Source organism: Schistocerca cancellata, chromosome 12 (assembly GCF_023864275.1).
Source record: "Schistocerca cancellata isolate TAMUIC-IGC-003103 chromosome 12, iqSchCanc2.1, whole genome shotgun sequence".
NCBI classification, from domain to species: domain Eukaryota; kingdom Metazoa; phylum Arthropoda; class Insecta; order Orthoptera; family Acrididae; genus Schistocerca; species Schistocerca cancellata.
In genome coordinates, this window is record NC_064637.1 from 166,221,272 (window position 1) to 166,509,629 (window position 288,358).

At 41.3% G+C, this 288,358-nt stretch overlaps 3 protein-coding genes across 9 annotated transcripts; 2 read left to right on the plus strand and 1 right to left on the minus strand.

Annotated features, from left to right (window-relative positions):
* The first annotated feature begins 12,912 nt into the window (after window positions 1-12,912).
* Window positions 12,913-77,452, plus strand: LOC126109876 (tetraspanin-31). Of its 2 annotated transcripts, XM_049914948.1 has the most exons (7): window positions 12,913-13,143; window positions 13,377-13,544; window positions 41,982-42,080; window positions 52,562-52,657; window positions 53,299-53,412; window positions 62,617-62,722; window positions 75,555-77,452. In XM_049914948.1, exons 1-6 carry the CDS (start codon window positions 13,084-13,086, stop codon window positions 62,689-62,691), a joined length of 612 nt encoding a protein of 203 aa, XP_049770905.1. In that variant the 5' UTR covers window positions 12,913-13,083; the 3' UTR covers window positions 62,692-62,722; window positions 75,555-77,452. The 2 variants fall into 2 exon arrangements, with proteins under 2 accessions (XP_049770905.1, XP_049770904.1); XM_049914947.1 differs by lacking the exon at window positions 62,617-62,722 and having other exon boundaries at window positions 12,915-13,143.
* On the minus strand, window positions 76,763-168,786 carry LOC126109874 (SAC3 domain-containing protein 1). Of its 5 annotated transcripts, none has more exons than XM_049914944.1 (9): window positions 168,696-168,786; window positions 167,374-167,595; window positions 155,859-156,020; window positions 142,444-142,668; window positions 125,907-126,044; window positions 119,792-119,984; window positions 100,954-101,235; window positions 78,290-78,541; window positions 76,763-77,894 (listed from the first exon to the last, which is right to left on the minus strand). In XM_049914944.1, the coding sequence occupies exons 2-7, from the start codon at window positions 167,550-167,552 to the stop codon at window positions 101,152-101,154; spliced, it is 981 nt and encodes a 326-aa protein (XP_049770901.1). In that variant the 5' UTR covers window positions 167,553-167,595; window positions 168,696-168,786; the 3' UTR covers window positions 76,763-77,894; window positions 78,290-78,541; window positions 100,954-101,151. The 5 variants fall into 5 exon arrangements, with proteins under 5 accessions (XP_049770901.1, XP_049770900.1, XP_049770899.1 ...); XM_049914943.1 differs by lacking the exon at window positions 168,696-168,786 and adding an exon at window positions 168,594-168,664; XM_049914942.1 differs by lacking the exon at window positions 168,696-168,786 and adding an exon at window positions 167,885-168,264.
* Window positions 168,787-183,419: 14,633 nt separating this feature from the next.
* On the plus strand, window positions 183,420-255,523 carry LOC126109877 (uncharacterized). Of its 2 annotated transcripts, XM_049914949.1 has the most exons (4): window positions 183,420-183,527; window positions 185,078-185,218; window positions 185,354-185,509; window positions 255,384-255,424. In XM_049914949.1, coding segments are annotated over exons 1-4 (357 nt in total). In that variant the 5' UTR covers window positions 183,420-183,469; the 3' UTR covers window positions 255,386-255,424. The 2 variants fall into 2 exon arrangements, 1 of the variants encoding a protein (XP_049770906.1); XR_007523739.1 differs by lacking the exons at window positions 183,420-183,527; window positions 185,354-185,509 and having other exon boundaries at window positions 184,261-185,218; window positions 255,384-255,523.
* Window positions 255,524-288,358: the final 32,835 nt, after the last annotated feature.

Here is a 288,358-nt window from a genome sequence, read left to right on the forward strand (position 1 = left end):
TTTAAATTCTCTTATATATAGATATACATATATATATGTATATATATATATATATATATATATATATATATATATATAACCGGTTGTCGTATGACTATTAAAAGATTATAATTAATGTTAGTCTGGTTGGGAATTTGGTAAGCTAGACTGCATACCTGGTGAAACAGTTGGGCAGTAATGCAAGGTTAACTTCCCCAGACAGCTGACAGCTTTTAAACCGCTTTTATTGTCTATCAGTACCTCTTACACCACAAATTAAACCAACAACGTTACACATGGCGACCCTGTTCTGTGATTCCGCTAGACTCTGGAATCTCTGAAACGTTAGATTGCGAGAGTTGTATAATCTTAATTTTTTTCCCTGCAGCGCTCAAACAACTTCTGCGTTGTTTCTGAGCAGACTTTCAAAAGATTCACGGCGTTGTTGAGTGGCGTTGTGTTGTTTGTCTTGTTTTGTTTTCTATATTTGTGTGTTTTATATGTATGTGTTCTTTTTTCTCGCTTGTAAATTGCACTGACTTCGATCAAAGATATAAATTTGTTTTGCGTGTGAAAAAGTGTGTACTAGGTTGGGTACCTTTCATGTGACTGTCGTAATTTTTGGGGGATATATTTATTTTGATTAGTGTGTCGCATACCGGGTATAAATTGAACTAATGCAGACACGTAACCAAGCTAAAAGTAAGCGGTCCGACAACTTAAGCAACATGGACCAAGGGGATAATCTGATTTCGAATATTAACGCGTCGGACGGTTCCGAAAATGCAATGGGAAATACTTCAGACGAAATGCAAAACAGGACGAACGGGCTCACAGCAGAGCCAGAAATTAATTTGCCTCCTGCTAACCAAATTGATTTGGCAGAACTCATGAAAGCCTTATTGCATCAAAATAAAGAAAACACAGAGAAATCTGAAAAATCGTTCCGTGAACAAAAAGAATCATCCGAAAAATCGATCCGAGAGCTAGGCGAACAAATGACGCAGAAATCTGAAAAATCGATCCGCGAGCAGGCGAACAAATAGACGAAATACTAATCCAGCAGACAAATAAAGTCACCAAGTCGATGCAGAGAGTGTCCGATGATATCTCACAAAGAATAAACAATCTGGCAAGCGAAATAAAAAGTGATATTATGAAAGAATTAGGCCGTGCATTTGAACAAATCGATGATCGTCTGCAAGCCTTAGAACAGGGCAAGCGGACCAGTGCATCGTCATGGCGCAGAAGAAGAGAATAACGTCGAGAGTAGCACGTACCAACTGAAGAAACGGGCCACAACTCAAGTAAACATTTTAGTTATAAGGATATTTACAGTATAGGTCATAAGAAAAAAAGTGAAATATGCATCGTCGTAGTATATTCCCGGGTCAATTGTCACTCTAAATTACACACGATTTGAAGTAAACAGTATTAAAACATGAAGAAACAACATGACACTTTGTCAATGATTAGTCAGTATACATTATTTCAATGAACCAAAGTTCCTTAGCAACTAGTTCATGACTGTACGAGTAACAATTGCTCATAAATCCTTGAACCAGTAGATGAGTATTTCACTTCTCGCCTCCGAAACAAAGGAAGCGGCGCCAAGCGTAGTTAGGCCATCAGTGCATGATGTTTCAGTCTTATTTCCAATGTTCTTTTCTCTCCGTCCTCTAACTACGAAAGAATTGAGCTCCCATAAGTGATAAAAGCCTATCAATGAAATGAAGCAGAAATGTATCATATGCTTGTATTGTGTTATAAAAAAGTGATACGTAACTAATTTGCATACTGATGTGATCAAAGATGAGTTGAAGCAAACAAACAAACTGTAGTTAATGAAAAATTTTATGATATTGTGTAACTTATGGATGGAATGTCAGCCATAGGTAAAAGCTATCATCTTATGTATATTGTAACTCAAGACTTGTATGAATTTTCAGTGAAAACCTAACTCTATATGAAGAAATGAACTCCAAGGACAAGCAGTTTATACAATGTTAGAGGCTACATGTGTCTTTTAACAAGTGCATTTTCAAGTGTGGGACATGAACGTGTGTGTAAAACGAAATGAGTATCACGGCTCACAATGCTTGATACATGGAACTAAAGTTGTTCGAGCAGCATCGAAGATGTTGATGGTCGGGGTTCTCACTGCTGAAAATGCGAGTACGATGGGTAGTAACGACGCCTGGGCCGTAAAAATAGAGATGTTCTGCCACAGCGTCGTATTTTGAACAATAAGCAAACACTCACTGCACCCTGAATGAAGGCAAATGTCACAGCAATTCTTCGATACATGGCAATCAGATGAAAGTGTAACTAACACTCAATGTGACATCAACCCCAAGAAAACGAGTGCACACACGTGCAGTGGTAGCTTATAACATGTTGACCGTCGGCGACTAGCTCTTGCCGCCCAATCAGCCCTTGCGCGAGTGGGAAACACGGCAGTAAGAATGAAACAAACTGGACATCATTGTTAACATGCAAAATGTAAATATGATCGAATATCATATTATATATGTATGTAATATTTTAATTTCTTGTAGACTTTTTAAGGATAAGCTGACATATACATTCTATAAAATAAAATAAGAGAAGCCGACAATAAAGTTCATCAACCCCTATCGGCAAATGTAAACAAACAACAACACTGTATGTCTCTATAACATGTCAACATACAGAGTGGGGGCAATTGTACAGGAACCTAATGATAGTATTTTAAGAACAAACAAGGATAAAATACCGAGTCTGAAAAAGACATTAATCAGGAAAGTGTAAACCAAGGAATTAATTTTTTCACATTCATCTTTTGATGTACTGGTTTTAGTTTTTAGTAGTAAATCAGTCGAGCTTTTTTCTCTCGTAAGAGAGAAGGATATACATTTCTAGAGCAAAAGTACTGCATTCTAAGTGTATTTAAATATGCGTGAATCAATACAAAGCATTTTTATTTATGGAAGTAGGTGAATTTTTTTGTAATTACGACAAGCGCCAGTGCCCATGGAGTCATTTAGCTGCCTGCATCTTCACCAACATTGTAAGGAAGCCCAATACACAAGCAGACATTTTTGAACAAATTCAATTCATATTTAGTTACTAATATTCAATCTATTAATTATTAATTAATTCATTTTTTTAAATATATTACATGAGCCACAGGTGCCATCATCACTTTTTGTGGGTAAATGCTCTTTGTATCTAGCTGACAAAGCTCTTCATGTCTGACCTATGTAATAACTAGGGCAATCACTACAGGCAATTTTGTAAACACCTGACCTTGACAATTTATCGTTAGTGTTAGTCACAGAGTGGATTAGGTTCATTTTAAGACTATTATTAGTGGAATAGGCGACTTTAAAGTCCCAATTCTCTAAGATGCAATATACTTTGTAAGAGAATTTGCCTACAAATGGGATAGAAATAAAATTAATGGAGTGATCTTTATAAGTGGTACTCAGTGTAAGGTCGTAATGTTTCTGTGTGTTTTCTTGTCATAGATCTGTTTTATGATATTTGAGTGGCAAGCATTATTTTGGGCAATATGTACAAGTGTCTTTAATTCATTCTGTAAATTGTCAGAAGAAAGCGGAATAGATAGTGCTCGGTGTGTACTTAAGTGGAAAAAGGCCATTTTGTCAGGTTGGGGTGTGTGGAATAGGAATCGTTAGCGCCAGGATTTCACCCGGAACAAGTCCCGCCCAGACCCACGTGGTTTACCGCGTTCGGCTGCACTCGCTCGGAGTGAATGTTAAATTAATATCTTGCCAGGTCTTAAATTTCGCCAGATAGTTAAAAGACACATTACAAAAAACGTGCACAGTTGGCCTCAGCAGTGCCAGGTACTTCCACAGCAAACAATTTAGCACTGAATTCTTTAAATACGAGAACTCAGTATTTAGATGAATAGCCTATGAAGAAACATACTTCTGTGTGAGAAAAAGCACCCAAAGCTAAAACAGGATTAACCTACCCTCAAATAATAATTTGCTCAGAGAAATATAAACCACGGTATACTTGACACTCTGAGTTTCAGAACTCAGACAGTATACGCGAAACAGGCGTCAGTGTTCACTATAATTCCAGAGGGCATCAATATTACTTTGTTCTTGCTAGATCGATCAACGCTGTTTTCGCGTGTTATTCACTGAATAGTTTTGCTGAAAAGTTTTAGGGGTGGAAGAAGAGCTAGCACAACATGAAGGACGTTTTACAGCCGTGAGACACTGCAGCATTTATTTCCTCCATAACTGTTCTGTGACAAACATACACATCATCATTATTATTTTTTTTAAATGGTTTGAATGAAATTTACAAAATTAATGAATCTTTTGGTTAAAAATAGACAGGACAAAGAATAACGACAGATTATTTCCCTGAGATGTTTGCAACAGCATATAGTACATTAATCACGCAGAAACAGCCACAATTCTTTGTAACCTCGTTTATAATGCGCAGGTATGGCATTGGAAGAATTTACAAGTTAAAATTCACCCATTACCCATGCAAATACCAACGAAATATGTCATATAAGGAAATATCGTACTGCCTTCATTAGGCATTTCTACTTTATGGCATTCTTACATTCTTTAATCTTCGTGTGTTACTATGAGGGCCTACATAAACAAAACGACTTTCACTTATTTCTATATAACGTTGATTTTAGACAACAGAGTTAGTCAACTGCATCCGTGGCTTTACTATCTACATAACAGATTCAAGACCATTGTTTTCGCATTGTATGTTTGCTCTGCCGTTACCCTCAAATAAACGGATTATAAATAAGTGAATTAGTTAATGAAAATTTGTCCTTATTGCCCTTAAATAACATCACGTTATTTTTTTTTGTTTTCTATTGCTGGCGATGCTATCAATTCTCTATAAATATTTTTATTTCTTTAATAATGCAAATTCATGTTATATTACCATCCAGAACAACTTAAATTTCTTATCATTACTGAATTTCATCACAGTGTAACTTGTGTTGGACTGTGACGACAACAACTTTGTTGTAGCTTCCAGTTTGCGGAACTGGGAACTGGCGGCTGTTTAGGGGAGGGCCTTACACTGTGGAGAGACGTGGAGGGCGGGGGGGGGGGGTGAATGGGCGGGACTTGTTCCGGGTGAAATCCTAGCGCTAAGGGCACGTGTGTGGAATCAGCAGGAATAATATTATTGGAGAAAGTGTCGAAACGGGAAATGTTAAAACTTATTTTCTTGACAGCTACTGCCAAAGATAGGTCATTGTAATTCAAAGTTCTATTAACTGCTTCAGTTTCTTGGGTGAAACTTATTTTCTCGTGCAGGTTGTTAAACATGTTAAAAATATGATCTATATGAACGTGGGTTCCTACAGTTAGAAAAAGTAAATCATCTACATATCTTACATAAAAAAATTATTCTGTTGGCTAAATCAGCGTAATTTTGAAAAAAAATGTGTTCCATAGAATTTACAAAAAATTCTGACAAAATACCTGCCAACGAGCTGCCTATGGCTAGACCAAAAATTTGTGACTACAGTCTCTCTTTAAATGAGAAATAGTTGTACTTCAGAATGTTGTGTGAAAGGCTCGTTAGTTTGTCTATCTCGATAATGGATAATTTTTTGTGAAAATGAAAACTGGCGTCTAATATATCCAACGTTTGGTCTGCTGGGATGTTTGTGTATAAACTTGTGATATGGAAAGACAAATATTTCTTAGTATATAAATCAGCAATTCTACTATTTAAAATCTGACATACCAGTTTCTTTTTCAAATTTGGTGACTTATTACAGAGCTTACTGATAGAACCACTTACAAAGTTGGGAATAACATTTAATTGCTTGCACTGATTAATATAAGAGATTGCCATACGTGCTTCAAGAATTTTGTACGAAATCTCCTTATATAGTTATGAGCTATTTTAGTCACCTGGGCAGGAACAAATTTAAATATTTTTAGCATGGTGCAGCAGTCAGCAACTGTAAAATGTAATTGTATTAAATTTAAGCCTCCAATTCCATAAGCAAAGAAACTTCACCTGAGTTTTAGCTATAATAATGTAGCCATCTTGAGAAATGTCACGATATTAAATTAAATTTAAAACATACCAGATACTGGCCTTGTCAAACTTAAAATGTTAGTACTATAGTACACAGTCATAAGACTACGTCACTTCTACAAATGTTTTGCTGCTAGGTCACACAAATGGGTCAGACAGGTGGGCCGTGACCATTGAGTCGTAACTAGGCACCATAGGCAGCAACGCAACGAGCTCAGGTGGTGGTCGCGCGCATGAACGTTCGGAGTAATACTGACTTAAAACCAGAAAATGTTAATTAAGATTGTTATAGAAGATAGTTTATTACAATAGTTTGGACTATTAATGGCATTAAAATGATAACTTACTGAAGAAATTAGATCAGGACTCCGTAACACTAAAAACTAATTGGTGAATTTCGCAAAAAATTGCTTGCAAATATGAACCCTAAACCGTCTGTTTTGAGGAGTCAATTTAAGGTTCACAGGATTCATTACCACCAGCCCTCCTGTTGTGGATAGTATCATAAGTGCATATCATAAATTAGCCAGGTTCTGACATCAAAATTACACAATTCAAAACTCAGTGGACTTAGCTAATAAATTGAAAATTTTAACCTGTTCTGATTTGTCTAAACTTGTGTCTTTCGATATCACAAGTTTATACACAAACGTCCCAGTAGACCAAACCTTGGATATATTAGAAGCCAATTTTCATTTTCACAAAAGTTATCCAATATAGAAATAGATGAACTAATGACCCTATTTCTCGTTTAATGACAGACTGTATTCACAAGCATTTGGTCTAGACATGGACAGCCTGTTGGCAAGTATATTGTCAGAAATTTTTGTAATTTTTTTTCAAAATTAATCGATTTAGCCAACAGAATAATTTTTTATGCAAGGTATGTAGATGATTTACTTTTTGTAATTGAAGGCACCCACGTTCATATACATCAGATTTTTACCATGTTTAACAACCTCCATGAGACAATAAGCTTCACCCAAGAAACTGAAACAGTTAATAGAACTGTGAATTACCTTGACCTAACTTTGGCAATAGCTGACAACAAAATAAGTTTTAACATTTTAGTGTAAAGACACTATCTCCGATAATGTTATTCCTGCTGATTCCATATACCCGCAACCACACAAAGGGGCCTTTTTCCACTCACTGACAAGTACATGTGGTCATACTCGAATCTACATCTACATCTACATCTACATCTACATGATCACTCTGCAATTCACATTTAAGTGCTTGGCAGAGGGTTCATCGAACCACAATCATACTATCTCCCTACCATTCCACTCCAGAACAGCGCACGGAAAAACGAACACCTAAACCTTTCTGTTCGAGCTCTGATTTCTCTTATTTTATTTTGATGATCATTCCTACCTATGTAGGTTGGGCTCAACAAAATATTTTCGCATTCAGAAGAGAAAGTTAGTGACTGAAATTTCGTAAATAGATCTTTGCTTTAATGACTTCCATCCCAACTCGCATATCATATCTGCTACACTCTCCTCCCTAATACGTGATAATACAAAACGAGCTGCCCTTTTTTGCACCCTTTCGATGTCCTCCGTCAATCCCACCTGGTAAGGATCCCACACCGTGCAGCAATATTCTAACAGAGGCCGAACGAGTGTAGTGTAAGCTGTCTCTTTAGTGGACTTGTTGCATCTTCTAAGTGTCCTGCCAATGAAACGCAACCTTTGGCTCGCCTTCCTCACAATATTATCTATGTGGTCTTTCCATCTGAAGTTGCGTATCAAGCGATTTGAGTTGCTTCGCAACCCCTAAGGTATCTACATCTAAGAAACTAATGCTAGCAGCTGTTCGTGTTTCAAGTTCTGGAATATTCCATTCGTCTTCCCTGGTGAAGAAATTTCGGAAAACCGCGTTCAATAACTCCGCTTTAGTGGCACAGTCGTCGGTAACAGTACCATCGGCACTGTGCAGTGAAGGTATTGACTGCGTCTTGCCGCTTGTGTACTTTACATACGACGAGAATTTCTTCGGATTTTCTACCAAATTTCCAGACAATGTTTCGTTGTGGAATCTATTAAAGGCATCTCGCATTGAAGTCCGTGCCAAATTTCACGCGTCTGTAAATTTTAGCCAATCTTCGGGATTTCGCGTTCTTCTGAACTTCGCATGCTTTTTCCGTTGCCTCTGCAACAGAGTTCGGACCTGTTTTGTGTACCACGGGGGATCAGTTCCATCTCTTACCAATTTATGAGGTATGAATCTCTCAATTGCCGTTGCTACTATATCTTTGAATTTGAGCCACATCTCATCTACATTTGCACAGTCAGTTCGGAAGGAATGGAGATTGTCTCTTAGGAGGGCTTCTAGTGACATTCTATCCGTTTTTTTAAATAAAATTATTTTGCGTTTGTTTCTGGTGGATTTGGAAGAAACGGTATTGAGCCTAGCTACAACAACCTTGTGATCACTAACCCCTGTATCAGTCATGATGCTCTCTATTAGCTCTGGGTTTTTTGTGGCTAAAAGGTCAAGTGTGTTTTCGCAACCATTTACTATTCACGTGGGTTCGTCGACCAACTGCTTGATATAATTATCAGAGAAAGCATTTATCACAATATCGAACGATGTTTTCTGCCTACCACTGGTTTTGAATAAGTACTTTTGCCAACATATCGAGGGTAGGTTGAAGTCCCCACCAACTACAACCGTATCAGTGGGGTCAAGAGTAAATAAATTTAATTTTGGTTGGAATAAGTCTTAAATGAAGAAAAAATTATCTAGTTGTTAATTCTATTAAATACCTAGAAAGGTGGATTTTAACCTACTACACATAGATCCCACAGTGTTTTGGTAGCGGAGAGTAAGTTACAGAATACTTTGTATTCATTGTAAATTTTCATAAATGTGTGGTGATAAAATGAACATTGGGCTCTGGAATTATGAACAACATCCCTAATGTCACAGAATGTATTTTCTGGTGGCATCAATGGATCAGACATAGCAAAACAAATGCATAATACAAACCCAAAAGGTCTTGACAGAATATTTACTTGTGTAGTAAAGCACTTTGCTTGTTATTTTCCTGACTGATTTGCAAAACTGTAATATTAGTAATTATCGCCTCACAAACATTGATATACGATCAATAATAAACGACTGGTGGCCTAAACTTACCGAAGAATTCTAAAGTAAAAGAAATGAACCATTGCATAGCACCGACAGGATCTATTATTCTTTATCTTTGCCGTTCTTGCGTGGTGCCTGTAAATCTCTATGTACATGTATCAATTAATGATATAAAAAAGAATTCTGTTGTTTCAAGACAAATGAGGCATTGGGCACATCACCTTTTACTGTTTGTATTCCATGAAAGGCGGTTGCGGACTTGCTGTGTTCTGCATGGGTATTTTATGTTTTATGTGAAAATATTCAATAAATATGCTAATTGTTATTTTTCCAATCAGAAAACTTGCAGTTTCTGGTAATTGATTACGAACAGACAGCATCAAGGGGATATTTTGATTATTATGTATAAAGTATTTAACCACAATGGTCATCCATTGTAATTTAATATGAAAAGGTACATAGCATTAAAAAACGTGTGTTTAAGATAAGTGTGCTTTTTTTAGTAAATTAACCTTGAATGTTCATTATTTTGTGTTAGTTCATCACCAGAAATTACGATCACGCTGATGGGCCAAACACAGCACGAGACAGAAGGAACATTATCGTTTTCCTGTTATTTCTGAATCAGCCTTTTTTTGAAATTGTGTAGTGTTGCATTTCTTTTGAAGTCTATAAATCTTCTGGCCCCTAGTGTTGTTCCAGGTATGACTACATAGCGACTACAAAAATGCACAGAAATGATAATGTTTCTTCTGAACGATCTCAAATAAAGCTATCTGCTGCTCTTTTTCAAAATAATCCAAACAGGTTTTTAATGCCCAACGTATGTTATTATGATAGTGTAATCAATCCCTTATTCTGTTGCCAAGTGGCCCACCAATATATTCACTTTTTTGACATTTTTCAAAAAAATATAAAATAACAATTCTTTTTCTTTTCTCCCCCCAAGAGCAACGCTACAAAGCTCAACCATTAAAAATGGAAATATTCCTAAATACCAGAAAAAGAGAATGGTTGTGCCCATTTATAAGGGTGGTAATAAGATAAATCCTGCAAATCCTATGATAATCAATAGTGTATCTATTTTATCTAAAATTGTGGGACCTGTCTTGTAAGATAGAATATTATATTTTATAGAGAAGAATAACACACTTAGTGAGGCACAGCAAGGTTTCAGAGAATTTAAGTCTATCAGCGCATTCTAAGCTAACTTTGTAGCTGATGTTCTTGGGGCTTTAGATGAACAAAGGAAGTCATCATTTGATTGAATATGTCACAACAGACAACTCATAAACTAAACTATCACAGTATCAGAAGCAAGGCTGTTGACTTAATAAAATCACCTGTTGATAACAAAAAACAGTGTGTGGAAGTAAAATATAAAACAAGGAATTTTATTTTAAGTTTAAACTAATTTTCAGGTAGTAAAGTTTGGTGTTCCTCAGGCTCAGTTAAAGGATTCTTTCTTTTCATCCTTTCAAGTTCATTCTGTAGGTGACATTTCACTTGTAGTAGAAAGTGATTCAGTAGCTGAATTGGAATCAAGTGCATCCGCAAATCTGAGGGAGCCTTATAAATATTTCAGCGACAGAACTTATGTGTAAGTACAAATAAAAACACTTACATATAATTACAAACAAGTAAAACTACAAAGACCACTAATATCTGCCTCTCAAAACAGTATGGAAAACTAAATTTTGGGTGTTATAGGTGATAAAACCTTGACATGGGAGGGCCATGTGATCAAAGAACGCTAAAAAAATAAGCATTAGCATATTCTTAATTGGAATGATAACTGGGAAGTAACAACAGATACACTATTAACAATGTACTATGACAGAGTCAACCCACTCTTGTTCTACTACTATATTATAGATTGTGGAACTGCGGCAGATATGCATAAACATAAGTCACTGAAGCTTCGGAAGAAGGCTGTTACATGCATTGCAGATTTGACCCTAACACAGCCCTGCAAAATTAAATCCAGAGAATTTAATAGCACAGCCATCCCTTTCCGGTGTATACTGCAACAATTAAGCGCTTTGAAGAAAATAGTACTACTCAGTTAAATGAGGACATGCATGACAACAATATGAGAAATAGGGACGATTATTTTCTACAAAGGAAATGGCTTGAGGTAACTGGAAAAGCTTCCATAACTGTCGCATGCATTTTATACAACAAATCACCAATCAGAATAAAATATATCTGGAAAGACATCTGTATTCAAAAATAAATTATGAAGTTATTTAATCTTTCATCTCTATGTAACCTAAAAGACTATCCACTAGCTAAACAGGAGAAAGGCTCTCCTAAAAGCTATAAAATTGTGAGGGAACTAAAAGGTCAAAGGTAGATGAAGTGTATCTATAGAAACACGTTTAAACTTTTCCAATTTTTGGTAATTTTGCATATTATTTGTTTTGTATCGTAACACTTTTATAATGTTCGATGCAGTCTATCCAGTTGTAGCTGGTAATCGATACAGTTTTGATAATTATTTGTAGGCTAATACAAGCAAGAATTAATTGTGTAGACATAAACGAGGAATCATAAATATATAATGCATGTACTTTTTCGTTATAGAAGAATGATCCTGCTGCTATTTGCTCTGTTTTTCTTTGTTCCATGCGCTTTTTGGCATCCATCGTGCTTCAAAGTGGAGGTTAGAGACCGTATATTAGTGAAGCTGGTGAATGCAGTCAGTGCCTGTTTTAAAAGTGAAGTGGAGAAATACATAATTTTGAAAACGTGAAAATGAGCATGTGAATTCGTGTGGACATCAATGTGTGATTAATCATGTTCCTCTCTTGTTCACATGATTTTAAGGAAATCTTGGATTGATGTAACGAAGTTTCAAGAACCTGGATTAAATCATGACTCTAGAAATATACTACAGGTTCCTACATATCGCTACCACAGGGATCGTGAAGGAAAGATTAGATTGACTACTGAATAATTACAGGCATTTTGAACAATCATAAACAACCAACTTCCCTGTGCTCCATTCTTGAACAGAATGGGACAAGCTCCAATAACTGGTACAGTGGGTTACTCCCTTTGCCATGTACTTCACAATTTTTGCAGGCGGCCCAAAAGCAAGCAACAATGTCACCCTAGCCGCCATCGTTCATTGCACATCTGATAAAAAAATTTATGGTAAATTGAATATGTTGATCTGAAACTACCGGCACACAATGGTTTTTTGTCATTGGTCCATCCTTTTTCTTTTTTATTCTCAGCAGTTGGAGTAATGTTAAGTATATTATGAGTGGCCAATAGATACTCTTCTTCTTCCAATATTGCGCAAGTAAGTTAAAAATTTGGGCACACCTGACATAGATGCCGATGTAGATTCAATTAAATTTTGAGTGGATTAAGATATGTCAGTGTTATGCTACATGCGTTAATATGATATAAATTACGTAGGCCTAATGTCCTGACTGCATCTGTTCAAAGGAAAGGAATTTGTCTATAGATGAATTAATGAATAAATAAATTTTAAATTTGGTGATCTGGGATAAAAGTGACGCGTTGTGCATCGTAACAATTTGTCATCAGAAGCATCTAGATGCAACAGTGACGTTGTCTTTTAACCACTGGCCATGATTCCGACAAGAAGTACATTCTAATCAAGTAGGTTAGAAAATAATAACCTTCTCGATGTTCTAATCTCCTTGTGTTCAAAGTAATAATCTGTAAAGACATCATGTAGCACTCTTGGTAGCACTGCACTCAAAGACCTTGTAAATACTGCACTGTTGCCTTCCTTAATATCAACTTTGGTTTTGCTTGACAGTTGTAAGTTGAATAGCGCAGATGAAGTTCGTCTGACATTATTGTACCTCGTGACCACTGGATTCTTTTTTTTTTATTTAAAAAAAAGACCGAATGTTTGTTATCGTGTGGAGACCGATTCAGTAAAACTACAAGCAGTTGTTGAATGATCTGAATATGTGTGGTGGTTTTACGTGTTCGAAAAACGCACTTACTGCGTTAAACATTTTGTATATCGTAAGTAGCCAAAATACAATTGCCATAGGTCAATATACCGGCAACATATTTTATAAATCATCTGTTTATAAAGCTAGCGTCGGGTTTAAATTTATGTTATTAATGCATAATTGCATAACTGTATTCTACGTTAATTATATAACCAGGTGCTGTTCTGATTACTCAGTCTTGTTTACTACATGAACAAGGTGTTGAAGACTTGGTAATTAACACACTTCATCCACAATTTACAGGTTGTCGCCTTCATTCTAATTGGAGTTGCTGTCTATGGACGCGCTACGCCACTTGGTGAAAACCTGCCGATTATTGGCGGCATCCTTGCCTGTGGCGTCTTTCTTATTCTCATTTCCATTCTTGGACTAATTGGTGCTATCAAGCATCATCAAGTGCTGTTGTTTTTTGTATCCTTGCACAACATTTTATCAAATTGTTACGGTCTGATCAACTTTCCAAAAGTTGTAACTACCAATGATGAGCCTAGAAAATTTATTGTTTTGTACCCTATGTACGTGATTCAGTTATGGTACGTCGAATGACTGGTTCCGTGGACACCGTAAAGATTTTGAAAATATGCAACTTTAAATGCAAATTAATGGGTGCATTATAATATAAGTGGTGTTCAAAGAGAAACGAGCTGGAGGCATAATTACAGAAAGCAGTACCTGTATGTTAGAATTATTGACCCTGGCTGTTGAGACACTTGTTCCACTGTGACACAAGGTAGTGAAAGGCTGTCCCTAAAATTCCTGGGGCTGCAGTGTTAACCACTTCTGCATGTACAGTTGGACGTCATTGTCCAAGGGGAATTGTTTGCACCCAGAGTGTTTATAAGGAGACCAAAAGATGGTCCCCTTCTGATTAACTTCCCGCAGCACGGGACAATAGTAAATGCCCAGCATTACTCGCAAACCTTGACCACCCTTTGCCGAGTGACCAAATCAAAACGACCAGGCAATCTCACTGTGGGGTCATTCTGTTCCACGACAATGCAGAGTCTTATATGACCATACAGTCGCAACACTCCTGCAGAAATTTCAGTGGCCACCCTCCATACAGTCTGGACCTCTCTCTGTATGATTACACCATTTTTGGTACCCGTAAAAAGGCTCTGAGGGGCAAACAATTCACCTCGGATGACGACATCCAGCTCTATGTGTGGAACTGGTTAACATTGCAGCCCTGGGAATTTTATGAGACAGCCATTCATCGCCTTGTGTTACAGTGGGACAAGCGTCTCAACAGCCAGAGTCAATAATTCTAACATACAGGTAATGATTTCTGTAATTATGCCTCCACTCGTTTCTTTTTGAACACCTTGTACATACACACCTATTTTTAATAATTTTTGTTGTGCCACTGAGTAAAGTTGCTTATGTGGTTCTAGCTATTATGTGTGACTTAAGATGTGATGAGCACAGTTACAGCCATGTCATGATTCACTACTCATTCGAAAAGTTGACATATCACCAACATATTGAAATGTCAGCTGTAGTGGAAAAACTTGTCATATTTGTCTATATTTGAGGACACAGACTTGGCAGTGAGGATATCTGTTTGTGGATCTTAACTTGGAATCTGCAGGAAAGGAGGGAGTGTGACAAATTAGCTATACAGCTCAATTGCAGAATGTGGTAGCACATGAAATTTATTTACTCTCTCTCCTCCCCCCCCCCCTTACTCCCTCTCTCCTCTCCCCCCCTCCCCCCTCTCACCCTCTCTGTCTCTCTCTCCTCTCCCCCTCCCTCCCTCTCTCTCTAAGCTATCACATTCTTGCCTCACCAAACTTGGTGTGCATGATGTATTGGAGGGGGGGGGGGGGGGGGGAACCACAGAGTGACTAGCAGTACATAATGTCTTGGGTTACTTGTAGCGATACCATGGACAACTTACATGATTAGACTTGAATGTATGTACATGTTGAGAAAATTGCATTATATAATAATCACTATCTGAATGTGCGTTATCAAAGATAATGTGAAGTGGCACTTTGGGTAGACACTGGACTTGAATGTGGCAAGATAATTGTTCAAACTCCTTTCCAGTTATCAAGATTTAGGTTTTCCGCTATTTGCCCAAATTCATAAATGATGTAGATGATTTCCTTCCTCATTCTTCACCTGTCCACAAAAAGTCTGTTCTTTCTCCCCCTTCATACCAGTGTTGGTGCTATGCACTGTCTTGTTTCTAAATGTGTGGGGACGTTTTGTCATAGTTAAGTCTGTCGACATGTCTTTGATTGAAGTTGGGGCCTTTTATAACATTTATTTATGCTGTGTTGTCCTCACTAGCTTCTGAAAATGTTGAAGAAACCCTGGTGGGTATGCGCTGGTTTTTACTGAGCAGACTTTTAGAGAACAGTTACAGCATGTTGCTCGGTCTTTACTGAACACATTTCTAGATGTAATGCTTTAAACATAAAATGACTGTGTTTTTTTTCCCAGGTGTTATGTCCTTGGATAGATCAATAAATAGGACTTGTTGGGATGTTTATATTGGTATTGGCCCCCCCCCCCCCCCGCCCCCCCAAAGGATACTCCAGAAATAAAGTTACGTCAGATGCACTGGTTGTTCTATAGACCCAAAGTGAGGAGATTGTTAAGGATGTGGTGTGTGTCACAAAAGAGCTATGACCCTCTTGACCATTTGAGGGATGCTGAAAATGTATTGAATAGAAAGAGTGGCGAAAGGATGGGATCTAGTTAATAATAAATATACAACCACTGATTCTGGTGAGAAACATATCAGTGGGGTCGAGGTTAGCCATTTATAAATATTTTATAATGTTTTTAAACTGTATGTTACTACTGGCAGCTAAGCTTTTTATTTTTGCTGACAAGTTAATGCAAATGTGTGTCCATGATGCATGACAGGATGGTATTGTGTCAAAAAGGTAGTTTTCAGAAAAATGGATTTTACTGGAAAAGTCAGGAAATCTTATTGACCAATGCTAGTCAAATGTTCTGTTGGTAGAAAGGAATTTTCTTAGTCATTTTGTTAAAAATCACATTTAGGTACCCTATGTGAAGATTTCCTATGCCCAGTTGCTGTGATTTTTGCTAAGTCATCTACAGCCATACTCTGCAAACCACTGTGAAATGCACGGTAGAGGGTACGTCCCACTGTACCAGCTATTAGGTTTCTTCCCATTACATTTGTGTGTAGAGCACAGAAACAACTGTTTGAATGCCTCTGTGCATGCTGTCTGGCTCGGCGTTGGCGTAGAACACCTAGAACAACCCAGTGTGCGCGTCTGGGATAATGCTCCCGCTGGCCACTGTCAAAATGCTAAGTCCACGCACAGTATATAAGCGAGCGCGCTCTCGCGCTACGCTCATTCTGTGTCTTGCTGCTGCACAGGCAACTGCATTGAACGCCGCCAACGTGCCTTACAGGAGATATCGACGTCGGCATTACACAACAGTTTTCAAAAATATAGAAAACATTGAGCTTACAACTACATCAGGAGACAAGAAGAATCGCATTCCAGTGAAGAGTTGCAGCGCACGCCCTCGTCGATGGACCTTGTGTTTTTCTCGGATGTTCACTTAATTTTAGCTTGGATAAGTAACGACACTTCAGACTGAGATTCATTGGAAGAATCCTAAGGAAATGCAATCCGAAAACAAAGGAAGTAGGTTACAGTACGCTTGTTCGCCCACTGCTTGAATACTGCTCAACAGTGTGGGATCTGTACCAGACAGGGTCGATAGAAGAGATAGAGAAGATCCGACAGAGAACAGCGCGCTTTGTTACAGGATCATTTAGTAATCGTGAAAGCGTTACGGAGATGATAGATAAACTCCAGTGGAAGACTCTGCACAAGAGACGCTCAGTAGCTCGGTACGGGCTTTTGTTAAAGTTTCGAGAACATACCTTCACCGAAGAGTCAAGCAGTACATTGCTCCCTCCTATGTATATCTCGTGAAGAGACCGTGCGGATAAAATCAGAGAGATTAGAGCCCACACAGAAGCATACCGACAATCCTTTCCATGAACAATACGAGACTGGAATAGAAGGGAGAACCGATAGAGGTACTCAGGGTGTCCTCCGCCACACACCGTCAGGTGGCTTGTGGAGTATGGATGTAGATGTAGATGAGTGATATGTAGGGGATCATAGTATATTCCTAGAGTCATAATTTAAAGCTGGTTCTTGACATTTTGTTAGTAGAATTTCTTGAGGTAGTTTACATCTATCTTCAAGACAGTAGCAGTTCAGTTACTTCAGCATCTGTGTGACACTCTCTCATGAGTCAGACAAACTTGCGATCATTTGTACTGCTCTTTTCTGTACATGTTCATATCTCTCATTAGTCCTATTTAGTAGGGGCCCTACACACTTGAGCAATATTCCAGAATCAGTCACGTGAGTGATTTGTAAGCAATCTTCTTTGTAGACTGATTGCAATACCCTAATATTTTACCAATAAACTGAAGTCTACCACCTGCTTTCCCCACAACTGACACTATGTGATCATTCCATTTCATATCCTTACATAGTTTTACACGCAGGTGTTTGTATGAGTTGGCCGATTCCAACAGTGGCTCATTGATATTGTTGACTACTATGTATATTCAATTTGTGAAGTGAACAGTTTTACATTTCTGAACATTTGAAGCAAGTTTCCCATCTTTGCACCACTTTGAAAGCTTGTTGATATCTAACTGGATATTTATGCAGCTTCTTTCAGACAGTCCTTCATTATAGGTAATTGCATCTTCTGCAAAAAGCCTGGAGTTACTATTAATATTGTCGACAAGGTCATTATATGCAATGTGAACAACAGGAGTTCGAATGATACCCCATATGATTGAACTTTTGACAATAAGCACAGGTGTGGTGCCAAATCAAATGATTTTCGAAAACCAAGATATACTGCATTATCTGACTGCCTTGATTCAAAGCTTTCAGTATGTCATGTGGGAAGAGTACAGTTCGGTTTCACGTGATCGTTGTTCTCAGAATCCGTGCTGGTTGGCGTAGAGGAGGTCGTTCTGTTCAAGATACCAGCACAGAATGTGTTCTAAGATTTGATAACAATTCGATGTCAAGGATATTGGACAGTAGTGTTGTAGATCACTTCTTCTACCTTTTTTGTAGCTGGATGTGTATCCTTTTTTTCCGAGAACTGGACATGGCTTTTTGTTCGAGGATCTAGGATAGGTTATAGTTAGAAGAGGGGCTAACTCAGCCACAGATTTGGTATAAAATCGGATAGGGATTCCATCCGGCACTGGAACTTTGTTCGATTTTAATGCTTCCAACTGTACTCAACATCACTGGCATTGATATTGATTTCTCTCATTTTTTCATTGGCACGAGTGTTAAATTGGGGCAATTTTCTGGGTTTTATTTTTTAAAGGCACAGTTGAAAATAGTTGAGCATTTCAACTTCAGCTTTTGCTCTGCTACCCCTCAGAGTCAGTTTCTGTCTCATTTGCTTGGGACTGGACACTAACTTTGGTGCCACTAACAATCTTTACATAACCAGAATTTCTTATGGATTTGTGAAAGATCATTTGACAATATTCTGATGCTGTAGCCATTGAAGGCTTTATGTATTTCTCCATTGATAGCCAAATGTGTTTAATTCAGCATATCTCTATCTATAGTCTTGCACTTTTACATCTATTATGCAGTAATCTCTGTTTATTTAGAAGTTTCCGTATAGTGGCTGTATAACATGGGGGCCCCTACCATTGTGAACTGTTCTGCCGGGTAGATACCTATCCAGTGCGTGGTCACTTACTCTTTTAAACTGGAACCATAGTTCCTCTACATCCTCCTGCTCTGTGCTAAAAAGTTTCAAATTCGTGCTTGAGATATGACTACTGATTTTTTTTTTGTCTAGTTTGCTGACCATGTACATCCTTCTGCTTGTTTTCATAATAATCATTGTTATTATCACTGATAGTAGTTTCTATCTGGACATCTTTAGAGAGGTCAGGTCTATTTGTTGCCATTAGATCCAGAATATTTCCATCATGAGTGGGGCAGCAAACTGTCTGTTCTAGGTAGTTTTCAGAGAAGGCATTTAGTAATGTTTCACAGAATGTCTTATAGTGCCCACCACTAACAAAACTTTACTTTTTCCAGTTAATTGTTGGTTGATTAAAGTCTCCACCAGTGATTATAGTATGATTGGGGAACTTATGTATAAGTGAACTGAGGTTTTCTCGTAAGTTTCCAGATACATCAGGAGATGAGTCAGTGGGTGTTAGAAGGATCCACTTATCATTTGACGTCTACCTCTCATACTGAGTCTTGCCCAAAAAATCTCTCACGCAGTTTCAGCTTCGGTCTCGGTGAATTTTAGTTTCTCGTCCCCTGCGACAAATACACCACCGCCAATCCCATTGGCTTATATCCTTTCAATATACACTTAAATTTTCCCCAAAAATCTCACAGCTATCAATTTCAGGTTTCAACCAGCGTCCTGTACGTGGTATTATGTGGACTTCACTGCTTTTCAGGAGCGCTTTGAATTTGCCACTTTGTTGTGAATGCTTCGGCAGTTGAGTGATAGGATTTTAATACTCATCTGTGGGAGGCGTTTCTTTTGATCTTATGCTGATACGTCATGGTTTCCTACATCTGTTGTTATCTGGATTGGATGGAGTCACTTAATCTAAAGAATCCTTGTGGGCACCTCACTCAGTCACCTACCTGGTTAGCAGCTCTGGCGTGTGGTCCATATCTGACCTATTTAGATGAACCCTTCTATTCTTAACACTGTGGCACAACTCCAAGAAGTTGCAGCCTAGCCTGTCATAGAATTTTGGAAGTCTCCGGTTCAGTCCTTCCACTGGACTTGGAACTGACGGGTCTCGATCAGTTCTGGGGACAGTGCTGCAAATTTTGAGCTTTGTTGAAACTCCAAGGGTGAGGCTTGTCTTCCCACTCTTCTATGCTGGTCACTGGAATGACCCGAGAATGACATCAGGGCCCAAATGACGGGCGTCATTTGTTCCAACAGCCGCCAAAATTTGCAGTTGGTTGCGACCTGTTTCCTCAGTGGCTGTTGGAATAGTCTCTTCAACATGTTGAATGAGGCCCCCAGGCATACACACTGAGTGCACCTCGTGTCCTTCCCTGTCCCTTGCTGTCATTTCCCTAAGGGGTACATCAGTCACCGTACATTTAAACTGCCAACGATTAATAGGCCCCTACCCTTGGGCGTTTCATCAAAACAGCTGAAGCGAGTCACACTGGTGACTCCTCAGCACTTGGTGACCTTGGGAATGTATTTTATTCTCATTGGGTTCTCAGACTTCAGGTCAGTTTCCCATTGCACGATTAAAAGCGCAAATGAGTGTAATATGACTCAAAAACTTTGCACATAGTCGTGAATTTGTCACTAACACACAGTTTTTAAGGTGAGCTTTTCTAATTTTACATACATATATAAAAGATGTATTCATATTTGAACACTAAAAGTTTTGTAGATCAACACTGATAATTCAGCCTACATTTTATTTTCACTCATTTCAGTGGAAGCAGTGCTTCACCAGCTTCTAGCAGTCTCACTCCAGAATTTCATTTCTGCACATTTAGAGGTACTACACCAATGTAACACATAGTGAGAAAGTAATAAGCAGATTGGAGACTTCAAAATATTTGGATGTCCATGTTACCCGGAATTTGAACAGGAACAAACACATTATCGAACTCCTAAAAAAAATCAGTTCAACCATAATTACATTTCAAATCATTACAAAATTTTGGGGCGAGACAAAGTGCTAAGTGTTTGTGTATTTACATGTAAAATCTCATGAGAAGTTATGTTGGGGGGGGGGGGGTTTGAACTCATCAGATAAGTAAGGTTTCATTGCTCAGAGGCATGCTGTAATAATAATGTGTGTTCACCCATGGTCTACTAGTAAAAATCTGTTTGAGGAGTTAACATTTTGACTTCTGCTCCCCAGTACGTGTATTCTTTCATGAAGTTTCTTGTAAATAGCTCAACTCTTCAAAGGCATAGTATTGTGCATAATTACAGTGGTAGAAGGAAAAATTTACTTTCTTTACTCCACACTGAGATTAACTTTAGCCCAAAAGGGGTCGACAAAAAGTTGTAACACCTATGTGGTGATGTAAAATATCTGGCTGACAACAAAGCTAAATTTGAAAAAAGTAGAAAAAGTTTGTGACAGCTCCTTCCACTTCCTAGAATAATTTCTATTTGTGTAACAGGTAGATGATGGTGGGTAGCAATTACTAATTTGCATCTGTTAAAAAAACTTGGAAATGGTTGGGATGTAGCCATATTTCCATATCAATGTAAAGGGTCTCATTCCATATCATTGTGGTTAATCATGCAAATGATCCAGAGAAGATGAAACTGATTGTGTGTTCCTGTGAGGATTTCTCACGCATTTGATGTTTTCAAACAATGACACAGCATAGCACAGAATCGTGCTAGATAATGATAATGGAGGTATTTAAACAGTCAAAGGCTTTGACAGGTCGCAGAAAGTTGCAGTAGCCTCTAATTTCTTATCTAACAAATTAAGTACATTCTCACTGTAAGCGTAAATAGCCTTCTCTGTATCGGAACCCTTAAGGAACACAAACTGTGTCTTGGACAATGTATCATTTGCAGTCATGTGTTTAAAGAGATATTTGACACAACCTTTTCAGAAATTTTTCAAGAAGTCACCAAAAGTAAAATTGGCCAATAGTTTGACATTATCTCTCTGTAAACTGTCAACAAATTTCACTTTGGTTGGCTTCTTCGAAAATATTTGAAAAGGTTGTATTCAGACATCATCTTAGCATCTGACTGTAAACAATATATGGTCTCCAAGTCACAGTTTGGGTCTCTTAACCGTTTCAATGTGAAGAAGGCTATTTACACATACAGCAAGAATGTACATAGTTCATTAGATAACAAGTTAGAGGCTACTGCAATTTTCTCTGACCTGCCAAAAGCCTTTGACTGTGGGAATCACAGCATCCTCATAAGTAAATTAGAATATTATGATGTCACTAGCAGTCCTGCAAAATGGTTCACCGCCCCCCCCTCCCTCTCCCCCTCCCCCCCCCTCCCCATCAGGGAGCTCACAACTCCTTTGTGAGTACATGCTTGGCTATCACTACCATGGGTCCCCAGGCCAGCATTACTTCCTTGCCATGCTGCATGCCTTTGCTTCCACTACCCCTTTCCCTCTCTCTCTCTCTCTCTCTCTCTCTCTCTCTCTCTCTCTCTCTCTCTCATGGTTTCCATTGTGCAGCCCTGCTTGGCGGGAGGGGGGAGGAAAGAGTAAAACCCGTCTCATGTGGTCTCTTCAACTTGTTCATCTTTTGTCTATCTGTGTTGCCGGTCTTTCCTAGGCAATTTCTAAGTGGGGACCTCAGCTAAGCGACAGAGGTTGGTGTCTCCTCGTTGGACTCTTGCTTTCGGGGGCTTCCGGCTGCTCCCTAGTGGAGCATCTTGCCCGCCTTTCTTTCTCTGTCTTCCTTTAATCTTTTTGTCCCTTATCTCACCTTCATTGACGTGGTAGATCTTGGTGTTTTCTGGGTTTTGTGCAGTAGGTTGTCTCTGATCAGAAGTCGTGTAGACCTGTCTGTCTGAGTAAAAGGGACTGGTGACCTGTTAGTTCGGTCCCCAACCAGTCTTACCTAACTAACGTAAAATAAAGGGTATCATTACGTAATATCTATGGAGTAAGCAGTCAGTCTTTATTTGATTTGGAGTTAATTACATGTGGTGTTCCTCATGGTTACACCTTGGGACTATTGTTTCTTGTGTACATTATTGACCTCTCATCTGTTTCATTGCCAGATGCTAAATTTGTTTTGTGATGCAAACATTACAATAAATGACAAGTCAAGTACAGATTTAGAAATGGCTGCTAATCAAACTGTCATTGCGTTAATAAATGGTTTAAAGGTAATTAACTCTCATTAAACTGTGGAAAGACCCACTACATGCAGTTCACAACCTTTAAGAGCTTTTCTTCCAGCGTGAGTATAATATATTAAGACATGCAGATAGAAGAGGTCGACAGTGTTACATTTCAGGGATTACAACTTGATAATTCATTCAGTTAGGGAAGGGCATACCACAGAACTGCTGAAGTGCCTAAATAAGTCTGTATTTGTAATGCAAATTATATCATATGTAGGGGGGGGGGGGGGGGGAAACCATGCATACCTTCCCTCCTTACTTTGTACATCTACATGGATACTCCGCAAATCACATTTAAGTGCCTGGCAGAGGGTTCATCGAACTAAGTTTACGACTCTCTATTATACCAATCTCGTACAGCGCGCGGAAAGAATGAACACCTATATCTTTCCTTACGAGCTCTGATTTCCCTTATTTTGTTGTGGTGATCGTTCGTCCCTATGTAGGTCGGTGTCAACAAAATATTTTCGCATTCGGAGGAGATAGTCGGTGATTGGAATTTCCTGAGAAGATTTCGTCGCATCGAAAAACGTCTTTCTTTTAATGATGTGCAGCCCAAATCCTGTATGATTTCTGCGACACTCTCTCCCATATTTCACGATAATACAAAACGTGCTGCCTTTCTTTGAAATTTTTCGATGTACTCCGTCAGTCCTACCTGGTAAGGATCCCACACCGCGCAGCAGTATTCTAAAAGAGGACTGACAAGTGTAGTGTATGCAGTCTCCTTAGTAGGTCTGTTACATTTTCTAAGTGCCGATAAAACAGAGCCTTTGGTTAGCCTTCCCCACAACATTTTCTATGTGTTCGTTCCAATTTAAGTTGTAATTGTAATACCTAGGTATTGAATTGAATGTACGGCTTTTAGATTAGACTGATTTATTGTGTAACTGAAGTTTAATGGGTTCCTTTTAGCACTCCTGTGAATGACCTCACACTTTGTTATTTAGGGTCAACTGCCACTTCTCGCACCATTCAGATATTTTTTCTAAATCGTTTTACAGTTTGTTTTTATCTTCTGATGACTTTATTAGTCGATAAACGACAACGTCATCTGCGAACAACCGAAGACAGCTGCTTAGATTGTCTCCCAAATCATTTATATAGATAAGGAACAGCAAAGGGCCTATAACAATACCTTGGGGAACGCCTGTAATCACTTCTGTTTTACTCGATGACTTTCTGACAGTTACTACGAACTGTGACCTCTCTGACAGGAAATTGCAAATCCAGTCACATAACTCAGACGATATTCCATAAGCATGCAATTTTACTACGAGCCGCTTGTGTGATACAGTGTCAAAAGCCTTCCAGAAATTCAGGAACACTGAATGGATCTGAAATCCCTTGTCAACAGCACTCAGCACTTCATGTGAATAAAGAGCTAGTTGTGTTTCACATGAACGATGTTTTCTAAACCCATGTTGACTGTGTGTCAATAGACGTTTCCTTCGAGATAATTCATAATGTTCGAACACAATATATGTGCTAAAATCCTGCTGCATATCGACGTTAACGATATGGACCTGTAATTTAGTGGATTACTCCTACTACCTTTCTTGAATATTGGTGTGACCTGTGCAACTTTCCAGTCTTCGGGTACAGTTATTTCGTCGAGTGAATGGTTGTATATGATTGTCAAGTATGGAGCTAATGCTTCAGCATACTCCGAAAGGAACCTAATTGGTATACAGTCTGGACCAGAAGACTTGCTTTTATTAAGTGATTTGAGTTGTTTCACTACTCTGAGGATATTTACTTCTACGTGACTCATGTTGGCAGCTGTTCTCGATTCGAATTCTGGAATATTTACTTCCTGTTCTTTTGTTAAGGCATTTCAGAAGGCTGTGTTTAGTAAATCTTCTTTGGCAGCACTGTCTTCGATAGTATCTTCGTTGTTATCGTGCGGAGAAGGCATTGATTGTTTCTTGCCACTAATATACTTCATACTGCCATAGACCTCTCTATTTGTTCGCCTGTGCTTGCGGACATTGTTCAGTGGGTCGTAGACGACGACCTTCATGGTAGCGACCATTATCCTATCTGGATCCATCTGCCAGTTGAAATGGGTCGTGTCGCACAGCTGCCGAAATGGTTGTTCCGGAAGGGAAACTGGACGCTCTACCGGCAGTTGGCTGTTTTTGAACGGTGTGAAGGCGTCCAGGATTGGGTGGATCACATTACGGCGGTGATGCACCATGCCGCTGATGTATCCATACCAAAGTCACAGGGAACACCTGTGAGGCAGCCTGTCCCTTGGTGGAATGACGACTGTCGTACCGCCATCAGAGGCAGACGGGCGGCTTTGAGAAGATTCCGTCGGTGCCCCACTGCTGCGCATCTGACAACTTTCCGAATAGCACGGGCGCGGGCGAGACAAATCGTTAGGGAGAGTAAACGGAGGTCTTGGCGTGAGTTCCTGAACTCCATCAATAGGTCCACATCTTCAAGCAAAGTATGGGAAGCCATTAGGAGGCAAAGTATGGGAAGCCATTAGGAGGGTCTCAAGGCGATACTCTCGACCGCCAATAGCAGCTATACGTGAGTGGGGGTGTCTCCTAACATCTCCAAGCGACATTGCCCGGGCGTTGGCAGAATCTTTTCAAATTATTACGGCCGATTCTAGCCAGGACCCAGAATTTCTGCGCTATCGGGGTACACAGGAGAGGGCTGGTTTTGATTTCCGTTCAAAGAACGCTGAGGAATACAACCAGCCTTTCTCTTTGTGGGAGTTGGACTCTGCACTGTCCGTATCTCGGGATACCGCACCTGGTCCAGACCTGATATCGTATAGCATGCTGCAGTGATTGGATCTCCGGTCAAAGGAAGTCCTCCTTCAACTTTTTAATGAAATTTGGAAGACAGGCGACTTTCCTAGTTCGTGGAAAGAATCGATTTTAATTCCCCTTTTAAAACCAGGGAGGGATTGGACCGAACCCAGTAGCTACCGTAGCATTAGTCTCACGAGCTGCGTCGGAAAGACATTTGAGCGTATGGTCAATAGGCGCCTGGTGTGAGTTCTCGAATCCAGATCCTTACTTACCCGCTGCCAGTGTGGGTTCAGGAGGTATCATTCCACCCTAGATAACCTGATCCTACTCGAAACAGCGATACAAGATGCTTTCCTACGTAAGCAACACCTTATTGGGGTTTTCTTCGACCTGGAGAAGGCGTACGATACTACCTGGAGGCATACCATTTTGCGGCAGCTTTATGAGTGGGGTTCCCGTGGGCGTTTACCCACACTCATCAGATCCTTTCTGTCGGACAGGTATTTTAAGTATAAGGTTGGGAATGTCCTGTCTGACCGTTTTAAGCAGGAGAACGGTGTCCCTCAAGGGAGTGTCCTCAATGTGACAGCTTTCGCAATTGCCATCAATAGTATTGCGTCCACAGTACGACGGCCCGTGCAGTGCTCCTTGTTTGTGGACGATTTCTCCATTTTCTGTGCGTCTTCCTCCCTCACAGTTGCTACACGCCAATTACAGCTGACACTCGTGCGATTGGAGAAATGGTCTAAGACCACAGGCTTTAAATTCTCTTTGGAGAAGACCGTTTGTGTAGATTTTAACCGTTCCCGTTCTCTTTTTAATCTCCCTGTTTTAAAACTAGGAGACACTGTTCTCCCCTTTATGGAAAAAGTGAAATATCTCGGGCTTATTTTTGATGAGAAGCTCACGTGGTTGCCACACTTAAAGGATCTAAAAGTCCGCTGTTTCAAGCTTTAAACGTCCTTAAATGCGTCAGTCATAGATCCTGGGGCGCTGACAGTGCACGTCTGCTCCAACTTTATAAGGCCTTTGTGCAACCTCGACTGGAATACGGATGTCAAGCTTATGGCTCTGCAAGACCCTCCTACCTCAAAATGTTGGATGTGATTCACCCTGAGGGTATTAGGCTTTCAACGGGGGCTTATCGCACAAGTCCAGTTGCTAGTCTGTGTGTCGAGGCGGGAGAGCCTCCGCTGTCCATTCGGCATCTTCTCCTTGTGGTACGGCACGTGTACAGGGCCGAGTCCACTCCTCTTTCATTGGCGTCCGACACTTTTTCCCAGCCGGCACTGGCACGTCTCTTCCGCCACTGTCCGGCGGCAACAAAGCCGTTTGGCATCCGTGCAAAGGAGAGTCTCGAGTCAGTACACCTGGAGGGCATTAAGGTACTCCACCAGGGATGGAGTAGGGGATCTCCCTGGCGACTACAAAGGCCAAGATTACTTCTTGATCTGGCTGCTTACAGGAAGTATTGTACCCTGGACCACCTTTTTAAAATTAAACTTACTGAGATTTTAGAACGCCATTCCGATTTTATTACTGTTTACATGGATGGGTTTAAACAGGGGGATTTTATGGGCTGCTCTGCTGTGTTTCCCGATACTGTCCATCGGATAGGGCTCCCAGAGCAGTTCTCAGTTTACTATGCAGAACTGTTTGCCATTCTGCGAGCATTAGAGCATATGCGCAGACATCGTGGCACGTAATTCATCATCTGCTCCGATTCCCAAAGTGCTCTACACGCTCTTGAACAGATGTACCCAGCAGATCGGATGGTGCAAGAGGTGCAGGATGCACTCCTGCTCTTGCAACAGCAGGGTAATGATGTCATTTTCTGCTGGGTTCCAGGGCACATAGGGATTCCTGGAAATGAACTTGCAGATGCAGCTGCCATGGAGGCTTCCTCCATCCCACCTCCTGCTCGCTGTTCCGCCCCCTTGCAGGCCATTACGTCTTTCGTGACTCGGAAGGTCATGCGTTGGTGGGAGGCTCAGTGGCTGGACGTGAGGGATAATAAGTTGCGAGCGGTGAAGGATTCTGTCCGACTGTGGCTCACTTCCTTCCGACAACAACGCGCTGAGGAAGTAGCCCTTACACGGCTTAGAATAGGACATTGTCCTTTGACACATGGTTTTCTGTTACGTCGTGAGGAGCCACCAACATGTCAGACATGTGGGACACAGCTGTCGATACGACATATTTTAACTGAGTGTGTTTTATATGCGGGTTTGAGGGAAGATTTCAGTTTCCCATCAGACCTACCCTCTCTTTTAACTAATAATGAGGCGAGTGTCGCTAGAGTTTTACATTTTTGTGTGATGTCTGGCCTTCTTCCCAAAATATTGGGATTGAAGTCTTAATGTGCTGTCCCGTGGTTTGGTCACCCATTATTTGTAAGTGGTCACTCAGCCACCATTAATTATTGTTACCTGTTTGTACTGCTATTTTATTTTTAGTTTTATCTCCCTGTTTTGATGTGCTGTGTCCCATCTTGCAATTTGAACAATACCAATTCTCTCACAATTCGGCTCTGAATTGAACTTTTGGGAACGGGCACTGATAACCTCGTTGTTGTGCGCCCTAAAACACTAATAATCAATCAATCAATCAGAATGTCTTTGGATTTTCTGCCAGGTTTCAAGACTAAGTTTCATTGTGGAAACTGTTATAGGCATCTCGCATTGAACTCTGTGCTAAGTTTCGAGCTTCTGTAAAAGATCGCCAATCTTGGGGATTTTGCATCTGTTTAAATTTGGCACGTTTGTTTCGTTGTTTCTGCAACAGTGTTCTAACACATTTTGGGTACCAAGGAGGATCAGCTCCGTCGTTTGTTAGTTTATTTGGTATAAACCTCTCAATTGCTGCCAATACTATTTTTTTGAATCTAAACCACATCTGGTCTCCACTTATATTATTAATTTGGAATGAGTGGAGACTGTCTCTCAGGAAGGCGCCAAGTTAATTTTTATCTGCTTTTTTGAATAGGTATATTTTTCGAGGATTTGGGGATTACGATAGTCAATTTCACTACGACAATCCCTATATCGGTTTTGATGCTTGTTATTAACTTGGGATTATTTGTTGCTAAGAGGTCAAGTGTGTTTTCACAACCGTTTACTATTCGCATGGGCTCATGAACTAACTGCTCGAAATAATTTTCAGCGAATGCATTTAGCAAAATTTCGGATGGTATTTTATGTGTACCTCCAGAATTAAACATGTACTTTCACCAACATATCGAGGGTAAATTAAAGTCACCACCAACTGTTATCGTATGAGTCGGGTATGTGTTTGAAATCAAACTCAAGTTTTCTTTGACCCTTTCAGCAACTGTATCATCTGAACTGGGAGGTCGGTAAAAGGATCCAGTTATTATTTTATTGCAGTTGCCAACAATGACCTCTGCCCATACTAACTCACAGGAAATATCTACTTCAATTTTGCAATTTAAACTACTTCTAACAGCAACAAACACGCCACCACCAACTGTGTCTAGCCTATCTTTTCGGAACACCGTTAGGTTCTTCCCAAAAATTTCAGCTGATTTTATATCAGGCTTTAGTCAGCTTTCAGAGCCTATAACGATTTGAGCATCAGTGCTTTCTATTAGCGCTTGAAGCTCTGGTACTTTCTCACCACACCTATGACAATTTACAACTGTTATACCAATGGTTCATGTATCTATGTTCTTCCTGTGTTCCGCCTGCACCCTTTGTGACTGAAGCCCATCTCGTGTTTTCCCGAGACCCTCTAACCTAAAAAAAACCGCCCAGTCCACGCCACACAGCCCCTGCTACCTGTGTAGCCACCTCCTAGGTATAGTGGACACCTGACTTATTCAGCGGAACCCGAAATCCGACCACCCTTTGGTACAAGTCGAGGAATCTGCAGCCTACTCAGTCGCAGAACCGTCTGGGCCTCTGATTCGGACCCTCCACTCGGCTCTGTACCAGAGGTCCGCAATTGGTCCTGTCGAATATGCTGCAAATGGTCAGCCCTGCTTTCATCTTGCAGGCAAGACTGGCAGCCTTTACCACTTCTGTTAGCCGCTCGAAACCAGAGAGAATCTCTTCTGTTCCAAAGTGACACACATTATTGGTACCGACGTGGGCCACCACCTGCAGCTGGCTTCACCCTGTGCTCTTCATGGCACCCGGGAGGACCTTTTCCACATCTGGAATGACTCCATCCAGTATACACACAGAGTGCACATCGGTTTTCTTACCATCCTTGTCAGCCAAGTCCCTAAGGGGCCCCATAACACACCTAACGTTGGAACTCCCAACTACCAATAGTCTCACCCCTCTGCGATTGCCCGGATCTTGCAGGCTGAATGGTTTCCTCTGAAACAGGACAGGCGACAGCATCCTGCTCAGCGACAGTGTCAGCCACAGACGGCACCTGGAACCTGTTTGTCAGACAAACCGGGAGGCCTTACGTGCGGCCGCATGGGAAGTCTTTCGCCGCCTGCTTCGCCCCGGGGTGACCTCCCATTCGACCAACTCCGCTCGCATCCGCACACGACAATAGCAGTTCCTGTCCGTACCGAAGACCGTAAAAAATTAAACTGTGCAGATAAATGGACTATCGGCACGTGCTGCGCAACTCTAATGTAGACCCTGACGAAAACGCACGAACTGTGTCTAGTAATACGCCGATATTCGAGAACATAACTACCGAAGCACTTGGGTGAAACTAAATAGTTTGCCCCTGATAAGGAACTTGTAATATATCACAAAATTGATTTACTTTCTGACGCAAACGAAAATGCGAGAACTGTGGCTATTAGATTTTAAATTTACTCACAGAAACTCAAGAAACTAAACTATCAAAGCACACAGATTATATAATAAAATTCGCTCCTGGTTAGGAACTCGTAAATGTCACAAAAGCGGTTTACTTACCTGTTGCTGCTTCTGCCGCAGTCGCCTACTACTGCCCGAATTTCAGTCTATTATGTCATATGGGGCCGTATTCTGGGGTAACTCATTTGTGGTGTAAATTCAAGTACGTCATGTAGCGATCTGTTCAAGAAACTGAATATTATACCACTGCTTGTCAGTATATTTGTTCTTTAATGAAATTGTTGCAAATAATGTTTCCCTATTTCCAGCCAATAGCTCAATACATAGTATCAATACTAGGAATAAGAACAATCTACATGAAGACCTAAAATCACTTACCTTGGTCCAAAAAAGGGTCCAGTATTCAGGAACACACAATTTTCAGTAAATTGCCAGTAACCACTAAACTTGGTTTCAGGTATAGCTCAGTTTAAAGATTGTTTGAAGGACTTTTTGGTAGGCAAATACTTCTACTCTGTAGGTGAATATCTTAACAGGGACTGTTAGATGAGCTTAAGTAAAAATGTCTTGTCAGATTTCAGTTATGACAGCACTTAGTTGAAATCGTCAAGGTTTGGTATTTTGTGCATGATAAATTTATTAAAAGTACATAACTATGTTTCATTCTGACCGTATATTAATTCTGTAAATACTAGCAGTTCCAATTTCCTGTAATGTATTTAAGTGTCGTGACAATCACCTGATAAACGATCAAGGAAGTGAGTATTTTATTCAGACGGTCAATGTTTTTTATTGTATACTTTCTCACATGTTCCACACACATGAGAATTGTCTAATTTTTGGGTCTGTGGAATGAAAACTAAATTCAGTCTAATCTCTAAGGATGACAAGAGGTTGTGACAAACGAGATTGTTGTTAAAATTGTATATCTTATTTAACCTTGGAATAATGTGTAGTGTGTGATGTGGCAGCTCAAATAACTTCAGTTGCTGCTGTGAAAACTAGTAAATATTTGCCCTTGCATACAACGAAAATTGGTGCAGGTAAATTTGGAATTTCAGTGTGAAAATCTGTGAGAAATCTTTTGATGACACAGACGCCACCCTGAATGCACATTTTTGTGGTCAAAAGTGGATAGAGATTGTTCTTACTTTAGCTATTGTTCCCATGATCTGAGCTCAACACCTTGTAAGAGAAGTGACCAAATTAATGGCTTTGTTCAATCTTCTACAGGGTTCTGCAGGGTGTTCTTGAATTCACTCCTCAAATATAGTAATATATATTAAGTGCTTTTGGACACAGAAAATCGTGTCATGTCTTCTTTTAGTTGTTAACCTAAAACATGATCATATTAACAGAATCTTGCGTTGGTTCTAAGTAGAACAACATTATAATAAATGAAAAGCACCAGTTTGCTTTTGTTCTACAATATTACTTTTATTGTTAACCAGTTTTAGCTTACAAGGCCATCTTCAGACATTGACTGAGTCTTATCACCAAAGAAGTTAAATGTTAGCAAACAACATTGGAAGAGAAGTAACACATCTACACTGAAGTAGAAACATACAGTAAGTAACATCTTTGCAATGAAAAAGTAAAACCTGAACAGTACATAAATAACAATGTAGTAGACAGGAAAACCTTAAGCACAAAATAGGAATAGCATGCCTACACAAGTCTCTATTAGTAACAAAACTAATAAAATAAAATAAAATTAGTACTAGACAAGGCTGTATCAGGAGGTATGGAACATGGAGAGTGATACACAACCAATTAAAATAAGAGACAGTTATCAGTGTAAATACAGAATACATAAAGAATTTAAGCAATATCAATAAGATAAACCGAAATAAATAAATGCACAAAAATGGAGTTGTTTGAGGGAACCTACTGTTTGAGAATGTGGTGGTACTGCAATTTAACATTAACATTATAATCAAAGCAGTGGCTGTGTAACAGTTTTCGTTAAATAAATGAGCAAAGTAAAATATGAACAGTATTTGATGAGACAACTACAAGGGGTGTTAAACATGGACAGTAATACAAGTACCAGTTAAAAGAAAGCCTTAACTGTTGAAACTACACTCTATGTGGAATACAAAGACAACTTCAACAGAACAAAACAACTTAATGAATACAGGAAAATGGGAATATGTAGGAAGAGAGAGTGTGGGAAGTAATGAACAACAAAGATGATTGTATGAAGTTTAGGAGAGTTGAAGTGTTGAGCTGTGTCTGGTCATTTAGGATGAGATCTGCACGGTCAGCAAGATGTTTGTAAATGTCCAGGGCTTCCAGCAGGTTGAGTTTATGGCCTTTGTTTGCTGAGTGAAGTCCGTGGGACACTGGCTGGTAGTTGTGACCCTCACTCAGTACATGCTCAGCAAATGCAGAGTCTGAATTCTGCAACCTCCAGCTGCGTTCATGTTCAGCCAGCCTAGTTGATCAAGTCCACATACACAGGACATCATCTACATATCTAAACCAGTATTCGATGTTTGCACTCAAAGGTTCTGTTTTTAGAAAATTTTGTTCAAAATGGTCCACAAATATTTCAGCCAACAGTGGACTAAGAGGGGAACCCATAGCTAAGCCATCTAATTGTTTATAAAGAGTCCCTTAGAACTGGAAATAGTTATGTGCGCAGCATGTCTGTGTTGCCAATCTTAAGTCATTCAATTCTACAGGATTGACATTAGACTTGTGCATCAGCTCTGTCAGAAAATCAAGGCATTCTACTACTGGTATGTTAGATAACAAATTGCTGACATCAAAGGATACTAATTTATCACTGTGTGAGACAGATATACTTTTAACTTGTTTACCAGGTCCATAGAGTTTGAAATACCATGCTTTGGTTTGAATTTAGTCTTGCTCTTAATTAGGACATCCAGTTTACTGGCTAGTTTGTAAGATGGAGCAGTGAATGATGATACAACTGGACGAATAGGAACATCTTGTTTACGCAGTTTAGGAAGCCCATACATTCTAGGAGGCACTGGGTTCATATTAGTTAACAGTTTTGCTTCAAAATTCAGCGAATATGCTTTTGCATGAATTGATTGCATATTTAACATCCTCTTTGAACAATTTTAATAGGGTCTTTAGAAAGGACTTGGAAGCCTGTGGTATTCAGGAAATCATTAACTTTATCCACATGATCACATTTGTTCAAAAGCACAATACTGTTGCCTTTATCAGATTTTGTGGCAATGATACCTCGGTGTTGTAATTTCTGTTTTAAGGGCTTGAGGGTGTGAAAGTCAATAGACCGTGGGCTGTTACACACGAGTTTGGTTTCGTTCTTTAGTGCATTGGCAACTATATATTTTGCAGTGGTGTCTTTCATTAGGGCATATTCAATATCAACTTACATAACATTCAGTTGTTTTTCTGATGGAGGGTGGGGAGGAGCATATTTAAAACCTTTCTCAAGCACTTTTTGTTCGTTTTGAGACAGAACGAAGTTCGATAAGTTAATTACATGTTGCGAAAAATTTTGTTTACAGTTTGAGGTTAGAGGTACACTCACCTTCCTAATCACAGATAATTTCTTGTTCTGCCACAAAAATACGTCGTGAATAAGATCACTTACACTTTGACGAACTTCTTGATCAAAAACGTCGAACTTACAGGGGTATAACTTAGATGTGATTGCCATATGTACCACTTTTAGATGTGTACACACGTTGTCAGGAACACGATACCATTTCTTCCTTTATCCATGTGTATCTTGCAACGTCAACGGCTTTGTTTGCAGCGGGGGATGTTCCTCTTGACTTTATGGAGACATATTTTGGCGTAATTTTGTGTTGCAAACACTGTTTGTTAAACCAAATGTGTTGTGCTGACTTTGCTTTTTGTCTCAGTAATCTACTATAAAATATAGCCAAAGCACTGAAATCCTGCGAGTATAGGCTTTCCTACTATGTCAGGAACACGACAGCCCAGTGTGTTTTTAATAGCAAAGACAAGATCCAGTTATTAGCCAACAGTGGGGTATACAAAATCACCTGTCCTGTCTGTGACAAATTTTACATTGGTCAGTCAGGCAGAGACATATCAACTAGGATGGCTGAACATGAACGCAGCTGGAGGTTGCAGAATTCAGACTCTGCATTTGCTGAGCATGTACTGAGTGAGGGTCACAACTACCAGACAGTGTCCCACAGACTTCACTTAGCAAACAAAGGCCATAAACTCAACCTGCTGGAAGCCCCGGACATTTACAAACATCTTGCTGACCGTGCAGATCTCATCCTAAATGACCAGACACAGCTCAACACTTCAACTCTCCTAAACTTCATATAATCATCTTTGTTGTTCATTACTTCCCACACTCTCTCTTCCTACATATTCCCATTTTCCTGTATTCATTAAGTTGTTTTGTTTTGTTGAAGTTGTCTTTGTATTCCACATAGAGTGTAGTTTCAACAGTTAAGGCTTTCTTTTAACTGGTACTTGTGTTACTGTCCATGTTTAACACCCCTTGTAGTTGTCTCATCAAATACTGTTCATATTTTACTTTGCTCATTTATTTAACGAAAACTGTTACACAGCCACTGCTTTGATTATAATGTTAATGTTAAATCGCAGTACCACCACATTCTCAAACAGTAGGTTCCCTCAAACAACTCCATTTTTGTGCATTTATTTATTTCGGTTTATCTTATTGATATTGCTTAAATTCTTTATGTATTCTGTATTTACACTGATAACTGTCTCTTATTTTAATTGGTTGTGTATCACTCTCCATGTTCCATACCTCCTGATACAGCCTTGTCTAGTACTAATTTTATTTTATTTTATTAGTTTTGTTTATTAATAGAGACTGTTATGTAGGCATGCTATTCCTATTTTGTGCTTAAAGTTTCCTGTCTACTCCATTGTTATTTATGTACTGTTCAGTTTTTACTTTTTCATTGCAAAGATGTTACTTACTGTATGTTTCTACTTCAGTGTAGATGTGTTACTTCTCTTCCAATGTTGTTTGCTAACATTTAACTTCTTTGGTGATAAGACTCAGTCAGTGTCTGAAGATGGCCTTGTAAGCTAAAAACCGGTTAACGATAAAAGTAATATTGTAGAACAAAAGCAAACTGGTGCTTTTCATTTATTAAAACATGATCCCATATGGCATTACATAATGAAAGTAAGTACGTCAAATCTTTTTGGTTTCACATCACCTCTCTGCGACAGCATTCACATTGCAAAGGGATTTGTTTAATCAATTCTACAGTTTTGTCATTTCTTCGTCTTCACGGACTTTACTATCATCCCAAAATTTTTCCAATCTTAACCTCTTCTATCTGCAAATCCTCATGTCTTATATTTCTGCTGGGTACAGATTTTTTCAGGCTCTCAACTGCATCGAGTGAGTATTTTCAAAAGTTAATGACAGTAAAATTGGACTAAATTTCAGGTTTTATGTGTGTCATAATATTTGTATCTCGTCGAAGGATTGTCCCGTAGTTATTAGCCTCCCACACTGTTGTCTGTGTACAAATGAACATCATGTGTTAGATGAGAAAATAACAAAATTCTGCCAGCCACTGCTGATTTACTGTTAAATGGACAGTAAGCTCCAAATTCCACTGTCTCGATGGCGTTATCAATTGCCGTTTATGGATCTTCGGCAGTGAAAGTGTCAAACAGGTTACTACAAACCAGATGGTGTATTGAATGGAGGTCAGTTTGAGGGCAGTAACTATCTTGCTTATTAAAGCTACTCAGAATCATTAATTACAAAATGTGGGAGGACCCAGTTAAACAGTACTGAACATTTTGAACTACAGAACTGTGCAGTTGTGCAGTGACCACCTACTAAGCTTTCTTCAGATTGTTCCAAATGTGATCAGGGTCACAAAACTGAGCTTTACTGAAGTCTGGTGGTAGTGTTTCCCACAGTCGGAAGTGTTCTTCCTGCAAAGTTTACCATCACGTGTCTCCGGAAACAATTGGCCGACTCACACTGTCCGTACTGCCGATCGCCTCTTTTTAGCAGTAACTTTCTCAAGAGTGTCGCACCGTCCTCATCCCGGGCTAAACGAGCCCCGTATTCGTGCCGAAAATGTTTTTCTCGGAAAGCATTCCACCGTGATGGCGAGTCGTATTTTCTCCCATTCCTACAAATTGTACATCTTCAAACAGCTGGCCGAGCTGTGGGCCGGGCGTGCCTCCACCCCATTGACCTCGGGAAGCTTCCACCTGCCATCTCGGGGCTCCCAGTGGCTGCAGGCGCCTCGTCCTGCTCACTGTGTGGGGTCAGCTGGGCTTCTCGTGTGGCTAGTCTGTATCACTGAAACCCTATCCTGGAATCCGGTACCATTTGCAGCGTAATGGCATCAAAAGTTCAATTTCAAATATTTTGTGTAATTATTGATCAAATTTTAAACTGTTGTATTCCACTCGATAAGAGATTTAATACTAGGTTAACTAGTGTTACAGTTAGAAACTGTGTGTTTGTTTTGAGGCCGTGTAACTGACAGCACGCAAATACAGAGACGTCATTTGTCCAGTATTTGAGAATGAGAGCACTTAGCAACTTCCGACCGACTTTGCGTGGAATTTCAAACAGAACAGAACTTCTTATTGCATTCTCCACAAATTTGCGAAAGGAAAAAGAAATATCACCACATTTTCGCTGTTCGTGCAGTCAAACTTCGTCAGGTATGACATTTTAATTTACTACTACTTTACCATTATCTCTATTTGCAACGCAGTCTGCAGACAGTTACCACTGAATGTACCTACAAAGTTATAGGACTGTATGACGCACAGTTCAGGGTGTATGATATCAGTTGATTTATATTCATCCAGTGCTTCATAATGAGAGCACTTAGAGACACTTTGTGCCTGTAAAACTTTAGTGTTGTTGCCCTGCTGACACATCCTGCATTGCTAGAACGTATGTGCTGTTCTTGTCAGTAGCCCACCTAATTTTTGTTAACAGTCAACAACCGACTTTTTTTACATTTCTTGTTTGGTCTTTGTATGTTTCTTTTAATTATGGATTTTGTGTGAATGTGGTAGAGTTGGTCAGAAGAAATCAGTCTTTAACACGACCTTAATTTATAATTATATAGTTTAGAAAATTTTCGAGACATTAATTTTGAAATACTTCTGCTGGAGCAGTTGTCACCTCAAACTTAAGAGTAAACTTGAAAATAGAATAAGTGACAGTTCACTTTGCCATGTACCACTTGTATGTTGGCAGCACATCAGCTTGTGTAACAGTAGTTAGTTACAGGTAAATAAAGAGAAGTGGTGAGGAAAACGGCAATTTATTTTTAACACAAAAGTCGGAATCTTTATCTCGCATATCTGCAATGAAGATTGTGATGACTTGTAATATGTTGTGTGAAATGACGTCTAGTTCCGGTCGGAATGTGATACTCGATTTGGGGAGCCGGCGAATGTGCCACGAGAAGCGGCATAACTGTACAGTGAATTGGAAATTAACGAATGCCAAAGTGGTTCTTTGCCCACTGTGCTATTTAGACAGTAACTGCTTGAGTAAAAAAACAATCAGTGTGTGTACATTTCTGCAGCAGATTTACTGATGATAGAAACAGACACAAAATCAAATGTGGACTGGAAATGGAGAGAACTATGCTATTGTCTAATATGAAATTAAGTATCGGGACGTTTTTCCCATTTTTTTTGCAGTGTTGTCTTATATTAAACTGAAATGTAGTTGACAATTGGTACAGGCGAGAAGAGAATAAAAGGTTTCCAAGTGTGACGCTACAGAAAAATGCTGAATATTTCACAGGTAGATTAGGTAACTAATGACTAGGCTCTGTAACAAAGTGGAGAAATAAGCAAAATTCTGTCACAATATGAATAAAAGATGGGCTCAGTTGCTGGGCTGCAACCTGAGGCATCACAGATTCACAAGTTTGGTAGTGGAAGGGCGTGTGAGGGACAAAATTGTAGAGGGGAACCGGGGCTTGACTACAGTTGAGCAGCTTCGAATGGGTGGAGGTCGCAGTAGTTATTAAGTTGGTACTCAGTTTTTTGAATTTAGTGTTTCTTCAAGCACACTCTCCAGCTTTTTCCCGTTTGTTTAAGAAGGATTTTAAGATCTTCTTTGTTGAAATTGACAAGGAAGCCGTGCTGCAGTGCTCGAGAAGATTCATCCTGTCACTACGTTTTGTTCGTTACTGCTTATGCGTGTGCTTCACTGCTGTCGTGAGGGTGGATACTGTATGGGGGTAACATCAAAATGTCAAGTGATTTCAGCATTTCTCCCTCCCCTCCCCCTACCTGCACTCCATTTTTTTACTTTCGACATATTTAATTATTTGATAGTGTGCCACGTTTCATTACAATTAAGTAATATTAACCCATGCCACAACTGACCTGAATGTTATTTAAATAAGGCTTATATACTGAAATAAGTGTCTGTTTTCTATTGCAATAAACAACTATATACATATGTTTTGAAAATATTAAATTTAAATGGTAGAAATTTAAGTACTACTGTATAGCAGAGTAAACAGAATGTGTGAATGCTCGTTTTTTTACATTCAGGGTACTATGTCTGGTGATTTTCATCAGCTATTAAGTCTCCTGAAATCTTACATTAACTTAACTCCTCTTTCCGCCATACCGTGTGTCTCCTTAAATTTTCCGTAGCCTCTTTGCCACTAAGGCAGAAAGTGTTTGAATCCCAAGAAAAAGGAACCTTATTTATGAAATCTAAATCTATGCGTAACTTCCCCATGTCCAAACTTTTGACTGAAATGAACTCATTCCACTGTAGATTGAAAATTTCATTGTGGAAACAACCCCCAGACAATATCCTTTCTTCTGAGAGTGCTAGTCTTCTGTAAAAAAATTTTGAAATTTGGAATATAGACGATGAGGTACTGGCAAAAGTAAAGATGTGAGGACAGGACGCGAGTCGTGCTCCAGTAGCTCGCTCGGTAGATGACACGAAAGGCAAAGGTACCGAGTTTGAGCCTCAGTCCGACAGTTTTAATCTGCCAGGAAATCTTCATGTCGGAGCACACTCTGCTGCAGAATGAATTTAATTGTGAGGTCTCACTCGAGCACAAAAATAAGCGGTAACAGAGAACACGTAGTAACACAGCACATCATCTCGACTGCTGTATGGGTCCCTTGTCTTCAGCTACGACAAAATAGATTTTAAAATTCTTTTTAAAACAAATGGGAAAAAACAACTAGGTGATTGTATATGAAGAAACATGAAATTTGAAGGGAAAAAAAGTACTAGGAGTTACACATACATGGAGAGAGTTTTGTAGGATAGAGTAGCATGGACAGCTGCACCAAACCAGTCTTTGGACTGAAAATAACAGCAGCATATTGATATCTCCACTGTACAGGCTCCATCATTGCACTCTATAACTCCTTCCTGAAAGGCCACAAATGTCTTTGTGAATTTCAGTCACTTTGTCCTGTTTTGCATCTGGAAATTTTATCAGTGTCCTTTATCCACACAATGAGAGTTTGCTTTGTGACTTTTTCACATACATACTGAAAGCAAAGACAGTACAAGGGACTGCGTCAGCTTGTACACTGGAAAGACTGGAAGCTGATAGGTGCAGCCAGCTGTATTTTCTACACATTGGATTCGTATGTTTGGTGTGTGCCCACTAATAGTATTTTTAAATATTAATTGTCCAGTTGGAAGCATGGCTATTGAGCATGTAATGTAGAACATATATAATATGTACGCTAATTTGAGTGCACACAATTGTGTGTGTGTGTGTGTGTGTGTGTGTGTGTGTGTGTGTGTGTGTGTGTGTGTGTACACATTTTGTGTGTTTGGTTAAATACGAAGGCTGGAAACTAAATACAATAAGACAAAACTATTTGTGGAGTAAACAGCACATTTTAGTGGAACATACAGATCAACTTCATACCAGCATGCAGAGCTGTTGAAAACATGACAGATTGCGTGATTGGACTAATCCTCACTAAATTAAGTGTTAGTACTTTCTTCTGCTGACTACTTCATTTTCACCCAAAATTTTGGCAAAGTTATATAATTCTAGTTTTTAAATGAAATGTGGTGCATTACTTGTATTCAGGGTGATTGTTATTAATGTACAAAAACTGCCGAAGCGACATAGATGATGCTGAGACAAGTAATTTAATATAAGACACATGGGGTTCAAATGTTGGAAAATACCCTGAAAATGTATGAGGAATGTTGAACGTGGCACACCACTAGGTGACTTGCAATGATTGGTCTCAGGCATAAAGGGATGATCGAGCAATGCAATACCTTCATTCGAGCAAACAGTGCAGTTTTCGAACACCTTTTATGAATGAGACCTGTTGTAAATGTAGAAGTTGCAAAATTATTGTCCTTGCTGTAACCAAGGTAAAGCTATCTATTTTTTGTTTTTTTTTTCCATTGTGATTCTCCTCTTTTATTTACAGACATTGTTTAGAAAGAAAATGTAGTTTATTGATTGGTAATGATGCAGCTTGTAAGCTTAGACTCATTTGCTTTTGATGCAATATGGTAGGTTTTTGTTGTACTGTACTTTGCAAAAAACCAGCGGAGACCACAGGACTGCTAAATAAAATAACAAATTTTACATCTGTGTAAACACACAAATGCTTAACACGATGAAAAGCATACTAATCACGCAGCTGTAATTGGCCCCTCTACGATTGGTGGAAGTGGGCTCACTTCGTGCTGCTCCAGAATGTTTACGGTCACTGCCAACATTAGGTACAGAGCAGGATTATGCATCGTAACAGTAAGTAGTCCGTGTGGATGTAGTGTCGATCGTGTGTGGTGGTGTGCATAGTGATCGTTAATATCATTTACAAAAGAGAGCGAAGAGGCTGTACCTGGTCCTCGTAGTGAGTCACCTCAACTTTCGTGTCACTTCTTTGGCATATTAACCTATTAATTCTTTTTACGAGTTGTAAGGTGGCTGCTCCGGGAAAGGAGGCGGGGCTCATCTCGGCAGCCGGTGAGTTACTGGCCGATCGCAAACTTCCGCTCCCGGCATCTCCTGCTCAGGGTCCGAGTAAAAGTGCGCCTGCCAGAAGCGAGTCTCGAACCCTGAGCCCCACACACTAGTCGTGCACCCGGGCCGAGAGCCACTCCCACGGGAATACACGACTCGGGTCAGGATGATCGGGTGTGACGGACCGATACAATCTGCTGGCGTCACGTTTTTGTCAACTTTTGAGGTACTTCCTGACAATTGTGACTCTGTTTGTCTCTTATTAAATTACACACCTCGGTGCCACGTGTCATTTACGAAGTTTTTAGACGTTAATAAAATTGCCCTGTAAATGGGTGGAAATATACAATGTGTGCCTTTAGTGTTTGTATGTTCCTTGACTGGTACCTGCAGTACATGCTGATTCTGTTCCTGCTGTTCCTCGTGCAGTTCAGCGTGGCCTGTGCGTGCCTGGCCGTCAACCAGGAGCAGCAGCAGCACCTCGCAAAGCAGGTGCGTATCGTGTAATAGTGGTGGCAGGGAGTTTACCGAGAGCTTTGTGCTGCGTGTTCTAATATTTGAGTCCTTCACTTTCTTGCTCGTGCCTCTTGGGGGTGCGGATTGTTCAGTCCTTTTGTGCCTTTATTGGGCATTAGTTCTGTCTCGTCTGGACTACGGTTGTCAAGTTCACGGATCAGCTGCCCTTCTGTGCTGCTCCTCTTGTACCCAGTCCACCATTGTGGAATCCGTTTAGTAACTGGTAACTTTTACACGAGCCCTGTTGATAGTCTTCTGGTTGATGTGGAATACCTTCCCTTTTGATTTGGCATTCCCAACTCCTTGTTTCCTGTGCCATCACTATCCCCTCTTCCCTTGCTCACCCCTCTTATTCTATTCTTTTCACAGCACGGTGTGCACGGGTCCTCGAGATATTAAGACCTTCCTTCTTTTTGGGGCTGCTTTACCTTCCCCTCCTTCCTTGCGGATTTGGTTTGTTTGCTTTCCCTCGAGTTTTTTGACTTTTCTTTTTTGGTTCCCCTCAGGGAGTTGACCTCCATCTCTAAATGTAATAACCACACTCTCCCTAGCATCTTTGGCATGTGTTCCTCTCCTCCTCCCCCCTTTTCCACCTCCCCCATCGCCCTTTTTGCCTCCTTGCTAAGTCACCAGCTCGGTAGCCAGTTCAGGTGCTGGGGCTGTTGTATACCCATCTGGCTGAGCCCCCTGACACCACAGGGGTACTTGCACTATGAATGCCTTGTGAAAGCCTAGGAGTGTTTGTTTACCTTTTCAGGGTGTCGGAACTCCCGGCAACGACTGTCGTGACAGGTGACCGTTGCAGTGGCTACTTGTTGCCCACAAGACGAGCCCCGGAGTGGGTTGTACCGGGCCGACATTTTGTTCACAAAACGTATTGAATTTTCTGGCCATTCGTAGAAATAGTTCTGTCTCAGTTCCTGTTTCTGCCTTCCCAGCTTATCTTCCCTCAGCTAACCCCTTGGAGGAGCGTCAAGTCCATTGGTGTGGGGCGAAACCCTTTCCGAGTTCCCGGTCCGTACCAGTGCTGACGAGGAGACTTTTGTTGCCATCAAATGCCCTTTTTTTAACACGTTGTGGGCAAGTTCAGTGAAGCTGAGTTCTTAAGCAAGATGAGATCTGGCTCCCTCCTTATAAAGACGAATTCTGCCAGCCAGTCGGCCTCTCTCCGTGCCTGCGACCGTTTAGGAGACGGTCCAGTGAATATCACTCCTCACAAATATGTCAGTATGACACGGGGTGTAATTTTCAATAGGGACCTTCTCCCCAAGTCCGAAGATGAACTTGGGGCTAATCTGGAACCGTGTGGAGTTCATTTCGTCCGACGTGCCGAGATAGGTCCTGAGGACAGTCGGGTAGACACCTCCACTTTCGTCCTGGTCTTCGAGGGGGATACCTTGCCTGAGAAGGTCGAGGCTATGGTACGCAGATACAATGTGAAACCATTCATTGCATCTCCCACGCGTTGCTTCCGTTGCCTCAAATTCGGACATGTGTCCTCGTGATGCGGTCCCACTCCTATCTGTGGTTGACTGTCGCTGCCCTCTTCTTGTGGGGAGCTGTTGCACCCTACTGTCTGTGTAAACTGTTGTCTAAATTTTCCACACTCGCCGTAGTGTGTCCAGCATATATAAAGGAAAAAGGAAACCGGGAAATAAAAATGGTTAACCGTCTCATCTATTTAGAGGCCTGGAAGAAGTTTTGACAGACTTCACCCTGTGAATCTCTCATCTATCTTTGCCTCAGTTACATCTTTCCATTTTCTCCCCTTCTCCTTACCCCCCCTTCCTGTCTCCGTTCTCTTTCCTCCCCCGGCGGCTACTGTCCTTTCTCCTCAAGGAACCGCTGCTCCTCCTCCTCCTCAGCCAGTGAAGAAATTCTCTTCTCTGGCTGCTGCTACATTGGGGGCTCCCTCTCAGAGCATACCTCACTGGCGTTCTCTAGATAGGAAGCCTGCAACCTTGGGTCAGACAAGGGACCCAGTCTCTGAAGGCTCGAAAGCCGCTCGCCCTCTGTCTGATCTGGACATCACTGCCACCTATTCCCCTACTGATAATCACCTCCTCCCTCCGGAGGGAGGAGAACAGCAGTACAAGTTTGAGGCTTCTCCGGCATCCCGGAGGGGATCGCCCCCTCCTCCTCCTCCTCTCCCGAATCGGTCCAATTTATATAGATGTCGCCTCCTCCTCGTCAGTGATGACCACTGACCTGGTGACGTGTCCTACCCTCATCTTCTTTATATCTGACATGAACTCTCACCATATTATAAGCCAGTGGAATTGCAACATATGTTACCGTCACCTATCGGTAAAACAGCTCGTTTCCTCTTATTCTGTGTTCTGTCTTGCTCTTCGAGAAACGCACTTCTGTGATGACCACTCTTCAATATTTTGCAGTTATCAGGTGTCGTGTCAGAACTGTGCCGAACCTGCGAAAGCACTCGGAGGGGTCTGCACTTTGATTTGCAGCGATGACATCAGTGACTGGATCCCTCTTCGTACCAACCTGGAAGCAATAGCAGCACGTGGTAACAACCCCAGCAATCGACATTGGCAATGTGTACCTTTCTACAGGTAAGCCACTTCCTTATGTTGAGCTGCCTATCTTAATACAGCAGCACCCTCCCCTATATCTCTTCCTCAGGGACTTTAATGCACACTACCCTGTGGGGGAGTGACACTTTGACGTGTAGGGGTTTTCTAAATGACCGACTTATTACAGACTTTGATTTATGTCTCGTCAATGACAGCTCCCCTACCCACTTCAGCGCCACTCGTAGCACCTTCTCTGCTATCGATCTCACGATATCTTCCCTGCTGTCTTAGCTTCACTACATTGGTCACCCTGTGATGACCTTTGTGACAATGACCACTCTTCAGTGATCCTATTGTTTCCCTGCTGCCGCAAGGCAGACAGACTCCCACATCGGGCATTCCACAGAGCCAGTTGGCCATTCCACAGAGCCAGTTGGCCTTTATGTATGTCTGCTGTGCACTTTGACACTTCTTTCTCAGAATGCTGCTTCCCTGCTCAGTGCTGCTGTATTAAGATAGGCAGCTCAACATAAGGAAGTGGCTTACCTGTAGAAAGGTACACATTGCCAATGTGGTCATGTGAGACATCTCATCTTCATGACACTGGCACTGCCATTCCCGCAGCCACAGGTGGTCGTCCCGTCCCCCCAGCCCCCATCGACTGGTACTGTGGTGGACCGAGGACGTAGCAGTTGCTATCCAGGACTGCCAGTGGATTTATACAACTCCCTTCACAGACCAACCTTATCACTTTTAAGCATCTGTGTGCAAAGGCTTACTATCTTATTAAGCAGAGTACAAAGGAATGCTGCGAGCACCAAGGCAATGTGTTTCCTCCCTAGGGACGAGTGCCTCCTCATTGCAGGTTTTCTCAAAGATCTGTAGCTTTGTGGACTGCAAGCGACAGTCAACTGTCCGGGCTGTTATCCGATAGGGTGCACTGTCTGATCTCTCAGTCCTCGTAGAATATCTTGCGACACACTTTACGACAGCGTGGGGTCATCGTCCTACTCTGCTACCTTCCTCTGGCAGAAATCAGGAGTTGGCAAAATCACCTTCTCTTTCGACCCGCACCAAACTGAAGCCTGAAATGAACCCTTCACTGAATGGGAATTCTTGCAGGCTCGTACCTCTTCACGTGACGTGGCCTCGGGCCAGGTTCCATCCACAACCAGATGATACAGCACTTGGACGTTACTGAGAGGCGACGTCTGCTCAGGGTCTTTAACAGCATTTGGCTAATGGTTCTCTTCCCCAGGCAAAGGGGATACGGCATAGTTCCCCGTCCTTAAGCTCGGGAAGAACCCGGCATCTCTCGACAGTTACCGACCGTTTAGCCCGAACAGTGTACTTTGTAAACTGCTCGAGAGGACGATTAACTTCAAATTATGTCGGGTCCTCAAATCTCGGGGCCTTTTGTCCCAGTATTAGTGTGGCTTCCAGGAAGGACGATCGACAACTGACCGTTTGCTCAGATCGGAAGCAGCAATCCGACAGGATTTTACTGACACCGTATTCGATCTACATACGGCATATGATACCGCTTAGTGCCATCACATTTTAAGTATCCTCCATGACTGGGGCTTTTGCCTTTTCAATTTTTATCTGTGATGTTTTAACCCACTGGCTCTACCGGGTTAGAGTTGGCACTTCGTTCTCCACCTGTTGGATCCAGGAGAACGGTATCCCACAGGGTTCTGCGTCAAGTGTCATATTCTTCGTCACCATTGACGGGCTCGTAGCCCCCGTTTGGCCTCCGGTTATCCCGGCATTGTATGTTGACGATTTTTGCATCCGGTGCAGCTCCCACTCAGTAGCATCTGCCGAACGTCAGCTTTGAAGCGCCATCCGGTCGACCTCTGCGTCGGCCCTCTGCAACGACTCTGTTTCCTCCCTCCAAAACGCGGGCTACGCATTTTTGCCGTCAACCCACAACACACCCTGAGTTCTACATGCAGCAGCTTAATGCTCTCTGCCTCCCGGCTGACACATCTCGGGGTGCAGACCGTGCTACTCTTCTCCATATTTGTAGCGCTCTGGTGTTGTCCAGATGAGATTATTGGTGTCAGGTTTGTGGCTCAGCGGTTCCTTCCATTCTGAAACTACTTGACCCTTATGGGGTGCCTCTGGCAATCGGTGCCTTTCACACTAGTCCCGTCGACCGTCTCCCCACGGAAGCTGGGATTCCCCCTCCACAAATACAATGGAGCCAACTACTGGTTTCTTATGGCATCTCCATTTGACGATTCCCCGACTATCCCGTTTACCTCTTCCTCTTTGCAAACGAGGGACGTTTCCCTCCCGATACCGGGCCGATTGGAATGCGTCGCACTTTTCTCCGTCGGGAACTCTGTCTCCACTCACTGGAAAGTGCCACATATATTTCTTCTCTCGACCCTTACCACCCGACCCACCCTCTCCCCATCCCTGCCCTTCCCCCCTGGATGGTGCCCGGACCTTGGATTAGGACAGGTCTGTTCCGGGGTCCTGAGGTCTCTGCCGCCCCAATGATATTCTGGTGTCTTGTACGTTCCATTCTTGAAGAGTTACGAGGTGCTGACATCTTCTACACTGATCACTGACGATTCTAGAACGATAGATAAGGCGGGATATGCTTTCACGTCTCTTACTGGCACGAAACACCATTTACTGCCAGGATCACGTAGTGCGTTCACAGCAGAGCTGCTAGCCATTAACAGCCCTCCCCCCTCCATTTTGTTACTCGAGAGTGTCTCCACAGTGTTTTAATACATCCTGACTCACTGAGTAGCCTACAGGATATAGACTGATGTTACTCTCATCACACTTTGGTCTCTGCTATCCGGGATCTTATATCTGCCATTGGCCGTGCTGCGTGCTCTGTTGTCTTTCTCCAAGTCCCGAGTCGTGTGGGCAGCCTGGGGAATGAACTGGGTGACCATTTGACTAGAGAGGCAGATACTTACTGTCAATTCTCTTTAATGATTCCACATGCAGATATGCAGATAACCATCAAGTTTCTCGTTGTCCAAAAGTGGAATGACATCTGATGCGCTACTACTCTCAGTAATAAACTTCGCACAATCGAGGAGACTACTGCAGTTTAGTGCTCTTCCTTCTGCAGCTCTAGGAAGGAGTCCACTGTCTTGTGCCATCTGCACGTTGTTTTCTCTTGCGTAATGAGCCACCCTCACAGTGTGGCTGTGGAACCAGACTGGAATGTCCCCTTCTTTTGGCCCTTCGTACTGAGTATAGCCTTCCAGATTCCTCGCCTTTAATATTAGCAGACGATTCACGGATGGTTGAACTAGTCCTCAGTTTCCTTTGTGAAAGGGATTTTTATTGTCAGTTATAAAGCAAAAACCACTCTTTTATCTCACTGTTTTTCCAGTTTTTAGAATGGGCTACCATTTTAAGCCTTCTACTGTGTGTGTTTTTAGCTCCCTCACGATACAGTTTGGCCCCTCTGACTGGATCTGCCATCTTTTAGCGGACGCCTCTACATCGCACATGTAACTTCTGAATTGCGGGACTGGTAACCTCGCCGTTTGGTCGCTGTGTGCCAGCACCAGTTTTCAATCTTACCCTTTTCTCATCATCATCATCTTCATGCGTGTGCACCCACACACACACACACACACACACACACACACACACACACACACACACACACACACTTACATGAGCAAGCACACCTCACACACACACACACACACACACACACACACACACACACACACACACACACACACACACACACACAGACTGCCATCTCCAGATTGTTCCTATTATGTCTAGGCAGATTATTACTTTTTAATGTAGAGATGGTGTCCTAATTGGGTGCACCATGCCCCCAACAGTCATCTCATTGTCTGACGGAAGTTTTGCATCAGTGCAAAAATGAATGGTGAGAAGTGGGAAATAACAAACTACTGTTAGTTGAATGGCAGACCTCGTGCTGATGACACCGATGGAAGGGAATACTGCTATCAGGACTGAGAATAACGCTGTCCACTGACGTAAATTTTTCCCTGTCAGCAGGAAGATTACCAGTGTATGAAGTTCATAGTTTACCACTCTCAGTACAGTGTTTTAAATACTGTAATAGTGGTTTATATGCTTTCATATTGCCTGGAATTCTGTCCACCATTCTTGCTGATGACTGTGTAATGTATGACAAAATGTTGTAACCATGTTGGGTCTCATCCTGTAAGTATTGGGGAGAGATGGTTAATGAGCTCTGAGTGGATAGACTAACCAGACAGTTGTATAATTTTTATCAATTTTAAGTGTTGTAATTTTGTTTGTCACAAAGGCAGTTTTTTCAATTTGTGGATGGATTACTGTTCTCTCAGACCCACCGCTGCAACATTTGCGTGCTGACACAAAGTAGGGGCATTGATGACTGGCTGTTGAGTGGACCAAATCCATCATCATGAAGTCAAAGCTCAGGTTTTTCTGTAATAATGGGGAAGGTCCCAGGCTCTACTCACATTTTGGAAAGATTAAAATTATGGCAATAATTTCCTGGCTGTAGAGCACATTCCATCTAGTTCCAGGTCTTCAGAGAGTTGCCGGATTGGAAGCAAAAGATTACTTTGTCTTTTAGTGTCCACTGCATTTGAACTGGTTGCAAAGTGGCCTCCAGTTCTCCCAGTTATCGCAAAATGCGGTGGAAATTTTAGATCACGGCATTTTTGGGATGGAAGGACTGATGACACTATCGGTTGTTCCTGTTAAACCCCAACATTGTCACCATTGTCTATCTTTCATGGGCACAGTGTTGATGGGATGTTAAACCGTAACCGTACTTCCTCAGTTACATTGCCCTGTGTCTTAGACCACTGTGGATAATATGCAAAATTTCCATCGAACAGTGAATTGAAGTAAAAACGTACATAACCTGTTGTTGTTGTGGTCTTCAGTCCTGAGACTGGTTTGATGCAGCTCTCCATGCTACTCTGTCCTGTGCTAGCTTCTTCATCTCCCAGTACCTACTGCAACCTACATCCTTCTGAATCTGCTTAGTGTATTCATCTCTTGGTCTCCCCCTACGATTTTTACCCTCCACGCTGCCCTCCAATACTAAACTGGTGATCCCTTGATGCCTCAGAACATGTCCTACCAACCGATCCCTTCTTCTGGTCAAGTTGTGCCACAAACTTCTCTTCTCCCCAATTCTATTCAATACTTCCTCATTAGTTATGTGATCTACCCATCTAATCTTCAGCATTCTTCTGTAGCACCACATTTCGAAAGCTTCTATTCTCTTCTTATCCAAACTATTTACCGTCCATGTTTCACTTCCATACATGGCTACACTCCATACAAATACTTTCAGAAATGACTTCCTGACACTTAAATCTATACTCGATGTTAACAAATTTCTCTTCTTCAGAAACGCTTTCCTTGCCATTGCCAGTCTACATTTTATATCCTCTCTACTTCGACCATCATCAGTTATTTTGCTCCCCAAATAGCAAAACTCCTTTACTACTTTAAGTGTCTCATTTCCTAATGTAATACCCTCAACCTCACCCGACTTAATTCGACTACATTCCATTATCCTCGTTTTGCTTTTGTTGATGTTCGTCTTATACCCTCCTTTCAAGACACTGTCCATTCCGTTCAACTGCTCTTCCAAGTCCTTTGCTGTCTCTGACAGAATTACAATGTCATCGGCGAACCTCAAAGTTTTTATTTCTTCTCCACGGATTTTAATACCTACTCCGAATTTTTCTTTTGTTTCCTTTACTGGTTGCTCAATATACAGATTGAATAACATCGGGGAGAGGCTACAACCCTGTCTTACTCCCTTCCCAACCACTGCTTCCCTTTCATACTCTTCGACCCTTATAACTGCCATCTGGTTTCTGTACAAATTGTAAATAGCCTTTCGCTCCCTGTATTTTACCCCTGCCACCTTTAGAATTTGAAAGAGAGTATTCCAGTCAACATTGTCAAAAGTTTTCTCTAAGTCTACAAATGCTAGAAACGTAGGTTTGCCTTTCCTTAATCTTTCTTCTAAGATAAGTCGTAAGGTCAGTATTGCCTCACGTGTTCCAGTATTTCTACGGAATCCAAACTGATCTTCCCCGAGGTCGGTTTCTACTAGTTTTTCCATTCGTCTGTAAAGAATTCGTGTTAGTATTTTGCAGCTGTGGCTTATTAAACTGATTGTTCGGTAATTTTCACATCTATCAACACCTGCTTTCTTTGGGATTGAAATTATTACATTCTTCTTGAAGTCTGAGGGTATTTCGCCTGTTTCATACATCTTGCTCACCAGATGGTAGAGTTTTGTCAGGACTGGCTCTCCCAAGGCCGTCAGTAGTTCCAATGGAATGTTGTCTACTCCGGGGGCCTTGTTTCGACTCAGGTCTTTCAGTGCTCTGTCAAACTCTTCACGCAGTATCGTATCTCCCATTTCATCTTCATCTACATCCTCTTCCATTTCCATAATATTGTCCTCAAGTACATCGCCCTTGTATAGACCCTCTATATACTCCTTCCACCTTTCTGCTTTCCCTTCTTTGCTTAGAACTGGGTTTCCATCTGAGCTCTTGATGTTCATACAAGTGGTTCTCTTATCTCCAAAGGTCTCTTTAATTTTCCTGTAGGCAGTATCTGTCTTACCCCTAGTGAGACAAGCCTCTACATCCTTACATTTGTCCTCTAGCCATCCCTGATTAGCCATTTTGCACTTCCTGTCGATCTCATTTTTGAGACGTTTGTATTCCTTTTTGCCTGCTTCATTTACTGCACTTTTATATTTTCTCCTTTCATCAATTAAATTCAATATTTCTTCTGTTACCCAAGGATTTCTACTAGCCCTCGTCTTTTTACCTACTTGATCCTCTGCTGCCTTCACTACTTCATCCCTCAAAGCTACCCATTCCTCTTCTACTGTATTTCTTTCCCCCATTCCTGTGAATTGTTCCCTTATGCTCTCCCTGAAATTCTGTACAACCTCTGATTCTTTCAGTTTATCCAGGTCCCATCTCCTTAAATTCCCACCTTTTTGCAGTTTCTTCAGTTTTAATCTACAGGTCATAACCAATAGATTGTGGTCAGAGTCCACATCTGCCCCTGGAAATGTCTTACAATTTAAAACCTGGTTCCTAAATCTCTGTCTTACCATTATATAATCTATCTTATACATTTTAGTATCTCCAGGGTTCTTCCATGTATACAACCTTCTATCATGATTCTTAAACCAAGTGTTAGCTATTATTAAGTTGTGCTCTGTGCAAAATTCTACCAGGTGGCTTCCTCTTTCATTTCTTAGCCCCAATCCATATTCACCTACTACGTTTCCTTCTCTCCCTTTTCCTACACTCGAATTCCAGTCACCCATGACTATTAAATTTTCGTCTCCCTTCACTATCTGAATAATTTCTTTTATTTCATCATACATTTCTTCAATTTCTTCGTCATCTGCAGAGCCAGTTGGCATATAAACTTGTACTACTGTAGTAGGTGTGGGCTTCGTGTCTATCTTGGCCACAATAATGCGTTCACTATGCTGTTTGTAGTAGCTTACCGCATTCCTATTTTCCTAGCAATCATTATATCATATGTATTTTGGCTCAATGGCTATTTTTAATTTGTTGCTTCAGAAGACCAGCTTTACTGGATAAAGTACAAGCCACCGATCTTTAGTTCTGCATACAAGTGTATGAACTAATTATTTTAATGGGAACGAGGGGCCGATGAGCTAGCAGTTTGGCCTCCTCCCCCCCCCCCCCCTTCCACCCCCCACCCCCTCTCTTTTAAACCAACCAACCAACTAAACTGCAAAAATATTTCCTTGTACCTATTTACTCAGTGAATGGATTTCATTTGGCGTGTGAATTTCTTCTTTGAATGTATCATCGTAAAACCAGTCAGATGATGGTTGTACTGCAATGCTTACACATTTTATTTTTGGTTTTGTCTTTTCAGGGATGGAACAAAATTGAAAACACGACAACACAGATGGATTTGGAGACAGTGTTTAAATGCTGTGGGTTCGATAAGGAAGACAATACTACTTTTTGTGTGAGTAAATATACACATATATATCTTTGTGCAGACGTGCCTGGTTCGACATAATGGATCTGCAGAGAGTTGGCAAATAAGCAGTTCGTACATCTCAATAGCTCCGGGTACCTTTGGTTGCGTATAGCTCGCACCAGTCTCCTCTTGAGTAGTGGACAGCCCTCATCTCCAAACAACTTGCGAACGTGCGAAACAGACAGGTGTGTGCCACAAGCTATGTAAGAGTGCACCCAGTTTGTTTGGAGACCTCCTCTGTCCGTGATTTGTATTATGACTTGTGAGACTGCCAGCCAAATGCCTATTAATTTTTTGCTTATCTACCCAGTCTCAGCTGGAAGTTCTGGCAGGGAGTTTCAGATTAGTAGGTCTGTAATTATTTCCAAACATGTTTTGTGCTCTTATCCTTTTTAAGTATTTTGGTACTTTATTATTAATATTTCGTGTTTCAATTAATTTATTTTATTATGGAATTTATGCAGTGTGTGATCTCTAATGGTATGTTGTGCTCTTGTGGAAACAGCAAAATAAGAAAATTTTTGATTATACAGTGTTAACTAATCTTGAGTGTGTTTCTACAGAGTGAAATGTTTCTGTAGTAAAAGTGTGAAAAACCTGTTGATATTGTAATTTGTTTCCTGCAGCCAGACTTGTGCAACACACAGAAGTGCTCGAAGTGCAGCGAGGCCCTGCAGAACACGATCGACTATGCCTTCAAGCTGTCCGGAGGGATAGGCTTGTTCTTCAGCTTCACAGAGGTAGGCGTGACGATCCAGAGGTGTGACATCGCACTAGTTGATTTAAGTCTCACAAGCTTTCCCCCTTACCTTTCTTGCATCCTCATTATTGTTTCTGCTTTGGTGCGTAAGTCTTACATCATGTCAGAGTACTTTGCCGACTCATGTTACCTGACTGTGAAGTTTTTATTACAGTGTGGATTTAAATATTATTTCTAGACAACCTGTTTCTTGTAGATTTTATGTGGTTGACTGTTAGAACTTCAAGTTTAACACATATATTTCGGAACGACACAACAACACATATAAGTCACAGAGTAAGTTGACATGTGTACAGGTATTCGTTAGCATTCAAATAAGCACTGAGTCCCAGTCTAGCGGCCGCTGCTCGGCTGGCCGCTTAGGTGGCGCAGCTGTTGCATAGCTGGCAGACAGCGCCGCACGTAGAGGACGTGCGTAATTGCGCGGCGGCACTTTGAATGATTGGCGAGTCACAACACTTTTCCCCCCTTTGAAATTGTTGCACTGGTCTTGATGGAGGTGTCCTGGAGATGGCTAACGTCCATAGGCATTGTTTGACTCGCCGTAAAGTCTCGAGGAGGCGGCTTCCCGTACAGACGGAAGTGTCCCCGACGATAACGGGTCGAGATGACCGGAGACGTAGGGGTCGAATCTGCTGGGGCCCCATGCACCAATCTGTCCATTGTGGCAAGTCCAATTGATATGACAGGAGATATGGGCGATGCGTCGGTGTCCATTGGAGGAGGAGGCAAGTAGATTTGCTCAGACAGAGGATGGTCCTCCGGTTCCTGCATGGGCACGTCTCCTGGTGGCGTCCGTTCTGGTGCTGGCATCGCGATGACGGTGAGAGGGCTGCATTGTGAGTATTGAGAGATGCCAAGATCCCGAGCATCAGGTAGAGCCAAAGGTGGTGTGGCGGCATTCGGAACAGGCGTTGCTGGCACCCGAGGCCGAAGCTGGTCCGAATGACACACTGCAACACCCGTGTCCGTCTGGATTTCATACAGGCGTCTGCCACGGTGTCTTAAGATGCGGCCCGGGCTCCATTTTGGTCGCCTGCCATATCCCCGTACCCAGACGAAGTCGTCGGTGGTGAACCAGCCAAGTGAAGGCACCCGCGGCCATGAGGTGGGAGGCCGCAGAAGATGAAGTAGCGTGCGGGGCTGTCGGCCATGTAAGAGCTCAGCCGGGCTGTGGTCGCCCATGGTGGTGAAACGGTAAGACGCCAGAAACTGGAGAAGCGCCTCATCAGCAGCAGAAGAAGTCAGAAGTTTCCGCATCTGAGCCTTAAATGTGCGGACCAGTCGTTCAGCCTCACCGTTGGATTGTGGATGGAACGGCAGGGCCGTGACATGCGTAACGCCGTGACGAGCACAAAAATCCGCAAATTTGGAAGAGGCAAATTGCAGACCATTATCAGTAACAAGAGTAGAGGGGAGGCCTTCCAAAGAAAAAATGCGGGCGAGAGCACTGGTGGTTGCCACGGTGGTAGGCGACGTGCAACGGACAATGAAAGGAAAGTTAGAGTAGGCGTCACTTACGAGGAGCCAATAAGTACCTAAAAAGGGTCCCACAAAGTCAGCATGAATGCACTCCCAGGGCTTCTCAGGCGAAGGCCACGGGGACAAAGAGGACTTTGGGGCAGCGCCTGTGACGCACAAGGGCCGCAGGCAGCGACCATGTGTGCTATTTCAGAGTCGATGCCAGGCCAGTACACATGACGGCGCGCCAGAGATTTTGTGCGAGACACACCCCAGTGCCCTTGGTGAAGGAGGCATAAGACCGAAGCACGCAAAGACGCAGGTACCACAACACGCGGCGAAGCATTGTCAGTGGAGAGGAGGATAACACCATCCCTAGCCGTGAGGCGGAAGCGCAAAGCGTAGTAGTTCCGCAACGGATCAGAAGTCTTAGCGGATGGGTGATCTGGCCAACCCTTCTGAATACAGCGTAAAACCCGGGAGAGGGTAGGGTCAGAACCCGTAGCAGCCGCCAGCCTGTCCCCAGTGATGGGGAACCCGTCCACAACCCGCTGCTCGGCAACATCCAGGTGGAAACACAAAAGTTCGTCCCTATCGAATGCCTGATCAGGACCCATGGGAAGGTGAGACAGAGCATCAGCATTCGCATGTTGAGCCGTTGGCCGGAAATGAATCTCATAATTGAAACGAGACTAGTAAAGAGCCCAACGCTGGAGGCGGTGTGCAGCCTTGTCGGGAAGTGACGTTGATGGATGAAACAAGGAAACAAGTGGTTTGTGATCCGTAACAAGATAAAATTTGGAGCCATAGAGAAAAACACCAAACTTATGAAGAGCATAAATGATGGCCAAAGCTTCTTTCTCAATTTGAGAATACTTTTGTTGGGCATCTGTGAGCGTTTTGGAGGCATCAGCAATGGGTTGTTCCGAACCGTCAGAAAAATGGTGCGCAAGGACTGCACCGACCCCGTATTGAGAGGCGTCTGTGGCAACAACAAGATGTTGGCCAGGGCGATAAGTAGCCAGGCACGGGGCCTGTTTCAGCATAGTCTTTAATTTCTGGAAAGCCGCTTCACATGATGCGGACCAGTGAAAAGGCACTTTTTATGCAACAGGCGATGCAACGGCTGAGCCACCGAAGCCGCAGACGGTAAAAACTTGTGATAGTATGCTATTTTCCCCAAGAAGGCCTGCAGTTCCTTAACAGATGTAGGGCGAGGAAGGGCATTGATCGCAGCGACAGTTTGTTGAAGCGGACGAATACCATCCCAAGAGAGTTGAAACCCCAAGTAAGTGATAGATGCCTGAAAAAATTGTGATTTCTGAAGATTACACTTAAGACCGGCAGTCTGTAAGACATGAAAAAGTGTGTGGAGATTTTGAAGATGTTCGTCAGTGGTGGAGCCAGTGACAACAATGTCGTCCATGTAATTGATACACCCAGGGACAGGGAGCAATAATTGTTCCAAGAATCACTGAAAGAGAGCAGGGGCGCTAGCAACCCCGAATGGCAAGCGTTGGTATTGATAGAGGCCGAAAGGCTTGTTAAGGACCAGAAACTGCCGGGAAGCAGCGTCGAGAGGAAGTTGATGATAAGCTTCTGACAGGTCAATTTTAGAAAAATACTGGCCTCCAGCAAGTTTAGTGAACAGTTCTTCAGGACGGGGCATAGGGTAAGTGTCGATGAGGCATTGAGCATTTACAGTGGCTTTGAAATCGCCACAGAGACGAATATCGCCATTTGGCTTAGCAACTACGACGACAGGAGAGGACCACTCACTGGAAGTGACAGGAAGCAAGACCCCTGATGCAGTGAGACGATCCAGCTCCCGTTTTACCCGATCACGAAGGGCCACAGGAATGGGCCGAGCCCGAAAAAACTTAGGCCGAGCAGTGGGTTTGAACGTGATATGAGCTTCAAAGTCGTTTGCACGGCCTAACCCAGGAGAAAAAAGGGACGAAAATGTCGTCGACAAGGAATCCAGTTGAGCATAAGGAATAGCGTCAGAGACAATATTGAGAGTCATCTATGGAGAACCCAAAAATGCGAAAGGCATCGAAACCAAAAAGATTTTCTGCGTTGCTCTGGTCGACTACAAATATGGGAGCAGTGCGAACGACTGATTTGTAAGATACCTCAGCATTAAACTGTCCCAAGAGAGAAATCTTCTGTTTATTGTACGTCCGTAATTGCCGAGTGACGGGGAACAGGATTGGAGAACCCAGCTGAAGATACGTCTGAGAATTAATTATAGTGGCAGCAGAACCAGTATCCACTTGCATGTGAACATCTCGACCAAGGATTTGGACAGTGAGGAATAACTTCCCTGAAAGGGAAGAAGTGCAATTGACAGTCAACACAGAATCAGAATCAGCGTCATGTTCATGAACATCACATATGCGGTCGGATTTACAAACGGAAGACACATGACCTTTCTTTTTGCAATTGTGACACACAGCCCAACGTTGGGGACAATCCTGGCGTGAATGTTTCGTAAAACACCACGGACATGAAGGAAGTTGCCGGGGGTTTGCTGCAGTTTCTTAGCGGGTTGTTTACGGCTAGGCCGAGGCTGCGCGTGGGAGTGCACTGCGGCCACGTCGGCTGGCGGGGACGCGCCGCACGCATCTTCAACAGCGCACAGAGGTTGTATTTCCCCGACATCACCCCACGCTTCTATTTGCGCCCCAGCGGCGTGAGAAATTTCAAAAGACTGCGCAATGGAGAGAACTTCATCTAGAGTCGGATTTGCCAACTTCTTTGTCAGGCGCCGACCGGATAATAGCATCCCGTACCATGGAATCGGCATAGGATTCTTTGTGAACGTCAATAACAAATTGACACTTTTGACTGAGGCCGTAAAGTTCAGCAGCCCAAGCGCGATAGGATTGATTTGGTTGTTTTTGACAACGATAAAAGGCAACACGAGAGGCTACCACATGCGTTTGCTTTTGAAAATAGACAGACAGAAGTGAGCACATTTCAGCGAAGGACAAAGACGTAGGATCCTTCAAAGGAGCCAATTGCGACAACAGCCGATACATTTGAGGTGAAATCCAGGAAAGGAACAGAGACTTACATGGTTGTTCGTCAGTGGCATGAAATGCCAAGAAGTGCTGTCGAAGACGTTTTTCATAATCAGACCAGTCTTCCGCCGTCTCGTCGTAAGGAGGAAAAGGAGGTATAGCCAACGACGAGAAACGCCCCGCATTTGACGCCGCGACGAAATCGCGAATCGCCGCTGTCAGAAGCGTTTGCTGTTCGAGGAGATTTTGCAAGAGTTGCTCGACAGTAGCCATGGAACCCTGTGAGTCAATGGTGAAAAGGAAAAATCCACTACCTCGTCACCAATTGTTAGAACTTCAAGTTTAACACACATATTTCGGAACGACACAACAACACATATAAGTCACAGAGTAAGTTGACATGTGTATTCGTTAGCTTTCGAATAAGCACTGAGTCCCAGTCTAGCGGCCACTGCTCGGCTGGCCACTTAGGTGGCGCAGCTGCTGCACGGCTGGCAGACAGCGCCACACGTAGAGGACGTGCATAATTGCGCTGCGGCACTTTGAATGATCGGCGAGTCACAACAATTGACGACTCGTGATTTGAACCTGGTATATGCTGTACCAATTATAGTTCATTTTTATCCATCAGTGATTGTAAATAATTTGATGATGTCAAACTATACAGAAGTAAATATAATATTATTATAAATCCATCACTAGAGGTACAGTTGTTGTAGATTCAAGAAATCGTGAATTAATACCATTGGGAATATTTTGTGATTTGGCTGAGGCTTTTGACTGTGTGGACCACAATATTCTCATGTAAAAGTTAAAATATTATGGAATGTGGACATAGGCAGTTTAGTTTTTATTTTATCCTCTGTGGCAGAAGGCAGTGCATATCAGTTCCGTGGCAGTCGCATAGCAGTAGGCGCTCAGAATTCGAAGTAATCATACACAGTGTACCACAGGATTCTACTCTGGATCTTCTTTTGCTTCTCTGCAACTTGCTTTGGTAGAAGGTGCAGATTTGGTCTGTTTTGCAGATGGTACAAGTATAAGAATAAAAAATAATGCCAGAGAACCATTGCTGAAAATGCGACTAACAAAATATTTGGAAACATCATCTGGTGGTTCGAGGCAAAGGGGTTTTAAATCTGAACAAGGTTCAGTACATACAGGTCAGTACGTCTAATACAAGACCAAAAGGTGTGAAAGTAGTCTACTTTACCAAGGATGTACAAGTCATTACAGAAAACACTGCCTAGAATTAATAAAGCACCCACATTTTGGAGTATGCACAGTCACTGCTACAGGTAATTTAAAAATGAATAAACTGCTGTATTCTGTATATTTTCCCATTCACTAATTAATTTATCATTTTTTGGTGGAAATTCAATCGAATAGTATGTTCAGAGTATACAAGTGTGTGCTTAGAATTGGTTGGTAGGTTTGAGGGGTTGAAGGTGTTTATTGTAGAACAACTTGCAGAGGCCACTTGTAAAAAGTTTCAGCAGCTTCATTAATGCCTCCTTTTGCTACCATTATTGACCTTTTCTTGTGAAACATAGAATAGCATGAATGTAATACTAAGACAAAAAACAGCTGTTACAAAGATAGCAGTAGCTTCTTGCTAACTATTAACCAGTGTGACAGTGAACAAAATTTTAAAGCCTTTAATGACAGTATGAGACCACAGAAAATTCTTACGACTTTATTGGTTTAACCAAAAGCAGTGGCACTTAAAAATATTCGATCTGTGGACAGAAACAGTAGCAAGCCTGAATTTTCAGACATTGAGTAGCAGATATGGACATCGTTAAGGAAACCAGGAAATGGGTTCCCCCCACACAAAGTAGTAAGACAACAGTTAATCCAAACGCTGTTGCTAGACATCTAGTGGCGAAGTCACAGCAGTGAGAGACAAAGTGCACACAAACGATGTGAAGTAGGAATTCTGAACTCTAACAGCTGAAGCTAAAGAAAATGGTAGCATTAAGGTAGGATTACAAAGAAAACTTAAAACTGCAGCTACATTCACTGAACTATAAGTGGCCTACAATGCAAAGTGGAGGAAAGGCATAAAATACGAGCTTCATCATAAAATTTCTTGCAAACCAACCACTCGACTAATTGACAGTATGGTAATGACAAAGTGTTCAGAGTAGTCGTGGGATACATCATCAGCTCTAAAAACAAATTAAAAGTGGTGTACCAAAGGGATCAGTCTTCGTACCACTTATCTTAAACCTATATACTGCAGACATTCTAGAAACAAAATCAAGGGAGTTTAGTTATGCTGACAACTGCGTACTTGTAACAAGGTGTAGCTCAGTTGAACAATCGGAAGAAACCTTAATGGCGGACCTAGATGTAGTTGGAAAGTACTTTCGTAAATGAAGACTCCAACCAAACATCACCAAAATGGAGGTTTCCTGCTTACAATTAAATATAAAACTGGCCAGAAGAAAACTAGACATACAGTTTGTGAATATGCTGTACTTATGAGGGTTGTTTGAAAAGCTCTCAGAACGGAATAGAAAAAAGTACTTACATAACTGAAACTATTTTTATTTTTCAATGTAGTCTCCTTGTAGATTAATGCACTCGGTCCAATGATGTTCCAGTGCCTCGAACCCATCTCGATAATGAGTTTCCTCCAGCCCTGCAAAATAGTTGTCAACTCCAGCTATCAGTTCTTCATCCACTGAGAAAAATTTTCAGCTTTGGGAAGACGTGGAAGTCTGATGGAGCCATATCAGGTGAATACGGTGGGTGTGGCAACAGTTCATACCTTAGTTCATGTAATTTTGCCACGGCAATGGCACGTATGTGCGGGCACGCATTGTCGTGACGCGGCACCCATCTTGCAGATAATTTTGTCGTTTCTAGTTCTCGAATTAAAATGTGATGTACCCTTTCAGATGATATCTGGCAAGCGTGAGCAGTTTCACGCATTTTCAATAGGCGATCCTCCGTGACCATTTTGTGCACTATTGCAATGGTTTCTGGAGTAGTGACACATCTTGGTTGACCACTGCAGTGATCATCATCTAAGTTCTCCAGACCAAATTTAAATTCATTCGTCCACTTTGCAACAGTTGAATATGAAGTGTATTTTGTAAATTCGCATGAACATCCTTTGCTTTCATACCTTTATTTAAGAAGTACTTAATCACCGCTCAAATCTCTTTTCTCTCTCCCCCCCTCCCCCTCCCCCCCTCCCCTCCCCATCTTCACAAATTGCTACACGAGAACAAGAAGAAGAGTCAAATCACCGCCACAGCTCTCTTCAAAGAGCACTCGTGTGGCACGTGTTTACTGGCATCAGTCGAATGAATATCACGTGAACAACTTGTTATGCTAGTGTTGACCTCTTGTAGTTATTCCGAGAACTTTTCAAACCACGTTTGTAGGAAAAACATCAAAGTACCTGGTGGTAATCCTTGATAGAACTATATCTTTCTGGGAGCATGTAACAAAAATATATGAAATATTGATTGTGAGAAATGACATCATCCAAAATCTGTGGAGCACAACCTGAGAAGCACCAGCACTTACCCTGTGTTCTTTGGCAGTGAGAATGACCAGAGGTATTATCGAATCATGCCGTATGCAGTGGCTACTGGCACTGAGCCACATTCCACCCCCTTGATGATGACGCATAAATGCTCTCACAGATGAGTACGAATGACCATTTATTTTAAAAATCTACCAGTCCATCGTGATATGAATGTTGCAGACCTTAACTTACTCTGCTCTAGACGACCAACAATTAAAGGGGCAGGAGTTGCTGTGGAAAATAGTCCAACCTTACTAATGCATGGACTCAAGCAAAATAGTAATGTGCCATAGATCCCCCCAAAAAAATCAGCATTTGACCTGCGATGCAGAATGTGGTCTGTGCTAAAAAGCATTAGAACCAAATATGGCAGATGTGCTTATTTTTTACGCAAATGGACTAAGCGACTATCTCCACTTTGCAATTGTTGGAAACCACAGACCGTCAGACACATCGCAGAAGAATGCTCCCACAAGATTGTACAGTGGTAGACCTTAAGACTTCCAGCTGGCGACTACCAGAGTTGATAATTACACCAATAGCCTAGAGGTTTGCAAGTTTTTGTGTTATACATATTATTCTATACATAACATATTTTTTGTGTGTGTCAAAAAGCCATACGATACATATCATTATGTGGGTGTAGGGCTGAGGTTGACAGAGGGAGTATTTTGTACAGAATTTCAGACAAACCAATGAGAAGTTATGGCCTAAAATGTGTTCCCATTCTGTTGCCTGTCTTGCTGTCTCGCCCTCGCGGTGTATGCCCTGTCCTTCCTGAGCCAATAAAAAGTTCCAGTCAACTTTCATCCTGTCCTGTTTTCTGGAAAAAGTGAGACTTGATTTTGGAAGCTGTCATTTCTTTATCTTTTTTGAGAGCAGAACTGCTGTCAAAACTCTAAACAGGTAAGTATTTTATCTGTTTGTATTTGGCAATAGTGAAAACAGTTAAGCTATTTTCATTTCCTCTTCAATATTTGTATGCTTCAGTGTAAATTGTTATTAATCTAAAATTGTGGCATGTGCACGCAAAGTCCTCAAATGTCAGTGTTTTTGTACTTCCTGTGTCACGTAGACACGGGAAGTGTTCAGTCTCGAGGTATTTGCACACGAGCTCAGTTGCACGTAATAACGGTTGTGGTTTCTCTTGCAGTTTCTCGGCGTCTGGTTGACGGTTCGCTACAGGAACCAGAAAGACCCACGAGCTAACCCTAGTGCTTTCCTCTAACCCACTAGAGTAATGTGCTGCTGGTTGCCGGGTGAGAACTAACTACTAAGCTAAGCTAAGGTCTTCCACATATCAAAACTCACCTGTCTCTGTCTTGGCAGTCCCAGAGGTTAGCATTCACAATGTTGTGTGCCACCAGGAGACTCACTCTCTCAGGAAGTATCAAGCACAGTCCACTAGTGTTCAGAAACTGGAATTCCTTCGTGTGGCATGTGGAATGATGATAACATACTGAATTTACAATTATTTGAAAGTCTGTGATGTGCATAAGGCAGGAGACGACCTACATAAGGAAAGAACAGATTGGGAACGGAATTGTAAGTGGAGGAGGACGAGATGGGGAGAAGTTAAGTCAGTATTTTCAGAGACTGAATTTCAGGCTTTAATAATAGCAGTAAAGGTTGTCTGAAATTGCACCTTAGAATAAAGCTGTTCTATAACAATAGACAATAGTTGATGCTCCACTGTTTGACTGGTTAAAACTGATATGGAGGGGGAGGGGGGGGGGGGGGGGGTGGCGGCATCGGAAATGTGAAATGGAGGAAGAAAACAACAAAATGGAAAAGTTTTTACCTTAGTGTTGCACTGACAGCGAAGGAGAAAATGCATTTATTTATTTTGAGTTATTTTGCAACTAAGAACAAAATTCAGAGGACGAGCTAAAATTTTGCCTTCCAAAGATTGCCTTTCAGAAAGGCAATTACTACCATAGCTAGTTTGCTAGTGGAATCAGTTCTATAAAATGGGTTCTTATGATGCACAAGAATTTCTCTGGACTAAACACAGTATAGCTATTGACACAGAGCTGCATAAAAATGCGAAATATTTTATTTGTTCAGTCTTCTTGTAGTAATTGCCATATTTATACTGCACAAAATTGTGTAAAAACTGTGTTGTCACGTTCTGCCATTTTGTGTATCAATACATATTAGAAGATAGGGCTAATTGATGAAATTTTAGTCCTTCCGTCGGTCGTAACTTATTCCTTTCGGTAATATATCGACTCGGACCACTAGGTAATCTACATATAGTATCGAAGACTTTGCTTCGTCAGTTGTGGATGTTAATGGACAGAGACAGCACTGTTAAAGTTGTGCTGCTCTGTTATGAAATAGATTATACCTCAAAACAAGTAGTATGTAGTGTGACAAGCGCTACTTGCTTCGATAAAACTTTTCCGGGTGTACGTATCCAAAGGTCTCGAGTTTTTTCCCAGGTCAGCACTAGGAGTTTCATGTGTCACTTATCACTTCTTTCACCTTTGGTAGTGTTCATTAATGTGAAAATTTTTCGGTTGCGTGTTAAACTGTATAACTTGCTGGGTCGGTCAGTTCAAAGGTCAGAGGAAGGCAGCTGCTTAGCATCTCCAGTAAGAGCTTGCCGTGCAGAGCACTGTGGTATTCAGACTGGCCTTTGGTTTGATGACAAGAAAATAACCACCTCACCTTTCAGGACTCGTAGCTTACGGAGAGGTTTTACTTGTAAAGACTCGAGTTTGGAGGGGCAATTATGCATTCTTAAAAAACTGATCAGTCTCATGAAGGCTGTCACCATTTGTAATTGTTAGAGTTCTGTGTTGCAGACGACACCACAGATGGTAATAGACACCAGTACGTATACCCAAAAAAATAAATGGCTCTTCTCTGAGTTGGATTACGAAGTGAAGAGCCCCACAAACATAGATGTGATTCGAGGATCGGGTAATGTCTTATGGGCGCGGTTGACAAAAATGTCATCTGTCTACAAACAGAACATTGACATTTTTGATTGAATTTAACATCTTCTCCTCAGTGTTTTACAGATAAGCTACAAGAGGTGAAATAAATCAGCTGTAAATCAATGCAAACATGAAACTTGTTTATTTAGTATGCTAACAGAATTTTAAAATGTTCATTTCTTGCAGCTACTGGAACAGTTATAATTAAAGTGCAGCTACTCAGATAGGTCCAGTGTAGGCTGCGATTACTGTATGGCAGCGAAACTTGGTAGATATTCTAATGCATTAATGTGAAACCAGTTTACACTGGAAAATAGTTGATACTAATTTTTTCCTATCAAGAAAGAAACATTCCCACACGTAATGTATTACGGACGTAATGCGGGCACAAAAGATAAAACAAGTGAGAAAGGCATTATGTCGGTTTTATTATTAACTGCCGCTTAAACAATTTATTCAGTACGAGCACAGAAGACGTCGACGAGAGGCTGTATCCGTTAAATGATTGCCGACAGCAGTTCTGACGGAACCTAAATGATGTGTTCCCGTATACTGGCCTTCAGATCAGGTAGAGAGCTGAATGTTTCTTTCAAAAGTAAAGTCACACGGATTTAGACCAGGTGATCTTACAGACTACACACCTGGAAAGCCTGTGAAGATAATATGTTTGTGTAAGGTTGTATTAAGCAGATCTTTCACTGGGCAAGCAACAGGAGGTGTTGCCCCATCTTGCATGTAGTGATGGGGAGCTCGTGAATGAGTCGTTCAAATGAACGCTTCACTCCAGTGAAGTGTGAACTAACCACTCAATTTCAGTGAACTGGTACTTCAAACTCTTCACAGATAGCACACTCCATACTTTTTTCTAGTTCACTCACTCTCTTCCCCTCTCCCTCTCCACCCTTCACTTCAGTCCTCCCCCTACTGCCTGTCGACAAATCGCGCGGTGTTTGTGGAGAACGATAGTTTTACGAGGGGTTGGGGAGGTGAGGGCGAGGGGAAGGCAGCGTCAGCTGCTTCCTGCAGTACTGACATCATTACCCGTGACTATTTGTGCAGTTAAACTTCGCGTCGGCGGGTAGCCTACCGTTGGCAGCGCTTGCAGACAAATGAATATTAAAGATACAAACGAAGAGGCTGGCTGTGTGAGCACGCACAGCCAACACGAAAATAAAAGGTTTGTTAATAACACTGAAAGAGGGATTTTACCTGAAATCGTACCAATGACTACAGGTGACAGTTTACGTATTGAATCTGGAAGGTTATTATTCTCAACAAAAATAAAATCTACAGGAAAACTTCTGAATAATTACTTAACGTAGGTATATAGACTTTGTGACAGTGGTAAACATACTCATTCTGTTTTGGATTAAATTTTAAAAGGAACATAAAAGTGGACTGCATTTCGTTGGTAGCCCTAGTTTTCAGTCCATGAATACAACAAGTAATGTTTCATTTAGCAGATAAAGACTTTTTTGGGCGCTTCATGAGAAAATGTCGAGCAAGATTAAATGTAATACCTTATTTATATGTGACGGGCTTCTCTGTTTATCTTTCCTTTGTCCCCTTCGACCATGCTCTATTTAACTCAGACGCTGTTAAGAGCGTAAAACGTTAAGTGCACGTTACTGCATAGTTCGGCCATCTGTTGGTAAAAATATGAAGTATTATGAAGCTTTATTGTACGAGTGAGGAGAAGCGAGCGCAGCCGCGGCTGAGCGGCGAACTGGGCAACTTCGCCAGGCTTCCGTACTTCATGAATGAACTACTTCATTTGAACGCTTCACGGCAAAGAGTGAAATGAATGAAGTAGTTCACGGGAATGAACGAGCTCGACCCATCTCTACTTGCATGAGAACGTTGGTTTCCACACAGTTGCGTTCTTCCAAAGCAGGTATCACAAGCTGCACAAGGATGTCTTGCTAAACAGGTCAGGAGTCCATTACGTGCAGAGGCAGCTACAGGGGTAGCAGGTTAGAAGATCTCGGGGAAACACAGAAGGGGCTTTGTCTAGATGGTTGCAGATCGAACACGGGAAGAATGTATATCCAGGAACCGTCGGTATAACAGTTGTAACTAGTTGTAGCTGTGTTGAGCACTGATGCTCAAATTGTTGTAGGCACTGAAAGCTGGAGATAAGTTCAGCTGAAATTTTTGCAGAGCACCTAATGGTGTTCAAAGAGATAGGCTAAACACAGTTGTTGGTGGCGTGTTTGTTACTGTTAAAAGTAGTTTAACTTGTAATGAAACTGAAGTAGGTAGTTCCTGTGAGTTAGTGTGAGTCAAGGTCATTCTTGTCGACTAGAATAAAATAATAATTGGATCCTTTTACCAACCTCCCAACTCAGACGATATAATTGCTGATATGTTCAGAGGAAACTTGAGTCTAAAAAATGTTAAGAGGAAACTTGAGTCTAATTTCAAAAATGTACGTAACTCATACAATTAGTCACTGGCGACTTCAGTTTACCCTTAATATGTTGGCGAAAATATACGTTTAACTCTGGAGGTATGCATAAAACATCATCCAAAATTTTGCTAAACACGTTTGGTAAAAATTATTTTCAGCAGTTAGTTCGTGAGCCCACTTAAATAGTAAATGGTTGTGAAAATACGCTTGACTTCTTAGCAACAAATAATCCTGAGCTAATTGTGTGTATCAAAACGGATACAGGGATTAGTTAATACAGAGTTCTTGCAGTGAGGTTGAGTACCATAGCTCACAAATCCTCCAAAAATAAACGAAAAATATACCAATTTAAAAAAAAGCAGATAAAAATTCACTTGACACCTTTCTAAGAGACAATCTCCACTCCTTCCAAACTAACAATATAAATGTAGACCAGATCATGTAGCTTGAATTCAAAGAAATACAGGGTGATTCAAAAAGAATACCACAACTTTAGGAATTTAAAACTCTGCAACGACAAAAGGCAGAGCTAAGCACTATCTGTCGGCGAATTAAGGGAGCTATAAAGTTTCATTTAGTTGTACATTTGTTCGCTTGAGGCGCTGTTGACTAGGCGTCAGCGTAAGTTGATGCTAAGATGGCGACCGCTCAACAGAAAGCTTTTTGTGTTATTGAGTACGGCAGAAGTGAATCGACGACAGTTGTTCAGCGTGCATTTTGAACGAAGTATGGTGTTAAACCTCCTGATAGGTGGTGTATTAAACGTTGGTATAAACAGTTTACAGAGAATGGGTGTTTGTGCAAAGGGAAAAGTTCTGGACGGCCAGGCAGCCCGTGACAGAGCACTTCATCACTGGCCTCCAAGAAGCCCTGATCTTACCCCCCTGCGATTTTTTCTTATGGGGGTATGTTAAGGATATGGTGTTTCCCAGCCACCATTGATGATTTGAAACGAGAAATAACAGCAGCTATCCAAACTGTTACGCCTGATATGCTACAGAGAGTGTGGAACGAGTTGGAGTATCGGGTTGATATTGCTCGAGTGTCTGGAGGGGGCAATATTGAACATCTCTGAACTTGTTTTTGAGTGAAAAAAAACCTTTTCAAATACTCTTTGTAATGATGTATAACAGAAGGTTATATTATGTTTCTTTCATTAAATACACATTTTTAAAGTTGTGGTATTCTTTTTGAATCACCCTGTAGTATCAGCAACAATTGAGAGATTTATACCAAATAAATTAACAAACGACAGAGCTGACCCTCCTCGATATACAAAACGGGTCAGAACACTGTTGTAAAAACAATGAAAAAAACATGGCAAATTTAAATGAACGCAAAATCCCCAAATTTGGCGATCTTTTACAGGAGCTCGAAATTTATTGTGAACTTAAATGTGAGATGTTTAAATCGTTTCTACAATGAAACTTTGTCTCGAAACCTGGCAAAAATCCATAGAATCTGGATGTATGTAAAATATGCTGGTGGCAAGACACAATCATTGCCTTCTCTTTGCAATAGCAGTGGAAATACAGTTGATGAGAATGACAGTGCAGCTAAAGCAGAGTTACTAAACACACCCTTCCGAAATTCCTTCACAAAAGATGAAGTAGTAAATATTACAGAGTTCAAATCAAGAATAGCTGCCAGCATGAGTAACTCGGAAGTAGATATCCTCGGAGTAGTGAAGCAACTGAAATCACTTAATAGAAGCAAGTCTTCTGGTCCAGACTGTATACCAATTAGGTTCCTTTCAGAGTATGCTGATGGAATAGCCTCATATACAGCCACTCACTCAACAAAAGGTCTGTACCCAAAGACTGGAAAGTTGCACAAGTTATACTAATATTCAAGAAAGGAAGTAGTAGTAATCCACCAAATTATGGCCCCATTTCGTTAAAGTCAGTGTGCAGCAGGATTTCGGAACATATTGTGTTCTAACACTATGAATTACATCAAAGAGAACAGTCTATTGACACAGTCAATATGGATTTAGAAAACATTGTTCTTTTGAAACACAAGTAGCTCTTTATTCACACAGTGTTGCATGCTATTGACAAGGGATTTCAAATTGATTCCGCATTTCAGGATTTCCAGAATGCTTTTCGATACTGTACCTGTCTTGTGGCTTGTAATCAAATTATGAGCTTGTGGAGTATTGTCTCAGTTATGTGATTGGATGGGTGATTTCCTGTGAGAGGTGTCACAATTCACAGTAACTGACAGAAAGTCGTTGAGTAAAACAGAAGTGATTTCTGGCATTCTCCAAGTAATTTGAGGAACCGTCTTAAGTTGTTTGCAGATGATGCTGTCATTTAATGTCTAGTAAAGTCATCAGAAGATCAAAGCAAATTATAAAACGACTTAGAAAAGGTACCGGTATGGTGCAAAAATTGGCAAGTGACCCTAAATAATGAAAAGTGTGAGGTAATTTACATGATTGCAAAAGGAATTCATTCAACTTGGTGTACACAATAACTCAGTCAAATCTGACAACTGTAAATTCAATTAAATACCTAGGAATTACAAGGATGAACAACTGAAATTGGAAAGAACACAAAATGTTGAGGGTAAGGTGAACAACAGACTGTGATTATTTGGCAGAACATGAAGAAGGTGTAGCAAACCTATTAAACACTGCCTACACTATGCTCGTCCATCCTCTTTTAGAGTACTGCTGTGCAGTGTGGGGTCCTTATCGGATAGGATTAACAGAGTACATCGATAAAGTTCAAAGAAGAGTAGCACAGTTTGTATGATCGAGAAACGGGAAAGAATGTCACAGACGATCTACGGGATTTGGGGCAGACATCAGTAAAATAAGACATTTCTCATTGCATAGGGATTTTCTCACAAAATTTTAATCACCACCTTTCTCCTCTGAATGCAAAAAAGTTTTGTTAGCACAGACCTACATAGGGAGAAACAATCATCATCATAAAATTATGGAAATTGGAGCTTGCTCCGCGTTATTCGAGAGTGGAATAATAGAGAATAATTGTGAAGTTTGGTCGATGAGCCCTCTGGCAGGCACTTAAGTGTGATTTGCAGAGTTCAGTGCAGAAGTACATTTCGTGCAGAGGTCGTGATACAGCTGACAGGCTGTCTGGATGCGTTCTCTTCAAAGAAGGATGGACCGAGAATGCACATGACACAGTTAGATATGGCGAGTGCAGTGGCTCTTTGGCACAAGACACAATTTAACGTACTGTCACTCTGTAGAATATTAGTCTGCCCATGTCATCGACGTTGATCCGTGCCAGAAACCACAGCAAATTCAAAATGTTGCAGATAATGCAGTCTCAGCTACTGCACCATGTAGATCTTGTAAAATAAACAGTAAAGGTTTTCTGTACTGTTGACCACGTGGTGGGACACTGCACGAGCACTAGTACTACCTGGGGCTGCTCGGTCAGTTACGGCAACAGCAACCTCGTCAATAACCTCCACCGTGATAGTACGCCTTCGTCTTTCACGTTCCCCACTGAGCTGACCCGTGTTTCAGAACTGCATTATCTTCTTTAAACTATTTAATGACATTGGGCCTCTCCTGGGACCTTTCAGTTGACGATACTCTCTCAGTGCAGCACTGTAATTGCTGCACTTTACACGAAACAGTTTCACTAACAGCACATAATCTCTCTTCCAGGTAGCCATACTGTTCACTCACATTATAGCTTGTCAAATGACTGTGCGGATGTCATATCGTCAGACAGTGTAAAGTGCCATATTGCATCTGCTGTCCAAAATTGGTACAATTTTTTTTCTGTGTAAACCCGTTTCGCATTATCGTACCTACGAAATTTCACCGCTCTATGATAATTACAGCCCGTACTGGACCTCCACAAGTAGCTGCACTTTAGTTATAACCACCCAATAGTTATTAAAAGTTGTATGCTGCCACGTAACATTTTTAATGCTTAAAGATCATTGTCTCTCCAAAGATTATTAAAGTGAATATAAGACAAAAGCTGTCATTCCTCACAAAAAGTCAGTTATCAGTGTCAATGACTGGCAGAACTGGTTAGGTTCCTGTGATGGACAATTTGTAGCTCGCCTTTGGGACTGCCAGACTGAAACACTTGATGTGACAGGTGTGTGTCTTCATTCCTGTTAACTACTTTCTGTACACATTCCTCAAAATTTTGTATAACCAAAATAATTTTTAACCTGGTGTAACTCTGTATGGGTGGCTAGTAACAGTGGTGGATGGTTTAGTGTACTTACTTTTTTCATAATGTTCTATATAGTTGAGATTTAACCTGCTCCTTCATTGTAATTATTGGCAAAGTGTCATGTGTTCATAATGTCAGTTTTACTAAACCCACATTCTCAATTTAAGGTCTAGGATTTGGACTGTTCAGCGTAGAATTACTTGTAATAAGTGTTTTATCGTATGACATAACATCACTAAATTGTTCAAAAGTGTAACGCTTTCAGCACATGCTCAGTTATTGGTAAGTGAATAACTTTCTGAGAGTTACATTACTTTTAGTAAACTTACAATAAGATGTCAGCTTGTCATAGATGAAAAGTTGGGTTTTTGCACTAAAAGTTAAAACTTCAAATAACTGCAGGTGAATGTTTGTTAATTGGAGTAGGTATTGTACAATCTTCTCGAAAAGCTACTGTTGTGTGCTCGATTGGAGTAATAGTGATACAGTTGAGCAGAAAAGGGCCAACGGTGTAGACTTTTCATCAACTGCCAATTAAGGACAGCTGACAGCAGAAGCTGTGCATTTCGGTATTGGACGCCTTCACACGATCCCCTCTAATGAGGACTATAGTGCTAGTTTTATAGCTCGGTATTAGCATTAAGAGTTTTCTCCCCAGTTTCACTATTAGCTCTAATCTGTTGTAGGCTTCACGGGGAGTTAAATCACTTACCGAAAATGAGCAGTCTTCTGCTAACCCAGAGCGCCGTCCACAACATCCTGCTGCAACCGAGCTCATTCTGCGACAGTTTTTCAGTGAGGTGTACATCCTGCAAACACTTCATTTTGATCCGGGTTCAGTGCTGCCTTGTATTCTGGACTGAAATGACACTCTGGGCATCTTGGCCATTGCTTCTTCTGAACGCTCTACTTGCCAAACATATCAGTGATTAAATGCAGGCAGATTGAGAGATAGACAAGACCATACCACTACAAATCGTGGCTATTAGTGATTTATATTCCCACCCAGAGGCACACTTATAACATTGAACTGATTGACTGCCCTTTTAGTCAGAGAAATTAAGTGATAGGAAATGTTGAATCCATAATGGAGCCTTTACACGCCCAAGTTTGTCGGAGCAGACTGTTTGCAACTGTCTGGAGATCTGGTCTGGAGTATCCAGTTCGCATTTACACCTTCTGACCACGATGCAGCTCTCTTGCAGTCCCTGATCAGTAGTCTGAGAGTGCAGAGTATTCACTGGCTGTGGCCAAATTAAGTAAATTTGTGTATAAAATGATTATTCTGTATAACATTATTACTTCAGAAGTTACAAAAAGATAAGGATAAGCACATAGAAGATCACCAAAAGAGTGGCTTCTAAAATACATAACACTTTCGAGGAGATAGAAATTGAAAAAGAGTACTGGTTTAAGCATCTAGGAGAAAGCAGAGTTTTTTCTTGTGGCATATTACACTGTATATAAGGAGAATTGACGTCGATGAGAAAACCGGTAAGTGGTTATAAAAGACTTACAATAAAATCGAGGTGCTAAAGCAACTGGCTGAAGCTATGCTCATATGAAATTTTTGCTGAAATGTCACCTTTGTTGAGCCATATGTTTCCAGAAATATTTCATGCCACTATATACAGTACTAAAGCACTTCATCTCATCTGTATCAGTTAGAGTGCCGCCATACTTTTCACAGGCCAGAAACACTGTCTGTCTGGACAATTAAGTGCAAACATCTGAGCATATAAAGGATCCTTAAGTGCGAAGTGTGAACCAGTTGCAAGGTATGTTACAACAACTGCAGAGGATTTTCATTCCAGCTCATCTGAAGATGTCAACGACCAAATAGTCCACTGTCTAAAGGGCAGAACGTTTCCACATTTTTACCGATTGCCGACTGACATTAGGTGATGGACACACGCTAATTTGTAATTTTGGATGTCATTTCATAAATTCAACAATAATGTGCTTACATGGTGCTTAATCTTTCATTGAGCATCTACTGCTGTACATCAGTTTAGTATTGTGACATGTTGCAGGTGATGCACACATGCAGATGCAACTTACATTCACTTGACTACAGTCTCTGTTCTCTGGCTGCAGATACCAGACATAATGAAACATTTTCTTAAAAATTTTCACCTTTAGGGCTGAATCTTCAAAAACACGGGAACACAATCTTTTTTATTTCTAACTGTGAAGTCAAATACCAATATTCACAGATTTAGTTTTAACAATGCTTCAGTAGTTCTGTAATAATTTGTTTTCAAAAAACTTTCACCCACTATTTGACCGCTTTAGGGGTTGAATTTCCAAAAACGCTGAAACACATTTCTTTATTTCTGACTTAGAAACTAGAAACAAGCTTTTGTACTTCCAACTTCAAATTGCTGTAGTATGATATATACTCAGAAAGTTTTCATTCGTTATTTCTATAGGGGTGGCATTTCAAAAAAACCCTTCTTAAATGATGCCTGCAGTATAAAATAAACACCCTCAACAAATTTCAAGTTTCTATCCGTAGCGGTTTTGGCTGGGCGATTAAGTCAGTCAGCCAGGGCATTTTGTTTTACGTGTAGAAATGTACAGGTTTATTGCAGCAATGTTAGACTAAGCAAAATCAAACTATTATAAAATAGTATCAAGTTTCACCTCTGGCTGAGGGCGACACCTATTCCATCTTTTTGATCCTTTTATAAGGAATTTTAGCAAAGCGTGTTTTATCTCAAAGGAGACTGCATATAGGGTGCCGGTGCAACCTATTCTCGAATACTGCTAGATTGCTTCGCATCTGTTCCATGCCAGATTGAAGGAAAACATCAAAACAATTCATAGGTGGGCTACTAGATTTGTTAGCGGTAGGTCCGAACAAAATGTAAGTGTCAGAGAGATGCTTCGGGAACTTAAATGGAAATCCCTGACAGAAAGGCGATGCTCTTTTCGAGGAACACTATTGAGAAAATTTAGGGAACTGGAATTTGAAGCTGACCACATATAGTCAGTTGTTTTTCCCTCACTCTATTTGCAACTGGAACAAGAAAGGAAATTGCCAGTAGTGCTACAGGGTAGCTTCAGCCGTGCACTGTAGGGTGGCTTGCAGAGTATCTGTGGGATCTGTTCAAAAATTCCAGAACTTAGCCCACAAAATTTTTCTACCCTTACCTTTTACTTATTGTGCACAGTCTTTTTCAAAATACTCTCCATCACAATTGATACACCACTACCAATGCTGTTTCTACTTCTGGAAGCAATCTCGGTATGCCTCTTGCTCAGTCTCGGTATGCCTCTTGCTCGATTGCGTGAAGCACTGTCTGCAAATTTTCTTTTATCTCATCTATTGTTGCAAATCATCCTTTCAACGGGATTTTTTACTTTGGAAATAAAAAAAAAAGTCCGCAGGGGCCAAGTCTGTAGAGTACTGAAGATGAAGCAGCACAGTGATTTTTTGTTTTGTGCGGAGATGAATGTGTGGGTGTGTTATTGTGACGCGAGAGCCATGAATTCTCCCACCACATTTCAGGCTGTTTCCTTCTCTCACTTTCACGCAAGTGTCGCAACAGGTCCCAATAGTACCGTCAATTAACAGTTTGTTCCTGTGGCACGAATTCGTGATGAACTACTCATTCAAAAAAAAAAAAAAAAAAAAAAAAAGTATCAACACGGCTTTGGCATGTGACCTGACGAACTTTTATTGGCCCTGGAGAATCTTTCCCGACCCATTATGAAGATTGAACCTTGGTCTCAACATCATAACCTTAGACCCACATATCATTGCCAGTTATAATTTTCTTAAGGAACACCTCATTCTCATTTGCACGATCCAACAACCCTTCACAGATTGTGAAGCGAATGTCTTCCAGCTCTCGACTCGTGAGCCACGGGATGATTGTGGCGGCAATACGATGCATTCTAAGATGCTGTGTCAAGATTTCACGATATGATCCAACAAAAATGTTACATTCTTCAGCATTGTCTCGGACAGTCAGTCTTCGATTGGCACACACAATTTTGTTGACATTCCTGACATCGACGGCGTCAGTAGACGTCGAAGGGTGTCCCGAATGAGGGTCGTGTTTAACATCCGATTGACAATTCATGGCATGAACCGTTCGTAACGTAAAGTACAGGTTAAGCACTAATTACTGTAGGCGTCCTGCATCATTTGGTGTGTCTCTATAAAGTCTCGAGATGTAATTAGTTTTGGAAAACATTATTCAAGTTTTACTGTCTCAATAAATGTTTTTTTTAAGTGTAAAGACTTGTCATTTTAAAGTCACATGTGAAGGCGTACAGACATTGACTTTTCTTCAGTTTATTCATGAGCGCATCAGCAACGAGAATGTGGGAGAGGGGATGACAAATGATCCTATGGAATACCAGATAGTGGCTTGCAGAGTATTCACGTTTATAAAAAGGTTCTAAAAACTGAAAACATATTTAACTTTGAACATATTAAAAGAAATAATGTAAAGAACTACTGTCGTGGAATCTGTGTCCTTAATATTTACTAGTATTGTTATAAATACATATTTTCTCCCTAACAGGCAGTTTCAAATTCTGTTTTCAGATAATTGCAGCCGTCGTCGCTTACCGATACCGCAACCAGATGAATCCGGAAGACAAAGCAAGTGCCATTAATGTACCTAGGTATAACAGCTATTTGTATTAAAATGAGACGGGAACTAGTCAACTGTGTACCTCCTGTGCACTAGTGTAAACAAATTTTCTTACAGCGAGAGAACAACACCATTGTAACAAATTTTTCTTACATTATTGTAATGCGAGTCAAGATTTTGTCTAAAGATGTGTACTTTAGGATGACTTGAAATTTGCTCTTGCTGTATTGTAAAACCATGTTTTTACACAGGGTGTTTCATTTTATTGCATTTACTTACAAAGATTTATCATGTTAAGGTAATTTTGGAAGCATTTTAGGAGATCTCTTTTTGTTTTGTTTATTAGTTTTAAGTCCTAAATATTTCGGTGATATTTAGATACTAATAACAAATATTTGTAACTGTTTTACCAAGTGTGGATATGTTCTTTTGACTGGAAGAATGTTGTATCAGATATTTCACAAAGTTTTTATATAATACAACTCTTGTTTACATTCCTAGAAAAAGTGTCTCGTATTAAAGGTAGGTGGAGTAAATTGAAACTCGAGATGCATTTTATGGTTAGAAATCTGGATATAAGGATTTAAATGTTAACTGTGGAAAATTGTATGTGTCACAATGTCTGTAAGTGGATAGGCTCAGAGACAGACAGTTCCAGAATAGAACTATAATTCTTCCTCAATACCCCGCTTAGTTTGGCATTAGTCACATACTATATAAATACCAATTGACCCAGGTGTATCTTTGCCACCAAAGAGTGGCCCGTATTGAAAGGTGATGTGTCATGTATATGGATTAGTTCTTAGTATACAAATAACACAGTTTTATCAACAGTGTGGTATTAATAAATGCGAGAGTAGTGTTGACTGTCTTCTTAACAGTCATCACATACCTGTGATGTAGCCTTACTTAAAATATATTGACAGTAGAACAGTGATTAATTCATGTGTATTTCATTATTATGCCTAATTCTGTGCGAAGAAAAAAAATGAATTCTGAGATAGGTTCTGCAATATATGTACCTTTTATAACTTATTTTAAAAAAGAATAATCAATTTGCTGGTATACCAGTTTTTTAGCGAAATCATCCTTATTCTGACATTTTATGTTATGTCTCTGCTTGCAAAACATCAGGGAATGCATTAATTTTCCTACTAGATTTTGAATTGTTCGTTGAGACTGTCGTAGGAGTGTTGAAGATAACATTACTTGTAATAGAAATGTGAAATAATGTGTGTTAAACTGTTATAACATGTGTTTTCCATTTGTGCTTAGATGTGTCTGGTGGCAGAGTTGAGAGATTATGGTTCGTTTCTTCACTCTAATGCCATCCTACATCGTAATATGCTTAATGTTGTTCTCTCTCTTCCTTTGTCTGTCCAGTATAGTGGACTGACAAAGACACAGGAAGGAACAGTATTTAATACTGGAATCTCATGGTGCAATAATAATTTTAAAGCTGCCTATCTGCAAACACTCATTTGGATTGGGCCAGCTTTGAGGCTAAATCACCAAAATATTGTGTATAATGTAACTGCTTGCATATGTCTGAGCTTCTAATCTCTTGTAGTCATTTCTTTTGTAGTTGTGCTGAAATACGTAAGTGTAATTTATAACCTACGACACTACTTTCTGCCTGAATGAGTAGTTTCAGGCATTGCAGTATTTGTGTGGTAGTGTTGTTACCACTGGATAAATCCCATCAGCTCTTCTGTTATTTAAACAAAAATCTTATTAGCATATTTTTGTATAATTTAAATCATTTCAAACCTAAAAGAAATCTTCAATATTTTATATGAACAGCTGAATGTTTAAGGGCTATTAATAAAGCATAGACAAATCAACAAAATTGGTCTGTCCCTGTGTAAAACCTACTCCTACAATGTATTATTTCACAGCACAGTTAACACTATTGAAAAAGATAAAATTAATACTCAAAAGAAACAAAACAGTCAAACAATAGAATGTCCAGGTTGGAATAACAACATACCAATATTATTGTATTACCCTTTCCACAGGTGAAAAGAATCATATTTTGCAACCAGTAATGAAACATTGTCCACCCTCATGGTCTCGCGGTAGTGTTCTCGCTTGCCGAGCATGGGGTCCCGGGTTCGATTCCCGGCGGGGTCAGGGATTTTTTCCTGCCTCGAGATGACTGGGTGTTGTTGTGTCGTCTTCATCATGATCATTCATCCCCATTACGGTCGGAGGAAGGCAACGGCAAACCACCTCCATTAGGACCTTGCCTAGTAAGGCGGTGCGGGTCTCCCGCATCGTTCCCCTACGCACTGTAAAGAAGCATAGGACTTCATTTCCATTTCCAATGAATCATTAAGAGTTCATAAATGTCAACTCTAACATATCTTATATGTATCAAGTATAATTAAATATGTCGTACTTGCGACAACAGGTGTTTTAGAAATTGAATACTTAATTTAGTAAAAGATAATTTAACATTTTGATGATATAATGATAGGATTTACATGGTTGAAAAGAAAATACATAACAAATTTTAACTAGCTGTATTGTAATACAATAGCGACTAATTTGTGAAATTCTGGGAAACAATTACACTTTCTACACACGAATACTGTCTGTCCTTAACAATTTGGTATTTCATATCTTTACCTTATGTTTGTAACCTGAGGCCAACGTCATACTGCACAAATTTGGATAGACTTACCTGGAACTGGTTTTGTACCGCTCTTATGCTTCTTGCTTTGTAGTAATAGCTGATGGCCAGCAACCTTTTGTCATGTCCTCTCCACATTTGTGGAGTATCTCTTCTATTCTGGATTTGAATTCTCGTAGATTATTTTATTTATCACAAAAAATTTTGAAATTCACAGTCCCACCAATGTAGCAACCGAGAATTGACAAATCCACCAAGTGGAAAGACAGTGTACAGCAATTTTTCCTCCATTTGATGGATACCCTGTAATAGGAGATAAGTGCATTAAGAAAATAATCCACTCCTCACATAAATTTATCATGTAATGAGACTATAGGAGGACATGGTACCCATAAGTGTCTTTTTGTTGTATCCCATATTCGTGCAGATGCAGATGTGCTGGCGGGCTTCAACGCTTAGTCTCACTTTTGAAAAGCATCTGTTCCCAATTTTTTCAGGTTAGCATAAGTTGAAAATTTGCAACCTAAATGACAGTTTGGTCTAAATGTTCCTAATAAATGAACCACCTGCAATACAACTAGAAAATTCACTGATGAAAGCCAGTTATCAAATACGACTAGTGTTCAGATCTAGAACAATGTTCTGACTTGCACCTGTATCTGCAACTGAAATTATTTTGCCCTTGTAAATCTCAAAATTATGTACCTTACCTCTTGTATCATATAAAACAAATATTTTATAGCCCCTTTTATTTGGATTATTGGGCAAATATTGTTTGTGCCGATTGCAGTTTCTTAGGGACCATCTTCTCATCTACACTGATTATCTGAGATTGAGGAACTGCCTGAAACTTCTGCAACAATAAATCAGTTAATGGGCATATTCTGAACAACCTGTCTCTATGTGGCTCATCAGGATTTGGCATTTTGTTGTTTTCACTGACACGTATCATTTTGTGGCCGTCACTGACTTGTATCCTGAAGCGTGGCATCAGTAACATGACTTAAGTCAACTTGCCCTTGCATGGTACATAAGAGTCTGAGAGATGATAAACTGACTGTGCCAAGAAACTGCTAAAGTTTATTGTCTGTCAGTTATAATGGCTTGTTTGCATTCTTTTGAACAGAAAATAAATTACTCTGTTGATCAGCCATGTACTTTAACAATGAGACATTAAGAAATTCACAAAAATCTATTGGAGCCTACAAAACATCTGCTTGTGGAAACGAGCTGTTTCAAGGAGGAACCATTTTCTTTGTCGGCCTGCATAGTCTGATCTTTCTATTGTACTGCTTGTGCTGTCTATGCTTGGAGCAGCTGCGTGATATCGAAAAATATTTCCAGAATCTGTCTCACTGCCCGCAAGAGTCATCATAATATTTGGTTACCTTCAAAGTACTAATAGTAGTTTATTGGTTTGACATCATACTCGTAAAACAAAGTGAGAGAGGGGGGAGAGAGAGAGAGAGAGAGAGAGAGAGAGAGAGAGAGAGATAGAGAGAATCCAATGTTTTATAACACACTGAATATCATAATAAACTTTAGGTTGAGTAATAAGCAGTTACAATGTACTGGTGGCCTATATAAAGGTTGAGAAAAGACAAGACTGATTCCCCCCTCCATTTGTGCACAGTTTTTTGTTTGTTATCCAAAATATGTACACATGACTTACCCGATTAATGCATCAATGCCTTCAATTCTTCTGTACTCACCGCTGTGGTCTATCGTATTCAGTTTCTGAGTGACTATTGCGTGTTCATGTATCTAAGAATAACGGAACACCTCCTGCAGGTTTTGTAACAACTAATAACGGATTATAGACACTAACACTATTTTCAATTTGTTATCAATCACCTTTTTTATTTCTTCTCTCACTGCAGTTCAAAGATTCAAAGGTATAGGATACGGTTGGCAAAAGAAACGCTTATCGTCCTTTATCTTATACCTACGTATGTATTCCTTAATTATTCCCATTTGATCTGAAAACACATTTAAATCCTGATAAAATATTTAGTAATTGAATTTTCTGTTCTTATGACAGTATATCTCATTTGTGCGCATTTGATTTAACATTTCCAGATAACTCCTCTTTTGCTTGTTCTCATTCTTCTACTGCACTTATATCAAGAAGCTATTAAATGCATATGCTTTGTTAAATATTGTCTTTAAGTTCTAATGATATGTACTGGAAAGGTATACTAGAGACCATATTATCCCTTTCCCCTGTGACACTTTTTCCTGTTGAAATCCAATAGTGTCTTGTTATTAAATAGCCACTGTCTACTCAATAGTACATCTAAGTTTAAATTATGTTCTACTAGCAATATTTGCTAAAAGGTCAACATTTTAATTGTGATTGGTAGTCACGGTTTCTTGTTTAAATTGTTTTCATTTATTACTGGTAATTTGAACAACAAATGTTCTGGTTATAGAACTCTGATACTTTTTCCTCATTATTGGTAGCTTTACCTGTGAGATAATGATGTTTCACTGCCACAGTCTAAATGATTGTTGATTTTCATCCCAAAATCGTTGCTATTCACCATATAGTGAAGGCGTTGAGTCGCAGACAGGCACAACAAAACATTACTTAACAAGTAGGCTTTCAGCCCCCACATTCATGTAAAAGCAGCTCACACACACCTGAGCACTGTTTCTGGCTGGCTGCCAAGGCCAGAGACAGAGTCATGTGTGTTTTTCAGAAGAAGGCCTTCTGGCCGTAAACTTAAATGTTTAGGAGTCTTTTTTTTGTTGTACCTGTCTGCAACTCAACAAATCCTGAATATGATGAGTAGCAATCTATCCTTTTCATAAGACATATTTTAGAATTAAATGTCTTGAGTTTTGTTTCCTTAATTTATAGTATCTGGTTTCACTTTTCTATTGAAACCATGGTGAATAACATCCATTGTTATTATTATTATTACTATTATGTAGTATTCATATTATCTGATTGAGAGTATTCTCTTGGTTAAGTCCCCTCATGCTTTGTATAATGTGTCAAATCCCTCGATACATGTTAATCTGTTGTTTTCGGCCATCCATCCATCCTTTATACTATATTCCCATTTTTACTTGTTATGGGCGGCAGTCTATGAACTAATACTTTTATTAAATGAATTTCTTCAATAGGATCATCTAAATATTTAGATCTTGTTAACTGTCATTTGATATACTTCTTACTACTACGCCAACTATTGTTATAATATCTAGGCTCCAGTGCTAACTTCTCGAGTACTTGCTTGTTTTCCAAACCATGTTCTTCCATCAGTTCTGTAGGGTACACACAGTCTTCACTATGCTTCTCCTTATTAAATTGATCTTTCATTTTAGCTAACTCGAACTGAAATTCCACTTTCGTCCTATCTATGTCAGCTGACGAATGAGGCACACTGACAGATGCTTCAATCTTTTCTTGAACCTTCTGTTCTGTTCGATCCCTGATGATGTGAGAGTGGAGCCTGAGATTGTAGTTTCGTTCTACAACATTTAACCTTATTGCAGTGTCTGAAATTTGCGTACTTCATAAATTTCTGTTCTGTAAGTTTTTATTTTTTGAAATCCTTAATAATCTCTCGAAATTGTTCATTTACTTCATTTCTCATTAAGTCACACTTTTTAATAACCAGTGTGACTCACCTGATAAAGTGAAAATGGTATATTGTAGCTTGGATATTTTTGTTATTTATTTGTGGGAATCACGTAATGTGTTCATCTAATTGCGAATTTTCTACTTGTAATCCAGCTTTTATGCAACTGTCTGAGCATTTGTCTCACCCAGTACTTTCTCAACTCTTTAACACCTTATATTCACATACAAATCAACAATAGCTTCAACACTTCTTCCATTTTCCTGGTTATCACTGGCATATAATAAGAACACTTGAAAACTTATTTGGGCAGTATGCTGTATCATAATGATCAACGAATCACACCGCACGCAACCCAGTGAAACTGCAGTGCTGTTTTGTAGATGAGCAGCTAACATATACTCTGCTGCTTGTGGCATAGTTACGGACCAGATGCCTCGGACATAAATCTCCTTAATTGTGGAGTTAAGAAGTTCTTTTGCAACGTATATGATGGTGTGCTCAAACATAATGCATACAAATTTTTTATTCTGTTCTCTATATCGTTTGAGGTACTACACATCACGCATATTACTCGGTTGACTTTCTTGCTTTACTGACGCAACCCACTGCCTTTAGAAGGCTCTGAATTGTAGCATGTAACGTGGCGGTATGTAGTGTCACTGTATTAGAAAGGGCGTGCTGTAATCAAGTTTCTAACTGCAGAAAATGTGCCTCCAATTGAAATCCATACCAGAATGAAACCGGTGTACGGTGGTGAGTGTATCGGCATCAGTAATGTGTGACGTTGGGTTGTTTGTGCTCGTAATGGAGGAAATGGTGGTGTTAACCTCAACAAGTGTGGCAGTGCTCAGATCGTTTGCAAAACTTAAAGATCACTTTAAAGGACTTCACTCTTATAGTGATGAAATGAAATGGGTGCTAGCTGGAATGAGGTTGTGGCTCCGCCAATGAAGCCTACAGGCCAGTATAAAAAAACTAGTCATTCATTGGGAATAATGTGTTAGTCACCAGGGTAACTCTTCTTAAAAAGCTTTGAGTGCTTTCACATAAAATATTCAGAGGCATTACTTTTCAGCACACCCTTGTATCTCGTCTGTAATTGAATTAGTATACACCGACTAACTATTATTTCTTCTTAAATTTTGGTGTGTGTAGTGCTTATAACTAATTGTGCACTTTGTCTAAGTATTCGGCTGTCAGTGACAACAATGACAATTTCTAGTATGCCTTCAATTAAAAATTGCAAATCTTTAATAATCCTGTTTGCTGGTTATTTTTGTTCACCAAGTTAATTCACTTCCAGCACATATTTGTTCTGGGTACTTTTACTAGTTCACAGAATGTAACGATTTCACTCAATATAGAAGATTAATTCGCTCATGAGACATAATTCTTGATATTAGTTGACCACATTTTTATTTCTTCGTGACTCTAAATACTAAAAAGCTCGGCCTTCTTTTCTGTGTTCTGCAGTAGTTGCTGGAAGTACAGTATTTAGTATAATATGCAATTTCATAAATAAATACAACACTGAAGAATTTTAGTGCTACAAATCAATGGAGGTTCACTTCCTTCATTTCACCTGTTGCGTGCAGTCGTGAAGGTCTAAAGATGTCTTACACAAACAGCATTTTCAAATTCTCTTGTTTGCCTGTGAAACTAGTTTGTTACATATAAATGTTGCTTAAGTCACATCATAGATACTATACAACAAAAAATAATTTTCAGAACTGAACTTCTGTGTGTCTATACTGTGCTCATTCACTTAGAGCAGAAGCCAGACTGTCTCGAGTACAGTTAAGTATGATAATAGGGATACATTTTATTCTCTGTGTTACACACACATCGACTGAATGATATTTATTTATTTATTTATTTATTTTTATTTATTCACTTGTCATTAGCCAACATTTGTTGAAATACACAGTTTTGACATTACATTTGATGGTGAATCTAAAATTGGGAAACTATGTACATTCAGATTACATTACATGAGGATAAAGAGTTATTCTCTACATTATAATTCCTTAACATCATAGTTACTCTACTACATTCCAATTCCTTTACATCATAGTTACTCTTACTCTCTACTACATTCCAATTCCTTTACATCATAGATACACTTATCAGCTATCAATTTGTGCAGCTGCTTCTTGAAGGCATCACCTTGTAGGTCTTTCAATGACGGTGGTAACTTGTTATATAATTTTAATCCTGTTTGTTTAAAGCTACTTTGGACCTTAGACAGCCCAGTAAAGTCTACATCAAGATAGTTTTTATATCTGGTATCATGTGAATGAACATCTGTTCTGGAAGGTAAGGTATGTATTTGTTTTTTTATGGAAAGAAGACACGTTTTTATATACAGAGAAGGTAATGTTAAGATGTTAAGTTCCTTAAAGTGCTTTCGACATGATTCTTGGCTTTTAATACCTGTAATTGCCCTAATTGCTTTCTTCTGCCACATGAAAACTGTCCGAGCACCAGTTGAGTTGCCCCATAATTTTATTCCGTACTGTAAGTGAGATTCAAAGAAGGCATAGTAAGAAGATAAAAGTTGTTTTCTGCTAACTAATGTTTTTAGTTTCCTTAACAAAAAGACTACTCTAGGTAGTCTGGTTCATAACAGTTCCGTGTGGGTGTTCTGTGTTAATTTTGGGTCCAGGTGGATTCCTAGAAGTCTTACAGTCAGACTCATTTAATTTTTCCTGTAGATTGTGCAAGAAGAAATACATAGTTTCAGTCTTGCTATTGTTGAGTATCGGCTTGTTACTGTGGAGCCATACGGCAGACTTTTCAAGCATTACTTTTGTTTGTTTCTTCACTTCTCCAATTTGTTAACTGAGGTAATCAGGGTTGTGTCGTCAGCATATATTATTGACCTGTGAAGCATGAAAGTAGGCAAGTCACTCATGTATACCAGGAAGAGAAAAGGTCCAAGCACTGAGCCTTGTGGCATGCCTCTTACAACTGGTAGGACATTTGATTGCTGGCTATTTACTATAACTACTTGAGTCGTGTTTGTCAGGTATGATCTGATTAGTGCCAGTTCGTTATTTTTGACACCATAGCACTCTAGTTTACTTATTAGTATTTCATGGGATGCAGGATAATACGGGACAACAGCTTTACCGGCCCATGAGGTTGCTTTTCTATAATGTGTAATACAAGGTAGGGCTTCTCAGCCTGCAGTGTTTAAACTGCAATTTTATGTGCAATTCATTTGAAAATTTTAACTTAAGCAATAACATTAATTTTCCCATTATTTAAATGTTGTTTAAATACTACTCACTGATTTTGCTACACTAAATAAAGCCAGCAGTATTTTACATTTTATCACAGAAAACCACATACTTTTTTTATTTTTTTTATTTTTAAATAGTACACACAAATGAACTGTTAGCAAGTAAATTTTGGTTTGACTTGCACATAAAAATTTTATTCAATAGGTACAAAAAGAAACTCCAAAATTGGCATTTAGTGCTCGGTCTCTACATTTTTCCTTATCAGCACTCAGAACATATTTTATCTTAGCTAACACTTTAAAGTGTGCCATTGGTAAAACAGAAAGGTCCCCATCACAATTGTCATGAAGTTCTTCCTCCGAAGGATCCTTCACTAGAAGAACCGTGATTACTGTTATAAAATCATCGGCTTGCTTTTTCTTCTGTTTCTTGATCTACATTACTGACATCTTCCCCCATCCACTGAAAATCAGTTTCATCAAACTTACGATCGTTGAAACTGACAAGTTCCTGCGAACATATTTTGAACTATACTGAAGAAACATATATGTAGTTCATGAGGTGTAGTCTAGGAGATCCCAACATGTCTAAACAACATACAAAGAAATGTCATCCAATATTTGGTCAAATCTAGGGCCTCACTTGTCTTCTGTTCACCGCAATGTGACATGGTTCCACATGGAGCGCTAGCATCGCTGCAGCGTTCTGTCGTCTGTAGTGTTTTTATAAACATTGCCAGTAAATACAATTGGTGTGTGCAGACAACTACAAAATAAATAGAGATGTATGAAGCTGATGAGGCGCTTTACAATGTGAGGCACCTTTAATACAAAATATCCTAATCTAACATAACCCTCTCCTGTAGCAAGGAATCGGAGTGTTACAGTGAGCCTGTTTTCTGCAGATGTAGCAGTTCTTAAGTGAATATTGTGCTTTGTGATATGAGGATACACTTCACTGAGCACATACAGAAATGTATGCTCATCCATTCTTAAGTAATTGATGTACGACTTGACGTCCTCCACTATAAGCTCACGTAACAGGTTTTGTTGAATGCTTTATTGTGTCGTCGTAAAACCCAGGTACATTTCCTTTTTTTCCCCCACTTCTCTTCCACATGTGCACACAGTACAATTATGGTACATGCAACTGCTGTTGACAAGTTGTTATTGTCAGCCATCTTGAACTTTGACGAAAAATATGATGACAGTGTAATACGCCTTCTAGTGCTACGTCAAAGATCTTTGTCAAAATTTTTGACAAAGAAATTTGATAGTGTAATGCCGGCCTAAACAATCGTTGAGTGTGCAAGCTCCCATTTGACAATGTGCGCCATTGTATTCCCCGCACCGGCAGTCTAAAGTGGCAACAGCCGGCTTTTTATAGTGCTGGCTCACGTCCATGTTCAATGCCCTCCAGTGGTTGATTGCGTCCTGCAATTCCTAATACTACCTGGCCACAATAATTTGACAGTTTGCATGGCGGCTGCTGAGATTAGCCTTGTGCCTACACTAAAGCTGTCGAGGGGAGACTAGTGGTAAGGTGAGGGCAGCGTCTGCTGCTTGCAACACTAGCACCATTACCTGCGCCTGGACACACAAATGAATATCTTTCAATTAGGGCCGGTTTTCTTTGCTTGTGCCAGCACAAGTGCAATCGTCAAGTTATTGTGGTCAAATAATACAAATTAATATTTCTGTGTATGTGGATTGTATAAATGATCTCATAAAATAACGTCACTAGTGCGAACAAACTTATAGTAGTTGAGTAATCATAATATATTACAATATATCATCCATAATTTAAATTGATAAATAGCTGCTTCAGAAGCTACGCAAAGAAAATTTGATTTTTTTGTTATATCCTACTTCAATAAATTTCTTGAACTTATGTTAGGTGATTATTCAATGTCTGAAGTCGGAACAATGGATTCTGCTAATTACGGATGAGAAATAAAACTCCCAATGTAATCTTTTTTAGTTTCGTTATTGGATAAAAAGTTGTTAGAATGAGTGATGCGAGAAAGAGACTTAGCTGAGTATAAAAAGGCCAAAATGCAAAAAACATTTTAGTGTTGAAAGACCTGTAACTTCAATAACATGCAATGACACAACACAATCTGGAAAAGATGAAACGGATTAGACCTCTGCAGCTCAACAACAACAACAGTCATCTGTTGAATAACCTACTTTCAAAAAAAGGGACATTTTGTTTTGGAGAAAAAGGCAGTTGAGGAATCACAATTGAAGATGTGTCTCAGATGTTACGTAATACAGCAAATCTGAACGAAGATCCAGCTTTATGGGAAACCGACGATACCTTGAGGGGGATTATTGCTAGGAATGGCTTTAATCAAAACAAGTCTTGTGACTTCTGGGAAAAAAAAAAAAAAAAAAAAAAAATGCTGATCAGTGTCATTCCTTGCCAGTGACTATCTTCCAAAGAAAAATGAAAATTAATAAGTGAGTAACTGAATTTGGCTGGTTTAGTCTAAAAGTAAAAGATCCACATATTGTGGGCCCTGTTTGGCATAAGGATTTAATGACTGGAAAAATCTAGAAAACCGAGTAGCTCAGCATGAAAACTCTGCATGTCGCACGTCTAGTATCCTTAGTTTGAAAGTAAGAAGTGAGATTTATGTCCAGCTTGGCAATTTACTGCATGTCTAGATTGACAAAGAAATTACTTATTGGAGAAATGTTCTGAAGAGGGTTGTTGGTGTAGAGAAGCGACTGTGTACGAGAGGCCTCGCTTTCAGAGGAAAAAGTGAAAAGTTCAGTGATTTGCATAATGGAAATTATTGTATGATTTTGGAAATGTTAGCTGAATTCGATCCTTTTTTAGCCAGTCATATTGAAGATTTGGGAATCAAGGATCTGGAAGTACCAGTTACTTATCAAAGACTGTTTGCAATGAGTTTATTTTCTTGATGGGTAGCAAAATCCTACAACAGATTCCAGATGACATAAGAAGGGCAAATATTTTTCCCTAATAACTGATTCCGCACCAGATACAGCACACGTGGACCAACTCACCACAAGTCAACAAATATGTTTTAGAAACAGGCGAACAATGTGAAAGATTTCTCAAGTTTTTGCTTTCAGTAGGACATAATGCTGAAGAAATGTTTTCTGCCATTATTCCAGAATGCAAAACACTGGGCATAAATATTGAAGACTGGGCATGGAGAATCATATATGATGATACTGCCGCAAACATGTCTGGTGTGTGCTCTGCCAACTCTTTAAATTTAGTGGCAACTGCGGCTGCTGAATCTTGCACAGAAGCTTGTTGCTTCTTCATTTTGCTTCAAAAAAATCTACATTTTCTTTTGTAAGTTCAATGCAATGTCGGCAAAAATTGATAAAGGGAAAACGCTAATGTGAGTAAATCTGACATGTCGGTCAGTTAGATGGGATGCATGTAGAGGTTTGAGAGCTTCTTGGCACAAACTCCTAAAAACTTTGGAATTACTCGAAGATGATTGTACCGAAAAGCCTGTAACGTGAAACAAAGTGATGGGAATACTTTGAATTTAGAAATACTGGAAACAGTGCTAATGGTTGTCGTGTGGAATTTTTTTTTCTTTTGGAAAGAATAAACAAAGTGAATGTCCGAATAAAGGTGTCTACAGGGTGTGTGATCACTATTGCCGATCTTTACGAACCTGTTTGCAAGTTTTTCATAGCTGAACAAGAAAATTTTACGTATTTCGAAGAAAACACGATGAAATTAAGCGTGTCAAAGTAGTGCACAAAAGACATAGGAAAAAGACAACCAGAAAGGAAAGAAATGTCAATGACTGCAAATGATACTTTCAGGATTATACATTTCTTGTCCTCGGTGACAAACTCGTATGTGAATTAATAAAACAACAGGAGGCCTACACCAGATTCAATAAAAAGTTTTCATTTCTAACCAAAATCAACCCTTATGGAAAAGGCCCTTTTTCTGGAAGAAATGTATCCTAAGGATTTACAGACTGACTTAATTGTAGAAAGCACACATTTTCAATGACACTTTTCTTCTGTAAGAATTTTAGTAAAACCAGATTCTGGACCACTGAAAAGTCTATCTTCATTCCTGCGAAAAACATAATTTGTAAAATGTTTATTCAAACTTGCATATAGTAGTTCACATGACTATTTACACCAGCAACAAACTGTTTGGGTGAGAGAAGCTTTTCTTGCTTAAAATGGATGAAAAATTATCTAAGACCTACCTTAAGCCAAGAAAAGCTTAACACCTTAGCTCTTCTGTGCATAGAGTCTGAACTAAAAAATAAGATTTCATGTGACAATATAAAAATGAGTTTGCGAATAGAAAATTGTGCAAAAAGGTACTGTAAAACTTTCATAACTTAATTAACTGAATTTCCTCATCATCACCAGCTGGATTGTTACCATATAACTGAATATACTGTTTTTAAGCTGTAAGTAAATGCAATAAAAATTATTTAATTATGTTTACTGAATGTGCATTATTGTGTAAGTAGTATTAAGGCATATCTTACCCAGTCTTATTAGTAGTACATCATTGATCTCGTATTAGCTCAGAAATATACCCAAAAACTATTTCTTGTGCAATCTTAACCAAATCGTTAAGATTGTAAAAATAACTAGGAATTGACACATCGCCCTAGTTCACAATCAGAATAAATATGGGGAAAATATGGTGCAATTAGGATGAGAGTGCACAAATCGTGAAGTTACAATTTCACTGACAAAAAATTGTAATTAATATGATTGTGAAGTAGGGTACCAAACTGCAGATATCGATAGGGGTGGTAAAATTTGAATAACCTACTGGTGGCAAATGTGTAAATCCGCTGCTGCTGTCTGCAGTTATTCAGTTCAAAAAATGCCTCTATCACAAGGAGATGAATTCCAGTACTTGTTACGGATAACATTTTGTACTATCCAATATACAAGATAAGGCTATCACAATGGCAATGGGCAAAACTGACCATTTGCTGGTTAGAAAAGATGCAACATATCAGCTTACCTAGCATATGACTTGGGAGGGGGATGAGAATAAAATGCTTAGACTGCCTCCCTATCATTGATATTGGATGCCTTTTAAAAGAGGTTATGAAAAAGTGACACCTAAAGAGTTGCACACAGTAGTGAAACGTGTGAAATTAGTGATGCTGAAAGAAGGGAAAAAAGAAGGTATATTGCAACAGTGCAGTAAAGACTCGATTGTATCTTCCACTACGAACAGGTAATTCGATAGTTCTACTGAGACCGATTTAAGTGGTGTTTCTCCATTGTCTGACTACTGTGTAGTGTATAATGTTCTTAAATGAAGCTCTGACTCCAATCAAATCTTGTGTTTGTCAATTTATCTTTCCTGTTGTAAGACTGTGGTGTTGAGTAAGCTGCCATCACCTCCTTATGGTAATTTAACTGCATTTGTGCACACACAAAATATTATTTCAGTGCATGTAGCAGTTTTAGAGATATGTTGTTGACAAACATGAACATTTTCCACACGTGATTATTTCTTGGTTTTCAATAATGAAACATACCACTGGCTCTAATTTAAATTAAGAAAAATATGTAAAATAAGGAAAAGGCACTCACCTGTAGCAGGTCAGTGCCTGGGGAACAAAACCACAGAACAGAAAACTGCAATCTTATTAGCTTTTAGCTACTAGTTTTTTTCTAGCAGTAATACACATATTCACAAACTCCGACACCCACCCACACACACTTCTGTGGCCACAGCAAGACTAATTGTCGATACCAATTACTGAAAACATTTGCCCGAGCTGGTGGCGGTGCGGAGTCGGTAGCAGGAAAGAGGCCGGTCTTCGGACAGACGGTTCTGCGGCCACCGAGATGAAAAAAATATGGAGTGTACAGCAAAACAATATTTAGGGGAGGAGAGGAGAGAAAGACGGAAAGGGAGTGGGGAGAGAAAGGAGAGCGAGTGAAAAGTGGGAGAGCAGAGAGAGGAGGGGGGAAGAGGGGATGGAGTGGTGCCTCATCATATGCAGTGAAAAGCAGGAGTGGTCGAAAGACACCGATAACCTTGCCAGAGGCGTTACTGACAGACAATACAATATCCTAGCCACCTTATCCATAAACAAATCACCTGTTAACCAACCTCCACTGACTACTCAGCATCATCCTGGCCCTCAGAAGCTCAACCACACCCTCCGATTACCTCCGTTGTGCCGAAATGAGGGATACCCTATCCGAACTCCTGCCCACATCGCCAAAAATACTGTTCTGCTACCTACCTGACCTGCAGAATATCCTCATCTGTGCCTATTACAGTCCTACTCCCAATGCCACACCCTTCTGTTCGGCCTGGGTGCAAAACCTGTCCCATACACCACCCACCGTCTCCTACTACAGTCCAGTCACAGGCATTTCCTACCCAATAAAAGTTTGGGCCGTGTGTGAATGCTGCTATATTATATATCAATTACAGACAGCATTATACATGAGCACAACAAATAACTGACTGTCAACTCGCACAAACGGCCACTGCCGAACAGTGGCCGACACCGAAACACAACCGTCGAGTTGACAGACGTGCTGCACACCGTAAGGCAAATGGCTTCGACAGCTGCTTCACTGTCTGAGCCGTTCGGATTCTGTCTCTACCAGCATAAGTGTGTGTTAACTACGAAGGAGGGAATCGTCCCTCCTACACATCCTGCGTTCTTGCAATGCCCCTGGCCTAAATCTCCACTAACTTGTGAATGAAAGGAACTGATGTAGTGGTACTGAAGGCTGATAAAGGTAATGCAACCATTTTGTTACCTCAGGTTGTGTATGATGGTAAGATGTATGATCTACTAAGTGACTCTACCTATAGGAGGGTTGATTACAACCCTGAAGGATTTGTGCACTGTGAACCTTCTGCACTATTAAATTCCTCCTCCTTACCTCAAGAGATCATCAAGTGGTTAAGACCTCGTGGCTGTGTACTACCAATACTGCACGGCCTTTCAAAAATTCATAAGGACGTTCGTGGAGTCCGTGATTCCTGGTCCGTTCACTGCCACTGCCTACCATCGTGATATGAAGTCTGGAGACGGTCAGGAACCGGGCGAAACCTGTAACCCCGAGAATAAAGGTTTCTTGTGGTCGAGACTTTATGTTCACTTCAAAGTACTAAGAAAAACTGCTGTTCTCTACGAGAGATGATCTCAAAAATTACACGAGGAAAGTGTTCCATACGTCCAATAATGCGTAACATTGGAGAACCTACCTACGGTTTAGCCAAACATCTTGGTTTGTTGCTGAGACTGTTGGTGGGAAAATGGCCTCCTTTTCATGGTGGATTTCAAGGGGAGAGCACTTTGGAGGTATGTGGACAATGCTTTCGTAGTGTGTCCTCACGGAATAGATAAATTGACGTATTTTCTTCACCATTTCAAATCCATTCACAACATTTGGTTCACCATGGAAATAGAGAAAGACGGTTGTCTGCCTTTCTTGGATGTCTCGGTTAGACAAACGAATGATGGCTCTCTGGGGTATCCAGTTTGTTGTAAGCCCACTCGCACTGATTTCTATTTGCAAGTGTCAAGTTGTCGTCACCAATCGCAAACTGTGAGCTCGGTTAAAACATTTGTTTACAGAGTTCCCAACACCTCAGATCTAGATAATTTATCTAAAGAGCTAGTCCCCCATAAGACAATGTTTATAATGGATAGATATTACACCCACCAGATTGATAGGGTTCTGTCAGATAAAATCACGTATAAGGAAGCAGATAAGGAGGAGAACAAGTCGGCAAAACCTTTAGCTTTTCTTCCTTTTGTGGGCAACATTTTGTTTAAAACAGTGGTAATACGCTGTAAATTTCAAGAGAAAATGATTTTCCGTCCACCATCTAAGGCCGCAGACCTTTTGGGATCGGTGAAGAACGACTCGTTATTGCGGAAAGCCAGAATTTACAAAATACCTTGTCAGTGGGGTATGGCTTACATTGGACAGACCACATGTACTGTCAAAGAACCCTGCGCCGAACATCAATATTGCATTTGCCTTTTGCAACCAAACAAGTCCGCTCTTGCCAAATGCTGCATTTCCACTGACATTCAATAGAGTACGGCAGAACTGTGATACAGACCACAGCTACAACTGTTTCGGGCTCCATTACTAAAGAATCTACGGAAACACGCCTCCTGAAAAATCTGACGAACTGTGATAGCGGCTAACAGATGGAGAGCGCACGGAACCCAGTCATCTTCACAATATGTTCTAATCAAAGACGACAGAGTGCGGCAACGGCCACGGCGAGCGGTAACACGGAGGACAACTGAATTCACAGTTCCACCGGTGAGGGCACTGCCCCCATGACGTGTGGTTTGCCTGTCAACTTGAATTTTGATGCATGCACGGGACACTTGCAGCTCGCTATAACGGAGCGAGTCTCTGTCAGTCTCCGACGGCTCACTTCAAGGTGACTCGCAGGTGCCCACCGAATGAATATCGGGCAGTGAATTAAACGGTGACCGGCTGCAAGCCCAAAATTCCTTTACACACTCCACTAATGTGTTGCCTTTTCCCTGTGCTATTCTATCCATACCACTCCTCCTCCATCCATATCAAGCACTGCTTCCTCTCACCACTCTTACCTGCCCCTCCCTATGCAGACATATTCTCTCTCTCTCTCTCTCTCTCTCTCTCTCTCTCTCTCTCACACACACACACACACACACACACACACACTCCCCCTGCCCTCAACCTCTCTCCCTCCTTCTCCCCACCATTTGTCCCTCTTCACCTTCACCGTTCTGTTCTTTTTCCCACTGCCTTTCCCTCCCCTCATGCCCCCTCTCCCTCTTCCTACATCTCTTTTGTTGTATCCTCTGTAGTGTTTTTGTCTTGTCGTCATACGTCCAAAGACCTGCCTTTTATTCTTACACCCTTCCCTACCCTTCTTCACCTCCATCTAGTCAGGCAACTGCTTCAAGTAATCGGTTTCAATAATTACACCTGTTGTGCATGTGGAAAAGTTCGTTGGTGTGGCTGCATGTGAGAATGCTTGTACTATTGCTAGACAAAGAGCTAGTGCTCGATAGCTGGTGTGAATGCTGTTTTCTGTTTTGTGTTTCTGTGATGCCAAGCACCAATCCACTATAGGTAGGTGGTTGCCTCTGCTGTATTTTACATTTTGCGTCATCTAGGAATTTCCATTATGTTTTAAATTAAGAAAAGGTCTTTTTACAAGCTTAGTAGACTAGTGAGAGCTATACTGCATATGAATTTCATAACTTTCACGTGATTTTTGTACGAGATAGAGACTTTAAACTACATAACTCTTAGTTACAGAGTGAGGTGGTGCAGTCGTTAGCACACTGGACTCACGTTTGGCAGGATGACAGTTCAAACCCGCGTCCGGCCATCCCGATTTTGGTTTTCCGTGATTTCCCTAAATCATTTCAGGCAAATGCCAGGATGGTTACTTCAAAAGTGTACAGCTGATTTCCTTCCCTAAACTGACCTTGTCCCTTATGAGTCAAGTATTGACACAATTGCATAAAAATGCAACTTTCAAAAGCTTAGATATAGGAAACTCAATGCAATACATAATTTTTAAAAGATCTGTCATTGAACGAGGTATTTTGGTAATCGAAGAAAAATAAGTATTACTGTGTGTTCAATAGTTTTTGAGGTATGATGCGATAAGTTTGAAGCTGTTTACGACGGGAAAACCGTCTGTTTTCTTTTTTAAAAATAATGTAAGTCCGACTCTAATAAAAATTAACAACAGATTTTTGACATACTTATAAACAGTATAGAGATCTATAAAGTACATGAATTTGAGGTTTTTTTACTTGATTTTTGTTGGAGATAGACTTTTAAGGCAATTTTCTATCACCGCAGTGTACGATGCACTGGGTCAGGTGCCTACAGATGTCAGAACTTTGTATCGAGTGCCAGTTAGTTTTAATAATACCATATGTTTGTTGAAAAACGCGTCTTTTTAGTGAGTAAGGAGTTGGGCTAAAAATGATTGAATTTGTACTAGCAAGTTTTTCTTGTGGCAGTTTCAAAAGTTCCATTATTAATCTCTTCTTTTCTCAGACTATCATATCACACCTCGTACGGTCAACATGAAATTTACAGCAGTGAGGGAATTCACCCATGCTTCCCCCCCCCCCCCCCCCCACCCTCTGCAGCCCCCACCACCACACACACACACCTGAGAGAGAGACAGAGAGAATCACACAGTCATTCTTTGTGATTCTGTATGATACAAGATAATTTCATACAACAAACCAAAGTATCAAGAAGATATCAGCCATCCACTTACTCCTGCAGTGTCTGTTCCCACTGCATTTGGCTGCTATCTCAGAAACAAGCCAACAGCTTTTGTTTCAACTTCCATCAATTTACTGGGCTATATGTCTTATCCACCTCAATTTGTTTGTTCCCAGTGCACAACCTGTGGCATTCACATTAAAATAACGAGTCCAACTGGCAGAAGTGTATATTTTACTTTTCATAAACACTAGAAACTTAGCTTTCATTCTGTTTAATTTACCAAAACCACCTCAACTCAGTTTTGACCTTCAATTCCTTTTTTTTTTGCGAGCCCTCCAGTCATTATCATCATCTTCAACTGCTCTCAGTACGAAATCTTATCTACTTGGAGTTTCTCAGAGGTTCAGCACATGGCCTACATAAACGACTTGCCAAAGATATTGCAAGACCCTTCAAAAACTGAAACTGTGAAGCTTCCCAATGACACAAGTATACTGACAAAAGGACAAAACAACACACACACACACACACACACACACACACACACACACACACACAAAATGATGCAATATCAAACAAATAAAAATATTTACAGGTAACAGATGTAGACATCAATGGGCACAAACTTCCATGTGTAAAGTTTCTAGGTGTTTGTTGTTTGTTTAACGTGGATTGTAGCACATGTTGCTGTTCTTCTTATTCTTCTTCTTCTTGTGATCTTCACCCGAACACCGGTTTGATGCAGCTCTCCATGTTACTCCATCCTATGCAAGCCTCTTCAACTCCAAATAACTACTGCAGCCTACATTCTTCTAAATCTGATTATTGTATTCAAGCCTTGCTTTCACTGTACAATTACACCGTTCTCCCCTTCCCCAGTAAACTTCCTTCCATTGTCAACATGATGAATCCTTGACACCTCACAATGTGTTCTACCAATCGATCCCTTCTTTTAATCAAGTTATGCCATAGATAATTTGTTATTTCTTTTCTATCCAGTTCAGTTCAGTACCTCCTCATTATTCTTTTGTAACACCGCACTTGAAAAGCTTCTATTCTCTTCCTGTTTGTATGTCCATACAGATAAGAAACTTAAATAAGTTAAACCAAAAAGTTCAGTCCTACCTGTATCATGCCTATATAAGCTTTTCACAATGTATTGGCCTCAAGGTGGGCTTGCTAGCATACTTTTGGGGTAATGCAGCTAAGGTCAAAGAAGTCTTGTATCATAAGGATATCGTGTACAGTTTATTAAGTGAACATCTCGCAGAAGCCTCTTCAGGGACTGAGCATGTGCCAACATAGTTATTTGTGGCTAGTAACAAGACTGAATTCAAATAATTAAAATAATTTCCAAGTAGACTATGCATCCCTCTTTAGGGATAAAAATAGTACCATAGCAGCCACTGCTCATATAATTTGTGAGACTATTTGGACTTCTGGGGGACATGAAGTCCAATTAATACTCTTGTTCACATTAAACAAGTTTTTTGCTTTTCCAATCCACACACATTTACAGTGTTCTCAGAAATAAGTAAAGTTATATAAGTGGTCAACAGTAGATAAAAATAGGAGTCGGCTAGTGGCGAGGAGGGAAATGTTCTCGAAGTAGCTGCTCTTCTCCTAAATACACATGTACAACTCCGGGTTAGCACCCCCAAAAGATAAAATGCTTAGTGACAGCCTAGTGGTTGTTTCCAGCATGAATCTTTGGGTGTCTGCTCCGTTTTCACACTTAGCAAATAAATGTTTGACTTTATTATCCTGGTAAGGCACATATGAGAATTTCTCTACATTTTGTATTCTGACCCGGCCCTTTTATCTATCAGGAAGTTTCGAAATGGTGGACTGTGATGCAGAATGAGAGGTTTGTTCTGGAAGAGGAGCACTTTGGACTCATCACCCCAGCAGTACTGGTCTTCCTACCTGTCTTCTGCCTGGAGGCTCACTTATTTCAAGAGAAAACAAATTTGTGTTTTTGACTGTTTTCTTCACCTGCTACAAAATTCTGTGCCTCTATCAGTTCTGTATACATTTTCTTTTAATATTCTGACACTATATTGTGGCACTCAGCCGCGGGCGTAAATAAACGACGAGAACTGGAGTGGTAGAGGACGGTAGTGAATGCCGATACTAGTGAAGACACCTATTGCTACGAAGAGCGTAACAGTTCTCAGATACAATATGAAATTATAGGTAAACAAAATGTGTGACAGAAGACCAATGTAATTAAATACAAATATATACAACATTTGAAACATTTACATACTGCACAAAAAAGTCAGTAAACGAAGATTCATTTTCAGCTGTGTGTGTCCAAAATGAGCTCTTCTGTTCCACTGTCTTTGCATTAAATGAGTCATCACTAGAGTCATTAGAATGTATTATAATATTGTCAATTGCAATTTCCGTGACACCTTTGTGCCTCCTATCATTGTTTTCCTTATCTTGTACTTCCCTGCAGTACCCTTCTCAGCTGACTGGTGTGACAGAACTAAGACATCATGTGTGAGCTTCTTGAGATTTGCTGCAAACGTGCCACCAAAAACATTTTTCTTCCTTACATAATGTTTAATATTTGCCTACACGAATTCAGTGGTGTTCAGGTCGCAATTCTACAGGCAAGCGAACCACAGTGTGGCCTACACTATTAGCCCAGAGCGTACAGCTCACCCTCTGTCATATTGCTGTTTCATTTTAGCTTTCTTTTGTGCAGTTACCGTATTTACTCGAATCTAAGCCGCACTCGAATCTAAGCCGCACCTGAAAAATGAGACTCGAAATAAAGGAAAAAAATATTTCCCGAATCTAAGCCGCACCTGAAATTTGAGACTCGAAATTCAAGGGGAGAGAAAAGTTTTGGGCCGCACCTCCAAATCGAAACAAAGTTGGTCCATTGTAATATGAGACACAATTTAGGTCGAATGAAAGACGATACAGCTATAGTAGTTTGGTTCGAGTCGTAAGCTTAGCAGTTAAGCTTTACCAGGTAGCCATTGCCATGCGTCAGGCGCTCCGTCCGTATTTATAGGGGTACCCTTCCTTTTTCACGTGCTTCGTCTGGTTTGAATCGATTGCTTATTTTGCTTTGATCTGATAAATGCCGTTTTCTTTGTTATAGGTGTTTACGTCACTCTAAGCTGAAAATGCATTACTGTACTGTGTCATGCATTGTTTGTCGCATTCTGATAGTGCTTGTTTACGGCCTGTCGCCGCTCGCGGCATGACTTGCTTTTGAGCGCGCTACCGCCGCTTTTTTTAAAAAAAGAGGAATCGTCTCATTAGCGAAACAATGGCAAGAGACTACAGTTTGTTGTTACTTACACTGCTGCTGTCTTTGATAATGATCAACAAGAACAAAATAATAGACAGCGTATGATAGAACATGTTCTGAACGAGAGTTAGGTGCAAATTTTTCTCCGTTTGAAAATCTTTGCGGCCGCTTCTTTAGTACATCAAATTCTGCACAGAAATTAGTCATCTTACATTTAAAATCTAGTCAGTTGCCGTGCTTCATTTCTGACTATATCACTATTAGGCATAAGAATAATACGATTATAAACATGACACGATACGTATATTCTTCCGCGTTTGCTGTTGTTTCACTCTAGTTTCGTAGTTTATTAGGCAGACAGGATTTAAATGAGATAGCAGCAAACACGAAGGAATACATGGCAAAATGTTTATTTTCGTATTATTCTTATGATGAAGAGAATACTGCATGTGATCCACATTTCATCACGTTCCTATTAGCAACCATCTCTTCTCACAGGTAGGAAAAAACTCGGAACGTAGAGTTGGCCATATTGACAAAAATCCCTAACAGTCTTGCCAGTCGGATTTTCGTAGTACATTGAAATTCTGCTACATTCGAAGATGAACAATACGGAATTTGTATTTACTTCGTTGGACAATGTATGAAAATGCAGTGGTCGAAACTCGGGGCGGAGAAAAAAAAAAAAAGGTTTTGGCGCCAGTATTTATCTTTGTGCCCACAAAGCATGCTTGTATAGCGCTACACATATTCGACGGCAGAAGTTAGTTGTGGCGGCACCTACCAACATTTTTCAGAACTTCCGCTTGCTTTGCACTCGATTCTAAGCCGCAGGCGGTTTTTTGGATTACAAAAACCGGAAAAAAAGTGCGGCTTAGATTCGAGTAAATACGGTATTCTATGATCACCACCCTCAGACAGTATATTGGTGGAGTTTTGTCCACTTGCCTACAGTGACACAATGCGCTGTATGCGACAATGGGAGAACTGGACCAAACAAGTGGAGCACTACCTCCAAAAACCACTTCTTGAAATTCTCAGAGTTCATTTGGCCTCGGTAACCTCCTCAAGTCAATTTCAGCTTCCCTTGCTTTACAAACCCGTTTTTCGAACTGACACTTGCCACTACCATTTTTCTGGAGCCACTTCCCCATACTGTAATGCCCAATTCATCTCGTGGTATCTGCCGCACATTACGATGCTGTCGATCCGTGAACTGTCAAGGTAAAAAATGTTTTGTCAAGCTTCTGTAATGCTCCTCACGTGCGCAAGGAAATGTGCTTGCCCGAGAACAGTGTTACCACATTCCAGCAAGAGATTTCTTTGTTCGGTACAGATTTACATACAAACCCCATCGCCTCGAGCGAGTTTTTTAGTGAGGTACTGCCCCATCTCCAATTCTCACACAGCACTGGAAGGAGTTCCGCCACACTAGGAACTATTTTCTGTCGAGTGTAGAAATCCTCGGCAGTACTCCTTACTACTAATTTATTGAAGTTGCTGGCTTTTTCAATATCACTGCATCTCTTCCTAAGAGCAACAAAATAAAAATAAAGTAATTTGAACCAAACAGCTGCCTACTTGAAAGCACTGTCAAATATAAACAGCTATACACTTTTACAGTACAATTTCCAACCAAAATTGACCCTTTCTTCCCTGGGTTACCAAGTTTGCAAACTTTCTAATTTTGTCTAGGGTTGACACACTTCTGCTGATGTAAGTGGCAGCTCCCTTACAGATGTAGGCATTTTTGGCACTCCTTTTCCACCTCGCAGTACTCTGGCAAAGTGAGCATCGTTTTAAGTGCGCCAGTCCATATTACAAATCTACCTTTCCTTTTAGGGGTCACTAGAGTTGTACCGGAAACCCGTGATGGACCCAGAGTGGCATCTTTACTCATTTCGAGTTACGAGACGTGAGCAATGAGCGACACACAATACAAAGCAAAACAAAATGTAGTAGTGAATGCGTGAGGCTTTCGGTAACTGTCGGCAGTGCCACTAAGAGTGATGAGACAGGGCTGACTCTACCGGTAACTTTAGCAACCGTAAATCAAAACATCACCCACCGAAAACTGTCACAGTATAGTGTCCGAGCAGTAATAAACAGTCAGGATTTTTCAATTGTCGTTTCTCCTGTGCCGGACTAATCAATGTGCCAACATTGCTACATGCGGTACGGTTCGCAGTCTTCAGTATTGCCAATTTTCTACTTTTGCTACCATTCTGCAGTGAGACTATTACATTGTAGACACTTGCTAAAATTGAGTACTCAATGATGCCGCTTTCCATCCTCTACTAACAATTTGCTAGGGTCATAGATACTAACTGCAGTATAATGTAGAGAAAAACAGAGGTGTTTTACGTACCCTGTTCTTTAACTTCTATGGAAGTCCCTTTCTAGTGATGGTTGCTCTCTTGTTGTTAGCAAGTAGGCAGCAGGATAAAAAGAAACTCAAAGCAGTAGTCACCCCACTGGTTTACTAGTTCAACAACACAGGATTACATATTTTGTCCTTCGGCACGTAGGCCTATGTGCCACTTAATGCTTACTGCTTCCCAAATGATCACACAGGTTCTCCCAGCAACAATTTTGTGACGTCTGCCGCAGCCAGCTTCCGGTCGACTGCTTCCAGGCGGACCGGCGTACGCTGTACAGATAAAAGAATATATGTCAGTATGCGACTGACACAGTGGAAATAGAAATACCAGTAATTATAACAAACAACCAGTTGGGTTAAATAACTGGTCCCCATTTACAGGCCCTTCCCCGACCACAACAAATAACTTTGTGCTCTTTGCTGTAATGACATGTTAAATATTTGTCTAAGAATTACCTAAAAAACCACACAAGCACTCGATCCACTTCTATATGGTTAATTTCACCTGAGATTACACAAGATTACTCTGAAACTAGCAAACATCACACTTTTATTAGTTTGAATCACCAATGCCATCACAGCAAACTTTTTTCTGGTGGTGAATGTAACAAGCTGCAACATTTCCACAGTCGATATAAAGTGTGACTTTTGGCAGTCGTGGAGGAGAATGTCATCACCAGCACAAACTATCCACACTGTGCGCACATACAGATTTTAGTTGTTAACTGGCTGTCAGAATATAATGTTAAGGAATGAAGAAATGGAAATACCAAAAATGGTACTTCTGTCAGTGATTTTTTCTAACTACTGAGAGTTTTTGTGTAAGGCCGAACAACCCAACCGATGCCGTTCTCTTCCTCAGACTGAGAAATGGTACAAATTCTTAGACAAATGACCATCTCTTCGATTTGTCCTAGCAGTAATCATTCATAGATCCACATCCTCAGTTACCTTAGCACTGATCACGAGTCAAGATTCGTACAGGGTAGTAACTCTCACATCAGCTTCTTTCGACAGCATTTCAAAATAAAATTTTTGTAGCTTCTTGCCACATTACTTTCCACTTGAACCTGTGTACAATGAATCACTTTGCAATATACACTGTCCAAAGGAAGCCTAATTATGCTTTGGCCATTTAGCATAAACAGTTCGTCTAGATCTACATCGACTTAAAAACTTCGCAATCCACTGTGTGGTTCGTGGGGGAGGGTACCCTGTACCATTACTGTTCATTTCCTCTCCTGTTCCACTCACCAATAGAAACAGGATAAAATGACTGTCTATATGCCTCCACATGAGCCCTAATTTATCTTACATCATCTCCGTGGTCCTTACGTGAAGTGGAAGTAGAATTGTTCTAGAGACGGCTTTAAATGCCAGCACTACAAATTTTGTCAATATTGCTTCTCGAAACAAACGTCACCTTTTCTCAAGGGATTCCCATTTCAGTTCCCGAAGTATCTCCGTATTACTCGCGTGTTGTTTGAACCTTCCAGTAACGAGTCTAGCAGCCTGCCTCTGAAACTATTCAGTGTCTTCCTTTAATCCAACATGGTGCAGATCCTAAACACTCACGAATAGGTCACAGGAGTGACCTCTATGTGGTCTCCTTCGCAAATGAATCACACTTTCCAAAAATTTTCCCAATCGACTGAAGCTAACCGTTTGCCTTCCCTACCACAATCCTCACATGCTCCCTCCATTCTGTATTACTCCCAGACACTTAAACGACGTGACTGTGTCGAGCAGGACACTACTAATGTTGTATCAGAACGAGATGAGTTTGTTTTTCCTATTTATCCACATTAACTTTCATTTTTGCCATTTAGAACCAGCTGGCACTCTTCACACAAACTAGACATTTTGTGTAGGTCACCTTGTACCACCCTACATCCACTCATCTTCAAAAACTGCCCATACAGCACAGCATCATCAGCAAACCACTACAAACTTCTGGATCATTCATGTAGATAGAAAATAATAGCGGTCCTATCAGGGCACTCCTGATAACACCCTCATCTATGACAAATGCTCACCGTCGAGGACAACACTCTGAGTTCTATTACTTCAGAAGTCTTCGAGTGAATCACGTACCTGGGAACCTATTCTGTACATTCGTACTTTCATTGACAGTCTGCAATGCGGCACCATTTTAAATGCTTTTCGGAACTCTAGAAATATGGAATCTACCTGTTGGTCTTCATCCATAGTTTGCAGTATATCACGTGAGAAAAGGGCAAGCTGAGTTTCATCTGAGTGATACGTGAACATGAGCTTTTTGATCCCTAAGAATTTTATTATATTTGAACTTAGAATATGTTCTAGGATTCTGAGCAAACCAATTTTAAGGACATCTATATGTAACTTTGTGGATCCATTCTTTCACCCTTCTTATGTACAGAAGTGACCTGCACGTTTTGCTGTCGGCCAAATAGTGTCGGTTTTCTGGTCTCGACAGTAACACGAGCTCTGTAAACTACTTGTATCGGGTTAGATTTCCTCGGTGGAACATTCCTCTCTACTTCGAACGACATATTTACTTTCCTACAACGCACTGTTTATTTACACTGATGAGCCAAAACACCTATAACCGTGTACTTAACGGTGTGTCGGTTCAAATATAGAACACAATACACCAGTGATTCTGTGTGGCACGGTTTTGACAAGAACTCGGTAGGTTTCCGGAGGAAGTAGCACGAGACATCTACACTCGGGTCTCGCGGTCCGTGTAAATTATGGACCAGTGGTTTGTAGGTGCGGAGCTGATGCCAGATAGCATCTCATATGTATTCTCTGAGGTTCAGATCTAGTTAAGTGATCCAGAAACCAACATGCATTCACTATCGTGCTCCTAAAACAATTGTAGCACAATTTTCACTTCGTGACAGGGACAGTTATCCTGCCAAACAGTGCCGTCACCGTCGGGGTCGCCACAGAGCATGAAGATATGCGAGTGGTCCACAATGTTCGTGTAATACACAGCTACTGCAGTGCATTCGATTACTGCCACATGTCCCACATATGGCTAGGTCAATACTCCACACAGCATATTACTTACCCACCTGACCCACATGCGTTTCTAAGAGCAGTTTGCCTCCTGATAGTATATCCAGAAACGACCGTCAATTGGATGTAACAAGAAACGTGATTCGTTCAAATGAGCAACACATTTCCACTGATCCACATTCCAATGTCCACAATCTCGTGCCCACTGCAACCGGAGATGACGACGATGTCAGTCAAAGTGGGAATGTGTAGGTGATGTATGCTACAGAGCACCATCGTCAACAGCATCTGCCACATAGAATTCTCCGAAACACTAATGCCTGCACTAACATTGCACAGGGTGTTTGTAATTAAAGTTCCAATTTCAAAATGGTGCAGAAAGGAAACTGTTGCTAAGAATGATGTCAAATTTTAACAGCATACCATTGATGCAGGGGCAAACGCCATGGAAAAAAAAGAATTTGACCAATAAATGGCGTCGTAAGTGACACAATATACACATCGACAAACACGTGACACACGGCTGTTCCTCAGTTTGCGTCTGAGATGCCCAACACTACTGTCTCCACAAAGGATTGCACACTGCTGGTACAACTCTGCTATGAGAACGGTGACTGTGGCCAGTAGCCCTATAGAAGTTCCTGACATTCCAGAGTATGAAAATAGGCATTGGTCTGATGTCTGGAGAAGATTACAAAATTTGAAAAGACAGGTGATTGATAGAGTGAGAAAAACAATTGATCTGACATCTGTCAAAGATGTGGTCACAGCACTGCATGACGGATCGAGCGATGGTGTGCAAACGTACAGTGCACAGGGAATAATCCAAACGTCGGACTTCCCTGTGAATGTGGTGCACAAAATCCTACAAAACATCCTACATTGCTATCCAAACAAAACCACTTGTGTTCAGGAGCTACTTCCTGAATGCAAGCTCTAGAATTTCTTGCTCCCACGGAAATGGACACTGAATGGCCACAGAATATTCTCTGGTCAGACAAAGCTCATCTGTACCTCCGAGACACGTTGTAACATTACGAGTCAAGATAGCTGTAACGGAACTTGAATAGCGTAAAGTTATCGTTAAAAATGCACGCTGTGCGATTTGTTACGATTTGGTCGGTCATAATAATAGTAACATGCTTTTGAATACCATTAAAATATAACGGCGATACCTGTTTAGTGTTATTGGAAATAATATGTAGTAAATTAATGAGTAAGATAGCCGATCCTATAAGAAGAGGTAAAATTGTGCATATTACGAGTTAAGTTTTGGGGACCTGGTCAAGAGGGGATAGTTTGTAGATCCTAACTACTGCAGCTATTCTGGAATCAGGTGCTACCATGACCGTTGTGTGTTGTCAATGGCTTAAGGTCATCATATCTCATGCTCTAAGATCGACGCGCCTTTCCTCTTGGTATAACGGTGTCTCAGGGTAACAACGACAATGCCGACGGCGAAGGAAGATACAGTAGAAGTGGCGCCCAACGTGGGGCTCGATCGAGGAGGATTGCTGCATCGAGTCGAGTGTCATCCGGATTCACGAACCCTAGAGTTGGAAAATATTGTAGCAGCCAGTGAGTCTGTTCAATGAGAGAGGTATTCTTCAATAATCGCTAAAAGTGAGTGATACTACCAGGTATGATCAAAATAACAGTATAATTATATAAAAAAAAAAGGAAGTTGAGACTTGTGATTTTGGTAGATAAATATATATAAATACATAGTGAAAATAAGTGTATGTCTTGGTAGTGAATAATCATGTCTAAACGAACGAAAAGAATACATGATAATGTGCAGTTGAGTAGAGTAATGAGTAGAGAGAGAGAGGAAAGTGAAGAGGATATGGATGATGCATCCCATGGGTTCAATGTGGGACAGGAGACAGGTACAGATAATAATACAGTTATTGATTTAAAGCCATTAGGAGATTCAAATACAATGATAAGTAAGGTAAGCAGCGTGGGAGAACATAAAGATCTTGAGGTTTCGGAAGTAGATCAGGAAGTTGATCCTCAAAATGGAAATATTAATCAAAAAATGTTTGATATGCTGGTATCAATAAATACTCAAATGGGTGTAATGAATGGAAGACTTGGTTCACTAGAAAAAGATAATAAGCAATTAAAAGAGGACAATCAAAAGTTAAATGAAAAATTTGAGGCCAAATTTCGTTCATTAGAAGTTAAAATGGATTCTTTGGAAAGCAAACTGAACACCTTTGATTATAAACTGGAAAATACTAAGAAAGAATTAAAGGCGGACTGTGAGACTCAATTAAATGCGAAATTTGGAGAACTAGATGTAGAGTTTTCTAACACCTTAGAAAGGCAATATAATAATTTAATGGGAAAACTTCATGACGTAGAAAAGAAATACGAGGTAGTTTCGAAGAGTTATGATGGCCTGTCCAATAGGATGGTTAAGTGTGAAAGCAGCTGTTTCAATGCTAGCGCACAGATAGAAGAGCTTTCAAAACAAATAGTCGAGTTTGAGTCCGAAGCTTGTAAGGGGATTGACAAGTATTTAGTAGATCAAACTAAAAGACTTGCCGAAGATCTATCTGAATGGATAGAAATAAAAGGAAATGAAATTGTATACAAGGTTAAGACTACTATTGGATACCAGCCAAATGAAAATATCAATGACCACCTAAGTAGAAATGATGAATTAATTAAGCTCTTCACTAGCGAAATTCAGAAAATAAAAGACAAAATAGTTGATAAGTTACCTAAATGGCAAAAGGAAACCAATATAAATTGGCGGAGTTAGAACGAAAGTAATCACAAAATTTGTTGACAGAGGATGAACGTTTGGAGAATAGGTCGAAAAACAACCAAACATGTGATAATACGAAGTACAATTGTGGTGAAAATTTGCATTGGGAAGTTGATGATTCGGTTGGTAAAGATGACGATTCTTTTGGTCAGTGAGGATATTTGTCTTCTTTAAAGGTGGAGATCAGCATTTTTAAAAGTAGACAATTCCCAACATTCTCCACTGAAAAGAACAACCTGCATCCGAAAATCTTTATCAATCATTTCAAAAGAATATTTCCACATAGCTGGTCTGAACACGACCGACTTCAATTTATAGTATCCAAAATTACTGGAGAAGCCACATTATGGGCCACCGAAGTAAATGAAAGTTGCCATACTTGCGCTGAGTTTGAACAACTTTTTTTGGCTAAAAACTGGTCGTCCAGTAAACAAAACAAATTAAGAAAAGAGGTTTATCAACCCGAGTATTTTAACAGTAAAAGGAGTACTTTAAGACAATATTTTGAAAAGTACATAAATAAGACACGTTATTGGAGTGATCAGATTTCTCACAAGGAAGTGATCAGAAATTTGAAGGGAAGGTTGCCCATAAATATACGTGAAAAGTTAAAAAATTTTCCTGACCACGATGTAGAACAATTCTTGTCTGTGATTGACTCTATAGATATGATTATGGAAGACGCAAGACAAATGAGTAGTAATCAAATGTCGATTCACACTCATAGTAATACGAATAATTATAATAATAATTTAATGTATGATAATAATAATACCGAAAACCAGGTCAAATCCACATCACAGGAGCGTGGACAATCTTCGTCCTATGGTTGCAATAAAAACAATGATTATAATAAAAATAGAAGAGATACTTACTGTGCTAGAGGTAAACCTCGATATAGTGACGTGAATGTGCATAGTAGTGATATTAATAAGAGTAACAGGTACCCAAGTGATGAACCCAATTGTATTCGACCTTGGGAAGATAATTCGAAGCATAATGTTCATCGGCAGGATGGAACAAATACCTCGAGTTCTCATCCAGCGCAAGGAGTTATACCAATGGGCGAAGGAGCCTCCAATGTGCGACGGGGTGAATACTATAACTCGGATCATACTGTACGGATTGTGGAAGTTCATGAACCCCCACCGATGAGTCAACGAGATAGATTAAACTAATACTAGTCATCAAATGCCTTCCTAGGATGACTGGAAAGGAGAAGGAAGGCAGGCATCAATTTGAACTGAGAGTATTAAGGTACAATAATGATCAGGATATAAGGAATGAATTAATTGAAGAAAAACCTGAAGTTTCTAATAAATGCGGACAAATTTTACAGGCAATAATTCCAACAAGTATAAATAATGTTGATGTTGAAATATTAATTGATACTGGAGCGACTATTAGTGTCAAGACGCTGGACTGTTTAAAACAGATAAGCCGAGGGGTAAAAATGCCCACTTTTCCTATCACAGGATGTACCGTGTCTGGCGCGTTCAGCGCAAAAATGCAAAAAGTTGTGAAACAGGTACGTGTCTACGTTACAATATGGGGGGCTCAAATAGAAAGTACATCCCTGGTTGTTCCTAAAATGACAGTACCATGTATCTGGGGTTTGGATTTTTTATGAGAGACCGGTGCAATCATTAATTTAGAGAAAGGTGAATGTATATTTAATTCCAATGGTAATGTTTTGACAGCCACCGTGAGAAAGGTCCGAGTAATTCCAAATCAATTGTGTATCAATCTAAGGTAAAACATGTCAGTATTGATGGTGAAAATGTGTATATCTGCCTTATTGAATGTTCTGAAGAACATTGCAGGAAAAGGTGTTAGAATCATAATATTTATCTGTTATCCAAAGGGACAAATTGTACTACTTGTTGGAAGCATATCAGTCGATTTTTAGTAAACGTCCGGGTATAATAAAAGACTTTGATACTATATAAAGACGTACGCGCATAAACCCTTTTGTCGTACTTCCTATTCTATCCCACGGACAAAGAAAGAAGTAGTCAGAAAGGAAATCAATAAAATGTTAGAATGGGGTATTATTGAGCCCTCAGATTCCGAATATTGTAACCCTCTTGTGGCGTTAATTAAATCCAATGGTGACATCAGATTGGTGTTGGATGCCAGAGAGATCAATAAGATCATTATACCTGTACAAACGCGACCAGAGAACCTAGAAGAGTTAGTACAAAAGTTTTATGGTGCCCACTTCTTAACTTCTTTGGATATGTGTAGTTCATATTGGCAAACTAGAATATCGAAAGAATCTCGAAAATATACTGCATTCGTTTTTCTGGGCCGAAGTTACCAGTTTACCGTCATGCCATTTGGGTTGAAAATAAGCGGTGGTGTTTTCATATCGGCATTACATACCATACTGGGCAGAGACATTTTGAATGAAGTTACTTTATATGTGAATGATTTGCTAATTGCTTCTGAAACTTGGGAGGAACATTTGGACTTATTAAGAAGAGTTTTTGCGAAATTTTTGGAACACGGAGTTACGGTAAATTTGAACAAATCCAAGTTTGCTCATAACCAATTGAAATTTCTTGGACATATAATCACTCCTGAAGGGATAAAACCAAATCCTAAAAAGATGGATGCAATTACCAGATGTGCTTATCCAAAGAATAGAACGGAATTAAAGTCATTTATCGGCTTAGTTTCATTTTTTCGACGATTTTTACCCAATCAGTTAGGAAGCCAAGACTGTTTGTTACGGCTGTTAAGAAAAAATGTCATGTGGGAGTGGAATTCCGAATGCACGCAAGCTTTTGATAACATCCGCAATGCTTTGACTAATGCTCCACTGTTACATCATCCGAGACTTGATCAAGATTTTTATATTGCTGCGGATGCTTCTGAAACAGGATTGGATGCCACTCTTTTCCAGATGGACAATCCAGAAGATATCAGTACCATCAAAATAATTGGGTTTGCCAGCAGAACACTCTCTAGCTGTGAACGTGCATATTGTACTACTGAATTGGAAGTACTGGCCGTGGTCTGGTCCCTTAGAAAGTTTCGCTATTTTGTATATGGAAAGAAGATCATTGTATTCTGCGACCAAAAGGCTTTATCTTTTATTTTAACAGGAAGGATGTTCCATTCACGTTTAACCCGGTGGGCCTTGCTACAGCAAGAATATGATATTACGCTCAAATACATCAGAGGGAAAGACAACATCATAGCCGATGCTCTTTCAAGACTACCGAAAAGAAAGAATGACGACGAGTGTGAAGAACGGACTATTGACTTTAAAGTCATGAATTTATCAAGGCAATATTGTGAGAGGCAGATTTCACAGCTATGTCGAGGTCTTCCACAACTGCAAGAAGATGATAAGTTGTGGAAAGCCATTAGACACACTGTTGAAAGCAAAACGCTAAGTCACTCTCAAGAACAGTATCAATTAAAATCCGGAATATTGTATTGGAGGAAGGATGAAGAAGATGTTTGGAAAGTTTGTGTTCCAAATAAATATTTAGAATCACTAGTATGGTACACTCACTTGAATTGGGGTCATTTTGGTGCCGCTAAATGTACAGCCAAAATAGCACAATACTGCTATCATCCAAATTTGGGACGTATAGCTACAAATATTCTTAAGAAGTGCAAAATATGTCAGAAGGCAAAACCCATAAACCATTGTCGGAAGATAGAATTACATCCGATCATCCCACAACAACCTTTAATGTTGGTGTCATGTGATGTCTGTGGGCCATGTCCCATGACACGTGGATGGTTCAAATATGTTTTGGCTTTCTATGATCTCTTTTCAAAATATGTGAAATTATATCCTTTGAAAAATCTCCACATTCGACCCATCTTACGCAAATTTATCTACAACTATATAACTGAGCTCGGCAAACCTATAATGATCTTGACAGACAACACTGCTTATTATACAAGCAAAGTATGGAGAGACACTATGAAAGAACAAGGAATCCAGCACATTTACATCTCAAGATTTTACCCTTGTGGAAATCCGGTTGAGAGAATCTTCCGAGAGTTGAACCGATTTTTACGGACGTACATAGCCAAACAACATTATAAATGGAGTGATTAGATTTATGAATTTGAGAAAGTGTATAATGACTTACCACACTTATCGACAGGTTATTCACCTAACCAAATAGTATTTGGTGAAAGTATTGTGCCAGAATGGATGAAGAAATTACCTGCGATAGAACAAAAGATTACCAAGAAAGAAGATATGGTGAAGAAGGTCTACAAAAACCTGAAGCATCAAGCACAATTGAGAAAAACCCATTTTGATATAAATGTGAAGAAAGTAGTCACATATGATGTAGGGGAAGAAATTTTATTGAGAAATCACCCAAAAGCATCAACCAGGAAAAGACTGAATAAGAAATGGCAATATTTATATACAGGTCCATACAAAATAATGAAAATAACTCATGAAGGGAGCTACCTCCTGGCAGATTGTGATACTGATGTAATTAAGGGCTTGTTCCCTCACATAGACCTGAAGAAGTATTATCAACAATGAGCAAAATATAGATTCAAGAAACACTGAATGATACCAAGACTACACTCAAAGTGGCCTAAATAAAAGCACCAGTGGATAAATACGTACTTATACTAACATACAAAGAAAATTAAAGAATGTACCGACGATTTCCATGAATTACCTTCTTGGTATCAGAAACAATGACGACGCTGTAATACGATTTATCCTCTCACCGAACAGCGAGGATGGATGATTTAAAAGTGGAATTAAGAGGAAAAGAAAAGGACCAAATCCTCTCTGGTTAAACAAGTGGCCTGATAAGGGTTTTGGCCTAGGATGCCAATCGTCAAACCCGGCTGTGATCCCCGCCTTGCACAGTCGGTTGAAGAACTGAGGGCTTCATCCAAGAAAAAAAATGTGGTGTGAATATGAAGTGATTAGTGCGAAGTGTTTCTAAGACAACCTATAAACAAATGTGGAATTTAGTTAAGGGCATTTTTTCTAGGCCCATTAACTCAACTTAAATATTGTAGAATGTATGTACTGACTTGTTGAGTGAATCTGAGAGTGAGTGTATTCGCCGAAACAAATACCCTCTCCTGTCACAGTACACAAAAAAATAAGCCTGTTCTGTCTGGAACCCTCTTCAAGACATCACAGTCTGGGGGGGAGGGCATGTAACATAATGACTCAAGATAGCTGTAACGGAACTTGAATAGCGTAAAGTTATTGTTAAAAACGCACGCCGAGCGATTTGTTACGATTTGGTTGGTCATAATAATAGTAACATGCTTTTGAATACCATTAAAATATAACGGCGATACCTGTTTAGTGTTATTGGAAATATTATGTAGTAAATTAATGAGTAAGATAGCCGATCCTATAAGAAGAGGTAAAATTGTGCATATTAAGGTGTTTTGCTTTATATCGACTAAGCCGATGATACAGCGTCTTTTTTTCCGTTTACTCTTAAAAAAAAAGGGTAAAGAAGTGCTAATTGTGCGTTGTGAAAAATATAGGGGCGAATTTTAAATAGCTACAGTGTATAATCAGACTAACAAATGGACATTCAGTTACGCGAAAAAGTGAATAGCAAAGTGTGGTCATTAAACTGAGTACACCTACAGGGCAGTCAATTCCGGGATAAGTCTATTCGCATCTCACGAGGGACGCGGTATTGAGACCGTTTTTTTTTTTTTTTTTTTTTTTTTTTTTTTTTTTTTTTTTTTTTATATCGCGGAGAGCGGGCTTCAATTTATAAAAAGGAGAAAAGCTGTAACATTATCATTGACTGTTGGTGTCAAGCAAACAAAACTGTTCATCAAAGGGTTTCGGTGAATGAGTGGTGAATGCGAAATGAAACTGTGAACGAAGTTGTGTTAAATAAAGCAGAAGAGACAAGACAGTTTGGTCGTATCTGTTATTATTCCATCAACCGTAACATTTCTTCTCGTTGTACGAAGCCTTTACAGACGATCGTTATGACTATTTCCTTTGAAGGGATCTCGTTACGAGTTAAGTTTTGGGGACCTAGTCAAGAGGGGATAGTTTGTAGATCCTAACTACTGCAGCTATTCTGGAATCAGGTGCTACCGTGACCGTTGTGTGTTGTCAATGGCTTAAGGTCATCATATCTCATGCTCTAAGATTGACGCGCCTTTCCTCTTGGTGTAACGGTGTCTCACGGTAACAACGACAACGTCGACAGCGAAGGAAGATACGGTAGAACGTCAATACACAGAACTGCAGAATATCCGCAATTTATGCGAAATGGTGCTCCTCCATACATTGCACAGCCAGTGAAGCGGCCGCTGCAGAGGCGTTACGGAGTTCCTACAATTATCAGCTGTCATTTCCCTACAGCATGGCTGTAAAGATCACTTGATCTTTTGCCGTTTGGCTTCTGGCTGTGAGGTTATCTGAAAGATGATGTGTTCAGCGCTCAAGTTACAAATGTAGTTAATCTAAAAGGCACACATTGCACAATGTACTCTGAACGTGACTGACGAGACACACTGATTTGTTGTGAAACACGCCGTTTCTCAATTTCAACTTGTAGCGGGAAACAGTGGACAGCATATCAAATACGTCTCGCGCCGGTCTCTCGACAATTAGAAACCGATGTTATTTTGCTTTTTATGTATTTTTGGCCACAGGACGATTAAAAAGACCCTAGAAGAATTACAAAATATTTGCAACACTGCTTTTTATGCAGTTTTTAGCCTCGGAACAATTAAAAACCAATTTTTCCCATCCAGTGTCATATGACCTTGCCATGGTGGATGAGCTTATCTAACTAATAATGTCACAGTCGTCGGCTGCACAAAGTCATGTTCACTGGGCAGCACAGATGGTGTAATGTGCACCTCAAACCATATTAGTCAGATTGTGAATCATCTGTCATTTGTAGCAGAGCTCATTTACATTAAGACAATTAAAGTTCCATCTGTTTATAGAATTTTTGTTAAATTTTTTCCTTCCCTGACATTTACCCCTATGTGCTGTTCAATGTCATTCAGAGCAGTAGTTCTCTTCCTACAGCATTTAAAAACTGGAACTTTAATTACAGACACCTCGTCTTCTGCCATACAATCTGCCACAGATTGACATGTATCCTGCGTTGCAGAGTGGGCGAGCCAGCCTCCACTTTTGTGAGGAGCCTCAGATGTCGTCACAAGTTGTCGCCTAATCGTGGGTCACCACCCTTAAAATACTACCCGCAGATGCTCATGACAGTAGCACACAATTAGCCAACCAGCTTCACCACTTCTGAGAGGCTTGCTCCCTAGCCACAACAATTTGCTCTTTATTGTGGTCACTTATATCAGTGGACTTCCCCATCTGCAGCCCGTATTGTCACTAGAATGATTCCCGATTCATTTGTGTTCTTCTTTCCTCACCTCTTCACATACTTCAAATGTCTCCAGGCATTCAGTCTCACAGTGGGCAGGGGTCAGAATGTTGTAGCTCACAGGAGTAACACTACGGCCCACTGTCCATTACTACTGTTGAATTTTTGGGAATATTTTGGATCAGAAAATTAGATAATCACTCTATGAAACTGTCACGGTAGTACAGTGTGTATAAATGAACAAGGAAAAATAATTTCCAAGTTTTTCCCGGACTTAAGAGATAAAATACATTTTTTCCCTGGTGAAATAACATTTTCCGGTGTGAAAATACACTTTCTCCGTGTTAAGTGACAGTATATGTTCTCTCGGAACTGTAAAACTTATCAATCCATTGAATGGTAAAGGTTATATACACCAGCATACAACTTCCCAGCACTTTAGGAAACAAAACGCAGAAAATAAAAAAAAAGCATTCTGAAAAGATCTTTGACGTGCAGCAACATGTAAACTGCATATTTTCGTATCACGAAAGCATAAATACAAATTCCGCCAAACACAGCACGATAGCTTCCGAAGCACTGAAATCGAGACTGCGATGCGCTTTTGTCAGCAATGATCTCGCCAGCAGGTAACACCAGATATTCAGATAACACGACACGTGATTTAGTCACCCGACAGCAATAATTACTGTTAAGTACAGCGAACACACAAATACGAAAAGTTAACAGTTTAAATTAATACACGTATAGTAGAGCTACAAAAAAAGTTATGCTTTCACATGCAACATCACTCTTTTTTGCGTGTTTTCCCCTTTAAGAAATACTGACAACAAATGTGCCAGTAAAATTTTAAATAATGACACAACTGCCTGACCTTCTGGGCCCATAATTTTTCTAAGTGGCTGGTCCTCAAATTCTTAATTTTTGAATGATAGTCAGATGTTCTTTAATTTAAGAAATTCATTAAACATTCTCACACGTAACGTAATAAAGTAACACTTCTCAAACCACCACTTGCAGTATTTTCCAGCACACATTTTGCTGTTGGCAGGCACTTGTGTGCACATTGTGTTTTGTTTTATAAATCGTGCATTTTTTCTGCAATTTAAGTTTTATTTTTGGTTTTTCCTCTCCCTTATGTTTTGTTGCTGCAGTATTATTCTGCATTAACAGGCTAAAGTAAAATTCTTTGTAAGAGTATCACTTCTTACCAGTCAAAATTACAAAAATTTAATTGAGAACAAAAACAATGAAAAATCCCTGGAAATCTAAAAAATTCCCAGTTTTTCCCCAGATGAAAAGAGTCCTGGGTTTATCCCAGATTTCCCAGTTGGCCCTTTAGTAGCATATTCCTCATGTCAGCAATAACTGTACACTCTTATGCTTATTGCATCCTGCCGGTATGCATCCATCTCCGTTATCTGTCTGTAACAACATGTTTTCCTGCCCAGCAATGCTACACTGTTCTCATGTTTCTGCAATACCAACTCTCAGCACAGTAGACCAACAAATGTTAAGTGTAGCAGCTGTTCTGCACATCACTGTCCTCTACATCTGCAATTGGACCTCTACTACTGCACTCCAGTTCCAAACAGCCAGATCGGTGTCCTCGTCTGCAGACTGTAATTTCCCTTTCGACCCTCTGTATCTTCAAAGCTGGCGAATGTGTTCTCAGACTATCACTTTTACAGTAACTCACTTACCGGTATGTGTCACCCATTGATTAAAATAGTCCTAATCCAAAAACACTAGTTCACAACAGCAGACAAATGGAAGACTTACTGATACTCGAAAACACAACTCTGCAACAAAAGCTGACGAACACAGAAAACAGACACAATCTGTTCCTATCACCCGACAGAGTAAAGACAGGTCACGTCCGAGCTTGCCGATCTATCGGCAGTGCTAGAGAGGACTCTGGCTCGTCAGTGCTATTACCTGAGTAATGGCGGCACGATCCACTGTCACAATTCACAAGTTATTTCGATCAGACTGTAGTTTTACTGACAATATTTTGTTTTACAGAAAAACTAGATATATGAAATTTTTCAGTACTACTCATTTTGACCCTCTGAGAAACTTTTGCTAATACACTGACTTATAATGATTTAAATTACCAATTTTCCTGAGTATATGAATTTGTTTCATTTTACCTAATATGTTTTAATTTGAAAAGTTACTATAATTTACATATGAGGGCTATTCAGCAAGTAGGGAACGTTTCCGTCTGACTCCGCTAGGCGCGTGGTGATCCGTGAAGCGGGAACATCTCTGTGCATCTGATTTTTTCGATTATTGAAATTTGAAATGTATGCTGCAATCGAAAATCCCGTCAGTTGTGATGTGTGGTCTACGATACGGCTTTTGTTGGCAAAATACCTAAAACCTATAGAAATTTATCGTGAACTGTGCGAAGTGTACGAAAACAACGTAATGAGTGAATGTTCAGTCTGGAAATGTTGCATTCGGTTTAAAAATGGCCAAACCGACGTTCATGACGAAGAGAAGAGTGGACACCCGAGCACTGTGACTGACGATCTTGTCATTAACGTTGATGAAACGATTTGTGATAACTGTCGCTTCACAATAACGGAGCTTTAGCTTTCTTTTCCACAAGTTTCACGAGATTTTGTTATTTGAAATTGTCACTCAAAAGCTAGGCTACCACAAATTTTGTGCACAACGGGTGCCCAAAATGCTTACAGAGCACCATAAAGAACAGTGAAAGGGGCAACGTTGACATTTCTGGAGGCCAACCACAAACATGGTAATTCATTACTGGATCAAATTTTAACTGGTGATGAGACTTGGGTGAAACACATCAATTGTGAGATAAAATTACAGTCCATGGAGTGGGGGCACACAAGAACCCCCCCAAAAACCAAGAAAATGTTTGCAAACCTTGTCAGGAAGGAAGTTGACGGTGACAGTGTTTTGAGATAGGCAAGGTATGCTTCTTATTGATTTTCTCGAACATGGAGCAACCATAAATTCTGCTCAGTACTGCCAAACTTTGCAAAACCTTAGAAAAGCAGTCCAAAACGAAGGTTGAGGAAAACTGATTTCCAAAATTTTGTTTTTGCACGACAATGCCCAACCTCACTCGACAAACCGCACTAAATAACTCCTTAATTCATTCAAATGGGAAATTTTCCCTCATCCGCCCTACAGCCCCAATCTTGCACCAAGCGCTTTCCACTTGTTTCCCAAGATGAAGAACTGGCTTGCAACGCAGCACTTTGGTGACGACGTGGAACTCCAGGAGGGCGTGACTCGCTGACTGAAATCTCAGGCGGCAGAATTTTACAACGAAGGTCTTTCAAAGCTTGTCCACCACTATGATAAGTGCCTCAATGTGTTTGGTGACTATGTGGAAAAGTAGTATGTCAGTCGCTCTTTCAGATGTATATAATAAAATGTATTTCTTGAACTTAGTTTTTTTTTATGCCAAAACATTTCATACTTTCTGAAAAGCCCTCATATTTCGTTGTTTACAAATACATAATAATGAATACTGCTTCATACTTTTGCTTAAAGAAATATGATATGATTAATTTACATGAGTGGTTTGATACATCTGGTAAATTTCCATGAAAGAATGGAAAATTTCTATTGCATCCTCATCGTTGGTGAGCTAGATTATTACAAGGACCACATAAAGAATTTCAACAATGTACGATGTACAGTGCTTTGTCAACAGCACTTGTATTGGTCAGTTTCTCGACTGAGAAAACTGAGTTGTTTCATGCTGTTATGAAACATTTTCATTTGAAGGGTTGCACTGGCACACAACCAAAACAGAACTGGATGAAGTTCATGCGAACCCTGTGCATCACTGAAGATCATTTACTTTTTGATTAATGAATGTAAACATGACTGGACAAGCACCAAAGATGAAGAGCACTCCGGCCATCCAACTAAGGTGACCACAAAGGAAACCATTGACAAAATCCACGATACGGTAATGTAAGACAGCCGAATAAAAATTCGTGAGATTGCCAAAACTGACAGTGAAAAATATTCTCCTTGCTTTTTGCCGGATTTATCAAACCACTTGTATATATTCAGAAGAGCAAGAGAACATATGGAAACATGTATCAATTACATTACACTATTGATTCAAATTACATTAACATAGATTGTATGAAATAAGTTTATTTAAATAATCTGTGAATTATTAGTATAAATACAGTACAATGTAGACAATATGCAGAGGCACAAAACAAAGTGGGGGGGGGGGGGGGAGTTGTATTGTAGTAGTTGCAGAGTGGCTGTTAGTGCACGGAATAGCAGTTGTAATTGAGAGACGGTGACCGATGGTCGGCATAGTATCATTCCGTATGTAATCAGTGCATTGTGTTTTACACTGTTAATAGCACTTCTCATTCAGTGTACGATAATATATTAAGGCCTCATAAATACTTTTGTGCAGTTAGATTTAAAAACGGTCACTGACCGATGTGATCACTATTACGAATATCAATTTTATTATTTGTGAAATTCTTTAACACAAACAGTGCGCATCGATAACAACTAAGACTGGGGCGGTAGAATGCGTCTGGTCTAGATGCGCGAGCTATTCTCAGAAGTGTGACCACTTCGTGTCTGCAGATTTCTCAAATAGCCAAGCAACTGGCTACCCCAAACCTCTCTGTTACTGACAGAGCTCGGTTCGGCTCCACACGAAATCGAAACCACCACGGAGTTGCATTTTGACTGCCGCCCACAGCTCACAAATGTTGGTCAGAATTGGCTCTGAGGGAAACCCTATGTTTGTTGGAATCCCAGGTGTGCACAAAATATCAGAGGAGGAGGAGGAAGGGGCACAGAGTGCTATTCTCCATCCTCCATTTGGTTTCCAGCAAATCCTAACTTTGCTATAGGGGCGTATCAAAACTCATAACTCATCAGTTGTGGTAATGTTTTCCACATTCTGAGTATGCACGGAAGGCACCCACATGTCTCCTCTATCTTCTGCAGCAATCGCAGTTACATACATGAGGCGCTGACTTACAAACTGTGTGGCCACTGATCACCCATTACTAAGCACTACCAAAAGTGTGAATAATTGAATTAACTGGATCCTTCAATAGTGCTTCACCAACTCACAACTGAACTGTCATCTTCCAGCCTAATACGGAACTCGGACTAAGCTAAAGATCAGCCAGTCACTATAACCTACATTCCATGACAAAAAAAGGATTACAACTCTTCTGTCCTCCTCTTTATGCAGACCTAACATCACACACCACAGCACCACTGTGTTACAGGACGAAGGCCTCGCATCTGGTATCGGTAGATTCAATCAATCCACCTATCAACGATTACAATCTGCAACATGTTTGCGGCAACCACTGCTGTCGAGGTGTAGTCCCCCACACACATCGCCTCTCGTCGTCTCCGCCTTACAGGGTCACTCACAGCACACGCCAGATACGGCACCCGGTCGACCTCGGAGACAGATCGACCTACACAGGTATCTCACTCGTACTACACTCGACTGTCACCCCGTCAGCTGAACGAGGCACGTGACACGTCGGACGTGTGACGAGCCGAGCTGAGCAAAAGCGGCAGTGACGGGACCGTACTCTATCCGCCGAGATAGCCGGCTCTAAATCGTGAAATAGCTCGGGCCCTCACCATTTGACCTCTTGCAGGAATCTTAATAGACGTGTTTATTCTGTACACGTCTCGTACTCACCACTCGTACACTGAGGTCGAAACGATTCTTGTCGAAAGATATTCCCGCGTCGACGTCGGCGCTCAGCCCGTAGTGCCGACACTCGTCCACGACTTCGGCCGCGCTGCCCGTCAAGAAGAGGTCTGCGAGCGCGGCGCTCGGGTAGCGCAGGGTGCGGCTGCTGTAGGCCACACTCATCACCCGCAGGGCCTGCCTGGCAGATGCACAGTCCCATTACATGTCACAGCCACCAAGTTTGCTCAGGAGACTGGTTTCGTGCAGTTTTATATAGTAATGTATCCCGTGTCAGCACGTCCATCTCCGAATAATTACTGCAACCTACATCTGTTCGAACCCGCTTAATGTATCCGAGCCTCAATCTCCCACTACAATTTTTACCTCCGACACTTTCCTCCATTAACCAAATTGGTGATCTGTCGGTGCTTCGGAATGTGTCCTGTCGGCCGATCCCTACTGTTTGTGAAGTTGTGCCATAAATTTCTTTCTTTACTCAGCTCAATTCAGTGCTTCCTCACTAGTTACTCAATCTACCTACCTAATCTTCAGCATTGTCATACAGTGACACATATAAAAAATTTCTACTCTCTTCTGATCTGAACTGCTTACCGCCAAAGTTTAACTTCTGTACGAGGCAACAGTTCACACAAATACCTTCAGAAAATACTTCCTACCACTTAAATTTATATTTAATGTTAACAAATTGCTCTTTTCAGAAAAGCTTTTTGCACTACAACCCGTCTGCATTCTATATCCTCTCTACTTTGGCCACCGTCAGTTATTTTGCTGCTGGCCACCGTCAGTTATTTTGCTGCCCGAACAGCAAAACATGTGAATTACTTTTAGTTTTTCATTCTCCTCCCTGAACTGTACTCCCGTTTCCAACTTTCTTATCAGTTTCCTTTACTATGAGCTCTATTATCGGATCGAACAATGTAGGAGATACACGACAACCCTATCTGACTCCCTTTCACGTCATTCGATCTTACGAGTGCAGTCTGGATTCTGCACAAGTTGTAGATAACTTCCCCTGCCTCCCCACTCTCCCTTAAGAGTCACCACGTGGCCATCCTCTGTCCTCTGCCCCCGCCTTTCACATCCTCTTCTTATCTTCACTCCTCCTCCCCTTTCGATACAAAACGACTACTCGTCTCTATCAGGTTTGGTGTGCACAACGTTAGATATACAGTATACAAAAAATAAATTATTTTTGCAGAACGTAAAAAGTTTCATCGAGAAAGAATCGGCATACAGTTTGAGATGTAAGCCATTCTAAATATTCAAATGAAATTCTGAATCCTTGTTAGAACTTGGAACAAAGGTGGATAGTGTAAAACTCTGCTTAAGATAAAACTGACATTATTTACAGCATACTCACAACAACAATTTCCATAATTCATGGAAATTGCACATAGGTGTCAATTAATTGCTACATTACTCTTGATTTATGTCAGGGAAAAAAATCAAGGCTTTGAGATACTGGGTAAAGAAACTGCAAGATAGCACACTAGGTGATTGCACTAAATGGTTTAAATGTTTATAAAATATTCTCAGTGATTAGGCTGCATCATATTTCTCTTCTCCATTCTTCTTTTTCTTTTCAGACAAAAATGATGCAGCAGAATCAACAGAGCGATTTTATTTCCTTAACAAAGATTGCCAAATCTCACAGACCTACATACTTACAACTACATCTACATTTGGGCTACACAAAACACTGCAGCGCAGGGCAAAGGCTGCTTCCCACTGCACCACAAATACTGGTTGTCTTCCTGTTTCATTCACACACGAAGTTCTGGAAGAACAATTGTTTAAATGCTTCTGTGCACGCTCAAATTAGTTTAACCTCATCTTCACATCTGAGAGATACGTGAAGTGTGAAATATATTTCTAGTTTCATCACTTAAAGCACATTCTCGAAGTAAGTGTTTGTGGGACGGTTGGCGTCTGTGTCTGTTCGTGGCCCTCTTCTTTGTATACATTCCGTATCCCCTGTAGCCCTGTTTCGTATAGGACTGAAGCACTTGAGAAATATTCTAGAGCAAGCTGAGAAACCCATCACTGCGCATGTATTTATTTATTCATATGTTTGGAACTCATTTTTCACTTATAAAGCTTCTTTGTACACAATGTCGGAAGCAGTACAATTGGGGCCACGAACGAAGAGCTCATCTGCTTCACCGACACGGGAGAGAGCCACACAAAGCCGTCCACGTGAAACGCAACTGGCAACAAGGTCCACGCCCACGACATGCAGTGTATGGCCTCGTCCTCTGTTTACGGTCGTGTTATAACACGAGATGGCCGGGAACTGTACACAGTTAAAGCAAAATCGTAAATTGTTAGGAATAACTGGGATTTGAGGTATAAAAACTCACTCGAGAATACCATTTCCCATCAGAATTTCTGCTTCTTTGAAGTTATGTCGAAGAGAAGAAACTTAAAACCTCTGCAAGTGAAGGATTCTGAGTACTGAAATACTGCATCTTGTTCAGATTTACATTGTGCTTCACTTTTGGAAAGAGTTTCTACACAGCAAGTTAAAGTCTGACGTTCTCGAGCTGCAGCAAGTCTCACCTCACAATCTTCTGTGGATTCTCGAGTCGGGCCCGGTCCTCAGTATTGTACCCATCCTGATGCATTAAGAAAGACTTTGCTGCTTGATAGGGATCATTTTTATTTGTAAACAAAACGAAATCAAAATGTAATGGGTAGTCACCCAAATCAAAAAGAAATGATAATAAATCCGTTTTTCCTAACAAAAAATATAAATAAAACCTATCAAAAGAAGTAAAGCAATTAATACACAAAGCAAAGTCAGTGTATCTGTATATCAAAGCCATGTAAATACAATGTTAGTTTCTATTCATATAAATGTAAGATTGTGGTACTTTATTCTGTCACTCACATAGACCAAAAATACATTTGACTGAGTTAAAAAAATATGGGGTTTTCAAAAAGTCTCTCCGCAGTGCCGTACGACTGTTAGCCTCACGTGCCGTACGATTGTTCGCCTGCCCGGGTTTTTCGACGAAACAATAAACGCACAACGATACTGCAGTGATATTCTGTATCCGTTCGTAGGAGAACTTGTGTTAAGTGAAACAGTGAATGGTTACTTTAAATCAGATGGTGCAACCGCGCATACAGCTCACGTTTCAATGTCACTGCTTGCCGATGTTTTTGGTGATCGCATAATTTCACAGGGACTTGGGCCTCCACGATCACCTGACCTAACACCACCTAACTTTTTCTTCTGGGGTGCAGCAAAAGCAACTGTCTATAAAAACCGTCCAAAATCTGTCGACAAATTGAAAACTGCAATATCCACTTTCACTGCTTCTGTTACAGAAGAATTGTTACAGCTCGTGTTTGGAAACACGATTAGACAAATTGAATTGTGTATTCGACAACAACGGGGACACTTTCAACATTTAATGTGAAAATTTGTACATAAAAATGAATCTTCAATAAATTAATAACTCACATTTCACCGAGTTTCATTTCGGTATATTCACTGCGGCATACGGCACGTGCGGTTAACAATCGTATGGCACTGTGGAGAGACTGTTTGGACACCTCGTACAATAATGTGACAAAAGTTGTGGAATAGTGATACGCACGCATACAGATGGCAGTAGTATCGTACACACGAGGTATATAAGGGCAGTGCATTGGCAGAGTTGTCGTTTGCACTCGGGTGATTCGTGTGAAAAGGTTTGCGACGTGATTGAGCTACATGCGAGGGACATTCCATTTCAAAAAATCATTAGAGAGTTCAACATTCCGAGGCCGGCAACGTCAAGAGTTTGCCGAGGATACCAAATTTCGGTCACTACCTCTCACCACAGACAATGGCCTTCTCTCAATGACCGACACCAGTAGTGCATAGTGCTGTCAGTGCTAAATGACAAGCAGCACTGCACGAAATAACCACAGAAACCAAAACTGAATGCACGACAAACATATCTGTTCCGAGAGTGCAGCAAAATCTGGCACTAACGGGCCGTGGCAGCAGACGGACGTACGTTTTATTTGTGTGCGTGTCTCACGAAATAGATAGGTGCAGCATATCTACAAGTCAGGATGACGATAAACGTCGTGCCACGTTCACGGTACCTGCCGGTCGGACGGTTATTCCGTGTCATCGTGTCCAGCCTCGTAGATACGGTGTGAGCCAAAGATGAAGAATGGCGGTGACAGTGCCTGTGATGTCATAGGGATGAGGGAAAACTTGTTATTTCCTCATGTAGACACTCTTTTCTATGTACTGCTGTTCCAAAATGCATTCTTTGTACTAACTGCTTTATATTCTAAAAATGGAACACAAACGAGGCTCGAGAATCCTAACCCACATGTGTAGTGAGGAAAGAAGTTTGTGCAATCCCTCACGATCCGTTGTATTGTTATAAGATATGTAGGCAATTGTATTCTTATTACTGATTAGGTGAAACCGATGGCCTCATTACTCTGTCACTCGAGTGAATTCCTTCCTTTATCATCGACAGAGCTAGGGAAAAACAACTCTCATGGATCGGGGGCCTCAGCTCCTTCTAATAGGAAATAGAGCTCTCGATAAAATACCGATATATATTGGCGATATTTTTATTGAGTGCCAATATTTTTTTATATTATATTTTTTTACAATTTTCGATAAATATTTGAAGTTGTTCTTTCGAAATTGAAATATAACATAATTTTACTTTCACTGTGTAAAGGAGTTTCACTGCTTTCTGAGCTCTCATCGCATCCAGTCTTCCTCTTCGGCTGTGTGAAGCAAGTACAGATGGCACAAAGAAGAAGTCCGTTTGCTACAGGGATTGGCAGTGTGAACAGAATAACAAGAAATCCGATGTGAAGAAATAGCACACTAGTTGCTGAAACTGATGAATGAGGATCTAAATGACAAGATTGGTCTTTGCGGAGGTTGGAGACGTTTGAGGGGAAATGCAGACACGTTCGGTGGTCGACACTACCGATAGAAACTGCAACGTTTAACCTCACGGTGCGGTTTTGATACTACAACTGCTAAGTCGCAGGTGTTTGCAGAAATGAAAAAACAGGTAAATCGACACAAAGTGTTCCAGAGAAATCCGATTAGTGACAAAACCAAACGACAGACCCATAGGATACTTTTTATTGTGCCACTTACGTGCAGTTATCACCGGTAGCAAAGTGGTTATCGCCTAGCGTGAATGTGCACCATTTGTCTTTCAATCCTCGATTTGAAGAGGATAAGCAGGCTGCTAGCTTGTCGGTGTACAGTATATCTACTAATACATCAGTACTTAAATATACAGCTCTAAAACAGGCAGTTTATTTACAATGTGCAGCCGATATTTTTTTGGCCGGTATGTCGATACTTTTTCCGTCAATATACCAAAACGTTGACAATTTTGTTTCAATTTATCGAGGACAGATACTGATATTTTTTAAAATACTGGTGTACTGGATTCCCATTTTTTAAAAAAAATATCAACACTTCTAATAGGGAATGGGTGTCTCTGTCTTCTCTCTTCTTTCGGATAAGTGTATGCCCGTGCAAGCGAGCTGCACGATACAAAATAAACAGTCGAGGCCGTAATACAGTACAGCAATAGCTTAGTTCCACGACTGCTACATAAGAGAACAAAAACTGCTTAACAAGGAAGAATCTGAATCTCTCAGAAATTTTTAGTAGAAATGAAAAACAACTTAACATTAACTCAGGCCATCCCATTCAAGTATTTCCATCACAAATATTCCACACGTGCTCTGTAATTGGGTGATGTGAACAAAGCTGAGGTTACAAACGCATACGTTCAAAGTCCTGCTGCAGAGGTGAACGTCACAAGTGCATCACACAATACAGCCTCAACGCACAGACGCGGTAGTTTCGACCGTGGACGGAAGGGCACGACAGAGCAGGCGTCGGACACCTCCGGTCGTCCTCCTCCGATCCCCAAATCTGCGGACATTTCCACGTCAGACTGCTAACGTCTCACTGCCCCTCTGTGCCACAGGCAGCAGGTGCTCCGGGTACTAAACTGTAGCCGTCGGACGGACACATCACAGCTGAGGACATTCGGTACACCGAGTCCGTACGCCAGAGACGGGGCAGTGGCGGCAGGCGACCCACCTGCGGAGGTGCGGCACGTGTAGTGCGGCGAGGCAGGCGAGTAGTGGCGGCAGGAGTGGCAGGCGGCGCAGCGCCCGCACGTAGTTCCCCGAGTAGCAGGCCAGGCTGAACTCCAGCGCACTCTCCACCGTGTCAGACCTGGTAAAAAGAAAGCACCGAGCGTGGAATTTTACGGATTAAATGAAGTTTGGCAGACTTACGACCGAATTGTCACCTTTCAACTGAAGCTAGACCTCGGGCTACATTACGCCGTATTCCCGTCCGTCGGCTTTGCCGAGAAGCTGTCACGGTGCCCCTTACTGCCAAACCTAGACTGTGGGCTATGCTACAGTTCAGTCTGTCACCACGACAAATGTTCCAAAAACTAAGAGAGAGAGAGAGAAAAAGAAATATTGTCAGTGTTCTATTCTCGTTCCGTTTGTACATGTACGATGTCACTCTCTACATCTTCATTCTGTTGTGGAACAACATTAACATCTTCTTTCTGTAGGTTCAGTGGACCCCATTTTACAGTATACTCGAATGGTCCCAACCGTAATGACTCGGGAACTCCATCTGAGAAAGTGTGTGTAAATACTGAAAGATCACAGTTCGACTACTCGAAGACTTTTGTGCTTACAGATACGGTCTCTCTCCAGTAGTCAGCTGTGTGCAATAAATTGTTCCAAATGTCTGAAAAATCCGTGCAACTGTGTCGCCTTTTGCTACTGTAAAATACGCACAACACACCGCGTGCAGAATGACGTGGGCAAATGGGGGGTGGAGCAGTAGTGGTGGGGGAAATGCCGAGTACTGAAGGCGAAGTACCTTTCTAAACTGAAGCCTACACTCGTATTAAGTGGAGCCCCTCCACACCCACACTTGCACGGTGGCCATCTAAAAAGACCTACTGTCACCTCTGCTTCGGTTAGTGTCTAAAAATAATTCCGCTGAAAATGAAATGAAGGCAGCGACTTATTTTCACCTGACTTGTTACCTGTTCGAAACTTCCAGTGAAGTGTCAAGAGTGGAGAATTTTGAGTAAAGCCTACATTTCTCTTGTTGCTATTTTTTAATTGTTTCTTTTGCCAAAACAGACCATTATGTAGAGCACTGTGTACAATGTCAGCTCACTAACATGTCGTGCAGATTCAGTTGTGAGAGAATCTTGAAACAATGGTTTCAAGTGAGGAACTGAGGACAAATAAAGCCAGTATCTTATGAGAAGGCACATTCTCAGTACAAAAATAAACGTGCAATATCTTCAGTTATGTTGTTGCAAAACCTACAGCAATTCTCATTTCGCCCTTAAAAATTACAGTGTTCAATTGAAAAATTCTGTATTTAGTCAAATAACACGGAAGGTAATGAAGTTTCGCAAATTAATCGTGTGGCAAAATACTCCACGTTCTATCATTTGACAAAATGTTGTTTCAATATCTTAAAAGTTTATCAGGTATCAGGAAAGTTTCAGATATTTCACTGTGGCTTTATTGCCAGTGCATGTGATCGCAAATGAGTGCACTGTATAAAAATCAATTTTCTCGAGACTGGTGCAGGTACGGACCTCCCCTCGAGTCTAAGGAAAAATTCAATATGCTAGTTTAATTCCTTCCACAATAATGTATGATGTAAAATACACCTACAGTAAAATCAAAGTGGCCCTTGCTTTTCATTGCGAACATACCAAATTTCAGGTAGTGTTATACTTAAAGGCAGAAATCAATGAATAGTTTCTGTAAAAGCATTTGAGAAAAATTTCAGATTGCGCATCTCGCTTCTGCCGGTACAGTTCCTTGCCGACTGGCCGAAAGTGAGCAAACGACCGTTGCTCCCCTTCTGCACAAACGAATGAACTCGCCCCGCACTGTGGAGGAAAATTTGTCACTGCATACTGGCCACAACAATCAGCGTGGACTCTGCTTACTGAATATGCAGTAATTTTTTAATCTGAGCAGACATTAATCTGAAATGGAGAAGAATAATAATCCTGTCTCCTGTTCACAAATCTCAATATCAGTGCTTATGTGGGAAATGACTGTGGCTACAGCTGGTGTCCTACACACACACACACACACACACACACACACACACACACACACACACACACACAAGCACACACACGCGCGCACGCAACTCACATGCACAAGTAGTGTGTGTGTGTGTGTGTGTCTATTGTTGAAGAAGGGCTTAATGGCCGAAAGTTATAATTGTGAGAGCCTTTTCGTTGTGCCTATCTGACTGAGCATCTCTGCTATATGGTCAGTAGCAACTTTCCTTCTCATAACACTGTTCCCGTCTTATTTTTAAAATAAGTAATTTTCATGTACATAGCTTTGACAACTATTGTGTATGTGCTCTCACTGAGAGAAGGTCACGTAAAAACTCAGTGATATTTTGCTTAATAAATGGAAGCACAATCGTAATGAGTTTACATAATTTGTGGTAACTGTCTTACGTAGAACTGGATCCTGTCACGGCAATGATGCGATCTCTGCAAATCGAATGTTTACATGTGTGTATTTGTGCTTGTCTCCACAGTTCTCATTGTTTTGTGTTGCATTTCAGAGAGTGAATGAGCACATATGGCAATTACTGGCTAATTGCCCCCCCCCCCACCCCCACCCTTCCTATCTCTGTCTATCCACCTCTAATTCCCTCTGTTTCTCTCCACATTATCACGCCAACCCCAATAGGAGGTTGCCCGTTCTTACTTCCAGGTATTATGTTTACCAAGTTTGGTTGAAACTTATCCAGGGTTTTTTTTTTTTTTATATATATATTATCAAGGCTTTCAGCACTCACGTACATGTCACATATGTTTAATATATTACACACACATCTTTAGTGAACTGTACCCTGCAGTTTGGTTATCAATGCTTATGACAATGACATCTTATATCCCAAGCTACAAGTCGTACAATGTTATAATTTTGTAGGTACATTCAGTCATTATGTGAATGCTGTCTGCAAAGTGTGTTGTGAGTACAGTTAGTAGTATAGTAAAATGTCGTGCCCAATGTGGCAATTTTACTGCGAGAACTGAAAATGTAGTAAGTGACAAGTTTCTTCAAAAAATGGTTCAGATGTCTCTGAGCACTATGGGACTTAACTTCTGAGGTCATCAGTCCCCTAGAACTTAGAACTACTTAAACCTAACTAACTTAAGGACATCACACACATCCATGCCAGAGGCAGGGTTCGAACCTGCGACCGTAGCGCCTAGAACTGCTCGGCCACGCCGGCTGCCAAGTTTTCATCCTTTCATCATTTTGTGGCATTGTCAGTGAGAAAAATTTTCATACGGAATTGGAATTATGTACAAAGTTTGTTATAAGTCACTAAGGGCTCTCATTCTCAAATACTGGATGAATGAAGTCCAGTTATTAGCATGTCACGAGCTACACTGCTTTTTCATTTTCACCCACACATTTTTGATAGGTGGCTGGCTCTTACCTCACAGTGATTCTTTGCAGACATTAAGTGGTAGGTTTACCAAGTTTGGCTGAAATCGGTCGAGTGGTTTAGGAGGACATGTGGTACATACACACGTAGATAAATGTACGGATAAAATAAACACATCACAGTATTAATTCAGCACCACCAGAAGGTCACACAAGGGTAGTTCCCACACACACGACCACCGTTTCCAGCTGCCGAGGCCCAAATGTGCACTGCAATAGTGTCTGTCATGAGCAGTAATTTCAGGTGGATGTTGGGGATAAGCAGGAGGCATTGGGTGGGGAGGGGGAGGGACAGCAGGAGAGGGGTTGGGGAAGATGATGTATTGCCTGTGGAGGATGCGGGATTTAATGGGGCAGGATAGGGTTGCTGGTGCAGAGTTGGGAGGTTGTGTGGGGGCAGGTGAGCAGGAAAGGGAGAGGGCAAAGGAGAGAGGTAGAGACGGGGCAAAGACTGTGGGTACATCACTGAAATAGAAGGCGTGTGTAGTGCTGGAGTGGGGGCAGGGGTGGGGATTGGTGAGTGGGAGGCAGAGATTAGTGAATGTTGAGGTCAGGGGGATTCTGAGAATGAACACCCCACTAACACCCCCAATGTCCACAGCCTTGCCACTTATTGAACACTACTTTTCCCGATGCCTGTCCAACTCCACACCTACAGCCTCCTTCCCGGTCACTGCGACCGACTGTATCCTCACCCACAAATACTTCTCCTTTGAAGGCATCGTCTAAGTGACGAAGGAAAGCAGATAGTGAGGTAAAGATGGAGATAAAAATGTAAAAGGGGAATTAAACAACTGCTAGCACTGAAAAAAAAAGGAGTGGCGGAGGGGCTATATTGTAATGGAGAATAGCTCCAGGAGGGTGTCTGGATGTGAGGACATGTTGCAGGGCAACATCCCATCTCCAGAGTTCAGGTAAGCTAGGAATGGGTGTCAAAATCCTTCCCCTACAATTCTTTCCCATCGATTCAGCTGCAGTTTTCAGGAACATCTCGTGCTGTAAATATGTGCCTCTGCCCAGTGCAATCCTCATTATTATGTCTATCTTGCACCTTTTTTCTTTATCAGATCTAATACACAGATAGCAAAATCCGTCTTCGAGACCATCTCGTCCGAGTTTAAACATTTTCCTTCCATTTATGCGTGTCTGCTAGGGCTCACTCCACTTCATTAAGCAACTGACTCACTTCCAGTCCACTTTCTGTGACAACTGCTGCGACGTGTGTGAACTGCAACGTGCAATGTATATCCTCGAGAGACGACTTTTGGGATGGCAATTTTGTGGTTTTTTGCATTAGTAATTCATATTTCCCTTCTGGAAGTGGAACATTAATTACAGTCCAGTAAAGCGTGACACTATCACAGCCAATTTCCTTTACCCGATGTTCTCTCTCTACCGTCTGAAGTGTACAGTTGCCTAATTTATTTTCCTCTTGCACAACAAGGGACTGTGGATTACTCTGATAGGCAATGTATAAATTCCATAAAAAATTACCTGAAATCCTTAGTCCACTTGACATCTCAACTCCATGTGTTGAAAAACAATGCCTTCAGTAAGATAACTGGTAGTAAGATGTGCTTCTCAGAAACACAGTAAAGTTAAGGTGTATTCACTCTTGAAAGTCATACTGAAAGCGAGCCCTTCTGTGATACAACAACCAGTAGCTATTTGCTTCCCATACTTTGGGAGGAGGCAGTATGGACCAAAACATGAATAAAGTGTCTAGTAAACCCAGTCTCTAAAGTGGATACCTTAAGAGCTATGAGTACTTGTTCAGTAGAAGAGATATGTTTTCAGTAGCAAAGATGAAGACGAGCTTGCAATAGAAGAGATTTGTTTCACAGTATCAAAGGTGAAGAAGTGCTCACAGTTCTTAACGTATGCATTTTAGAGAAATTTTTACTATCCCTTTTGCTTCACACGTACGTTCCTGTCATATCCCTGAATACTGACCGTTCCTCGTGGGACACCACGTATGCAGTGCCATTGCGAGGAAAGAAAAATCTAATTAAAAATTGCACTCCAGAGAGTTGCATACGCCATTAGCGACTCCAGCTGCACGACACAGAGAATAGAGGAGGGGGAAAACACAGAGCCTACACTACTTCTGGACAGATGCGGAAGTACACGCTTATGTGCAGCACCCAGTTGTCAAACGGTGCCCAGCTGTGCAGTGGTCATCTGGGCCGTAGCCGTCGTCTCCTCCCCTTCTGTGCAGATACGGGCTGACGTATTTTGAGTTCACTTTACTGTGTCTTATACATTTAAATCTACCTATCCGCCTGCCTGAGGTAAGTACTGGCTGCACATTCTGCCTCCAGGAAACTGTACACAAATTCACAGCACAGTGTAAAGTAACAGAATACTAAGATACATAACAAAGTTTGCACTACAGACGACAGCACAGTAACCGATAGTAGCTCCCGACGTATACACAAACTTACGTAACTTGATACGCCCGTACGAGATGTGAGAGAAAAGTCACGAGAATGACAACACTGCGAGCAATCTGGCAGCTTTACGTCGTTCTACTCGTGTCGACAGACGTATTCGTATCTTTCAGAGGCTCAGTTCGAGTTTCGGTCCCTACAGCCGTCACGTGATTTCTGAGAGTGCAATCGGTGAAGCTGTGTTTTTGTTGCGTGTTACAAACACTGAACAGTGAAATTTAGAGAAACGTTATTAATATCGAGTTTTATCTTACATTTGGGAAATCCATGAGTACGATCTCTGAAAAGTTGAAACGGGACTACGGGGAATATTCCTTATCGAGAGCACGAGTTTTTCGCTGACGTGAATTGTTTTTGGAAGGCAGAGAATACGTCGAAGATGAACCTCGCTCGGGGAGACCTTCGACTTAAAAAACAGACGAAAACGTCTAACGTGTGCACGCTCTCGTCAGATTAAACCGACGTTTAACAATTAAGGATGGTGGGTGACCTGTTAAACTTAAACACTGTCACCATATATCAGGTTTTGACTCGGTGCTGAAGAAACATGCATCGATCTTCTTGAGAGGACTGCCAATGACCACAAATGGTTCAGTTGTGTGATGACAAGTGATGAATCGTGGATTTTTGAGTTCTATCCTGAGACAAAGTGACAAAGTGAGAAGTGGCAGACTGAGATATCTCCTCCACTGAAAAAAGCTCGAACGAGCAAATCGGAGATCAAAGCAATGCTGATTTGACTTTCTGACAGTAGGGATATCGTGCATAAAGAATATGTTCACCTAGGACAAACTACCACCTAGGTGTTTTACAAATATGTCCTCGAAAGGCTCCGGAAGAGGGTGGATCGAGTGAGATTGGACATTGCAGACAATGGTTGCTGCATTGTGACAATGCCCCATCTTACACAGTTACTTCCGTCACGAAATGCTTCACCTCAAGAGGCATTCCTATTGTTCCATAGCCCCCAATTCGCCTGATCTGCATCCTTGTGATTATTCCCCCCCCCCCCCCTCCCCCCCAAGACAAAAACTGAAAAATGTCGTAAAAGGACTCTGGAGAACATCCGAAAGAATGTGACCGACATGTTAAAGCTGCCAAAGGGAACTACTTTTAAGGGGACAATATTATTGTTTGAAAATAAATAAATAAAAATTTTGGCAGATAGAAAAATCAGTCCAATTAATTTTCTCACACACCTCATATTGTAATGATATTAGCTGACCAAGTTAATGAAACAGAGGCACCTGAACCGAAATAATGATGAAATATGGCTTCTATCTGAAAGCATGTGTAACAAATGCAAACATATGCTAAAACCAGTATTTACAAATTTTGTACAAAGAAACCTACTTGTAATTAATGTTCAGTGATGTGTAAAGATCCCAGGATTCAAGTTAGTAATGAAATCAAACTTGTATTTAAGAAGTGATTAATATTTGTAAATCAAATATTGTTATGAAAAGTATTTCATTTACTATGGCAATGACAACTGTATTATTACTGCATGTTTGTTTCTGAGAAATAATTGTGACAAATTATTTTGGAAAACTAATTATTTTTAATTGTAAATGTCAAAGTTAATGTTTTCAACAATGAATGTATTCATATTTTGACTATTACAGGGCAATTCAAAAAGGACTTCACAGCTTTGAAATGATATAGAAATTTATTGAGATAACTTACAGAATCAGTAGGGGTGTCATTTTGCAGCAAACAACTTTAACTTTGATTCACATAGTGCATCAGTATCCCATTCCACCACCAGGAGTCACAGTGTAGGGCATAGTTAAATAGGTTACTTCCACTGGTGCGGAGCACGTTCGCTGTGCATTTCGGTTTCGTGAAACAAACTCTGCGACAACTGTTTGGTGTACATTTTATACCAAATACACTAAAGAACCTCCGAGCAGGCTTACAATTTACTCCTGGCACAAGAACATTATTGAGACGAGCTGTTCACTGTGACACGATAAATCGCACGGTCACCCGCAAATTGACAATTATGTCAAGTTAGGGAGAGCTTTGCCTAGAGTTCACAAATATCAACTTTTTAATTCCACAGGTCAATGGAGATGACCGAAACGGGACAGTTCACCAACGGCAACACAGTGTACCACTTCATTTCCCCGACTATCGCTTCTCGGGTCGGTGGATTGGCTGTGAAGGGCCAATTGCATGGCCGGCCACCTCGGTTGCCAGACTTGACACCACTGAATGTTATAATTTTGTAGGTACATTCAGTCATTATGTGAATGCTGTCTGCAAAGTGTGTTGTGAGTATAGTTAGTAGTACAGTAAAATGTCGTGCCTAATGTGGCAATTTTACTGCGAGAACTGAAAATGTAGTAAGTGACAAGTTTTCTTCAAAAAATGGTTCAGATGTCTCTGAGCACTATGGGACTTAACTCCTGAGGTCATCAGTCCCCTAGAACTTAGAACTACTTAAACCTAACTAACCTAAGGACATCACACACATCCATGCCCGAGGCAGGGTTCGAACCTGCGACCGTAGCGCCTAGAACTGCTCGGCCACGCCGGCTGCCAAGTTTTCATCCTTTCATCATTTTGTGGCATTGTCAGTGAGAAAAATTTTCATACGGAATTGGAATTATGTACAAAGTTTGTTATAAGTCACTAAGGGCTCTCATTCTCAAATACTGGATGAATGAAGTCCAGTTATTAGCATGTCACGAGCTACACTGCTTTTTCATTTTCACCCACACATTTTTGATAGGTGGCTGGCTCTTACCTCACAGTGATTCTTTGCAGACATTAAGTGGTAGGTTTACCAAGTTTGGCTGAAATCGGTCGAGTGGTTTAGGAGGACATGTGGTACATACACACGTAGATAAATGTACGGATAAAATAAACACATCACAGTATTAATTCAGCACCACCAGAAGGTCACACAAGGGTAGTTCCCACACACACGACCACCGTTTCCGGCTGCCGAGGCTCAAATGTGCACTGCAATAGTGTCTGTCATGAGCAGTAATTTCAGGTGGATGTTGGGGATAAGCAGGAGGCATTGGGTGGGGAGGGGGAGGGACAGCAGGAGAGGGGTGGGGGAAGATGATGTATTGCCTGTGGAGGATGCGGGACGTAATGGGGCAGGATAGGGTCGCTGGTGCAGAGTTGGGAGGTTGTGTGGGGGCAGGTGAGCAGGAAAGGGAGAGGGCAAAGGAGAGAGGTAGAGACGGGGGAAAGACTGTGGGTACATCACTGAAATAGAAGGCGTGTGTAGTGCTGGAGTGGGGGCAGGGGTGGGGATTGGTGAGTGGGAGGCAGAGATTAGTGAATGTTGAGGTCAGGGGGATTCTGAGAATGAACACCCCACTAACACCCCCAATGTCCACAGCCTTGCCACTTATTGAACACTACTTTTCCCGATGCCTGTCCAACTCCACACCTACAGCCTCCTTCCCGGTCACTGCGACCGACTGTATCCTCACCCACAAATACTTCTCCTTTGAAGGCATCGTCTAAGTGACGAAGGAAAGCAGATAGTGAGGTAAAAAGGGAGATAAAAAATTAAAAGGGGAAGTAAACAACTGCTAGCACTGAAAAAAAAGGAGTGGAGGAGGGGCTATATTGTAATGGAGAATAACTCCAGGAGGGCGTCTGGATGTGAGGACATGTTGCAGGGCAACATCCCATCTCCAGAGTTCAGGTAAGCTAGGAATGGGTGTCAAAATCCTTCCCCTACAATTCTTTCCCATCGATTCAGGTGCAGTTTTTAGGAACATCTCGTGCTGTAAATATGTGCCTCTCCCCGGTGCAATCCTCGTTATTATGTCTATCTTGCACCTTTTTTCTTTATCAGATCTAATACACAGATAGCAAAATCCGTCTTCGAGATCATCTCGTCCGAGTTTAAACATTTTCCTTCCATTTATGCGTGTCTGCTAGGGCTCACTCCACTTCATTAAGCAACTGACTCACTTCCAGTCCACTTTCTGTGACAACTGCTGCGACGTGTGTGAACTGCAACGTGCAATGTATATCCTCGAGAGACGACTTTTGGGATGGCAATTTTGTGCTTTTTTGCATTAGTAATTCATATTTCCCTTCTGGAAGTGGAACATTAATTACAGTCCAGTAAAGCGTGACACTATCACAGCCAATTTCCTTTACCCGATGTTCTCTCTCTACCGTCTGAAGTGTACAGTTGCCTAATTTATTTTCCTCTTGCACAACAAGGGACTGTGGATTACTCTGATAGGCAATGTATAAATTCCATAAAAAATTACCTGAAATCCTTAGTCCACTTGACATCTCAACTCCATGTGTTGAAAAACAATGCCTTCAGTAAGATAACTGGTAGTAAGATGTGCTTCTCAGAAACACAGTAAAGTTAAGGTGTATTCACTCTTGAAAGTCATACTGAAAGCGAGCCCTTCTGTGATACAACAACCAGTAGCTATTTGCTTCCCATACTTTGGGAGGAGGCAGTATGGACCAAAACATGAATAAAGTGTCTAGTAAACCCAGTCTCTAAAGTGGATACCTTAAGAGCTATGAGTACTTGTTCAGTAGAAGAGATATGTTTTCAGTAGCAAAGATGAAGACGAGCTTGCAATAGAAGAGATTTGTTTCACAGTATCAAAGGTGAAGAAGTGCTCACAGTTCTTAACGTATGCATTTTAGAGAAATTTTTACTATCCCTTTTGCTTCACACGTACGTTCCTGTCATATCCCTGAATACTGACCGTTCCTCGTGGGACACCACGTATGCAGTGCCATTGCGAGGAAAGAAAAATCTAATTAAAAATTGCACTCCAGAGAGTTGCATACGCCATTAGCGACTCCAGCTGCACGACACAGAGAATAGAGGAGGGGGAAAACACAGAGCCTACACTACTTCTGGACAGATGCGGAAGTACACGCTTGTGTGCAGCACCCAGTTGTCAAACGGTGCCCAGCTGTGCAGTGGTCATCTGGGCCGTAGCCGTCGTCTCCTCCCCTTCTGTGCAGATACGGGCTGACGTATTTTGAGTTCACTTTACTGTGTCTTATACATTTAAATCTACCTATCCGCCTGCCTGAGGTAAGTACTGGCTGCACATTCTGCCTCCAGGAAACTGTACACAAATTCACAGCACAGTGTAAAGTAACAGAATACTAAGATACATAACAAAGTTTGCACTACAGACGACAGCACAGTAACCGATAGTAACTCCCGAAGTATACACAAACTTACGTAACTTGATACGCCCGTACGAGATGTGAGAGAAAAGTCACGAGAATGACAACACTGCGAGCAATCTGGCAGCTTTACGTCATTCTACTCGTGTCGACAGACGTATTCGTATCTTTCAGAGGCTCAGTTCGAGTTTCGGTTCGTACAGCCGTCACGTGATTTCTGAGAGTGCAATCGGTGAAGTTGTGTTTTTGTTGCGTGTTACAAACACTGAACAGTGAAATTTAGAGAAACATTATTAATATCGAGTTTTATGTTACATTTGGGAAATCCACGAGTACGATCTCTGAAAAGTTGAAACGGGACTACGGGGAATATTCCTTATCGAGAGCACAAGTTTTTCACTGACGTGAATTGTTTTTGGAAGGCAGAGAATACGTCGAAGATGAACCTCGCTAGGGGAGACCTTCGACTTAAAAAACAGACGAAAACGTCTAACGTGTGCACGCTCTCGTCAGATTAAACCGACGTTTAACAATTAAGGATGGTGGGTGACCTGTTAAACTTAAACACTGTCACCATATATCAGGTTTTGACTCGGTGCTGAAGAAACATGCATCGATCTTCTTGAGAGGACTGCCAATGACCACAAATGGTTCAGTTGTGTGATGACAAGTGATGAATCGTGGATTTTTGAGTTCTATCCTGAGACAAAGTGACAAAGTGAGAAGTGGCAGACTGAGATATCTCCTCAACTGAAAAAAGCTCGAACGAGCAAATCGGAGATCAAAGCAATTCTGATTTGACTTTCTGACAGTAGGGATATCGTGCATAAAGAATATGTTCACCTAGGACAAACTATCACCTAGGTGTTTTACAAATATGTCCTCGAAAGGCTCCGGAAGAGGGTGGATCGAGTGAGATTGGACATTGCAGACAATGGTTGCTGCATTGTAACAATGCCCCATCTCACACAGTTACTTCCGTCACGAAATGCTTCACCTCAAGAGGCATTCCTATTGTTCCATAGCCCCCAATTCGCCTGATCTGCATCCTTGTGATTATCCCCCCCCCCCCCCCCCCCCCCCCCCCAAGACAAAAACTGAAAAATGTCGTAAAAGGACTCTGGAGAACATCCGAAAGAATGTGACCGACATGTTAAAGCTGCCAAAGGGAACTACTTTTAAGGGGACAATATTATTGTTTGAAAATAAATAAATAAAAATTTTGGCAGATAGAAAAATCAGTCCAATTAATTTTCTCACACACCTCATATTGTAACGATATTAGCTGACCAAGTTAATGAAACAGAGGCACCTGAACCGAAATAATGATGAAATATGGCTTCTATCTGAAAGCATGTGTAACAAATGCAAACATATGCTAAAACCAGTATTTACAAATTTTGTACAAAGAAACCTACTTGTAATTAATGTTCAGTGATGTGTTAAGATCCCAGGATTCAAGTTAGTAATGAAATCAAACTTGTATTTAAGAAGTGATTAATATTTGTAAATCAAATATTGTTATGAAAAGTATTTCATTTACTATGGCAATGACAACTGTATTATTACTGCATGTTTGTTTCTGAGAAATAATTGTGACAAATTATTTTGGAAAACTAATTATTTTTAATTGTAAATGTCAAAGTTAATGTTTTCAACAATGTATGTATTCATATTTTGACTATTACAGAGCAATTCAAAAAGGACTTTACAGCTTTGAAATGATATAGAAATTTATTGAGATAACTTACAGAATCAGTAGGGGTGTCATTTTGCAGCAAACAACTTTAACTTTGATTCACATAGTGCATCAGTATCCCATTCCACCACCAGGAGTCACAGTGTAGGGCATAGTTAAATAGGTTACTTCCACTGGTGCGGAGCATGTTCGCTGTGCATTTCGGTTTCGTGAAACAAACTCTGCGACAACTGTTTGGTGTACATTTTATACCAAATACACTAAAGAACCTCCGAGCAGGCTTACAATTTACTCCTGGCACAAGAACATTATTGAGACGAGCTGTTCACTGTGACATGATAAATCGCACGGTCACCCGCATATTGACAATTATGTCAAGTTAGGGAGAGCTTTGCCTGGAGCCCACAAATATCAACTTTTTAATTCCACAGGTCAATGGAGATGACCGAAATGGGACAGTTCACCAATGGCAACACAGTGTACCACTTCATTTCCTCGACTATCGCTTCTCGGGTCGGTGGATTGGCTGTGAAGGGCCAATCGCATGGCCGGCCACCTCGGTTGCCAGACTTGACACCACTGGATTTCTTCCTCTGGGGTTACATTAAAGACTGTGTGTGTGTTCCTCCCCTAACAAACAGTTTAGCAGATCTGAAAAATCAAACATACACTGCCATTGCACAAGTTATGCCCAATTTGCTGCAATGGTTCTGGGAAGAAATTGATTACCAGTGGGTTGTATGCTGCATCACAAATAGTAGTCACACTGAACCAAAACGTCACTTGACACTTTATTGTGAAACTTGAGATCGCTAATTACAAAATAACACATCCACTGATTCTGTAAATTATCTCAACAAATTTCTATATCATCCCAAAGTTGTACAATCCTTTTTGACTTGCCCTATATAAGGGACCACCACGGCAGCACAGTCGTGGCGAGTATTGTCTCATATTTCGTAGGTTCGATGTTACGTCATCTTCGTGGTGTGAACAAACAAATAATTAAGCACATTTTTATTTCTGCAAGATTACAGTGGAACCTCACATACTGAGCATAATTTGTTCCCGAATCTTACTCGTAGTGCGAAAAACAGTCATTACGGGAAACAATTTATCCCGTATAAATTAATGTAAAATATGATAATATGTTCCTTGCAGAAAAAGTACTACAAGTTTTATCTTATTAATGCCATAAATTCGAAGAAAATTATACGTACAGTATTATGTGCTTTATTTTATCCACAATACATAATTAATTCTTTTTCACTAGGAAGCTATCTGTAGTCATTCGTTTCTGCAGACACTTCAACACTCGGTGAAAATGTGACATAGCATTATTGTCAAATATATGCAAAGTGCACATGGCCACTGCTTTTGGGATGACGATTTTCAATATATGATGCAACCGATTTGCATGCTTTCAGAATTTCTCTTATTGTGCCAGAAGATTACAGTTTTGCTGTTACTGCTTATTCCTCTGAAGACCTCTCTTCACAACTTCCCGATGTGAAATGTAGTGGACTGACAAGACAGCCAGTCCACAGTGACGGGTAACCGAAAGACACGCGTACACACACGCCAGCTGGCGTGAGTTCTGGAACAGGATACTTTGTGAATGCTATAGAGAAAAGTTCGTAGCTTGTCTAATACTTGACTTTATTCCATGATTGTGGTACATCGCTCTTGATGATACAAATGAGACTTTAATTACAAGCACTGTAAGGCTAATGGCGCCTTGCTAGGTCATAGCTATGGACTTAGCTGAAGGCTATTCTAACTGTCTCTCAGCAAATGAGAGAAAGGCTTCGTCAGTGTAGTCGCTAGCAAAGTGGTCGTACAACTGGGGCGAGTGCTAGTCCGTCTCTCTAGACCTGCCATGTGGTGGCGCTAGGTCTGCAATTACTGACAGTGGCAACACGCGGGTCCGACATGTACTAATGGACCGCGGCCGATTTAAAGCTACCACCTAGCAAGTGTGGTGTCTGGTGGTGACACCACATGAAACACACTGCAACTCCATAAACTCTTTGGTAGTAATTTCTTGGTTGTGATCTTCTGCAAGATCACTGACATCATTGGTAAACATTTCTAGTACCATGCTCTTGGCCAAAGCCACAATCTCATTGACTACAGGCTCCATAGGTACTGACTCAAATTCCTCAGAGTCACATTCGACAACACACTTTGGCAAAAGCTTCTTGCAAGCAGAACTGAGAGTTATCTCGGTAATCCTTTCCTGCGCCTTCGCAACCATCTTGATATATTGAAGTGATATTCTCAAAATTCCATGAGAGAGGAATTGGTAGCTTCAGTCAACTCAAAGCAATGCTTGGAGAATGTTTCAGTGTAGAGCTTCTTAAAGTTACAAATAATAGGCTGGAGTAATGGAGCGGTGTTGGGAGGCAAAAATAGGATACTGATGAACCGAAATTCTTCAAGGAAGTGGTCTTGTAGCCCTGGAGGATGGGTAAGAGCATCGTCCATAGCAATCAACATTCAATTGATCCAATGACAAAAAACATCATGTGTCTCCCAAGCCTTGTTGTTGGACCTCCACATCACATTTACATCTTCTGGACTTTATACGTCTCGAAGGCTCGTGGAGTTTCTGAATGGTAAACAAGTAGCAGTTCAATTTACAAATCACTGCTTGCATTGGCACAAAATAGTAGTGTGAGACAATCTTTCATTTTCTTGTGACGGTGCAGTGTATTCTCCTCTGTTGTTATAAAGGTACAATTCGGCATCTTTCTCCAAAATAGATCAGTCTCATCACAATTAACAACCTGTTGTGTAAACCCTCAGAATCTACGAGCATCTCGAAGCTGCCGATGAAGTTCTCTGCTGCCTCTGTGTCAGAGCTGGCCGCTTCGCCGTGCCTCATAACACTGTGGATGTCGGTTCTTCTCTTAAACTTCTCGAACCACCGACGGCTTCCCTTAAACACTCCTTCAATCACTGACGATCCTGGCGTCTTCTTAATGAGGTCGGCGAAAAACATTCTCGCCTCGTCACAAATGATGTTTTCGTTAATAGTGTTGCCCTGCAACTGCTTTTCATTTATCCAAATAAGGAGCAACCTGTTGATATCATCCAAAAAATGAAACCATTGTTTAGATACTTTTGTCACTCACTTTGAAGCACTTATCTCCTTAATCTTGTCCTTCTTCTTGAGAACAGTGCAAATAATTGATGTAGACTGATTATATGTGCATGCTAAATCAGCAATGCTCACCCCAAGTCCGCATTTTTCAACGATTTTACATTTCATTTCTAAGATCATTTTCTTTGTTTTGCCGTCATGTTCTTGCAGCTTTATCTTCGGGAACATTTCTAGGATCGTTTCAAAAATTTGCACAAAAAAAGCACAGTGTGAACACAAGTTTAGAGAAATGTGTGATCACAAGCTGCACTAAGACGGTAGCAGAAAGAACGCCAAATCCAGATTGCAGTACGTACTAAAGACACAGTTCGTATTCCGCTGCTGACAATGAAAGGTGTTCAAACTGTTGAACGTGTGTGGCATCACACTAAACTGTTGTCACTCATTACGCGAAACAACACTCGTTATGTGAATCATTTTTTCCAATTTGTTTTGCTCATTATGCGAATTGCACACTATGCAAGGTGCTCGTTAAGTGAGGTTCCACTGTATTTAGTAGATTTTAATAACCGAGATAAGCAGCTCTATTACTGACAGCCTTAGATATTTGAAGATATCACAAACTTCAAGAAACTGCAAGATAAGTATCCATTTCTGGTGGTCGCACTTTAACGGGCTGGCTCAGACGCACCTGTACGCCGCAGGCAGCTGCAGAGCCCGCTGCAGCGCGTCTGCACTTCCCGGCGCCAGCACGAGGTAGAGTGCCTCGGTGTCCGCCCGACCGTCGCAGCCGGTCGCGCTCCTACCACTCTCCCGCTCCTGCCGGTCGTAGAGAACCAGCAGCCGCTGCACGCACTCCAGCAAGTGCTGCCTGTGGATCACCGCGTCAAAGCGCGATGCCGGCTCTTCGCACGACCTGGAATATGCGCCACTTGAAACTTAAGTAAGTCGTACATACAGGGCAATGGGGGTCGTTCGATCGATAGTGCCCCACAACTTTTCTCTCGGAACGTATTTTTCTCTTAAGAGGTAGAATCTGGTGACAATGTCAATCGACATTTCTTCCACATTACTTTTTTACTACACAGTCTGTAGCACACACAAGAGTATGTATTCCTTGCAAGTGTAGACTTCTGCGAGTATGTGGTCACTGTCAACAAACTTTCTCAGGGTATGTGACTTCCTTGTCAGTATGTAAAATTCTCCGACGGTTTGGCCACTATTGCAAATGACCTTTCTCAAGGTGTTTTGCTTGCTGTTGAATGAAAAAAAAAAATAGTTCTTATAGACTAGGGAAGAAGCTGTTTTGTGATCTGATAGGTGTTAAGGATGAGGAGGAAGGGCGTTAAGACATCCTTTATTGGTTTTTCTTTTGTTTCTTGTTATTGGTGGAAACAGAAATCCTCTAGTGGCATTTGATTTATTTCTCACCACTGGTGAAAATAGGCATATGAGAAATGAGTGGCAGTTGTTATGTAGTGCGGTTTACTCGCTGCCCAGTGCTAGCTGAGGCGTGCCAGTACCCTGTGTGCCTACGGTCACTTTGGTCTCCTGTCCGACTGTTCAGGTCTCTTGCGAGAGCTGATACCCCGTAGCACTGTTACTGCTGGCAGCTGAGATGCTGAAAGTCTGTGCCAATCTGCTCTACTCGTGTTGCCCGGTCATTCGGTTACTTCTATCACCTCTCTAATCTTCGTCCTCAGAGTAACGGCCGTTTCACCAGTACGCGTGCTTCTCGAAATCCTGTGCATATTTCGCACTCGTCCTGGCGTTTTGACACTGCCGACTCGGTGTGTTCTCTCGGGCAGATATAGTTTTCGTGTCCACATATATGTGTCATAACCAGTCACCGAGCCTCAGCTACGTACACTAGTTCACACTCGCGGCCGATTTCGTGAACTCCAGCTGTATGTAGTCGTCTACTGCAGCTTTTATTGAACCGAGAACATCTTTTATTACATCCCTGATTTGAAAAATTTGCTCAAAACTTGCTCTGTGGAGAATTTTCCCACACGTTCGGTGACCCCTCACAGGCACACTAATACGACGGTACTCTGTGTTTCCTTCTGCACTTCCCTACTGCCTTCCTTTGCCACCTAAGCTTTGCCTATTATTTTCACGTCATAACCATATGATCGAAAGGTGGACCCCAGGTTTTTTAGTTCTGCCTCCAGATGTTCATCATCACTGATCTTGTGGGTCCTCTCAGTTAAAGTGAGCAGGGCAGACTTCTTCTGAGCAGGGAGATAGTGGCAGCAAGCATGTAGCCACCTGTCTATGCTTGTGGATTTTTCTGTATACGCTGTGGTCATGTTTACTATCTGGATTTTGGTAAATTTCCACATCGAGGAAAGGCAGCACCCTATTCTTTTCAATCTCCATAGTAAATTGGATTTTACTATACTGTTCAGTCAGGTGTTGGTGGAAATTCTCTTAATCTTCTTCTCCTCGAGGCCGGAAAACAGAGGTATCATCAATACACCAGAATTTTGGGCATAATGGGGCTGACTGGAGAGCTGTTTCTTCAAATGCCTCCACGAACATGTCTGCTGCAATAGGTGAGAGGGGAAACATGCAGGTACATAGTCTGTTAGGGTAGGCGGTCATTAAACAGTGGTGCACTAGCTCACAGACATCAGTAGCAACGCATTCCTCTGAGATGTTCACAGTGGCCGACTAGTACATTCATAAATAAAGTATTCACATTGTAACTAACCAGCAGATCCATAACCGAGATACATTTTTATTTTAAAAGTGTCCAAAATGAGTGGGGTCCTTAAAGTATGAATCTATTGGCTCACTAGATGTTGAAGCTTCAGGGAAAAGACCTTTGTGGAACTTTGGCATCCCATACGTCCTCAGTGCCGGTGAAACTTGCGGGATGAGTCTTCCAGTTGTGTGAAGTTCACTCTGGTTTGCTTTAACAGTGCTTGTATCAATTTGACTATCTTGGCTGTCAGATTCCCTTTACGTTACTTATAAATGGGTTCACTAAGGAGATCCTCCAGTCATTTGATATAATCTGATATGTCCAACACTATGGCGCCATTTACCTTGTCTGGCTGTAATACTAATTAGCACCGTTCTTCAGGTTTGCAATAGAATATCATTTCTTCTTGCTGATGTTTTGTTTGGGTTGCTTTGTGTGAGCCAGGACTTGTACCCTTTCTTATTCATCACTAATTGTGGTAGGTGACATACTGAAACCTCAACAGATTCGATGATGCCTTCTTTTCATAATCCCTTTTCAGGCTACAGCAAAATTCATCACCTCAGTCAGCATTTGCGTAACTGCATCACATACGGTGTAGCTAGAGAGGTTACCCACTGTCTGTCACATGTCCGGTGTCAGTCCATGTTCATCTGTCATTTTCTGCTACAGCTTCTCGAAGTTCCTCGTCTGACGGTTGGTGATACTATCACTCGACTTCGTGGCTTGTCAAAAAGTTAGCCTGTCATCCTTCTACCAGTCTTTCATATCCAGTTCGCACAATATTCTGTTGTCGGTGTTGAAACTAATATGAATGTGGCATATCCTTTCCAGTAATGACAAGAAATGAAGCAAACACCAATAACAGACATCTAATACCCTTCCTCCGTGTTCTAAATATCCTATCGGATCACAAAAACAGCTTCTTCCACTGGTATATAAGAACTAAAGTTTTTCTCATTCAGTAGTAAGCAAACCACTCTGAGGAAGGCCATTTGAAATCGTGGCCAAAATGCTGGAAAATTTTATATGCTTATAATGCAGTCACATACTCCAAAAAATTTTACTGACACATGTTCCTTGTTGGTAAATGTTCTCGTCACATGATCGTAGCCATGTTGTCACTAGATCAATTGTGCCCTCATCACCTTCAAAGTGTGTCCCACATAAAGAAACATTAAGTCCGCACATATAATGGCATCCACATCATTCACTGTGTTGGGAGCAGTGGTCATGACAGGACATCTTAAATGCAGCCAATTGTGAAGCTCAGTTTCTGCACTTTCTGATGCTTTATCCATATTTACCCATTGCGCAACACTAGCCCTGTCAAATGCATCATTACCACACACTGTACACAAACATTTACGCATATTCATCACAGTTTATTTTTCCACAAACAGAAATTCAATTAAAGGGCTTTGCCAGTTAAAGAATGTCTCATCAGGACAACATTCTGACAGTTCACTATAGCTTTCCAAAAAAAGTTCACTATAGCTTTCCAACCGGTGGAACTGCTCAAAACTTCACACAAGTGTACAAGTAACATCAAGTCTGAAGCACTTAAAGGATGTTTTCCTATATATATTAAAGGCGGTAAAAAAATCTGAGGCATTATTTATTGGATGATCCTTGTTCTTTGAGATGAGTGAGGCTAAAACGTTCATAATTACATGTTAAAAGGTAAAGTGTGAAACATAAATCTGATCCACTGTGCTCCATTTTCATTCACTCATACACACAAAAGCACAAAATATTTTAACACTCACAAGGGGACAATCAGACCTGTTAATCACATATGTTGATGAGTCTTGTTGATGAGTCTTCAATATGTTGTTGAGGGACCTTTCATGAGTACCTGTGTATCTGCTTTTCACGCAACGGCCCCTAGTTCCTGAGAAAATTGATGCTGAAGCTTTATGCGTACCTCCTATATCCGCCACGTTAAACAAGTTTCAATCCAGATTGTAGTGCAGTGGCTAAGGTCCACAGCTACCAAGCTGACAGTACGTGTTCAGACCCTGCCCTTGTACTTTTTTTAATTTCATCATACAGAATATCATTAAATAGTATATGTTCTGCAAAATTATTCGAAATTAGTCATTTTTTACTTACAGAAAATATTCTTCACACATGTATTCCATTTGTTATGCAGCACATACTACAGGATTGTCTTACTCAGTGTCATTTGCGCCTCTTGTTTTGCTACAACAGTATTCCAGATGGTATTTGTGGCAGAAGCAACCGAAACACAAATTCGTAGAGCATCACACACATTTAATGAAAGCTACGGTCTTGCAGGTACATAGATTTTTCAGAAGCGATGCTGGAAAACACAGTTTGTTTGAATTCAAAATGCCTGTTCTTTCTTCAGTCAACTTTGATGGGAACTACATGTATTTGATGACTCCTGTGAATGTAGGTGCACTAAATTTATGCAGAATTAAACAAAGAAGTTTCACAGATTCATTGCTCGGAGCAATTTCTCTATTAGGCTTTAGCGAGTCGGTAGCCTTTTGGACTTTTTTCGTAAACATCACAGGGTTGCAAAGCGGAATAGATTTGTGTGGGGTAATTTTTATGGTACGTGTGCACTCTTGTTTGCCATCTACAAAGATTTCATCATAAAGTCTCTGAACAGCCTGTCCTTCCCACAAAAAGTTTGATCATTATCAGTTGCATAATTGTGGTTAAAATTAGGGATGAGTATTTCTGTCTGTATTTTGAATCCTTCCACAACTGCTAATAATTAATCCATCATTGAGAACTCTTTGGGGATGTCCAAACTATGAACCACAAATGGAATACACATTTGAAGAATTTCTGGTGCACAGATTGATTTATCAATGAAATTACTATGGCGAAAATGACTATTTTTTAATAACTGAATTACATTCTCTGCCAGGGTTCCAATTACCTCTTGCCGTGCCCTGAAATGAGAAATGTCCTGCCCACTATCCTTCCCACCCCTCCCACAGTGGTGTTCCACCATCCAACGGACCTAAACAGTATATTCGTCCATCCTTACACAACCCCTGCTCCCAATCCCTTACCTCATGGCTCATACCCTTGTAATAGACCTAGATGCAAGACTTGTCCCATACATTCTCCCACCACCAAGTACTCCAGTCCAGTCACTAACACCTATCCCATCAAAGGCAGGGCTACCTGTGAAACCAGTCATATGATCTACAAGCTGCGCTACAGAGAAAGGCAGAATAAATGGTCACACGTTTGTTTAATCTGTGGCAGTGTGTCACAGAGATACTGAAGGAACTGAACTTGAAGACTCTTGAAGATAGATGTAAACTATTCCGAGAAAGTCTCTTAATGAAGTTTCAAGAACTGGCTTTAAATGATTACTCCAGGGATACGGTACAATCCCCTACGCAATGCTCACACAAGGATTATGAGGATAAGAGTAGAACGATTACTGCGTGCAAAGAGCCATTCAATCAATCATTCTTGTCATGCCCCATATGTGAATGGAACAGGAAGAGACCCTAATAACAATGGGATGTACCCTCTGACATGCACCTCATGGCGGTTTGCAGAGTGTAGATGCAGATTTAGATGTAGAGGTATTCTATGTAATTTTCAGAGAAGTCATTCAGTAATGTTTCACATGAGGTCTTGTCATGCTCACCACTAATAAAACTGTAATTATCGCAGTTGACTGTCAGGTGATTAAAGACTCCTACCAGTAAACTGAGGGTTTCTCTTATGTTTCCACTTACATTGGGCGATGAATGTTGTGGCTGATAGAACAATCCAATCATAAATTTCTGCTTACTCTCAATATTGGGTGTTTACCTTCAATATTGAGTCGTGTACCTAGTAATTATTAACTACACTGTTTTTAGGACAACTTCAAACTCTTCCAGTGGTAATCAAGATGGCGCAGGTTGAAGTTGTAAGTGAGAACGATCGTGAGAAAAATGAATTTAATACTGGTAACAAGTGTAAACTGTGCATAAAAAGAGTAGTGAAAGGCATTTGGTGCTCAATGTGTAACTTTTGGTTCCATGAGAAGTGCTCAAAGGTATCTGTAAAATTTGTAACAAATGATTTCATATGGACATGTCAGGAGTGCATTACGGAAACGTGCCAACGAGATATTAATAAAGTTTTACGGGACAAAGACGCGTTAATAAAAGGACTCCAAAATGAACTAGACACTTTAAAAATGAAATATAACGCGTTGAGTGAAAAATGTGCGAATCTAGAGACGCAAATGTGTCCGAAAACCAGCAGCCTTGTGAGCATTTCGGATGTAAACAAAGACACATGGCGCCAACCTACAAACAGTGTTCCATGGAATGTTGCGCGAAACAAAATTAAAAGTGTGAACATATTAAGTGTTACAAACAAATTCGGTGCTCTCGAGTGTCAGGAAAAACGCAGGGCAATGAACAATGACAAAAATGCTTTCCGACCCCTTGATGTGAGCACACAACAAACTCACGATACCGTTACTACAGTTCTCGTGATGAAAAATCAGCCAAAAAGACCGATAATAAGTACAAACAATGCCGTTAGTATAAATCTATCTACGAAAAATGACCCAAAAAGACCCTTAAAAAGTGTAAACAAAAATGAACTACGCACTGTGAAAAAGTGCGAATCAAAAATCGATGTATATGGGGACAGCCACGCCAAGGGACTCTCTCAAGAGCTTAAAAGCATCAGTAAGTCATTGGCAGTAACAGGTATGATCAAGCCAGGCGCCGATTTCAAGGAAGCGACGAAAAACATCGTGAAAAATAACTATACTGGACAAGACAGTGTAATTATCTGTGCTGGAGCTAATGACACATACAAAAACAGAGCTATGTACGTGTTTAAACAGCTTGTGAGACTTCTATTACTCCTAACAAAGACGAATATCATACTCATGAACTTCAGCCACAGATACGACCTGCCTGAATACTCACCCATAAACAAAGAAATTCGTAGAATAAATGATAAACTCAAGAGCATGTGTAAGATGTTCAGCAATGTGGAACTAATAGATGTCAGCTCACTTGACAGAACATGCTTCACCAGACATGGACTTCACTTGAATCGTAAAGGAAAGTGCAAATTAGGAAAACTGATAAGTGAACTAATTAAAAGTAAGTCCCAAAAGACAGTCAGAGAACTAGGGTGGTATGAACCTTGTGTGAGATCAACAACAGCAGCCCCTTCAACAGAGGACAACAGCGGTGCACCAGCTAGAACTGCGGATACAGCCACATCAACAGCCACGAGGAATGATAGAGCTGCCACTTGCTTATCTACCAGCAGTAAGAATGTGAGTAGCTGTAGTGAAGATTTTTTATGGACTATCATCCCCCAGCCAGTGCCACAAAAACTGTAAATATAGAAGCATCTAATTCTTTGCCTATCCTTCTCAAAAACAGAACTTTAATTATGCACCTAAATGTACAATCAATCAAAAACAAAATAGATGAAATTGATGTGTTCCTAAGTTCAAACCCATGTCATGTTTTCTGTGTAAATGAACACTGGCTCACACCAGCTAAAATTGCCTTGTATACCCCAGAAGGATTTGAATTAGCAAGCTCATATTGTAGAACCAAAAGTAGTCATGGAGGAGTCGCTATTTTTATAAAGAGAAACTCTAACATTGAATATGTAGCACAAAAAGTCGATCATTTTTGCAAAGAGCAACTTTTTGAAATTGCTGCATTATTGCTTCCCAAACTTAAATTAGTGATCATCTCTATTTATCGCACTCCTAGCTCTGATGTTCATCAGTTTATTGACCAAATGGAGACTTTAAATAAGTACCTGCTGGTAAAATACAGACACTACAAGATAGCATACATTGACGACATTAATATAGACATACGACTAAAAACACCAACTGTCACCCACTTTCAAAACATGTTAAGGTCTAACAACTTGTACTGTATGAATAACAAGCCAACCAGATTAGATGCCTGCCTAGATAACATAATCTCCAATTTGACAAAAGATGAGTGTCAGTAAGGAGTGATAAATCCAGTTCTATCTGACCATGACAGCCTATGGCTAATGGTCAACTGTGAAAACTATCCTACTCAGCAACCTGACCACATTAAGAGAATCAGATTATTGTATCCTGACAACATTACAAAGTTGAGGCAAAAATTATCAGAAGTTGTGTGGGACAGAGTATATAATTGTAATAACAACGATTATGCTTTTAACTTATTCATGAACATACTAGTAAGCTTAGTTCAAAACTGTTGCCCACAAATAATCAAAAAGATGAAAATAGATGCTGCACCAAATAGAAAAAAGAAGCACAACTGGTTCACTCCTGAACTGCATGACCTGAGAAACACACTTATTGCCCTACATAAAATGGCTAAAACTGGTAACCTAGAATCAAAGCAAAGGTATAAAGAAGCCAGGAAGAATTATAGAACTGAAATACAGACAGCAAAGCAGAGAGCCAATGATGCTTTCATTGAAAACTCCAGCAACAAATGCAAAGCAGCCTGGCAGGTAATAAACAAAATAGCAGGGAAGCATAAAAACAGACAAGAAATTCCAATAGTGCCAGAAAAATTAAATGAATTTTTTGTTAACAGTACTAAGTTCGAAGCTACTGCTACCTCTGCACCAGATGATGCAACTTCTGAAAGTTTTACCCACAACATTCCTGACCTAAATAACTTATCCTTTAAATGGAAACAGGTGACCTGCCAAACTGTATACAAAGTCGTCACAAACCTACATGGCTCATATAGTGAAGATCTCTATGGCATCTCCAACACCATCTTGAAACAAATAATTGACATTATTGTTGCCCCTCTTACCTTTCTGATCAATAGTACTTTTGCAGCTGGAAAATTTCCTGAGGTCCTGAAGGCTACTATTGTTATCCCAATCTATAAAAAAGGAGAAAAAAACAAACCTGAAAGTTACCGTCCAATATCCCTCATACCTATATTATCCAAGATAATAGAATGCTGCATTAAAACACAACTTTGCAACTACTTTGCTGAACAATATCTTTTTTCCTCCTCGCTCTTTGGTTTTAGGCCAGGATTGTCTACAATAAATGCAGTAGAAACTCTTGTGACAGACATACTTGATGGCTTCGAGAACAATTCCATCACGTGTGCTGTACTACTAGATCTGAGTAAAGCATTTGATACTGTATCCCATGAAATACTAATAAGTAAACTAGAGTGCTATGGTGTCAAAAATAACGAACTGGCATTAATCAGATCATACCTGACAAACAGAACTCAGGTAGTTATAGTAAATAGCCAGCAATCAAATGCCCTACCAGTTGTAAGAGGTGTGCCACAAGGCTCAGTGCTTGGACCTTTTCTCTTCCTGGTATACATGAATGACTTGCCTACTTTCATGCTTCACAAGTCAATAATATATGCTGACGACACAACCCTAATCACCTCAGATAACAAATTGGAGGAAGTGAAGAAATAAACAAAAGTAATGCTTGAAAAGTCTGCCATATGGCTTCACAGTAACAAGCTGATACTCAACAGTAGCAAGACTGAAACTATGTATTTCTTCTTGCACAATCTACAAGAAAAATTAAATGAGTCCGACTCTGCAAGACTTCTAGGAATCCACCTGGACCTGAAATTAACATGGAATACCCACACGGAACTGTTATGTACCAGACTATCTAGAGTCTTTTTGTTAAGGAAACTAAAAACATTAGTTAGCAGAAAACAACTTTTATCTTCTTATTATGCCTTCTTTGAATCTCACTTACAGTACGGAATAAAATTATGGGGCAACTCAACTGGTGCTCGGACAGTGTTCATGTGGCAGAAGAAAGCAATTAGGGCAATTACAGGTATTAAAAGCCAAGAATCATGTCGAAAGCACTTTAAGGAACTTAACATCTTAACATTACCTTCTCTGTGTATAAAAATGTGTCTTCTTTCCATAAAAAAAAAACAAATACATACCTTACCTTCCAGAACAGATGTTCATTCACATGATACCAGATATAAAAACAATCTTGATGTAGACTTTACTAGGCTATCTAAGGTCCAATGTAGCTTTAAGCGAACAGGATTAAAATTATATAACAAGTTACCACAAGCACTGAAAGACCTACAAGGTGATGCCTTCAAGAAGCAGCTGCACAAATTGTTAGCTGATAAGTGTATCTATGATGTAAAGGAATTAGAATGTAGTAGAGAGTGAGAGTAACTATGATGTAAAGGAAATTGGAATGTAGTAAAGAGTTAACTATGATGTTAAGGAATTATAATGTAGAGAATAACTCTTTATCCTCATGTAATGTAATCTGAATGCACATAGTTTCCCAATTTTAGATTCACTATCAAATGTAATGTCAAAACTGTCTATTTCAACAAATGTTGGCTAATGACAAGTAATACATAAAATAAATAAATAAAGTTTGTTGTGAATACTTCTGCTGCTGATCACATTATCCTGGTTTCCAAAATGCCCAGGTAACTATCACAGTGACTCATCCTTTCCTTTCCTCTGTAGGTGGATCATTTCAACATGTTTTTTCTGCTGGGTTATAGGTGTTGGATAGCCCGAGAGATTCTTAGATTGTCACTGCAGATGAAGTATTTGCTAGCACAATTTGACCTACCAACCCTACAGCCATCAAAATCACATATAATTAAAAAATGCAGACTGTGATCTAATTAGCTAGAGAAACCTTTAGGGCATGTTCAGGAAATAAAATGCAGCCACGGAGCCCCTGCTTACGCTCATCAGTGTAAAGTACAACAATGATTTAGTATTTAGATGAAATTCTCAAAAACATGGATTTGAAAACAAAGTCAGGTGCACTATTCCTTTCACCCTGATAAATCAAAAATAATTACGGGTCTGTTTATTAACCAGGCAGTTGAACAACTGCACCTTTAATGAAGCACAGTCGTGTGGTCCACATTAATTGTTATTAGGCTGTGGTTCCCTCAAATTCCAAATGGCCTAAATGCTCGCAGGCCATTTATAAAGTTCTCTCCATTGTGTGTGTGTGTGGGGGGGTGACAGTAGGGAATCTCGGTGTCCGAGGCATCGAGAGTGTAGACACGACAAGCGCTTGTTGGCAAATTGTGAGTGGGGCTCACCACCCTTGTCAAAGCAGCTGGTGGGAATATGTCCCATCTTATAAGTTCCTGTTGCCAGCCAAATACCCTCACAGTGAACGAAACAGATGAGTTTTAGGTGTGACGGCATAGCCGCACCGTGAACTGTGCATTCGTAGTCGAGGCCAGATCACACAAAAATCTCGTATAACATTCAGTCTACTCTCCGTGACCTATGTCTGAGGCATTTTAATGTATTCGATGCCATTAGGTGTTTGGTCTTCATATCCCTCACGTGCGATAATTCTGTCACCCTCGCACAAATTTCGAAACCCAAAAACATCATTCAACTTAAAAATTGAGTTTTTCATTTTCATTTCAGAAGCAAGACAGGAATGATCAAAATTTACACAGAAACACTGCTTACGAAAAATTTAAAACCTGTGTACGAGCGCACTCCTCTGACCACCTTATAGTCAGTATCGTCAGTTGTGACTGATGAGTAGTTGTCGGGTGATCGGGTAAGGGTCAAGATATCGTAAAGTTGTCAACAAGCATTGAACAGTGAATGGAAGAATTAAGTATGGATGGAATGTCATCAACTGCTGTATCTAACAGTCACACTTGAAAAGATTTCTGAGGGATACCATTCTCCTGCTCAAATCAGTCCAAAGGAATGTCTAAAAAAGTGTCAAGAAAGGAAGGACGTACAAGTACCCAGAGAGAGCCTCAGATGTTCCATTTGTGGAGCCTTCAGAGGACATTACGCCTCTGAATAACGTCAGTCACAGCTTGAAGAAGATACCTACACGGTGCCATCCACGGAGGAAGGACTATCAATTGTATTCCCACTTCTCGCAGTGTGAGATTATCGAGGGTCGAACAGTACTTCCAAACCTGCCAAAAAAGTGACTACGCAGTTCCTGCAATTCTAAGTGCTGGATCATATGCTAGTCGAACACAACTTCTACTACGGTAACTACTTGGCAATGTGACATCCTTCCCGAGTTTCAGAAGGGATACTAACATTATATTCCTCCAGGAAGCCTTGAATCGGCCTAATTAAAAAGGATAGGAGAAGTTTTTTGATCCTTTTTCAGGTACTATGATACCAGTACTGGATCCCTTCTTCATCTGGTGCATTCCTAGGACATGTGTCAGCATAAATACACAAATATCTGCAACCAGTTGCAGTTAGTTAGCTGCGTGTTCCATACAGCACTTTCACAATTTTTAAAGAAAAGGTGTGAAACGAGGATACATATCCACAATATATTTAGGAGCTGGTACATTACCGTTTTTGTAAATCTCACAGTGGAGCAAAAATTTTACAAGAATAAACATATTCTTTCTTTAAACTGCTGTACATACTATCGCTTTTTAATAAATGGTTGTCTATGGAATAGAAAAAATTGTACTGGACTCCTTTCTGAGGCAATAACAGCTTTGGTAATAACGGTCTTTCTTTTTCCAATGTTGAAACTGTGGGAATCACTATTCTCCTCAAACAGCAACAGTTTATCTATGAGAATTATCTTTAGTGAATATATAAGGGGCAGCAAATAAAAGAGGGACAGATGGAAAAAAATAAATTAACTGTTTCAATATTATGAGAGGGAAAGTTGCTACTAACCATATAGTGGAGATGCTGAGTAGCTGACAGGCACAACAAAAAGACTCTCACGATTATACCTTTCCGTCATTAAGGCCTTTGTCAACAATAGACAAACATACGCACACGCAAACAGACTTACGCAAACACAGTGTGAGTTGCGTTTGCAAACACACTCACGCAAACTCAACTCACCCTACGTTTGCGTGGGTGTGTTTTCGTGTGCGTATGTTTGTCTATTGTTGATGAAGGCCTTAATGGCAAAAAGCTATAATTGTGAGAGTCTTTTTGTTGTGCCTATCTGTGACTCAACATTTTCACTATTTGGTGAGTAGCAACTTTTCTTCTCATAATATTTTTACATTCCAGGATTTTGATTGTTTAAAGTAAACTTTTTATTATTTAAAAAATAATTTCCATATCTGTTAACACATTTACACCAATGTGAGACAAGACAATCCGTGACTTCACAGAAAAATATTTGTTGGAGTTAACAAGACTGTACAGATGGTGTGTAAGGGCTTCCCAGCAAAATTTCTGCAGTGCAGTCAAAACAACCTCTGCAACATGAGGGATTGCCCACACCGGGAAGCCAAGTTCCCTTTTCCATATAGGCTATCCTCGAAAAGAATAAACAGCTTTTTTTGACAACGCTATAATCTTCTCGAGCCAATATCCGCATAGAAAACTGTAAAGAGGATGAACAATGAAGGCACGCTCTGCTGTGTGCTACGTACCTATATCCGGCGTACGCCAGAAATCTCGCAATCGGCTCCAGTATCTCCACCGATTCCACAGATGGCGTGCCTTGTATTACCAAATCCTGCCTCACAGCACGCAGGCGGTCGAACACAAAGTCGTACACTTCATTCCAAGGCAGGCTCTGGCTGGGAACAACTCTGAAAGTTTACACGGGTGAGACGTTTATTGAGCAGCATGGCCAATGATCGCATTGCTCAAAAATAAACACATGTTAGTTTCATCTATGACATTAACAATATAAACTGTTTAAAAGAAAGAGAGAGAGAGAGAATGTGCAGCTAACTTGTGACTTGCACCATTTATGTTTGGTCGGTAATCTCTAACCCGATCTTGCTTCAACCACAGAAAGTCACTACATACTGCAACCTGTGTGACAGAGGTTAAAGTAAACCTGCACTCTCAGAATAGTATGATAAGAAGCAATGGGTTTGCAATCGTGAATGAGACAATGCAGTTAGTGAGTACTGTTCATTCAGTCGACACACTCGGGCAGTGCATGCTTTGTCACTTTATGGCAAGACAGATTATCAACACGGAAAGTTGTCAACCAAATTAGTGTACAGAGGGATGGCTGTAAGGCAATGACCAAACACCAATAAAGTTGGGAGAAAAAAGAAACTTGGTGAACACCACAGTAGCATCTGATCACTGACCTCTCTCGTGAGAAACAAAACAATGAAGCTCTTATAGTGGTCAACTGCAGTCAACTACATCAGATGATGATTTTTATATACAATGGTGGTCTGATAATACTGGTAAAAAAAAAAGAAAAATGTTTGTTTCATAAACAACTCACCTTGCTTCTCAACATAGTCTTCTTTGAATGATATACATTTGGTCCAACAATCCTCCAGCTTTTTCATCCAGCCGGAAATGTAGGTTCTGTTGAACTATCACTTCCCCATTTGATGAAAATTTCTTCCCAAAGAAGCTGAAGCTTCAAGTTATGGAATGGCAAAAGTCACTTGGGGCTAAGTCTGGTGAATAGGGTGGATGGTGAACTGCTTCAAAGCTCAGCGCTTTCGCTATTGTTATTACTGATGTGAGGGATGGTGCATTATTCTGGTGAACCAGCACTTTTTTGTGTGCCTCTCTTCGTCTTTTTTTTTTTTAGCCAACACAAGTTTCAAATGATCCAACAATGAAGCATAATAGCGTCCAGTTATGGGTCTCCCCTTTTTCTAGTATTCTATGAGGACTATTCCTTGAGAATTTTATTTTAAAAAAAGACAGTTATCATCTCCTTACCAGCTGACAAAATGGTCTTAGCCTTCTTCAGTGCACTTTAATCAGCCTTTGTCCATTGTTTTGACTCTTGTTTTGACTCAAGTATATAATGACGGATCCAGGTTTCATCAACAGTCACAAATCAGTGCAAAAAGTCTTGCAGATTACATTAAACATCAAAAGACATTGTGTTCAAATGTTGTGCTGGATGTGCTTTTGGTCAACTGTAAGCAACTGTGGCACCAGCATCACTCACAGCTTTTATATAGCTCATTCTCCATGCAGGATTTTAAGCATTAGCTCAGTTGAGATGCCTACAGTCTCAGCGATCTCACAAATTCTTATTCAGCGGTCTCGGATTACCGTATCATCAGTTTTGAAGGCTTTGTGGTGACCCTGACTGAATGGCTGGAATGAGCTTCGTCTTCAGTGCTCGCCCAATCGTATTAAAACTTTTTAATCCAAAATTAAATAGTGTTCAATGGTGGTCTGAGTCCATATGACATACATGCAATTCTGTTTCGATTTGTGTAGCACTCCAACACTTCACCAGAAAAACTGTAATAACAGCACGTACTTCGATTTTCTCCATTTTCAATTGCTGTTGACACACTGATGAATTCAGATAGCTGTCATCAATGAACTGTAAGCCGTACATTGTTGAAATTCTTTATATGACCCTTGAGATAATAAAGCTTATCAGCAATGATGCACAATAAACATTTTCCATTGTTTCACGGAAATTTATCAGAATTATCGAACCACCTTTGTATGTTCACAGAGTCACTATCTGGGCTTGGCCAACTACATTCTGCCAGTTCTGCAACTCGAGTGTGGAGAGGAATCATACAAGATGGAATGGGTGTGGACACAGGGAGAGGGGAGGTGCAAAATGGGGTGAAAATTTGGCAAAAAGTGGCTGATAGCTGCGAGAGAGGCAGCAGATACACGGAGAAGAGACTCAGAACCAGTGTGCCCACTCAGGCTGAAGGCAGTGGGACTGCGTACGGCACACAGCGACGTGGACGGGTGGATCTGGACAGAGGCTGCAGAGAGGAGGTGGTGAGGGGAATCAGGTTCCCGAGGCAGAGGCGGAGGTGGGTGTCGGACAGGGCCTGGCAGAGAAGGAGGTCGGGAGGATTAACAGATCTGAGAATGTGATGCTGGGATACTCAGTTCAGAGACACTGGTGTCTGGTGAAATGCTCAATGACAGAGCACTGAACTCGATTGAAGAGTTATAGAGATAGGCAGCCGGTTGCCGGCGTTCAGTTATCAGCAAGAGGCGCAGTCCTGAGTGCAGTGGCCTGTTTCTCATGTAGAACTGAACTTGAGGCTCTGTTCTGCCGAGAAATCAATTTCGTGGATACGGTAAATGGATTATTAGTTTTAAAAATGATGACAGCGGAGAAACAGGCCTGTAGTTTCCTGCCTACTGTGTTACTTTTCCTGAAACAGAGGCATAATTCTTGACTATATAAGATATAATGGAAAGTTCCCCAATGGAAATGACTCATTCATTATGTTGGTGTAGGGAGATACTCTTCCCAATACACACTATTTCAACGCATCTAGGCCTGTTGTTGTTGTTGTTGTTGTTGTTGTCTTCAGTCCAGAGACTGGTTTGATGCGGCTCTCCGTGCTACTCTATCCTGTGCAAGCTTCTTCATCTCCCAGTACCTACTGCAACCTACATTCTTACGAATCTGCTTAGTGTATTCATCTCTTAGTCTCCCTCTACGATTTTTACCCTCCATGCTGCCCTCCAATACTAAATTGGTGATCCCTTGATGCCTCAGAACATGTCCTACCAACCAATCCCTTCTTCTAGTCAAGTTGTGTCACAAATTTCTCTTCTCCCCAATTCTAGCCAATACGTCCTCATTAGTTACGTGATCTACGCATCTAATCTTCAGCATTCTTCTGTAGCCCCACATTTTGAAAGCTTCTATTCTCTTCTTGTCCAAACTATTTATTGTTCACATTGCCCTTCCATTCATTGGGCACACAAATACTTTCAGAAATGACTTCCTGACACAGCTGTGAGTACCGGACGTGAGTCGTGCTTCGGCAGCTCAGTTGGTAGAGCACTTGCCTGCGAAAGGCAGAGGTCCCGAGTTCGAGTCTCGGTCAGGCACACAGTTTTAATCTGCCAGGAAGTTTCATATCAGCGCACACTCCGCTGCAGAGTGGAAATCTCATTCTGGAAACATCCCCCAGGCTGTGGCTAAGCCATGTCTCCGCAATATCCTTTCTTTCAGGAGTGCTAGTTCTGCAAGTTTCGCAGGAGAGCTCCTGTAAAGTTTGGAAGGTAGGAGACGAGGTACTGGCAGAAGTAAAGCTGTGAGTACCGGACATGAGTCGTGCTTCGGTAGCTCAGTTGGTAGAGCACTTGCCCGCGAAAGGCAAAGGTCCCGAGTTCGAGTCTCGGTCGGGCACACAGTTTTAATCTGCCAGGAAGTTTCATATCAGCGCACACTCCGCTGCAGAGTGGAAATCTCATTCTGGAAACATCTCCCAGGCTGTGGCTAAGCCATGTCTCCGCAATATCCTTTCTTTCAGGAGTGCTAGTTCTGCAAGTTTCGCAGGAGAGCTTCTGTAAAGTTTGGAAGGTAGGAGACGAGGTACTGGCAGAAGTAAAGCTGTGAGTACCGGACGTGAGTCGTGCTTCAGTAGCTCAGTTGGTAGAGCACTTGCCCGCGAAAGGCAAAGGTCCCGAGTTCAAGTCTCGGTCGGGCACACATTTTTAATCTGCCAGGAAGTTTCATATCAGCGCACACTCTGCTGCAGAGTGGAAATCTCATTCTGGAAACATCTCCCAGGCTGTGGCTAAGCCATGTCTCCGCAATATCCTTTCTTTCAGGAGTGCTAGTTGTGCAAGTTTCGCAGGAGAGCTTCTGTAAAGTTTGGAAGGTAGGAGAAGAGGTACTGGCAGAAGTAAAGCTGTGAGTACTGGACGTGAGTTGTGCTTCGGTAGCTCAGTTGGTAGAGCACTTGCCCGCGAAAGACAAAGGTCCCGAGTTCGAGTCTCGGTCGGGCACACAGTTTTAATCTGCTAGGAAGTTTCATATCAGCGCACACTCCGCTGCAGAGTGGAAATCTCATTCTGGATCAGTTGTTTTGCTCCCCAAATAGCAAAACTCCTTTACTACTTTAAGTGTCTCATTTCCTAATCTAATTCCCTCAGCATCTCCCGACTTAATTCAACTACATTCCATTATCCTCGTTTTGCTTTTGTTGATGTTCATCTTATATCCTCCTTTCAAGACACTGTCCATTCCGTTCAACTGCTCTTGCAGGTCCTCTGCTGTCTCTGACAGAATTACAATGTCATCGGCAAACCACAAAGTTTTTATTTCTTCTCCGTGGATTTTGATATCTACTCCGAATTTTTCTTTTGTTTCCTTTACTGCTTGCTCAATATACAGGTTGAATAAAATCGGGGCTAGGCTACAACCCTGTCTCACTTCCTTCCCAACCACTGCTTCCCTTTCATGTCCCTCGACTCTTATAACTGCCTTCTGGTTTCTGTACAAATTGTAAATAGCCTTTCGCTACCCGTATTTTACCATTGCCACCTTCGGAATTTGAAAGAGAGTATTCCAGTCGACATTTTCAAAAGATGCTTGCCTTTCCTTAATCTATCTTCTAAGATAAGTAGTAGGGTCAGTATTGCCTCACATGTTCCAAAATTTCTACAGAATCCAAACTTATCTTCCCCGATGTCGGCTTCTACCAGTTTTTCCATTCGTTTGTAGAGAATTCACGTAAGTATTTTGCAGCCCTGACTTATTAAACTGATAGTTTGGTAATTTTTACATCTGTCAACACCTGCTTTCTTTGGGATTGGAATTATTATATTCTTCTTGAAGTCTGAGGGTATTTCGCCTGTCTCATATATCTTGCTCACCAGATGGTAGAGTTTTGTCAGGACTGGTTCTCTCAAGGCTGTCAGTAGTTCTAATGGAATGTTGTCTACTCCCGGGGCCTTGTTTCGACTCAGGTCTTTCAGTGCTCTGTCAAACTCTTCACACAGTATCATATCTCCCATTTCATCATCATCTACATCCTCTTCCATTTCCATAATATTGTCCTAAAGTACATCGCCTTTGTATAGACCCTCTATATACTCCTTCCACCTTTCTCCTCTTTGCTTAGCACTGGGTTTCCATGCCTTCACTACGTCATCCCTCAAAACTACCCATTCTTCTTCTACTGTATTTCTTTCCCCCATTCCTGTCAATAATCGTTCCCTTATGCTCTCCCTGAAACACTGTACAACTTCTGGTTTAGTCAGTTTATAAAGGTCCCATCTCCTTAAATTTCCACCTTTTTGCAGTTTCTCCAGTTTTAAGCTACAGTTCATAACCAACAGATTGTGGTCAGAGTCCACATCTGCCCCTGGAAATGTCCTGCAATTTCAAACCTGGTTGCTAAATCTCTGTCTTATCATTATATAATCTATCTGAAACCTTCCAGTATCTCCAGGCTTCTTCCATGTATACTACCTTCTTTTATGATTCTTGAACCATGTGTTAACTATGATTAAGTTATGCTCTGTGCAAAATTCTACCAGGTGGCTTCCTCTTTCATTTCTTACTCCCATTTCTTACTCCCAATCCATATTCACCTACTACATTTTCTTCTCTTCCTTTTCCTACTGTCAATTTCCAGTCACCCATGACTATTAAATTTTTGTCCCCCTTCACTAACTGAATAATTTCTTTTATGTCCTCATACATTTCATTGATCTCTTTGTCATCTGCAGAGCTAGTTGGCACATAAACTTGTACTACTGTATTAGGCGTGGGCTTCATGTGTATATCTTGGCCACAATAATGCGTTCACTATGCTGTTTGTAGTAGCCTACCCGCACTCCTATTTTTTAATTCATTATTAAACCCACTCCAGCATTTCCTCTATTTGCTTTTGTATTTATAACCCTGTATTCACCTGACCAGAAGTCTTGTTCCTCCTGCCACCGAACTTCACTAATTCCCACTATATCTAACTTTAACCTATCCATTTCCCTTTTTAAATTTTCTAACCTACACGCCCGGTTAAGGGATCTGACATTCCACACTCCAATCTGTAGAACGCCAGTTTTCTTTCTCCTGATAATGATGTCCTCTTGATAAGTCCCCGTCCGGAGATCCGAAAGGGGGACTATTTTACCTCCGGAATATTTGACTCAAGAGGACGCCATCATCATTTAACCATGCAGTAAAGCTGCATGCCCTCAGGAAAAATTACGGCTGTAGTTTCCCCTTGCTCTCAGCCGTTTGCAGTACCAGCACAGCAAGGCTGTTTTGGTTACCGGTAGCATTGCAAGGCCATCATCCAGACTGTTGCCCCTGCAACTACTGAGAAGGCTGCTGCCCCTGTTCAGGAACCACATGTTTGTCTGGCCGCTCAACAGATACCCCTCCATTGTGGATGTACCTACAGTACGGCTATCTGTATCGCTGAGGCACGCAAGCCTCCCACCAACGCAAGGTCCATGGTTCATGGGGGTGAGTCTGGGCCTACTGACTTAATTTCGAGCTTCGGCACCATTTTTCTCACTTCACACTTTGCAGTTGGAATTAACATATTTGTACTTAGTTCAAAATTATTTACAGGTATCGTATCCATTTGCAGAATTTTTGTTGTAATTTCTTAACAATAGTTGACAAACCACTAGCTGGTGTAGATCATTTATTATTTTATCACCGTCCCTGACCTTCTTTTATATTATTATGCTTCCCCATTTTAATATTCCCACACTGCTCTGATTTTACTCTCTCTGCCAAATATTTCACTGTCATCAGACAACTTTTGCCCTCCAAACCCCAGTACTCAATACTATGGCTCACTGCAAGCCTTTTTGTGGAACTGAAGTACTACTCTATCAGGACTTTTTATATATGCAATTATCAATTTGCTTTCGTAATTCACTGCTACTGCCATAGATCTTTTTTTCAAAAGCCAGTTTACATGATGTTGGGAACTTAACGAATTTTACATTTAGATTGTTTTCTGTATACACTTCATCTCAAACATGGTTTGCCAGTTCTGTTGAAAAATCGTAGAATTTGGCTGTTGACAAAAGTCTTTTGTAGGTCTGCAGCCTGTGGATTTTATTTCCAAACCTGATTTTACTCCATCATTTAGCAAAAATGTTCTGAGAGTGCACAATCTTTGACAATTACTCCATACCTTTACTTGTCCATTTTGTGGTGCACATTCAATCACAAATACTTTGATTGTCTTTGCCCTCGCTGCACTGTTGACCGACAGAAGTGCCAATGCAGTAAACAATGTTTAGCAATTCACTGTTAGTTTCATCAGTCAAACTTGTGTATATGTTTCTACACAAAATTAGACTGTCTTTTGTAGTTGCAGTTTTATCTAAAATTTCCCTTAATTTTCTAGAAACGTCATCCACTCTATCATTAGTGGTCAATAAACACACACAACGGTTAATTTCTAATTGACATCAGGCCCTGTTAAACTGATAGCTGCTATTTTATAGTGTTTTTCCCCATCAACTGAATTAAAATCACTTGCTAATTAGTATTATGTTCCTTTTCTGCAAAAATGTATGATACTCCACCATATCATGAAATCCTACTGATGACTATGATACACTGTATTATGGATTTCTGTCTTTACACTAGTGCTCAGTCAAACATACTACTATGTAGTTCAAATATTGGAGCTCCATTCAAATTATTGTATTTTATTGTTCATTGATTGCATGTTTTGACAAATTTTGTTAAGTCTATGAAATAAGTTGACCCAATGATTTATTTTCTTTGTTACACATACTAATCATGCCTTCTGGAGTGTCAGACTGTCTTGTAAGTGCCTGTCCAGAAATTTATAAATTGATGTGACATTCTTTAGGCACGGAATGCTTTTCTTTTTTAATTGACCCTAAAACAAACCACAGCTTAATGTGATGTCACTATTTCTCTGCCCAATTGTATGTATACTGAATAGAGGTTTTAGCAGCTGATTGCCTCAGTGTTAAATAACTTGGAGAAAGCATATTTGTGTCATCAGCTGTACAATTTCATGTTCATTCTTACCTGTTTTAATTGTTACAATCATCTTCAAGGAGAAAAATATTGTACAGCTACAGATTAACCAGACATTTATGTCATACGCGAGTCCATGTAAACACATTGTACCTTGGCACAATTACAATAGTGCACATTTGGTGATAACACACTTAACTGGTGCCATGTTCTCTGAGAGTTAATCATCTGGTTAAGAAAGATTGATCATACTATTGCTATAAAATTCTAGTTATTTGATTGTGCTTTCTCTTGGCGGAAAAATGAAAACTGCCATAGCCACTTGAATCTCAACAATTACATTCAACTTACTGAATTTTGTACAATAATTCTTCTCATTATACCTGAAATAATTTTTCTTGCAGTTTGTGAATAAAATAATTAAATTCCATAAACCAAAACACTCCTATCAAAGTTAAAAATTTTCTGCATTTGAACAGATGGTATTCGATATCAATATTTCAGCTTGTATGGGATGACTAACGGGTTTTAATAGTTATCTAGATTCCTTTTGCAAACAACAATAATAAAGTCTAGTTTTTGTTTTTTCTCAGCTCCTCAATAGATTCTTTGTGACGAAGACTGAGAATGTCATTCTAGGCCATAACAAAAGCCTTAGCAATAGGCCTTCTTCCCAGTCTCCAACCTGCACTATATATGGTGACAGTTGTGGGGATATGCATGGCTGCACAGATCCCAGACAGAAGGCAATACCTCAGAAACTGCAGAAACAAACCAATGACTGACCTGTACCATAGCCAGACTTACAGTTTTGGTTCAAAGGTGATGATTTGGTTGTGAGTTGTTGATGCCAATGAATGTGAATACTGAGTCTTACTTGTGAAATACTGATATATAATGTAGCTTAATGCCTAGATTAAGTTGAAAGGTGAATGACTGACTGTGAGTTGGCGAAGCAGTACTGAAGGCTTCAGTAAATACAACAGGTATGCCAGTTGATGGTGTGTGGTCTCAGACCTTCAGTGAATTTTAACTGCGACTGATGGTTTAGGCCTACTGCCCGGTTACTTACCTTAACTCAGTCACTGTTTACAGTAATGGACCTTGCAGTGGTTAGTCCACCTGACTGGAGAAGTGAAATATTGTAATTTTTCGGATTTAATAAACATCAGTTTGGCACCAACTCATCTGAGTGACTGGAAAGAGGTATAGGCCTATCAATATTGAGCAGTCAATTTAACTGACCGGAGCTTATTCTCCCTTATTTCATGCTACTCTCTCCAGATACATCTACATCTATACTCTGCAAACTACGTGAAGTGCACTGCAGAGCATATGTCCCAGTTATTAGGGTTTCTTCCCATTCCATTCATGTATGGAGCAGGAAGAATGACAGTTTGAATGCAAAAATTATTCTAATCTTATCCTCACCATACCTATGTGGGCAATACATAGAGGATTGCGGTATATTCGAAAAGTCATCATTTAAAGACAATTCTTGAAAGATTATTAGCAGACTTTCTCGGGATAGTTTACATCTATCTTCGAGAGAGTTCCAGTTCAGTTCCTTCAGTGTTTCTGTGATGCTCCCATGGATCAAACAAACCTTCACGTCGCCATTCGTGCTGCCCTTCTCTGGATACGTTCAATATTCCCTGTTAGTGTTATTCGGTATGGGTCCCATGCACTTGAGGAATATTCTAGAACTGGTTGCACAAGTGGTTGGTAAGGAATCTTCTTAATAGATTGATTGCACTTCCCCAGTATTCTACCAATAAACTGAAGTCTATCACCTGCTTTACCCATGACTGAGCTTACACCCAGGTATTTGTGAGAGTTGGTCAATTCCAACAGTCACTCACTCAATTATAGTCATAGGCGACTATATTTCTTCAGTTTTGTGAAGTGCACAATTTTTACATTTCTGCACATTAAAAGCGTGTTGTCAATCCTTGCAGCATTTTGAAATGTTATCAAGATCCAAACAAATATTTATGCAGCTTCTTTCAGACAGTACTTCATTAGAGATAACTGCACCATCTACAAAAAGGTTGTCGTTTCTATTGATACACTGTATGTATGACTATTTTCTCACCAATAGCATCACAGCATTAAGGAGATACTACAGACGGTCAGTGGGTCTCTTGTTCACATGTCACACTGGCTTCTCAATCTTCCGTTTTGTTCTCATGGAGTCCAATATGGCACAAAACAATGTCTACCAGAATGATAATTCATAAAATAAAAGTGTATTTATTTGCAAATTAAATCTCATAGACGAGATATAAGTTAATTAATTGATTCACTCATAATAAATGTCAACATGAAGGAGAGCCTTCAGGAGTGGGCAACAGATCAAATTATTATTAGATGGCAGCAGAAGCCACTGCAGGCAGCTTCTGTAGACTATACCAGTTACAACAACATGTAATTAATTCTATATCTTTAAAAAAACAGCTACTTTAGGGAGAAAAAAGCCATTGCTAGTAATTTCTTTATAGACACAAAATAGTTACTATGAAATTCTTCCACTCCACTACTTGTAAAATCTCGGTTTAAAACATTACTAGGGCTATAGTATGAAGTAAAAGTTACGTAATGGACTTTGCATCAAAATAAATGTCAAAGACTAGTCCATTATGTAATATAGGTTTTCTTAATAAGGCAAAATGCATTAAAATATCGTGCAAATGTAAACATTACACTATGCTACATGTCAATCTGTTGGCATAAACTTTATTTGGTTTTCATATTTATTAGCTTCATGAATTCACAACCAATTGTCACCTTTTAACTTAACCTAAACCTCTAGCTAGAGTGTACACTGGATATCCCTCTCGCCTCCACATGAAGTACCGTTTATGGTGACAAAGAGATCTGTACCGCTACCCGCGGTACAGGTAAGGCTGGAAAGTGATACAATGACTGTGAGTTGTGGAAGATAATGAATGTGAAAGCCAAATATAGTTTGTAGTAATAGACTGACCCACTTGTAGTGTGGCCTACATTTTTAACGCACTTTTCATCATAAAATTACTACTACAAGGTAAATTATGAAAACGTATATTAGATAATGGAACAAGTCTACAACACGTATTGTAATGCATATTATGTACTACGTAGGGTCGAACATAAACTACGAAAAATGGAAAGGAGGCCCAATACTGAAGTTATACTCATTACCAGAAGTTGTAGTGCAAATAATGGCTTACAGCTGCGTTCCATCATTGCTGATGACTTACTCGGATAAGAGGTATTTTACAGTCTGGAGCAGCACCTGCGGGGGCCGGATATCGTCGGGGTCCGGTGGTCCGTGTCCAGCTGCCGGCCGACTGAAGCTTTTGATTACGCGTTTGTAGTCAGCTCGCCGCCGTGACTTGATAGTTCTTCTGTTTCCAGTTACGGATTCACTTTTCCCCATCTGCACACTTTCCAATTGATGTAGCAAGCCATTTCGCTCTCGCCTAAAAGGGAAAAAAATACGATGGCGCTTATTAAAATACCAAACTCTAATAATTATCAGAGAACAATATATTGCATTCTTTTTCCTTTTTACTTGTGTGGTACAAATGGGTGCCTGACCGACGCAATGTCTCGGTCAAGTGTACAATGAGCATACAGGAGAGTAAAAGTAGGTAACCACATAAACAGATTGCGGTTGAATTCTAAAGCAGAGGGTTTCGAGGAAAGAAATTGTCACTCAAGATATTATTTATGAATAGCATATTGCTCAGTACTCTAGTTCTAACTCACATCCTTATTTCTTTTTCCGGACACATCGACATGCATTTCCCTCGAATGAAGGTATTCATAGTTGAGCAGCTATTCATCTTAAAAGTCACATGTACTACTGCAATTCATATAAACGTGTGAAGATTGCGCTCAACAATATCCAAAATTACGAAATAATAAAGTACATAATTTTTCCCCGATTCCACTGTCGCATGTCGGGATCACTCCTTCTAACATTCCCTGCGCCATGTGGTCTACGACGGTTTCATAAAAGTCAAACTCAGTTCCCCCACATGTAATGCTGTTCCATCTGCATAATATTCCCACGTGTTTACAAACACACAAATGCTACATAACAAACGCCAGAACAAGAGTAAACAAACCAAAGATGGTATTTTTTACCCCATTCAGTCGTTGCTGCGTAATAATAAAGTTTTGTTCACTCAATACCCACTTTCTTTCGTGTAGGTCAGCTTTACCTATCCCTCATAGTTTACTATTTAACTTTATATCTTTATCTGTCTATTACGTATAAACACGATTATGTTCTTGCAGGTTTTAATGCTCAGGTCATATAGCACATACCTGACTGGCAATTTTTGCAGGATTTTACTCTTGATATGAAATGCTAGAAACTTGTTCTTCGCCTCAGTATATTTTCTGAATTGAAATAGCATATGGTTCGAATCTCCCCGAGTAGTGTTATTACAATCATCGTATTAATACTTACAGGAACCTAGGACGTTTTGCAGCTGATGCAATTATCTATAACGAAACACTGCCTGAAAAAAGGTGCGTAAGATTTCAAAGTGTTCAAAGATTGACAACATACCTTAAATGTTCACGAATGTAAAACTGTGCACTTCAAAAAACGAAAAACACAATATCCTGTGACTATAATGCAAATGAGTCACTGATGCGGTCGGCCAATTCACACAGACACCTGGGTGTCAGTCTTTGTAGGAATACGAAATGGAGTAATTACGTAGGCTCAGGCATGGTTAAAGCAAGTACTAGACTTCATGGGGAAGGCACTCAGTCTACAAAGGAGAATACTTACAAATCACTCGTGTGACCAGTTCTAGAATATCGCTCATGTGCCTGGGATCCATACTGAACACGGCTAACAGGGGATGTTGAACGTATACAGAGATGAAGGGTATGAATGGTTACAGGGCTGATTTATCCATGGGAGTGTCACAGGAACTGATACTGAAGGAACTGTACTGAAGCTCTCTTGAAGATAGATGTAAACTATCTCGAGAAAGTTTACTAACAAAGTTTCAAGAACTCGCTTTAAATTATGTCTCTCGGAATGTACTATTTCTGTTTGTGCACAGTCGCCTCCTTTGTGTAGTGAGCTCTGCATCCATGTTTCCTGTCAGTATTCGATTGCCTGTTTCTGAATAAGTTGTCCACATTCCATATAGTTGAGCTTTATTTCTAATGGTGTTCTGTTGCTTGTAGCCTGTTTTGCCAGTTGATCTCTTTTTCATTGCCTGGGATTCCAAAATGGGCTTTCAACCACGTAAAGGCGATTTGTTTCTGGCTTTTGAGGTATTCATAATACCAATAAGGAACTTGGAGTAGGTACTCATAGGTGGTTTTTGAGACTTTTATATTTTATATTGCTTGAAGGGACTTTTCCAGTCTGATAATATTGCATAGGATGTATAGTTCTCATTCATACACCATTGTATCGCCTTTAATATTGGGATTGTTTTGGCCAAATAGGTAGAATCAAGTAATTTAAAAATTTTGACTATCTGCAGTTGTGGACTAAATATAACACATCCTGTGTTGTCCTCTGCTTTTATCTTTGATCCATTGTCGTATATGTTGGTTTCTCATTGTCTTCACACTGCTGAACTGTTTCCAAGACATAAGAATTTCCCTCTGTCGTTTCCAGTGAGATGCGATTCCTGATGATGAAATAGTCATATTGGTAAGCAGGTCACTCTATACTTTTGGCAAATTCTTTGCACTCATTTTCCAAATCAGTACATGCCAAAATGAAATCAAAAGGCTTTCTGCCCCAATTTCCTGGAAAGGACAGTGCAGTCATAGAAAGTGAAGAACTGAAAACTGTCAGCATAATAATTTCTCTACTCTGTAACGTTACACAAACTCTTCCTCTATATTTGGAAGGATATCTCTTAAGCCTCCACTAGTAGTGTATTTGTTTGTGCGGATTTCGTCACTCCTAAGTACGTGAATATACAGTGATACTGTACTTTAATCTCCCCAGCTTCTCAACATTTTGCAAGTTGTGGACTTGTAGTATATATATCCATAATTCAATCTGGATTGAATGATTCAGGTATTAATAAGAAATGTCAAAGTAAACCTGTTGTCTAGTGTCATTCAAAAGAACCAAATAAATGCTATAACTTGTATTATTTTATCATATACATGTATTAAATAATTTCTTGGTACATAACCATTCCTAGTGAAAATGACTACCAAAGATTTCTCCAGTGTCACCATCAGGCCATTGGCCCACAGTCAGTGACTCAGTTTTTTTGTCGATAACATAAAGCTACTCATCACCTTTATATATATACTGCATATAGTAGTGAGCTGAGTACCAATCCTTGTGGTATGTGATTGTCCACAATGTGTGGACCCTTGAATCCAATACTCTTTCTAATATACAGTCCATTCATTGGTTAATGTCTACAAACTTTAGTGGAGTCCTAAATGTAGTAACTTATCAAACAGTGTATTTGTCTGAATATTATCATACACTTTTGCAATATCCAAAAATAGTGTTGCTGTATAGTTGATCTCACCAAAGCCAACTAACATGAAGGGTACTAATGCTGTTGTCCCTGCAGCTTTTGCCTCTACGGAACCCGAATTAGCACCCATCATTTAAATTACCTTTATATTAGTTTTTCCAATGTTTTAGCAATATGTGACGACAGTGAAATCGGTCTGTATGAAGTGGCTAATAATGGTTCTTCCCATTTTTTAAAAATGAGGGCTATGATCCGTCTCTTCCATTTTGGGACTAATTCGTGATGCATCCAAATTCCATTACAAATTTCAAGCAGCATTGTCAGGCATGTTTTTTATCGTGAAATATGTGTTCTGATCAATTGCTGAAGCACTGTAAGTGCTATCTTTGATGACTGATGTCAGCTCATCAGTACAGAACTACGTACTTAGCATATCTCCTTTGTCTCCTGAATAACTTATTGTGAATACTTGATTCGTCAATAAAATCACAGAATTCTTCTATACACTCATGTAATTGCATATTATTGACTCCAGGGGAGATAATCCTAAATACATAGACCTTTTGCCATATCCCCTACAATTTAGTATTCTTGGTCAAACTATTAAAGTATTTTATCCAACCACTCTTCTTGATGGAATTCAGTATCATCGGTCGCCCATACGATAGATTACTGTGATCAATCGCTCAGCTGTGGGACCCTGCAGCCTAAAGCGACCAACTTTACAAAATCTCAATGTGAGACATTTTGTGGATGTGGGTGGGGACTGAGGACAGGTGATTGAGTGTCTTCATTGCACTGAAATTATAAGTGAAATGTAAGTTATTAATGTATTATTTTATTTTTTAATTCATATTTCTGACGAGAGTGACATTGTTTGATTAATTCTGCGTTTTGATTTAAAATTTCATAAACATTTTCACAAGTTCTCATGTTAAATTTTACAATGGGCATTGCATTTGGCATTTCAAATTTAAGTGATGGTTTCGCCGAATTCACACGACCTTCATTAACGAAAATACTTGTTCAGTAGGTGCATTCATCCCTGGTAAACAGAGTTGGTGCTGGATGATGGCCAGACAGATTTTGTGTGGTTTGTTAAGATTTTGTACACCTTAAACCACCATTGCTCTTGATCTCTTCCGAACATTGTGATCCACATAATGTGAGATGTAGCAAGCTTTCTCAAGTATGTTAGCTTCTGCTATTGTCATTGCAGTCTTAGGCATCTGCACCATTAACTTTTGTTAAGTGTACTCCACATGAGCCCATTTTAGGCATTGTTTTAGCTCACTACAACTATATGTTTCGAATTCGCTGTACTGATGAATATATTTCTGTAGGTACTGGATGCAGATGTGACAGAAGTAAGATATATACCGTATAAAATAATTTCTATCCACTTGTCCACTCTCCATAAGGTTTTTAAACTTATTTCATATGCTCGGAGGTATATAATCGTTTTCTAAGTCGTTTGTCTAGATGATTCTCAGATACAAAAACAAATGAGAAACATCCATAATGCTAATTTTTGACTCCTTCGGTCATTTTCATAGAATCGGTAAATAATGCAACTTGAATATATACGGATTTTAGCCACAGCTCTGAGCATTCATTAGAGAAGAATGCATGAGACACAGCTGAACATTTTTCTTGCAATAAAAAGTAAGCTTTCAATGGTACATATGTTTGCAAGATTCTCTCAACTGCTGGCAAAAGAGCGACCCATCTTGTTTTACTAAGTCCCAAAATAGTTTTGTACTAAATCGCTGCCTCTTCGCAAAAATCTTTGAGAGCTTGCACACACACTGTGAATGTATAAAAGTATGAATATATCTTCGTAACAATATATTCGACGTCCACTAGTAACAAATCTACTGATATTTGTATACTGTTGTATGCAATGTGTGCTGAGCACCTCACACCAGCTATTTTTCTTCCTAAGCCCTCTTGAAGTTTGAAGAAAACGTCCTTCACATTGAACTTCAACAAAATTTTTATTTGCGTTATCAGAACAAATTCCAGTCACTTTCTCTTGAAGATCATATTTTGCAAGAATGTCTAGTAGAGAATCATATGTAATGACTGCAGTTTCGCGAGGTAAATTGATGATATCTAATATTTTGACATTAATTCCACTTATAGGATGAACGTAATGCGCTTGCAGTGGAAATATTTTTACGTTTTTATGGTTTGAAATATGTGTACATGTACATATAAATGGGACATCATTAAGTTCTGTCTTCAATCTGTCTAAAGACTATAGACCAAACACCTCTTTACAATTGCTAATACTTAGTTTTCCCACAGCGAAACTTCTATTCAAATCCTTTTTGAATTAATTTAGAAGTGCACTCCACAGATCTAAGACTCTGATTCTGACTACCGCTTTGAAGGTCCACAAACTCTTGCAAGTTCTCGATCGTCGTATTTTTCTCATCGAAAGTGAACTGCACCATACTACAAAAGGTGCTGAACACTACGGTAAAAAAGAGAACTCTGTCTGCAAGTCTTCTGTGGATTTACAACTTCGCTTATTCGCAGTCGGCGGCATTCCCAACTAAAACAAGCAGATTACTTCATCAAAGTGCCCAACACAGACTCAAGTTAACAATGTCATGTCAGCGCGCGGACTAATTTAAATCTCAAACAATGGCTTTGCGCCGAAGGTCGATTTTTCAGATCGGTCCAGCCTCAGTGGTTCTGCAGTGTTTGTTATTTTGTTATGCTAACTACATTGTATTACAAAACCCTTAATTCAGTCTCATTTTCTTTTCTACATATAAGTACCGCATTCCAAGCGGGCCTTTATAATTCGCTTTCAAGAATGCATGTTACATCTATTTGAAATTTATTCGCTACCCACTGCCCAGTATGAGGCACACGCAACCGTAGTTTGCTGGCACTAGTGTTAGCATTTTTCCTCTCACATTCCCGCTCTAAGCAAAGCCAAGTGATTTCATCTGAACAGCCCACGCGTAACAGACTGGTTAAAAAGTTGTTATGCTGTGTTTCATTCTTTTTCGTTTTCACTTGACAACGAATGGTATTGCACATAGTGAAATAGAGATTCTGTATTAGATTAGATTAGATTTACTTTCATTCCAATTGATCGGTATTAACAAGTCGATCGATACTTCCTACGAGGTATGAAAATAAGATGTGATTGATGGAATCTGAAAATTACAAAAATGCGGGACATGACAAACTGCCTATTGGCTTCCGTCTCGGGTTCTTCGGCCGACGTTCATCTATTGATTTTTCTGACGTTTCGCCAGCACGAGTGGCTGGCATTGTCAAAGCTTCACCCTCCATTGCCGGTGGTGAACTGGAGGCGAGCTCGCGGCCGCAGACTATATGTACCTGGCGCGCCAACGTCCGAGGGCTTCTCCACGGTCATTTCCGGTGCGGTTCTCCTCTTGCTACCTGCGACGGTCGTTCGCTGCAGTACGGGAAGCCAGGATCCGTTTACCTTAAGGCTTTCCTCCTTCTTGTTGAAACTGTTCGCGTGTTTTTGGATTTCTACAGCTTCTCTGAACAAGCGCGTGTGATAGTGCTTCTCTACAGCCAGAACTTCCGTGTCGGCGAATTTTATTACGTGGTCGGTCTCATTCAGTGCGTGCTCTGCCACGGCCGATTTCTCTACCTGCCCCAACCTGCAATGTCGCTTATGCTCTTTGATCCTGGTGTTAATGGATCGTCCAGTCATTCCGACATAAACTTTTCCGCATGTGCAAGGTATACGGTATATTCCCGACATTGCAAGTGGGTCTCTTTTCTCCTTCGCCGATCTAAGACACTCTTTGATCTTCCTTGTCGGTTTGAAAATCGTCTTTACGCCGTGTTTGCGCAATATACGGCCGATTCTGTCCGTCACTCTGGGAATGTATGGCAGAAAGGCCGTACCCGACATTTCTTTTTCTGGTTCCTTACTTCGCCGAGTGTTTGGCTCTGTTACACTTCTAATGTAATTTGTGGAGTACCCATTGCTCCTCAGAACAGTTTCCAGGTGTTGCATTTCTCGTTTGAGGTGTTGAGGCTCACATATTCGTCCTGCTCTCTTTACGAGCGTACTAATCATGCCTCTTTTCTGGCTCGGGTGGTGGTTTGACAGTTTGTGCAGGTATCGGTCCGTGTGTGTCGGTTTTCGATACACGCTGTGTCCCAGGTTTTCGCCGTCCCTTGTGACCAGCACATCTAGAAATGGCAGTTTCTTGTCCTTTTCTACTTCCATGGTAAATGTTATGTTGGCATGGAGGCTGTTCAAGTGTCTCAGGAATTCACCGAGCTGTTCTTCACCATGGCTCCACACCACGAAAGTATCATCGACGTACCTGTACCACACCTTAGGTTTGCAAGTCGCCGAGTCCAGTGCCTGTGCTTCGAATTGTTCCATGAAGAAGTTGGCCACCACTGGACTGAGAGGACTACCCATGGCGACACCTTCCAGCTGTTCGTAGAAATCGCCATTCCAGGTGAAATAGCTCGTGGTGAGACATGCATGGAAGAGCTTTTTGATGTCTTGCGGGAACATGGAACCGATGTGCTCCAGAGCGTCGCTGAGTGGCACTTTCGTAAATAACGAAACAACATCAAAACTGACCAGGATGTCGTTTGGCGCAAGTTTCAGTTTCTTCAGCTTCTCAATGAAGTGTCCTGAGTCCTTAATGTATGTGTCGGTCTTTCCCACGTGTGGCTGGAGCAGAGAGGCCAAGTGTTTCGCCAGTTTATACGTTGGTGAGCCAGGAGCGCTAACGATCGGTCTCAGTGGAACGTTGTTCTTATGGATCTTGGGTAATCCATACAGCCGAGGTGGTAGGGCTTCTGTGTTGCGCAGGTTTCTCTGTATGTCCGCCGGCAGAGAAGACGCCTTGATTAATCGATTCGTATTCCGAGTGATACGCTGCGTCGGATCTGCGCTTAGTTTTCGGTACGTCGTCGGATCTAATAGGTCTCGGATCTTTTGCTCATAATCTTCGGTCTTCATTACGACGGTCGCATTCCCCTTATCGGCAGGCAGTACCAATATACTCTTGTCGGCGTTGAGCTTCTTAATGGCTTGTACCTCTTCTTTCTTCAGGTTGCAAGCTGGTGGTTTTGCTCGGCGCAGTATCCTGGATGTTTCAGTGCGTATTTCCTCTGCCCTTTCACAAGGAAGGGTCCGAATGGCTGCTTCGGTGTTGGCAATGATGTCCTCCATAGGTATAGTTCTCGGAATGATAGCGAAATTCCCTCCTTTTTGAAGAACAGACACTTCCTCTTCGGTCAGTTGTCGTTCAGTGAGGTTGACCACTGTGTGTGACATGTCGGGAATCGCCTTGTCGGTCTGCTTCCGGCATCTTTCAAACTTTTTCTTTTGCCGCTCGGTGCAGCGCTCGAGTTCGTTCTGCATGCTCCTGTGAGTGATGCTGTCGATCTTGTCCCAGTCGTCTCGATGCATTCTGCTACTTAGTTGATAGAAAATGTCCAGAAGTTCCTGATCCGTTCTTGCCAAGTCTCTCCGTGTTGTATGTATTCGCTCACGAAGAAAAGCTCGTTCCATTCTGTCGTAGATACGATGTGCTTGGGCGGTGGTGAATAGGCGCTTGCATCTCAAGAACTTTGGTGTAGCACATTCATCTCGGCACCGTGACAGAAAGGCGAGAGAGGACATCAGTCGCTCTTTCTTCTTCCGTCGTTGGTCAAGGCGTCGGTACAATCTGCAAATCTCCTCCCCGTAGAGGCGTAATACAAAATTGTTGAGGCTTTCGTGGCCACTTGTTGACCAACTGCCTATTGGCTTCCGTCTCGGGTTCTCCGGCCGACGTTCATCTATTGATTTTTCTGACGTTTCGCCAGCACGAGTGGCTGGCATTGTCAAAGCTTCACCCTCCATTGCCGGTGGTGAACTGGAGGCGAGCTCGCGGCCGCAGACTATATGTACCTGGCGCGCCAACGTCCGAGGGCTTCTCCACGGTCATTTCCGGTGCGGTTCTCCTCTTGCTACCTGCGACGGTCGTTCGCTGCAGTACGGGAAGCCAGGATCCGTTTACCTTAAGGCTTTCCTCCTTCTTGTTGAAACTGTTCGCGTGTTTTTGGATTTCTACAGCTTCTCTGAACAAGCGCGTGTGATAGTGCTTCTCTACAGCCAGAACTTCCGTGTCGGCGAATTTTATTACGTGGTCGGTCTCATTCAGTGCGTGCTCTGCCACGGCCGATTTCTCTACCTGCCCCAACCTGCAATGTCGCTTATGCTCTTTGATCCTGGTGTTAATGGATCGTCCAGTCATTCCGACATAAACTTTTCCGCATGTGCAAGGTATACGGTATATTCCCGACATTGCAAGTGGGTCTCTTTTCTCCTTCGCCGATCTAAGACACTCTTTGATCTTCCTTGTCGGTTTGAAAATCGTCTTTACGCCGTGTTTGCGCAATATACGGCCGATTCTGTCCGTCACTCTGGGAATGTATGGCAGAAAGGCCGTACCCGACATTTCTTTTTCTGGTTCCTTACTTCGCCGAGTGTTTGGCTCTGTTACACTTCTAATGTAATTTGTGGAGTACCCATTGCTCCTCAGAACAGTTTCCAGGTGTTGCATTTCTCGTTTGAGGTGTTGAGGCTCACATATTCGTCCTGCTCTCTTTACGAGCGTACTAATCATGCCTCTTTTCTGGCTCGGGTGGTGGTTTGACAGTTTGTGCAGGTATCGGTCCGTGTGTGTCGGTTTTCGATACACGCTGTGTCCCAGGTTTTCGCCGTCCCTTGTGACCAGCACATCTAGAAATGGCAGTTTCTTGTCCTTTTCTACTTCCATGGTAAATGTTATGTTGGCATGGAGGCTGTTCAAGTGTCTCAGGAATTCACCGAGCTGTTCTTCACCATGGCTCCACACCACGAAAGTATCATCGACGTACCTGTACCACACCTTAGGTTTGCAAGTCGCCGAGTCCAGTGCCTGTGCTTCGAATTGTTCCATGAAGAAGTTGGCCACCACTGGACTGAGAGGACTACCCATGGCGACACCTTCCAGCTGTTCGTAGAAATCGCCATTCCAGGTGAAATAGCTCGTGGTGAGACATGCATGGAAGAGCTTTTTGATGTCTTGCGGGAACATGGAACCGATGTGCTCCAGAGCGTCGCTGAGTGGCACTTTCGTAAATAACGAAACAACATCAAAACTGACCAGGATGTCGTTTGGCGCAAGTTTCAGTTTCTTCAGCTTCTCAATGAAGTGTCCTGAGTCCTTAATGTATGTGTCGGTCTTTCCCACGTGTGGCTGGAGCAGAGAGGCCAAGTGTTTCGCCAGTTTATACGTTGGTGAGCCAGGAGCGCTAACGATCGGTCTCAGTGGAACGTTGTTCTTATGGATCTTGGGTAATCCATACAGCCGAGGTGGTAGGGCTTCTGTGTTGCGCAGGTTTCTCTGTATGTCCGCCGGCAGAGAAGACGCCTCGATTAATCGATTCGTATTCCGAGTGATACGCTGCGTCGGATCTGCGCTTAGTTTTCGGTACGTCGTCGGATCTAATAGGTCTCGGATCTTTTGCTCATAATCTTCGGTCTTCATTACGACGGTCGCATTCCCCTTATCGGCAGGCAGTACCAATATACTCTTGTCGGCGTTGAGCTTCTTAATGGCTTGTACCTCTTCTTTCTTCAGGTTGCAAGCTGGTGGTTTTGCTCGGCGCAGTATCCTGGATGTTTCAGTGCGTATTTCCTCTGCCCTTTCACAAGGAAGGGTCCGAATGGCTGCTTCGGTGTTGGCAATGATGTCCTCCATAGGTATAGTTCTCGGAATGATAGCGAAATTCCCTCCTTTTTGAAGAACAGACACTTCCTCTTCGGTCAGTTGTCGTTCAGTGAGGTTGACCACTGTGTGTGACATGTCGGGAATCGCCTTGTCGGTCTGCTTCCGGCATCTTTCAAACTTTTTCTTTTTACAAGAGTATATTGGTACTGCCTGCCGATAAGGGGAATGCGACCGTCGTAATGAAGACCGAAGATTATGAGCAAAAGATCCGAGACCTATTAGATCCGACGACGTACCGAAAACTAAGCGCAGATCCGACGCAGCGTATCACTCGGAATACGAATCGATTAATCGAGGCGTCTTCTCTGCCGGCGGACATACAGAGAAACCTGCGCAACACAGAAGCCCTACCACCTCGGCTGTATGGATTACCCAAGATCCATAAGAACAACGTTCCACTGAGACCGATCGTTAGCGCTCCTGGCTCACCAACGTATAAACTGGCGAAACACTTGGCCTCTCTGCTCCAGCCACACGTGGGAAAGACCGACACATACATTAAGGACTCAGGACACTTCATTGAGAAGCTGAAGAAACTGAAACTTGCGCCAAACGACATCCTGGTCAGTTTTGATGTTGTTTCGTTATTTACGAAAGTGCCACTCAGCGACGCTCTGGAGCACATCGGTTCCATGTTCCCGCAAGACATCAAAAAGCTCTTCCATGCATGTCTCACCACGAGCTATTTCACCTGGAATGGCGATTTCTACGAACAGCTGGAAGGTGTCGCCATGGGTAGTCCTCTCAGTCCAGTGGTGGCCAACTTCTTCATGGAACAATTCGAAGCACAGGCACTGGACTCGGCGACTTGCAAACCTAAGGTGTGGTACAGGTACGTCGATGATACTTTCGTGGTGTGGAGCCATGGTGAAGAACAGCTCGGTGAATTCCTGAGACACTTGAACAGCCTCCATGCCAACATAACATTTACCATGGAAGTAGAAAAGGACAAGAAACTGCCATTTCTAGATGTGCTGGTCACAAGGGACGGCGAAAACCTGGGACACAGCGTGTATCGAAAACCGACACACACGGACCGATACCTGCACAAACTGTCAAACCACCACCCGAGCCAGAAAAGAGGCATGATTAGTACGCTCGTAAAGAGAGCAGGACGAATATGTGAGCCTCAACACCTCAAACGAGAAATGCAACACCTGGAAACTGTTCTGAGGAGCAATGGGTACTCCACAAATTACATTAGAAGTGTAACAGAGCCAAACACTCGGCGAAGTAAGGAACCAGAAAAAGAAATGTCGGGTACGGCCTTTCTGCCATACATTCCCAGAGTGACGGACAGAATCGGCCGTATATTGCGCAAACACGGCGTAAAGACGATTTTCAAACCGACAAGGAAGATCAAAGAGTGTCTTAGATCGGCGAAGGAGAAAAGAGACCCACTTGCAATGTCGGGAATATACCGTATACCTTGCACATGCGGAAAAGTTTATGTCGGAATGACTGGACGATCCATTAACACCAGGATCAAAGAGCATAAGCGACATTGCAGGTTGGGGCAGGTAGAGAAATCGGCCGTGGCAGAGCACGCACTGAATGAGACCGACCACGTAATAAAATTCGCCGACACGGAAGTTCTGGCTGTAGAGAAGCACTATCACACGCGCTTGTTCAGAGAAGCTGTAGAAATCCAAAAACACGCGAACAGTTTCAACAAGAAGGAGGAAAGCCTTAAGGTAAACGGATCCTGGCTTCCCGTACTGCAGCGAACGACCGTCGCAGGTAGCAAGAGGAGAACCGCACCGGAAATGACCGTGGAGAAGCCCTCGGACGTTGGCGCGCCAGGTACATATAGTCTGCGGCCGCGAGCTCGCCTCCAGTTCACCACCGGCAATGGAGGGTGAAGCTTTGACAATGCCAGCCACTCGTGCTGGCGAAACGTCAGAAAAATCAATAGATGAACGTCGGCCGAAGAACCCGAGACGGAAGCCAATAGGCAGTTTGTCAACAAGTGGCCACGAAAGCCTCAACAATTTTGTATTACGCCTCTACGGGGAGGAGATTTGCAGATTGTACCGACGCCTTGACCAACGACGGAAGAAGAAAGCGCGACTGATGTCCTCTCTCGCCTTTCTGTCACGGTGCCGAGATGAATGTGCTACACCAAAGTTCTTGAGATGCAAGCGCCTATTCACCACCGCCCAAGCACATCGTATCTACGACAGAATGGAACGAGCTTTTCTTCGTGAGCGAATACATACAACACGGAGAGACTTGGCAAGAACGGATCAGGAACTTCTGGACATTTTCTATCAACTAAGTAGCAGAATGCATCGAGACGACTGGGACAAGATCGACAGCATCACTCACAGGAGCATGCAGAACGAACTCGAGCACTGCACCGAGCGGCAAAAGAAAAAGTTTGAAAGATGCCGGAAGCAGACCGACAAGGCGATTCCCGACATGTCACACACAGTGCTCAACCTCACTGAACGACAACTGACCGAAGAGGAAGTGTCTGTTCTTCAAAAAGAAGGGAATTTCGCTATCATTCCGAGAACTATACCTATGGAGGACATCATTGCCAACACCGAAGCAGCCATTCGGACCCTTCCTTGTGAAAGGGCAGAGGAAATACGCACTGAAACATCCAGGATACTGCGCCGAGCAAAACCACCAGCTTGCAACCTGAAGAAAGAAGAGGTACAAGCCATTAAGAAGCTCAACGCCGACAAGAGTATATTGGTACTGCCTGCCGATAAGGGGAATGCGACCGTCGTAATGAAGACCGAAGATTATGAGCAAAAGATCCGAGACCTATTAGATCCGACGACGTACCGAAAACTAAGCGCAGATCCGACGCAGCGTATCACTCGGAATACGAATCGATTAATCGAGGCGTCTTCTCTGCCGGCGGACATACAGAGAAACCTGCGCAACACAGAAGCCCTACCACCTCGGCTGTATGGATTACCCAAGATCCATAAGAACAACGTTCCACTGAGACCGATCGTTAGCGCTCCTGGCTCACCAACGTATAAACTGGCGAAACACTTGGCCTCTCTGCTCCAGCCACACGTGGGAAAGACCGACACATACATTAAGGACTCAGGACACTTCATTGAGAAGCTGAAGAAACTGAAACTTGCGCCAAACGACATCCTGGTCAGTTTTGATGTTGTTTCGTTATTTACGAAAGTGCCACTCAGCGACGCTCTGGAGCACATCGGTTCCATGTTCCCGCAAGACATCAAAAAGCTCTTCCATGCATGTCTCACCACGAGCTATTTCACCTGGAATGGCGATTTCTACGAACAGCTGGAAGGTGTCGCCATGGGTAGTCCTCTCAGTCCAGTGGTGGCCAACTTCTTCATGGAACAATTCGAAGCACAGGCACTGGACTCGGCGACTTGCAAACCTAAGGTGTGGTACAGGTACGTCGATGATACTTTCGTGGTGTGGAGCCATGGTGAAGAACAGCTCGGTGAATTCCTGAGACACTTGAACAGCCTCCATGCCAACATAACATTTACCATGGAAGTAGAAAAGGACAAGAAACTGCCATTTCTAGATGTGCTGGTCACAAGGGACGGCGAAAACCTGGGACACAGCGTGTATCGAAAACCGACACACACGGACCGATACCTGCACAAACTGTCAAACCACCACCCGAGCCAGAAAAGAGGCATGATTAGTACGCTCGTAAAGAGAGCAGGACGAATATGTGAGCCTCAACACCTCAAACGAGAAATGCAACACCTGGAAACTGTTCTGAGGAGCAATGGGTACTCCACAAATTACATTAGAAGTGTAACAGAGCCAAACACTCGGCGAAGTAAGGAACCAGAAAAAGAAATGTCGGGTACGGCCTTTCTGCCATACATTCCCAGAGTGACGGACAGAATCGGCCGTATATTGCGCAAACACGGCGTAAAGACGATTTTCAAACCGACAAGGAAGATCAAAGAGTGTCTTAGATCGGCGAAGGAGAAAAGAGACCCACTTGCAATGTCGGGAATATACCGTATACCTTGCACATGCGGAAAAGTTTATGTCGGAATGACTGGACGATCCATTAACACCAGGATCAAAGAGCATAAGCGACATTGCAGGTTGGGGCAGGTAGAGAAATCGGCCGTGGCAGAGCACGCACTGAATGAGACCGACCACGTAATAAAATTCGCCGACACGGAAGTTCTGGCTGTAGAGAAGCACTATCACACGCGCTTGTTCAGAGAAGCTGTAGAAATCCAAAAACACGCGAACAGTTTCAACAAGAAGGAGGAAAGCCTTAAGGTAAACGGATCCTGGCTTCCCGTACTGCAGCGAACGACCGTCGCAGGTAGCAAGAGGAGAACCGCACCGGAAATGACCGTGGAGAAGCCCTCGGACGTTGGCGCGCCAGGTACATATAGTCTGCGGCCGCGAGCTCGCCTCCAGTTCACCACCGGCAATGGAGGGTGAAGCTTTGACAATGCCAGCCACTCGTGCTGGCGAAACGTCAGAAAAATCAATAGATGAACGTCGGCCGAAGAACCCGAGACGGAAGCCAATAGGCAGTTGGTCAACAAGTGGCCACGAAAGCCTCAACAATTTTGTAATGCGGGACATGTTAGACGTTTTGCAGGACTTTTTTGGTTAATTCTTCCATTGTGTCATTAGAGGTTCCATTGATGGACGGTTCCGCAGAACCTGGGGCAGTTAGCTGCCTTAAGCCGCATTTAACACGTTTATTCCGCTCGCAGTGACAGCAGATGAACTTTTGTGGGACGGTTGCCACGACAGTGCAACATACGACATAATTTGTTGGGCAAAACAGTGTATGTGATAGGTCGGTAGACAAACTCGTGCATGTATAGGTCCTTTAACAGCACAAAAGTTGATAGGCAGAAATAAAATCCAACATGCCAGTTTTTCAGTTCATATCAGGTACGTGTCAACCACTCCTTTTTTCGAAGCATATATGTTGGCAATGCGTCAGTTCCCTTAGCCAATGGGAAGACAGTTTTGGGTAGCCAATGAGAGACGAGGAACGAAGGAACTATTCGGAGCGCTGGAATTGAAATTGTTCGATGTTCTACAGAGGTTATCCGTAGTTTCCGTGAATTTTCAGCTCAATGTGTTCGACATTATTTTTAATGATTGATTTTGGATGGAGGTTGCAGCTTAATATAGGTTTGTAATGTAGCCCAAGATTCTAATTATTGAATTGCTTTCCTGGTTGGATATAATTGTAGCTCAGACGCAACTGCTTGAAGTTTCGTAGTTACAGAAGTTCAATGCGTTCACAGCTGTTGTAGTATATTAAGTTTATTTGTACTTAGTAGAGGGTATTTGTTAGTGAGAAAATACGCCGCATCGACGTTGGATCCCAGAGTTACAGATAAGTTTTAGCGTTTAGTTTTACGAAAAGCCAATAATTTTGTGTAATTGCAACTACTAGTTTCGTATAACGCCAGTATTCACAAAACTAATAGTTGAATATCATCAAATTACTTTGTTTTATCTCGATTGTGCAGTAGCTGTGAACAAACTTAACCACTGTTTATGTGACATTAAACGAGCTTAAAATCTAAATTAACAATTTTCATATTCTCTCGTAAAATAAGTTTCATTGTGGTGTGCATAATATTTAAGCTTAAAAACTACTCCCAAATTATGTAAATGATTTGCCCCAAAATAATTCTTAATTTGGTTCAGATTCAGATTCTTTATTGGTCATTCAGCATTATTACATGCAATAGACTTCGTCAGTTCACTTAACCTATTAATTTTACAAAATAAATTTTTACATATTTAAGTTGATATTGGGCATTTCTAAAAATTCTTCTAATGAGTATAATGGATTAGTTAACAAGAAGTTATGAACATTGTCTTTAAATAATTTGTCAGGCTTGATTGACCCATTTTTAGACAATTTGTTATATATTTTAATTGTCATATACTTATGACTATTGTTAGTTTTAGCTAATCTATTTTGTGGCAACAGCGGAGAAGTACACGTTCTTGTATAGTAGTCATGCCTTTCATTTGTTACACTTAAATTAGGTAGTTCAGCAAGTATGTAGTTAACACTGTCAAGAATATATAAATTAATAACTGTTAAAATTCTATATTTAATGAACAATGGTTTACAATGTGTTCTATTATCTACCTTAGCCATTACTCTGATTGCTTTTTTCTGGATCACCATAATTTCATTTATTTTTCTGCTGTTTCCCCAGAGTATTAACCCATACCTTAAAACAGATTGAAAAAAGGCAAAGTACGCTGTCCTTATGTACTCAAATGTTACACAACACATCAGTCGCTTCAACGAATATATAGGCCTAACTCTTGACAACCTAACCGCTATGTGATCAACATGAGAGTTCCATGTTAGACTGTTGTCAAGTACAATACCTAAAACCTTTGCCTTTTGTTTTTCTATTTTTGTAGTCTTTGATAGACTGAACCAATATTCTGGGTCTTTTCCTCATTTAATAGCAGACCATTGGCATTAAACCATGATGTTGCATTTTCTTTTGCCAATTTCATATCACTTACAAGGTTATCATGTACATGGTTTACATATAGAAAAGTTGTGTCATCTGCATACATATATGTCTTTACATCTATTTGAAACAGTTTTGCACAAAAATCCCGTACGTGTTATCTTTCGTGATCATAGCATACCAACCAAATACCATAAGTGTTATTTTGAACAAATGTACAAACTTTTGCAGGAGGATGGAGGCTCCAGTCTTCATACAACTGTCCTGATTTGAGTTTTCCATGGTTTCTCAAAAATAATTCAGGAAATTTCGGATTGTTCCTACTATATGGCCACAGCCAACTACCTTTTCCATCCTTGTCATACTATACCCGTAAGTATGCAAATATCTGTGTACGTATATTTCTTTGTTTTTGTTTTTCTTAAATTGCAATGGCATATTATGTTCAGTATTGATTCTAAGAGTGTCACTTCTGGAAATGCAGTGATTGTCACTTTTTCTACACAGTAATTGATAAACAGCAGCTTATCTTGGAACTAGATGCTGATTTGGCAGCAGTGCAGGAAGAATTGTCAGTTTTGGGAGCTGCAGTCAGCTGTAGTAATATTAGGCCTGTTCCAGGTAACTGGATTAACATCAAGCCTTCTAAATCGGTGCAAAGATGTAAGTGATACTGCAAATCTGTTAGCTTCAGTCTAGCTGTCTCCAATGACTTCAGTTCTTTGGAGACTGAGTTACTCAGTTTCATGTTCCATGGATCATTTGAAAAATTAATTGTTATGTTGTGGAACAATCCCTTTTGCATTGTCGTTACACATTCATATTATGTGAAGAAACTTTTTCAGTTTGATTTCAAATTTAAGTTTTCTGCCTATGTGACATTTCATGTCATAGGGTAAGTGACTAACAATTTTGGAGGCACAATTATGCACTTCTTGTACTAAGGACAACCGTAATGTGGAGTAATCGATTTCATTTTTCTGACTGGTCTTGTAATTAAGTGTATCATTGCACCTGTTTTACTGCAGTGGATTAGTTACATTAAATTTAATGAGGGAATGGATATACTAGGAGCCAGTAGTAAAAATGGATAACTCCTCAAACAGATGTCTAGGACATGACTGTGGATGAACATTATATATTATTCTCACAGGACTTTTTTGAGCAATGCAATGAACACTTTCTTTCTCAAAGATGAGTTATCCCAGAACATTATTATAAATGATGACATTAAATGACTTACTGATTTCTCTCTCCCCAAGATTTGCAAAGATTTGAAGTGGAAATATGGCAGAACTAAGTTCCAAAATGGTTTTTTCCAGTTTAAATTCTCACCAATATGGACATCTAAAAAAAAAGTTTCCAGCCAAGTTATTTCCTCCCTGTCTGAATGTCAGAACTAATTAAAAATCTGCAGAAAAGTAGTTCACAGGTATACTGTAGCATTTTTAAGTTAACAGCAATAAACTTCATGTAGGATACCTGTGTATCTTGCCACTTCCAGTCACCATATTTGGCTGCTCCCAAGTTTAGGAATAATAAAAGGAAGAATATTATTAAATTATTTATGCACCACAATTGCGATTATGGCTTATAATGCCATTTTAAAATGATAGCTGTAACAACATAAATTTCTTAAAGACCACTTCAAGTAGATGTAAGAATATACTGTTCTTGAAATATTTTAGCTGTTACTTCTCCTCACTAAGAAATACATCCATGAATAGCCCATTTAAGAAGAATGGCAAGCGTACCCACACATACCTTAAATAAGCTGAAGAAGATATGCAGACCGGCCTTGCGTGAGTTATCAATGATCAATGCTTGCAGTTTGATACACTTTATGGTGAGGTAGGAAGAGCTATAATTTAAAAAAAAAAATTTTTTCTCTTTGTCAAATATTTTAAGAACAAAACATATTCCGAGTTAGACTGGTCTTTAAGCAATTTATGTTATTACAGCTATTTCTTGGGTAATCTGAAGGGAACTTTTAGAGGTTCTTGTGTGCGGCATGAGCTATGAGGAGAAAGTGGCAGACTGCTCAACTTCTTCCACATTGTAAATGGCATTGTCTCTAGAGCCGTCAACCACACACTATTCACAGCTCGAACTTCGTGTAGTGTGAGACTGCCCATTCTTTCAACACATAAACCGACTACAGTTTTTGTGTTCACTAGTATGCGTGAAGCCCATTAGCCTTTGTTGAACAGTTATAACAACAGGACAGCTTGTTTGGGGAGATATTCGGATTTTCACAATATAAACAACAGTTAAAAATGTGGATACAGTTTTTGTTTATGATCAGTGTCGTCAAACTGTTGGAGCAGTGGTGCTATCCTGTACTGAAACGTGTCCTGATTGTGCCAATCCCACACGATCTTCATTTGCAAACATAATGATAAATTCAAGAATTGCATTTTACTCTTCGTATTTCCATCCTTGAAGAAAGAATGTTAATACGTGAGAGAAAAGGAACTTACATTGTAATTGTAGTAACACAAAAGCAACACGTCACCATTTGGAAGCTCTAGCAGATGAGAGGGATTAGTCAAAAGGAGTGTTCTACGAATAGCTCATCCCGTCCCATTTTACCATTTCCACATTTCACTCCATCAACAGTTTATGTGACTGTTCTGGAGTCTATGAATGCAGTGTTTCTGTTTAAGAATTTGTTTATGGATGAAGCATCATTTACAAATCATGAGCAAATAGATTTTCGCAATTTGCACTATCTGTCCACTTGAAAATCCGCACTGATCGAAAGAAATGGATAAGCACTTACCTTGGTCACCCAGTTTACTGTGCAAACTTTATAGGAATCATATCAGTGGTCCCTGTTTTACTGATAGGAATTTTAAATGTATCTGGCTATGTAGTCCCCAACAGAAGTTACTAGGAAACATCACAACTGAGATAAGGCAATCCATGTGTGGTACCAACATTACTTCTTGTTTCATCCAGATAACTACAGCTCTTAACAGATCCAGAAGAAATTAAGCAACATTTTGAGCACCTGATATAAATTTCATAATGATATACACTCGAACCAAACCCAACTTAAGAGATTACTTACATTTGGAACAGTACAGCAGATGCTGTATCTTGCTACTAAGTTCCACACATTATGGGTTTGAAATACCCTTTGAAGCCACAGAAAAAGGTAAATAAATCCATTTAAATATAACTAAGTTAGTGTCATAATTTGGCAGTAATAAACATTAAAAATTTCTTTTGTATGTCAGAAAATTCACCACATCATTTGCTATAACTTAGTGAAAACCATACCTTGATATGAAACTTCCTGGCAGATTAAAACTGTGTGCCCGACCGAGACTCGAACTCGGGACCTTTGCCTTTCGCGGGCAAGTGCTCTACCATCTGAGCTACTGAAGCACGACTCATGCCCGGTACTCACAGCTTTACTTCTGCTAGTACCTCGTCTCCTACTTTCCAAACTTTACAGAAGCTCTCATGCGAACCTTGCAGAACTAGCACTCCTGAAAGAAAGGATATTGCGGAGACATGGCTTAGCCACAGCCTGGGGGATGTTTCCAGAATGACATTTTCACTCTGCACCGGAGTGACTGATGTCCATCACGCTTCTTAAACAGACAAACATCAATGCTCAAAATCTACGTTGGGACGGCAATTACATAGCAACATCGATTTATTTCCTTTATTACGTTCTCATAACACGTAATGCAAGCTAATGTGCGTGTGTGTGGGCTGGGGGATGGCATATCGACCTCGACTCTTAATAAAGGAATCACACAAGATTGTTGTTGTTGTTGTTGTTGTTGTTGTTGTTGTGGTCTTCAGTCCTGAGACTGGTTTTATGCAGCTCTCCATGCTACTCTATCCTGTGCAAGCCTCTTCATCTCCCAGTACCTACTGCAGCCTACATCCTTCAGAATCTGCTTAGTGTATTCATCTCTTGGTCTCCCACTATGATTTTTACCCTCCATGCTGCCCTCCAGTACCAAATTGGTGGTCCCTTGATGACTCAGAACATGTCCTACCAACCGATCCCTTCTTCTAGTCAAGTTGTACCACAAACTCATCTTCTCCCCAATTCGATTCAATACCTCCTCATTAGTTATGTGATCTACCCATCTAATCTTCTAATCTTCTATGTTTCACGTAACATATGTAATTATTAGTGCAGGAAAGGGGTCCAAATCCATTTACCATTACATCTACATTTCCACGCCATTTTCACTAAATTTCAACGGCATGCAATTTATCAAAGTGTTGCAAAAAGTGCCATATGTGGTAGGAAACTAATAGAGATCCAATTAGTTATCTTTGGTGACATCCGTGGACATGGCGGTAGGAGATGTGGTCTTGGGAGCTGCTGGAATATGCAAGGAATAGTTATGTTATGGCCATCAGACAGAGAGCTGGTTTAGTTTTTCTGATGCGCGACTGCATATTTGATTATGACCATCATAAAATTTTATTTTGCATGATGGGGAGTCTAGCCAAGTTATAGATTACGAACAGAGACTTACGATTGTGACGCTGGCTGACAGAGCATGGGTCTGTATTGCACATTGTATGAACTTCAGTTTATGCATCTGATGTGGGGTTAGAAGACCTGGTGTATAAACTCACTTAGCAATTTAAGCACATTAAGTGAAGACTACCATTACTCGTGTGCTGTTAGTTATGTTGAAAATGGGACATTCTTAGTAAATGGACTCACAGCTTTGTTTTAATTAATGACAACAATTCAGTAGCAAGCTATATCTAACTAAAACTAGTTTCATAAAATATGAATCTCGAATAAAGCGTATGTTATTACTGCAATTTTCCTAATATGTTATGTTTAATAATCTTTAACTTGCATGATGTGTCTGTCCTCAACCATATTAGGGTGTAAAGAAGACTTTCTATGCTACTATCCTGAAAAACCTACAAGCCAAGTTTTTAACTAACAGAGCGTTAGCCCAAGAACGTTAATTCACAAATGGGGTCTTTCTCACCTCGAATATGGACCTCAATTCTTTTAGTTCTGAATTTACAAGCAAGAATCAATTGTCCAGGTCCTGAGAGGTGTAGCCAGTTTTGTATAGGGGCTTCGAGCTTACAAACATTCAGAAGCAGTAGTACACAGAATTGTTAGTGATACTAAGGAGTGCAAGAGGGAAGATGATGGCATAATGAAAGTGCACTAAGTGTCATCAGCTTCAGCAGAGGAGACCAACAGTGTAGACTTGGACTACAACCATGGGAGCTTCAGAGTCGTCATCAGCACATTCAGTGTCGGAAGAATATTCACTTTTTGGTGGCATCATTAGAGCTAAGACAGTCACCACAGGAGAATAGGTAAATACGGGTGACAAAGCTGTCAATGTATGTATCTTTGCTGGCCTACCATCAGAAACTGAAGATGTCACATTCAAACTAACACTGAACACTTGTGATTTGGAGGACAATAGTCTGCTGCATAGCTTGAAGTTAGATTGGGAAGTTTATATTTGTAAGTTCCAATTACGAACAATGGGGCTCTACAGTTCAGTATGGGGAAAATGCAGGCTGATCTATCAAATGAAATTTCAATTGTAAAAACAAACTACAATCAAAGACAGATGAAGGACATTAAAATGGATATAGGTGGTATAATTGATAGGAAGTTAGCTCAAATCAGAACCATAATGTACAAAATTAGAGACGAAGTATGCTTCATGGATGAGAAAACATGTGATGTTAAAAAGTCAATGAAGCTAAACGTGAAAAAGGATGCATTACTAATTCAGGGGTGGTGTTAGTAACTGTTTGCTGAAGCAGAATGCACTTTAGGGGGAAACACGAGATGTACTTCATAATATGCCTAAGAGAACTGTAAACTGCAAATTGGAGTTTGGAAAAACTCAGTTTGGTTTGGAGGAGATGAGCTTGAAACTAGATGTGTTAGCGATGGATGGGGTCTTCTTTATAATAAATGTACCATGTGGTGGACCAGGATCTTCAAGCTGCTTTCCTAACAAAGGAAAGAACCATCTGACAGATTTTCTTGCCTCAGGTAAAGACAGCTGCACACCAGGATGTCTCATGAGTGAAAAATAAAACTAGTAGAAAGACAATTAAAAAGAAAATATGCAACAGTAGGCAAAATTGTTAAATGACTTGTTTACCAGTTATGAGGCAGTTGAAAAATGTTTTGTAAATAGCTTCTGGAGCTAATCAGAACAGACAAAACTTCAAACAAGTTCTTAAATGAGCCAATTTATAGACACAGCAATAAAATAATGAGAAGTTTAGTTTATGTGAAGTGACTAAACTGATGCACAAAACTTGACCGATGGATGTTCTAACTGAAATTACAGTAGTCAAGTGACGATTTCCAGAACTGATGCAATTCGACTTAATACACAGCCAAACCAACCCAGTAGCCAAATTCTTGGATATTTGTAGTGGAACTGCAAACAAGGTTTCACCAGCAGGCAAGGGAATGGGAACTACAATGTAAATATTAATTAAAACAAAAGGAATCAATCCAAACTATTTCACAAGCACAGCAGTAATAATGAAAAAAAATTAAAGGGGGAATAATGAGGCAGAAAATTTTAGACATCATGACAGGGAGTAAAGGTTTGAACAACCAGCAATGCAATGACAACATAACCACAACAGGAGAGCAGAAAACTACATTTCTCTGCATCTCAGGTCCAGATATGTCGATCTAAACCAGTATGGAAAAGGACAAGATGAGTAGCAAATCTGAAAAAATATAGTCAGTTAGAAAGGAAGGTTGAAAGTATGAAAATGGAGATTGTAAAGGAGGGCAATAAAGCAGGGACAAATCAGATGCAGAGTAACAGCAAGGACAGAAATACATGGGAAAGATGTATCAAATGAAAAGAAAATCAGAGTAAAAGATGTATCTGATTCAGGGGATGATGAGGCTAATGGTGGAAAACTTTTGAAAAACAATATCGGTATCAGTTTCGAGACCAGAGGCAGATACGACCTTGGCAGAGATTGACCGTAATCTCATCTCATCGAATCAGACTTTGAATGACAAAGTCAAAATAGATTGTAGTACAAAAGATCTAGACAGGTATACTAAAGATGAATGGTGTTTATGTAGTCAGAATTACAGACATCAGAAAGGTATTTCAGAGTTTGAAAAGGCTAAGATAAGGAATGAAATTGATAACAGAACCAGGTGTGGAGGAATTACTTCATGAATTAGTGAAAGGAGATGACAAGGCTCAAGACTCTTTGACAGAGGAGATGAATATAGTGCAGGTGCACAAAAGTAGAAAAGAACCCATGAAGAGAAAAATGTTTGGAGGATGAAGAAACGGAAAATATTCAGCCAGTCTTAGAAATCGATGTTTGTGACAAGAAAATACGTACACTTATAGGTTCTGAGAGCAAGGTATTGTCAATGTTCGAAAATTTGTTACATAAGCTAAAGACCAAGATATTGGTAATTTTTTATGTCACTGGTGTAAAAACTAGAACTGCAACTGTTGGGTTGGGCAAACCCGTAGCAAAAGAAATGTTAGAAGAATTGCGAAGTCATTTATTTCAGTTTACAATGATTTGCTTTATTGTGAAAATATTAATACAAGATGATGTGTTGAGCACTGATTTTATGATGAAGTATAGGATGGTACTAAGTTATAAGAAAAAATGGTAAAAATTCGAACAAGAAGGCAGAAATGAAGAATAAAATTCAACAGGAAGCTTGGCGGCAAACAGAAAACAACACATTTGCATGTTATAACTGTCCCAGAGTCAATTAGAGGTGGGCTGTTTCACTCATTTAACAGTGCATAATGTATCTGGTGATCAAAAAGTCAGTACAAATATGAAAACTGAGTAAATCACGGAATAATGTAGATAGAGAGGTACAAATTGACACACATGCTTGGAATGACATGGGATTTTATTAGAACAAAAAAAATACAAATGTTCAAAAAAATGTCCGACAGATGGCGCTTCATCTGATAAGAATAGCAATAATTAGCATAACAAAGTAAGACAAAGCAAAGATGCTATTCTTTACAGGAAATGCTCAATATGGCCACCATCATTCCTCAACAATAGCTGTAGTCGAGGAATAATGTTGTGAACAGCACTGTAAAGCATGTCCGTAGTTATGGTGAGGCATTGGCGTCGGATGTTGTCTTTCAGCATCCCTAGAGATGTCGGTCGATCAAGATACACGTGCGACTTCAGGTAATCCCAAAGCCAATAATCGCACAGACTGAGGTCTGGGGACCTGGGAGGCCAAGTATGACGAAAGTGGCGGCTGAGCACATGATCATCACCAAACGACACGCACAAGAGATCTTTCACACGTCTAGCAATATGGGGTGTTTTTTTTTTTTTTTTTTTCGTTCTAATAAGACCCCATGTCATTCCAAGCATGTGTGTCAATTTTTACCTCTCTATCTACATTATTCCATGGTTTATTAAGTTTTCAAATTTATACTGACTTTTTGATCACCCCGTTTATACAATTATACATGAAGTTATTAAATATTACATGCTTAATATAGAAACATTCATGGGATAATTACGTTTTGTCTTATGGTGATCTGATAGTGCTAACAGGACTGTAAAGAATAAGGAGGCACTTATAAATTCACACCAGAAGGTATTACAAATATTCGGCATAATTTGAGGGGTGTGTAGTTTGGCGAACAGCAAGAGGTTAATCAGTACAAGTAGGGATAATGAGGAGCTAATGTAATTCACTTGTTTTTGTGTGTGTATAATAGTAATTGTCATTTTTTTAGTTTTAAAATTTTTCAACAGATATAAATGGTTACTTAAAATAAACGAAAATCCAATTCTGTCAATGCATTAGTTGCATTGCCTCTTTTATGTGTGTCAATTCCACTGCAGATGGTGTGTAAAACACGAATTTTGAGGATTCCTACAGCCTTAGTATTCTGGAGGCTGCTTTGTGATCCAATTTTGACACATTCTACATCATCTTTTCTGATGGTGGGTGCAGAGTGACACACACATGGTTGCAGTACCTAGCATTGGGTACCACACTCATCACCATGAGATGTGCAACTGGAAAGAGTAGGTAGAGCAACACCAAGTGCTACAATGAAATATGTGATGTGACGAAACACCATGGACTGGTATAGATTATGCAAGTAAGTGAAAGCTGAGAGTCAACAGTCATTTGCACAAAGGAACAACATTGCATAAAAAACATTTCATCTTAATATTAAAATTGTTATGTCTTTGTGTAAAAGTATGTAAGTTTAATTCTGTAAGATAATGTATTTATGGATCATTCTGTAGTTAGTACAAATGCTTGGCACCACTTCAGTCTATTTGCACTACTGGACAGACACAGACACAAATAATGCTAACATCACTGGTGCGCTAGGTGGTAGTGAATGTGTCCTCTAACAAATCAAATGTAGCATTAAGTGAAAATTTTGTAACATGGTGGGGCTGGAGAGAAAACATTATGCAGTCATCAAAATTTATCTGGGGAAAAGTGGGAAATATTTCACTACTACAGTAAGGCACAGAAATGTAAACAATAAAATACACACCTTAACGAGTTTTGTATGGATAACAAGAGCAGCAAAGGAGCATAACCATTACTTTGAACTGCAGAAGGATGCCAGGGATCCTTCCCTTTCTGGAAATGTGTTCAACATTGATTTAGTATAGGAAACTGTTGACTGTGCTATGTATTTCGACAAAGGGCAGGCAAACGGTAATGGGTTCAACCAAGCTCAATAAGACAAGGACCTATTGACTAAGGGTGGATTAGGAGGAGTGAAAATCTGGCCTTAAGTGGTAGGCATTTACATGTAAAAGCCAACAGCCTGGCTTACAGTTACAAATGTCCAAAGCTGTTGTTTGGGAACACCAAGGCTCTGAACAGAACAAATACTCGAATAACTTAGAATGAGACTAGAAATATTCATACAGTAAGCATAACGGTTATATGTCAGCCAACAAATGCAATCCTATGTACACAAGCACCAACTGCAACTACAAGCATAACTAGACTCTATACTGTAGGAAGTTACACATTATACATAACAAATAAGGCAGATATACAAGATAGAAATAATATCAGATAATGGCATCGCACAGCAGTCATCATCATGAGTAGCAACAGAAATTTCATTATTATTATTTAATATGCTACGAAGATAAGTGTGTATATTAATTGTCTCATACAAGAAAAATACTACAGACACCACACTTATACAGGAATTGGTACGTAGATAATTATATGCCAAATTAATTTGACATATCGATGTTGTCGACAGTATTTGATTGAATGTGTGAAATTTACACATTGTAGCCTATGAAACGCATACATCTGTTCTTAAAGGAATAGTAATTATTATGATTAGACATGGTATCAAATACGGTTTCATGTAACGTATATAAATTAGTTGTAGAATTATTAGTGCAGCAATGGGGTCCAATTCCATTTACATTTACATTTACAGGTTGTTTTCACTCCATTTCAACTGCATGAAATCTATCAAAGTGTGCAAAAAGTGCATTATGTGATTGGGATCTAACAGAGCCCCCATTAGTTATCTTTGGTGAATTTGGCGGACATGGTGGTGGGAGAAGTGTGTTAGGAGTTGCTGGAAAATGCAAGCACAAGTTATGTCATGGCCATCAGACAGAGAGGGCTGGTTTGGTTTTTCTGACATGAGACTGAATATTTGATTATGACCATCATAAACCTGTATTTTTTATGACTGGGAGTCCAACTCAGAGATTACAAACAGAGACTTGAGTTTATGACTGGCTAACAGAGCATGTGCATGTATTGCACTTTATATGGACTTTAGTTTATGCAGCTGAGAGTGGGGTTAGAAGACCTGGTGTATAAACACACTTAGCAGTTTAAGCATATGAAGTGAAGACTACCATCACTCACATGCTGCCAGTTATGTTGAAAATGGGACATTCTTACTATATGACTCACTGTTTTGCTTCATAAAGGACCATAAATCAGCACGAAGCCATGTCTTTCTGAATTAACCAGTTACATTAAACATAATTCCGGGGCATAGCATATGTTATTACTGCAGTTCTTCTGATATGTTGCATGTAATAATGTTTAACTCACATTGTGTGTCTGCCCTCAATCATTTGATGGCAGGATTACCAGTGCAGTGGACTGGTTGGCCTCTATCACATTAGGGTGTTAAGAACACTGTGTATGCCACAACCCTGAAAAACCTACGAGCCAAGATTTTGACTAACAGTCGTGCACTGGACCATACAGTTAAGTCACGAATGGGGTCCTTCTTGTCTGGAATGTGGTCTTAAATTTATTTAGTTCTGAATTTACAATTAAGAACGTGTCCTGAGAGGTGTAGACAATTTTGTATAGGGCCATCGAGCATAGAAAGATTCAGCAGTAGTAGTACACAGAGTTGCTAGTGATATTAAGCAGTGGAGGAGGGAAGATGATGGCACAATGAAAGTGCATTGAATAAATGTCATCAGTTTCAACATCAGAAATCAACAGTGCAGAAATCAGCTACAACTATGAAAGCTTCAGCATCGTCATCAGCAGCAGATCCAGAATCGGCAGAAATTAAAATTAATGTAGATGTTATGATTGAGAGGAAGTTAAATAAAATCAGAACCAAAATTGACAAAATTCCCAATGAAGAAGGCTGCGTGGATGAGAAAATAAATGATGTTAAAAAGATCAACTTACCAAAAAGTGGAAAAGATGCATGACCATTGAGGGGTGGTGTTAATTACTGTTTTCTAATGCAGAATGCACTTTGGGGAAAACACAAGACATGATTCAGAATGTGTCTGAAAGAACTGTAAATTGCAAAATGGTCACTGGACAAAATTCAGTGAGGTTTGGAGGAGACGAGTTTGAAAGTAGATGTATTAGTGACAGATCAGGTCGCCACGATAATAAAGGCACGATGTGGTGGACCAGGATCTTAAATACGCTTTCCTAACAATGGAAAGTGTCATCTGAGAGATATTCTTGTAGCATGTGAAGACAGCTGCACACTGGGAATTTCTGATGTGTGAAAAATAAAACTATTGGAAAAGCAGTTAGAAAGAAATGTGCAACAGTGGGAAAAACTGTCCAATGACTTGTTTAGCTAATATGAGGAATTTGAAAAATGTTTTTTGAATAAATCCTGGAGTGAGGCAAAACAGACGAAACTTCAGAACAAGTTCTTAAATGGACCAATTTACAGACATAGCAACACATAAATGAGAAAGTTTTATGTATGCGAAGCAGCTAAACCCATGCACAAAGCTTGACTGCTGGATGTTCTAATTGAAATTAGAATGCTCAACTGACAATTTTCAGAATCGATGCAATGGGACTTAATACACAGCCCAACCAACCCAGTAGCTAAATTCTTGGAATTTTTAGTGAAACTGGAAACCACAGGGTTTCACCAGCAGGCAAGGGAATGGGAACTACAATGTGTATTTTCATTAGAACAAAAGGAATCAATACAATATATTTCACAGGAGCATCAGTAATTATGGAAATAATTAATAAAGGGGAAATAATGAGGAAGAAATTTTAGACATCAGGACAAAGAGTAAAGGTCTAAACAACCAGCAATGCAAGGACAACATAACCACAACAGGAGAGCAGAAAACTAGATTTCTCTGCATCTCAGGTCCAGAGATGTCAATCTAAACCAGCATGGTAAAGGACAAGATGGGTAGCAAATCCGAAAAACGATAGTGAGTTACAAAGCAAGGTTGAAATAATGAAAATGGGACGACAAGAAGGTAGGGACAAATCAGGTGCAGAGTGACAGCAAGGAAAGAGAAATACATGGAAAAGATGTATCAAATGACAAGAAAATCAGAGTAAAAGATTTATTTGATTCAGGGTATGATGAGGCTATTGGTAGAAAATATTGAAAAACAATATTGGTATCAGTTTCGACACTAGAAGGTGACACAACCTTGGCAGAGATTGACGTAATCTCATCTCAGTTGATATATAATCCAACAGCAGTAATCACTGCAATGTCGGTTGTAGCTCAATGGATTCATTGATGGACGTTCAAGAAGGAAGTGATAGTGGTCCATATGTTGTATTGACCGATGTAGATAAGGTTGGATTTACGTTGACAGATGTAATTCATTCATTGTCAAAGGGAAGTCAGGAGGAGATTTTAGAGAATAAAGTAATGGGTGAGCATTGTGATACTGCTGGATTAGATGCGTCACAAGAGAAAATCAAAGCTTTCATTTCTATAGTGGATGGGGAGCCAATCATTTTAGATGACGATAAAAAGTCAATTACAGTTATAAGCCAGACAAAGAGAACAGTAAGAAATTATGAGGAAACTATTGAGCTAGATCACAAAATTAATGCTGAGTAGTACATAAAGGAGGACATGGAATACAGTTTTATGATTGGAGATCATATTTGAAAATTTTAAAATTGCTGTTACTGAAATTGTGGGAGAATAAATAGTTTAAGGTGGTGAAAGCACTTAACAGAAGGACACAAAAGTTAGTGCAAGAGAAGTGTATGGTGAACATTTTTTTTAAAAATTGTGAAGTTGAAAAGAAGTACGTCAAATGTCTATGATGTCAATATCATGGTTCTGTCCCTAGAGCAAGGGGTGAGAACAGGTCCTAATTTGAGGAAATTGAGGGTTGCATTAATTCCAAAGGAAATCTCAGTTGTAGCTAGAAATATTTAAGCATAAAGGGAGCAGCTCACTACCAGATAATACACATTGTACAACACTTTGGCAGATTGTGTGCAGAGGAAATGGAATGAAAACAAGCTGAACATGTAAATGTAGACGTATATGTAAATGGAATTGGATCCCATTACTACAATAATAGTTCTACAATTAATTTAGATTTTTTACTTGAAACATTATTTGATACTATGACTACTGATACTAATTACTATACCTTTAAACACATATCTATGCTTTTCATAGACAAGAATGTGTGGTTATCACACTTTCATTCAAATACCATTGACAAAATCAATGCATTAAATTAATGTGTTATACTATTAATTACGTACCACTTTCTTTATAAGTAAATGTGTGGAGTATTTTCTGGTATGGCTCAATTGATGTGCACACTCATTATCATGATATTTTAAATAACAATAATGTAATTTCTGTTGCTACTCGTGATAATAACTACTGTGTAAAAGCATTATCAAATATTATGTCTACCTTGTAAGGCTGCTATGTTTGTTATTTATAATGTGTAAAAGCATACAGTGTACAGTCTAATTACGCCTGTAGTTACAGTTACTGCATGTGTACATAGCATTGCATTCCTTCGACAGACATATTGTAACATTACGAGTCAAGATAGCTGTAACGGAAATTGAATAGCGGAAAGTTATCATTAAAAACGCACGCCGCGCGATTTAATTGAATGGCGTAAAGTTATCATTAAAAACGCACGCTGCGCGATTTGTGACGATTTGTTTGGTCATAATAGTAGTAACATGCTTTCGAATACAATTAAAATATAACGGCGATACCTGTTTAGTGTTATTGGAAACAATATGTAGTAAATTAATGAGTAAGGTAGCCGATCCGATAAGAAGAGGTGAAATTGGGCATATTAAGGTGTTTTGCTTTATGTCGACTTACCCCATGATACGGCGTCTTTTTTTTCCGTTTACTCTTAGAAATAAACAAGTAACGAAGTGCTAATTGTGCGTTGTGAAAAATATAGGGGCAAATTTTAAATAGCTACAGCGTATAATCAGACTAACAAATGGATATTCAGTTACGCAAAATAGCTACAGCGTATAATCAGACTAACAAATGGACATTCAGTTACGCGAAATAGCGGACAGCGAAGTGTGGTCATTAAATTGAATACACCTACAGGGCGGTAAATTCCGGGATAAGTCTATTCGCATCTCACGAGGGACGCGGTATTGAGACCGGTTTTTTCTTATTATATCACGGAGAGCGGGCTTCAATTTATAAAAAGGAGAAAAGCTGTAACATTATCATTGACTGTTGGTGTTAAGCAACCAAAAGTGTTCATCAAAGGGTTTCGGTGAATGAGTGGTGAATGCGAAATGAAACTGTGAACGAAGTTATGTTAAATAAAGCAGAAGAGACGAGACAGTTTGGTCGTATCTGTTATTATTCCATCAACCGTAACATTTCTTCTCGTTGTACGAAGCCTTTATAGACGATCGTTATGCCAATTTGCTTTGAAGGGATCTCGTTACGAGTTAAATTTTGGGGACCTGGTCAACAGGGGATAGTTCGTAGATCTTAGCTACTGCAGCTATTCTGGAATCAGGTGCTACCGTGACCGTTGTGTGTTGTCAATGGCTTAAGGTCATCATATCTCATGCTCTAAGATCGACGCGCCTTTCCTCTTGGTATAATGGTGTCTCACGCCACAACGTGCGGCTCGATCGAGGAGGATTGCTGCATCGAGTCGAGTGTCATCCGGATTCACGAACCCTAGAGTTGGAAAATATTGTAGCAGCCAGTGAGTCTGTCCAATGAAAGAGGTATTCTTCAATAATCGCTAAAAGTGAGCGATACTACCAGGTATGATTAAAATAACTGTATAATTATAAGAAGTTGAGACTTGTGATTTCAGTAGATAAATATATATAAATACATAGTGAAAATAAGTGTATGTCTTGGTAGTGAATAATCATGTCAAAACGAACGAAAAGAATACATGATAATGTGCAGTTGAGTAGAGTAATGAGTAGAGAGAGAGAGGAAAGTGAAGAGGATATGGATGATGCATCCCATGAGCTCAATCTGGGACAGGAGACATGTACAGATAATAATACAGTTATTGATTTAGAGCCGTTAGGAGATTCAAATACAATGATAAGTAAGGTAAGCAGCTTGGGAGAACATAAAGATCTTGAGGTTTCGGAAGTAGATCAGCAAGCTGATCCTCAAAATGGAAATATTAATCAAAAAATGTTTGATATGCTGGTATCAATAAATACTCAAATGGGTGTAATGAATGGAAGACTTGGTTCACTAGAAAAAGATAATAAGCAATTAAAAGAGGACAATCAAAAGTTAAACGAAAAATTTGAGGCCAAATTTGGTTCATTAGAAGTTAAAATGGATTCTTTGGAAAGCAAACTGAACACCTTTGATTATAAACTGGAAAATACTAAGAAAGAATTAAAGGCAGACTGGGAGACTCAATTAAATGCGAAATTTGGAGAACTAGATGTAGAGTTTTCTAACACCTTAGAAAGGCAATATAATAATTTAATGGGAAAACTTCATGACGTAGAAAAGAAATATGAGGTAGTTTCGAAGAGTTATGATGGCCTGTCCAATAGGATGGTTAAGTGTGAAAGCAGCTGTTTCAATGCTAGCGCACAGATAGAAGAGCTTTCGAAACAAATAGTCGAGTTTGAGTCCGATGCTTGTAACGGGATTGACAAGTATTTAGTAGATCAAACTAAAAGACTTGCCGAAGATCTATCTGAATGGATAGAAATAAAAGGAAATGAAATTGTAGACAAGGTTAAGACTACTATTGGATCCCAGCCAAATGAAAATATCAATGAGCATCTAAGTAGAAATGATGAATTAATTAAGCTCTTCACTAGCGAAATTCAGAAAATAAAAGAGAAAATAGTTGATGAGTTACCTAAATGGCAAAAGGAAACCAATCATAAATTGGCGGAGTTAGAACGAAAGTCATCACAAAATTTGTTGACAGAAGGCGAACGTTCGGAGAATAGGTCGAAATACAACCAAACATGTGAAAATACGAAGTACAATTGTGGTGAAAATTTGCATTGGGAAGTTGATGATTCGGTTGGTAAAGATGATGATTCTTTTGGTCAGCGAGGATATTTGTCTTCTTTAAAGGTGGAGAACAGCATTTTTAAAAGTAGACAATTCCCAACATTCTCCACTGAAAAGAACAACCTGCATCCGAAAATCTTTATCAACAATTTCAAAAGAATATTTCCACATAGCTGATCAGAACACGACCGACTTCAATTTATAGTATCCAAAATTACCGGAGAAGCCGCATTATGGGCCGCTGAAGTAAGTGAAAGTTGCCATACTTGCGCTGAGTTTGAACAACTTTTTTTGGCTAAATACTGGTCGTCGAGTAAACAAGAGAAATTAAGAAAAGAGGTTTACCAACCTGAGTATTTTAACAGTAAAAGGAGTACTTTAAGGCAATATTTTGAAAAGTACATAAATAAGACACGTTATTGGAGTGATCCAATTTCTCACAAGGAAGTGATCAGAATTTTGAAGGGAAGGTTGCCCATAAATATACGTGAAAAGTTAATAAATGTTCCTGACCATGATGTAGAACAGTTCTTGTCGGTGATTGACTCTATAGATATAATTATGGAAGACGCAAGACAAATGAGTAGTAATCAAATGTCGACTCACACTCATAGTAATACGTATAATTATAATAATAATAATTTAACGTATGACAATAATAATACCGAAAACCAGGTCAAACCCGCATCACAGGAGCGTGGACAATCTTCATCCTATGGTTGCAATAAAAACAATGATTATAATAAATATAGAAGAGATACTTACTGTGCTAGAGGTAAACCTCGATATGGTGACGCGAATGTGCATAGTAGTGATAGTAATAAGAGTAACAGGTACCCAAGTGATGATCCCAATTGTATTCGACCTTGGGAAGATAATTCGAAGCATAATGTTCATCGGCAGGATGGAACAAATGCCTAGAGTCCTCATCCAGCACAAGGAGTTATACCAATGGGTGAAGGAGCCTCCAATGTGCGACGGGGTGAATACCATAACTCGGATCATGCTGTACGGATTGTGGAAGTTCATGAACCCCCACCGATGACTCAGCGAGATAGATTAAACTAATACCAGTCACGAAATGCCTTCCTAGGATGACTGGAAAGGAGAAGGAAGGCAGGCATCAATTTGAACTGAGAGTATTAAGGTACAATAATGATCAGGATATAAGGAATGAATTAATTGAAGAAATGTGGACAAATTTTACAGGCAATAATTCCAACAAGTATAAATAATGTTGATGTTGAAATATTAATTGATACTGGAGCAACTATTAGTGTCATGACGCTGGACTGTTTAAAACAGATAAGTCCCCTATTCCAAAACCTTCAATCACCCACAAAGAATAAAAAACGATCAATGGACATGAGAACATATGACATAGGACAAGAAAGACGCAGACTGAGACAAGACAAAAGGAATAAAAATCACACAGAGTGTTACAGTGGTTGGCTGACCATAGAGACAAAAAAAGGAAAAGCCAACCACCGAGAAACACACTAAAAAATCAGGTTTAAATCGTAGGCCAAAGGCCAGAATCAATACAAAAAGGACAAACACTTAGATTAAGTGATAAAAGCCCGCTGCCCGAATAAAACACAAAACTAAGCCTGCCATAGCAGTGTCATCTTTTAAAAGGGCAGGGAACGTATCAGGCAGCGCAAACGTCTGTCTGAGCACAGTTAAAAGGGGACAGGCCAACAAAATGTGGGCCACTGTCAAAGCCGACCCGCAGCAACATAGAGGCGGGTCCTCATGGTGCAGTAAATGGCTGTGTGTCAAGCAGGTGTGGCCAATGCAGAGCCGACGAAGGACTACGGAGTCCCAACGAGTAGCGCACATGGATGACTGCCACACATCCATCGTCTTCTTGATAGGACGGAGTTTGTTTGGTGTGGTCAGGTTGCGCCATGCAGTGTCCCAAAGTTCAAAAACTTTGCAGCATAAGATCGCTCGCAAATCAGTCTCCGGGAGGCTAATGTCCAGAGATGGTTTACTGGTGGCCTGTTTGGCCAGGCGGTCAATATGTTCATTGCCGGGTATCCCAACGTGGCCTGGGGTCCACACAAAGACCACAGAGCGGCCGCAACGAGCAAGAGTATGGAGGGACTCCTGGACAGCCATCACAAGATGAGAGCGAGGGAAGCACTGGTCGATAGCTCGTAAACTGCTCAGGGAGTCGCTACAGATAACGAAGGACTCACCTGAGCAGGAGCGGATATACTCTAGGGCATGAAAGATGGCGACCAGCTCAGCAGTGAAAACACTGCAGCCAGCCGGCAATGAATGTTGTTCCTAGTGGTCCCCTAAAGTGAGAGCGATATGATTGAGAACAGAGACTTAAGACTGTATCTTTAGCTGATGGAGCATGTGATTGAATTTCATTATATATGGATTTTAGAATCCACATATAATGAAATGCGATCACATGCTCCATCAGCTAAAGTCTGCTTCTGATCGTGAGGTTAGAAGACCTGATGTATAAACGCACTTAGCAATTTGAGCATATTAAGCGGAGATTACCATCACTCGTGTGCAGTTAGTTAGGCTGGAAATAGCACATCCTTACTTGATGGAGCCACATTTTTATTTCATTAAGGACCACCATTCAGTAGGATGCTATATCTTTTTAATTAAATAAATTACATAAAATATAAATCTGAATTGCAGCATACATTATTACTGCGATTTTCCTGATCTTTTATCTTTAGTTATCTCTAACTCTCTTTACATGTCCTCCCTCATCCATTTGACAGCAGGAACACAGTGTTTTGATTGATTGGTCACTACCATATCAGGGCTTAGACCAGACAGTTTACGGCTCAACCCTGAGACATCTACAAGTGAAGCTTTTAAAGATCACCACCACCACGTTTATCATCAGCTGAAGTGTGACTTTCACATTTAAAATAGAATTAAGAAACAATTATTTCATGTAGACTTCACCCTGTTGTTTAGGGTTGTGAATGGAGTCATCTGCTCTGATGGCAAGATATTCAACAAGTTTCCACACAACATAAAGAAAGAAACTGGGAGTATCTTATCTACTAATTCAAAAGAAAATTAAAAAGCATTCCCAGTTACCAAACTTTCTACAAATTATCTGAGTGCCCTAACACTAGGAAATGATAAGCTGTTGTCTATAAAGCAAGTATCAAAGTATGCCTAAAAACTGCATAACAAGCAGTTATGTACTCTAAATAAAACACAGTAAATAAAGTTTTAGGTACATATTTCCTTTGAAATATACCATTCTAATAAAGTAAATATTAAGCTACCAATATCAACAAGCAGCAGCAATATGGCACGATTGAGATGCCACCATCCGTTTGTTCAGAGCAGCAGATTTCCTTCTGATTTAGGACATGCCATTAAATTTAAATGTTAAACATGGAAAGTGTTACACAGTGTAGTGATAACTTAAAGCAGTATACGGATAAGGTTTCCACAATTTCCTTGACTTTTCTCAATTAGCCTTTATCTTCGTTCGTTTCATATCCCTGAAGGGGCTCTATGAAACATGATGAAGAAATGAATGGAACTGGATTTACGTTTATGCTCTAATTGTCTTTTGTGGATATGAGAAATCAATGAGCACCCTCCCCCCCCCCCCCCCCAATTGTGTGATCTTTTTCAAAAACCTTCTCCAAAGAGCTTAAATTGCAGATGACACCACTGGGGCTTGATTTTACTTTAAAATGCTATTGTAATCTGGTAATCACTTCCCAAAGAGTTTTGAGCTAGTTCTGATATTCCCTCTTTTGTGGCTATTAGCCAGCAATAAGATCTTTTTGGTCTTTGTAAAAGTTTTGTTCTCACACAGACTGCTTGAAACTTCTTGGGTTCTCTGAATGCTTTTGTCCTCACATGTGGAGGAAACAATAGCTAGGCTCGAAACTTCAGAGTTTTAAGGGTCCGTGTATCAATAATCAGTTTAAGCTGGAAAAAACACATTTTGGAACTCTTAAAAGAACTTAGTTCAGGTGCATTTGCACTTCAAATCATTGCAAATCTTGGACAGAGATGAATCAGCACGCTGATATATTTTGTGTATTTTCATTCAGTAAGATCATATGGGATAATGTTCTGGGGTAACTAATATTTGAGAAAGGAAGTGTTCATTGCTCAAAAATGTGACTGCAAGAATAATATGTGGTGTTCACCCATGATCAACTTATAGACATCTGTTTAAGGGATTAGGCATTTTGACTACTGCCTGACAGTCTATTTATTCCCTCAAGATGTTTGTTGTAACTAGTCCACTGCAGTTGGATAGGCATAATGATATACATAATTACAATATGATATACATAATTACAATATCAGAAGACAAAATTACATAAAATTATTCATTACTCCACATTACGCTTGTTCTTAGCACAAAAAACTTTGCTTAATGGTGCCACCAAAATTTTTTGTCTTTTTCCCTATGATGTAAAATATCTGACAGAGAGAAAAGTTACATTTTAAAATAAACAGAAAAAGATTCTTTACTTAATGTGAACTTGTAACGAGAATGTAGAATGACTTGTTCCATATTATAATGATTAATTATACAAATGCTTCATGGAACATGTACCTAAATCAGTCTCCAAAGCAATGAAGCTATCAGAGACAACTAGAATGGAACAATTGGATTTGAGCATCACCTAGATCTTTGTACAGATTTAGAAGGCTTGACGGTGGTCCAGTGTTCTAGTCTAACCATAATATTACAACTGCAGACTGCAGCTCTCGAAATTGCCAACTCTTCTTGCACTACTGTCAAATTAGCACCTAGTTTCAAGACAAGCTGCTTGTTTTTCGAACACTTTGCAGTAGAAGAGACAGTCACTGTGTTTCCAGAAGTGACAATTAATGGTTGTCATTTGTATTGCATTACAAAATCCCATGCGGGAGGGGAGAGGGAGGGGGGCGCTTACATTCCTCACACTTGCTGCCATTCCTGATGATTCTGTAGTAGTAGTAGTAGAAGAAGAAGAAGAAGAAGAAGAAATAGTGGTGGTAGTGGTAGTAGTAGTAGTAGTAGTAGTAGTAGTAGTTTTAGTCATTCATCGATCATTTTTACAAGGATATTGGACATAACACGATATTACAATTTAAGAAAAATAAAGCAGTATACATATACAGACATTTGCATACTTACAGTACAGTATCGCAAGGATGCAATAGGTAGTTGGCTGTGGCCTTACAGTAGTAACCACTTGAAATAAATTAGAGAAACCACGGAAAACCTGAATCACGATGGCTATATGAAGATTGGAGCCTCCATCCTCCTGCAACAATTTGTACACTTGTTTATTATAACACTCATGGTAATTGGTTGGACAGCTATGTTAAAGAAAGATAATCCAGAAGGGATTTGTGCAAAACTGTTTGAAAATTAGAATTTTTGGGGGAAAATTAGTGACATAATTTAAGAGTGGTTTTTATGTTTAAATACTATTTGCATCACAATGAAATTTACTTTATGAGAGAATATGAATAGTATTTATTGGTGAAACTCTCTCGTCACAGAAACGGAGGTTAGGTTAGTTGACAGCTACTAAACAGTCGTGATAAAATGAAATAATCTGATGGTATTCAACTACTAGTTTTGTGGATACTGGCGTTATACTAAACTATAGTATATATAGTACCGGCAACAACCGCACAATACTAACGATATTTTCCTAAAACTAAATGTTAAAAGTTAGCTACAGCTTTGTTTTACAACGTCGATGAGACGTATTTTCTCCCTAATACATATAATCTACTAAGTACAGATAAACTTGATATACTTCAATAGCTGTAACTAAGAAACTTGAAACAGCCGTGTCTAAACCATAATTATGACTAACCAGAAAAGCAATTCAGTAATTAGAACCTTGGGTTACATTACAAACCTATATTTCGCAGCAACCTCTATTCAAAACCAGTAATTAAGAAAAATGTCAAATCTGCTGTGCTGAAAATTCAAAGGAAGATTAACCCGGAGTAACCTCTGTAAAACGTTGAACAATTTCAATTCCAGCGCTTCGAACATTTCACTAGTTCCTCGTCTCTCATTGGCTGCCAAAAACAGTCTTCCCATTGGCTACGGGACTGACGTAGTGCCAACATATATATATAAATTTTAGTTGTTTCAAAGAAATTGCATTTTTTTGCATGCTGCACATCGAAATTTTTATTTTTATTTATACACCCAGACGTAAAAAATGGACAGATCATGTAATATTTCAGAACACCCACTGAAGATGCCTTGTAAAAAAGGCAAAACGCATCTGGGTGCACAAATAAAAATAAAAATTTCGATGTGCAGCATGCAAAAAAGGCATTTCCTTTGAAACAACTGCAATTTATATACAGCTGCTGCAAAAACGACCACTACAAGAAACGTGCCAACATATATGCTTGGAAAAAAGTAGTTGTTGACACTACCCTGACATAGTTTGTGACCCTGATATGAACTGGAAAACTGGCATGTTAGATTTTATTTCTGTCAAGCATCTGTTTTGCTCTTGAAGGGCCTACACACGCACGAATTTATTGACGCCCAACAAATCATGTCTTGTGCAGCGCTGTCGTGACAAGCGTCCAACAAAAGTTCAGATACCGGTAATGGGTAATCGGCGGTTAAATGTATCAGGAGACATATGACACAGTACACGAATATTGACTGTCCGTTATCACTTTGGTGTAGTGAGGAAAGTCCTCAGCTGTGGGTAAAGAGATTAATTTGCAAATACGACAATGCTGTTTCTCAACCAATCATGAATAAAAATGTTATTATTTAGTTTCAGATAGCTTCTGCGACTTATCATTGTCAATAATTTACTAATTTATCATGAAACACGGAAAATGCGAATGATTATATGGCAAAAACAAACTCCCACTCACTGTTAGAAAAAACACGAAAAAAGACTGATCCATAAGAGAAAGAATTAACAGATGACTTAGTCTCACTGTCAGTCGCCTATAGGGTCTAAAAGAAAATTTACAAGTTAGTAATTTTAAGCGACAACTTTACCAAACAAGAACGTCTTCAAAGAAAGCACATGGCGACGAAATTCATTATGGTACTGGTACAGGCATATCCGTGACGGTGTTTTTTTCTCGTTGTTTCAGTTACTTTCAAGAGCGAAGGTAGAATTTATTTTTCTAGCAGTGAACTGTAATTTTTCGCTCAAATTATAACGTACTTCATGCAACCAGCACACTTATTTAGCATTGGGGGAGCTTCTTAAGTACTTTTCGTACTACATACCAGTAGCAGGTTCACACTTTTCAAGAAAGAAAGGCAGCAACAGTTTCCTAGTTTGTAATGAATAAACCAGATGAACATGTAAAGAGCATCTGCTTTAATTCGTCTGTTAGAATAGCTGCCATAATCACAAATGTACCTTGATAACAGATATATTTATCGATGCCTTGGAAAAAGCCAAGGTATATTTTTGAAAGGAGCACAACTACATTACCTTTCGTGATGTGTATAAAAAAGGTATGTAACATTACTCTCTGCACCCTTATGCAAATCTGGCATGGACTCCCGCTCCTCTCTCCTTTGACTTTTATCATGCCCCACAGGTCCTTGAACGCTATGTGCCCCATCCAGTGTTTGGGCTCCAGTTACCCTCCCCCCCCCCCCCCCTCTTCCCGGCCCCCTGCATCCACAGCCAACTTAAAAATTCCCCAGACTGCTCCATCTTGAAGACCCATATACCATAAACTCGACACTACCTACCCTCTAGCATTCCCTCCCCCCCATTCACTGACTGTGTTACTCTGCTGTACCTCTATCCCCACATCCCCCAACTCCACACCTCCACATCTTCTCCCAATGAAACTTTAACTGCTTTCCTTTACCCAACCATGAAATCCATCCTAACAGATCTAATAGATCCCTACCACCATCCCATTGTCAGGGCAATATTCCCTTCCAGTCCTCTCCACCCGCTTCCTAAGTCTCAATGTCGATTCTGAGCACTCCCTCCCACTTCACTCTTCCCCATTCCTTCCTCCAAACATCCACCCACACATCTGTTTTTATATTTCAATTAATCATCAAATCAACCTTTAATATTTTAACTTACACAGCTGATAATCTGTCTTTTTATTGTTCAAAAGGTTTACTCATCACCATTTCTAATCTTTCTTCTTCTGATCTAAAATGTGTTCCCAGATCTTAAAATTATAGGAGACATCATTTATGCAATGTACGTAAATAAATACCCCCTCCACCCGAATCATCAGTCTTCAGGCTGGACTGATGCAGCCCGCAACGAATTCATTTCCTGTGCCAACCTTTTTGATATCAGAGTGGCACTTACAACCTACATCCTCAATTATTTGCTGGATGTATCCCAATCTCTGTCTTCCTCTACAGTTTTTACACTCTACAGCACCCTCTACTGCCCTGAAAGTTTTCACTGATAACTTAACACCTGTACTGTCATCCTGTCCCTTTTTCTTGTCAGTGTTTTTCATATATTCCTTCCCTCATTGATTCTGTAGAAAAATTCCTCATTCCTTGCCTTATCAGTCCATCTAATTTTCAACATTATTTGGTAGCACCAAGTCTCAGATGCCTCTATTCTCTTGCATTCTGGTTTTCCCACATCCTGTGTCTCAGTGCCGTACTCCAAATGTACCTTCTCAGAAATTTCGTCCTCATACCAAGACTTACGTTTGATACTAGCAAACTTCTCTTAGCCAGGCATGTCCTTTTTGCCAGTGCTGGTCCTCCTTGCTCCATTCATCATGGGTTATTTTGCTGCCTAGGTAGCAGAATACCTTAACTTCATCTACTTTGTGCTCACCTATTCCTATGTTAAGTTTCTTGGTGTTCTCATTTCTGCTGTTTCTCATTACTTTTGTCTTTCTTCAGCTTACTCTCAATCCATATTCTGTACTCATTAGAGGATTCATTCCATTCAACAGATCTTGTAATTCTTCTTCACTTTCACTAAGAATAGCAGTGTTGCAGTGGATCTTAACATTTATATCCTTTCACTTTGAATTTTTATCCCACTCTTAAAACTTTCTTTTATTTACATAAACACTTCTACAGTATATAGATTGAACAGGGCAAAAGACTGCAACCCTGTCTTACACCTTTTTCAATCTGAGCACTTTGTTTTTGGTCTTCCAGTTTTATTGTTCCCTTTTGGTTCTTGTACATATAGTATGTTACCCATATTTCCCTAGAGCTTACCCCCGTTTTTCTCAGGATTTCAAATATCTAGCACCATTTTACTTTGCCGAACACATTTTCCAGGTCAACAGATCCTATGAACGTGTCTTGATTTTTCTTCAGTCTTGCTTCCATTATCAATTGGAACATCAGACTTGCCTCTCTGGTGCATTTACCTTTGCTAAAGCCAAACTGATCATCATCTAACAGTTCCTCAATGTTCTTTTCCAGTCTTCTGTACATTATTCTTGGATGCATGAGCTTTTCAGCTGTTTGAGTGATACTTCTCACATTTGTCAGCTCTTGCATTCTTGGGAATTGTATGGATCCATTTTTCTGAATGTCTGATAGTATACTGCCATACTCATACATTCTATACGTCAGTGTTAGTAATCATTTTGTTGTCACTCCCCCCATTTATTTAGAAATTCTGATGGTTTAACAGTCCCTTCTGTCTCATTTGATTTTAAGTAATTCAAAGCACTTCTAAAGTCTGATTCTGTATCTCCTCTCTGTTCCCTTATTTATTTCTGCTTCTTCTTCTATCATGTCACCAGGTAAGTCCTCCCTCCATACAGATCCTCAATGTACTCTTTCCACCTATTCACTCTCTCCTCTACATTTAACAGTGGACTTCCCATGAACTACTTCTTCTGTTACCCATGTTTTCTTTGCAGTTATCTTCCTAGCACCTATGTTTTTCTCCCTAACTTCTGTGATTGCCCATTTTAGAGATGTCAATTTCTCTTCAACTGAGCTGCCAACTTAGCTATTCATTATTACAATATGTATAGCCTCAGAGAACTTCAAGCATATCTCTTCATTCCTTAGTACTTTTGTATCCTACTTCTTTGTGCATTGATTCTTCCTGACTAGTCTCTTAAACTTCAGCCTACTCTTCATCATCACCAAATTGTGATCTGAGTGTATATCTGCCCCCAGGTACGTTACAGTCCAAAATCCGATTCTGGAATCTTTGCTTGACCATGATGTAATATAACTGAAAGATTCCTGTATCACCCAGCCTTTACCAAGTGTATCTCCTTCTCTTGTGATTCTTGAGCAGAGTGTTCACTGTTACCATCAGAAATTTATGTCAGAACTCATTTAGTCTTTCTCCTCTCTCATTCCTATTAACAGGCCCATTTTCTTCCATAACCTGTTCTTCTGCTCCTTCATCTACAACTGCATTCCAGTCTCTCATGACTATTGATTTTCATCTCCCTTTACATACTGAATTATCCATTCAATATCCTCATATACTTTCTCTATCTCATCATTTTCTGCTTGCAACATCAGCTGTTGGTCTGCTGTCGATTCTGATGAGAATAACCCTATCACTGAACTGTCCATAGTAACTCATTCTCTGTCCTACTTTCCTATTCATAATGAATCCTACTCTCATTATTCCATTCTCTGCTGCTGTTGATATTACCCTATGCTCGTCTGACAAGAAACTCTTTTCTTCTTTCCATTTCACTTTACTGAACCCATGATAGCTATATTGAGCATTGGCTCTTATCTTTTCATATTTTCAAGCTTCCCTACCTCATTCAAACTTCTGAGATTCACTGCCCCAACTTGAAGAAATATTATCCTTTTGTAGGTTATTCAATCTTTTCCTCTTGGTCACTTCTCCATTCGTAGTCCCCTCACAGAGATCTAAATTGGGGGACTATTCTGGAATCTTTTGCCAATGGAGAATCATTATGAAACTTTGTGAGTTGCAGGCCACATGTCGTGTGGACATACGTTATCTGTCTTTGATAGGATGGTTTCCATTGACCTTTGAATCCACATTCCATTAATCATTGTTGTTTCTGATTTGCTTTACCATGATGTATTTCCTGAACACCTGTAAGTAAAGCTGCAGATTTCAGGAATAATTTTACACAATAACTGAATTAGAGATCTTGCTAAGTTCTGTTAATAGCAAGGAAACTTGATACATTGAAGAGCTGCTCCTCACAGCTCACTGCTTCTCTTATCACTGTACCAGTATCCTTTTTCATTGAGTGTAACTTAATGTGCTTTAGCAGCTTAGAAAAGCATCTCTCACCAAGCCTTCAATAATTCCAGAAAGCATCTATTCCAATTCCTTCACTAATGTGGGTAAGTAAATTTCTTTCTTTGATAAAATCATTTCTTGTCCCACAGCTTTCTGTAGCCGCTTCAGTCCTTGTCAGTTCTAAACTAATCAATGTAAATACAAATTGCATGTACAGCCTCTTAGTGTATGTTTAAATGAAATGCATAATGAGTCCCTGAAATGATACAGTTCAGGCTTGTTTTGTTAAAGCAAACAATAAGTTAAAGCAGGAACTATTCTTTTTAGAAGGCATTCCTGCTCCCTAAATTTTGTGGACACCAAATAGAAATAAATTTCTTGTTGTATTATTTTAAGGAAGAATAGGGAAAGAACATGTACACATAATGGTGAAAGAATAAGTGTACATAGGTGAGCCAAAATAGTATAAACACCTCATTTACAATAAAATAAATTCATCCTGTATTTTCCATTACTTCATTTACAATACGCATTTTTTATCTCAACAGTAAAGCCTATCTCAAATAGAATAATATTTGTTATGAGCGTACTTTCAGGCTTCATCAAGTGCTAGGCCACTTCCCTGTATGGAGCATGCCATGTTTTTGTGTGACAGCTCTAATATTGCTTGGAGGTCTCTAGGGCATGCAGTCGGGTTGACTGGTCGTTGTAGAACGAATTTTCGATGGCGTAACGTGCCATCGTCATCAGGTTACTCCTGTTGACTGACGTCCTAGTCCGGCGGGTGGTGTGGTATATATATACCTGTCGTCTCTGCTCTCCACTGACTCTGCGTATGGACCTAGGGATGTGCAGGCCACAGTGGTGGGGGTAGATTGCGCTGACGAGATGACTGATGGGTGTCAGTACGGACGCCGCCTTCGGCGGGTGTGGTGACCTGTTTCCGCTGCTCCTGCAGAACTTTTATAGCTGGATTCCACGTTTGGCTGAGTTAAATCCATTGTCCTTGTTAATAAGGTTCTCGTGCAGCCGGATTTCAATTGCTTCCTTGTATACAACAGTCCCAAAAGCGGGATGTGTTGTGCAGGACTTCTGTGTTCTCGTATTTCATGCCATGATTTTTCTCGAGGTAATGTTCTGCGATTGCAGATTTTGTAGGCTGTTGGAGATCGGTGTGCCGTTTGTGTTCAGTACACCTTTCCTCGAACGTGTGAATCGTTTGCCCCACCTATGCTTTCCCACATTTGCACGGTATGAAATAAACTCCAGATTTCCGGAGTCCTAAATCATCCTTCAACGTCCCTACAAGGGACTTGATCTTTGGTGGCGGGTGGTAGACACGTTTGATGTTATGACGTCCTAGAATCCTGCCTATTTTACCAGATACGTTACCCGCAAATGGTATGTAGGCTGCCGCTTTCAGTGGATCATCATCAAGTGTCGGCTGTGGTGTGGTCTTCTGCTTAAAGGCGCGTCGAATTTCGCGGTCACTATAGCAGTTAAATGATGATGGCGTCCTCTTGGGTAAAATATTCCGGAGATAAAATAGTCCCCCATTCGGATCTCCAGGTGGGGACTACTCAGGACGACGTCATTACCAGGAGAAAGAAAACTGGCATTCTACGGATCGGAGCGTGGAATGTCAGATCCCTTAATCGGGCAGCTAGGTTAGAAAATTTAAAAAGGGAAATGGATAGGTTAAAGTTAGATATAGTGGGAATTAGTGAAGTTCGGTGGCAGGAGGAACAAGACTTCTGGTCAGGTGAATACAGGGTTATAAATACAAAATCAAACAGGGGTAATGCAGGAGTAGGTTTAATAATGAATAAAAAAAATAGGAGTGCGGGTATGCTACTACAAACAGCACAGTGAATGTATTATAGTGGCCAAGATAGACACGAAGCCCATGCCTACTACAGTAGTACAAGTTTATATGCCAACTAGCTCTGCAGATGACGAAGAAATTGAAGAAATGTATGATGAGATTGAAGAAATGTATGATGAGATAAAAGAAATTATTGAGGTAGTGAAGGGAGACGAAAATTTAATAGTCATGGGTGACTGGAATTCGACAGTAGGAAAAGGGAGAGAAGGAAACGTAGTAGGTGAATATGGATTGGGGCTAAGAAATGAAAGAGGAAGCCGTCTGGTAGAATTTTGCACAGAGCATAACTTAATCAAGGCTAACACTTGGTTCAAGAATCATAAAAGAAGGTTGTATACATGGAAGAATCCTGGAGATACCAAAAGGTATCAGATAGATTATATAATGGTAAGACAGAGATTCAGGAACCAGGTTTTAAATTGTAGGACATTTCCAGGGGCAGATGTGGACTCTGACCACAATCTATTGGTTATGAACTGTAGATTAAAACTGAAGAAATTGCAAAAAGGTGGGAATTTAAGGAGATTGGACCTGGATAAACTGACTAAACCAGAGGTTGTACAGAGTTTCAGGGACAGCATAAGAGAACAATTGACGGGAATGAGGGAAAGAAATACAGTAGAAGAGGAATGGGTAGCTCTGAGGGATGAAGTAGTGAAGGCAGCAGAGGATCAAGTAGATAAAAAGATGAGGGCTAGTAGAAATCCTTGTGTAACAGAAGAAATATTGAATTTAGTTGATGAAAGAAGAAAATATAAAAATGCAGTAAATGAAGCAGGCAAAAAGGAATACAAACATCTCAAAAATGAGATCAACAGGAAGTGCAAAATGGCTAAGCAGGCATGGCTAGAGGACAAATGTAAGGATGTAGAGGCTTATCTCACTAGGGGTAAGATAGATTCTGCCTACAGGAAAATTAAAGAGAGATAAGAGAACCACTTGTATGAACATCAAGAGCTCAGATTGAAACCCAGTTCTAAGCAAAGAAGGGAAAGCAGAAAGGTGGAAGGAGTATATAGAGGGTGATGAACTTGAGGACAATATTATGGAAATGGAAGAGGATGTAGATGAAGATGAAATTGGAGATACGATACTGCATGAAGAGATTGATAGAGCACTGAAATACCTGAGTCGAAACAAGGCCCCGGGAGTAGACAACATTCCATTAGAACTACTGACGACCTTGGGAGAGCCAGTCCTGACAAAACTCTACCATCTGGTGAGCAAGATGTACGAGACAGGCGAAATACCCTCAGACTTCAAGAAGAATATAATAATTCCAATCCCAAAGAAAGCAGGTGTTCACAAATGTGAAAATTACCGAACTATCAGTTTAATAAGCCACAGCTGAAAAATACTAACGCGAATTCTTTAGAGACAAATGGAAAAGATCAGTTTGGATTCCATAGAAATGTTGGAACACGTGAGGCAATACTGACCTTACGACTTATCTTAGAAGAAAGATTAAGGAAATGCAAACCTACGTTTCTAGCATTTGTTGACTTAGAGACAGTTTTGACAATGTTGACTGGAATACTTTCTTTCAAATTCTAAAGGTGGCAGGGGTAAAATACAGGGAGCGAAAGGCTATTTACAATTTGTACAGAAACCAGATGGCAGTTATAAGAGTCGAGGGGCATGAAAAGGAAGCAGCACTTGGGAAGGGAGTGAGACAGTGTTGTAGCCTCTCCCCGATGTTATTCAATCTGTATATTGAGCAAGCAGTAAAGGAAACAAAAGAAAAATTTGGTGTAGGTATTAAAATCCAGAGAGAAGAAATAAAAACTTTGAGGTTCGGCAATGACATTTTAATTCTCTCAGTGACGGCAAAGGACTTGGAAGAGCAGTTGAATGGAATGGACGGTGTCTTGAAAGGAGGATATAAGATGAACATCAACAAAAGTAAAACGCGGATAATGGAATGTAGTCGAATTAAGTTGGGTGATGCTGAGGGAATTAGATTAGGAAATGAGACACTTAAAGTAGTAAAGGAGTTTTGCTATTTGGGGAGCAAAATAACTGATGATGGTTGAAGTAGAGAGGATATAAAATGTAGAGTGGCAATGGGAAGGAAAGTGTTTCTGAATAAGAGAAATTTGCTAACATCGAGTATAGATTTAAGTGTCAGGAAGTCGTTTCTGAAAGTATTTGTATGGGGTGTAGCCATGTATGGAAGTGAAACATGGACAATAAATAGTTTGGACAAGAAGAGAATAGAAGCTTTCGAAATGTGTTGTTACAGAAGAATGTTGAAGATTAGGCGGGTAGATCATGTAACTAACGAGGAGGTATTGAATAGGATTGGGGAACAGAGAAGTTTGTGGCCCAACTTGACTAGAAGAAGGGGTCGGTTAGCAGGACATGTCCTGAGGCATCAAGGGATCACAAATTTAGCATTGGAGGGCAGCGTGGAGGGTAAAAACCTTAGAGGGAGACCAAGAGATGAATACACTAAGCAGATTCAGAAGGATGTAGGTTGCAGTAGGTACTGGGAGATGAAGGATCTTGCACAGGATAGATTAGCATGGAGAGCTGCATTAAACCAGTTTCAGGACTGAAGACCACAACAACAACAATAGCCGTTCTTCTGGAAGGTGGTCTAGTTCTGGTTTTAAGCTTTCTTCATCGGAGATCACACGAGCTCTGTGAACCAATGTCTTTATTACTCCCTCCCTTTGTGGCGGGTGATGACAGCTGGAGGCGTGAAGGTACAGATCCGTGTGGGTTGTCTTCTGGTAGACGCTGTGTCCCAGTGTTCCATCAGGCTTTTTCCGTACCAGAATATCCAAGAGTGGTAGCTGCCTGTTTTTCTCCACCTCCATGGTGAACTGAATTTGGGGGTGGATAGAGTTTAGATGTTGTAGGAACAGTAGGATCTTCTCTTCCCCGTGAGGCCAAATGACAAATGTGTCGTCAACATATCTGTAGAAGACTGTTGGTTTTAGTGGTGCTGATTCTAACGCTTTATCCTCAAATTCTTCCATGTACATATTGGCCACCACAGGTGACAGAGGGCTACCCATACGTATGCCGTCTGTCTGTTCGTAGTAATGTCCGTCAAAAAGAAAATATGTTGACGTGAGCACAAAGTTGAATACTTTCGTGAATGTGGCCCCGTATTTCTTCTCAATAAGATTCAGCGAATCCTTGGGTGGAACTCTCGTGAAAAGTGATACAACATCGAAACTGACTATAAGATCTGAGCTGGCCAACTTGAGTTTCCCCATACGTTCCACAAACTGAGCCGAGTTTTTGACGTGGTGCTCACATTTGCCAACCAATTGACTCAATACTGTGGTCAAGTGTTTGGCAAGCTGGTATGTTGATGCTCCTATAGTGCTCACTATCAGTCTCAGAGGAGTGCCAATCTTGTGTACCTTTGGAAGTCCATAGAGTCTTTGTGGTGCAGCAGCACGCGGCCGAAGTTTCTTCACTGTCTCGTCTGTAAAGGTTCTTCGAAGAAGTTCAATCATCTTGCACTGTATCCGACTGGTTGGATCCGTTATCATCTTCCTGTAAGCAGGGTCGCCATGATCTTGTACATTTTCTCTTTGTATTCTGCTGCCGTTTGTAGAACGGTTATGTTACCCTTATCCGCTGGGAGGACGACAATGTCTGAATCATCATGCAGAGAATGCAGCGCGGCCCTTTCTCGTCTGGAGGTGTTGTGTTTCGGCGGCGCGGCCATGGCGAGTGTGCTGCACGTTTCCCGTCGTAACTCCTCCACCGCGTCGGGTGGCAGCTTGGAGGCGACTTGTTCCACTCCGCTGATGATTTCTGTGACAGGGGTTGCTGCTGGTGTTGGAGCATAGTTTAAGCCTTTTTCTAGGATGGACAATGCAGCGTTGTCAATGGTTTTCCCTGTAAGATTCATAACCACGCATTTAGTCTCCTATTTGGGCTGTTTTGGTGCAAGCCGATCAAATCTGATGCGCGGTTATCATGAATGACACAGCTTTTCTGTTACTGCCTCTGGAAGAAAGTCAGTGTGTACACAATATGTCTGCTGTGGAGGACCTCATCTGAGATGTGGAGGCAGACTTGACTGTGGCTATTCAGGGTGCAGTCATCTGCAAGTTGTGGCTCATGTCGGCACCAACGGCTCTCGCAAGGGTTCTGAGGGCATCCCCAGTTCATACAGGTGGCTGGCACAGTTGGTGAAGACTGCTGGCCTTGCGGGGGGATGGAGGGGGTTTCAAGCAGAGCTCGCAATTTGCGCCATTGTTCCCAGAGTTGATTCGGGTCGCCAAGTGTTTGTAGCAAAGCTGCTGAATCTACTGCCCTCCAGGAAATTTCTTGCACTCAAATTATACTTTGGTCTGAGAGCTGGCTGAAACTCATAGTGGAAAGCTCTGAGGTACATAGTGATTTGTGGAATGTATATTGGAAAGACAGATTAGAGGCCATGGGATGGGGAGTGTTCACTAGAGTTGACGAAAATATTGTCTCTGTTGAGGTCAAAGTTCAGTGTGACAGTGAAGTTACCTGGTCGCATATAACAGGTTTAGGTGAAACCAAGTTAATCGTTGGACGTTTTTACCAGACACTCAATTCCAGTGTGAGAGTTCTAGATTCATTCAAAGAATGTCTATCGTCAGTAGAGCAAAAATACTCCAGATCAAGCAATATTACACTACTGGCCATTGAAATTGCTAGACCAAGAAGAAACGCAGATGATAAACGGGTATTCATTGGACAAATATATTATACTAGAACTGACATGTGATTACATTTTCACACAATTTGGGTGCATAGATCCTGAGAAATGAGTACCCAGAACAACCACCCCTGGCTGTAATAACTGCCTTGATACGTCGGCATTGAGTCAAACAGAACTTGGATGGCGTGTACAGGTACAGCTGCCCATGCAGCTTCAACACGATACCACAGTTCCTCAAGATTAGTGACTGGCGTATTGTGACGAGCCGGTTGCTCACCCACTATTGAATAGACATTTTCAATTGGTGAGAGATCTGGAGAATGTGGTGGCCAAGGCAGCGGTCGAACATTTTCTATATCCAGAAAGGCCCGTACAGGACCTGCAATATGTGGTCGTGCATTATCCTGCTGAAATGTAGGGTTTCGCAGGGATCGAATGAAGGGTAGAGCCACGGCTCGTAACACATCTGAAATGTAACATCCACTGTTCAAAGTGCCGTCAATGCGAACAGGAGGTGACCGAGACGTGTAACCAATGGCACCCCATACCATCGCACCGGGTGATACGCCAGTATTGCGATTACGAATACACGCTTCCAATGTGCGTTCACTGCGATGTCGCCAAACACAGATGCGACCATCATTCGGGCACCTAGGTTCGTCGTTGAGTACACAATCGCAGGCGTTCTTGTTTGTTGTGATGCTGAGTCAAGGGTAACCGAAGCCATGGTCTCCGAGCTGATAGTCCATGCTGCTGCAAACGTCGTCGAACTGTTCATGCAGATGGTTGTCGAACTGTTCGTGCAGATGGTTATTGTCTTGCAAACGTTGCCATCTGTTGACTCGGGGATTGTGACGTGGCTGCACAATCCATTACAACCATGCGGATAAGATGCCTATCATCTCGACTGCTAGTGATACAAGGCCGTTGGGATCCAGCACGCGTTCCGTATTATCAACCTGAACCCACCGATTCCATATTCTGCTAACAGTCATTGGATCTCGTCCAATGTGAGCAGCAATGTCGCGATACAATAAACCGCAATCGCGATAGGCTACAATCCGACCTTTATCAAAGTCGGAAATGTGATGGTACGCTTTTCTTCTCCTTACACGAGGCATCACAACAATGTCTCACCAGGCAACGACAGTCAACTGCTGTTTGTGTATGAGAAATCGGTTGGAAACTTTCCTCATGTCAGTACTTTGTAGGTGTCACCACTGGCGCCAACCTTGTGTGAATGCTCTGAAAAGCTAATTATTTGCATATCGCAACATCTTCTTCCTGTCAGTTAAATTTCGCGTCTGTAGCACGTCATCTTTGTGGTGTAGCAATTTTAATGGCCAGTAGTGTAGTTGGAGGTGACTTTAGGCTACCAAGTACAGACTGGTATGTGTATGGATTCATTTGGGGGGGGGGGGGGGGTGGCACAGACAGAAAACTGTGTGAAATGCTTTCAAACATGTCTCTGAAAACTCTCTTTAACGGCTATCACGGAAACCCACACAGAGTGGAAATGTATTAGACCTTGTAACAACAAATAAGCTGGACCTTATTGACAATGCAGTACAGAAAGGGGGACTAGCAATCATGATGTCATTATAGCATCTATGGTTACAAAAGTCAATAAGTCAGCCAAGAAAGCTAGGTGAGTATTTCTGCTAGACAGAGCAGATAAGCATTTGTTATCATCCCACTTAGACAGTGAACTGACATCAATTTATCCAGTAAGATGGGCATAGAGAAATTATGGGCAAAGTTTGACTGTAAATCGTGGTGTGAAGAGTTATGTGCTGAGTAAGTGAATAAAGGATGGAAAAGACCCACAAAATGGTTAATAACGAAATTCGGAAAATGCTGAGGAAGCAGGGGCTGTTGCACTCTCGGTTCAAAAGAGAACGCATGAATGATGACAAGCAAAGGTTAGTAGAGACTCGTGCATCTGAGAAAAGATATGGGCACAAAGCATAGAACTACAACAACCATCATACCTAAGCAAAAAACATGACAGAACCAAAGAAAAATCTGGCCCTATATAAAATTGGTAAGTGGATCTAAGGCTTCCATTCACCCCCTTGTTGTCTAGTTTGGTGTGGTAGTTGATAACAAAATGGAAGCCAAAGTTTTAAATTTCATGTTTAAGAAATTATTCACAAAGGAGAATCGTACAAATATACAGTTATTTGAGCATCAGATGGACTCCCATATGGACGACACAGTAATAAGCATCCCTGATGTAGGAAAACAACTGAGAGATTTGAAAGCAAATAAATCACTGGTATCCCAGTTGGATTTTACAGAGTACCCTATGGCGTTGGCCCCTTACCTAGCTTGCATTTATCATGAATCTCTCGCCCGGCACAAAGTCCCAAGTAACTGGAAAAAGTGCAGGCAACTCCAGTATGTAAGAAGAATAAAAGAATGGACAACAGAATTACAGGCCAATATTGCTAACTTTGGTTTGCTGCAGAATCCTTGAACATATTCTCCATTTGAATATAATAAACTTTCTTGAGACTGAGAAGTATGCCCACGAATCAGCACGGTTGTAGAAAGCATCGCTCGTGCAAACTCAGCTTGGCCTTTTCTCACATGACCTATGGGTGAAGGCCAACAGACAGATTCCATGTTTCTAGATTTCCAGAAAGCATTTGACACAGTGCTCCATCGCATGCTGTTAATGAAGGCAAGAGCGTATGGAATAAGTTCACTGATATGTGAGTGGCTCAATGACTTTCTAAGTGATAGAACCCAGTATGTTGTCCTTGATGGCGAGTGTTCATCAGAGATAAGGGTATCACGAGTGCACCCGAGAAGTGTGATAGGACCGCTGTAGTTCTCTATATACATAAATGATTTGGCAGACAAGGATATGCAGCAATCTGCAGTTGTTTGCTGATGATGCTGTGGTGTTTCGGCAAGGTGCTGAAGTTGAGTGACTGTAGGACGATACAAACAACATAGACAAAATTTCTAGTTGGTGTGATGAATGAAAAATGTGGAAAAACTTAAGTTAATGCAGATGAGTAGGAAGAACAAACCTGTAATATTCGGATATAGTATTAGTAGTGTCTTGCTTGCCACAGTCAAGTCGTTTAAATATCTGGGCATAACATTGTAGAGCAATATGAAATGGAATGAGCATGTGGTAGGGAAGGTGAATTATTGAATTTAGTTTAGTGGGAGAATTTTAGGAAAGTGCGGTTCACCTGTAAAGGAGACTGCATTATAGGACACTGGTGTGATCCATTCTTGAGTACTGTGAGAGTGTTTGGAATCTTTATCGGGTCAGACTGAAGGAAGATACTGTAGCAATGCAGAGGTGGGCTGCTAGATTTGTTATCGGTAGGCTCGAACAACACGTAAGTATTAAGAAGATACTTTGGGAACTCAAATTGGAATCTCTGAGGGAAGGTGGCTTTCTTTTCAATAAACACTATTGAGAAAATTAAGAGAACTGGCATTGGAAAGTGACTGCTGAAAGATTCTACTGCTGCCCACATACATGCACGTAAGGCCCATGGAGATAAGATAAGAGAAATTAGGGCTCGTACAGAGGAACATACACAGTCATTTTTCCCTTGTTCTATTTGCGAATGAAACGGGAAAAGAAATGACTAATAATGGTAGGAGGTAACCATTGCCATGTGCTGTATGGTGGCATGCAGAGTGTCAATGTAAATGTAAACGTATGAGGGCATTTGTAAACTAAGGTTACAAGGCATGTACCTTAGCACGGAATGTCCACTGGGGAAGTTCGTACCACTACCATGAAGCAGGAAGCCGGTGCAAGGAACGAGCATTCCCAACAATCAGTAGCTAGTTGATTAGCATTGTGGTGACTGTTAGAAATGAGTGTTCTCATTCCTACTCCTGCCAAGTGCGGTGTGCATGCTGTAATTCGCTACCTAAATGTTAAGAGCATGAAAACTGCTGCAATTCATCGCAAAATTGTTTCAGTTAATGGAGTGGATGTAATGTCAAGGCAGCATGTGATGGAATGGGTATGGAATTTCAATCTTGTAAAGACAGAAATTCACAATGAAGACAGCAGCAGAAGGCTGTCTGTTGTGACTGATGATGTGGTGCAGAAAATTGAAGAACATCTCACTGATGGCCGTTCAACAATTGATGACCTGCATGCAGTAGTTTGTCCAAACATTTCATGAACTGTTGTTCATGAAATCTTAACTTATCAACTACATTATTGCAAGTTGTGTGCACGATGTGTGCCCAAGATGCTTACCGAAGCACACAAAATGAACAGTCAGTGACACAAATTTCTTGACTGTTTTGAGACTGAAAGCAAGGCTTTTCTCAACTCTGTAGGGACAGGATATGAAATCTGGGCTTATCATCATACTCCAGAGAGCAAACGTCTATAATGCAGTAGCACCATACTCATTCGCCTTCAGACAAAAAATTCAAATCTCGGCAAACCGTGAGGAAAATTGTGGTGTTAGTGGTTTGGGACAGAAAAGAGTTCTGCTCATTGATTTTTTGGAAAGAGGTGAAACAATAAATGCTGCAAGATGTTGTGAGCCCATGAAGAAACTCTGCAGAGCCATAGAAAACAAACGTCACAGGATGCTGACAATGGGAAGTCTGTCTCTTTCATGACAATGTGTGTTCACACACCGATCAAGCAACACAAGAGTTGTAGACTTAATTTGGTTGGGGTGTTTTAACCCGCCCCTCTCACAGCCCTGATCTCACACTTAGTGACTATCATGTGTTCATTAAATTGATGGAACATGGTTGTGGAAAACACTTTTCCGATGACAACGAGGTGAAAATCGAAGTGACAAACTGGATGAAAAAGATGGCGGGAGACATCTATGAACCTGGAATCAAAAAACTTCTATGGATGACAAAATGTATTGAGGTAAATGGTGATTATAAGGAAAAATAATCCAAGACCTATACGACAATCCATGTAAATTTTATGAAAATAAATTAATTTTTTGTTTTTTACTCAAAAAATTCTTTTAACTTTCCTTTCTAGATTAGCCTCATAATTTTAACATGCAAATTAGCATTTGCTGTTAGATACTGAACACCATGCTGAATTTTATTCTTTCTTTTCTACCCTCTTGTTCAAGTCTTAAGCATTTTTTACTTATAATATAACACAGTTTTATACTTCATCATAAAATCAGTGCCCAACACATATTTTGTTAGTCCTTTCACAATAAAGCAACTCATTCAAAACTGAAATCTGTCACTTTGAAATTCTACTAGCATTCCTCCTGTTACAGGCTTGCTCAATCCATCTGTTGCAGTTCCAATTTTTACACCAGTGACTGGAAAAATTAACAATTTCATGTTCTTATGTCTATTTAAAAAAAATTCTGACACATTGATCTGAGAATTGATAAGCACATATATTTTCTCATCACAAACATAGATTTCTGTGATTGGCAATACATTTTCAGTTCCTTCCTTCTCCAAACTTTGTTCCCTTAATAGATCATTTTCTATGCTTTCCATTTTCAGTGCATTAATTTTGTCTGTCAAACAGTCCTGAGCCTTGTTATCTCCTTCCATTAATTCATTAAGTAATTCCTGCACCCTAGGTTCTCCTTTTCTCTTATTAAGTTCCCTACCTGTCTCGGCCTTTTCAAAATCCCAGATACCCATATGATGTCTGTAATTTTGAGTAAGTAATCTCCACTCCTCTATAGTGTAATCGTCTAGATCTTTTGTGCTCCAGTCTAATTCGACAGTATGACTCGGCAAACACTGTGACCTAGTTTACATCATATTATATGTGCGGTGATGCTAAGCTGATTCTGTGTATATTTTGTGATGATGCCACTATAGCTTTATTAAATTAGGATATGTTATAAAACTGATATGAAGATGAACATTGCTGACTGAAACCAGTAGTCCAATTGATTGTGCTAATTGACAAAAATAAAAATGATTTATTCTGATACCTTTACTTGTGTTGTAGATGCAATCAATTTTAGTAAAGTTGTTTACTATGCGTGAAATGCACCTAAACAAGTTAGGATAAAAAGAACTAGGTGCCCTTCTAAATGCAGCAATTTCAGAACAACTCGACTCTACAAATGGTAGTGCATATAAACAAACCGTATCAAACAAATAGTTTCCAAAATCACAGGACACGGAAAGCACGGACGTCTACCGCCAGAATATTAGAGGTTCGTGTAATAAACTAAATGAACTCTATGTCAACGTGCAAGACAACAGAAGTACAGATCATGCCCACATACTGTGCTTCACAGAGCATCACATACTGTTTGGGAATGGAAAGACTCGTAATACCTGAGTATGATCGTAGGTCTTTATACTACAGAAAACAAAGAAAAGGAGGTTGTGTTGCTATTTTCACAGAAATCTGTGTAAACTGTAATGCAATCTATGAACACACTTTTTGTTTAGAGCAACACTTGAAAGCACATGCCACTGAGTATTCTGTAAGCAATTCTACTATCTTAATTGTAGCAATATATAGGGCACCCTCAGGCAATCTCAACCTTTTTTTGAAGTAGCCTGACTTTCTCTTACATCACCTATTTAATTCTAAAAGAGATATCGTACTTCAATAGACAGTGCATTTGTAGAGCAAGTAAATCTGGACAGTAAAATACTGAATGGCCCCTCGGATCAGAGACTCACCATTCAAAATACGATCACTTGCCACAGTAAAATTGAGCTCCAATTGAAGGTAGTCAGGCCCATAAATAATGGAACAATTAAAGTCTTTAAGTTATGCCTCCAAAATGAAAACTAGAATCCCATATACGGTGAAACAGATGTCAGTTCCAAATATAATGTGTTTAGCAATGAAATTGCATCATTTGAAGTTTCCTTCCCCAAAAAATATTTATAGGAATTGACCCGAAGAAATCACAAGAAAATTGTGGATCACCGATGGGATAAGGATATCCTGCAAACACAAATGTGAATTGTAGATCACAGCAAAACAGTCAAGAAATCCTCACCACATAAGTCGTTATAAAAAGTACTGTAAAATATTAAGCAAAGCAATTAAACACTCAAAAAGTTCATATTTCAACACCAAAATCAACCAATCCTTTAATAAATTCAGACCAATCTCAGACATAATCAGGAACAAAACAGGTGTCAGCAGTGCTCATAAAAATGTAGACTTTGTTTTAAATGTTGATAATGAACATATAAGCAATCAAGAGAGTTGCAAAATCTTCAATGACCACTTCATAAGTGCTGCTACACAAATAGGCTGCAATGTCTCTTTAGAGAGTCCTATGAATATACTGAAACACCAGTTTCCCAGTTCATTAAGTGAAATAAGTATTTCTCCCATAACCAGAAATGAGTTAAAGAAAATCATTGCATCATTAAAAAGCAAAGGCTCATCCAGTGTAGATAATATTTCCAGTAAACTTCTGAAAGCCTGCTGTGTTCAACTATCCATAGTTTTAGCCCACATATTTAATGCCTCTACATATCCCACATATTTAATGCCTCTACATATCAGGGTGTCTTCCCCAATGGAATGAAGTTTACTATAGTGAAGCTTCTCCACACGAAGAGATACACTACATGTCACTAATGTCCTACCTCTGTTTTGGCTGGTCTTGCAAAAGTCCTCGAAAAATTATTGCATTCCAGAATGTGGTCCCTCAAAAATTTTAATGTTGTCAGTAATAGTTTGGTTTCTGAGAAGGTATGTCCACTACTGACGTAATATTTTCATTCACAAATGACATATTGGAATCCCTTAATCAAAAAAAAAATGAAGTCAGTCAGGATCTTCTGTGATCTCTCTGAGGCTTTCTACTGTGTGGATCACAAAATACTTGTTGACAAAGCGACTATGACATCGGAGGGATTGTGGGAAAGTGGCTACTATCTTACCTAAATGATGAGAAGCAGAAGGTAATTCTTGATAGGAGCAGCATAGCAGTTAAGGGAGGAGGCGGAGTCCGACTGTGGCACTGTACTCCGTGGAGTCCCTAAGGATCAGTCCTCAGTCCACTGCTGTTCCCTATTTAAATAAATGACCTACCTTGTCATACAAAACATGCAAGTTTACTATGTTTGCTGATGATATTAGTACTGTGATAAACAACAAACAGTCCACTGACATAGAAGCCAAAGCCAACAAATTACTTTGAGAACTCTTAACCTGGTTTGGAGCAAATTCACTGACAGCAAAACCTGAGCAAAACCAGTTACATCCACTTCAGCTTTGACCACAAAGTCCCACAAGAAATTCCTATCTTACATGACAGTTGGCAAATACAAAGAGTAAATTGCACCAAATTCTTAGGTCTGGTCATAGACAGTAAGGTCAGCTTTCAACATCATATCCTCCAAACCGTGAAACGTTTGACCTGTGTTACTTTTGCCATTACGACAATCTCAAAACCTGGAGACGTCAGTGTCACAAAATCTACTTACTTTGGGTACTTCCACTCCATCATGTGCTATGGCACTATCTTCTGGGGCAATCCACATTCATCAAACAAAATCTTGTTGCAGCAGAAAAAAGTGGTCCAAATATTGTGCAGAGTACACCTGAAAGCCTCCTGCTGAATCTGTTCAAGAAGCTCAGGATAACTGCGATGAAATCCCAATATATTTACTCCATCACGAGTTTCACGATTGGCAATACTGCCCATTATGAAACCAACGAAATGTTCCACGGTCACAACACCAGGAGGAAGGCTGATCTCCATTATGAACTTAACAATCTTAACTCACGTGCCGAAAGGGTACAGTACTCCAGTGTTAAAATTTTTAATTCACTGCCAAGCTTCATCAGTGTCTACGTAGTAACAAAGCATTATTTAAAAATAAATTAAAGATACATTTATTTGAGAAAGCCTTTTATTCGTTCGATGAATTTTTCAACATAGAAGCATAAGATCTGGATATACCTTAATTATTTTTTCGGTTGTAATTTTATATTATGTACTTTCACTGAAACTTTTTTTTGTAAAATAACTTATGTCCTATGCCTGTTTTTGTAAAGTAAACACTATGTTGTATGAAAATACATCTGTACATTCTTTAAGTAATTCCACATCCATGGGTCTCATACGCATTAGAAGACCTAAGAAATAAGTATATAAATAAAATAAATATCCACAACTTCACATATCAACAGTTGCAGTTGTTCCCTAAGTCTTCAGTTCTCAATGGTTCACACGTAACAAAGCGGCTTGATAAATGAATATCAAAACAAAATTTGAAAATAAGTTACAAAAATCATTGATAAGTATGTGGCGCAGATTTGTACTGTATAATGCTCAATGTACAAACATTTGTAAATTCACAAGTTATGCACTAACTCCTGGTAGGTTCTGAAATATAATCAGGCAGATACTGGTTTTGGTATATAAAACCGGTAGGGTCAGACAGGGTAACTGGATACGATATTGAAAAGTTTTCACTTTGGTTTGAAGTAATTTCTAGCTTGCTAAATTTAAACGGCTATTTTTGTAATTTTCAGAGATCATAGACCTGAAATGCAACTCTAGCCGTGGATTTGTTAATCTGTTGATTCTAATGGACAGAATAAGTTTACATTTACCCTGTGCGTCCCCATGCGCAAAAATATAAGGCTAAGCTTCCCCCGCCCTCCTCTTTTGTTTTAACAGTGCCAAACACAAATTTATCAAGTGGTTGTAGTGTGTCAGATAAATCAGTCAGGAAGCACACTAAATTAAGGTTATTTCATACACCCACTTCCACTAATCTTAGACTGACATGGCTAGCACGACCATCAAATATCAACACACACTTCGATTGAGTAATTAGCGATTTGTTTGACATGTGTTTGTGATGGACAAAAGCTGTGGTGAATTACTCATAAAACTTATGCTCCTCTATATACTCATTTGGTGAAGCAGCATGAAGGTTCCCGGGGTAAGTATTACGCCAAGCCCAGACTCATTACACTGTAGGCAAAGAATGATTTCTCATTATCTTTTGGCCCACATATTTAATAGAATTATTCAGTTCATTGTATAAGGCACAAACTACAAATGGATCTGGCATTCTTTCTGGACTCCTGAAAGTGCTAAGGTTTCTTCAAATAAATAGAGAGAATGTGTTCTGTAAAGGTCTGATTCAAGACCTCACCAGAATGAGAATCTTCAAATGGAGTCTTCCATGTGTGCTGGTTAACATAGTGTTGTACCAATGACCTAAGTTCCTCTGTCGCATTTAAATTTCTACACACGAAGGTAAAGAATTGGTCAGTGTAGCTTCATTATTTGTAGGTAGAGTTTAATGGTGGCCAAGATATAATTTATCCAGTGATACGCCTACAGAAGAAATAAGAATAAAATAATGCAAGGATTCTATAAAGGGTCAGATTTAACTTATGGTTATTCTTTAATTGTTGACCCTCAGAAAAACATTTCCACCCTACACACTGATTTTTGGGACAATAGTCTGCTTCTACTTCCCTAAATGTTTTAACCTTATTCACATCATCATGTGTAGCCCTTGACACATTATTTACGGAGAAACCAGAATCTGAACACTTTTCAATATAGCTCCATGGCATTTTTCAAGACCTGATATGGAATACCATAATCCTACTTTCTGCACTCTCCATTTAGTATCTGTACCCAACTACCACAATTCATAATTTTTAGAGGGCAAATTTAAATATGCAATGGTTCTTATTTAGCTTGAAATCAAGTACTTTCATTGTTATAATCTAATTTGGGACTGATAAAATATTGTGTGTTCAACTTGCCAATAAATAAAGAGAAAAAAAATACAATCTCCTTCCTTTCTGGAGCTGTTAGACACATCAACATAAAAAGCTTAACAATTAACAAAATTTAACAATAAAAAGAGAGAGAGAAGTGATGCCAGGATACAAAATGATGGCTGAAACTATGCAGCCTTCAATTGCAACAAATGTCTCTACAGCAAAATTTTATGCCTGTGGTTTCCAATTACCGCTAGTTTACAAATACCCTATCTCAGTAAGTAAACATTTTTTCTCATTTGTTGCATTCCTTTGCCTACAAAGAAAATAGTTTTATAAGCCTACTCTTCCCATTAAGGGCTAGTCAAATGAGTTCACAGATCGGGGGAAGGCCAGGGCTTGTTCAAAAAGAGCAAGCTACAGCAGCGATCAGTAACTCTCTCTGTAATGCAAATACACTAAGGCAGGGGCTATTATACCATATATTCAATTAAAAAAAAAAAAAAAAAAAAAAACTGGGTTACAGACGAAATGCTGCTATGCACATAAAGGGGGTATATTGAAACAACTATAAGAAAACATTTTCGGATTTTGAAATTGTTTCGATGACACACACACACACCCAGAAACTCGCTGCAGAATTTGCTTCACTGGACTATTTTTTTTTTTCTCCCCTTGACTGATGTCCGAAAGAATTTAAAAAGTGAATATAAGTTGTGGTTGAATTGGTTCAATGTCAAACTGACGACACTGCGCCTACTCAAATTTACCAAACACTGGATACAACAGACAATATGAATGTGAGATTATCTAACATTCTTCTTAAATGAGAACTTATCACAATTGTTTAAAAAATTAATACAATAGCAATGACCTGGAGGTGCTATTCTTATGTATTGTCTTCCGACATTTGCATCAATTAACCACTACAAAGCTTTACAGGATTTTGTTTAATTCACCAGCAACATTTTGGTAGTGCTTACCCGTAGCATTGCACACAGTTGATGTACTACATATACACCAAATTAGTTGTCGGAAGTTCGTGGTAATACTTTCTGGGAAGTGTGGAAACCTATAGTTTTTTCAACAACATATTATTACGTAACTTCACGGGCGTGACGGCCGTTGAGGTGAGGAAAATAAAGCAATGACGTAAGCTTCGTTTCGTGTTATCAACAAATATTTTATTTTCTAATACAACAAAGCATACATACAACTCGTTTATATGCTTCTAATCTTCTTTATTTCTTTGTACACGGAATCCTTCTGAACTGTAAGAGAAACAAATTATTAGAAAATGAAAATCCCAGGGCATCCCCAGTGAAACAGACAGTGAAATACATACTGTATGGATCAAAATATATTAATTCCATTTTGTCCGCTAAGCGTTCTCTTATTCTCCTTATTTTATGCCCACTTACGACGCTTTCCAGGAGCACCATAATGTGCCTGGCAAAGAGACAAATACATTATTTTAACAAGGGAACTGCTATTTCGCTAAATTATCCAGTGAAACAAAAGTGTCTTAATCCTGTTAACTGCATCTAAAATCGAATGCTTTTCATTGCTTACTTGCTCTTTACTTTCTTCAAAAGAACGTTTGTCAGGTACATTTTATCAAATCAGACACACATTCTAAACAGCACACATTGCGGATATTTATCGCCAACCTCCAAAACTTTGTTTATGTTCTACGTGCAGTGTGCAGCTATCGCATGTTACGCCAAAGTTTACATCACAAATAATTACTGAATTGCCCAGTGTAGCCAAAGATGTAACATACAGGCCGGTTTGAATCCTTCGACCATAAATATAACTATGGTCGAAGTTTGAATCTCGCTTCTACACATACGTCTAGCATAGACCACATATAACATAATACATATTTCATGTACAAAAACCATATGTTACTGTTGCTATCTGTCCTTATTGTGATAGGCACGCTCGATTTTCTGATACACGAATGTTTTTGTAAGTGTAATTTTGCTTCAGACTCCGAATATGTTGAAGATTCTTGCCGAACGTGGCTCAGTAGATAAATTCTCCAATTTATCTACTGAAATTCAGATGGCTCATGAAAAGAAACAAATCCTCTTTTTGTAGATGTTTCAGGAGCCTATTACTACTACTACAAGTCTAACTGCAAATATTATTAAATGTGGATGTATCTTCTGACGGTGTCAGGCATCAAATCATTTTTAATTGAGCGTTTTCGATACGATGTCGAACTACACGCCCTAAGAAGCAAGAACTGTATGTTACACCAAAGATCTAGAAACTGTTTTTTCCATCAGTCCTTTTCCCTTGCGAAAACCAAACTGCGATTTTGGGGGAAGTTTTCTCCTTTCACGCCACCATTCCAATTTAGTTTTAATTACATGCTCAAGTATTTTACCGAGATGAGACGATAGTGCTATTAGTCTAAATAATTTTTCATCATGGAGATCAGGGTTTGTTTTGGCGGTTGGTAATATAATTTGTGTTGTCCAATCAGGGATGAATTCTTCCTTCATCCATAATATCCCAGGGGAAGATTGAGGAATGTACTTGAATAATTTCTGCAGCTGTGCGTATTTAACTGGCTGGCATAGGAACTGTACTCGCTGAGTAGCAGTCGAGGGTTGAGCATCGCTCCTCTCACTGGCGTACTGTCAGCCATAGGCCCCCGCTTGCACGGGAGTAAAAACAGGAGTGATCACCGGCTCTGTTTTTATCAAAACATTGACGGGCACTTGCGCCTAGGTCTCAGCACGGACGGCACTTGGAGAAAATTTTGCATGGCGTCGCCTGGCAGAATTGTCGTGTCTTCTCGTCGTTGTGGAATGTCGAGCTTGGGCGACGCCTTGGGGTCGCGGCGGTCTCTTTCCGCCGACGACACGAGGCGCGCTTTCTTGTTGCCGCGGGCCGCGCGGCCGGCCGTCTCGAGCACCTCAGCTGCCGCAGAGTCAGTCTCTGCCCCCCCCCCCCCCCCCCCCCTCAAGAATAGGGAAAAAGTAGGCCAGGACCTGGAAGCGGGCCGCGGAACCACAGAGAGGTTTTCCGCCGCCCCCGTCCAGAATTCCGCGTCTGCCATCGTGTTACTAGGGTCAGCACTGCAACCGGAAAACCCAACGGTGCCAACAAAAGTTGCAACTGACAATAACCTGGCAGCAAGCCCCCTTTCCGCGACCGACATGGCAAAACCACATAATACGCAAACAAACAAATACATCGTCAGTATTTGCGATCCCGCCCCTCCCTCCCCTCTCCTCAGCCCTCTCCTGCTTGCCAACAGCTGTGGCCTCCTTGCTGACCATATCCGCAACCTAAATGGCAAGCAGAAGCCCAGTCAACCGACAAAAATCCTTCCCAAACCCGCAACTGCCACCCAACCCCCTACCCGATCCCAGTTCCTTAAATCCCCCCCTCTCAAGTCCACCACATCCAAGCAGCGGCGTGTGAGGAAGGACAAGAAGGAGAAGCACTCCAGGGGGAAAAAGCACTCCACCACCACCACCCCAGCCACTTCCACACCCTCTGAGGAGCCTGCGCCCCCGACAGCACCTGTCGTCGTCCTAGGAGGGGACCAGGAAACACTGGCACTGGAAGGGAACCACGTAACCGGGCAGGATTCGGATGGTTTCGTGCTGGCGAGGAAAACCTTTCGCCAGCCGAGGCCCCCGCCAGCCCGGGGAGTGGAACCCACCCCGAACAGGTTCCAGGCGGTGGCCGATGAGCCAGAGACACCACATGACACAACAACACAAACACAAAATCAGGTCACCCACCACCTCCCTCCGATCGTCGCGGAGTTCACTCGGAACTACGGGGAACTCTTCGAAATGTTAAAAACAGCAATCGGGGGAGGCAATTTCAAAGCAAAACCTGCTGGTGGTGACAAAATAAAAATAACATTATTGACACTCGAGCACTACACCACAATAAAAACACTTCTCAACAGCAAAAACATACCACATTACACTTTCCCCACAACAAAAACACGCAATAGAAACATTGTCATCAGAGACATACCGAGACGAGTGGCCCCCCAGGCGATCAAAACAGACCTGACTGCCCAGGGGTACATCGTCAAGGCGGTCCAACAGATGGGAAACATAGGCAGCAAATGGCCCCTGTATCAGGTCACACTGCCAGACGTCCCACAGAACAAAAGGGACATTAAGACGATCCTGGCGGTCCCTGTGACCACTGAACCACTGCGCTGCAAAAACAAGACGGTGCAGTGCTTCAGATGTCAGGGCCTCAACCACATTGCGGCACACTGCTCAATGGCAGTGAGGTGCAGAAAATGCGCCGAGGCCCATGACACACGAACGTGCAACATAAAACACACGGACCCGCAAATAAGGTGCGCGCTGTGTGGCAAAAACCACACAGCGGGTTACCAAGGTTGCGAGGTCCATAAAAGACACACACTGCAGGCAAAGGGCGCAAAGGCCGCCCCCCACACACGAAAAGAAAACACCACGAACCCATCCAGACACACAAGAAACCAAAACATGACAACACACACAGACAAGGCCTGGGTAAAACCAAGGCCAGACACACCAAGGGCAACATATGCGGAAGTGGTTTCTCCCCCGAGGAACCACGAAAGCATTGCCCAACCACCACAACATCAGACACCAACACAAGAACAACACCGGGAAATACACAGCAACAACGACCAGGTCCACCTTGACGGAGAGGGCCCTAGGAAACCCCAGACGCACTTCCCCCCCATGGATCAGTTGTTAGGTGTAATGGTGCAGACCATGAACCTCGTCATGGAAATGATGAAGGAATTCAGGGAAGCCCAAAAGCAAAACACACAGATCCTCGCTGCCCTTCAGGCAACAGTCCAGCAGTCGCTCCCCTCTGCGACTTCCTCAGTAGTATCAAAACCCCATCATGGATAGACGACCAAACATCCAAGGCCTGACAATGTGCGTCTTTAACGCAGACGGCATTGTTAATCAAGAGGTCGAGTTCAGAGAACTCATGAAGGAGTTCTCCATCGACATATGCATGATGGGGGAAACCCACCTAAAACCGGGAATAAAAGCGACAGTCCCCAACTATGTTAGCTACCGCAAAGACAGGCCAACCCAAGGCGGAGGGGTGGCCATATACATAAAAAGAGGGATCCCCCACCACCAGGTATTCTTACCAGCTACCAACAAAATTGAAGCAGTGGCGGTGGAAGTAACCACTGCCACTGGACCCCTAACAATTGTTGCAGTCTACCGACTCCCACATGACCAGATAGATGAGGGAGACATAGCTGCTCTAGGGCAAATTGAAGGCAAACTCGTAATAGGGGGAGACTTCAATGCCAAACACCCTGACTGGAATTCTAGAGTAACATCCAGAGCAGGCGCCAAACTGCAACAACTAGCGCGCACCCACCACTTCGAAACATGGGGTCCAGTCGAGCCCACACATTTTCCGAAAAACGGAAGCAGGCCCGATGTGTTAGACATAGCTCTCACTAGGAGGATCGCAGGGTTTGTGACCGCAAGGACAATCAACAGAATGTCCTCCGACCACAACCCAGTGATTCTGGAGGTCGATGTGGGAGAATGGGTAGCACTCCCACGGTACCAGACGTCGTACAAACGTACAGACTGGGAGCGATACCAAGAAACTGTCGCCTCTGATATCGCTCGCGCTCCGCCACCTACTGCCGAAACAGTAGAACAAGCGCTACAAGACCTAACAGGCAGCATCTTACAGGCAGCGGAAGAAGCCACCCCTCCACAAAGGGATGGCCCACCACCGCAAATACAGCTCCCGGAACACTTGCTAGCTCAAATTCGACATAAGAACAGAGTAGCAAAAGAGTGGAAGATCACCAGAAATCAGGCCACCAGGAGGCTGCTCAATCGTCTACAGAGAGAACTGAAGGTAGCGCTCAATGAGCACAGAAACCAGCAATGGCAAAACCGCCTCACAGCTCTCAAAGTAGACGACCACACACTATGGCAAGCGGTAAAACAGTTTACAAAACGACGCGCTAGGATGCCGCCACTGCATGGCGAGCAGGGACTGGTCTACAGCCATGCTGGAAAGGCCAACGCCCTCGCCGACTCCTTCGAGAAGCAGTTCCAAGCGGCAGAACCCCAGGACGACGAGCATGAAAGAGTGGTCCGTCGTCAACTGGCTGTCTTCCTCAATGCCGAGGAGGACCCAGAGGACGAACCCATACTTTTTGCCCCCGAGGACGTGGCAAGAGTAATCAGGTCTCTCCCTACAAAAAAGGCGCCAGGGCACGACAGTGTCACAAATCAGTTAGTCAAAAAACTCCCACCCACAGCGATCACACACCTCGCGAACGTCCTCAACGAGATTACTCGATCCCGTGTTTTCCCAGCTTGCTGGAAACATGCGGAGGTGGTCGCGATACACAAACCAGGGAAAGACCCTCTATTCCCGCAGCACTACAGGCCGATTAGCCTCTTGCCAACTCTCAGCAAGATCTATGAGCGCCTCCTGCTAAGACCCATACAAGAACATATTACCAGAGAGCAAATTCTGCCGGATTTCCAATTTGGCTTCCGACAGAACCACTCTGCCCCACAACAGGTCATGAGAATGGTTGAAGCAGCAACAGAGGGCTTCAACCACAGAGGCTACTGCGGGATAGTGCTACTGGACGTAGCCAAAGCTTTTGATTCAGTATGGCATAGAGGGCTACTCTACAAGTTGTACACACAAGGGTTTCCCGGGAGCATAGTTCAGCTGATCAAGAGCTACCTCACGAATAGGACTTTCTCCGTCAAAGTAGAAACTGCCACCTCCACCAGAAGGCGTATTCGTGCTGGGGTGCCACAGGGATCGGTCCTGGGGCCCGTATTGTACAGTTTGTACACTGCGGACACACCAATGGCCCCCCTGGTGCACACCGCACAGTACGCTGACGATACAGCCTTCTACACGAGAAACGCGAACAAGGACCTGGTCATCCGTAGGTTACAAAGGGTTTTAGATAACACAGAAACTTGGGCCCGTCGCTGGCGCATCACCATTAACTCTGAGAAGACGCAGGCAATGCTGATTACCCGCAGGCTCGGAAGGCGCGATCCTCCTCAACGTCCCCCCCTACACCTTCACCTAAATGGAACCCAACTCCCCTGGCGCAGAACCGCCAAGTACCTTGGCGTAACCTTGGACTCTCGTCTTACGTGGAAACCCCACATAGACGAAGTCCATAGGAAGGTCTGCGCCAGAATGTCCATCCTATATCCTATCCTGAACTCAACAAGCTCCCTTCCCTGCCCACTAGCATTAAATGTGTATCAGGCCCTGATCCGGCCAGTAATGGAGTATGCGTGCCCTGTCTGGGGATACGCGGCGAAGCAGCACCTGGACAAACTCCAGAGGCTGCAGAACCGCGCCCTCAGAAGGGCACTGCGCTTACCTCTTGCATTCCCTACAGACGACTTGCACGCCGCAGCCGAAATCCCACTCCTGAGAGAGCGTTTCCAGGATCTGGCAAGAGCCTTCTATGAGGGTTCTTCCAGATCCAGAAACGCACTCATCCACTCCCTAGGTCGGTATGACATGTCCCGCGATAAGCACAAGCGCCCTATGACGATCTTCGACGACTAAGTTGAAGAGAAAATCCCTACACCAAATCCATCATCCTGTTCCTCCCCATATAACAACAAACTTCTCGCCCACCTCAGGCAAGTACCAGACACACTCACAACAATCATCACAAATCACAGACATCAAAAACTACAGAAAAATCACACACACACTTTCACAGGGGAGTAAAAGCCTAAAGGCTACAGACTCCCCCTCACACTTCCCCAAAGAGGGGAAAGCAAAAGATGAGAGAGAGAGTAGGAACTGTAGCCAGCAGTTAGAACAGTGAAAAGTTGGTGCACTGTTGGTGGACACGGTCTATCCGTGAATGCTTTCAAACAAGTCCCACGTATCTGAATGCAGGATTTTCCTGCGAAAATCAATGTCTTAGTTCTTTATACTGTGCCACGTCCCAAATGTTTTCGACTGTTTATTCATGCTCACACTGTAAGTTCGCTAATGAGATTCCCCCTGAAGTTACTAATAAATATTGCTGAACTAACACAGAGCTTCTTGAGAGCGTTACTTGGCTTTTATTGTTTGACTGCATCCGCAAAACACAATCAAATTAGCAGTCACACAAAAACTCACAAAACAATTCCAGAAACCAAAACAAAGTGGTCAAATACAAAAACTAAGAATAATCAAGGAACAAAAGGGGTTCCGTGCGCAGTCATACTCCGCTGCGTTGGAACGCCTCGGTTTTTAGTGCGACCACTCGAAATCAGTCATTTGGCACACAGCATCCCTGCTTAAAGTGCGGAGCACCCGGGACTTATGGGTACTTGAAGCGTACCCGCCGACCTGCTCGTGTCTGTCTATGCGGCACTCACTCGGGCGATGTCTGCTAACTGAATGGTGGAGGCACAAGAGAAATTGTTTACTCTGATATCCTCGGTGCTGGCTTGACTCTTTCTATTGACATCACTGTTGACTTCCCCTCGTAGGAGATTTCGATCGTATGCTTGTTTCGGCGCAAAATTTCGTAAGGCGCCAATTACAGATGTTGTAATGGTGGTTTGACGATGTCTAATCTCAACATAATCTGGGTACAACTGCTCAAATCTTTGTGCATGAAAGTTGGTTGATGTCCATGCCTAGTGCGTGTAATTGTGCCCTGATGCGACACTTGTCGTAACTGCACAATGAGTGTAGGTGATGTGTCAAATTCTCCTGTCGTAGGACTCTTGCCTTCCATAAAGCCCGCTGGAACGTGGATATTCTGACCATATACCATTTCTGCGGTAGATGTGCCTAATTCAGGCTTGTAAGCAGTCCGTAAACCGAGCAATACCAAAGGCAGAGCCTATGTCCATTTACGTTCATGACACATAAGAGCTGCTTTTAAAGTCCAATGCCATCTTTCGACCATATCATTACTCTTGCGATGATAACTGGTAGTTTTGAGATGGTTCATTCCACACAGCTTGGCTAACTGTTGCAATAAAGTTGACTCAAACTGTCCGCCTCTATCTGTGGTTACATGTACAGGACATCCAAAATGCACTATCCACACACACATGAAGGTCTTTGCTGTCGTTTCTGCTGAAATGTCCACTATCGGAACGGCTTCTGTCCAACGGGTATATCGATCAATTACTGTAAGAAGGTAGCGAAAACCATCTCGGTGGTAATGGTCCTACCAAGTCAAGATGGACATGAACGAATCTTTCGCAACTGTCATGAAAAGTCCCTAACGGAGGATGGGCGTGACGACCCACTTTACTTCTTTGGCAGGCCAAACATTCTTGTGCCCATCTCCTGCATTCTTTGCTTAGCCCGGGCCACACAAAACGTTCTGTCAGCAGGTGGACCGTGCTTCTAATGCCAGGGTGGGCCAGATCGTGAACACTATGGAATGCTCGTCTGTGGTAGTCTGTTGGCACAAATGGGTGCTTTCTACCTGTAGAGACATCACATCAAACTTTGAGGCTCGAGTTTGGTAATCTAATTTGCACTAGATGGAGACCTGTATTCTCATTCAAGAGGAAATGCTGCAACTCTGCATCCTTCTCCTGTGCCATTGCCAACTCGTGACAGATAATACTTTGGGATAAGCCATTTATTTGGGAAAGATAATCTGTTGCAAAATTGACTGTCCTTGCTATATTCTGTATGTCGGTTGTGAATTTAGCTATAAATTCGACCTGTCTGCGTTGCCTCGGAGAACTGTGTTTGCCTCGATGTTTGAAAACAGACGTTAAGGGTTTATGGTCCGTGGAAACGGTGAAGTCTTTGGCCTCTGCTCACGTTCTGAAATATTTGATTGCCTCAAAAACCGCCAGCAACTCACGATCATATCACTCCAATTTCTTTGCCACGCATTTAATTTTTTGGGAAAAATGCCAAAGGCTGCCACACAAAAGTAACATATTTTTGCAGGACTGCGCCTATGGCTACCTGACTTGCATCGACAAGAATTGCCAAAGGTGTGGTCGGATCAGGGAGTGCTAGAAACGTTGCGTCAACTACACATTGCTTCACTGCCTCGAACGAGCGTTGCATTTCCATAGAGCACTGAATTCTGTGCTTACCTTTAGCATTGGTACCTGCGAGTACTGCTGTCAATGGCTCCTGTTTCTCCGCCGTCCCTGGTAAGTGCCGCCTGTAGAAATTTACCATTCCTAGAAATCTTCATAATTCTTGGCATGTGGCTGGAGGTGATACTTTCTGTAACGCTTACACCTTCTCCGGCGATGGAGTAATTCCTGCTGCGATAACTGAATACCCTAAAACTGTCGCTTGGTGTTTTACTAGGACACACTTCTTGTAATTAATGGTCGCACCAAATCACCTAGAGGTGAAAAACCTGTGTCAGATGACTCTTATGCTTGGCTGTAGTTTTAGAAACTACATGCACTAACTGCATGCATGCAGTGGTGCCTCCGATATTACAGACACGAAAATTAGCAAACAAGAAAAAGTGACCACAAGAATTGAAGGGACTCGATCACGTACAAAACTTGGACGGCAGGAAGACGAAAGCAGCGGAGTTCAAGCAACTGTAACTGAAAATTCATCCGTGCCGTTTCGTAACAGCGGCAAATCAGAAACAGGTTTAATGCCATGGGTGGTTCAACATTTACCACCGTTTTCGCCACAGAACCCAAAAGTTTGGTTTGCACAGGCAGAAGGAAATTTCCTGTATAGTGGAATAACAAACGAGAAAACAAAGTTCGCCTATGTGGTAAGTCAGTTGGACCGAAACTACGCATCTATGGTTTAAGATATAATTGACAGCCCAGCATCTGAAAACTGTTACCAACACCTGAAGTCAGCGTTAATACAACGGGCTTCCAAGTCGGTCGAGCAACAAATCGAAGAGATGGGAGGAAAGATGCCTTTGCAATATCTCCGACGCCTGAGAAGCCTCACAGCTGACACGGAAATGCCAGACTCAATGCTGCAAGTGCTGTGGACAAGTCACCTACCTGTATCAGTGTAAACCATCGTACATTCACGCATGGAATCAAATTTAGATAATCTGGCAGAGATGGCTGACCTAGTACAGTAAACAATTTCACTTCCGCTACCTCCAATCACAGAGCTTCCACGATATTATACAGCAGCGTCAACAGAGACGGCCACAGCAACACAGTATAAGTACCACACAGATACACAGGACGAGTTTCAACAGTTGTCAGCTTACTTTTACTTTTTTGTGTCCGGAAACTACAATTTGTTTGCCAAGTATTGGGCAATGTCCAATGCTTCTTCTTTAGCCAGCCATAGATCGTCGAGGGTGCATCTGTGGGCGTAGGAGACGTTCCATGTCCTGTCGGGTGCCACACTCGCATTTGTCATCATTTTCGTCCAACAAACCCCATTTGATCAGATTAGATTTCACAGGAGCGCCGGCATTTTACTTTCTTCTATGTAGCACGTAAGTAAAATGCACACTTGGAGGCACCTTCCTTGCTCCCCAACAGTTGTCAAATGCAGTACAGCAACTGTCATGCCAAGCAGAGACATTAACGGTGCAGCATGAGCAAACGGTAGTTGACGATGAAGAGAAAAAAATTCAGAGACGACTGAAAACGTTTTCTCAATCACCAGCTAGGAGCAACAGCCCGAGACCACGACGACGTCAACTTTGTTGGTATCACGAGTGTTTTGGTGAACGTGCAACACGATGCTCAAACTTCTCGAGCGGCTGGCAGTTGGCGCGACCGGCTGCACGAGGTGTTTACAGCGCCAACAAAACAATTCATTCTCGCACAGACTCTGTGGCAGACAAACTTCCACGGTGCAAGTTTCTCATAGACACGGGTCGGATGGTTCCTTACACCCACACAAGATTTAAATGTTGGTGTGAAGCCCATGCCCTTACAGTTTTCTGCAGCAAACAACTCAGTGATTAAGACATTTGGTGAAATAACGCTGCCATTAGATTTCAGACTGGAAAAGAGATATTGGTGGCAGTTTATTGTAGCTGATGTAGCAGAACCAATAATAGGACCAGACTTCCTCGCAAATTTCAGCTTTCTGCCTGATGTCAGGAGTGGCTGTCTAATAGACAATACTTCCGGTTGCACTACAAGAGGCACCCAGGCACCTTATCCCATGAAAGAGGTGCGAGAAGCATTCGTCACAAATGAGTTTACACTTTTCTGAGATTGTTACACCACAATATAAGAAGGAAATTGTCGAAGGAAAACATGGTCCGTCCGTCTGACAGCCAGTGGGCTTCGCCGTTGCATTTAGTTCTCAAGAAAGATAAAACATAGAGACCCTGTAGCGATTTCCGGGTACTAAACATGAGGACAATACCAGATAAGTACCCGGTACCGAATTTACAGGAGTTTAACAATTTGCTAGCAGGATCACATGTGTTCAGTATAGTGGATTGTGCGAGAGCTTATATGCAAATTCCAGTGGCGACAGACGACGTCCCAAAGACAGCTATAACTACCCCGTTTGGCCTTTTCAAACACATGTATATGCCTTTTGGACTTAAAAATGCAGCCCAGATATGTTTATCGACGAGGTTTTGCGTGGCCTGCATTTTTATTTCTCTTACATTGATGACATTATAGTATTTTCTAAAACTACAGCCGAGCATAAGAATCATCTGACACAGGTTTTCAACGTCTCATTGATTATGGTGTGACCATTAATTGCAAGAAGTGTGTCCTAGGACAAAACCAAGCGACGTTTTTAGGGTTTTTAGGTACCACAGCAGGAATTACTCCAACGCCGGAGAAGGTGTAAGCGTTACAGCAAGTATCACCCCCAGCCACATGCCAAGAATAACGAAGATTTCTAGGAAAGGTAAATTTCTACAGGTGGCACTCACCAGGGATGGCGGAGAAACATGAGCCGTTGACAGCATAACTTGCAGGTACCAACGCTAAAGGTAAGCACGGAATTCAGTGGTCTACGGAAAAGCAACGCTCGTTCGAGGCAGTGGAACAAGGTGTAGTTGACGCAACGCTTCTAGCACATCCTGATCCGACCACACCTTTGGTAATTGTTGTCGATGCAGGTCAGGTAGCCATAGGTGCAGTCCTGCAACAATATGTTACTTTTGAGTTGCAGCCATTGGAATTTTTTTCCAAAAAATTAAATGCGCAGCAAAGAAATTGGAGTGCATATGATCGTGAGATGATAATGCTATTATTCTAAATAATTTTTCATCACTGGGATTACAGTAGCGTTTATTTTAGCGGTTGGTAATATAATTTGTGTTGTCCAATCAGGAATGAATTCTTCCTTCATCCATAATATGCTAGGGGAAGAATGAGTAATGTTCTTGAATAGTTTCTGCAGCTGTGCATATTTAACTGACTGGCATAAGAAGTGTAGTCAGCAGTTAGAACAGTGAAAAGTTGGTGCACTGTTGGTGGACATGGTCTATCCATGAATGCTTCTAAACAAGACCCACGTATCTAAATGCAGGATTTTCCTGCTGGCGAAAATCATCGTCTTTGTTTTTTTTATACAGGGCCACACCCCAAATGTATTCAACTGTTTATTCATGCCCACACTGTAAGTTCGCTAATGAGACCCCCCCCCCCCCCCCCTCCCGAGTTTTACAAATTCCAGGATAATTGCCTAGAGAAGAAATCTTCCATATATATTAACCCCCCCCCCCCGAGTTTTACAAATTCCAGGATAATTGCCTAGAGAAGAAATCTTCCATATATATTAAGTGCAAGTCGTTTTCTGACAATTTCTTTAGAGCAGTCTGCATTCCACCATGATGAAGGGTCTGTTATTCACAGCCCACCAGCTTTTTCTTTGGGATTAAATGTCCCTCTGCACCCAGTGTTGCATTTCTTAGGTCATTACACAGATTCTTCACACTGATGAATACACAAGTTTATGTGCTTTTTGAAGTAGGTTAGTCTTGTACACTTACTATTGAGTGTGTTTGGCAATGCTAGGAGAACACTGTGTAATGTCTAGTGCTGTTTGTCTTTTAAAGTGTATTAAGGTGGATGGTTGGTTGGTTGTTTGTTTGTTTGGGGGAAGAGACCAAACAGCGAGGTTATCGGTCTCATAGGATTAGGGAAGAATGAGGAAGGAAGTCGGCTGTGTCCTTTTAAAGGAACCATCCCGGAATTTGCCTGGAGTGATTTAGGGAAATCACGGAAAACTTAAATCAGGATGGCTGGACACGGGATTGGACCGTCATCCTTCCGAATGCGAGTCCAGTGTGCTAACCACTGCACCACCTTGCTTGGTATTAAGGTGGATGAGTCATCATTTATTACAATTAGTTGGTTATCTTTTATTGCTATCAATAAGTTGGCACCTTCTCTGTCTGTGTAAGCACTGCCCCAATTCTTGCAGTGGGAGCTGAAATAACCACATATAACAACTAGCATATTTAATAGACAGAAGACTTTATTCTATGTTTCAGCTTCTGTTGTATTACTTGGTGGATTATAATCAGACAGTACAGAGAAAGTATTGAGATGCAAAGAATTTTAATAGCTCCTGCTTGTGAATTTGAATTGTATGACTGTAGATCTACATTAGTATACGGTATGCTGTTATGAACCAAAATTGTCACACCACCTTTGCCATCTAATCTATCAGATATTGTCAAAGTATATACTTTGAAAGTTATAGGCAGAGAAGGTTGGAACCCCATTTCTGATAAGCAGGTCACCATAATCTTTTGTCAATGAAGTTCATTTTCCAGGCTGATTTTGTTGGCCGTAGCAGATCTCTCATTCCACTGTAAAACTCTTACATCCCTGATTTTGTATGTAGTGATCTAGTTAGTTTCCTGATGAAAAACTTTATCTGGAAAGGATTATTAGATAACAATTCGTTATCATCTTGGGGAGTATGTTGTACTTGATAGGGATTATATCCAATATGAGTTCCAGTTAATCTTCTGGGTTCAAATCTTACTTCCTGCTTTATGTGCCTATTTGGATTATTATTACACTTGGAAGAATTGACTTTTGTTTTCCAAGTCTGTGTTTTTGTCTAATCAAAATTTTGTTGCCTGTTGGTGTTGTAGTAACTGGTGGGTTGTTGGTGATGCAGTAGATGGAACTTGACTTCAGAAGATTTGCTTTACATGCTACCATTGTTATGTTCAAAACTCCACTTATAATACACTCCTGGAAATTGAAATAAGAACACCGTGAATTCATTGTCCCAGGAAGGGGAAACTTTATTGACACATTCCTGGGGTCAGATACATCACATGATCACACTGACAGAACCACAGGCACATAGACACAGGCAACAGAGCATGCACAATGTCGGCACTAGTACAGTGTATATCCACCTTTCGCAGCAATGCAGGCTGCTATTCTCCCATGGAGACGATCGTAGAGATGCTGGATGTAGTCCTGTGGAACGGCTTGCCATGCCATTTCCACCTGGCGCCTCAGTTGGACCAGCGTTCGTGCTGGACGTGCAGACCGCGTGAGACGACGCTTCATCCAGTCCCAAACATGCTCAATGGGGGACAGATCCTGAGATCTTGCTGGCCAGGGTAGTTGACTTACACCTTCCAGAGCACGTTGGGAGCCACGGGATACATGCGGACTTGCGTTGTCCTGTTGGAACAGCAAGTTCCCTTGCCGGTCTAGGAATGGTAGAACGATGGGTTCGGTGACGGTTTGGATGTACCGTGCACTATTCAGTGTCCCCTCGACGATCACCAGTGGTGTACGGCCAGTGTAGGAGATCGCTCCCCACACCATGATGCCGGGTGTTGGCCCTGTGTGCCTCGGTCGTATGCAGTCCTGATTGTGGCGCTCACCTGCACGGCGCCAAACATGCATACGACCATCATTGGCACCAAGGCAGAAGCGACTCTCATCGCTGAAGACGACACGTCTCCATTCGTCCCTCCATTCACACCTGTCACGACACCACTGGAGGCAGGCTGCACAATGTTGGGGTGTGAGCGGAAGACGGCCTAACGGTGTGCGGGACCGTAGCCCAGCTTCATGGAGATGGTTGCGAATGGTCCTCGCCGATATCCCAGGAGCAACAGTGTCCCTAATTTGCTGGGAAGTGGCGGTGCGGTCCCCTACGGCACTGCGTAGGATCCTACGGTCTTGGCGTGCATCCGTGCGTCGCTGCGGTCCGGTCCCAGGTCGACGGGCACGTGCACCTTCCGCCGACCACTGGCGACAACATCGATGTACTGTGGAGACCTCACGCCCCACGTGTTGAGCAATTCGGCGGTACGTCCACCCGGCCTCCCGCATGCCCACTATACGCCCTCGCTCAAAGTCCGTCAACTGCACATACGGTTCACGTCCACGCTGTCGCGGCATGCTACCAGTGTTAAAGACTGCGATGGAGCTCCGTATGCCACGGCAAACTGGCTGACACTGACGGCGGCGGTGCACAAATGCTGCGCAGCTAGCGCCATTCGACGGCCAACACCGCGGTTCCTGGTGTGTCCGCTGTGCCGTGCGTGTGATCATTGCTTGTACAGCCCTCTCGCAGTGTCCGGAGCAAGTATGGTGGGTCTGACACACCGGTGTCAATGTGTTCTTTTTTCCATTTCCAGGAGTGTATTACACTGTCAAATTAATTAAAAAACAGGAGAAATGCCACAGAGTTTAAAGACGTGTGATAATATTGTAATTTTGACAAGAGGTCCATATAAACAGCAGCCAGCAGGCTCATGTGGATGCACAGAGCTGATATTATCTATAAGCAGCACCATGTTCTGTCTCTGGCCACTTGGCATGTGGCAGATTGCAGTACAACCAGTGAGAGCAAACAGCCGACTCTACCCAGAAAAAATTGTTTTGCGGCTTTCAAGCTGCCAGATTCTCACACGCACAGAGCTGTCTGAGTTAGAGTGGGGGTAGACTCCATGTGACTGGAGTATTGTTTGTGGTTGGTTCTCCAATCTTTTGCAAGTTGTTGCAGTTCCGGTGTCTGTTTCACATTTATGCTTTATCGTTGATTGAAAAAAAAAAGAAAAGAAATTTTAACATTTTAGTGTGCAGTGTCATATGACAGGGGAGTTAAGTGAAAAATTCAAGAACTCTACCTATTATAAGTATCAGGCAGCTGCTTCCACTACAGCACATTCTGATGTCTTTGTGGTTCACTGGCCACTAAGTGGCAAGTTTTATAGAGAGACGGCAGACAGATTTAACATTGGTATTGATTCTTTGCGCCATGTCATAGAAAGACTGACTTACATTGTTAGTGGTTTAGGAGTTGGCATTATAAAGTGGCTGTGTGCTGAGGAAAGGGCACAAATTGAGGCCAATTTCTAGGGAAATAGGATGCCTTGTATGATTGGGGCAATCGATGGGACATACATTCGAACAGACAATCCTCTACAAGATGCACAGTCATATTTGAATTGGAAAAATTATCTTCCATGCAACCACAAATATGAAGGACATTTCATAAATAATTCACACAGATTTTTTTTTTACTTACATTTTTTTTCAATATCTATTTATAGTCCTTCAATATTGTCTCCCTGCTTCTCTTTGACTGAATTCCAACGTCTCAGAATCTCTATTATTCCACCCAGGACACCACTTCTGTTCATCTGTTGAATGGCTTGGCTAACTGTGGTAGAAAGCTCTTCCAAAGACAGATAACAACTTTCATGCACCGGTTTTTTCAACTTCAGAAACAAGTCAAAGTCTGGTGGACTCATGTCCGGTCTGTAGGGAGGATACGGCATCACTTCCCATCTGTATTTGTGCATTTTCTGGGCTACTACATTACCGATATGCAGACCAACATCGTGGAGAATGACTGACCAGCCTCGAGCAACTGAGGTCAGATTTTGTGCTTTTTTTCTGCACAGGTTTTGCATGAATTTACAATAATACACAGCTGTAACACTTGTTCCATGTGGGACTCTGTCATGATCATTTCTTTGTGATCACAAGAAAAAATAATAATTTGCTTGAGCTTTGACTGAGTGTGTGCCAAGTTTTTTGGACGTGGAGAATCTGAAGCTCTGCGCTCACTGGACTGTGATTTCAACTTTGCTTCAAAGTTCACGTTTCATCAATAGTGACAATTCAACACAAGGATTCTTGACCTTCACGGTCGAATCATTGTTTGAGCAACATTGCAATGACCAGGTGTTTCTGCTTCTCTTCAGCAGTCACTGTGGGACCCATCTCGCAGAAATTTTTCTCCCCTTCAAATCGTCTATCAGAATATGGCAATGATGCTGGGGGGAATTCATGTGGCTTCAATGAGTTCCTCACAAGTTGCACTGCCACCTTCTTCAGGAGCATCTGCCACAAGTTTTATGCTTTGTACATCCATTAATGTTTTTGACCACCACAAATACAATTAACCCGATGTGAAACTTTACTACAGTTCAGTGTAAACCCACCACAAACTTCACTTAATACACTGTGAATTTCTGTCATGTTTTTACTGTGTTAAGTTTCGATCTAGATGTAAGACAGTAATAGTACCCGAGAGCCCTGTAGTATTCATTTTTACCTCTCACAAATTTTAGGTGAGAGTACATGTCAAAAAAAAAAAAAAAAAAAAAAAAACAAACTTTTTCCTCGAGTTCCCAACTACATCTGACATAATTTTCATTGTTGTTGCATCAAAAATTCACAGTAATGCCAACCGTGCATTATTTGTGAAATGTCCCTTGCGGTATGTGATTATGATGGAATCAGGATCGTTTAAAGTGGAGTTACAATTTGATTCTTGTGAGGAACAAGGGTTGAATGTTAAAAAATCTCTCATTGGTCTGGAGAGAAGGGATACTGTTTAACAGAACTTCCATATTCTCTGCCATAAATAATATACATAAAATATAACATGAACACTGTTTTTGAAATTATTTAACAAAAGTATTTTACCCTCTGGCACATCTTCCTCACACTGTACGCAGTTACTACTGCCACACATATCAGCTGCTGATACACCACTATGTGTGGAAATCTGACCAAAAATAGGATGAAAGGTGTTTAAGCAGAGCAATCACTGAGTACGGCTTTCTACGTTTTCATAGTTGCACGTGCAGTGATGCATGTTTCATAGCATTTGAAAATAGCTCTCAGGCAGCTGCTAGAACAGACCTGAGGTTGCCCAAATTGTAATGCTAGTCAAATTACATACAGCATTTTTTTAAAGAAGGAAGGAGAGAGGGGCGTGGGCAGCTCATAAAATCACAGTTCCATGTTTAAGCACCAATATTGTAACATTATATTTAACTAAAAGAACCACCAATATCTACTAATTTTTATGCCTGTAGTGAATTTTGCCCAACACCTATATCTGAATTTAGTACTGTAATTGATCATTTGACGCAGGTCCTGTGCCACAGATCTCAAGCACTTTTGACAAAAAAGACACTTGGAATGTGTTTCTGCTAGAGAGCAAATGTATGTATGTGTAGTTGGATCTGTAAAATCAATGACTGTGCAATATTGATGGAAGTGATACATTGTATAATCTGGATAGTCATCAGACTACAAGCTAATAAATATTGGAGTGACCAAAATAAAAGCTTTCTTACGTAATTAAGAGACAACAGGGAAAATTACCGTAAGGAAATCTTGAGAAAGTAAAGAACATGGGAAACACAATGCAACTTCAAGAAAGCAGTGCATCAAGTGACAAGTAGAAATCTCATTTGCATACATGTTGTTGCCTAGCTATCTTGCAACATCAGAGTTTCGTAATGCCTAATTTGTGTCTCATGAGAGCACATACGATCTCTAAGTGCAGCTTGAAAATGACAGTTGTAAATACTTCACTTGTACTCTTCAAGTACCAGGGGTTACCTTTTGGCATAGCAAGTGCTCCACTTACATGGATGATATAATTGTCACTGGAACAACTGTGGATGAATACAAAAAGAGTTTGAGCATGATTTTCAAGTGAATAGCAGAAAATGGCATCAGATGCAATAGAAAGAAATGGGAAGTGTTCAAAAACAATACCAAGAATACCAAAGTCACATTATTTGTACAGGTGGAATCCAAACATTTGAGGCAGGTTTGAAAGCAATAAAAACCTTGTCTCATCCAAAGAATATTCAGGAAGTAGAATTTTTCATTGAAAAAGTAAATTACTACAACAAATTCATGACGGGATTTGCTGAAATCGCTGAACAACTGAATCAACTTAAAAAGAAAACTGCATCATTGAAATCAAACAAGCAAGAAGATGCAGCATTTTTGAAGCTGAAGAAGGAAACTTACAATTACCGATTAATGAGGAGAATATGTGTACTGTAGGATAAATTCTACCTTAACCTAGGTGGAACAGGGCTGACCTATACAAACAGAACGATTTGTGCACTGTCCTGTTGCTTATCGATACTGGCCTGCATGAACTCTGTGGTTTGGGCTCCATGTTCTTGTATTTCAGCAATTTGGAAAAATTTATTTACAACAGTTCCACAGAACCCTTCTTACATTGTAGTTTCAAGACTTGTGACTTGGGAGTCTGTTTGAACTTTCTTCCTCTTTTCACACTGTTTTACTTCCTTAATTAATTACTCTCATGCTAAGAGATATATCCAGTTGCCCTGCTTTGAGGACTCCCCAATACCACTGACCCAGCCGTGGGCGCAGTAACTGCTTCATCTGTGCTGTAAAATTCCCAGCATTTCTTAGACACAGGTGCTATATCAGTTCCACCTGTGCTGTACAATAATCCTGTAAGTTCCCAGCCACAGGCATTATAACAGCTCTACCTGTGCTGTACTTAATTCTTGTCCAGTCACAGGTGCTATAGGAGCTGCACCTGTCTCATATAATAAAAAATCCCTTTAATTTCTCTACTTTCACCTCTCTCCCAACCACTGACAGATTTTTTTCTGCTTGTCACAGCTTTCACTCAGTCAACTATTGCTGGTGGATCTAGCACTATCTGCAGCTTTCACTCAGTCAACTATTGCTGGTGGATCTAGCACTATCTGTCCTTTCCCAAACACTACACCTACAACTAACTCTGACATTACGGAAAAAAGTAGGGAAAGGATGTAGGGAATGACACGAGTGAAATTATAGAAGTTTGTGCTGCTACTTACATATCTAGTTGTCCCTGTCAAATCACTGCTTGCAGTCTTTTGCCACCGACGTACTGCGTATTTTCTCATTCCTCGACGATTCGCCAGTCTGCAGACATCTCGCTGTGACAGCGAATATAACAGGTGTGGCAGAATCGTCCCCACTGGGCACCAAAATGTAGTCAGGGACAGCTGCACGCAAACTGGAGTTAACGTGCACAGTATTCTGACGAGTGGTGGACACGTACACAGTTCTTTACCTACTCATTCGACTTCACTCCTCCAGAAACGTGAACAGGATTTTAATTATTCCATTCAGCTAGTTCAGTGACTACAGTACATTACCTTCTTCACATAATATTCAGTAACCAGTGGCAGCCACAGTAACGGCCAGCGAGACAGAGGTGAGCTGCTTACTCGGCAGAACAACGACCTGGTCTGCCGACTCGACAACTGTGAAGCAGACCCGACACGGGTCTCCATAAGACTGCGGAACGAGGTTGGCCGGCAGCATGTTCAGTCATAGTGGTAGGCTGTTGTATCCCAGTGGTACGGGATGGCCCGGCTGCGGTGGACCGACAACTGGCGAGAGGGGTCGGGTGTCTCCGACAGTGTCGGCTGCTCGGGCTGTGCCAGCAGGCAGATGTCACTTGTTCGCAGCAGAGTTACAGCGCCAGTGCTGACACGCAGACTGCGTGTCACTTACTGTCCAGCTGGCCAACAGGGCAATCTGACTTCTGCTTCGAGTTCCCTTATAGTTTTGTTCCATTACAGAAGTTTCACATCAGCAATTAAATGTATGCCAAAAATGTCTCAAATAATTTCTCAAGTCGATGACTGTGGATCATTGGCAGTGTAATCGTACAGCTTGGAAATATGTAGTATACAATAAGACTGTCTTATGGGACAGTCAAAATACATCAAAACCGACTCCAAAATTCTGCATCATGAAAAATAATGGGAAAAAACAAAAATGAAAACAATTGACACTTAGCTTAACTGCCTACCGAACTGGCAGCAGATATGGTGAAACTGGACCATTGCCTCCTGAAGCACCAATATGGAGGCAAAACTAAATCGAAGCCCTGAATTTCTTAAGTTTGTAAGCACATACAAAAACACATTCAACAAAATAGTTAAACTAGCAAAACATACTGCGAATAATAACTTCATTTCAAATGCAAAAAACAAATCAAAAGCTGTTTGGTCTGTTATAAGAAGCAAAGTTGGCAGTGAGGCAGAGAGAAAATGCCTTTCTAAAATAGTAATAAATGGTAGAGCTGTTACAGAACCCAGTGCCATTTGTGAATCATTCAATGACTTTTTCAGAAACTTTAACAAATTTGGTGACTGCTCACCACCAAAAACAAAGCCCAATATGACAGACAGCAATTGCCCATGTTTTAAGTTTTCTCATGTTTCCATCTCAGATGTCTTCAAAATTATAATGTCCCTAAAAAATTCAAAATTTGTGTGGTGGGATGAGGTCCCCACTAAAATAATAAAAATAGTCCATTACAGTATTGCATATCCACTCTCTTTCATAATCAACCAACATTTTGATGAGGGATGTTTCCCAGATCGATTAAAATATGCAGAAGTTCGGCCCATACATAAAAAGGCAAACAAGATGAATTGGGCGACTATAGGCCAAACTCACTGTTACCAATTTTCTCAAAAATATTTGAAAGAGCTGCATGTGATCAGATCGAAAATCACAATTCATCTAACAGCATTATCTTAGTCAATAAATATGGTTTCAAAAAAGGCTGCAGCACAATCCATGCAATAAATGAATTAGTCACAAAAGTCAGTAGATGTCTTGATGATAGAATGTGTGTGTCAGGCATCTTTTGTGACCTGTCCAAAGCCTTCGACACAGTAAATCATGACCTGCTTCTCCAAAAATTGGCACGCTATGGTTTTCAAAGCAAATCTCGTAGCTGGATGTCATCATACATGACAAACAGAAAATAAAGAGTACTTATTAACATCAACGGCAAGAAATTTCTCTCTGGCTGGAAACACACTCATTTATGTGTTCCACAAGGTTCAATATTAGGGTCACTACTTTTTCTGTATTATATTAATGATATGCCATGTCAGGTCCAGTCTGATACTATCCTCTATGCAGATGACTCAACAACTGTAGTCTGTTGTAAAAATGAGGTAGACCTAATTCGTCATATAAAACAAACACTTGGGGAAGTGGAGGCATGGGTCAAAAACAATAACTTGACATTAAATTTTAAAAAAAACAGAAATTGTTCATTTCACCACAAAACAATCTGCAGTCTGTAAGTGAAATAAGGTATATGAACAAAAAATTAGAGACTGCAGACTGTGTCAAATTCCTTGGTGTATTAGTCAATAAAAACCTGTTATAGAGTCACTATGTGGACAACATACTGGGTCGACTGAATAGCCTTGTATATATTATGAATATCTTGTACAGTATTATTGATTTAGCTGTAAGAAAAATTGTATATAATACATATTTTGTTTCAGTCATTAGGTATAGTATAATTTTCAGGGGGTTTGAAAAAACTAATTTACTTAGAGCTTTTAGACTACAAAAAAGAATCATCTGAGCGATGGTGGGAGCAAAACCAAAGCAACATTGTAAACCTTTATTTGTAAAACTAGGTCTAATGTGCATTGCAAGCATGTACATCTATGAAACTCTCACTTTCACAAAAAGAAACCCACAACTTTTTGAGGGCAACTGCTTCTTGCATCAGTATGATACTAGATATAGGATATGCTACATGTTACCTACCCACTGATTAAAAGCGTATGAAGAAACCCCATACTATTTGGGCATGAAATTTGTAAATAAAATATGGAAAGATATGGATGACCCAAATGTAAAAGGTACCAAAAGAGACCTGGAAAAATATCTGAAAGATAAATGTTACTATAGTGTAGAATATTTCGTGAATGGCACAACAATGCATTATAACTGTAATTAAAATATCACTTTGAAAATGTTACAACATATGTATTATTAGTTTATTGTCTAATTTTTGTATTATTATATATAGTGTAAAACTGACAAGTCACCTATGTCACAATCTTTGATTGTATAAGGCATGTTATGTGACAATGAAAATGCAAATGGAAAATCTGATAAATTTTTCTTGCAACATGTAAAGAGAGTTGCACACTAGAAATGCATGATGTGCAAGAAATAAAACTAGTGCAAATACAGAGGGAAATGTGCAACAGTGGGCAAAATTATTGACTGACTTGTTTACAAGATATGAGGCATTTGAAAACATATTTTGTGAATAAATTTTGGCGTCAGGCGAAACAGATGAAACTTCGGAACATGTTCTAAAATGAGCCAGTTTACAGACATGGCAATACAAAGATGATAATGTTTTGTGTATGCAAAGTGGCTAAACTATTGCACAAAACTTGACCTCAGGGTGTTGTAACTGAAATTACAACACTCAACTGACGATTTCCTGAATAGATGCAATGGGAATTAGAACACAGCCAAACCAACTCAGTAGGCAAATTCTTAGAATTTGTAGTGAAACTGGAAACCACAGAGTTTCACCAGCAGGCAAGGGAATGGGAACTACAATGTATATTTTAATTAGAACAAAAGGAATCAATTCAATATATTTCACAGGAGCAGCAATAATTACGGAAATAATTAATAAAGGGGGAAGAATGAGCAAGAAACTTTTAGACATCATGACAGCGAGCAAAGATTGGAATGACCAGCAATGCAAGGACAGAATAACCACAACAGGACAACAGAAAACTAGATTTCTCTGCATCTCTGGTCCAGAGATGTTGATCTAAACTAGCATGGAAAAGGACAAGATGGGTAGCAAATCCGAGAATATATAGCGAGTTAGAAAACAAAGTTGAACTTATGAAAATGGAGATTGTAAAGAAGGACAATAAAGTAGGGAAAAATCAAATGCAGAGTAACAGCAAGGAAAGAGAAATACATGGGAAATATGTATCAAATGACAAGAAAATCGGAGTAAAAGATGTATCTGATTCAGGGGACGACGAGGCTGACAGAAAACTTACGACAGGGAGGGGGGGGGGGGGGGGGGGGACGGTAAAAAAAAAACAGAGAGAGAGAGAGAGAGAGAGAGAGAGAGAGAGAGAGAGAGAGAGAGAGAGAAGAAGAAGAAGAAGAAGAATTAAAATACCTCTTTGAAGATGTTACGCCATATATATTATTAGTTTATTGTCTATTTTTAGTATTATTATATATAGTGTAAAACTGACAAGTCACCTATGTCACAATCTTTGATTGTATAAGGCATGTTATATGATAATAAAAATTGAATTGAATTTAACAGGATGAAAACGGATCCCGACGTACTTCAGGAACTGAACCAGCAAATATACAAATTGAGTAGATATCTACCAAACATAGGAGATAGATGAGGATTCATCAAAATGTGGTTTGCTAAAGCTCATTCTCAAAGTAACTGTGGAGGAAATGCTATATTTGAATTTCTTTACATTTTTATAGAATTTCTGTGCATATAAAGAAGTACCATGACTTTCAGTTTTATTTTCAGTTATTGTTTATTTCCTTGTTCACATGCATCACAATATTATTGTTCAGAGTTACTGCCTTCTGTGTCATGTTAATAAGGATATTGGCTGTTTCAGGTATTCAGGTATTCAGTGTAGCCGCTGGCCAAAAGATGTATTAAAGTATTTCACTAAAAAGTTATGCTGGACATGTAAACACTGATATAATTGTCTTAGTGTTATGTATACGGCACAAATATTTACAAAAGACCTCCAATAGGTATACTAAAAATCACTGGTTTGACTATGAAGGTACAAATAATGGAAAATTCTGGGAAGGAGACTGACAGCAGCAAAGTACAGTAATCCAGCATAATAATAATTCCAATGACAACAAATAGAGAATGCAAAAAATGTTTGAAATATATTTACTGAATACTTCAGTATACCTTTCCAAGAAACAAATGGTGAATTTGTTCAGTGATGATTAGAAGTAGGGTGTGAAATAAGCACAAAACTTTCTCATACCCCATCACTGTCATCACGACCACACGTGTCTTCACCCACTTGATCACTCTGACCTTCACATTTAAGAACATCAAATACTCATAGTACCATAGGGATGGCAAACACAATTTATTGGCACCAGCTGTGGAATGCATAATTTCTTCTACCTGCGATGAATACAGAATACCTACATAGCATTTATATCATTGCTACTGACAAAAACTGACATCACACTGTTCTCATTTTATTTATCTTTCTCAATTCTTTCCTGTATGCAGCCCTCATATTTTCTATTTTCTTTTTCCCCAGCAAAGCATTTGCAGCAGATTTCACTGCCCATAGTATTCCCAGTAATCTTTCCAGTGCCCAATTTTGCAAATCGTTGTTGCAGTACTATTTACCTGTTGGATCAAGCATGTGAGATATGTCACATTCTTGGATCTCAATCACAACACCTCACTCTGGAATGACAGTTACCACTGTTAGGACTCGTGATGTTACGGTAGGATGCTCTCAGCGTGACTGGTGATCTTTTCGATCAAACTGCACTACAGACAAACAAATATGACGAGATGACACCCGAAAAGCATTCTGTCACATGACATGCATACGCACAATCGACATCGAATCTGGCCTGACCGAACCCGACGTTTTTACTTAACACCTTTAAATCTAAATGGAGTGGAAGGGCTGACCCAATAAACTGAACATTTCAATTCCAATATGTCTATTAACTACCAAAAACAATCTCACATAAAAACCAGCAGATGCCACTGATGCAAGATTATTTATGAAACACTCATTAGATAAAATCATAAGCAAATTAATAAATCATTAGCCAGTGATCTCCCACAAACATTGAGAAATGTCACTCAGGCAAAATATTTAAGAAACTCTCTCACTGCATAAAATCATTAATAAACCATTAGCAACGATCTTATATAAAAATTGGTAGAAGCCACTAAGGCTGAATTTGACCATAATGTAACAAAACAACTCCAATTAAGACGCATTATTTAAGACCCTTTCAATTCCAATACTTTAACATTACATGTAAAATAACAGTGGACACACAGCCTCAGTTTTAACATGAATACTTAGAACATATATTAAAATGTAACTTGAGCCATCTTGCAAATTACACCTTACAGAGTGAATCACGAAATTATTCAAATGCCCATTGACTTGTAAGACGGGCTTTTAGGGCACAGAAAGTTACAACTTTGTACAATCATAAATGTGTAACAACAGAAGTAAGGCCAAAGTTTGACCACAAACAGTGGAACCGACTGAGGGAAGTAATACTTAACTTCGAACCAAGACGTGGCTCTGTTTGCAACCCCACATCGAGTAGGCCACCAAAATGTGAACCCAACAAACGCTACCGAAGAGGAACACACGAGATCAGGCGAAGTCCACCACCCGTAAGCCAAACTTGTATTCTAAAGGGAAGCTCTGCACTTCATTTGCCCGCTGCCTCAGCTCACTGAAACACAGGCCACACTCGACAGCAGGAGGCTAAAAAACTTTTCTTAACTTTAACATTCAAGATTGACTGGTAAATTAACACTGTAAAATCAAGGCTAAACAACAACTAATTTCACTTGCAAGTCCTTTTTTTTAAGTGAAACTGTATGTGATAAATAAACGCTAAGAGTGGGAAATGAGCTGGCTCACTAGAACTTAATGACACACATATTGGCCACCTTAAGTGGGCCTGCAAAGCTCAATATGGTAACCTTTAGAAATAAAAACTCAGATTGCCCGCAGAGGACATATTGACATGGATTAACCGATATCATAAGCAAATTAAACACTTGCTAATAATAGCTAATGAACTAACATTCTGCAAATAGATCAATATTATGCAGAAGCAGAGCACATGCTTAGTAAGAGGCATCAAATGAAATCGAACACACATAACATCACACATAACGTCTTACAGTACCGAGAGCGATCACAATCACAGTTAACTAAGCGCTCTTTGTAATAAGAGTACTTAACTGGGTGGTTGATGCTGGGGCAATTTTGCGAAGATGTCAGACCATCACTTCGCAAGATCTTAACAGTGTGTCCCTCCAAGAAAGTGGGCACATCCACAGCTCACGAGGTTGCCAGAGAATCCACAGCATTGGACAACTGCTGCCGCCTCCAGTATAACCGTGTGACAACCACCGCCCAGCCTCAGGCATGCCGTCTTCGCTTCTGCTGCCAGCCAACCGCCGAGTTGCGCACCACTGCCTTCCATTCTCAAAGCATTGTTCCCGTTACTCGTGGTTGTGGCGAGGTTAGGAAATGAGTTTAAATACAGGGCTACAAAACGCTTCATCTGCTGCAGTTCAGTCATTGAATCAAATGAAATCAGCTGTCTACATTCCCATCATTCCTTGCGGCTGCATTAGACATTAAGGGCATTTGTGAAATGACTTGCATTATTTGTGTGTCACCTATAACTGAGCACACAATCTAACATAACAGTCGCGACACTCTCTGCTGTAAAAGTTGTTACCGTTTGACAGCTGGAGAGACACTAGCGCTCCAAGCAGTGAGAAAGGAGAACGTCAGATGCATTGTAAGCATAATGTTTGTATCACTTCCCGTTCCTACATGATTTATGAAATATTAGAATTATTTTTATGTCTCCAAGATTTGTGTAATATCAGATAACACAGATGTTTCTAAAAATGAATCTAAAATAAGAGCAAATAGGGATAAAAATCATGAATCCAATGGCAAGCTACAACACATTGTGAAGAAACACTTGTGACATTCGATAGAACTGCAGCTTACCACACAGATATCAAAGGAATACAAACACACAGATTCACACGTAAGAAGCACAGACATGTACATCTATGTGCAAAAGGGATTGACACCTCATTTGTCGTTCCTTAGGTCTACTGTGTTTTAGTCTTTGTCACCTGTTAAGACCTTCATCTAATTTATTATTCTAAGTGGGACAAGCAGCTGCCGATATTGGGAGAGTTATGCTGTGCATGTGAACCTCAAGTCCTCAAAGCCAATAACAATGTTAGAAGTGCTGCCATCAGAGACTTTTTTATCCAATGACATATTCTCTAGTTTATTAGTATCAGAGAAATGCTCTACCTTCTGTTTTAAAAGGTGGCATTTGTTGTCACTTATCACACATTTTATTTGTATGCCTTCCACATACCTCTGTAATGTATGCACTAATGGAAACATAAAACATTTTGACAAAACCTGTAAGCCTGAGTGCTGTAATATAATGAAATAGGAGCAAACAGTTTATTTTCATGTTCCCACCTTGTAGCACGTTTCTCCTTCACTGGCTTGCTAATCTGGCTTAACGACAAGTCAAGGGCATCTTTTATTTAAATTTCGGGATCCTATAGTCCTCAAAATTTGTTTGTCATTTTTCACTTGATCCTTCTGATACGGTCTCTGTTGCTGTCTGTACACTTTCCTTGTCCTGTAATAGTTTTGCACTATGTCTAGCAGTCTGCACACTCTGACACTTCACACGATTTTGTAAGACACGAAAAACTGCACGTAATCTAACCCCTTCATCATCAAAACAGGTTTCTGTTGACAAATCAGATAAACTTGGCACTGATATATGGAGAGTTGAGCTGGCAGCTTCTGTGCCACAGGAGTGTTTTACAGCTTTAGGCGGATTGCCAAATCTTTGTGGCAGTTTCCTCTTCCTCGTCAGTTGATGTGGCTTATTAGGGATGTCAAACAGTGTAGGCACTGCACTCCACACGAGTTTATTACTGTCGGCATTCATTAACTGATTTTGTTCGAAGTGTAGCAAACAAAACATAACATTATTATATAGGTAAACAGGGTATATTTTCATAAGATCTTCTCATCTGCTATTCACTAGCCATTTTATGCTCCTAAAACAAAACATTAATCATTAATACACAAGCAGTTTGCAAGCGAATCCTGACGATGCCCTTTAGTGACTTTCACGATCGCGCAGAACTCAACAGATTTACTTACTGGCTGCTTGGAGCACTGCTGGCACAGTAGGCAACAAAATCGAGATGAAGTGTCCCGATTGTTATTAGACTGCGTCGAGCGGTAGCTGGCTGCAAATGTGGCAACACTGTAACAGCAAGTGGCAGACATCAACTGTCAAGTAATTTTAATCGGATATAGCAAATCATTCCTCATCAGATGATGCTGCTGTCACCCGGACAAGTTTATACCGATAATAGGCCAGTGATCATAATGCTGTGGCTGACCAGTTTACCTCATTACTTAGCAGTGCTATATTTTGGCAACCCACTAAGAAGCATCACGATGCAATCTCCTTCACCTTCCGAGGTCACTTTACACTGTTGTTCTTTCAAGTCTGGATTTGAGCAGAGGAAGTGATCAGGAACAGACAAGTGCTAATTTTTTGAGACACTATGATTATTACTGACAGGGCTTGCAGAGGATGCAGAATTATTCAGCCTTACAGTTTCCCAAATTTCCTCATTAAGTATGGATCTCTCACTTGTTGCCATTTAAGAAAGATCATATTCTGCATTAAAGAATGTCCCAGCAGACAAATACGTGAAACTAAATGAGCAGAATTAAGAATATTATTTATTTGTCATACAGCCTTTAGTGCCAGGAGTCTCCAAAGAAATGGTCAGCTCGCCTTCGACACTATTCTTTTCATTTAACCGGAAGGCCTGCATCTTTAAAGGAACTGGAATATTTCAGGAAAGAAGGGTATTTGGAAGGACTTGGCTGTGGTCTATTGTAAGAGACCAACCCCAGCATTTGCCTTAATTGAAAATGGGAAACCACAGAAAACCATTTTTAAGGTTGTTGGCAGATGGATCGAAACCACTTCACTTCCCGAATCCAGGGATCTCTAGCTTAGCGGCCCAATGTGCAGAGCTACCCAAAGTCAGTGGAGAATTTGGAACAATTTCTTGCTGTATATTGTTTTAAAAGAAAATGAAATGCACCCCAATAAAAAACTGAATTCTGACATTGCTTATTTTTCCTTTAATTGTGCATGTTTAGTCATTTGATAGTGCACAAATGCATGCATATTTTAAGATTTAATTGTGCTTGGAATTCCTGGCTTCAGTTATTACAGTGTTACGAGAGCGGAAACAGATTCTGGATGAAAGGAGATGGGAGGGGTCCACAAAGCAGTCATCTCGGACGAATTCGAGCAGCCAGCTGAAAAAACTCCTTTAGACACGAATGAACTGTAGAATCCGCTGTCATCCCGCACCCATTCCACTCTCCACAAACCACTCCCCATTATCCCATATTGGAACTGGTTCTCATAATTCAGGTGACCAGATTGGGCGATATTTTGCCATTTGGGCTACTAATGATAGGATATTGAGCAATATTTTTTAAAGATATGCTGCCCTCGCCATTTGTGTGATATTTTTGTGGGTGACACAGATAGATCTAAGTGTATTATTATGTACTGATTTGAAATTTACTGTTATTTGTAATGATATTTACCCTCCGCTGCCTTGTGAAATACTGGAACATTGCAACCCGAAAGTACAACCAACTTCAAATAACAAAGCAAGTGCTAACATTAAACTGCTGTTGATTGGTAATTATGCTATTATAGTAGTGTGTGCCTATTTTTAATTTGGAACAACACTAGCAGATGGATCAAAATTGATTTCTGCTTTTCAGGACCCTCTGCACTCCCCCCACCCCCTTTGCTCAAGGCCTTGCTTTGGGTAATGCTTCTCAAACCACCATTCACAATATTTTACCTTGACCTGTTACAAATGTGACGTCACATTAATCAAAACGAGGCACACGAGGAAGGCACATAGAAAGCACTTTGTTGTTACAAAATATTGGACAGTCTTCGACATATTTTGCTGTCAGCAGATGCCTGTGTGTGCAATGTGCTTTGTTGCTGGAAATGGCACATTTTCTTTACAATTGAAGTTTTATTTTGGTGTTACTCTGTCGTTTAAATTTTATTGCTCCAGTGTTATTCCGCAGTAGCAGGCTAAAGTAAAATTCTTTGTCAAGTTCTCTCTTCTGACCAGCCAGACTTACAAAAATTTAACTGAAAACGGAAATAATGAAAAATTCCCGGTTTTTTCACCAGATTTCCCCCTATTGTCCTGTGGCGTATACACCCTGACCGACATATAAAATCGATAGAACTCAGTCAAATAGTAGGAACATCTTAAATTGTTGCATTCTGTTCTAATTAGAACAGGCCTGGCCGCACAGCACTCTGGCTGCCATCCCAGGTAGCGCAGTGGCGTGTGGTGGGGGTTGGCGTGGACGAGGAGGGGAAAGGGGGGGGGGGGGGGGGGGGAAACGCAAACAGAGAGGCGGACGGAGCAGGACAGTTGCCAAGAAGTCTGCTGACAGTACTGCTTGTGTCAAAATGCACGTATGTCTGCACTAAGGAAGTATAGCTTTCACACATAAAAGTCCCCCCACGGGGCTCGCCTCCCTTTGGCGGGTTCGTGCTCGGCTACCACAGGGCCCCAGCCATTGCAGCATTTTTCCCCTTCCATGCTGCGTGTCTGTCCTCTCGCTATTCTTTTTCCCTTCCCTTGGGGAACATGTCCGAGATGTTATTGGGAATGTTCCAAATTAGTCTGTCGCTAGTGTAAGAACAGTCTCACCTTTGTTTTTCACTCCCTTTTTCGTTTCTTTGTTTCTCTTCTCCTCTCGTTCTTCCACTTTGGAGTTTCAGTTTCCTCTCTTTCTTCTTCCTCCCTGCATGCTCCCGAAGGCCGCCCCACGTATGACGCATAACAGGTGACTGGGTAACGTGTAATTCCCAGCCACAGGTCGACAGGTAGGGTTTGCACGTACAGCTCGGTACAGGCTAGGCCCGGAGAAGGGTGATTTCCCGAGCTGCAACCTTCCCAAATTGCCGATTGGTCCCTCTGTCAGGTGTTCGGGAGGTGTGGACAATTACCTAAAGCAGGTGTGCCTCCTTGTCGAGGGAGCTCCCAGTTGGAAGGAGCACGTCATCAGAGACACTAGCAATCGTGGAGGATTTTCTCGCAATGAGTCAATCGTCTTCACAATCAAAGTCTACAAAATGTAAACATAATGAGGCTAATGATTCAAATACTCTTCCTGCTGCAGCACAGTTCCTTGTAGTCTCACGAACTGAAGACGGTCAGTCCTTCGCCGAGACAAATCCGTTTATTATTCAGAAACGTGTTGATGCAACTGCCGGACCTGTGAAATACTGCTCTCGTTTACAGAATGGCACTTTGCTTTCAGAGACTACTTCCGATTCTCAAGCACGACAACTGCTCGCTGCCTCGCTTCTCCACGGCTACCCTGTTCATGTCGAGGCACACAGAACTTTGAATTCTTCTCACGGTGTCATTCACAGCAGATGCTCGACGGTCTAACCGAGGCCGAAATCCGATCTCACCTCTCTGATCAGGGTGTCGTTGCCATCCATCGTGTACTGCTAAAGGTAGATTCTTCCTTAGTGCCCACCTGCACTCTTTTCCGCACCTTTGATAGAGTGGTGCTGCCATTCGAGATCAAAGCAGGCTAAAATATTATCACAGTCCGGACATACATTCCGAACCCGACACGCTGCTACCGTTGCCACACTAGAACGTCTTGTCGACACCCGGCCAAATCTGTAACCTGTGGTAGGGATGCACTCGAGGGCAACTGTCTGCGTCCTTCTCCCCACTGTATCGACTGCAACGGGGGCCACGCCACCTCCTCTCGGGACTGCCCAGTGTATCTCGATGAGCGGGCTGGCTGTCCGAGTGACTTACCCAGTCGCTCGCAAGTTTCTGGCTAGTCGCAAACCCTGTGTTCTCCCGTCTGGCACCTACTGTTATCGTTACCCCTCTCTCTGTGAAGGACACGGACACGCAGACGTGCGACCTCAAATTCAGCTCTGACGTTGTGAAATCACCCAGTGTCAAGGTAGCATCGACATCACCTCGTTCACCTGTGCAGCAACCCGTCAAACTCTCACCTCGAGGAGCGAAGCCACCAGCTACACAACAGGTAGGCCGGAAAGGACAGAAGGAGTACTCCTGTGTAGACTTCCTCCGTCCCTCCAGCCAAACAAAACCCCAGTCTTCCTCTAACCGGAAAGGCTCGAAGAAGTTCACCAGAGGCAGACGGTCTTCTCCTTTGCCAACTCAAAGATCCTCTTCGACGGTGTCACCACGTGTACCTTAATCCGGCCGGCCTCCGTATCACTGGTGCACACCACCAACCGTTTTTCAGCACTGGACTCCACAAACTGACCACACGAGAATCCGATGCTTCTGTGGACCCCACGGAGCAGGATCCTCCTGCATCTGTACCCTGTAGCAGCGAGTCTACACTGGCTGTCACTCGGCAGCTGCCGAGTTGACACTCCTACATCTCTTCGTCGTGACTGTCCTCGAATGGTGCTGCTCGTACGGGATGACATTCACAGTCCACCCATCTCCCTGAATACCCATCTTCAATCTGTTGCAGTTCACCTTTTCCTTCCCCACCTCACTTTTTCCCTCTGTACCGTTTATGTCTCTCCGTCATTCGATGTCACCGGGGCAGACTTACTTCAGCTTGTTGGGCAGCTACCTCCCCCGTTTTTGCTGCTCGGTGACTTTAAAGTGCGTCATCCGCTTTGGGGTTCTCCCAGGACCCGTTAGAGAGGTGCCCTCTTGAGTGACCTACTTAACCAACTTAACCTCTTCTGCCTTAACACTGAAGCACTCACTTTCCTTTCTGACTCCTCGCACGCTTATTCCCATTTGGACCTATCATTTTGCACTGCCCATCTTGCCCACTGTCTTGAGTGGTCCGTTCTTTCTTATACCAACTCGAGCCAACATTTCCCACGTGCTATCCATTTTCTGACTCTTACCGCATCTGTGTGCACACTGAAATGGCAGCTTACTAAGTCTGAGTGGCAGCTTTACTCCTCCGTGGTGATCTTTAAAGAACGAGATTCCCCAGTTGTGATGGCCGGGGGGCATATCTCACAATCGTTATCCTTACTGCTGCAGAACATTCCATTCCTCGCACTTCCTCTTTATCACGTAGTGTCCCAGTCCCTTGGTGGACTGAGGCACGCTGCGATGCAATCTGTGCACAGATAAGTGCTCTCCGTGTTTTTGACCGTCACCCTACAATGGTAAACTGCATTCGTTATAAACAGATATGTGCAAAGTGTCGTTGCATTCTTCAGGATGGCAAAAGAGCTAGCTGGATTTCATTCACAAGTTCTTTCAACAGCTCCAACTTTTCCTCTGTTGTGTGGGCCAACCTCAGATGGCTCTCTGGGACTAAGATCCGTTCCCCAATTTCCGGCCTTACAGTAGCAGACGATGTTATCTCGGACCCTATTGCTATCTTCAACACCTCGGGCCACCATTTTGCAGAAGTTTTCGAGCTCTTCGCACTATCACCCTGCCTTCCTCCATCAGAAACGAGCAGAGGAGGCTCGGGTAATACCCTTCTCTTTTCTGAATTGTCAGTGCTACAATGCCGCCTTTACTATGAAGTCACGCTCTCAGTTCATCCCGATCCTCCACCCCAGGACCAGACACCATCCACATTCAGATGCTGCAGCACTTTCCGTTTAACATGTACAACAGCATCTGGGCAGGGGGCACATTTCCCGTACACTGGTGTGAAGCCACCGTCATACCCGTACCTGAGCCCAGTAAGAACAAAAACCTTCATTGTAGCTACTGCCCCATCTCTCTTGCAAGGCGATGGAACGTACGATTCGTGCCTGGCTGGTATAGTGGCTTGAGTCTTCCAATTTACTGACAAATTCACAGTACGGTTTTCAAGTGCAGCATTTTGCAGTTGACCATCTCGTTGCTTTGTCCACCCGTGTCACGAATGGTTCTCTGTGGAAATCCCAGACTGTGGCCGTGTTTTTCAATTTGAAGTAGGTTCTAAAACACCTGCTGGAGAACAGGTATCCTCCACACTCTTTATACATGGGGCTTCTGTGGCCGCCTGCCCTGTTTTCTTCGGGCATTTTTACAAGGCCGAGTTTTCAAGGCACGTGTGGGTCAGCCTTGTCGGACACCTTCATCCAGGAAAATGTTGTGCCTCAGGGTTGTCCTGAGTGTCGTCCTCTTTGCTGTTGCCATTAATCCTATAATGGCCTGTCTCCCACCGGGTATCTCCGGCTCCCTTTCTGTTGACGATTTTGCCATCTATTGCAGTTCTCCAAATACCTGTCTCACTGAGAAGCATCTTCAGCGAAATCTTCATCATCTTTACTCCTGGAGCATCGGCAATGGCTTTTGCTTCTCCACTGACAAAACAGTCTGTATGAATTTGTGGCGATACAAGTAGTTTCTCCCACCATCTTTACATCTTGGGACTGTTGCCCTTCCGTTCATTGAAACTACAACAATTCCTGGGGCTTATGCTTGATAGGAAACTCTCTCGGTTCTTCCAAGTTTCATACCTGGCAGTCTGCTGTATGCAGTTCCTCAAAGTCCTACGTGTCCTCAATGGTACTTCCTGGTGTGCCGATCGAACCAAATGGTGCAAATGGCTCTGAGCACTATGGGACTCAACATCTTAGGTCATAAGTCCCCTAGAACTTAGTACTACTTAAACCTAACTAACCTAAGGACATCACACACACCCATGCCCGAGGCTGGATTCGAACCTGCGACCGTAGCAGTCCCGCGGTTCCGGACTGCAGCGCCAGAACCGCTAGACCACTGCGGCCGGCGCCGATCGAACCACCCTCCTCCGTTTGTATCGGTCCCTCATCCATTCGAAACTCGATTATCAGTGCTTCATTTATGCGTCTGCACACCCATCCCTCTTACACCGTCTCAACACTATCCACCACCATGGCATCCGTTTGGCCAGGGGCTCCTTTTACATCAGCCCGATTGAGAGTCTGTATACTGAAGCTGCTGAACTACCACTGTCCTACCACCACGACTTTCTCCTCAGCAGATGTGCGTGCCATTTGTCTACCACGCACGGTCAACCCTCCTACGCCTCCTTCTTTGACGATTCTTTTGATCGCCAGTATGGGACACGTCCCTTTTCTCTGCTGCCTCCTGGAGTCTGGTTTAGGCACTTGCTACGGCGGCTTAACTTTACACTACCTGCAACTTCCCCAGTGGGTGTGAACCCTTCACCACCTTGACTTTGTGAAGTGGCTCATGTTGACCTCGGCCTTCATTCCCTTCCTAAAGACACAACTCCAGCCTCGTTCTATCGCCTTCAGCTGCCCGACCTTCGCACGGAACTTTGTGATAGTACCTTTGTATACACTGATGGCTCTCAGACTGACCGTGTGTCAGGTATGCCTTCGTCATTGGCCCCAATGTCTTTCGAAATCGGCTTCTGGCACACTGCTCAATATCTACAGCTGAGCTCTTCGCCTTATATCAGGCCATGAGATGAACATTTTAGCATTAAATTTCAGCAATGCAACCAGGCATTGTTGATACCAGCCGAGGCGGTGTTATGGACAATAATTGACAGTACCTTGTTCTGGAGATTAATTAATATTGTATCCGGTCAGTAGGAGACAGCCTGACACAGTCACTTCGATTAAATATTTAGGAGTAATGTTGCAAAGTGATATGAAACGGAATGAGCACATCAGGTCAGTAGTAGGAAAGGCGACTGCTTGACTTCATTTTATTGGTAGAATTTTGAAAAAGTATAGATCATTCATAAAGAAAGACACTGAAGTAATTCAGAGACAGGTTGCTAGATTTGTTAGTGGTAGATTTGATAAGCAATATCATGGAGAAGCTTCAAGAACTCAAATGGAAATCCTTGGAGGGAAAACAATGGTCTTTCCACAAGGCACTATTGCACAAATTTACAGAACTGGCATTAGAGGCCAACTGCAGATTGATTCTACTGCCAGCAACACACATTTTGCATACAGGCCATGAAGATGAGATGTGAGGAGTTAGGGTTTACACACAGACTTATAGGCAGCCCTTTTCTCTCACTCTACTTGAGAGTGGAATAGAAGAGGAAGTGACTAGTAGTGGTACAAGGTACCCCCTGCCATGCACCAAATGATGATTTGTGGAGTGTGTATGTAAATGTGGACTGGGTTCAGTTCCCATCATCCCCTTCATTTATTTTTATCATGGCGTCTATCACAAAACTTCGGTTACATTTCTTACATTACTGAGAGTTGTTCTCAAGCAAGTATTGGCCTAGGTGACTTAGTACATGTACTTTTAAACAGTTATTGACTTTGAAATGACTGGTATGCTCTGTTTTCACTGACACTATTGAAGGCAGACAGACTTTTTAGGCAGCATATTCTCATGTGCAGTAGCTACAAGGTTCATTGCTCTCTAGTTAATTCATTATGTACATTACACAATAGATGGGCATCATTTTTCTCTATAAAACATTGATAAGGGAAAAAATCCAGCGTAACCAAGTGGCATGAAATCTATAAACAGTTTGTACAGGAGCAACAGTAGCAAAATCAGAGATTACCTAGAATGCACAGTTTGATGCTGTTTATAACAACATATAAAAAAAGTTTTGGTGACGAGTGCAGTTGCTGATGGCGAAGTACATCTGTGGAAAAGTGTGTTATGCAAAAGCCTTCCAGATACCAGGAAATAGAAGTGAAGCTGAAATATAGTTGTCTACAACAATTGAACCAAACAAGCAAGGCCCATTTATTGTTTCATATAGTGATAAAGAAAAATCAATAGGCAATTGTGAAAAATATGGAGTTTAAGAATAACGATGCATCGACGATAAGTAAAGTTGGAATGAAGTAATAATGAGAGGTAATGAGAAATGTATTAGGTACGGCACTAATGGTTATGGAGACTGTCTTTGCAGTACACCTCACAACTGTGGCGAATGCACCCCTCCAGTTAATTGTTGGGAGAGGAAGTATATGACGGAAATAACAGGCATGTAGTTATTTTTTATACACAGTGTCTATTATTACAGTTCCAGTTTTCAAACACTGTAGAAAGAGAACCAGTGTTCAGAATGACGTCAAATTTGAATAGCATATTATTGGTGCAGGAGGAGACATCATGGTGGGAAAAAAGGAAAATTTGACCAATGGATGGTGCTGGAAGTATCAGAACACGAACATCACAAGGGAAGCGGAACACGGCTCGTCCTCAGTTTGCACCTGAGATGCTCGACGTGAAGGATCACGTACTGCTGCTAAAACTCTTTCACAACAACAGTGAGTGTGCCCCAGTGGCAATGCAGAAGTTTTGAACACTCAGGTGTGGAAGAAAAGGCATCGTTCCAATGTCTGCTCAGAGTCTGGAGAAAATTATTACAAAATTCGAAAGGACAGGTTCTTCTGAAGTGCAGTGTGGTACAGAGAGGAAAGCAGTCGATATGATGTCTGTGGACATGACACTGCAGGAAGAATTGACAAGTGGTTGTACAAAATCCTATGAAACATACTGCATTGCTACCTGTACAAAAGCACTCGTGTTCAGGACCTGCTTCTTGCTGAGCTGCAAGTAAGACAAATGTTCATTCTGAAATTTATTGCTCACATTAGTGTGGACAGCTAGTGGCCACAGAAAATTGCGTGTACAGATGAAGCACATTTTCATCTCCAAAAATGTGTCAATATGCAGAACTGCAGAATGTGGGCAACGGAAAATCCGCACATATATAAACTGGTATCATTTTATTCTGGCGTGTGTTGATGGCATCCTTTATCATAGGGCCATATTTTCTTGAGGAGATGAGTCCTGCTGGTCCTCTCGCCTGTACTGTCATTGGCAAATGCTATGGGAGTCTTTTGTGACCCACATCATTCCAAACCTCCAATAGCGGGGATGTGTGGGTAGAATCATTTTTATGCAAGATGTACATTGCACAGCCAGCGAAGTGGCTGCTGCAGAGGGACTTTGGAAATGCTAGAATTATCAGCCGGCACTTCCCTACAGCCTGGCTGTCCAGATCAGCCGATCTTAACTGTGTGACTTCTGGCTGTCAGATCATCTGAAAGACGTGTTCAGTGCTGCAATTATAATTGTAGCTGAACTGAAGGCACGCATTGCACAATGCATTCCAAACGTGACTCCCGAGAGACTCCGATCTGTTGTGGAATGTGCTGTTACTCAATTTCACCTTGTGGCAGAAATCAGTGGACAGCATACTGAACACATCTTGCACCAGTCTCACAACAATTAGAAACAGATGCCATTTTGCTGTTCATGTAGTTTTTTGGCCCCAGGACAATTAAAAGCCAATTTCATTTTGCTTTTTGTTTGATTTTTTGTCCCAGGATAATTAAAAACTGATTTTTCCCACCCTATGTGGTACGACTTTGTCGTGGTGGATGGGCCTACCCAACTGATAGTGGCGCTTTCAAACTGGACCTTGGGTGAAACGTACTGTAGACTTTGGGTAGTTGTGCATGTGTATGTATGTGACATCCACGTTAGATCTGTCACTCGAAGTCAAATGTTACATTTTTGCTTATTATTGTAGATAATTACAGTTGCCATTCTAAAAAATTCTCACGATCCAGTCAGCTATTCTGTTTCAAGGCTGTGCACGGACTTGATGATTTTGTCGAACTTCTTCTTGCTCCAGGGCGACACTGACAGAAAAAAACTTCACTGCTCAGCACTAGTGAAATAATCAGTTTACTTCTTTCTTCAGTGATTCTTCTATATTTGAGAAACCGAAGTTAAACATACAACAGATTAATTTTATAATAATGTTCTGAACAATGAAGATCACATAACTCAACATACACTGAAGCATTTCAAGCAATGTTTACTGTCAGAGTAAGTTAGTTTAAAGACAGTCTTCATTTGTTGTGGTCCTCCAAAATGTCGGTGAAGAATCTCTCAGTCTGAGGAGTTCACCGCACCTTCCATATGTACCATCAAAGCACCATACATCGTCTGCAGCAAATGAACTTTTTTTTCATATTTCGTTGAGGGTTTTGGCCACTGCGTGTCCATATGGTGTCCGTGCCATCTGCACGTACAGATACGAGGGTGCACACAGTGAACATTGTTCCCCTTCGTTTACGCTACACCGTGTTAACATAGGACATGATCATTTTCAGCTAACATTATGTGAAGAAGCTTCTTTGCTGTACCTAGAAGCCAACCCAAATCCTTTGCCACTCCAGTTTTGTTTTGTTGTCTTACACTCTATTATGTATACTCAAGTTCATTTCCTCTGAATTACTTCAATAACTTCACCTTTAGAGGCTATAGCTTTGCTTATCACAGCTATACAGAAATATATTTCCTGAAAATACTTAATTTTATTCTACACTTCTTCCACAACAATTAAGACACTCATCAATATTCACAAGGATAGTTTTTTAGTGTCAATATTTTCCTCAGTCTACGAGTCGTGCCTGTTAATACCAATGTCATATATCGCTGTGTCTCACTGCCTGATTATTTGTTGTTACCCTGGCACATGTTAGCACATCATTTCCTTTACTACTGTCTTATCCTGTGACTCGTTCTCCTCTCGAGAGAGACTGGCAGACTAAATTGTGCCAACAAAAATATCTTTCTAATTGTCAATGACTTATCACGAATTCTTTATTCTCCGGGACTTCTGTGTATACACATGAGCAAGTTGTCTTACAGTTTCACCTTCAGAGCACTGGAAAAGTAATCTCAACAGATGCCTATTGAAAAGAATAAAGAAAGGGAAGTTTAACATGTGAAGAAAAAATATAGTTAATCATAATTTGTTATCATCATTGTACTATTCATCTATGCTACATCTACCCTAGAAGAATAATACAAACTTCTTTATTCTGTAGAATGTTGATAAAGCATAAAAAAATAGTCCTATTAGAAAAAATTAAAAAAAGTTTTGTATGACAAATGTATTATGCAATAAACAACATGTTTAAAAAATGTATCTTCAATGCTTATACTAATTGGGAATTGTGAATTCATTCACGAAAAATGACTCTCTCTGTTGTTGATGTTAATTTGAGTATATATTTGTTTGTACCTGGTAAGATAGTACTCCACAAATCTTATTGTAAGTATAATTCATACAGGACAAGGGCCCAATACACACAAAATAAATATGGGATGGTGCATCAGTTCAGATATCTCTTAATCATATAACCCTTTATCTTGCCCATTGGATGGATCTACCAGAAATGCCATCTCAGAGTGAGGAATGTTGATTATTTTGTAAGGTCCCTCATAATGATGAAAAAATTTTCCAGTTTCCTTTTTCAAATTGTAACTCTGATGATATGATTCTACTAGTACTCCCTCCTTGATTGTCTTTGCTAGAGTTCTCACTTAATTACTGGTGTAACTTACAGATAAAATATTAACAGTGAAACTGACTTCTGGACCCTCTGTTCTAGTTAACATATTCATGAGAGGTAATTGGGGAAGTGCTTCAGGTACTGTATTTAATAACCTTCTAATATAATGTACCTCTATAGAAAACTCCTGCAAAAATAATACCCATCTCATTAGTCTACTGTGAAGGAGTTTGCTCTCCATTAAGAAACTCAAAGCCTGGTGGTCGGTGTATATTACTATTTGTGAACACCATATGAGCATTTGAAACTTTTTTAAGCTCCATACAATAAGTAGCAATTCCTTTCCCACAGCTGTATAAAGCTTTTGACTCAGTGTCACATGACATACTCATCAAAAAGTTAAAATACGAGGGCATTGAAGATGATACACTCTATCTATTCAAATCTTGTCCAAGCAATAGGTTACAACTTGTATATGCAAATAAGCAGAGGTCAGAAATACTCCCTATAGAAAGAGGAATACCCCAAGGCTCTGTTCTTGGACCTTTTCTGTTCATTGTCTATGTTAATGACTTCTCGAATTACATACCGTGTAAGAACACATGATATGCTGACGATATGGCATTAATAAGTACAGGAGAGAACTTACAGAGTGTACTGGACAAAAATAGAGAAATGATGCAAATGCCTAATTACTGGTGTCAGGCTAACCAGCTGTGCATAAATCAAACAAAAACAGAAGAAATAATATTTAATCTCAAAGTAACTAAAAATGAAAACAAAACAGTGAAAATACTACCAAAAGCTCTCATGGGAAGGACACACTGATTATCTATGTAGTAAACTAGCACGAGTAATTTTCTTATTGTATAAATTAAGAAACAGCGTGAGCAAGCAATTGCTACGTCACTCATACTATGCTTTTTTTCATTCCCAACTGCAATATGGAATATTGCTTTGGGGTAACTCCCCAGGGGCTGAATGTATTTTCAGATGGCAGAAGAAAGCAATCAGGTGCATGTACATATATAACTGTTTAATATACACTCCTGGAAATTGAAATAAGAACACCGTGAATTCATTGTCCCAGGAAGGGGAAACTTTATTGACACATTCCTGGGGTCAGATACATCACATGATCACACTGACAGAACCACAGGCACATAGACACAGGCAACAGAGCATGCACAATGTCGGCACTAGTACAGTGTATATCCACCTTTCGCAGCAATGCAGGCTGCTATTCTCCCATGGAGACGATCGTAGAGATGCTGGATGTAGTCCTGTGGAACGGCTTGCCATGCCATTTCCACCTGGCGCCTCAGTTGGACCAGCGTTCGTGCTGGACGTGCAGACCGCGTGAGACGACGCTTCATCCAGTCCCAAACATGCTCAATGGGGGACAGATCCGGAGATCTTGCTGGCCAGGGTAGTTGACTTACACCTTCTAGAGCACATTGGGTGGCACGGGATACATGCGGACGTGCATTGTCCTGTTGGAACAGCAAGTTCCCTTGCCGGTCTAGGAATGGTAGAACGATGGGTTCGATGACGGTTTGGATGTACCGTGCACTATTCAGTGTCCCCTCGACGATCACCAGTGGTGTACGGCCAGTGTAGATCGCTCCCCACACCATGATGCCGGGTGTTGGCCCTGTGTGCCTCGGTCGTATGCAGTCCTGATTGTGGCGCTCACCTGCACGGCGCCAAACACGCATACGACCATCATTGGCACCGAGGCAGAAGCGACTCTCATCGCTGAAGACGACACGTCTCCATTCGTCCCTCCATTCACGCCTGTCGCGACACCACTGGAGGCGGGCTACACGATGTTGGGGTGTGAGCAGAAGACGGCCTAACGGTGTGCGGGACCGTAGCCCAGCTTCATGGAGACGGTTGCGAATGGTCATCGCCGATACCCCAGGAGCAACAGTGTCCCTAATTTGCTGGGAAGTGGCGGTGCGGTCCCCTACGGCACTGCGTAGGATCCTACGGTCTTGGCGTGCATCCGTGCGTCGCTGCGGTCCGGTCCCAGGTCGACGGGCACGTGCACCTTCTGCCGAACACTGGCGACAACATTGATGTACTGTGGAGACTTCACGCCCCACGTGTTGAGCAATTCGGCGGTACGTCCACCCGGCCTCCCGCATGCCCACTATACGCCCTCGCTCAAAGTCCGTCAACTGCACATACGGTTCACGTCCACGCTGTCGCGGCATGCTACCAGTGTTAAAGACTGCGATGGAGCTCCGTATGCCACGGCAAACTGGCTGACACTGACGGCGGCGGTGCACAAATGCTGTGCAGCTAGCGCCATTCGACGGCCAACACTGCGGTTCCTGGTGTGTCCGCTGTGCCGTGCGTGTGATCATTGCTTGTACAGCCCTCTCGCAGTGTCCGGAGCAAGTATGGTGGGTCTGACACACCGGTGTCAATGTGTTCTTTTTTCCATTTCCAGGAGTGTATATACTTAATTATTCATCTACCTCTCTAAACTTCAGAATGCTGTTGCTGGTATCGTCTCTTCAAATTTATTTATTACCAAAAATAGTATCTCTCAGTCGAATCCCATATTCCGACCTCTCATTCAAAACTGCTACACGTTTTGCTAAATCGGCTATGATTGCTCGATGCAGCTCTACTAGCCACATCCGCAGACACTTTTTTCATATTAATTGGCCAAAGCATTGCCAAGATTTTAGCTTTTGAACCATAAATTTACAATTTTTAAGACAACAATAACTTTTAAACTATTATATATTTTTATGGTGGGTCTAGATAATATAGCTTTACATATTTTTCTGTCCATGAGTGCCATTTGAGACAGTATCTTTGGAGTCTACAGTCAATGAGATTGTGTCTTTGGCAAGAGTATAGGACTAGATGTGGATAAGTATGATATTGATGAGCTTGTGGAAGATCACAGCCAAGAAATGACCACCGAAGAGCTGATGGGATTGCAGTGTGTTTCACAGCAGGAAGCTGGGGAGAGGAGTTCTTCAGAGCAGGAGATGGTAACAGCAAAGCAGCAATTTTATGGAGCAATAAGACAAACTCTGAAAGCATGGGAATCAATTGCAATGTACATTGAAAATCATCACCCCAATAAAGCAGTGGTTATGAGCACTACAAATTTATTTGACAATAATGCTGAGTCACATTTTTGCCAAGCATTAAAGTGTCGGCAGAAACAAATGACTTTAGATAGCTGCCTGGTAAAAAGGAATTAAGTTATGTATCGTGAATAATAAAGTACATAATACTGTATGTATAATTTTCTTTGAATAAAAGGCATTAATAAGATAAAACTTTTAGTATGTTTTCTACATAGAATGCATTATTGTATTTTACATTACATTATATGGGATAAATTGTTTCGCATAACAAGTGTTTCACACTACAAGTAAGATTCTGGAATGAATTATGCTCGCTACACAAGACTCCACAGTACCGGTAATAGGAATGTTGACCGATATTGTCACCATTGTCATATAGGACCACATTAACTCTTGTTACATTTGGCAGTGAACTTTTGTTTTCCTTTGAAGCCTCTATTTCGAGCATTCTTTCTGAAAGTGCTCGCTTACATAACTCCATCCGACGGGAACCGTATTTTCTTTCCAGGTGCCAATCATGGTGCGCAGCCCACGTGTGTGCGAGTTTTCAACTGAAAATGGATTTGTATTGATTGTAGCATGGGACAGGGCTTGAATATATTTCTATTTCACTTACTTTGCAATTAGAAAATTTGATAGTGTAAAAAGAAATTCTCAAAAATATACATTTAATTCAACCAGATGTACATAATAATTACCACCAATATAAGATCTATATGGCAGATCAAGTTTCAATTAAAGATCTTTTTTATTATTCCTATACTGTTTAATTATTGTGTCAATACACCTGGTAAATATTTTGAACTGTGTAAAATATCTTCTCCAGAAATATGCAAGTAAGTTTTGAAATTCTAATTCAACATGATTTTTTTGGTTCTTTTTTTCTGCTGTGTCCCTATAACTCACAAATTGTTTTCTTTTTTAAAACAAAAGAACAGGTAGTAAAGATAGGCTCATACTGCAGCTTGTGCCTTTAAAATTACAAAACATATTAAGCAAGACGTTTTATGTTGTTGGTGACACACATGCCATTTCTCTGTTTTTTTAAACTACAGTCTAATTTATCAACATCTATAATAACACAGGGCAGTTGTTACCTATTCAGTCCTTAGTTGTTGTATTATAATTGAGTAGTTATGTATACAACTGCAGAGAATAAGAAGTCACTATACAATATTCATTCAAGAAATCACAGATACAAGATATCTCTTTCATTTTCACAGTCTACTGTGCCTCTTTAACATTACATGCACAATGTAAAACACTCTAGTCTCATGACTATTAAAGTGTAATATAGTGTCAAAATTATACTGGTACCATGTCTGTATGGTTGCAATCTTAGACTAACTACTGAAATGGAAACAGTCCTGCGTAAATTAAGCCATCTCACAAAAAAACTTTAAATTAGCGAATACTTGCACACTTTTCAGCAATACTTGTGTTGTAGACGTAAGCAATTTTGGTAGAGAGTTGTTTACTACAAGTGGAATGCACCTAAACAGGCTAGGAAAAAAAGTATTATGTGCCCTTTTAAATGTAGCATTTTGGAAGAACTTCACTCTACAAAAGGTAGTGCATACTAACGACATTCATTCAATGAATGGTTCAATGACCTCTTCATAAGTTCTGCTGCACAAATAAGCTGCAATCTCTCTTTAGAAAGCCCTATGGCCACATTGAAACATCATTTTCTCAATTCAGTAAGTTAAATAAGTGTTTCTCCCATAACCAGAAATGAAGTAAAGAAAACCATTGCATCATTAAAAAGCAAAACTCATCCAGCGTAGATAATATTTCCAGTAAACTGCAAAATGATCAACTATCCAAAGTTTTAGCCCACATACTTAATACCTATATTTATCAGGGTATCTTCCGAGATGGAATGAAGCTTGCTACAGTGAAGCCACTCTACAAAAAGGGAAACACTATATGTCATTAACTATCATCCCATATCTCTTTTGGCCAGTTTTGCAAAAGTTCTCGAAAAATTACTGGGTTCCAGAACTGTGAGGCTCCTCAAAAATGTTAACATTGTTCAAGAGTGTATGTCTACTATTGAAGCAATATTTTGGTTCACAAATTACATATAGGAATCCCTTTATTAAAAAATAGAAAGGAAAAAAGAAAGAAAGAATAGAAAAGTAACCAGTCACGATCTTTTGTGATCTCTGAGGCTTTCGACTGTGTGGATGACAAAAATACTTGTCAACATAGTGAGCCACTACAGCCTTAGAGGGGCAGTGGGAAACTGGCAACGATCTCAAGTAAATGATAGGAAGCAGAAGACAATTCTTGATAGGAGCAGCATAGCAGGGAGGGGAGGAGGCGGAGTCCAACTGCGGCACTGTACTCCGTGGAGTTCCCCGGGGACTAGTCCTCGGTACACTGCTGTTGCTCATTTACATAAATGACCTGCCTTTGTCATACAAAACGTGCAAGTTTACTATGTTTGCTGACAGTACTACATTGTGATAAACAATAAACAGTCCACTGACGTAGAAGCTGAAGCCGACGAATTGTTTTCAGAACTCTTAACCTGGTTCAGAACAAACTCACTAACAGTAAAACAGAGCAAAACCAATTAGTCCACTTCAGCTTTGATTACAAAGTCCCACAAGACATTCCTATTTTGTATGACAGTCGGCAAATACAAAGTGCACATTTCACTGCTCATAGACAGTAAGGTCAGCTGGGAACATCAAATCCTACAAACCCTGAAATGTTTGTCCTCTGCTACCTTTGCCATTAGGACAATCTCTGAAATTGGAGACATTAGTGTCACAATATCTACTTATTTTGGGTACCTTCACTCCATCATCTGCTATGGAATTATCTTCTGGGGCAATTCACCTTCATCAAGGAAAATCTTCCTGCAGCAGAAATAGGTGGCCCAAATAATGTGCAGTTTACACCCGAGAACCTCCTGCTGTGATCTCCTATTTGAGGAGCTCGGGATACTTACGACAACGTCCCAATATATTTACTCGATCACGAGTTTTCTAGTTGACAATCCTGCCTACTATGAAATCAATGAAATGTTCCACAATCACAACACGAGGAGGAAGGCTGATGTCCATTGTCAACTACACAATCTAACTCACGTGCAGAAAGGTGTACAGTACTCCAGTGTTAAAATTTTTAATTTACTTCCAAACTCCATCAATGTCTACATACTAACAAAGCGTTATTTAAAAACAAATTAAAGATACATTTATTTGAGAAGGCCTTTTATTCATTAGATGAATTTTTCAGCAGAGAAGCACAAGATTTGGATATACATATTTGCTGTGTTATCTGCACCAAAAAAGGTTAAAACAGTTGTTGATTCCATACTTGATGCACTAGAAAAACACATTCAGTGGCTTTCTATCTTCCCCAGGAGCTCTTACTCTAGTTGGGTCACAGTCAGAGCCAGACTAATCACAACTGTTGACAAATCATGATTTTTGATTATCTTTTGGCTCACAGATTTAACACAAATTATTCAGTTCATTGTAGAAGGCATAAACTATAAATGGATCTCTAGCATTCTTTTTGGACTTTGGAAAGCACTCAGGTTTCTTCAAAGAAATACAGGGATTGCATTTTATAAAGGCCATAATTAAATGGAGTCTTTCATGTATTCTGGTTAACATATTGTTGTACCAATGACATAAGTTCCTCTGCCACATTCCCATCTCCACAAGTGCAAGCAAACAGTTGGCCAGCGCAGCTTCAATATGTGGAGGAAGGCCTAATTTAACCACTGATACCCTCCAACCTAAAGAAGAAATTAGAATCAAATAATGCAAAACCTGTATAAAGAGTCAGATTTAACTTCTTTCTACTCTTTAATTCTTGACTCTCGGAAAAATGTCCTTTCCACCCCAGAATTTGGTCGTATATGATTGATTTTTTGGACACCATAGGCTGCTGCCTTAAACGTTTTAGCTTTGTTTATAACATCATGCAAAGCCCTGGACACATTATTTACAGTGTAACTGCAATCCGAGCACCTTTTAATATAGGAACATGGCATTTTTCAAAACCTGATCATCATCCTACTCTTTCCAATCTGCATTTAGTATCTGTACCTAATTACCCCACTTTATAATTTTTAGGGAGTAAATTTAAACATGCGATGGTACTTATTTACCTTGAAATCAAGCAATTTAATTTTCATAATCCCTTTTGGGAAATATAAAATAACTTAATAAACTACAAATACACTCCTGGAAATGGAAAAAAGAACACATTGACACCGGTGTGTCAGACCCACCATACTTGCTCCGGACACTGCGAGAGGGCTGTACAAGCAATGATCACACGCACGGCACAGCGGACACACCAGGAACCGCGGTGTTGGCCGTCGAATGGCGCTAGCTGCGCAGCATTTGTGCACCGCCGCCGTCAGTGTCAGCCAGTTTGCCGTGGCATACGGAGCTCCATCGCAGTCTTTAACACTGGTAGCATGCCGCGACAGCGTGGACGTGAACCGTATGTGCAGTTGACGGACTTTGAGCGAGGGCGTATAGTGGGCATGCGGGAGGCCGGGTGGACGTACCGCCGAATTGCTCAACACGTGGGGCGTGAGGTCTCCACAGTACATCGATGTTGTCGCCAGTGGTCGGCGGAAGGTGCACGTGCCCGTCGACCTGGGACCGGACCGCAGCGACGCACGGACGCACGCCAAGACCGTAGGATCCTACGCAGTGCCGTAGGGGACCGCACCGCCACTTCCCAGCAAATTAGGGACACTGTTGCTCCTGGGGTATCGGCGAGGACCATTCGCAACCGTCTCCATGAAGCTGGGCTACGGTCCCGCACACCGTTAGGCCGTCTTCTGCTCACACCCCAACATCGTGTAGCCCGCCTCCAGTGGTGTCGCGACAGGCGTGAATGGAGGGACGAATGGAGACGTGTCGTCTTCAGCGATGAGAGTCGCTTCTGCCTCGGTGCCAATGATGGTCGTATGCGTGTTTGACGCCGTGCAGGTGAGCGCCACAATCAGGACTGCATACGACCGAGGCACACAGGGCCAACACCCGGCATCATGGTGTGGGGAGCGATCTACACTGGCCGTACACCACTGGTGATCGTCGAGGGGATACTGAATAGTGCACGGTACATCCAAACCGTCATCGAACCCATCGTTCTACCATTCCTAGACCGGCAAGGGAACTTGCTGTTCCAACAGGACAATGCACGTCCGCATGTATCCCGTGCCACCCAATGTGCTCTAGAAGGTGTAAGTCAACTACCCTGGCCAGCAAGATCTCCGGATCTGTCCCCCATTGAGCATGTTTGGGACTGGATGAAGCGTCGTCTCACGCGGTCTGCACGTCCAGCACGAACGCTGGTCCAACTGAGGCGCCAGGTGGAAATGGCATGGCAAGCCGTTCCACAGGACTACATCCAGCATCTCTACAATCGTCTCCATGGGAGAATAGCAGCCTGCATTGCTGCGAAAGGTGGATATACACTGTGCTAGTGCCGACATTGTGCATGCTCTGTTGCCTGTGGTGGTGGTGGTTGTTGGGATGTTTAAGGGGGACTAAACAGCTAAAGTCATCAGTCCCCCATTCCAAAAACAAGCGAGACAAAGTCGCAGAGCAGATAAAACCCCAAGGGGAAGGAGACTGCCCCCCCCCCCCCCCCCCCAGGTGCTAAAGAACACAAATTAGGCAACGAACATTACAGAAAAGAGGAGTACAGACGAACACCAGGCAGAAAGAAATAGAAGAAAAGAAGATGGCCGGAGACTGGTTGACTGACCACGACAACAAAAAAGGGAAAGAGTCAACCAACCGACTACACACTAAAAGCTGCAACCAAATATGAGAGACTCGAGGACAAGAGACACACAAAGGGAAAGGTGCAGGACCATTCTAAATGGAACCATAAAAAGGACTAGCACGGATAAAATGTAAAACACTGTCAGCCATGGAGGCATCGTCGCATAAAATCAAAGGCAAGGTGCCCGGGAGATTAAAAGACTGCCAAAGGGTGCGCAGTCGGGGACACTCCAATAAAACATGGGCGACCGTCAGCCGGGACCCACACCGACACAGGGGGGGATCCTCCTGACGTAAAAGATGGCCGTGCGTCAGGTATGTATGGCCGATGTGGAGCCGACACAGGATGACAGAGTCCCTGCGAGAAGACCGCAGGGAGGAGCGCCACACATCGGTCGTCTCCTTGACAGCCCGCAGTTTATTCTGGGCTGTCATGCCATGCCACTCAACAGACCACACCCCAAGCACCTTACGGCGCAACACCAGCTGCAGGTCGCGAGCTGTGAGGCCGATCTCCAAAGCTGGGGCATCGATCGCCCCTTTAGCCAGCCTGTCAACACGTTTGTTCCCCGGGATGCCAATGTGACCTGGCGTCCAAACCAAGACCACCGAACGACCAGAGCGGGCAATGGCGGAAACAGACTCCTGAATAGAGGATACTAGAGGAGAAGAGGGATAGCAGCGGTCGATGGCCTGAAGGCTGCTCAGGGAGTCGCTGCAGATGACGACGGACCTACCTGAGCAGAAACGCATATGCTCAAGAGCGCGCAAGATGGCCACCAGCTCTGCAGTAAAAATACTGCAGCCAGCCGGCAAGGAGCGTTGCTCAACATGGGCAGCGTGAGCAAAAGCGTAGGCAGTGCGACCATCAACCAGGGAACCATCAGTGTAGACAGGCTCACAGCCCGGAAATGATTCGAGGAGCGCAAGAAAACGGCGACGGAGGGCCACAGGCGGAACCGAGTCCTTAGGTCCCTGTGCCAAATCCAGACGGACGGACGGCCGGGACAAACACCAGGGAGGGGTAGGTGTACGGACCCGGAAGGGAGGCAGAAGAGGGAACGACTCCAGTTCTGACAGCAGGGACTGGACACGGACAGCTACGGAAAGCCCAGACCTAGGTCGCCGTTTGGGCAGATGGAGGACCATGGCAGGGAAAAGCAGGCGATGATTGGGATGGCCTGGCGAGCAATGCACGTGGACAGCATAGTCGGCGAGCAGTCGATGGCGGCGAATCCGCAGCGGGGGAACCCCGGCCTCCACCAGTAGACTATCCACGGGGCTGGTGCGAAAAGCGCCAGTTGCAAGCCGAACCCCACAGTGGTGTATGGGGTCTAACAACTTCAACACTGAGGGCGATGCAGACCCATAGGCCAGGCACCCATAATCAAGCCGGGACTGCACAAGGGCTCTGTACAATCGCAGCAGCGTGCAGCGATCTGTACCCCAAGACGTGTGGCTAAGGCAGCGGAGGGCGTTGAGGTGCCGCCAGCATTTTTGCTTCAGCTGAGTAACATGAGGAACCCATGTGAGCCGGGCATCAAGCACGAGTCCCAAGAAGCGGCAAGTGTCCACCACTTCAAGCAGGTGGCCGCCGAGGTAAAGTTCAGGATGAGTGTGGACCGTCCGACGCCTGCAGAAGTGCATAACTCGAGTCTTGGCTGCAGAGAACTGAAAACCATGAGTCAGAGCCCATGATGCTGCCTTGCGAACGGTGACTTGCAGCCTGCGGTCGGCGACTCCCGTAGTCGTGGAGCTAAATGAGATGCAGAAGTCGTCGGCATACAAAGAAGGAGACACCGACGACCCCACTGCTGCAGCCAGACCATTAATGGCCACTAGAAATAAGGAGACGCTCAACACTGAGCCCTGCGGGACCCCATTTTCCTGTATATAAGATGAACTAGAGGTGGCACCGACTTGCACCCGGAAAGAGCGGCGCAATAAAAAGGTTTGAAGAAAAGCCGGGAGCCAACCACGAAGACCCCACTCATGCAACGTGGCGAGGATGTGATGCCGCCATGTGGTGTCATACGCCTTCCGCAGATCGAAAAATACAGCAACGAGATGCTGACATCGGGCAAAGGCCGTACGGACTGCAGATTCCAGCCGCACCAAATTGTCCGTGGCAGACCGGCCCCGACGGAAGCCACCCTGGGATGGAGCGAGGAGACCGCGCGACTCAAGGACCCAACACAAACGCCGCCCCACCATACGTTCGAGCAATTTGCACAAAACGTTGGTGAGGGTAATGGGACGATAGCTGTCCACCGCCAGTGGGTCCGCACTGGGCTTCAAGATGGGGACAATAACACACCTTCGCTCCAAATGCGATTAAATATCGCGAGAATGTGTCTCTGGCAGTCCCTGGAGAGATGCTTCAGCATCTGCGCGTGGATGCAGTCTGGGCCTGGTGCTGTATCAGGGCAATCGGCGAGGGCAGCGAGGAATTCCCTCTCGCTGAAAGGAGCATTGTATGTTTCAGAACGACGTGTGTGGAATGAGAACGGCGTCCGCTCGGCTCGCTCCTTTAGAGAGCGAAAGGCGGGGGGATAGGATGCAGTCGCAGAGCTCTGAGCAAAGTGCGCGGCAAGCCGTTCAGCAATGGCGGCAGCGTCCGTGCAGACAGCGCCGTCCAAGGAGAGCCCAGGGACACCCATAGGGGGCTGGTATCCGTAAATCCGCCGGATCCGGGACCACACGAGCGAGGGGGAGACATGGGAGCCCAAGGATGAGACATACCTCTCCCAGCACTCCTGCTTACGCCGTGCAATAAGACGACGGGCGAAGGCACGGAGCCTCCTAAAGGTGATGAGGGTCTCAAGAGACGGGTGCCGCCTATGACGCTGGAGAGCCCGCCGACGGTCGCGAATAGCCTCAGCAACCTCCGGCGACCACCAGGGTACAGCCCTCCTCCGAGGGTGGCCAGAAGAACGGGGGATGGCAGCCTTGGCCGCTGAAATGATGGACGTGGTTAAAACACGCACCACCTCGTCAATGTCACCCTGTGGGGGAGACTCAATGGTTGCAGCGGAAGTAAAAGCTGGCCAGTCAGCCCTGTGGAGAGCCCAGCGGGGCAAGCGCCCAGAAGAATGACACTGGGGCAGTGACAAATAGATGGGAAAATGGTCACTACCACACAGGTCAGGATGCACTCTCCAGTGGAGGGATGGGACAAGTCCGGGGCTGCAAATAGAGAGATCGATGGCCGAGAACGAGCCATGGGCCACACTGAAATGCGTGGGAGCACCGGTGTTCAAGAGGCTAAGGTCGAGCTGAGCCAACACATGCTCCACGGCCCGACCGCGGTCATCGGAGACAGTCCCACCCCATAGAGGGTTGTGGGCATTGAAATCGCCCAGCAGCAAAAAAGGTGGCGGCAGTTGGGCTATCAGAGCAGCCAGGACATGCTGCGCGACAGCACCATCAGGTGGAAGGTAAATACTGCAGACGGTAATAGCCTGTGGCGTCCACACCCGAACAGCGACAGCCTCTAAAGCTGTTTGTAGAGGTACAAACTCGCTGTGAAGAGAGTTAAGGACATATATGCAGACGCCACCAGACACCCTTTCATAAGCTGCCCGGTTCTTATAATAACCCCGATAGCCACGGAGGGCGGGGGTTCGCATTGCTGGAAACCAAGTTTCCTGTAGAGCAATGCAAAGGAAAGGATGACGGCTGATAAGTTGGCGGAGCTCAGCTAGATGGTGGAAGAAACCGCTGCAGTTCCACTGGAGGATGGTATTAGCCATGGATGGGAAAGGCGTGAAGGGATTGGGGAGGCAGATTACGCCTCCGGGGCCCCTGCTGCTACTGAGTCACCACCTGGACAACAGCTATCTATTGCATCCGAGGGACTGGCGAGATCCATGTCCTCAGTGGACGCCAGAATCTCCACCTCATCCTCAGACGCAGAGCTTGTAGGTAGCAGTGGAATGGGTGCCACCGCAATGTCGGTAGCCTTGGGGAGTTTCTTCTTCTTCTGCTTCTCGCACTGCGCCTTGGGTGGTTCAGGCTGGGAGGGCGTCACTGGGTCAGTCTCAGGGACAGACGATGACCGTGTGTCCCGACGACCAGGGACTGGCGGTTGTTTGAGCCACTTGTGGCTGTCGGCTTTGGAACCGGTCGGAACTTGGGAAGGGAGGTACCCAAGGGACCCCTTCCTTACGAGAGTAGCCGAAGAAGTCTTACGCTTCTCCGGCTGGGAAGGGGGGACTGATGTCCCCGATGGTTGGGGGGGGGGGGGGGGGTGTTGCTCCTGAAGTAGATGGAGCAGGAGCAACAGGAGGTTTAGTGCCCCCCACCATCAAGGGGGCAGGTGTGGGACTTCGACTCTGAGAGCTGACTGGAGTGGATGGAATTGTAGAAGGAGTGACAGTTGCGGCATAAGAAGCTGTCATGCGCACTGGATGAAGCCGATCATATTTCCGCTTCGCCTCAGTGTACGTCAGGCGGTCGAGAGTCTTCATTTCCATGATCTTCCGCTCCTTCTGCAGAATCGGACAGTCTGGTGAGCAAGGCGGATGGTGCGCACCACAGTTCACACAGATTGGAGGCGGCACACAGGGATGATCAGGATGGGAAGGTCGACCGCAATCGCGACAGACGAGGTCGCAAGCACAGCGTGAAGACATGTGGCCGAACTTCCAACACTTGAAGCACTGCATCGGGGGAGGGATATACGGCTTGACATCACAACGGTGCACCATCACCTTGACCTTCTCAGGTAACGTGTCACCCTCGAAGGCCAAGATGAAGGCACCGGTGGCAACTTGACGATCCCTCGGACCCCGGTGGACGCGCCGGACGAAATGGACACCTCGGCGCTCCAGGTTGGTGCGCAGCTCGTCATCGGACTGTAAAAGGAGATCGCGGTGAAAAATAATTCCCTGGACCATATTTAAGCTGTTATGTGGGGTGATAGTAACAGACACATCCCCCAACTTCGTACAAGCCAGCAAGGCTCGTGACTGGGCAGAGGATGCCGTTTTTATCAACACCGATCCAGACCGCATCTTGGACAAGCCCTCCACCTCCCCGAACTTGTCCTCTAAATGTTCGACAAAGAACTGAGGCTTCACAGACACAAACGAGTCCCCGTCAGCTCTGGTACAGACGAGATACCGGGGCGATTATCTTTCGCTCTCATTCACAGCCTTTCGTTCCTCCCATGGTGTGGCCAGGGAGGCGAACGATTTGGGGTCATACACATTAGCTTTAAAGTGAGCTTTGGAACGCTTAGAGACTGCTGATGGCTGGCCGCCAGCGAGAGATGATGTACCACGCTTCATTGCGGGTCATCCGCCCTGATGCCACCTACTCCGACCAAGGGCCCTCCCCACGGGCGCCACCCAGCCACAGCAAAGGCCACCTGGCAGGATGGCCATTGCCGGGAGTCCCGATGCCCCAGGGCGATGGGCATCTACTCCTTGGCATACGTGGGGAGTTAACGGCGCAGGCATCAGTAGAGCGATCCCTGTGTTGTCAGGGGGCTACAACCAAGAGGGTACATGGCGGCCCCACCACAACGGACTGGCTACCGTGCTGGATCTTAGGTGCAAAAATGGCCAAGGTCGTCGTCGCAGTTAAAAGAAACACTGCAGAGTGCAGCGTGGTAATCGCCCAAGAGATCGAAAACGAGCGGGACACCACTGCAACGACGAGAAAGACGGCTAAAGGTCTAATTGCACGACGGATACAATGCACCATGTAAGGCGCCCTTCCCCAAGTGGCTCGCTCTTCGGAATAATTTAGAAAGATGGAGGTCAAACCCGAGAGGGGACCATCACATAAGGCCAAAACATTTGAGACTCCTTTTAGTTGCCTCTTACGACAGGCAGGAATACCGCGGGCCTATTCTAACCCCCGAACCCGCAGGGGGGTTCTGTTGCCTGTGTAAATGTGCCTGTGGTTCTGTCAGTGTGATCATGTGATGTATCTGACCCCAGGAATGTGTCAATAAAGTTTCCCCTTCCTGGGACAATGAATTCATGGTGTTCTTATTTCAATTTCCAGGAGTGTATGTTCAACTTACCAATAAACACAAGAAAAGCATATGGAGCTGTGAGACCATCATCATAAAAAGCTCAACAATTAATAAAATTTAACAATAAAAAGAGGGAGAGACTACTCTAGGGATATACTATAATCCTGTAGGTATCACTCAGACAGGGATCGTGAGGATAAGGTCAGAATACTTACTGCATGTACAGATCGCACAGCAGCATTCAAACAATCATTCCACCCACACCCCATACCTGAATGGAACACGAAGAAACTCTAATGACTGGTACAATAGGACATACCCTCTGCCACACACCTCATGGTGATTTGTAGAGTATGGATGTAGGTGCAGCTGTAAACAGAGAGAGGGGAGCCATGTCAACCTACAAAATGATGGCTGAAAATGATGCTGCCTACAATTACACCAAATGTGTCTCTAGCAAAATTGTTGTTGTTGTGGTCTTCAGTCAAGAGACTGGTTTGATGCAGCTCTCCATCCTACTCTATCCTGTGCAAGCTTCTTCATCTCCCAGTACCTACTGCAACCTACATCCTTATGAATCTGCTTAGTGTATTCATCTCTCGGTCTCCCTCTACGATTTTTATCCTCCTCGCTGTCCTCCAATACTAAATTGGTAATCCCTTGATGCCTCAGAATATGTCCTACCAACTGATCCCTTCTTCTAGTCAAGTTGTGCCACAAATTTCTCTTCTCTCCAATTCTATTCAATACCTCCTAATTAGTTATGTGATCTACCCATCTAATCTTCAGCATTCTTCTGTAGCACTAAATTTCAAAAGCTTCTATTCTCTTTTCGTCTAAACTATTTATCGTCCATGTTTCACTTCCATACATGGCTACACTCCATACAAATACTTTCAGAAACAACTTCCTGACACTTTAATCTATACTCAATGTTAACAAATTTCTCTCCTTCAGAAACGCTTTCCTTGCCATTGCCAGTCTACATTTTATATCCTCTCTACTTCGACCATCATCAGTTATTTTGCTCCCCAAACAGCAAAACTCCTTTACTACTTTAAGTGTCTCATTTACTAATCTAATTCCCTCAGCATTACTGACTTAATTCAACTAAATTCCATTATCCTAGTTTTGCTTTTGTTGACGTACATCTTATATCCTCCTTTCAAGACACTGCCCATTCCGTTCAACTACTCTTCCAGGTTCTTTGCTG

Excerpts from the sequence above, each read along its gene's own strand:
- LOC126109876 (XM_049914947.1), top strand. The coding sequence starts at position 13,084 with ATGTGTGGTGGTTTTACGTGTTCGAAAAACGCACTTACTGCGTTAAAC. Across the intron at positions 13,545-41,981 it reads ATCAAGTGCTGTTGTTTTTT|TACATGCTGATTCTGTTCCT; the intron begins GTATCCTTGCAC and ends TGGTACCTGCAG. Across the intron at positions 53,413-75,554 it reads TGTTCTTCAGCTTCACAGAG|ATAATTGCAGCCGTCGTCGC; the intron begins GTAGGCGTGACG and ends TTCTGTTTTCAG.
- LOC126109874 (XM_049914942.1), bottom strand. The coding sequence starts at position 167,961 with ATGAATAGCTGCTCAACTATGAATACCTTCATTCGAGGGAAATGCATG. Across the intron at positions 167,596-167,884 it reads CCGGAAAAAGAAATAAGGAT|GCGAGAGCGAAATGGCTTGC; the intron begins GTGAGTTAGAAC and ends TTTCCCTTTTAG. Across the intron at positions 101,236-119,791 it reads TCGACCTCAGTGTACGAGTG|CGTACGCCGGTCCGCCTGGA; the intron begins GTGAGTACGAGA and ends TTATCTGTACAG.
- LOC126109877 (XM_049914949.1), top strand. The coding sequence starts at position 183,470 with ATGTGTTCGACATTATTTTTAATGATTGATTTTGGATGGAGGTTGCAG. Across the intron at positions 183,528-185,077 it reads GAGGTTGCAGCTTAATATAG|GAGGATGGAGGCTCCAGTCT; the intron begins GTTTGTAATGTA and ends AAACTTTTGCAG. Across the intron at positions 185,219-185,353 it reads ATCCTTGTCATACTATACCC|TAATTGATAAACAGCAGCTT; the intron begins GTAAGTATGCAA and ends TTTTCTACACAG.